The following is a 288358-nucleotide window of genomic DNA, read 5'->3' as shown; positions in this document are numbered from 1 at the left end:
TTATATAATGGTAGATATTGTAATGTTGTGTTGTGAACAATCTGTATTATCAATATGTTGACAATTGTATTCGTACAATGAAAAAGGATAAATTCTGCTAAATGAGGGACATAAACCAATAATTCATAAATGACTCATGCCAATATTATATTATTAATATCACATTTTTAATTATAATTTCAAGCTTATTTGATAAAATTAAGATACAGAATTTAATGTATATACAAATAGAAAATAATGGAATTTACTGCCTAGTAGTAATGTAATATTGTTTCTTTTGTGCTACACTAACCTTTATGGTTAGATAACTTTCATACTTGCTTGTTTTAAAATGTCGAGGGTTAAAAGTGGCACACTTAATTTTGTTTTAATCATTGTAAATGTTTACATATCTGAATGTGGTATGGTATATGAATACCAAGTTATGTAAAATAATAATATGAAGTAATAGTACAGGGATTTTCAGATTTCAAAACAATCTTTTACTATGCACTAATATTCATTGACCACTTTATGTCAGAAAATAAAAAGGTCAAAATCTGGCAATTTTTGAAAAAATGCTTTATTTTTCGAAATATGGCTAAATTTCGGGTTGATATTTTGCCTCTTCGCTGTCATTGGCCAGTTGGACCCTTTTAAAATTCTGTTATAAGCGTTAATATTGATATATTATGTGGAATAATAGTTTGCAATCATGTAGTGATTATTTATGCAATTTTTCCATTTTTCCATTTCCAAAAAATTTCGACAAAACTGTTTACTGAGGCTGTAAAAGTTGATGCAAAGCAATATATGTGCATGTATAGCAATATCATCGCAAAATAATTGAATTTTAAAAAGTCTATATTTTGGGCATTTTTCTAAAAAATTCCTGTACCTATAGTACAGTGATTTTTTCAAAAAATTGCAAAATTTCGACCCTTTTATTTTTCGACAAAGCTGTTTACTATGGCTGTAAAAGTTGATGCAAAGCAATATATGTGCACGTATAGCAATATCATCGCAAAATAATTGAATTTTAAAAAGTCTATATTTTGGGCATTTTTCTAAAAAATCCCTGTACTATAGTACAGGGATTTTTTCAAAAAATTGCAAAATTTCGACCCTTTTATTTTTCGACAAAAGTGTTTACTATGGCTGTAAAAGTTGATGCAAAGCAATATATGTACACGTATAGCAATATCATTGCAAAATAATTGAATTTTAAAAAGTCTATATTTTGGGCATTTTTCTAAAAAATCCCTGTACTATAGTACAGGGATTTTTTCAAAAAATTGCAAAATTTCGACCCTTTTATTTTTCGACAAAACTGTTTACTATGGCTGTAAAAGTTGATGCAAAGCAATATATGTGCACGTATAGCAATATCATCGCAAAATAATTGAATTTTAAAAAGTCTATATTTTGGGCATTTTTCTAAAAAATCCCTGTACTATAGTACAGGGATTTTTTGAAAAAATTGCAAAATTTTGACCCTTTTATTTTTTGACAAAAGTGTTTACTATGGCTGTAAAAGTTGATGCAAAGCAATATATGTACACGTATAGCAATATCATCGCAAAATAATTGAATTTTAAAAAGTCTATATTTTGGGCATTTTTCTAAAAAATCCCTGTACTATAGTACAGGGATTTTTTCAAAAAAGTGCAAAATTTCAACCCTTTTATTTTTCGACAAAACTGTGTACTATGGCTCTAAGAATTAATGCAAAGCAATAATATGAATTTAAAAAAGTAAATATTTTGAGCATTTTTCGAAAAATTCCTGTACTATAGTATAGGGATTTTTTTCAAAAAAATGCAAAATTTCGACCCTTTTATTTTTCGACAAAACTGTTTACTATGGCTCTAAGAATTGATGCAAAGCAATATATGTGCACGTATAGCAATATCATCGCAAAATAATTGAATTATAAAAATATTTTGGCTAATTTTTGTGTGTTTTTAATGTGTTAAATATCGACCTGTAAAATATGCATAGGGTAACATGCGCAGAACACACTATGTGATGTGCGCAATAGGTATTGCAAAATATGAAAGGGTCGAAATTTAGCAAATTTTCGAAAATTTCTCTGTACCTGACTATAGTACAGGGATTTTTTCAAAAAATGGTCAAATATTGAAAAAATATGTATTGAGTTAACATGTACAGAACACACAGTATGTGATTGCGCATGTCAATATTTTTCGCACCGCGGCTCTAGCCAGCTATGTCCCAGGAGGACATATTCATTAATAAGCTGTTTCATAGCGGTAGCTTTAGTATCTAAGGCTGACAATTTTCTAAATGTCGTGGGAGGAACACTGAAAAGTGACTTAGTTTTTTTATTTTTGTGGTGACCCTCTGGCAACTACCTTTTGTCTTTTTTTTATCATAAAAACTTGCTAGTGAAAAAAGTTGCAAAGTAATTAATTTGATCGATTTAAAATTATTCTTGAAAAATTTCATCTGGTTTCAAATTCAAAGATACTGCTGCAGAAAGCTGAACATCAGGCAAGTGATGGCACAAATCACCGAGCCATGATAAATGACAGAAGATCATCTCAGAGTCATTTGCGTGACCAAGGCTACTCAAAATAGCCAAAATGTAGAAGTAGTACTTGACAATTGGTTTACCGAAAAGTTCAAATTTATTTATAACACTTTTAATTAAAAAATATTCGCAAAAATTACAATTCCTATTCTTTTGTTGATTTTGTATCAAAACCCTATAAATTATAAAATAGAGTTGAAGAAAGAATGTAAAGGATTATTTTATATCAATTTTAAAGAGCCAACATATTAATGATGATTTTAATGTCAGTGTATTGTATATATTGTAAAATACTGTAGACCACCTTTAGTTATAGTCATCACCATTTATTATAGACTTGGTAACATAAAATAATATATAACAAGTTATAATTATCACTAATAACTTAGTTTGATATTGCATTTATTAACATGATATAAAATAAGTGAAGACTTGTGTGTGGTAGTTACTCACTATTTGATAAATATAATGTATACCAAGTCCTCATGTTATAACTTAGCTGCCTTTTTAAATTCTTGAAAATGACGCCTTCCATCCAAGTACAGCATAGATTCTGAAATGTAGTACAGTAATAATATGTATATCAAGTAATCATTACTAACTCAACTTTATCTCAAAATCAAAATAAGATGGTTATTGATGTTGAGTAGATAGTCCAAGCGGTCAGCCTTGTACGACTCATCATGAGCTACATATGTATTTTTCCTTTCATACAGGAAATGGAATGAGTTATTGAACTAGCTATCTTTTTATTGGGACCACTAAAGATTGGCATTGAACTTGGGTTACTCAAGTTACTTGACCAATTTAAGTATAATTCCTGTTATGATTAAACAAAATGGCTGACTGGGTTCATGTTCTATTGAACATGGTGTCTCTAGTTAATACATTTTTTTTAATGTCTGAAATACAATTACTACATTACATTGGAAAATGTATAAAATGATAATAAAAATGAAATTTTTGTAGAATCCTATGTATGTAAGAAATCTTTTTGTTGGTATACAACATTGATTGGAAAATCTTACCACCATATGTCTTTGGTATCACAGGTTTCACATCGCCTTTAGATGCTAGCGTGAAATTAAAAGAATTTGTTGTGTAATGCTCGCCTGTCTTGGGGTTCATGACCTCAGCGTGAACTCTGAGCTGCAGAAACTCGCCTTCGGTGTAAGTAATCTAGGTAGTACAAGTAATCATATTAAATTGAAATTTCTTTGTTAAAATTATGTTTATTTTTTATCATGGAATACATTGAAATCGCTTTATAATTCTTGATATTGTCGATTTATGAACGTAATAACCTTCAGTGTGTAGGATTTCCAATATCTTTGTTAGTTTATACCCCATATGATGGTAACGAACGATCCTTGATCGGATATGAGATGGCGTTTTTGACATTATAAATGGAATTAACGTATGCTTACTACTGACCAGAAATGATAAATGACAGCAATTACAGTGCATTATTAGGGAGTTAACCAACATGATTGTACCCCGCCTTTCAATAGATAATTTAAATTTCAATAGATATTAACAATGACTGTAATGACTAACACTATACATTGATTTACCCTTACATATTTGGCATAAACGTAACATATACTGCAAGCTTATCGAAGAAAATCATGATTGACTTTTTAAAACATGCATTACATTAATTATTCAGTTTATTTATTATTTTTTGAATTTCTCAGAAATTTACCCATTTGGTGTTTTGTATGTTATTACAGTATATTGATATTATTCTGGTCAAATAAATAAACGAAACGAATCATTTAGAAACACCAGCCATGATACACAAGTCAGTGGAGTAATAGGACAAAGTTCACAACCACAAAGTCTACATGGGAATAGGCTAGGTCTAGGCCTATAATTATTTATCATTATCATCATCATTATTTTTATGACGATAAAACGTGCAGGCCTAAATATACTGTATTTGTAGCATAATGCCCGTAATTTTTAATTGCAACTACGTTCAAATATACGCATGAGCTAATTTAAAAAACAAACTATACGACGCGAGGTCAATGCCTGATCGTCCGGCATAGGCTACATAAAGGTATTCTGTAGTACGTACGTTGTATACAGGTCTCGCCTAGCCATCTACACCATGACACACACAATAGAATCTTCTCCCCAAAAACACGTTCGTGGGAGAGCGTGGAAACGCGATCAAGAAACAATACGTTTCGTAGAATCGCAATCAAAATATAATGCCTTTCGTGGGAGCTCGTGGGAGCGCGTGGGAATGCGATCAAAGAACAATACCTCTCCTAGAATCGCGATCAAAAAACAATGGCCTTCGTGGGAGCGCGTGGGAGCGCGTGGGATCGCGATCAAAAGACAATACATCGTAGGTTCAACAATGCCCCACGCGTGGGCTACGAAGGGTTACGCGTGGGAACGAAGCAGTAATTATTAGCTGTACTGTATGTATCAAGTGAGGAATTCCCATTGATGAGATAGAATTGAGGTCCCCAAAATAAAGGCAGTTAAATATTAAGTAATAAAGTAGTACTAGAATATTGGGGAATGAGGGAATAAAGTAGGTTTGCTAAAATAAGGCCTCACAAGAGCGGTATATATAGATTACTTACCTGTGATGATAAGTAAAGCAATGAACCAACTTCAACTGGACGCTGAAACATTATGTCATCTATACATCGGAAAACAACCTTTGATTGGCTGGAGAAAACATTATTTAAATTAACATTACATTTTATGACAATCTATAGTATGTATGAGTAACAGTTTTTGATTGGCTAGGAAAAACAGCATTCTTTAAATTAACATTTATATTTTGATAATTTATGTATGAGAAACAGCTTTTGATTGGCTAGGAAAAACAGCAAGCAAGAGGCAATATATGCTTTAACACTAAGCCCTATTCAGCGAACACCTTGTTAGGTCCCAAAGGTGCCCCCTTAATAGGGGTTCTACTGTGGTTTCATATTTACCTGTGAACTAACGCAGCAGCATAAGCAATTTCAACTGCTTTTCTCATTAAATAACCTCCAAATATCTTGTTGTAAAGGTTTCGTTGCTGTAAAAAATCATGGTTTATAAAATGGAATAACATAATAAAAGATATGAAGCAATAGACCATAACAAATATATGAGCAATCTTACAATATACATTGGGAAGGCTTTTCTGACATGAATTGAAAATTGTGGATGTTGTTGATGTCATCACAATGCTGTTTGGTTATCGACAGGTGTTGAATACAAGTTGAATACATACCTCAGGAAAACATATAATAACATTCTTTAGTTTTGCATCTTCCATCCAAACTGTGTTTTCTGGTTTCACCCTAATTGAAAATGATACAGTTCTGAAAAAAAAACCATTAAAATTTGATGGTAATTTATGTAATGTAATGTAATGCGACATTTATATAGCGCTATTTCATGAAGATCAGAGCGCTGTGGACTTAGGTGTTTACACCTTTTCAACAACATTCTTCTCCCCTAAGGGTCACATCGTGTCATTGGCAGCCAACTACGGTGCCATTACGTCTGTCCACGACAGTGTGTGAGCGAACTAGTACACCGGGGTAACCCCCTACTCGTCTCGAAAGATGTACTATGTTCTTTAAAGTGCACACTAGCAATATACATACACTGGACCTACAGTTTATAGTCCTTATCCGAGAAGACTTGTTCTACCACCAGAACCATGGAGCGAGTAAGCCTCAAAACCCTGCCGATGTTATGGTTATGGATTACGGTTCTTATCAGTTGGTAAACTGATCTATGACGTTTGTCTACTCATACTTTGGAGCAACTTAACTTGCTGTTCACTAAGAGAGTTGGTAAACTGATCTACTGTATGAAGTTGGTCTTCTCACATTTTGGAGCAACTTAACTTACTGTTCACTAAGAGAGTTGGTAAACTGATCTATGAGGTTGGTCTCCTCAGACTTTGGAGCAACTTAATTACACAATCGAAGAAAATTCTTAACGAACACCTTAGTAGGCTATTTGGTGCTGAATAGGTTTTCGACTCCAGTTCTACGATGTAGAAGGAGGATCCCATATGTATGTATGTATGTTAACTTGCTGTTCACTAAGAGACTTGATAAACTGATCTATGAGGGTGGTACTTACTTAGGAAGTTCATAAATAACTGATGTATGAGGTTTTTCTCCTTAATTAAGACTTTGAAGCAACTTAACTTACTGTTTACTTAGAGAGTTAATAAACAATTGATGTACAAGGTCAGTTTCTTCAGAACTTGGAGCAACTTTTAAAAGTGAATGTTGAGACTGTTGTTTCCTTTTCTGAGTGACAGTCTCCGCTTCTTTTAAAATTAATTCCTCTTCAGGAGTTACAGCCTTCAACGGATTAACAAATGCTGATCTATGGAAGAAACATTTGATTTGCTTTTCTTATTAAGCTAAAGATCCAGTGAAGATCAAGACGTTACTTTTATTATTATCTTAATAATTTTACTTAATCTTATTTAGTGTATCTGTTTTCTTTTGTTTTCGTTTTTCGAGATTAAAAACGCCATTTTAGAGTACACAGTACTGCATACATTTAAATATTGGTGGTTTAAATATTATTTTGTATTGAATTTTACAGTTAAGGAGAATTTTACACAAATCAAAAAGAAAATGTATACCCTTTATTTGCAGGATCTCTTGCGACCATTAAAAATACTGCATTTAATTTATTTCGCATTTCACCATCTTGCATCTAAACAGAATTACCAATTATTATCATTATTGCTTCCCATGATATGGCAAATTAATTTTGAGAATATCTTAATATGGGTAGCTGTGTAGCCTAAGGCTGCATGAAAAAATCGCCAGTATATAAAAAAGAATGTTTATAAGCTAGGGAAGTTACTAAAATTCTAAATTCAATTATGTATGTATACAGATTCAACAGAGTGTAATTTTCATCAAAAAATTATTCTGCAGAAAGTTTCAGTTTCAGTTTTCAGTTTCTGGTCCAGCTCCGGCAACTAAAATCACATCTCAAAGTTTCGTTTTTACACTTGGGCTATGTGCCAATTTTTTTACTCGATATTCATGTGGCTTTCTGTGGAAACGAAAAGTCGCTATTGCTGTATGCGCAATCTGAAGCGAACATGATCTGGAGCTGACCAGAGCAGACATCTTTTTCTGTCACTCAATATATGATACAGTGATTTGTTAAAATACCTGCATGAGATTCATAGACACCTGCATTGATGTTTTACCTGTCCAGGTGATATTACCAGTCATCTTGACATCATGATCAGGTGACATTTCAGATTCATCAAGATCTGCTCAAAACAAATTGCAAACTTAACCTCATTTAAAAATTCAGTTTTCTGTAGATTGATTTTTCTATAAATTAAGCCATGGCGGTATAAAATGGATACACCTTGCTTTTAAACTCTACATAGGCTGTTCAGCACGTTACATCAACTCAATGTCAGCATACTGTAGGGCATAAGTATATGGCAACCTAACTACAATGTCTAGACCAAATTAGACCTACAATTTTACAGTAAGACAGAGAAAGGAATGAAAATATTAACAGATTTATTGTCTATTTTTTTTTTATTGAACATTTTGCATGCAGGCAGCAGACAATAACAATCTAATCTAGTTCCCACAGCTTCACATACAGACTAGTACTTGCTTGCCTACAAACAATTTATTATGTAACAAATTCTTTGTTAAAATCAATAATTTAGTTTTTTTGCTAAAAGGAATGTGCAAAATCCAGAATCATGACATAAAATACATTTATTACTGTTGAATGTGTGCTCAGTACCATAACAGCTAAACCTAGGGGCCCCAGAGCATGAGCAATCCAATGCAACTACCCAGTGTTGGAGGGCTCCTTAGGACTTTGCCCCCTGGTTAAGCCACTGTTTGTGCTGAATAAATCAACTTACCTATACGGTCTACCAATGCAGTGACTATAACCAAAGGTGATTGTTTCTCTCCAGTTCTCTTGTTGTGTTGGTAACTTATCCACACTGCACATAAAAAAAAGTGTACACTTCCAACTAATAACATTTCTTCCACATGTTCCACAAGCTTTAATAAATGTACATGTACAGTACATCTATATAAATATAATGAAAATACAGCGGTCCGAACTTGGAAAAACGACAGACAGAAAATATGACAAAATAATAGGAAGAAAATATGGCCAAATAATAGGAAGAAAATATGGCCAAATAATAGGAAGAAAATATGGCCAAATAATAGGAAGAAAATATGGCCAAATAATAGGAAGAAAATACATCCAAACAAAGAGGCCATCAGCATCTACAGTAAACTATAGGTATGTCAGGTGCTTTCTATGGCCAACGCATTTTACACATTTGGTTAACCCAAATGGCCCTAGTAGCAGCAAAATGGTCAAGATGTTTTTTAATTACCCAAAACAATTTGAAGACATTTCACCTTAAGGGGCTGACAGAATATCGCTTGAGATATATCCTGTAATTTAGAACATCTGAATATATTGTCATGACAACGAAGACAATTCTGAGATATATGTATATATATATACACTGTAATAATGAATCACTCTACAATGAATAGGTTTTTTTGCATTAGTGTTTACAATACAAAAATAATGAAGAAAAGTCACCTACTTATTGTTCTTCTTTCCTTTCCATCATACTATCTTTATTTATTTGCCAATTTGATTTAGTGAATTACATTAATTTCATGAGTAAAACATTAGCTACCTGCAAAAGTGTCAAGGTCTTCTAAAATACGTCCAATGCGTATGGTATTGCTGAAGTTGACATACTTTTCACGTAGAGCCGTATTACTCGCAAGCGGAATACATGACTCCTGGTAACTGTCTTTCATCGTCTTCACCTCAAGACTAGATTGATCTTTCGGTAACTGGTTGAATAATCCGGAACGATCACTTTCCGTGCTAAAAAATTGAAATAATCTTATTTCAGTGTGGGACACAAATGCCATCATTTAAATCACTGAAAATGTTGAAGAATTTTGTTAATTAAATAGATATCTCTATCTTATTTATAGTTGGATTTATTTTGGTGGAGAGGTCAGCAGCACACAAAAGCCCTTTTGTCACAGGTATGCTGGCACATATCTATTCACATAGGACCATCAAGATGGGAATCAGTATATACAGTACAGACATCCAGTATCCAAATGAGCGTGCTATTTCTGGGCAATAACCGTCTGACAAAATGTTATTTCTTGAGGACGCCCTTTATTGTAATTTACTTATAGATTTTACGTATACTGTAGATACTTACCCCCATTTCTTTTGTGCACCGGCCAAGTCATGAAGTTTTTGCCTCACTAAAAAAAAAATTAGATAACTATATTAATAAAAGTACACTGTCATGTTTTCAGATTTTCCTACGTGAGTGTAGTTAGTAGGCCTACTGCGTTTATGTGATGCAATAAAGGATTTTGAAAACGAAGATTCTGTTAACTAGCCTTGGTGAAAACTTTATCATACACTCATATAAAGATTACTAACTCATTACATGACTTTAGTATTGGCTGTGTGTATATTTTATCATTTTTCTTTCATTTTGAAATTCTATTAAACAGCCAATTTAGGTTTCCTCTGCAGCCAGCAGCCTAATTAACCTGAATCATACAGTCACTGTGCATAAAATAGTAGCTTTGTGTTTTTTTACTACATAATAAAGTGGTTATACATAATAAATACCACATCCATACATTCTTTAATACTTGAAATATTTTGTAAAGTAGAGCAAAATCTTGCATTCTTCATCACCTGTCTTGCAGATTCCTGACCTCTTACAAGCGTTAAAATACTGTAAATAAACAATTTTAATTGATAGAAAAATAATGCTTAAAAAGAATGTTTTAACTCTAATCAATAGCTAAATTAACGCTTAAAAAAGCATTATTTTTCTATTCTATTATTTACAATAAAAATTTTTTTTTTTTTTTTTTCAACACAGCACAGGCTTATTAGGTTAGCTAGCACCTAAATAAGGCCCTGCTAAGTCTACTGTACCTACTATACTGTGCCTAACCTAGGCTAGTACTACTCTAGTTAGACCTACTAAGGCCTAGTAGTACTCCTACTACTAGCTAGGCCTAGAGAGGCTAGGCTAGTGCTACTAACTAGCTAGGCCTAGTGCTACTAGGCTAGGCCTAGGTAGGCCTAGGCTGGTAGTAGGTAGTACTCTACTACTAGGCCTAGTACTAGCTAGTTGGAGGAGAGGCAGGCCTATAATAATCTACTAGGCCTAGGGCCTAGAAAATAAATGTAATTATTAAAGTTATTAAACTATGCCTAGGACCTAGGCCTAGGTAGCTAGCTAAGCCTAGGAGGATAGGCTTATGAAAATACCTTTTCAGGAAAATAGACATCTTTGAAGAGATTGTTAATTAATTACTCGTTGCCAGGTCAGGGTCACGGTCACGGCGGCGGGGATCGGGGCGGAATAAACGCCGGAAGTAGTATTGTTTACTTGTTTACTTGTTTCCCGTACACTTTCGTCTACGGGATCGAGGCGAAGCACTCAGTGCTTAAAAGCCCCTCTTAGCAATAAAATCATATTCTATATAGGGTGAAAACTTCAGCGGGTGGTTAGACCATGCGACGTTAAGTTTTGCTTTGAACGAGTTCACCGTAGCACATGAAACTACATCCGTAGGCAGAGCATTCCATAAGAGAATAACTCTCCTGGAGAACGTGTCCCTCCTAATATTAAGAAGAGAGCTTTTAAACTTGAGTTTATATGTGTGTCCACGGGTCCGAGATTCTAGATCAAATTCAAAAAATGTGTTGATCGAGATACGATCGAAACCCTTAACAATCCTAAAAACTTGGATAATATCCGCTCTCTGCCTTCGATATCTCATAGTAGGAAGACCAAGAATTCTCAAACGTTGTTCATAAGGGATATTTCGGTACCTAGGAATCAATCTTGTTGCTCTTTGCTGGACCTTCTCTATTTCATCCTGATCTCGTTTTCTAATAGGATTATAAACAGTGTTACAATATTCAAGCGTTGGCCTGACAATAGACTTATACAGCTTCAAAAATCCATCCTTATTCAAGAATTTAAAAGATCTATAAATCATTCCTAGTTTCTTATTAGCTCTTTTACAGATATCCGCTACATGCAAATTAAAGATTAAACTAGGATCAAAGGTAACACCTAGATCTTTCTCCTGCTTTACCTCATGTAGTAAATTACCAGCCATTGAATACAAGAACTTAAGATTATCACGACCATAATGAAATACCTTACACTTAGTGTCATTAAATGGCAATTGCCAAACATTAGACCAATGGGAAGCACTGTCAATGTCTCTCTGAAATAAATCCGCATCATCAATGTTATTGACCACTCTATACAACTTAGTGTCGTCTGCAAATAAACGTATACTAGATTCGACAACATCAGGTAAATCGTTAATGAAGATTGAAAATAAGATTGGGCCCACAACGCTACCCTGTGGAATTCCACTTAATACTGGAGCCTGTGATGATAATTGACCATTGACGCTAACTCGTTGCGTTCTATTTGACAAATAATTAGAGAACCAACCTAGTAGATTTCCCGTAATACCAAAACCTTTCAATTTGACTAGAAGCCTTTGGTGTGGCACACTATCAAAAGCCTTTTTATAGTCTAAATAGACACAATCAAAGCTATCATGGTTATCCAGGTTAGTAGTCCAACTCTCCAGGACATCAAGTAGTTGTAATGCACATGATCTACCTTGTCTGAATCCAAATTGTTCGTTGCACAAAAGACCATTACTCTCAAGATACATTGAAGTACACCGGAAGTAGTATAATTGTCGAAGGTCATTGTTTATTTATAAATTAAATACATGTAACCGGAAGAAATAATCATTATTTTATAATACTACTATAATTGACCTATTTAGGCCTAATATATACAAACGATCGGAAATACTATCACTGGTGTTGAGGTTACAGCAGGAAGTATATTATAAATGTTTCCGGTCATTTATATAATGACTTTTATATAATTATATTAATATATTTCCGGTGAAAACTTCAACACTTCCGGCGTAACCTTGCCCTTCTTCTGCTCTGTGAGTCGAGTTTGAAACTTTTTTTCCAGCTTTTTTTTTTAACCTGATCGTCTATCCATGGAGGTATTTATACCTCCATGGTCTATCTTTATAACCTGATTGGACCCGTGGCGATCGTGACGTCCGTGGACGTGACGGCGGCGATTGTCCATTCTCTCAGCTGAGCGGAAATTATCCAAAGCGCGTTATCATGGGCCACATTGCGTTTAAAAGGCGTTCTTGTTTGGATATGTTATAGATGGATAAAACAATTTTCTATAGAAACTGATATACGGTTTTGTTAATTTTCGTCGGGCTGGTCTTATAGCCTATGTGTAGCCTATAGAAAAAACAATGTACAAAATGTGAAATGTATAATCAGCACCAAGTTTGTAGTTATTGTCTTCTTTATGTACTTTATGTAAAATCGAAACGCCCACTGGTGGGCTTCGATTTTTTGTCTGAAAACTACGAAAATGTGAGCTTATATAATATATATACGCCTACGTATGAAACGCCAGTGCAAATATATTTATTTTTTTACTAATTTAATAAACCAGCACACTAAAAAAAAACTAAACGACAATTCCACTTTACACAAAACGATAAGCCATGCGTTTTCAATAGGCTGTTGAATCACGTCGTGTTCATTACAAAAACTCGTAATACTAAAAAATATGCTTGAGTTAATTCATGACCATAGAGAGTACATTTATTTATGCTATTATGATGTAATATAATAATCAATAAATAACGAAGGAACAGACTAAAATTGTTCATTAAATCTCTTCTATGTCACGTGTAAGTACAGTATACTTACAGTTTCGTATAACAAATTAATTAACATTGATCTTTATGTAGCATTGAATTTAAAATATAAACTATAATTTATAATATATTTTTTACTCTTTCTTTAATATTTACAACCCACTACTTAACTATAAATAGTTAGCGATCATTACACAAAGTGACCTTGAATTAACACGTTTTATCTAAAATTTAATTCCAACATTCTTACAAATGTAACTCTGATTTTCTAAACTAAACTCTCTACAATTATAAGATCATCACCATGCAGGACCTAAGGGGTAGAAAAAATGTATCGAGTAAAGATAAACCTGGAAGGCCTACGTGTCAGTGCGTGGTTTGACTGACGATTAAACTCTGACGTGTTCATCTTCAAAAGTTCCAGTTACCCCTTTTACACTATCACCGTAACAGCGGTGTAACCCCGCAGTTGTTAGTACACCGGGCCGTTAAACGCCGGTGTTGTGGTTTTTATTGACTGGTGTAAATGGGAAAATCCAACCACCCCGGTGTGCTCTCCCCGGGGTGAAACGAAGCTGAATGTTTTCCGGTGTACCTTCTCCGGTGTAGTCGAATCTACACCGGAGTCACGAAGTGTAAACGGTTTTTGTGGTTCAACACCGAGCTGTTAAAGGTCATTGACGTGAACATTTTTTTTCTGCTGAAAATATTGAAATTATTCGTGTGCTTTCTACCTTACCAGAAGGCCTAAAATAATGTAATATTGGTGTAACTCTACCCTGGCCGATTCTATGTAGGCCTAATTATTGAAAAAGGGAAAAAAATATATATAATACTAACGTCTCAATGGATGAAAATGATACATAAAATGAAAACGTACCATACAATAATTAATTTTCCTTTATTGATACATTGTTATGCTAATTAACAAATGCATTTTTTCTTTTAAATACCTACAGTACCTACCCTATTTTACGCCAACCTAACAATGTAAGGCCTATTTAATGTACGTACAGTCTACAAGGCGGAAATGCAGTCATTTTAAAAAGAAAAATAATTGTTAATGTTTAAAATAATAAATGATAATCTTAATAGCCACAAAGAAAATTTAACACTGAACTACATTCAAAATTAAATCAATTGTGTGTAAATTCGGATTATTATGTTTTGATATGAGATTTGTCGATATGTTCCAGTGTTTTGATTGATTGACAACACCGGGGTGATCGATGTAGTGTAAATGGGCGCAACTCGAGTTCATCTCGCAGTTTTTTTGGCTAGTGTAAATGGAAATTGTCTCCGAGTTCAACTCGTGTTTCTCTCCCAGTCGATAGTGTAAAAAGGGTATCAAATAAGCACGTACGAGCAACATCGTCGTTACCCTTTTAGCATCATCGTATTATTTAGTTGATTAAGTTTCAGATTGTAATTTTACCTTTGCTTTTGTTTTATAGATTGATGGTAAAATGGCCCATTTGGTGGTATCAATTTGAAGCAGTTATGAATACACTTTCAGTGTTTAAAATGTCCAGGTCAGTCGATAGAGAACGTGTTGCACTTTTACGATCATCAGTTAATAATAATTGTCGAGTTGCTTTCGTCCGGTCATGACAAGGACTATTATCGGGAAGTTCACAGCCTTGCGGTTCAGGTCTTTCACCCTCCAGGACTTCGTTTAACTCATTTTCGAAAGAGTTATGCGACAGCACGGATTTCTTAGTTTTCGCACTAGCAGGTCGTTTAGGTAAATAATCTGGATTGTCTTTAGAAGTTGTCATGGCGGATTTTGGCCTTTGTGAAAACACGTTTTCTGGTTCATTGCGATGATTACGAGAAGAAGAATTAGTTTTGTTTCTAAAATCTCTTTCAGGAGACATCGTAGACTTCTTTGAATCAGTTGCTCTTCGGATGCGTTCTTGTGAAAGGGTGGGAAGAAGTCTTTCTAAATCAGGATCGACTTTCTTTGTTAATTCTTTTTGCCTTTTCTTCTTATCACCTTCTAGTTTAATATTTATCCAAGCATTGTATGTCATTCTATTAGTTTTCCGAACGTGGTTGATGGGATCAACATCATCAGTACTTTTATTATTGTCTGGTGTAGAGCAACTGTTATTATTTTTCTCTTTCGGTTTCATTTTCTTATCAATGTTTTTTATCTGAGATGTTCTTCCAATTGTTTTTTTTACGTTATTATTCAAATCGTTTGTATCTTGATTCATTTGTCCCTTTTCTTCTTTCTGCATCTGTTTTGCAGCCTTATCTAATGTCCCTCTAACAGAAACACCGTATTTCTTCTTTGCTGCTTTCGCTTGAAGTTTTTCGTCATGAATCAATCGTGCGGATGCTGGCTTAATAGGAAACGCCTTTTCATTTCTTCCTGCCTTATCACTATTTGTTTCTTCTTCTTTTCGGTTTCTAATACGGCGTTGACGTCGCCTGATAGCTGTTTTTCTCAATTCAAATTGTTCCTTAATTTGACTGTTACGTGGTACTGATTCTTCTGATGTTTCAGTTGTGCTGTGCAGTTGAATCTCCTCGACACGCTGTTTTAGTTTTCTTTGCAATAATACTTGCTTGTGTTTTTCGTTAACCCACGTTTTAACCTTTTCCTCCGACTCAATCATTCTTGCTGTCCTTTCAGTATCAGCATTGTGTTCTTTTTCCATTTCTTCTCGCTCTTTTTTCCTTTCTTCTTTTAATTTCTTTCGGGCTAATTTGTTCTTTTCTCTAATCCATCGTTTGACGTCTGCATTAGAAGAGGAAAGAAGATGATTGTCTAGGGCACTTTTTGTTTTTATCCTAGGAGATGTTTCCGGCGGATCTGTCTTAGACTTCTTTTTGCGTGGGGAACCTTTCCTATGATTGGATCTGCATTGATTTTTCCCTGTTTTTGTCTTGAGTGAAATTCCTGAATCAGTATGCTTTGGTTTTGATCTTTGATGACGTAAAATGTCCTTTAAAATAAGAGTTTCTAATGAGTTAGGATCAAAGATTGGAATTGGGTCATCTTTCAGTTTTTTGTTTTCCACAAAAGAAACCTGTTTTGATTTTGCATAAGAGTTTTTTTCATAGTCGGAATTGATTTCTTCACCTTCGGAGTTTACTTCGTGGATTGTTACAGTTGAATTTATTGTCGAATTATACGTGTGTTCACTGACGTCATCACATAATTCACTAGTTTCACCTAAATCTCTATCATCGGGTTCGGAATCGCTCGGTATTTCCCATACTTTCAAGCTAACTTTGCTATCATAATCATTAAATTCAGTTAACCGTTTTGCACGTCCTTTCAATGTTCGAATTTCTTTTTTATTGAGTTTTGTTTTGCTATTTTCAGGACTAACTTTCTTGAAGTCTAAATCATATGATGAATACAGATGCCCTAGAGTCTTTCTTTGGGCAATATGAGATAACATAAGATTGTTTAGTTCGTTGTATTTTTCTCGAAGTACTTCATCGGAGCGCGATAGGTCTGGCGATCGAGGAGAAGTTCGCGGACTAACTGGTATTTCGTCTGATAAATAGCGTAACATCTGCGTAACTTCGTATTTAGCTCTTCTTTCAGCCATCTTGTGGATGAATGGCCTAAAATAATAGAAAAATAATATGAATTAGATATTAATAAATATTATTGCGTAATTGTGCCATAATAAAAAATAAACGTTGCCTATGGCCTACGGCCTAAAATAATGGAAAATTAATATTTATTTAAATATTAATAAATATTATAGCGTAATTGTACCGTACTATAATAAAAAATAAACGTATTGGGGTTTGAAGCCATCATCAAATCCATTTAATTTAATTAGACTTAATATTTTGATTTTTAGAAATACAGATTAGGTTAGATACAAAAATCAAATCTGGCTTCCATTGCAACATTTATAACATTGATAAATAAAATGAAATATATAAAAATAATTTCCATACTTTACATAAGAATTGCCCTATTTAAAGAAATGCGGGGAAAGTCGAGGAGGCAAGACATTTTTTTATGATTAATTTTTTATTTTATTTTATTTTATTCAATTTTCAGGCACAAAAATACATAACAAGACAGCGGTGGAGCACCCTGAGGATTGCCATGAGTGCAAAGCACTATCGAGATGGCTCTCCATATACTGCACTTGAACATAATTATAAGTAAACAATTAAAATACAAAGATATACAAATTTTAAAATTGCGAAGCATCAAATTGAACATTATTAAACTGAATTTAATGATTATGATAGCATAGTTAGCTTGAAAGTATGGGAATTAATGATTGAACAATCGAAGGACACAATGGCTCTTATTTTAAGCTGTCTCAAATGATACAGTCATTTTATAAACTAAACTGTAACTTTTTACAGGCCTATACCATTCTATTAAATAGGACTTAACGATCGGATGTTAGGATATTCCGGATATTGTATGCAAGACAATACCTTTTGTAACAAATGAAAAGAATTAATACACCAGGAACCCATAATAAGCGCACCTGCACATGGGTATAACCATTGGCAAGTTGCACGTTTGTTTAAGATCATATAATCTGGTTCAAAGTAAGCTGCATAAACCCCGCTAGGCTCAACAGCAAATAGCATATGGCATAGGCCTACAATGTTTAGGAATTTATAAATTCAAATTCAGGTTGATTATGAGTGATCTTACCTTAATTATGAGTTAGAATTTATCCAATTTCCATTGATTCCAGCATGTTAATATTATCATCTGTTGCTATCGACATAAACCTGGTCTTAACCCATAATATTAGCTTACAGTATACTACCTGTGTCTACAAACCATTATTGATCGTCAGGTAGTGTTACCGACAAAATGAATGCGCTTACCCCTTATATGTTATTATATAACTTGCTTAGTAAACACTCTAATAGCAAATATTTGTTTGTCTTTTTATATATTCGATTAAACTACATATATCACTATATGTAATTATATGTGGTCTTTATTAAAAGATATGTATTCATTAATAATTTATATATGAAATTAATTAGGTGAAAGGGGTGAGTTCATAATATGTAACAGCTTACGGCCAAACGACAACCGACGAACACGTTGCTAAGCAATTTTGGACTGTTCCATTATGCACAATTGTGGTGATTAGAATAACATGAATCTGACTAATAATAGTTTTTGCAATTGTATACAACTAAAAATGTATTACCATAACTATAGCAAATTTTAAATGCATACTTTACACATTTAATTTATACACATGTTATTTCTAAGTACCATATCATAGTTTATAACTTCAGGATTTACCATTATAATAGTGATGTAGTCTAACATGTCAACAAATTACGAATCATGTTGTTAACACAAAGTCCATGCTGTCTTTCCGAAAATGATTAAAACTACATAGGTCTGATAGGCCTACAATTTACGTATAATGAATATGGTTTATCAAAGAATGTAGTGAACTCAAACAGTGTTTGCATCGATTAATGTTAGTCAACTCAAAAGGTAGGCCAGGGTACAGTCGATATATGTGCACACTTGTTGACGACGCCCTTTATATTCCCTAGTTAGATCTTATTCTAAGGCAATTGTTAGGTATGCAAATAAAAAGAAAGGGATCAGACACGTAACAAACAAGGGTATCGGACGACTACTACTGTTAGTAGGCCTAAATAGTATGCCTTAAAATTGATTGATCTAACTTTATTTTATAGGTAACGCTTATTTTTGTGATGGCGGTGTCAAATGTCCAAAGCTATTTTGAAGATGAACAAAAACAGATGACAATCGATGAAAGAGATCGTCTTAAATCGGATCGAACTTACAAACATAGCGCATTTTGCCCGCGTCCGGTTGGAAAATTAACCACACAGCGAGCACCAAAAACACTGACAAACATACATGTGAATCATAAGGTGCGTTCATTTATTGACGATTCGACCAGAGTTAGTCCAACAGATGCCTTTCGATTATGGATTGAGAGTGGTCGACGGGAACCTCCATTTCCCCGCCGATGGGATCCGGCATTCGATAGCAACGTCTGGCGCAACTTTCGAACGAAGGATACTAAATTAGAAATACCAAATAAGTCAGTTTCGACCCATATAGCAGAAATGTATCCATTGAAGATCCCACCACACTCCAGCATGGGTACTAACACATTCGCCAAGTACCTAAACGAAGTACACGTGATCGAAAATGATCGTCTACGTGCAATTGCTGTCGCAAAATCAGAGAAAGATATGGCAGAATTTAAAAAACTAAAGCTACGGAGCGAAATGCGTGTTCCGCCTATGGACGAATACGGGATTATTCTTCCACCAAGTGACTTTCGATCGTATGAACAGACGAAGATTGAACGTTTTGATCCAAACCCAACACCGACGAATTCCGTAAATTTGCGACAGATGACCGAACTGGAAAGAGACTCTCAGCGAGGTGTTACGGGAACGTTCCGAACAAGTCCGACTCGATTATGGAAACTCTCTTTTAAAGATAACAATCCACAGTATAAAGAGGTAATGAGGGAAAGACAGGCATATAGCCAGTCCATTTCATCAACGAACAAACATTTACAAAATGCTGTATTTTTCAAATAACCAAGACTTTTAGATATCATGGCGTTTTGAATTAATGTTTTTGTAAAATAAAAAAATCACGTTTGAAAGCCAGCCGGGATCAAATTTTAGGAGACACTCACAGCTCCTTAATTTGCACCAGGTTCCTATATGAAATTGTAAGGAGCTCCCATCATAAAATATGAATAAAGCAAAGTTGTGTGTAGGCCTATATACAATTTTAATACAAAATATTTAAGTGAAAGATATAAAAAGTCAAACAATAATAAAACGGATTAAAAATTAATTTAAATTTATAAGATTATTGATACTTATTAAGAGTAAATTTTCAATAACGTTCTAGAGAAGTTGTTATATGCAAAACTAAAAAATGTTATGACCTTACAGAACGTTTTTCAAAAGAATGTCTGTTTAGTATGTATCAATATTGTACTTCAAATGTTTATTTTAATCAACTAATTTGATTTTTATTCAGTGCTTCTATTATACAGTATAATATAACTAGAAATACGGAACCAAGTTATTAAAATTGTAAAATAGTAATTAATTATGTTTTTTTGTCAGATATCGTCTCACAAACTAAATTAAATCTAAAGTTTATAAAAAAAACAACTAAAAACACTTTATTTCCCAAGATGCATTGCGTCATAAAGGGCTGGAGATTAAAATGTTATCATGTTTTAGGTCCAAATCTGTCTTTCCACACCGTTTGAAATAAATATATCTTATCGACACTATAGAAAAGTTTTATAAATTAATTTTAAATTAGAAACTAATTTTAAGTTTTTATCATGGGAACGAAAAAAAGTCTACGGATTTTGTGTTTTGTACTAGGGTGCGCAGTCACTTTTCATCGGAAAACGTCTAAAATGTATAATAAAGCAGGTTTTTTTTTTTAATTCTCGTGAATGTCTGTTGGCATCCACCTCCTCCCTCAACATTCAAAAACGAATCGGCGCCATTGGCTTATGGAAGCGATGTTTCGCAATTGTATTATTAACTCATTGTATAAATCTAAATTGAATAAAAACATGACTAGATACGACTATTTTGGCGGTCAGGACTTGTTTCATATCAATTAAATTAATCGATGACGACTTATTGCATTATTGAAGCAAGATTTTTAAATAATTAATTGAAGTATACGTAATAAATATTAAACTATCCTAAACTATAAAATGGTTATATTACTAAGAAATATAATTTGGTCAATATTAAATTAAAATCGAATAACAATCAACTAATTCAAATTAATCAACCTAAACAATTATATAATGTACACATTAGTATTAAATAGATTTTCCAAAACATTATTAAATTATATCAAATTTGGTCACAGTTAATGGGAATGTTTAATTAAATTGGAAACACAGAGAATAGTTGCACTAATGTGTATAAATACTGTGTAATTGTATTATTACTTTGGAGTAATATAATCAACTGCCGTATTGATGTAATAAAAAAAAGTGTATATCGACAGTACAAATGCGTGGAGAATGAAAGTACATGAGAAGCCTATAAAGAGCTTAAAACAGTCGCGAAAGTTTTCACAACTCGTGCAATTGAAACGTATCTATACGCAACTAGTATTAATCTTGGTTCCCAAGGACGTACGCACCGTCGCAAGCAATTTGACCAATCGCAATGGATTATTCGAACTGTCGCTTGTCATTGGTCAACTCGTTTGAATTGCGCTTACGTCACTTGCGTTACGTCCTAGTTGGAACCATGGATTAAAGAATAGAAGGATATGCATCGACGGTGACATCAAACGATTTTACAACGCGCTTGCCTATACTAAAGCACTGCTGCCAATCAAACAAACACGCTCATTGAACTCCGTGTCTCTAACCGCGGCCCTCTGTAAAACGCTGCGAATCAACTTTTACATTTTTTAAGACCAAAACGTAACCATGTAGAAATCGTATGCGCAGTCTGAATGTTCTATTGACATGTCTGCGTCGATGATTAATTGACAACAAAAATATATTGCTAAACAATTCTGTTTTAGTTTCATCACAATCGGACTACGAAAAGTTCACTTTCTTACGACTGGTAATTTTAAGTTGTTGGTAATATTAATAAAATATGCAATTTTTATATTTGAATTATCATTATTTGCCTGCCATCTTCTGTCATTAAAAATTGCGTTAATCTATAGAATATTAAATTATGCATTTGACCATGTATGTTATTAGCGTGGCCGGTGTTCACACATACAACAATCGTGTTTTTAATATATGGCTAAGCAGTGGTTTCTTCATAAATCTCCTTAATTATCGATGTGATTATATTTAAATTGTAGTGCCTAGTGATTGGCTAGTGGTTATGTCATCCACATCACATCCAATCACCGGGCCTAATTGAATGAAAACAGCGATCCCTGATCCGGGATTGGCTGGCTATGTATAGTTGCGATACGTTACCTAGCGGTCGTTTTGAAAAGTACACGCAGGGCAAACTTAATCACGAACAAACGAAGTACCTATTATTATTCACACAAGAAGTAAGACAACGGTGAGTATATAGATCATGATTAAATGTTGTATCTACTACACTTAAGATTAGCAGTATCAATGTCGGCAAATCATATGGTTTACTAGTAAGCCTAGAAGGCCTAGGCCTAGTATTCTTGCTGATTTTGTAATTTTACATGTAGGCTGAGAAAACATTGTCTCAGATGTAGGGCTACTACAGGTCATAAAATGCTACTTTAATGTCATAAAAACATTAGCGAAGATCAATCGCGGCAGAAACTTATACTAATTACAATTATAGCATCTACAATTCTAAGCCAATAACAATATAGTATTGTTTTTATCTGGTATATTGATGAAGTAGGCCTACACTAGGGTCTTAACAATAACATACAATGTAATTTAATAACTGTTTTCAATAACAATTATACTCAGTGGCGTGAGGCAGAGGCCTGAAGCCACTTGTTTATGAAACCTAAGTGGCCCTCCAAGTTTCAAAGATCGAGGCCTGGGACGTTTTTAGCATTTTCGACATATTTTATGCCTGTTCCTCTGGGCACTGCTCATGGGCCCCAAGCTTCAGAGCCCCTGGGTTTAGCCAGTGAGCGCACATAGTCGTTACGCCACTGATTATACTGTTCAAATATGTATGAATACATAGTTGCAACAATATTTTCTATTTTCTAGATAGAAAATGAGCAATCACCAGTTGTGTCTGCAAACGATTTGTGGTAGCAGTAAAGTTTCTATGAAGAACCGGAAACCAACGCGCGAAAGAAGCGTAGCCAACAAGGTTAAATGTCGTTGCACATGTGCAGTAAACAATATATTAGGCACGCGACCGTTTCGTTGTTACCATGCGGTTAATTAAACTGTAACATTGTGGGCGGTCCGCGGTCTGTCGGCGAGAGTCAAGGAACCCTTGATCTCAAGTCGATGCATATCCTTCTATTCTTTAATCCATGTTGGAACCAAGCATTAGTGTGCGACATACTGCAAGCAATAATTATATGATTAGTGGTGCCTACAGTAGACTAAGCTGGTGACAGCTTGTTTAAATTGCTTGAATGGCGGCAAATTACTTGGTCAAATCAACCTGGTGGCTCTGTGTTTCCTGCAATAAAAAGATAACCTGTTTCATTATCATCATAAGACATGTTGCTAATTACCTTAGGTAAATTACAAAACAATTCAACAATCAATACTTTTCATTTGAAGCTGTTTGAATAACAAATAATATATAAACCACAGCAGAAGGTATAAAAACAGACTAAACTAATGTATTGTCTTTGCACTAAATATCAATATTCTACTATCTTGAGAGGATGAAATTATATTGTACAGTAACATACCATACTTAACTTACCCTATTGGATCGGTTTAACGAGCCTCCACCAAACATGTTTAAACGGGCCTTTACGCCACCGCTACCTAGGATGCTCCCTGCTTGCTTCTCCCGTTCAAGACGAGACTTTGGTCGTCCCTATATAATTTAGTTGCAATATTATTCAGATCAGATAATACATAGTTTTCGAGTCGAGTGGCCGAGCGGTTAAGGCAGGGGCGCCGCCGCAAACCATACCTATACAATCGGCACAGGTTCAAATCCCTCCTCGGCCATTGTTCTGGTGGTAGAACAAGTCTTCTCGGATAAGGACATGTCCAGTGTACACATCTGGCTCGTGTACACTTTAAAGAGCCCAGTACATCTTTCGGAAGAGTAGGGGGAGTAGGGGGTGGGTGTTACCCCGGTGTACTGGTCCATTCAGCATCTGTCGTTGTGGACAGACGAACGGGCGCCGTTTGGTGGCATCACTCTACACGAAGGGACCCTTAGGGGAGAAGAAAGTTGTGGTATGTGTCGTCCACACCTGTGCGCAATTCAGCCAAGTAGGCTGCAAGTCGCAGGTTATTCCATCATTTACATTATAGTTCAATCGTATTCTAAGGTTTCTTGGAAAATGTTGCTTCTTTTTTACACAAGGAAACGAAACTTACATTTGTACTCTGAGCTTGCTCCAATTGCTTCACACTACAAATAAAAATACGCCATGATTTAGTAACAGTCGACAATTAATCTTTTCGTTTCCCGGAAATTAGTTTGGACAACGGAATTGATACTTTGCGTTTACGCAAAACACAATGGCCTTAATACTCCTCTTGTTGTTAGAAAAGCACTTCAAATCCACGCATAATTAAAATATTATTCTTATATATAAACCTGGATTTGAAGTGCTTCTCTGCCAGCATAATTGTTATGCTTTTGAATTTGATACAACATTTCCAAAATTATTATGATTACAAGATCCAATATAGTAGGCCTAGCACTGAATACACTGTACTTACATATCAGACAAGCCGACAGCAGAAGCCTTCACCTGTCTCTCATAGCTGTAGGTGAAATGAATTTCGTGTTATTCTGTATGAAAAGTTATATTGTAAAATCTTAGGACATTTTCATTGATAAAGTGTGTTTTAAGGGGTTTTTTAAAATGTTTCTGCCTTCTTATACAGTTTTCTATCATTTTCGAAATAACTTAACGTAAATAATCTACGAGAAGAGAGCATTCAATAACTAATTTCTATTTTGTAAAATACTGCACTTTGGACATGGCGGATATTCGAGTATTTAATTAAATAAAAAATGAAATACATAACATAGATCTAACCTGTATTTATTCATTGCCTTGATTCGTGTTTTCAGTTCGTGTATCTGGGTTAAATATAAATAAAAATGCATACAAATTAAATGAATTTACCAAAAAGGCGACTTGAAAATAGTATAACATTTTTGAACTTTTTCATAAAAAACGCGCGCAAATTGTTCAATTCGACGTGCTCGTATGACGTAATTTTAAGTCGAAATTGTTTAAAAGTTGGTAAAATTACTAGAAAAGGCTGGTAAAACATAAATCACGCGAACAAATATGTTTTTAACGCTACGTGCGCACTGCGAATTTTTGACATGCTCAAAATGACATGAAACGCGTAGAAAGTTGATTAGAAATTGATTTTTCGCGTAACCTTCAGTAAAACAAGCCATTTTTCCATAGATAGTTAGCGCATGACATTTACACTTTGCGAAGTTTCAATTTAAATTGTTTTATGGTTATCGACCTATGTTAAATACCAGAAATTCATAAAATCGACTCTAAAGTCATATAACGAAGTTTCTTGCACATCTACAGTTAGAGGTCAATCTTCTGACAAAGTTATAGGCCTATAATCTTATGTTGACAAGTATTAGAGATACGCTGCGGACAAAATTGTGCGGATAACCAATTAAATTGAGCTCAAAGAAATCGTAACGATCAGCAGATAAAATGTTGTTAAAAGGTTTGTATGGCGAAAAATTGATAATAAAAATTGTAAAAAAAATATCAGCAATATTGGTATGTTAATGAAATAAAAAATTAAAAAGTATGGGTTGAGAATGTCTTGATGTTTTGGTTGAAGCGTCTTCTTAAAAATGTTGGGCAAGTAAAGAGTCTGCATAAATTATCTTTCTTAATATCGGTATCAATACGTACAGTGTACTTCGAACGTTCACCCTGATATTCAAGATCAAAGAATCTTCCATAAGCTGTTTTCAGTTTCTCTACCAGATCTTCTGCGAGTTGTCGAAGTGCTTCTGTGTTTGTGTTTGGTCTAATATCAAGTGGTGGTACTCTCTCTGCCAGAACTTTTTTCTTTTCACGTTCGCGTGCTTCAGACTTCATGCTAAACTTCGGTGGTGCCTTGCCGTTCTATCAAACAGAAAGCAGTCAACTGTTAATCAAATATCATGATAATAATGGTAGTCTTATATAGCGCCTAGTACAATGTTTCTAAGCGCTTTACACACAAAAAAGATCCATTATATATCCTAAGATAACCAACAAGTTACGAAGAAGCAGAGGAACCATTTACACTGCTCCGTTCTCCAGCACTTAGAAGCTCCCATATGAGAGCTCGCCGGAACAGAATTTACGTCCTACCAAAATAATAAGTAAAAAGATGTTTCCTAACTGGGTTCACAGTTAAGTCCTTATCCGAGAAGACTTGTTCTACCCGCTCCACCACCAGTGATCGAGGAATGTCTTGAACCTATGGTTTACGGCGCCCATGCCTTAACCCGCGCCCAGGCACTCGACTCGATTAAACCATAGAGAGTTGAAAATTTAAACTATGAAGATGTATATTTACTTTTCACTATTTTAAAGAGGCATTGTCCATTTTTAAAATGTAACAATTTACTCAGCAAAACAGTTTATAAAACAAATTTGATGACCATTTGATGGTTTCAGAATGTGAATATTTATATTCTAAAGAAATCTACCAAAACAAATTCTTTTTATTTGCCTGTCTGAAAGATAGGATAGAATTGAAATGTATGTCCTAGACTGAAAGAGACATAGGAACTAACCCTGCCTTTTTTGATCAAGTAGAAAGAAGAGAAGGAGCTTTCTATTAACACTAAGCATTCGTCAGGTTAAATGAAAGTACAGTACAGCACTTTGCAAAAGGTAAGATTATTATTGAAGTATATATTTGTTGTACTTCGAACACATGATTACTCTCACAACACAAATCACGAGCCCATGCCAGCTCCCTTCTCAATTGCAAATCACTTACTACTACAACAGGTGCTAGGTATGCATATGGGTTATGCGCCATCTTTTTCATACGCAATTCACGCTCCTTCTTTTTCTTTTCAAATTCCTGTTTCAATCTTTGCTCCTCTTCCTGTTGTCGCGTGCGACGTTCTTCGGCATGTTGTTGTTGAACACGATCTGCTTCCTCCCACTGGCGAGCACGCTCAGCCTGTGTAAAACAAACAGCCAATGAGCCTAAAATCATTCAGTGGGACGGGAGGGGATTTACGGTTATTATCCTAGCTAAGAAAGAATCTTTTTGAAAGTGATAACTTTAGAAAATGATATGCAAGACTGAGATTGCAATTGCAAAAATAATGTATAAAATAGTAAGACATTTCTATTCTATTTTTATAGTCTTGGAATACTCTAGTTACAGATTATTCATTAGGTATTAGATACTACAGCCATACTATGATCATAAAGATCAAAAGAAGATAAAATACTGATTATTGTATATTTTGTAAAACAAAGAAGTATTGTTGTTATTATGTCCATAAAGTTTTCAATTTAAAGTAAACTTCGGTGTTAACGACGGTACAAATTAGTAGCGGTGTAATACCTTTCTTCTTTTCCGTTCTTTTAATTCTTCAGCAATTTGATTTCGTTCGATCCGCAGTTGATCAATGGCGTTTTTAAACGATTCATCATCTTGAGTTTTCTTCATTTCCTTTGAAACGTACAAAAACAAGAAATCACAAATATGTTATTCTAAATAATCGCGAAGTGTGGATAATACCAGATAAGCGATAAAAGCATCTATAGCCTAGCACCAACCAGCAGAAAGAACCATTATTCCCTGCACCAAGTATCAATGTTCCTCCTCAACGTACAGTTTGTAATAATCGTGCGTGGATAACTGTCGTGTTCCGCAATAAGTTGGAAATTTGAAAGTGTGTTGTATGTGTAGAAATAATGAGTGTGTTGACTTGTATGAATTTGATGTGTACAATGTATTACAATCTTTTATATTATTAAGCTCTGTCTACACTATCAAATCAAAATGTGTGATGTGCCTAAATATGGTAGTGATATGACGTCTATATTACCTTGTAAACGTTCAAAGCCTCCGGCACTGCTGCAGGCCTGAAAAACACAAAATGATAAGTAGTCATAATAGGAAATTGTAAGTAAGATTTATTCACTGTAAATGTTCATATGTGAAATGAGAAAACGCGCCATAAGCCAAAGCACTGTAATTTTGTTTTTAAAGAAAAATAAAATCTTTTCTTAATTACCCTTGCTTTACAATTTCACTTTCACTATTTTAAAACAGTAACAGTATTTTATTTAACTGTCTAATTATTAATTGAACATACTTGTTTGGCAAAGAAACTGCAGTCTTCGATTGTGCCACTTCGATTTCTCGTTCCATTTGTTCTGAAATCCTTGACGCTTTTGAATCCGATTCATTTCCATTTGTACACGAGTAGTCTTCATTGTGTTCTTTACTGTGTTCTTCATTGTGTTCTTCTTTTGTATCATTGTGATTCTCATCACCATTCCATTTTGATTCGTTATCGTTCACAATTACCGGCTGTGATTCCAGTTCAGTGCTACTTTCTTTTATAATAGTTTTTTTCTCATATACATTAGTCGATGAATCTTCTGAAAGTTCTGATCGCTTCTGCTACAACAAGAATATTAATATACGACGTGAGAGAATTAAACTACACTACACTATCGAACTAGTTTGACAAAAAAGGTGTGGTGTTCTCAAATATGGTAGTGATATGACGTCATCGTGTCCATATATGGGCATACCACATTTTGTTAAAATTGATTGTCTAGACAGAGCTTTAGACAATTATTTCAAATATTTAAAATCATGCTATTCAGAGGCACGATTAGCGTTCCATATTATTATATCACAGACCATCCGATAAGTGATATTCATTTAATATTAATAAACCCGAGAATCGACCGACACATGCTAATGCTTAATACCATAGTCGTGCAGTTTAACACAAATCTGGATTACCAACCACTCCCAAGTCGTTTTCGTTATAATATTGCCATATTTTGTATTTCTGATATTAAATCAACAGCGGTGAGGTCGCATGTTGTTCAGGGAAATGCTATTTGAATCTTTATTTATCATCTTCACTCTTCATGATCGGTCTCCCTCCCAAATTCTCTTGCGAGATACTTTTTTAAAACTATTAATCCAATCTTAAATATTTCCTGTAATTTATTGTTGTACTTTACTTACTTTAGTTTCAGAAAATTCTTTTTCCATCAAGTTTCTGAAATGCATAATTAATAAGCATTAGGCTTACAGGATAGTAATAATATACTAAAGTTCACAATTAGAAGCATAGATTTAGACGCTTCTGGGTGAGACACGAAACAATGAATACAATATTGCCTTTAAGAAATAGAAGCTTGAAACAAGAAGATGTAATCTTTACATAGAATTTAATTAACAGTCAATAAACAAAATTGATAGTAATAAAATAGGCCTACGCCTAATAAAGATCATACTTTTCAGATTCTCGCCTCCGTCTTCGTTCTTCTCGACGTCTAATTCTTTCTTCGGGATCCATGTTACCTTTGGTTAAATGAAAGTAGTATTATCACACTATGATCGATGCGTGTATAATGTAAAGAACGAGAGTCTTTTCAGGGAAGAGTTAAATTAAGTAATTTAACTCTTCCCTGGTCTTTCAAGTGAAAGTGGCTGGCTAAATATTTACCTCTTTGCTACTACCTACGTCGAAATACAATATCCGTTCAGATAGTAAAGAATATTGATTTAGCCGAAACAAAAATTCGTGCCATGGCGAATTACCGTATATTCCGCAACTGGTGGAAGGACAACAAAAATATAATTTCCATAGCGTACGTACTCAAGAAATGCAAATTGGTATACAGTATTCAAGTGTTTAGCTTTCGTGTCTTGTCCTTTATTGCCTACTGATTTAACAATGGTTTTAGACAAAAAAGGATGAGATAGAAAAAATAGACTACCGCAGTTACTGTAAAATCTGTGACCTAATAGGCCTAAGGAAATATTAAGCATCCTCTCCCACACCACACCCTTTACAAATTAATATTTCATTGATGTTATTCTCGAAACACGAAAACTCGTGTAACCTACTAATGACATATTATAGTTAATACCACAAAGAAATTCTCAACTACAGCGAATCAACATTTGATATCGTTAAACTCCGAATGACACTAAACTTATTATTCTGCTACTTGGGAAATTCAACGAGGCCATTGTTAAAAGAAAATAGGAGTAGGCCTATGTGATGCATAAACAATTAACGTTATTTTTTATAAGGAAATACGCTTAATAGGCCTATGTCTAAATGTTTTTAAAGTTTAAACTAAATTTTTAAACTTTTAGACACGTTTATTGAATGGCAAGTATGAGTACATAGGAAAGCTAAGGTAGACTGTAGGGTACTGTGTACTGTATTCAATTTGCAAGGTCTCCTTTAAAATGCGTTTAAAGGTAATTATCTCAAGTGTTTGGTATATTTTTGAGAACTTCAATTTCCTGAAGACACGAACATATGATCCGACCATCATGGGAATAGCGAAAATTGACACTTTTGACGAGCTATCGGTAAAACACCTGCGGAAGTAATGAAGTTGCCAAGCTCGGAGAATGTGAGAACAAAACATAGGCATAATGAATATTTGCACATGCTCATATATATTCTTTTTAGCGGTTCTTCTTTTTTGTTTCAATGCGCAATTTGTGAATTGGAAAAACTTTTGAAACATGAAACTGGTATCCATACTGTACAAGTAATGATTATTTCATGAAAAACAAATTGAGAGCGGTCTTAAATTGGAGGTGGATTTACGTAGGCCGATAAGTAATTTCTTAAATGATTCAATTGGCCTTTGGCGTTCCATAATGTACATTTTTTGCAAATTAAATCCCTGCTTAAATACTCATATTAATATTTGAAGTTTTGTGTCAAACACGTATATCAATTTAATTGCCAAGTCGTTATTTCACACGTGCCAATCTCTGCAATGTTGTTGATATCATGGATTTTCGAGGCCAATCCAAATATGCCAATCGTAGTAAAGTAGTAAAAGCTTGTATTCATTACAATTTAGTCACATGACATTTTTGACAGTGTTTCACTCGAACTATAAAATGCTCCTACATTTTACAATATTGACCAACATGCTAAGTCACCAATACAGATAAAGGAGTCGTGTTTACCGGTTCACTAGGCCGATGCGACACACAAACATGGCTATTATTGCATATTTAGTGGGTATTCAAAACAGTATACTGTAGGCATATTATTATTTCTATACTTTTTAAAATAAAGTTTTGTTTATCCTGAATTTTTTTTATCTAACTTGTTTTGAAAACTAGCGTACTAGTCAAATTGAAAAATGAATACTTCGTGTTTAGTAAAATGTTTCAATGGTATCCATGGTTTCAACTAATATAGGCCTAATTCCACCATCAAATCGAGTGTACATCATGGACGCGACCCTGAGTTCGTCTTCCATCACTTCAAACTTATGGTTGAGTAATTACTGTATAATGAATGGGTCCAGCAAATGCATTAATCACATATTTCACACATCTGTATGCCTGTTTGCCATTATCCCGTCTCTTTAATATTAAAAAAAACTTTGAATAATATTCAATTCAAACAAAAAAGCCAATTGTTGAAAAAAATACTAACTGAATTATTATTGTATGTTAGTCTATAATACAAGTCGCGTACAGTGCAAAGTGCGCAATACGGTACCGGTATCGTTTATATCTTTCTTTTTTTCGATTTCGCAATTTTCAATCATAAACAATTCAAACTTTGGAGTTAAAAAAAAATGTTTTAATCTTTACTCCATGGTTTCATGTTTTGTTCGAATTTTCGAACATTAAACAGCACTTCTGTAATTACGCTACTGTAGATATTTAGGCCTAGGCCTATATCAATCGAGTTAAGCTCTGTCTACACTATCAAAATTTATGTGACAAAAAATGTGATGTGCCCATATATGGACATAATATGTCATATCACTATCAAATTTGGGCATATCACACTTTTTTGTGTCAAACTACAAACTGTAGTGTGATAGTGTCGACAGAGCTTGAGATTGGCTTCCTTCATTCCGTGAAAAGCTTGGAGGAAATACTAGGCCTATATTAAATAAAAATAGGCCTCGTCCTTCATTCAAGTTTCTTGTGCTAAGTGCTATACAACAACAAGACTCTTTATGAGACCATGAGTGTAAACTGACTCCGTAACTTAATTAATGGCTTTGCATTGACAGTTCGCAGTTGTAATGAAAACAAAACCTTTAACTAGTCGAATATTCAACGATAAGCACGATTGGTTTTAATAGCAAGCAACAACAATAGTAGATAGAGTATCGGAGAATGTAATACCGTAACATTTGAGATATGAAATTGGACGGAAACACAAAATCCACATGCAATGACAGAGGACAAACTGATCGACCGACACTTAATTAACGAAAAAGCCATACAAATACGTTGTGTTTTTAGAAATGATAATCTTATAAACCCTAAGTTGAGAAATACACCACACACTGTTTGAACTGCTTTTGGTCGTAAATCAACTACCGACTCAACTGCACGAAAGTGGTTTTATTGCTTTGTTTTATATTGTATTAGATATTACAAGAAAAACAAATATAAAATTCATAGTGTTATGCTACTGTACTAACCTCAAAATTATCCACAACTTTTCTGTCTTGTTAGATGTCCAAATAAAATGAAATCTGCAAACAAACTTCCTTAGAAAGTGCATGGGAGTGTAAACACGATCGGAGAGGACAAGGGGTCGTCTGCAAGCACAACCTCAAGAGAAGAGGAAGCCAAATGTTTGGACTATTCCATTTATTGCGGGTAAATATCACTGTGTAAGAATAATCAAAACGACATAATAATATATACTGTATAACACATTGATATGATAGGAATGAAATTGACACATTGTAAAGCAGTTTGTTATTGAGCAAACAGCATAGAAAACAAACTGGAAGTTTTGTTTGCAAATAGAATATCTATTTTACTTGAATTGTAAACTGGTACCAGATCAGTGGAGATTCCGAACTTGTTTATATGAATACTAAAAAAGAAATGTATTTTATTAAATATGCATGTATTAACGTATAGACCTAAAGTTCCTAAATAAATATTAATGATAGCTCATTACCTGCCACATACTTCAATTACTCTCACGAGCGTTATTGTGGTTATCGTAACGTAGGCCTAAATCGAATACCGCTTTTTATTTATTTTTTCCCTTCAGAAACTAACAATTCCGGCTACCAATCTGTTTCACCGTTTCGTTCACATTGCCTTATTTGGGCATCTGTTTGACAGCACTGACGTACATCGTGTTAGCTGTGTACAGTAGTCTATTTTAAATCGAATTTCCATTTAAACTAAATTAGTTAATTAGGCTTAATTGGAATCTATCACCGGATATGATCGAAACAATTCAATCACATTTTTCTTTACAAGAGGCAAACTTATTCCGTATTGTGTCGAATTTATAGGCCTCAAACTCGCTAAATGCGTAGGCCTACGCATGTTCACATTATGGATTACTCTGGCCTACCTACAAACAAAACGTGTTTGTTATTGCATCAGGCCTACTGAGTATGTGTGTAAATTTGTTATTTTTTTTAAGCATGTTTTACGTTGGCGATTTTCAGTAGTGGCTATACCACCACCATTTTCACCTCTACTGGTAATTTACCGCGAAAATGAATACAATTTTTAAATAAAGTTCACTGTGGTTCAATGTGTAGACCGATATATTCCAACTGTATGGTAATGCGCGGACCAAATTACGAATTATGTATTTTTCTTTAAATGTGTAAAGCAGAAGTAGACGAAAATAATACAATATTTGGTGGTTGTTGCAATTATAAACAAAAAAGTGAAAATTTAGAAACATATAGATTTCAATTAAAAACTATTTATTTCATTTGCTTAAAACACGAAATAAAATAATTGATTTAAATCCCTACTATGTTAGATTAATATATTTGATTTCGAATTTTATTTTGACATTATCCTAAGGCAACTGACGTGTCGTTGACAATAATTACATAATAAAAATCATAATAATATAGCTTCTATAAAACTTTATAAAGTTTGTATACAGTAAAATTGCAAAGTAACACAGCAAAATTGATTTATAATCAACTATTTTAAAAACATATTAACGGTAAAACATTTGGAACAAACAATATCATATAAGACACAGTGTAGGCCTATATTTGTTTACGGGGTATGTATGAAATGAGAATTAAATGTAGAAAATAAGTATTGCGTGATTTCCATGCTAAATGATAAAAAAAAATGGCATTCAATAATCAAAATAGTGACATTGAATAATCAATACTGTATTAGCAGCCTACTGTGCCACCACAATCAATAACTCGGCTACTAACCCTACTAGCTTTAGGTAACAACCGTTTACATTACGTAAATACGTAAAATAGCTAGCATACTAGCGTGATTTATAATATATTGCAAATTAAAATACATTGATATAAATGAAACATATAAATATATATCTACATTGTTAAACTACGGTATATAATAAAGTTGGCATAAATTTCCAATATCATTAAAATTTATTTGAATTAAAAATCACTAAAACGAAAGGTATAAAATTCTGGGAATAAAACATTGTCTTCAAATTAAAATGTTCATAATTCATTCGTATAATAAACCAACATCTCCACAGTGGTCCAACATCCATATGAAAGAGTCAAATTCTATATTAGCAAATAGCTGGATCAATTCAGAATAAACAGTAAATACAATTACATTTTACATGATTGAGTCGTTTAAAGTTTCTACTATATATGTTACCACTGTTGTCTCATATAGAGGTCTATGTTTACAAGGGTAGTCTTCACATCCATACCGCTTGTTATCACGTTAGTGTTGCTTCATGTTCAACATATATCACCAGTGATGTCTTATCTACGATGCCTGTTAATACCAGGTTAGTGTTATCTCATCTACAATGCTTGTTATCAGGTTAGTGTTGCTGCATGTTCAACACACTATTACCAAGGTTAGTGTTGTTGCATGTTCAACACACATTACCAGGCTAATGTTGTCTCATCTACGATGCCTGTTAATATCAGACTAGTGTTGTCTCATCTACAATGCTTGTTATCAGGTTAGTGTTGCTGCATGTTCAACACATTATTACCAGGCTAGTGTTGTTGCATGTTCAACACACATTACCAGGCTAGTGTTGTCTCATCTACGATGCCTGTTAATATCAGGCTAGTGTTGTCTCATCTACAATGCTTGTTACCAGGTTAGTGTTGTTTCATGTTCAACACACATTACCAGGCTAGTGTTGTCTCATCTACGATGCCTGTTAATATCAGGCTAGTGTTGTCTCATCTACAATGCTTGTTATCAGGTAGTGTTGCTGCATGTTCAACACACTATTACCAGGCTAGTGTTGTTGCATGTTCAACACACATTACCAGGCTAGTGTTGTGTCATCTATAATGCCTGTTAATATTAGACTAGTGTTGTCTCATCTACAATGCTTGTTATCAGGTTAGTGTTGCTGCATGTTCAACACATTATTACCAGGTTAGTGTTGCTGCATGTTCAACACATTATTACTAGGCTAGTGTTGTATCATTCACAATGTATGCAACTATCAGGTTAGTGTTGCTGCATGTTCAACAAATTGCCTCATCTATAATGCTTGTTACCAGGCTAGTGTTGTTGCATGTTCAACACATATTGCCGGGCTAGTGTTGTCATATCAACAATGCTTGTTATCAGTTTAGTGTTGCTGCATGTTCAACACACATTACCAGGCTAGTGTTGTCTCATCTGCAAAGTCTGTTAATATTAGGCTAGTGTTGTCTCATCTACAATGCTTGTTATCAGGTTAGTGTTGCTGCATGTTCAACATATTGATAGTGTTGCCTCATTTACAATGCTTGTTACCAGGCTAGTGTTGTTGCATGTTCAACACATATTGCCAGGCTAGTGTTGTCTCATCTACAATGTCTGTTATATCACACTAGTATTGTCTCATCAACTTGTAACAAGGTTAGTGTTGTTGCATGTTCAAAATATTGATAGTGTTGCCCTATTTACAATGCTTGTTACGAGGCTAGTGTTGTTGTATGTTTAACACACCAGACTAGTGTTGTCTCATCTAAACTGCCTGTATTATGCTAGTGCCTCATCAACAATGCTTGTTACCAGGCTGGTGGTGTCCAATCTACAAAGCTGGTTTACAAGCCTAGTGTTCACATATTCAACACATACCGTATTAGGTTAGTGTTGTCATATGTTCAACACATAACCAGGCTAGTGTCATCTTATCTACAATGCATCAGGTTAATGGTTTCTCATCTAAAAGCATGTTTCAGTTTCAATTCATGCTTCCAGGATTTTGTTATTTCTCTGCTGTTAATCATGGCAAAAATTAGAAACAAGCAAAGCTGGCCTCAATCCTAAATAATTCAGGCTGGGCTTGCCTCACCTTCGTGTGACATTGCTTAGACTATACCACTTGACAATCTCTTGTGAGAGGTCGAGTGATTCCAGAGGAATGTCAACACCTCCCATGAACGTATTTTCTTTTAAGTAATCACTATTCCAAACAGTTAAATGCAGAGTTCTTTTTAATACCTCATCCCATGGCATGTTCATCACAAGCTGAAAAACAAACATTTTACTAATTTTTAGATTTCAAACCTCACAGATAGTCCATTTTTATACATTGTTACTTCCGCCTAAAAGGTTATGTTTTCAACGTGTATGTTTTTTTTTTTTTGTGAACTGCATAGAGGCCACAGTTTTTAGCCACAAAGATCTATTTATTTATTTTTTATTTATTTAATCGATATAAAAAGACTCAAAATATAACTATTTGAAATAAAAAGCTTACATAGGAAAATGATAATTCACATAAAACAAAGTTTAACAAAGAAAAAATTAATTAATTAATTAATGATACAGTAATAATTACTGTACAATTCATTTAAACTTAAAATTACTATAAAAATTGCACAAAAAAAGATGATATTACCTATTAAAAATTCTTATTATTAATTATTACAAATTCTATGAGCAAAAATCTCGACGGAGTTCAATTTTGAAGAGAGAGGGTCAAAATCCACAACCGCCTACAGGCCACACTTTTTATCCGAATCTTGCCAGATTTGGCTACAATGATCCATCATCTACTGTAGTGGTAGTATAAGTTTTAAGGGGAAGAGTCAAAGGTAAAAATCCACAATAAACTATTTTAAAAAATAAGATTTTATAAGAATATCCTCAACAGGATTTAAATCAGGTTTTCAACTATTGAAACTAAACTCACATTCACTTGTTACATAGTATGGGGTGGGTTGTGGGGAGGGGGTTGGGACAATTTTTATATAAGAAAATTATACTGAGTGTAGGCAGAGGTACAGTATGAACTCTTGTCATCATATTTCAGGTAATTGTGGAGTGGATATTTTCTTATCTTTACTGCTTACATGATTACCATGTGTTATCTTACCATTTCATTAAAAGTAGGGTTGAAAGACTTCTTTATAATTTTGGTCTTTCTTTTTGTTAGCTTTTGGTCATCAGGCAGCAGGTATGTTTTTACATAAGGGTCTGGCTCGGTGCCATCAGGAGTAAGCTGGAATTTTTAAAAAAAGAGGATATATTGATATTCAAATTATTGGCTGATGATTTTCAAGAAAACGATGATGTTGACTTAAACCCTTTTTTTCATATCTGCATAAATGTTAATGTATTAATAATAAACATGAGGTGTGGTTGTCAATGCTGGTAAACAGTGTGCTAGTTAATGCGATATTTATGGTGATGAAATTATGTTGAGTATGTTGGTGTACATGGTGTTAAACTAATGTGATATTAAAGATGACGACATTGCAATGATACAGATGTCAATGTAGTAATGTGCTAATTAATGAGATATTGATCTGCGATATTGGCAATGATGATATTGATAATGAATGGTAATGCTAAAAAAGTTTACTCTGACGTTATAAAGGTTAACAACAATAAAAGACACATGATATTTAATATAAAAATAATTATAAAAACCATCTTCATTTAAAAAAATAGTTTTTCAATGAATTACTACAATGTATGGTACTTACTAAATCTTTAGCATGCATGATCATTATAAAGAGGGCACTGTTGTTATAATGAACAGACAATTTGACTTGACCTCCGACCTGACCTGCCACTACATGTTTGTCATTTTCAGCATCACCTGAAAAAGGGTTGTTTGTGTTATCAATCTTAAATTCAAATGCAAATGGCTGTTTCTGCTGCATAGCACTGACTAACCCATTTTTTTGTTTGCCAAACAAATTGAACATACTGTATATTTTGCATGGATTGACTAAAAATTACACCGTCTCTTATATTATGCTACTATGCTATTATACTTATGCTACTGACTTACCTTTGAGTTTTGCCGATGATGCCTTGTTTGCATCTTTCTCATCTCGAATCAAAGGATGGAAGAACGTATACACCAAATCAGACTGTAAAAAAAGATGGCAAGAAATAATAAGAATCATGTTTATCAAAAAATTGAAAACCATTGTATTAGGTGTGTGCCTTCAACTAAAAGCAGTTTATTGTTCCTCTGAACACACACATAACATTTACATATGAAAGAAAAAATAACACATTTTAGTGAGAAGTCAAATAAATAAAGTAACCTTTTCTATAGTACCTCAGATATTGCTGGTGGCGCTCTAAACAGGTGAGAGAGAAACTGTTCTATCTCAACCTTGCGCCTCTCTGCAACCTGCTTAACATGTGTTCGACCAAACAGCACACGGGAGGACAGAGGTGGTAGATTGCAGTCTGGATGTAGCATTGCTAATTTCTGCTCTAATTCATGGAACTCGCTGAAGCGTCGGAAGATGAAGGTTGGAACGGTTGAGCGTTCACGTTGAACTCGCGTTATGTAAACCTGAATAAACAGTATGCAATAGTGAATTTTCTTGGTTTTCTTGAATTATAACAGTTTGTTTGGATGGTGGATATTCATTCATTTTTTATTTTGGAAAAAAAGTAATTCTCCATAGCTCAAGAACAAATTAGTGTCTACATTATTATAAATATAAAGGAAACAAAAATATATATTTATATATATAAATCCAAAGGCACATTACTGAACAAATGACAATGCTGTGGGTATCAGTTGTGGGTATCAGTGGTATATAAATATATATAAAAAACACCTATGCCACATAGTCACGTGGTTAAAACAATAGCTTCATCCATCTACCATGTAGATTGGATGAAGGAAGAGCAAATTCATAAATACATTTTACAGTATCATACGTAGCCATAACATCGGCATGTGTTCGAGGCTCACTCACTCCATGGTTCTGGTGGTAGAACGAGTCTTCTCGGATAAGGACTATAAACCGTAGGTCCAGTGAACACAACTAGCTTGTGTGCACTTTAAAGAACCTAGTCTTTCGAGATGAGTAGGGGGGTTACCCCAGTGTATTAGTACATCACAGCCACTGATCACCAACTGGGCCCTCTGGGAGACCAGTCTTTGACTGAAGAGGTTACCCAGTATAAATATATATTTCAATCAATCAATCAATCAATCATTTCGCACTAAAAAACACGAAACTTGAAAATGAATTGGTTTTAACTATAAAGCATATATCCTGTATTTTTGTCAGTATTTGTATAAAAAATAATATGGTTAACTTAACTAGTTCTCATTAATATTAAAATTAACAGAAAGTTATTGCTACTAATTACCAATATTTGGATTCAGCTCTTTTTTTTTTTAGAGCAAAGCACTGTTAACCTAGGCATCATATTAAGTCTTGTAGCTATACAAGTGATGGTTCTCTCATCATTCCTGGGGCTCATTCGATGATATCAGAATTTTTTAAACAAAAATCCTTACAAATTACTTACATAATACTTTTCGGAGTCATAACGTTTTTGAATACCGAAAATTGAAGCATTGCTAATACGGCCATCGGTAGCCAAGCTGTACTTCTTTGGCGCAAACGACAGTTCATCTGGACTGACTGATGAGAACCTTAACTGAGCAAGGTTATGTACAAAGAAATTGAATTGCGTTGCTTTTGATCCTAAACTGGCCTCAATTAATCTGAAACATATCGACATAATATGGTTAGTAAATATCACTTTGACATATGTTTACTCTACTTCTACATTACTATTCATATGCATAAATAAATTGAAACTAAACTATGTATACTGCTTTATATTTTTACTTAATTATATATAATATTTTTAAATTTGTTTTTTATTTATTTTTTAGAGTGCATATTAGAAAGATCTGTGCTCTGCATCCTCTAGTGAAGGTGGTGACGTCATGGTGCACACAGCAAATACAGGCATGCGGCAATTACACACATTTTACATGTGCCACAATTATGGTACATGATATGTAGTCGGTACTGTACATGTATGTATATATGTGGTGTATGTGGAAATAAAGAACAAATGATGAATAATGTACGCAAATTAGTATCTATTGATCATGTCAAAGTCAATGGTTAGTGTGGAACAGAGAACTAGAAGCATGCTCCAACATGTGCCTTTATTTTGTGTATTCGCACAGAGAACTAGAAGCATGTCTCCAATATGTGCCTTTATTTTGTCTATTGGCACAAGAACTAGGATCATGGTCCAATATGTGCCTTTATTTTGTCTATTGGCACAGAGAACTAGAAGCATGGTCCAATATGTGCCTTTATTTTGTCTATTGGCACAGAGAACTAGGAGCATGGTCCAATATGTGCCTTTATTTTGTCTATTGGCACAGAGAACTAGGAGCATGGTCCAATATGTGCATTTATTTTGTGTATTGGCACAGAGAACTAGAAGCATGCTCCAACATGTGCCTTTATTTTGTCTATTGGCACAGAGAACTAGGAGCATGTCTCCAATATGTGCCTTTATTTTGTCTATTGGCACAGAGAACTAGAAGCATGGTCTAATTAATGCCTTCATTTTGTTGTATATTGGCACACAGAGAACTAGGATCATGGTCCAATATGTGCCTTTATGTTGTTGTATATTGGCACACAGATAACTAGAAGCATGGTCCAGCATGTGCCTTTATTTTATTGGCACAGAGAACTAGGAGCATGGTCCAATATGTGCCTTTATGTTGTTGTATATTGGCACACAGATAACTAGAAGCATGGTCCAGCATGTGCCTTTATTTTATTGGCACAGAGAACTAGGAGAATGGTCCAATGTGCATATGTTGTTGTCTATTGGCACAGGAACTAGTCAACCAAGCTGATAGATAGTAAATTACATACACGGTTGACAGTGTTGATAGTGAGAAAAAAAAAGATGTGATGAATGAAAAAAGGGATACCTTGTGAACATGCCAGTAGCTTCTGCATCACTAGCTTCAGGCTTCAATGCATTGTGTACATACTGAAGATCCTCTACTCGGCATAATTGAGCTATACCAGAATTTAGCATCTGATAGGAAATATTTAGAAAGTTTATGATAAGTTTATAAGTTTAAGTTTACTCCTTAATCGGATACCCCAAAGAGGGATTTTACTGTAGTAAACCTTCTTTTTATTACATATACTATAGTAATAATAAAACTGTTTCCAACAGAAAAAAAAAACTTACCAAACCAAAGAGATTGAAAAATAGGTTTGCATGTTTACGAACTAGATTGAAAGCAGCGCAACAAACATCGACAAAGTCTTGAAATTTACTACTCTGTTTGTCGCCCCCATTGATCACATATGCCATGTCAGATGATAGCACAAAAGGTACACGATCTCTGAAAAAAAAAAGTTTTTTAATTCATTGTTTTTCATTGAAATTCATTTTAGTTCTGTGTCAAGAGATAATAGGGAGCTTTCGAAACAGGCAGGCAGTTAGAAACGGTCCCATGTTGCCTCCCCCCAGGCAACACCAATTGTGCTGCACATTCAACGGTCTGTGGAAGTTTTCTTGTATCCACATGCGCACTGTAAATTCACTGTCACGTCACCTATTCGGAAAGTTTGGAAACCTGTTATGTTTATAAAAAACATACTTTTCAGCTAGCTGGAAGAGATGATTAAAATTAAGTTAAAAAGTCAAAGATGGTAGGGATCTTCATTTTCAATTACATCAAAGACAGAAACAAACAAAAAGAAAGAAGAGAAAAAAAACCAAATAATAATAAAATTTTAATAATTACAATATTTATTATTTCAACTAACCGTTTGATATTTCCAAACATTTGTGCATTGCCAAGAAACTTGCCAAAATCGATATGAAACATGTGACCAGTCTTTGTGACCATGATGTTGTCGTTATGACGATCACCAACTCCTAGCACATATGTAGCTACGCAGTAACCAGCACAGGAAAAAGTAAAATTTTCAACAGCCTTTAAACAGAAATGAAAAAGTTAGACAAACAAAATCACATTCACAATTCATAATGTAATATTATGATCTGCATCAAAAACTGTAGAATAACAAAGGATAAGATAGATACAGTAGCTAAGAATATGGAAACAGTAGTATGTAAGGAAAGATGTGTAAAGGTATCTGATTGTCTAAATACAATCATCATACAGTATAACATGATATTAAACTAAACAAGACATAAACAAATCTCCACTTATACACACCCATTTGAAATAAACTGAAACTGAAACCACTGGATAGACTTATTCTGTTTTTGTTATGTTTTATATTTCCTCGAGTACAATGAAATTGATGTAATTTTTAGCGCGATTATCGTGTCCCTGTCATTTAACATATAAAATCCAGTAAATTCTCGAGTACGATGATATTGACTGTGTAATGGCGATAAATAATGGAAAGTCATCTACTGAGACTTGAACTAGTGAAGATTAGTCCATATCATCACGAGACAACGTTTTACCCGCTGCGCCACGCAACTGGCTTGAAGGAAATTAATCAACTAAAATATTTAAACTATGCATACATAGCGCCCTCATTTGTTATTCGTCCTCTATAGATGTGATGAAAGACTGTTGATTGATTGTGATTGACCTGGTAACCTGGTACACGCTGCGCTCTCAAGAATATATTTCCCTCAGTGCTATACGCTTCGGAAAAATATATTCCTCGAGAGCAAAATATCATTCCCTCGGGGATGTCAAATCTTATATTTCACCTCTAAGCTGGCAATATTTATATTATAGTACCTTAGTAAATTCCAGCTCTGTTGGATTGTGTTTCTGAAGCCATTCAGTCAGTGGTTTGTCCTTGAATGAACCAGTTACTCCATGTTCTACCTGGATCTTTCTTAACGTTTCTGCATCTTGGATAACCTCAATCATACCTGTATAATATGAAAAATTTATACAAAAACAATCTATACCTACTCCTTGATTAATAGCATTTGTACAATTATTATAAATATAATACCTAAATAGATTCCGGTCATTTGATTGGACGATTGTGGGTCACACGTGCCCTATCAAAAGCTCTACATAGCGCAGTGTATTCCTATTTTTATCAGAGGAAGACCAGACAGCAGCATAACAACAATTCCTTCCGCATGCCCCAGCGAGAGCGTAGTGGATTACTATTTGTCGGTGGAACTAGGAGAACGGACCACCCTAACAACAATGGAGATCTCTGGTTGCAATTGAGTGACAATAAAATTACTAAACTACATGACACAGACTCAAAAAACAACAAAAAATAAATCAAATATGCGGTCAGTAGGCTAAAGAGGTAAATACCTTCTCTAGATGAAACATTCAATATTTGTATACTATAAACCTAGTATACACTAGCAAACTTTCAAAATGAACTTTTGTTTGCAAAGTGACGTTTTCATAGAACTAATTCTTAATCGCAATAAATTAAAACATTTTTGGTAAATGCATTTTGGCAGACAAGAATCATAAATAATAAGTTATCACAGGTCTAGTAGTGCATGATTACGTAGGGGGCTTGATTAGCGAATCAAATGACTGATTACTGCTGCCATGTTCTTTGGTTCCTCGTACTGCTCTAAAATTGGATTCAACTCTCTAGTCAATTTATTTATAAATTCCTTGCATAAAAGTACCTTGATTTTTTCCCGTTGCTAAACATGTAAATGTAATAATCCTCATGTCTAATCCCTCTGACAGCCACAGCTTATTCATGATTCGGATCATCTGCATTATCAACATATCTTGTCTCATGTCTTCACCAGCCTATGCATTGAACAATAGATTAAGATGTAACTTTATGTGTGTGTTACTTTACCCAAGATTCATTATATATAAAGTATGGTGTATTCAGTTCTAAATAAAAACAACTCAAAAAATATTTTAAAGACAATTGCTAATAATGTTTTAACATTATTGTGTGAATTTGTATTTTTAATCTGCTTTATGTTACATGTTTTGTTCTTGCCAGTGGAAGAGTGGGGAAAGTAATTGGTTCGTCTTTGCAAACGCTTGACTCTTTCTACAGCAAACGGCTTGTCGATGTGTTCCATGCTATATTGGAAGACACCAACCATCCTCTTCATAACGACATTATCGTTTTTACAAAAAAATAATAAAATAGATCTTACCTTGAATATAGTAATGATATCACCTCCCAGAAGATCCATATTGTAAAATGATAGCTTCAATGGCACTGTGAATGATGGGTAATATGAACAAGCCTAGAAAAATTAAAAACTAGTTTTAATCTACCATATTTATTCGAATAAAACCCTCCTGTACAATTAACGCCTTGGGGTGTTTATTCGAATAAATACAGGAATTACAATTTAGCTTATTTCATAGGATAAAGCTCCACATAAATATAAAATATATAAATATATTGTCCCTAGAACGGGAAGATAAGTTTACCTTAATGTTGATACCATTAACGTCTAAACTTGGTGAGGTTGGTAAACGAAGCTCCTTAACCATTTGCTTGGAAAGGTCCGCTAACGATGCTTGTAATACACTCTTTAAATGAATAAAATAATTGACATTAGCATTATGCAAGACATTGTTAACCCTCCATCTCATTGAAGGAACAAAATGTTGTTTTTGTTCCATCAAACTGGTCTATCAGTCTGCCCAAGGCAATCTAACAGGATGCTGAGCTCGCCTTGCCTAGACAGTCTTTTGATCTTAGTATTGGCTGCGACAAATTCATACTAGTAGCGGTTACAGTACCAAGTACATTATTTTCCTGTTTTTGTTTATGGGTGTGGAACTGATCGTGTCGCAACAAAACATAAAGCCTTTGATCTAATGGAGTTTATGCTTTCAATTTTCATATTATCCCATTTTCCTTTACAGCTGAAAAAAAAATTACATGTAGAATCTGAATTACAATATTTCAATTTGTGGCTGGTTTTACGTAATTATCAATATTAGTTTCGCGAGTTGAAAATTAAACCACCGCGAATATAACTGCATATACAGTATAGTAATATACAGTTCCAGTTTAACTTTTGGCTATTTTTTTATGGTAGCACAGGACTGGTCTTTTTTGTATCACAAATTGTATAAACATGGTTACCTACCATTCTTGCGGGGTCCTTGGCAGACTTGATTCCATCTGCTATCAATGTTAAATTCTTAATGAGATCATCTTGATAATGGAATTGGTCTCGCAATGCTTTACCACATGTGCACAGTAACGCTCCTAAAACCATTTGAAACCGTACCCTGAATTGATTATCTGCCAAGCCATCACGTAAATACCTAAAAAGGCAAAATTGTTAACAATAGTCATCAATAAGAAAAACTTAGAACTTGGTTCTGCAATTCAGTACTTTTGTTTGTGTGGCAGCAGAAGAACGATGAACAGGTAACAGCAAAATACAGCCAGACATACTGTAGTACCAGTATTGTATAAATTTATATAAAAATTTCCCTTAGCCTAAGTGTGCCTACCACTGGTGTCTGGGGAACTGGTTTGTGTGTGATGAGGCTATTATTGTTATATTTCAGGAATGACTCTTTGTTGGTATAAAAAGACTTGGCAATTTACTGTATGACCTTACAGTAAACAGTACAAATCAAACGCCACATAATGCCATCTGACCCAGAAAAAAAGAAGTAGTTCTTAAACCATTATAAAGAAGCCCAAAAAAGTGAGATTTTATTTGCAAATATCTTTCACAAAACAAGTCCTTTTAAAATTTCCTTTAAATGATTTGACTCAAAATTGTAAATTCTAATGCAACATGTATTTTAATAGTAAATAGTAATAAATGAAATAGTACTCACCAGTACAGGTAGTGTGCAATACGCACATTTGTCATTGAACGTTTAATGATAAAGTTGGCTAAAGCTGAGTCATGGTAACTTTCATATTTCAGCGCCTGAAATGATAATTTGGACCAGTAACGTTTGGTAATTGTCATTTCTAAAACTGTACAAGTACCAGAACAAATTTCCTATAAATCTCGGTCTTGGACTAACTTCAACATTTCAACCACCACGAAAGTCTATGAAATCAGCCCTAGATTTTAAATCTCTTAGCAGATTTTAGAAATACTAAACATTCAGATTTTAGAAATACTAAACATTCAGATTTTAGAAATACTAAACATTTAAAAACAGTATTAGAAATGGAGGATTATTAAAAATAGTGATGGAGGGTAGATACGATGGAAAAGCAGGTAGAGGAAGGAAGAGAAAAATGCTACTGGATAGACTTAAAAATGGAAACAAATATTACCAACTAAAGGACAAAGCATTAAACAGAGAAGAGTGGAAGAAAATGACTGTCATGGACCTGCCAATAGCAGATGACAAGGTAGACAAGGTAGGTAGCAGATTTTGAACTGATTTTGATGATATTTATTCTACCATAAATATATGTATAGGCCTATAAAAGATATACATTTTTTTTTTTAAACCAAAGTGTTATACTTTAATTTGGTTAAAGATGTATTGTCCCTTGAAACACAAAAAAATGAAGGTCAGAATATTCTAAATTTAAATTGGCCATATCAAAGTAATGTTAAAGTTATTCACTTTAAGTCGAAAATTCGAGCCAAAAACAACAATTTTACGTAATTAACAGCTAAATTAACCTGATTACATTTCTTCTGGAAAATCATCGCGAGCGAAAGTAAACAAAGATTTCAAACCATGATTATACATTATGCATGATGCTAATTAGGATTGTTTACAACTTGTCACGGTTGAGGAGGTGTTTTCACACAGATCGCGAGGAAGTTTTATGAATATGCATACAGAGTAGCCAAATAAGCGCGTTGCATTATGAGATATGTTTTGATCGAAAACTTTGACTGGAAGTCAAAGTTATTTTTTGAACCAAAAAACGTCTGTATTTCAGTTAAATGATTTTTTTTTCGACTAATTTTTGGTGAAAGTTAATAACTATTATGATACTTCAAAATGACCCACTTTTTTTCAAAATCTTTTATTTTTTATTTTTTTGGAATTTGACAAAGGGACATTACATCTTTAATTATTTCTGCACTGGTTGTAAAAGAGATGAGTGTAAAAGGTGTTACAACCAAAAATAAGTTTATCCTGTCAATTCTGCACATCCTTACCTGAACCAGCTGTGGTAAATAGTCACAAAGGTCATCATCAGTCATTGACCTGATCCAACTGACTGCTAAGGTACGCACTTCCTTATCAGCAAAACTACAAAAAACAATGTTAATATGAATAGGGAGCTTTTGATTTGCAATGACCTATGACCTAGCAACAAGAGGTCATATTAATTCAGTGCACATCCTTCTATTCCATGACAATGTTTTCATGGTTTTTAACATACATACCAACATCTGAAGTTAAACAATGGGAGGTGTCAACAGTACCCTCTATTTATTATCAAAACCAGCAGAAGTAAGGGGTTCAGAGTGTGACGCGACAAGCAGTATCGTGTGGTGGCTATATGAGGGCAATCAAAAAATTATAAAAATTATGACCGCAGATGGTCGTACAATAGCTTAAATACCGCAAATTTGCTTCTGTATAAGGCAGAAAACAACACATACAAAATTCAGTTATCTTTGTAATCCGTGAGAAAATGTGGAAAACCGGGAGCACTATGTTAGGCGGGGAGACGAGTTTAAAATACAAGAGTCTCCCGGCCAAAATGGAAGTGCTGGCATGTATGTATCATTATCAATTTTGATATAATCAAAAAGAAAGTTTGAATGTCAAAGTAAAAAAGTTAGCATATTCAGTTTTGTAGACTACATTTTCTACTCACTCTGGGTTGAGCAAATGCAGTGCTTCAACAGGAGGCATTGCCTTCCAGCTGGCTAACATTGAATAGATGTCCGACAGATTTGTGTAGGCCCAGCTACTAGCTACCTGTAAGATCCTAGGCAAGGCCGTTGGGATCTCGTAGCAGTATCTGCGTTTAGCCCATAGGAAATGGGCATCACCCTCATCTAGTCTAGAAGATAACATGAAAGTGTGCATTTTTTATTTTATGATCATTTTGTGTATCTGATCAATGAGGACTTTTTTACTCATGTTGAGCATTTTTTTTCAGTTAAGTTTTTTTTTCCCATTCAGTAATTGGTAGAGTATGTTTGTGTTAATTGAAGTTTATGATTTAAACAAAATATAAAGACTTCCAAATCAAAATACGTCAATTGATATAACTCAAATACAAACTATGAATAACTATTTGTTGCCGTTTTATCATTTGTATAGATTTTATTTTTTTATTTTCTTCCACATCAGTTTTTTTTTAATCTGTATGTGAATTTGACGTCTTTTTGTATAATTGTGTATAGAGTGCCTCTTAAAGTCAGCTGTACTGATGTAGTACAACTGTTAGAGCTACCCTTGTGATACAAAGTTGAATACCTGGAGAGGACATCTTTCTTGAGTATGTTGCTGATGCGTTCTTCTTCTTCAACAGAGAGAGCGCTTAAGCCTTGCAGGTTAGTATTAGGTTTGGTCTTCACTGGTGGAAAGATGATATTGTTGGTGCTTGATGGAAATTCAATCTAAACAAATTGAAAAAAACTCAAGTAAGAAGTAGGCTTACTTAGCTATGTTTTGTTGTTTAATGCCTTTACGCTTATAAGCTGCTTTGGTAAGTAACAATGTATTTTTATTTTTTTGGTTAGTGTTACTTTTTGGTATCACTGACAATCTATGTATCTGACAAAACAACAAAGGCATACTCACATGTAAAATAACACTAGATGGATCCATGATATTTGAAGCACATGTTCCAATTGGGTTACTGTTAGTGTCTGACCACAAGCCTAGCAAATTGTCTCCATTCAAAAGGACACTATTTGATAAAGACCATTGAATTAGTAATCTAAATAGTTCAAATGATTATAATAAAGTTAACTTTCTAATACCGAACACCCTTAAATTAAAGTACCGAGAATTGAATGACAATAGGGAGTTTCCGATTGATGTCAACCCATCACATTTTATCGTTGGGTTATTGTCTGGATGTAGTATCCACCGAAAGTTTGTCAAAAAATGAGTGAGCAAGTCACATCCTATAAATGTCCCTGAACACAATGAATTAACCTGACGCAACTAGTTTCTAGGTCAAAAGCTAACTATTTAGAAGATAATGCAAACATTCAAGAAAACCTCTAATGGTAAATTTAGGAAAAGGTGTTTTCCTCTTAGAAAATTTCTTAATGTATTTTATCGAATTTAGAAATTAGTGTAAAAAGAATGGGTTTAAGATGAACATTGTAATTTCAGTTGTATCTAATATTTCAAATAATATATCTAAATCAACAAAAAGTAAAATACACATTTAAGGACATAAAAAGTATACCTACCAGAAAACCTGTTATATTAGAATAACAAAATTACGAATACATACATACAACTATTACAATAACATAGTATTGTATATCAACATTGTTTTGGCTAATAACTCAAGGTTCTATATTAGAATGGGTAACACAAGTTGTATCTAAAATGAAAAGAACCCATTCTGAGGAAAGAGATTAGGGGAAATCCCAAATAATTGGCAAGCTGAAATATTTGGACAACATTTACAAAATGGCCAGTTCAGATAATGTTTAATGTTCATCAATTTGCTTGAAATTAGGGTGTAAAAAGTCTGGTTATAATCAGTATGTTATGTTGTGCTTGTTTTTCTTATCTAAATCATAACGTAACATAACTAATAACTAAAAAACACAAGACCAGCAATTAGAAATAAAAGCAGAAACATGCATTTAAATGTGTAAAAAAAACCTGACATTTAAAGTGTTAAAAAATATGGGGTAACAACTCATGCACATTGATAATATAAAACTTTCACATCGCCTAGAAACCATGACTTTACGGGGCATCACCTGTTTTGTATCGTGTACGCCCCAGTACTGTATGTGTAAATTTGCTAGATGATGTGAAAGTGGTAATGGTAACAAAACATTTCATAATAGGGCTATTAATAGCCAATAGTCAACTCTTATGAAACTAACTTTTTGAAAACCAGAATTGTCTTTAGGACCTTAAGTACAGTAACTCAAGTGATTTGAGCATTTCCAGAACTGAAAGGATCTTGGCTAAAAAATCGTGTCATGTATGCAGTATAGGTAACCACAACCAGTTTTGATCAGCTAGATGTCGACATAAGCACACTGGATTTTTCCAGTTACATTCAGTTCTGTTAATTTGCTTTTAAAGTCAACATGAGTTCAAGTTACTCTTACAGTTGAGTTTAATAGATTTCAGTTCCAGGTTGCCATAAGCTTAATTTAACTTGTTAAAAAGAAAGATTTTTTTTCCCTAGCCCAGGAGAGAGTTGTATCATTTAATACACCTATTTTGAAATGCAATATTGTTTGTTTTTTCTTCAGAATTCAATACAGAGTCAGAGTTCAACATAAAAGAAGTGCAAAATACTCTAAAAACAAAGTAATACATTGTTAGAAGGATTAAACTAACATGCACAAATATCCAACAAACACACTGACCTGAACAACCCAGATTTGTGTGAACTATCCAATTTAATTCTAGACACATCGTGTAGAAGAAAAAATTAATAATCATAATATACACTGCAGTGGAAGGTTCCTGGTATTAATTATCACATTGTTTAGCATTTTGTTACTAAATACACACTTTGTTGCTAAATGTCACATTGAGCATCGCAGCGGATAAATGTTTTACAAAATATGTACCACCAAAATTGTGACTTGTTTAGTAATTTTTTTTCTGGCTTTTCAGGATTTTTAAAACAGGAAAGCACTAATATATAATATTATAAGTCTGTCAAATATAGACATCAAAAAGTAGTTCATAACTTCATTTTATCTGTTAAAGGGGAAGCATGCACCTCAAGTGCTACCCTGCTGCATCCACCTCTACAAGCCTGTCTGTTTAATAATGATAACTCTTTGCTGAGTGCAAAATGTTCCAATATACTCACTCTGGCCAAAGTTTAGTATTATTCAACATTTGTTAAATGTTAAAGAAATTTACTTGGCACAAATTACTTGATTATGCAAGCACATTCCATACCCATAAACATGGTAAGTAAAACAGTAATCAAATTAAAACCACTTTTAAAATAACATTTTAGTATCTAAATTAAATTTGCTTTATGCAAAAAAAAAAAAACATTTTGAAAAAGAAGTTGGAATATCATGTCAAATAAATGTAAATGATTGAAAATACATTTTTGAATTAATTATTTATTGAATGAATTTAATGATTGAAAATGAATAAATAAATATACTTAATATTGTTTATAACTTGGTGACATATAATTTAAATATTTAAACTATAAAATAAAAAATGAAATAATAAATTAATATTTAAAGATGTTATTTCCCCCAAAATCATGAAAAATAAAGATTTATAAAAGCAGAATTTTAATAGCCTCATTTTGCAGTTTTAATGAAGTTATTCACTTCCATAGAAAAAAAAGCCAACAAAAATAATTATTTCACTTATAAAAAGGCAAAAGAAATGATTAATTTTAAGCAAAAACCATTGTCTTAAGTATTTTTTGCTTTTGAAATTACATTTTTTTCAGGTAAATAATTTGTTTAATCCAGTTTTTGGTCAAAAATGGCATATTAAAAACAAAGCCACAAAATAGTACTGTACCTTTTGTAGTTAAACAGTGGTACAGCAACCCAGCCTAGCGTCGCTCTTTCCACCTTGTCATAATGACAACCGTGAACTGTCAGACATAGCCTAGACTCTCTAGGAAGGTTACATACAGGAATAGGTATTTCAATGCTGAAAGACAAACAGTAAATATTTTTGAACTTTTTGATTTGCACGTTAACATAATAGATGTTTAATAGGACAGCATCCAATTAGAATTAGTTCATGTTTTAGCATACTTGAAATGAAAAAAACACTGTCTTATGAAATGCTGTACATCAGACAAACCTAGTCTGAATAAACAATGTGACTCTGTAAAAGCTAAGCTTTTCATTTAACAGGATGTTAGACAATAGGTCTTTTGTTACTTAAAGGTTGACCCTTGATTTGTGTTATATAATTAGTTGCTTTTTAGAATTTCTTCATTGGACTTGATAATGACCCCATGGAGTCATCGAAACGTCGTTCTCTTTTAAGTGTTATTTTCCTATTATACTGTATATTTACAAACTGTGAATTATTGATTGTTTAGTGGTTTAATAAAAGGGACTTTTATATTTTCATGTCGACTGCTACCCTATTATGTCATTTTTTTATGATATACAGGTTCATCACTTGTAAGACGCCAGCTTTCGTTCAGAAAAATAAGGATCTAGGCTAGGCCTAAGCTACACACTTAGCCTGGCCTAAGCCTGTGTACATCCACCGGCCCAGCGCGACGGAATAGCTCCACAGACTAGCGCTACTAGAGATTACAAGGTCAGATGATCCCAGGGTCATACGTCATACGTTCACTGCTGGCTTGTCAATGTAAATGTTCACTTAATCTAAACGTTCATATATCTGTACACGAGTAAGATCCATGTGGACATGAACTTCGTTCACGTTCACTCAAATCTACGTCCTATCACTAGGATGCCATTCTTGAATATACCTTGAAACATCAGTACTATTTTCTTTATCCAGGCTAGTGCAATTAACTTACTCATCGTCCCATTTGGCTGTTTCAAAGAAACGAATAACAACAGGTGCTTCGCTCGTCTCTACAGGATTGCACAGTGCCCTTCCGCCGTAAAATATTTGACAGGACACAATTATACGGTCATAATGTCTGTAATGAAGAATAACTAAATTAACAAAAATAGTACTGGTGTATTGTCCAATCAAATTAGAAGATTCTATTTGTGTGTTTTATCATATATAACATATTTTGCAATTTGATTACGCATCACATGTCATTTTCCCCAAAACCTTGAAATACCGGAATGGTGTCCGGCTGGGTTTAGTTTTTTACCAACCCCGAAACCAGTTCTAGAAATATCGGGATGGTGTCCGGCAGGGGATAGTGTCACCATTACATGTAGTTTAAGTTCTATTTATTTGTTGTTAGCCGAAACCGTTCATTTCAATGTAAATGTTTTTTATATGTCTACAAATAAATTTACTTGACCTGACTTGGAATAAGCTAACAGAAAAGTGATATCTAATGGTGATAATTAATGCACTCTAATGCATGTTAAGCTTTTATAACAATTTTGAGAATTAATTGTCATGTGACTGTTGACTAATCACGTTTGAAAATAAACTTGTTGTGCATGCCTTCTATAACTGTTCTACTCCGCTGTTATACATTCTCAATACACAAAAATAAATTAATACAATATGGTATTAAAAATATACCTTTTCCACTCAATTGGTACCCTATGAGCCGCAGACACTTTGAATTGCAATGGCTTATGAATTGTTTCAACACTCTCCATCCCGACACATGGGTCTTTCGTCCAGGCACTGAATGTTGTGTCAAATGCTTTACAATACATGTCTATTAGCTTGAAGACAGCTATAGTCAAACGATCTAGAAATGGTTCAAGTGCTATACCAGCTCTCAGTAACATGACAAATTTGCTGATCTCACTTGTTTCCACATTTGCCAACGTGTGACAAATAGCATTTGCTGCCTGAGTGACAGGAAGAGTATGCGGTTTACCACCAGTCTAAATAATATGATAATATACTCATATTGAAAATAATCAAATCTTTTGTTTCTGAGAAATATTATAATATATCACAATGTACAATATGGTAATTAAATTATAAAAAATGGAAAAGGCATAAAAAAAACTCCAGGAAGTACTGTAAGAATCAATTGATAACAACAAAACAATAATATAAATTTAATATAAGTGCATGCTTTTTTTCCACCTTTTACACCCATATTTGTAATTATATAACATTTTTTCAACCTCTTCTCCCACCACCCCTTATTTAAAAAATCTATTCAAGAAAAAAATCCAGAATTCAAGCGTCATACTGGCACCAATTCAAAGTCAAATTTATTCACCTCACTTAAGAGAAAACATATATTTGATTTTTGATCACACAGTCCATAGCAAAAGAAAACCAAAGCGGTTTTAACAAATTAAATAAAGTATCAAAATCATTGTGAAAAATGTGAACTTAACACTATCACAAATACCATGATTGATACAATATGTAACTTATAGTGATACACAGTTTCAATTAACATGTTAAATATTAAAAACACACTGCTCAGTCATATAAGCATGGAAAAGTGAATACAATACCTTGATAGCATTCTTGAGCTTTTCAACTTCATTAGAGAACATATCCATTAAAACAGACAGACCATGCCTAAAATTTAAAAATGCAAAATAAAATGTGATGTGCTAGTTTGATAGTGTGTGTAGACAGAGCTTTTTGTAGGCTGCTGTGGGTCTGTAGAGTGCCTAAGCTTGCGGATGATACTACTTTACCATTAAAAGTTGAATGATAGGTCACTAAATGGTAGTATAACTATAAGAACTCACTTTGAAACAGAGGTCGTAACTGGTCTATCAAATAAATTGGAAAATCGCTTTACATTAACATCTTGCTTGTCATCTTCCATCTGTGAAATAGAATTGATGAAAAAAGTACAATGCTTTGGTTGTTTGAATATACCACACCTTTTTTTAGAAATACCGTATATTTTGCACAAATTAAGGGGTGGGGTTATTGATATTGCTTTACTTATACTCGGAAAAAGCATCATGTCTGAAACCGAAAATCAATTACAAATTTGAGTTACTATTTATTTGTTATGAATATAAAATCAAATTTAGAAGTTGGCTTATATGAGGAATGGACATAGTGTATCTACATATGAGCTCTATAGTATGCTCCTACTGTCATGTTGATGTTCCAAACATATCTGTATATTTATTAAATAATTACTGAAAACATCCTCTGGTATAATCCCATCGACCCCCTAGAACCCGAAATTGGGCCAACTTTGGGGGGTGGGTGGCACTATACTCGGAGACACCCTGGTTCAGAAAAAAATGATCGGTAAGCATCATTCTGAACTGGATAGAGAGGCCTTATACATCCAAACCTAAAGTCAATACAGGGACTATACCTGAAGATATGCATGTTTGTGAAATCAGACATAAAGTAGGGGTGGGATTAGACCCGGAGTGGGATTATACCCGAGGATATATACGGTAATCGTTTCATGCAGAACACTTGGAAATACATCATGTTGTAAACCTACCGATCTTGCGAGATCTCTGATCGCATCGTCCTCCTTCAGCAACTGTAAATAAACATCTTTATCAAACTTTCGGCAACGTTGAACATATTCAAAGTCTCCCAGCATAGCATCACTGAAACCAATCATTAATGTTTAAAATTATCAAAATAATTGATTATTTAAAACTGATAATTTAATATTGTATGAATGTGGGGTCAATGAAGACAAAAATTTACATTTTAAAAATCAGTGCAATAGATCATCGTGATTATTTTGTGCAATACTCTTAAACAGCTCTTCTCACAGGATAATTTCATCTCCCGCTCTGTGCTAAGAAACAGTGGCGTAAAAGCTATGAGTGCTCACTGGCTAAACCCAGGGACCCCAGAGCTTAATGGGCCAGAGCATGAGCAATCCAATGCAACTACTCAGCATTGGAGGGCCCTAATGCTAAACCAGTTGCCACTGTTAAGGCACCTAATTATCACTTTGACATCATCTATCCCAAAATACATACCCGTGCCACATATAGGATAGAAATGAAATAAAAAATAACAATTAATAAAAAAAAAAATGAAAATCTTACTGATGAAGATATTCAGCTTGTCCTTGTACTTTAAGCATAAACTGCTCCGATGGAAGAGTAGCTAAGGTTTCTGGTAAATAGCACAGCCCTTGGCTGATAACATGTTGTACAGAGGTATTCACTGCAAAAAGAGAATAAAGAATATTAAATAAAAAGCCACGGTATTATCATCATATTACCATATGTAACCGTACTGTTGCTTTAAATATTTAAATTGTTAAGCGCTGTCTACATCAAACTTTATGTGACAAAAAAATGTGATGTGCTAGTTTGATAGTGTGTGTAGACAGAGCTTTTTGTAGGCCTATAATAAATATTTACATTTAATTGTTATAATGAATTTTAATATTACATTAAAATTTATTTGTGGAGAGGAAATAAATGTAATGTTTACTGCAAACTGATTTGATTAGAATCGGTGGGTGTGCTGCGATTTTAATTTGAATTGTGGTTAAGTTAAAGTGTACATGTCAAGTATTATGATTTTCAGTGTACATCGTACAGTACATGATGATGATCGAAGTACATTTTTTGGAATATTATGAATTAGTAGTTTAGAAATGAATATAAACATTTTAAAAAATAGAATTTGAAAATAAGGAATGGCTTATGATGGTCCCATTAGATATTTTATTGGCACCTGGGACTTTTGTTAAGATTTGTAGTAGAGCTGCATAAACCATGTTCCTAATAATTTAATTATGGTAAACACAGTAATCCGAAAATATATTGTATTGTATTGTCCCCCTGAAAAAATAATTCTTAAAAATTTTTTTTTCGAATATTCTATTTTAATGTAACATAATAGTTATTCACTTTGACCAAAAATTGGATCGAAAAAAAATGTATTACCTGAAAAAAATGTAATTTAAAGCAAACAATGGTCAAATTGGCTGCCAGCCAATGGATTTTTTGTTGAATTTAATCATTTATTTTGTCATTTTATAAGTGAAAACATTATTTTTTTTATTTTTTTTTCTATGGAAGTGAACTTTATTAAAACTACAAAATAACATATTCAAAGTCTGATTTAATTAATCTTCATTTTTCATGTTTTAATACATCTTTAAATTAGATTTTTTTTAAAATAAAAATGTAAGTTCAGTACAGTTTTGAAAATTAATCAATATAATTACAATGAAATCTCAAGTAATAAAGATTTTCACCACCACACAGTTATTATTTTCTAAATTGAAATGTTTAAACATGTTTTTAAATGAACTTCTAAAGACCATGTTAAATACTAGTAGAAGTATGTTTATGATTAAGTTAATATTTATAGTGTTATTAGGAAGTGAAATTTAAATTTTTTTAATTTTTATTTACTTTTTGAAAAAATTATAGGAAAGACTAGCTACCTCAAATATGTAGGTTTCCATGTATTAACAACATTCTTTAACCCATGTTTTTCAAATGTTGTTTGTTTGTTTCATGATAACTCCACTGTAGTCATACAGTTGACATCTGCTATATGCATACTGTACTCTATGTACACAGGGAACCTTTTGTGTCAACAATTATCATACCATACAGTGAGTTTTCAAGTTGGTATCAAAGGTCAATAATATCAAAATTGTAGGATTAATTTGTGTATACATCATTTCAGTGGTTCCATAAAAGGAAATATGAAATCAGTAATCTAATCTAATACTTTATGCTGGTATATTTTGTTGCTATGTTTTTTGTATTGTAAGTTCATCAAACCCTATACTACATGCAGTAATGTTAAGCATGTGTAAATAACTGATTACCTTGAAATCTTTTTACCTTTATCTAGATAAAAAAGGTATTTTTCCTGTGACTTGAGGGCTGGGAGGGTAGAGGTATGGGTAAAGTAAATGTCATATTGTATGTACTCAAATTATGATAAAACAGGGACATTTGTGTGCGTTATGTTTTTTTTTGTCTTGTGTGGGTTCATCTCACTTTTACTGTATTATAATTCTGTGTTCTATATATATATATATATATATATCTACATTTGTGGCAATAAAATATTTGTAAGCACATTTTTTTCTTTCGATTGTATATTACAAAGATTTACTTATAAAAGTCACTATCTTGTTCGTGTAGAGAGGCAGTAAACTCAGAGGAGGAATATAAAATATCCTCCTTTTTCACCAAGACAAAATGGATGAGATAAAAAAAGAAGAATGCAAAAGTTTGAAAATTAGATATTAAGGATGATAGCTTGGAATGATATATTTAATTTGTGAGTTATGTTCTAATCAGGGAGGGGTACTTTGGTTTTTTCTTTAATGGTATTCAATGGTCACAAAAGGCCATAAAGTTATAAAATTCCTATTCATTTGTATTTCTTTATTTTTAATAAACCACAAATAATTGTTGATGAAATGTAGATCTTTAATTTTATATTTAAAAGTAGAAAAATTATATCATATTTGGGCACATCACATTTTTTGTCACATGATGTTTGATAGTGTAGACAGAGCTTAACACAGTTTCAATGAAATTAAAAGAGTCTTACCATCACATGTGAATGTAATGGGCTGGCTGACTGCTGTTGTCATGTGTAGCTTAATACTAGCCTCCGGTCCACTCGTAACTCGTCTCTGGAACACTGGGCTATACACAAATCCAGGATTACTTTCCTTATCATTAGACTTGAATTGTTTTCGTAAGCTGGATAAAAATATAAAAAATAAATCAAAACTTATTTATTTTTATCTTCATTTATTCCTTTCAGTGATGATACATAGAAAAGGGAGCACTGAGGAGACAAGAGCTGTCAAAGACAAGTATCGCCAAAGGGCGTGTCTCTCCAATATATAATTTTATCAATAATTTTTTCCAACTAACATCAGAAAGAAAGTCAGACCTTTGGTAGATACTACACAGGCCGATTATTTAAACCAACTGAATCGCTTTTATCACTCAAAATTAGGTGCTAATATAGTTATAGCAGGGTTTGCAAACTACTAGGGGTAGGCTGAGCAACATTGTTTTTATTATAATCATTTACCATTTAACTACTGTGTTGTGCCATATTCAATAGGATGGCATTTTCTGGAATCCAATCTTGATATTCATTTTTTTATTTTATACATTTAGGCCCAAGGATTACTAATAGTAAATTAATCACTGTCCTATCAGATAGGTCCCCCCTAAACAGGGGCTATTTTGTGAACCAGTTCACCAGGGTGACCCCCTAATCGTCTCAAATGGTAAACTGGGTTCTTTAAAGTGCAGACACTATGTACACCGGACACTGTGTACATGGTTGTAATCCGAGAAAACTTGTTCCACCACCTGAACTAGGAGCAAGTAGGCCTCGAACCAATGCCGATATTGTTTGTGCTTTAGGTACGGTACACAATGCCCCTGCCTTAACCGCTCGGCCTTAATAAAAAATTATTTACCTCATAATGCCTTCACAGAAACTTGCTCCTTCTTCGTCTCTTTCCTCTGTGATGTCAAACAATCCATCACCAAAAAATACATTTTCTGCCTGAAATCAACAAAACATTTCAAAAAACTTAAATTTAAACTTTCTAATAGCAAAAAAAATCTACTTGAATATGAAAAATGACCAAATACATTAGGAATTGTAACAACATTTCGCAAGAGGCATAAAATAGAATTTTCAGTGTACATTTCAACTGCTACATAGTACCTTAATGCATAAAAGTCATGGGAAAGTATTTAAAGTGGTCTGGTCAGAGCAGATATAGCTTCTTCAATTCCATAGGTGGATCCAGGAAGGGGTGGAGTTTTTTGGGGAATAGTTTGATTTATGGGGGTATTACATTTTAATATGTAAAAAAAAGAGACCTGTGTTTTTTGTGATGACTCAAATGTGATCACAGAACGGGGTTGCCATTTAGGAGCAGCTGGTTGCTCTGGCAGAACTGAAGACTCCTTGTACACAGTCCGTGGTCGTTCAGGTAAGACAGGTGTCTCAGAATCATTAGCATGGTATGATTTAGCGCGATTTGTGTCGGATTTTGGTGGCTTGGATACCTTTCCTTTTCGCATTTTAGTGCCACTTTCGTCAGAAGGAAGATCATCTACTTCGACTACTTCTTTTTTTGTAGACTTTTTAGGGATGAGTGGATCAAAATCACTGATGGATAAATCCTCCACGACCATTGAAATGTCTGGTCTGAAATGCATCAAATCTGTTCCATTACGCTTTGAATCACTCTTTGTTGGTAGTGTTTTGGCTTTTGATTGATTGTCTGCAAGGTTGTTGTTTTGTTGAAACATGTTTCTTGGTGGTAAAGGTGGCTGGCCGTTAGAAGCGGTTCTGTAGGCCTGGAAATTTGGCTGGCTATTAATTCTTCGCATTGTAGGGTCAATGCTTGTTGTTAAAAAAGGGTTTTCAGTGGATCGAGTATTGGATGGTCTCAAAGCCTTGTGAACATCAGCAAATCCCTTTCTTTCAGTTGGTAAAGTTTGACCATCACTAACATAGCTAACAAAGGTTGGAGAGCCAAAACTGACCTGTGGCTGCGTTGCTGCAGATTGTTCTTTACAGTCTACCAAATCTGGCTGTTTAGAAATGGAACCAGTAGTAGACTTAGTTTTAACTTCAGGTTTCATAGTTGAGTAAGTCTGCTGGGTACTGTTAGATGTTCTTCTTAAGGTGTCCGGACTAACTGGAAGTGATCGACTTTTTTGTACTGGATCGTCTGAAAAGTTAACCCAGTTTGTATCGAGAAAAGAATCTTCAAAATTATTTATAATGGTCGTGGTTCCTGAAGATGTTGTTTTTACTGCACTTGCAAAGGGATCATTAGATATTGGAGCAATAGTAGAGGAAGCACCACTTATTTTGCTGTCCATTCCTTGTTGTGCATTCGGCATAAAAACATCTTCCAAATATTCCAAATTTGTTTTTTGTGGAGACGGCAAACTAGAAGACAAAACTGGCTCAAACATATCACTTGTATCCTGAAGTGTAGACGATGTTTTATGTTCATTTTGACGGGGTAATCCTAAAACATGTTGAAAGTTAAAAGAGATTAAGTCAGGCTGCTGGTGGGCGGATTCTGTAGAGAGTGTGGGTTGCTTGGTAGAAGGTTGGTTTTTGGCTGGCTGATGAATCACTTGACCTTTTGAGGATTTCCTCGACAGAGCCTCCACCTTGGCTGTTTGTATACTTAAAGCCATAGCCCTTTGAATCTGTGCTTCATATTCTTCCTCTGATTGCTGTGCCATTTTAATCTTATATTTTCAGATCATGAATTTCTAATATTCCTTCTATTTTAGTTCCTCCTTAAAATACTGAAAAACAGCCATCTGTAACCTGTTAAAATAAAACATGTAGAATGAAATTAGTCATTGTCCTGTTAAACATTAACAATAGATAAATAAATTACCTTAAACAAACAGTCACTAATTAAATTATCAATAATAACACATCAGTAGTGCATCATTGCCATTGCCATAGCTGGCATTACAACATTCTCAATTCCTTTTACAAAAACCAAAACATTTGTGCGCTGGGTCGCAGAATCACATTCCCTCAGTTCCAACCGAAAATTTATGTGGAACACTGTGACTAATAAAAATTAAAAGGATTTATAATCTATCATCATATCATAAATATTAAATAAGCACAGCCTTTCAGTAATTGTTGGCGGACACTTTGTAAATAAAATGATACTTTTCACTAGCTATCTACCTACCTACAGTAATATAATGTGTGGAGGTTTTACTATATTAAAGACTCTACTCGCTTGGTTGATTGAATATCACAGTTGTTTATTCAATAATCGTTATAATACTCAATACGATATAATACAGGATAATGCAATAAAGAAACAGGAACAAAGTGTAAGTGATGCTGTAAGTGAGGTGTGGCTGTAGATGTGCTTCTGAGGAAGTGTCGGTAAGGTGCGTCTTCGAAGAAGTGTCTATTAGGTATGTTTGTACTCTTCTGTTCATTAGCATATATGTCATTACATCATCTGTGAGATTAATGATTGGTCCTAAGTATGTCCAGGCACGTTTGGATGGGAGTGATGGATTTTATCTGGGGGGTTACAATGACGGATTGGCCCTGTCGAATCTCTGCTTAAAACTGTCAGATGTGAACGGTCAGAGGTCAAATCATCTGTTTTCTTTGGGGACCTGATTATTATGCCTAATGGACATTAAAACATCGAAATTCAAAATGAATCATTATCAAACTCGTTACAAAATCAATACTTAAATCATAAATTCAATTCACTTTTAACTGAAATCACATCATTACTAAGCAAATACGTAGACTATGCTATTATTAATAATTTAGCAAATGTCATATTATTATAATTATAAAAAATTATAATAATATAATTAAATCAGTAACTTTACATAGCATTATAAAAACGTTTTATGAATCGTGTTGGCGATCCACTAATTGGTATCTGTTTATCATTAACATTACACTACAATCAAAGGCTAGCCTAGCTATGTATGCCTCATGGGCCTACTTACTTAGGCCTAGCTCTAGAGTACAGTAGTACCACCAGTCTAGAGGGGAGTAGTACTGTGTTAGATTTCGATCCAAGTCGGCCCTAAACCGTCTCGGCCAAAGTCAAGTCGGCCCCAGGTCAACTCGGCCCCAAGTCAACTCGGCCCCACGTCAACTCGGCCCCAAGTCAACTCGGCCTCACGTCAACTCGGCCAAAAAATAATCGGTCAACTCGGCCCCATTAAAGTATGGAACGCAAAAAGTGCAAAGGAAGGGGATTGATATTTCTTCACATTTTTTTTACCTATGAATAATTCTGACTTTTAATGAATATTAATATTTACAAAAATAAGAATGATAAGCAATCATTATTACTTATTACAATGAACATTTAGATAATAAATAGGAACACATTGTAGGCCCAATAATGATGATGTAGTTGATATGGGGTTTAAAAAGGCATAGCCTAAACTTTCCCATTATAACTAAACTAGGCTAAACTATGTTCGTTCGTGCGTCAAAATTCAATAATGTCCGATATGCGAGGACATGAACTATTATAGGTGTAGTAATTAGATTGTTTGGTTGAATCATTGAGGTATAAAATATTAATGTTAACTATATGGTTGAATCACGCGTAGATTTTTTTCAGTGTATGCATATCCATTTGATTAGGCGACAACATCTGAAACCAATTCGTAGCTGAGCCTCCCTGCGCCTTTGTTTGGTAGCTATTTCGATATCTACAACTGCTACGTGTTTTCGCTGACCGGGGGATTCCCCTTTTTTAAAAACGCAAATCATGGACAAAAACGAGGCACGCCAAAACGATGTACGATCATGTTTTCTATGGCCAAATGGTGGAACGTAGGCCTAGGCCTACGTCTTCGATTTACTTAAATGCTGTACCTGCACATGTTTTTGTAACACGCGGGTACTTCTATTCATATCGGCAATGAGATCATTTTTTATATGAGTATTTTTCTTATTTCTTCATTTTTTTTAAAGCGTGGATAGTAATATTATCATAATAATATTAAGCACTTTTTGCGTTCCATACTTTATTGTGACCGAGTTGACCGATTAGTTTTTGGCCGAGTTGACGTGAGGCCGAGTTGACTTGAGGCCGAGTTGACTTGAGGCCGAGTTGACTTGGGGCCGACTTGACGTGGGGCCGATTTGACTTTGGCCGAGACGGTTTGGGGCCGACTTGACCTGCACCCACTGTGTTATGTAGTAGGTAAGGTAGGCCTAGCCTAGGATAGTTATGTTGGAAAATTGAATAATTATAGGCCTATACACGTTCATAATATAGTATATAATAATATATCTACGCTTGTTTAAAACAAATAAAACGTTAACACATTTCAATACTCACATTACTGTGCGCCAACATCAACAAAAACAAGACTTTTGTTTACGTTTTTTTAACATACAATTCTGAAAATGTGAAAACACCCCTCTCACACTCTCTTTGATCCCGGACGAAGATTATATTTTGCTGTGCGTGTACACTGTGCATAATAACCACAATTTACCGTACTGGACCGAAAAGGTTCTGTTTTTGTAATGTCATAAAAAACGTAAACAAAAAATGTTGTGTGTACGTGATCTCTATCGATGTTTTAAAAAGGAAAAGAAAAGGTGACCTTCTTCCGCACAAAAACACAGCTGTTGATGTGAAGAATTGATATAGCCTAGGCCCTAGTAGTAGGTAAATTTATTATTTTGTAGGAATTTAAGTTTAAAAATCTGGCCCTAGCTAGGCGTGTAAAGAGTTATATTATATTTACCCAATCATCATCTGTTATTATGCCTGGCCCTAGGCCCCGGCCTAACTAGGCCTAGATGATGTAATTGCCTGGCTCTGCTGCAAGTTCAGTAAGGAACGGATTATACTAGGTCTAGCTAGCCAGGAGTAGTACGGAGGGATCAACACAATAGGGAATAAAAAACCGAAAAACGATCCACAGGGCATATGTTAGTGAAATAATAAAATTATGTGGCAGTTTAAAAAGATGTTTTGTTGACATTTATTTATGGCAACTGTCCCATTTTGTGGAACAATTAAAAAAAGACTTTTAAGTTACTTTACAAGTAAAACGTTAAGGCTATCGGTATCATGTAAATACTTAATAGTTTTCCTAACCACTTCGTTTTCCTATAAGCACAGTCATTTAATTGTACACTACTCTGTGGCGGTATAAATCAGAATAACAGGCGTATAGATAAACACTCCCAGTCTACCATGTCGAAACTTTAAATTTTTTAAATAATTTAATTTGTTTATAAATTGTTGTTTTGTTAATATTGGAACAAGAAAAGTTAAATCTGTTCCATCTATTAATGTAGTTGACTTTGTAGATAATCCCTTCTTTCATAAATTTAACATACTGTGTCTAACTGTACCGTTTGTTTTTGTTTTTTTTCAGCAGATGTGTACACAACTTGTAAGATAGTAACACTGAATGGACAATATATGAACACAAGGCACACAGTAGCATAGTAATTATTAAATATTGTAATTAGAGGGCATTAATAGAACATGGCAAGCACTACTCAACTAAGATATGCTGTTAAACAGTTGTATAGAAATGTAAGTGAAATAGTATTAAAATACCAAAGCACTTTATGAACCAATGGCAATCAATGATTGAAGATAAAAGTTCTCAGAGATGCTAATACAAACACATGGTATTTCTCTTGGCCTTAGCTTAAAGCCTGTTTTCCAATCAACATAATGTTACGGTGAGTTGCGGTAAATCTTCAAATCATTAAAGTTGAAAATAATTTTAAAATTAAAATGATAATGATCAGGCCGGACACATTTTTATGCGATCGTTCATGACTTTCTTTGTTTTTTTCGAGCGCGTTGCTGGGACACGCAGACACGTAAGGTGTTGCAAAACCAGGGAGTTGTTAAACCAAGGCACAAACAAAATTGTACAGGTTTTTATGCTTCAACCCAGCCTAGGAAACGTTTTCGCTGATATCTTACATGAAGAATAAAATTATTTTTTATTATAATTTTTTTTGGTTTACAAACTATGTAACGTAATTTGTAAACCATTTGATTGATTGATTTTACTCCCTTTTCCTGTTGAATGCAGTCAATTCAACACAACTCAACATTGACTGGATTGGGATTTTTCTGACCCACCAACTAATCAAGATTTGTCTGACCTAACACATATAAATGTTTCACTTTGTTTCCACAGTTGATTCATCTAGGTAAAGATTATCCAAAAGGGGAAGAATATTTCAGAACCCGCTGCCATTCTGCTTTCATGAAGAACAAAGATGTCAATGATGTTGAGAAAATCGAAGAACTTATAGCCAGAGGGGAATATGTGTGCAAAGAATTGGAAGCTTTGTATATGCTAAGAAAATACAGGACATTAAAGAAACGTTACTATGATAGCCATCATGTGCAATAGGGGATTGCTAATGGTTTGCAAAAATGGTGCATTAATTACAGTATCTTTTGATCCACCCAATAAAATTCAAAGATTATTAGTTACACGACGAGATTTTTGAAGTGTACAGTTTACAGGTATCTGTGAGTAACAGTACTTTAATAGTGAAGTGGTCTTGTTCACAGACAGAGATTCATACTTTTGTATGCTGTGTATATAAAATAAAAACAGTTTTCTTTAACTTCATGAGCAGAAGAGACCCATAATACAGTTAACTATATGGACACACAATACAGTTAACTATATGGATACACAATACAGTTAACTATATGGACACACAATACAGTTAACTATGGACACACAATTGGGAGATTAAATTCCCTGCATTTTGTTTATTAGTTTATGACATTTATTTGAAAGTTAATACAAGTTTTGTAGGGGCAGTTTTTGTTTTGTGTTTTTTCAAACGTATGTTAATGTTATACATGATCATGATGCTTGGCATCTATATATAAAATTTAGTAGTGTATCTTTAGGGCACCAACAAGGCATGGTAAAGGTGATACTGCATTGCAATGTTAATGTTAAATCTGATCTTCCGCACATAACTAGTTCAAGTTGAGCTAGGATATTTAAAATGTTACTTATGTACAATAGTTGATAATAAAATTGTTGGCAAAGAATATGTATGATGAATTCCATCTGAGCTGGCTAATATTGTCTTATGTTTTTACATGCAATTAGAACTGTCCCAGGAATTAAATAAAACAATAATGAATGAACAGGTAATGCCTGTATTGTTAATAGGTTTTCTGACATTTTCTAAAATAAAAATGAGCAATTTCTTGCTTTCAAAGTGTTATTCGTTTTCAAGTACTGTAGTGTAAAGTTAACTTAACCAGACCCCTTTGGACTGACACAATTGACCTCAATCCACTCCAGTTAACAAAACCCCCTTTTCCTCAAGTGCCCATCTAAAAAAAAAGAGACCCTTATCGAAAGTGATTAATAGGCCTAACTAGCCAAGTTCATGTTTTCCCTTTACATATATTGAAAAATGAACCCCAGTGTAAAAATATCCTGTCTACGGGGCTTGCAAGTACAGTAAAAGTGGTACTACATAATACATACACAATTTAAACACATTTTTTCCTAGAATGAAATTAAAGTGTTCATTTATTTCCAGAAGAATCTGTTAACAAGTGCCCTAAAGTATTTAATGCTTTCTAAGAAAATGAAAAGTGCTTCAAAAGATTTTACACTCACAAATTAGACCAAACAACAAGTAACTAATATACTAAACAAAGTTGCATTCAGATCCCTACATATAGAATCCAAGAATCTATTTATCTTTATCACTGTCTTGTACTTGTTGATAACTGACCTAAATATCTAAATCATGAAATGAATATTCCATAAGCAAAGAACATATTAAAAGATTGATAAATTATGAACTAAGAAATACTAAATAATTAATCAGGAAGTTTGAAACATATGTTATAGCAATATTTGACTCTCATAGCTTTTGTTATTTAAATAAACTAACAAGTTTTAATATGAAAGTGACAGACAGCAAAAAGATAAATTATTCATTAATTCATTCATAAATTAAATCATTATTTTCTACTTTTACAAATTTTATACAAAAGTTAATTCAATGTATTTCCGGTGTAATTGTATTAAAAATAAACTTTGAGAATGCCCTAAAACAAACTAAATTTTATGTTAGTAATTTTATTTACGGGACTGGTTGTCCAGCTTGTGGTTGTCCAGCTTGTGGTTGTTGCCCTGCCTGTGGTTGTTGCCCTGCCTGTGGTTGTTGCCCTGCCTGTGGTTGTTGCCCTGCCTGTGGTTGTCCAGCTTGTGGTTGTCCAGCTTGTGGTTGTCCAGCTTGTGGTTGTCCAGCTTGTGGTTGTTGCCCTGCCTGTGGTTGTTGCCCTGCCTGTGGTTGTTGCCCTGCCTGTGGTTGTCCAGCTTGTGGTTGTCCAGCTTGTGGTTGTCCAGCTTGTGGTTGTCCAGCCTGTGGTTGTCCTGCCTGTGGTTGCCCTGCCTGTGGTTGCCCTGCCTGTGGTTGTCCTGCCTGTGGTTGTCCTGCCTGTGGTTGCCCTGCCTGTGGTTGCCCAGCTGGTGGTTGCCCAGCTGGTGGTTGCCCAGCTTGTGGTTGTCCTGCCTGTGGTTGCCCTGCCTGTGGTTGAGGTGGTGGTGGTGGTTGTTTTTCTATCACTTGTCCTTGGGGAATTTGATTGTTTTGTATTGAATTATCATTCTGAATTGGTTGCCCCTCATTTACTTTAGCTTGTTGGTGTAATTTGACAGCTTCGTGGTTAACTATTGGTTGAGCCTTCAATATAAAATAGAAATAAAAAATATAAAAATTATTTGTTATTCAACATTATTTATAGGTCCATGATCATACCATCTACATTTTTTATTATTGGTCTACCAAACCAAGGATGCTAGATTGTTTTTGTAAAATACAGTTGTCCCAATCATTTAAAATATGCAACCAACTAATGAATGGTTGCTGTATTGGCCCTCAGTTTGATTTGATATTCCAAGTTCAATGTGGGTATACAAAGGATTGTCATTTTTTATGGTATGCGGAATGATCACTTTCATATTCATACATTTTATAGTATATTCATGCATTTTTAAATAGAAATACTGTATACACAACATGCATACAATTAACCATGGAAGAATTTTGAACTATGAATAAACTACTATTATAATACTTAGTTATATCAGGGAAGAGTTAAATTACAAATTAAATTGTAATTTAACTCTTCCCTGGTTATATCTAATTAGCTTATTAAAAAACACTGCATTCGATTATTAAGAAATATATTAATGCTAAAACTACAAAATATCTGTTTAGTGTATATTGTTTGTTTTGATGAAACCTAATTTTAAAGCATTGAATTTTTTTAAATAAATGTTTTTAAATGAGTAATTATTTAGTGACACATTCAGACAGTGTCGTGGCATTGCAAACATCTTGATTATGTTCTGTTTTCACATTAATAATAATTGATACTATTTTGTACAGAACCATATTATTACTGTAGTTGAAATGTAAATATATATTTAGAATAACTATATCGAGAATGACAATGGAATAATATTTTTTAAACAAATTACGATTTAAAATCAGATTTAAATTAGTATCATTTCGATATTCAATGTTATAATTTGGCACCAAATTCTACCAATAAGGACCTAACAATGATTGTGTAGTAAAAGTTTCTACTTTTCAAAAGGAACAAATAGATTTTTTATGTTCTGCCTCCCAATGTATACCGCTAGGCTTAACTACCCGTTATTTATTTTACAGTCACAGTTGCAACCTATTTTTTTGAATATGTAATTCCCGTATAATGAAAATTTGACAACATGCTGACTTGTTCTTGTATGGAAATACAGTATTTCAAAATACTAAACGAATAAAACAAATCACACAAATAACAACAATTTCCCACATGCAACAATAGAATGAAGTATGAAGTAAGGTATAAGATGAAATAAATGGTAAATCAATTATTATGTCATTTGTTCAACTCAAATAAATAAATAAATAACTTTAAAACTGTCTTTGATTAAACAGGTTATGTCACTGAAATATTCAGTGAAACTTCATTTTAATATTCAAGTAAACTGTAAAATAAATGAGTATATTAATGGATGTATAAAAATAAGTTATTGTGAGTGCAACCAAATTTAAGAAAAAAAATGTTACAGTAATATTGCATCATCAACTGTGGTGTATCTGGAGTGAAATAAAGCTGATTTTAGGCTATGTTCAAACTCACTGCGTTCTAATACCTTTTCAAATTGCAAAATGTAAGAAGTTGTAACCATGTAACCTATATGAATACAATGTTGTGAAAAATCTTCTGTGACACACTGATGAGAGATCCTGTGTTTGTTATGGTTTGTTCCAAGATGTTCCGAGTTCTTACAATGTGCTCGTGTATTGCCGTGGTATTAACATGTATGTGTATGAAATGTGTAATAAATCAGGAAATCAAACCTGGTTAAAATTTGTAACAATTTATGCACATGTGAAAAAAGTATTAGATATGATAATCTAAAAAAAGGTGTATGATAACTTCTTTTTTGGTCTAGATATATTTAATGCTAATCTGTAGTGTCAGTTTCAAATATGTGTACGTCAAGTATATAACTCTATTAGTTTGAACATAGCCATAGATGTCAACATGCAAAAATGGTAAATTCCAATAATTGTACATACTTTTTAAACAACTGTGGGTTTATGTTCAGAAATTTCATCATAATAATGTAATTTTAAGAGGTTAATGTTTTTAACATAAAACCTTTGTAACACGTAGGTAGGTTTTTATTCAACATGAAAAATAAACCATTAAGATGAAATGCCTAATGTAAGTGCTATAGGGTACAAGCAGGATAAAATGTACACAAACCAAACAGTATATATAAAAGAAAACAAACAACTATAAACAAAGCATATACCTATTGATTGTTCTTGATTGTTTACTATTAACAAAGACAACAATAAAAGCATGATTAGCTTTATGATCTCAATTAGTAACATGACTTCAAATGATACCATAGAGATATTACCTGTATTATTCTATAATCTTTGAATACACATACACAATTTAGTGTTTAGCCAACGCTATCAAACAACAGTGGCACTCCGTGTTCTGTTGTTTGATAGCCTTGGTTTAGCAGACGAACAAAATGGTTGGTTGGCGACACTCAGTAAAAATTAGTAAAATCTTCAATATACTGCAAAACCAGAAATTTTGCGACATGAAACTTTCACGAGACGGTTTCATCAGCTACTTTAGCGACATGAAACTGTCGCGAATTTTGTATGTAACAACATCGTGTCAATCCATCGTGGACGCGACCACAGTGTTTCAATTCAATGCAGGTAGTCTGTGATAATACAGTAATGCATTGTAGCAAAATTAATAACAAGATTGCGTCAACCATTGTATACACGATCTTCATTTTATAAAGACGATACTGGACGCAGTAGTAAATACAGTACAGAAACAAAATCGGGTATTCTCACTTAGCAATAATAACGTCTTTTGTGACAGTACGCGATAAAGACAAAATCACTTTATTAGTAGTAGATATATAGTAGTACTATATTTTGCATACTCAATTCCTTAAAAATGATGCGGCATGAAACTGTTGTGTATTTAAAGCACTCGCAAAATTCGTGAAAGTTTAATGACCGCGAAAAGTACCTTAGAGATTATAATACTACTGTATAATATTTTCAATGAATATACAGATCAATTGAGTGATATAATAGAGGACCAAAATGGTAGTGTGGGCCAGACTCAACATGAATGGTTGTTTTACTGTACGCTTCTTAGTATGTGCTTATATGAACTCTAATTTATAAACAGCATTTTAATTGATTATGAAAACATTTATGAGGTTATAGCAAGGTGTTTGAATAATATCACAGTGAAAGTAAAAAGACAAACACATTCACAATTAGATGACCTACATTAAAACAAAGTCTGAAACAAATCTTTGGTTGTTGTTTTTCAAGACATTACGTAACAGTTCAGTGCTCAGTAGTATTAAGTTAAAAAAAGAAATGTATAATACCTGATTTTTTTCAACTTGATTAGCAGCAGGGTCAAATTGAAGTTTATCACTGCCTTGTTGAATGTCTGTTAGTTTCTTCTCTGCAGCTGCCTACATAAATAAAAATAGATCAATCCAAAATAATAAGTGTATATGTTGAAAAACTATTGCTTGAATAAGTGTTTTCCAACGATACTGTGTCTTAGCCATTCATAGACATGGCTAGTGTATCCAATTGACTTGTTGTACCTAGTGTCATATTCAAAGATTTTGTCTATTATGTAAATCAATGGTCACCCTCCCAAACTACTAAATCAATTTTGGATCTATCCTTATGTATGAATGCGATAGGTTTTCGAAAACATTTCAGAAATAAATTCTCACAATTTGAGAACATGAGTGGATGTAGGTGGGTGGAAACACTGACCTTCAACATTTTCCACCAAGCCTACACCTTATAATTATTTTAAAACCTTCCAACCAGCTTAATTTAAGAACAGCATCAACCCAAGAAACCTCTGAGTTTTTCCCATCCATTATTAACTTGTCTACACCTACGTATCCATACACTTCATTAGGTACACCCCTGGCTTACTATGAGGACCACTTTGTATTTCTTTGTATGGGTTTTCCTATTATTTATCTCAATTTCCGATTGTGACAAATTTCCATGATAATTATGAACCCTAGAGAACTAAGTAGAATACTGGCTATGTTAATCTTTATAAACAAAGCAATGTATTGTTATATACCTGGTCCATAGCAACTGGTTCATTTACTTGATTATTTTTTGCTAAGTTTTCCTGTTCCCCTCTTATTTTATCTTTGTGTGCTTCAAACTCTTCTCGTTGCTGTTGTCGCCTCAATTCACGTTCCTGCATTTTCTTTTCATAGCCTTCTAATTCTTCCTCCTCAAACATATCCTCCTGTTGTAAGTCCTACAAAATAAAATAAAATCCATCAATCAATAGATTCTAAACAATTTAAACTAAACCTTCATTTATTAGCCAAACCAAAAAAAATACAGTGTATTATTATAAATAAAATCCTAAAACGGGAAATTGGAAATTTTTTCTCTGAATAGGGGTTGGCTTGGTTAAAACATATAGTTCCTCTCATTTGTCCCTAGATACTTAAAAACTTTAAAACTTACACATTATAACTAAATTTTAACCTCCCCAAAAAATTTAAATACAAATTTGACTGAGTAGGTGTTAAAATAGTTAAGGTAAACAGGCCTAGGAAGCAAATCTTGTAAGACTTATGATCAAAATATAAAAAAAAACACATTATAACTAAATTTTAACCTCTTCAAAAAAGTTAATATTAACTAAAATATGCCTAGTAAGCAATTAAAAATTCTTATAAGACTTATCATGTTTAGAAGTATTAAAAAAAAAAGATTAGAAATGTATTTAAATTCTATACCCAACTAATAAAATACTAGAACCAAAAGCATATAAAGTAAAAAAAAAAAATATTCAACAAAATTGTAGACAGGAATAAAGGGTTAAATAAGGAATGGAAGAAATAAAATTATTTCAGATTTTATTCTATAATTTCTTACCTGTAACACATCCTTGAATTTAAATTCAAATGAAAAATAATAAAAACTTAAAACAAAACTTTATGACAACAATAATTATTTTTTGTTTCCATTTTCACATAAAGTGAATTACTCTAGATAGGTTATTGAAAAGACACCATACATGTCATTCCAGAACCCCCCTCCCCCAACAAAAAAGTTACGGGGAGCGGAACGTTTATGATAACTAAACACTCCAAAATAAGTTGGTATTAAATCTATGTGTTCAGTATCATAGGCAAATTGTGTAGTACTGTGTCACATATGTATCACATGTGGCAGCTGTAAAATGGTTATGGTTAGGCTTATGGCCTAAGATACATATGTGACACTGTTTTACAGAAGTCACGTATGATACTGTACATAAAATGCTATATGTGGAGATACAGTACAGAATGTGTAGCAGCTGGGTATGTATAAAAACAATCAAATAAACATATACATACATATACTTCTACATAATCGACAACAATTTATCAACTGCTTACCTCCCATCCATCGTCATTGTCAAACTCACTCTCATCAGTAGCTTTCATGAACTCTTCCCTGCTCACCAATTTATTTTTATCCGTGTCAATCTGAAAAGAATATGGTCAACATACTTCATAACCATGTTCAAATACGGTTTATTATATAAATACAATAGAAATAAACTAGGAGCTACTCTTAATATTGAATGTATTTGTTTTTTTCTCTCGATTGTTGGAGGATTTTTGAATAATAATGATTAGGCTTGAAAGTAAGAGGAATTACTGTACCTCACGCAGAACATGTTCCCTCATCCTGGCCAGTTCCTCAAACTTCTCTTTAGGATCAGCATTCGATTCTTGGTATATTTTCTCAACCTACAAAAATGTAATTGTTTTTGTAAGGATATGTGGCCAACAAATTCCTTTAATGTATGTAATATGTACATACGTTTTTATTTTTTTAAATAATTATTTTTACAATTATTTTTTCATTATAGCACCCATTTATATGGTAATAACATTGGTTACAATAAGAAGTCTAACTAATTATAGTCATTCAAATGTTTAGTGGCAAATTATTGCAGGTTCTTGGTCCAGCAATGAAAGCGAGCGGTCAGCAAATGTCTTTTGTTTAGTTCGTGAGATTGTTAATTAACATCACTACTACTAGAATACTGTGGGCTACATTCTAAAGAAATTAAATCTATTAAGTAACTTGGTGCGGAACCTTTAAGTGAATGACGAACGGCTTTACCACGTTGAGACACCGGTTCTCGTCAGAGCACCGAAGTTAAGCAACGTTGGGCCTGGTTAGAGCTTGGATGGGAGACCATCTGGGAATATCGCGTGCTGTATATGGAGCCAGGGGCACTGGACGAGAGAAGCCCTTGATCAATGTTAGGACCAATCAAGGCGCTTTAAAAAGTCCTGGCTTTGTTTGTATCTACACCTGTTAGTGGCAGTAATTATCGCTGTTGGTTTCGATTGAATAAAATAAAAATAAAATGATTGCTCGTCACATAAAAGGAATGAATAAATTAAAAAATTAAATAGATTTAATTATACATTCTACTCTACCTCTTTTATAAATAAGGCTTCTAATTCAAATGGATCAAGGTTGCCGTCACCATTAGTATCATGCAAGGCAAAAAATGTCTTTGGGTTAAAATCTTCCTTGTCAAGGTGATCTGTTTCCTCCCATACCTCTTCAAGTTGCGCCTTGCTACCCTGAAAACACAATTTAAAACGATTGTTAACAACACCTGTGTTGGTGTACCTAGTACAAATAAAACACAAAATTACTACATACATTTATTTTTGATTAAATTTATTCAGTTGAAGATAATTGTTAAAATGCTTCAGTGTTTGGTATACCTACAAACAAGGAAGTTTACAATATTTAAATTACATACTATCTGTGTTCTCCCGAAGCAGGTTTTTACTCAACACCCTAACGCAAAGCTACTCCACAGTAGTTTAACAAATAAACAATTACAATCTTGTCGTCCTAGTGTAAATGGGCCTTTTATGGTCTTAATGGAAGTGTTTATCAACAAATAAAAGTATTTTACTGGATGTTTAATTTTTTCATGTTCTTTGGCTTTCTTCTTATTTTCTTGGAATTCCTTTTCAGCAGCCTCACGTTGCTGTTCATCCAATTTCTTTAGTTGTTCTCGTCTCTGAATTTCTTTTTCCATTTCATAGTTTTTAAATTCTTCTCGTCTTTTCTTATCTGCAGCATCTAAATCTTTCGTTGCCTGAATACAAAATTATTATTATAAAACAGAAAATTAACTTTAAATTCCCGAAACACATTATGATGTAAATGAGAGCACTTTGTTCGAACATGCCTCTTGTAAAATGGAAATCCTTTGAATGTCTATGCAGGTCAAAGTACATTGTTTTTCAAAAGTAATGCCCGTATTCTTAAATCCAAATTTTGTCCCAGTTAAAACTTATAAATTATATAACATTCAATGATAAACACAATATGTATGAATTTCATGCATACAGTACAGATGACAGGGAAACCACAAAATATATCATTACATTCTATTTTGTCACAATTAGTGCTTCAGGGACTTTGTTCAATAATAATATTCGTTTTTATATAGCGCTTATTGCACAATGCTTCTAATCGCTTCACATTATTATCCCAGTCATTTGTTTTTTTTTTGGATCAAACATGTATGGAAACATACTCTCATAATGCAGCTGGTAATCAGGGCAAAGTTGTGTCTTGATCTAACCGGGTCTACGATGTTAATTATTTGGCAGAAATATTTGTGAAACAAATAATATATGATGCATTTTTGGAAAAATGTTTACCTTTCGTAGTAAATTTGTAAGATCTTTTTCGTTGAAAGTGTCAGGACTTTTAGGGTCTACATGTCCAACAAGATTCTCAAAAAGTTCTTTAGGATTGGATCCTGGGATGCCTACATTAACAAGAACATAACACATGCATGCAAATATCAAATACAACACTGTGTGAATGAATGATCCACAGAAAATGATATATAATATTTAATAACATTTTGATGACATTTGTTTTATTTTTCTATGAAAATTTGAAGAAAAAAAATTGATCAAAGGTTTGCATGGTGAAGAAAAACTAGTAAAGTAAGTTTTGCGGTATACCGTGGCATTTAAAATAGAGAATGTTAACACAATTATTACACTTCTGGGGTAATGCCAGGAAAGTAATTTGTAAAATACAAGCAAGCATAATCTAATGTATTGGTCATCGCTAGACTGGCATTGTGTGAACCAAGGCAAACCAGGCTTGTTGGTTCACACTAGACCAAAAAGAACAAAATAGTTAAGACAATTAGCTAAAAGTAAAATTCAGTACAAGTTCACAACTGCCAGTCTATGTTTAGTAATGACCAATGTGGTTGCTTATATTTGCCTCAACTTTCACTCCAAAGGACATTCTCATCTTTACTTCCTTTCTTAGGAATCACATACTACAAACCTTACTTTTTTAATTTAAAAAACAGCTAATCTGATTCACAGCATAAATTGTGAGTTTCATGTCTTTGAGTGAAATAGTAAAGTAAAAAATTAGAAATATATAAATAAAGTTTTCTGAATTTCATAGAAAATTTAAATGGAAATTTGTTTAAATGCATTCAACAATTAAAAAACAACTAGCATGGTTACAACTAAATAGTACAGGACACTCCTCAATTCAAGGTCAGCTTAAATATGGGAGGTAATTGAACTTCTTACTTCAATTTACGTTGATAATTAATTAAATTTAAATGGTTACAAGGTGGTTTTAATTTTTCAATGATCAGGTAACGTCATGTTGAGAGCATGCAAAGAAGCTTGACTAAAAAGGCTTAAGTCGAAAGATGGAAATAATAGCAGTACTACATATGGCCATATCTTTTTCAATTAAAAAACTAATAATGTGTTTGTTGTTATGTTTTTGTTATTTTTCTAGGATTTATGATGACCTGATTTCCTAGGTACTAGCTGTCACAAAATTGCCAAAGAGGTGCCGCAAACCATAGCCATAATATCAGCAAAGGTTCAAGGCACTCCTCAACCTGTGATAGAAAAAGTCTTTTCCTGGATAAGAATTTATAACTAAAGGCTTGTGTGCACTGTACAAAAACCAGGGAATATCATGTTAACAAAAAATAATTTCATTTTAAAATTTTAAGAAGTTCAACTTTCTAATTGAATTACTAATCTTGAATTATAGAGTGTTCTGTACTATCAATGGTCACATTAATGATGATATATGTGTGCAATCTGGTACCACACAGTTTACACCGATACCTTTAAAATCAATTTTTGGAAGTCTTGTACACTAAAATTATCACGGGCGTTAATATCCACATGGCCGATTAGGTTTTGAATGTTGCCAACAGGGCGTCCTTTGTGTATGTTGTATGAAATAATAATAAATAATTTAATAAATAAAAAATTAAGTTTTATAAGTTCCATAAAATTTATTGAAAAAAAAATATTTGAAAGTCTGTGCTTTAAAAAATGACATTGTTCTTTGTAAAATAACATTTATCAATTTTACATAAAAAAGTAGAAAATATAATGTATAGTATTTAAAAAAAGGAGTAAAAATTAAAAATAAAAGGTTTCAATATAAGTTATAAAATAAAATTCACCAAAATTAAAATACCAATATGGTAAAGAATATTTTAAAGGAAATAAACAGAAAAGGATCGGGAAGTGTAAGGAAGTGTACGGAAGTATGTACAGTAATATCGTACGACAAACCTTTTTTAAAAATATCAATGAATCCTTTAACTTAAAATTATAAAAAACATAAATTATTAATAATTAAAAATTGCATAAAGTAAGTAAATCTGGTAAAATGAGTAACAATACTGTACCGCATAAATAAAACAAATAAATAATTAATAAACAAATAAATATAATTGTTTAAACATACTGTAATGGTTTAATACACTTTTTGGCCTGACCAAAGAATTGAGAAGGTGTAATGTGCAAAGTGTTTCCCCAACCTTACCTCATATTTGGTTTAACCAAGCCATGGGACACACCATTTCTCAGAATTGGAACTAGACCAATACCAATATAATGGATAGTTATTAATATTAGATAATGTTATTTCTCATGCGCTTGTTTTTTTCTCTAGCTTAGCATTACACGTCACAAAATTCTATTTCGTTGTATGTAAACTCAGCAATTTCGATGCTGTAAAGGTTGCAATCTGCATAGCAGACTTTATACTGGGTCAGAAATGGAAGTTTTTATAGAACAACAACTAAATGAAATTAGTGAAAGGGAATGGGTCTTGTAACCCTCCGTCCCAAATCCCACCCCAACCAGCATACGGACCTGAGAGTTGTCAATCAGAATTGTAAAACAGGAGAGAAAAAGAACATACCTTGTTTTTGATCCATCATCTGCTTAGCAACGAGTCTTAGTCGCTGTACTTCCATACGTTTAAGTTCATCAAGTTTACTGCGGAAGTGACCTGGCATTTGATCTAACTCTAAAGAAAGCTTGCCACTCTGTACAATAATAAATAACACAATGTATGATGTACCTTAGCTAAACATAATTGTATAGCATGGTAGAAAATGTAGTGCTTAACACATCATTATAAACCTCCATCCTAAACCTACTGTACAAGCATTGCAACAATTCCATGACTCTGTTCTGTACACATTTCCAAAATAATGTGATCAGAGGTCCCAATTTGAAAAAAATTAATATCAGTATAAAAGCATGAACACATCATAGAGTACAAACAACTCTGCACAATTATGAGAAATAGAATCTGTAGATGGAGATGGGAGATCATGCAAAATATCATTATTAGGAGGCTTTGGAGGTATGTGTGATTGGATGTTAATCAAAACAACGATTGGTTTGTAGTATTCACAGACATTACAGTCTACATTCTTGTACGGTAGTGTTTGGAGCAATATCATACAATCTAAAAGTACCTAAACAAAATGTTATGGAGGCCTTGTGGTTTCATTCAACTAAATCAAATGAATACGGTTTTGTTCATTGTTTTGAAAATCATTTGTAATTGTAGAATACTCAGTAATATTGTAAAATTGAGGGCTTTTTTTGTGATTAGATAAAAATATAAGATCTAGATAAACCATAAAAATAATTACTTTTAAATCTTCTAAATTACTAGATTCCATTTTCTTCCTCATCTCAGGGTCTTTTTCTAAAATGTTGATAACTTGACGCAAATATTTGTCATATTCCAGTCCAGTATCCTGTAGATAAAAGAAATACAAGAACAGCTGAAGATAAGATGGCAATCAGTCAGCAATGAGAACATTTAATTTTTTTCCACCAGTTGACATTTATTCACTAGAGGAAGCATGGATAATATAATCTATAAATCCATGTTGGTTGATCTTAAAAGTCTCGGACCTTTTAGATATAAAGGATTTTATGTGAATTCTATTAAAATTGTTAGCTGGTGCCATTCAGTTTTTATGAATCGCCGAGAATATTTAAGTAGCATGGTGCCAGTAGCATGTTTCAAGTGCTAACATTTTGTACAAACATGGATACAATAATTCATAAAGTGATAGAAATTGGTTATTTTAAATACTGTATATACTTTTAAAAGTCTACAGTAACTGTAACAATTAATGTTTTTTATTTACAAAGAATTAAAAAAAGCAAATACATCGATCGCAAAGTTAATGACATACGAATAGCGTAATGGATGATGATGATTTACAACATTGTAGTACCATTATATAGCCCATCTCTTTAACTTACCAAATCTTCATCCTCTTCTTCACTCAAATCTTCCTCCTTAACAACTGGTTTCATGTATACCACATTAACAATGGCACACAACGCAAGTAGACAAGCTAACCTCATAATTGCTCTCTAAAAAAAAAATCTGTCGTTTAGTGGGAGGGATAATTGGATTTTAATCAAGCAGCAGTTCCTCAATTATGCTGAAGAATATGGCCTCAGCGATAGGAGGATACACGAGGCGTTTCAGTGGTGCGTTTCAGGCATCCCAGCTGATTATTTCATTAACCTCACTCATATGAACCGAGGTTTATCTTTCAGGCATATTATAGGAGCTTTTGCCGATCACTTCAAGGCTGAGGAAATTCCTGAGATCTTGCAAGTGAAGTTGAGGCGGCCAAACAACAAAGAGGAATCCATTGAAGACTAGGGCTACCGAGTACTCACCCTAACGAGGAAGGCTTTCTGTGAGCTCCCAAGAGATTGGATAAATCGAAGGGCGGTCATGAAATTCTGTGTGGGCTGTTTCAATGCAGAGGCTGGGCAGTATATCCTACACAAGAATCACACCACCTTGGTGGGAGCACTGGCAGCCTACAAAAAATAAATAGACTTGAGGGAACTCTGTACATGCGGAAGGAAGGGTCACACGTAAGATTCGTAGCCCTACCTGAACAGCGACGCCACAGATCGCCACCCTCGTACAAGAGTGAGTCCTCTGACAGTGGGAAGGAGGTAGAGGTCCGACAAGTTGGTAAGTCCGGAATTGGTTGGACTCGACCCGCGTGTCCCAAGCCAATGGGTTTTGGTTGAATTATAATATTAATTACGTAATTTTTGCAGTTCGATTAATGAAGTTTCTTTTGTTTATATTTTATGTAGGCTGCGACAATTATAGAAGTCACTCATCCGCCGCTACCACCAACTGTTGACCGTGACCAAGAATTTGAGAACCGATTTATGATCTATGACACCGACAACATCGACCAGACATTAGCCGAATTGACCAACGACTACGACAAGGAAATCACATTTGCATGTGAAAGATGGGAAGGAGAGAATGAGACGGAGCGTCGCCAAGACCGACTTGGACTTCGACTGGGACGTGTGGAAGACACTAGCCGAATTGACCGACTGGGACGTGTGGAAGACACTAGCCGAATTGACCAACGACTACGACAAGGAAATCACATTCGCGAGTGAAAGATGGGAAGGAGGGAATGAGACGGAGCGTCGCCAAGACCGACTTGAACTTTGACTAGAACGTGTGGAAGACCAACTGAAAGACATGAAGGACGAAAACAAACAGCTACATGAACAGGTATCGGACATTATGGCAACACTTCAACAACAAACTACCATCAGACAACAGCAGCCATAAGCAGCACAAAACCAACAACCACTATTGAACAATGACCACAGAACTTACTGCGACGACTACTCAGCTTTACCAACGGCCGACTAAAGATGGCATGACTATTGACAGAATACTACTTCACCGAAGAAGAAAGACGAAATTGCAACACGTCAGGACTTAATCAAAACTGAAGTATTTAATTTAGCTCCTGTCCGATCTCCGATGGAAGGAATTAACAGATTAAATTTAAGCAAAGATATCAACGAGAGTAGATTTGACTATTGTTTATAATATTGTAATATGTTTGAATTTTAACTATTTTAAAATGTTTAAATTAAATGTTTATTTAATGTGCTTAAATTGTTTAATTTAAATTAATCATAAAATGTGATAAAATTCCAACTAAAATGTTTATTTAACCTGTATTAATTTAAATTTCGACTATAAGATAATAAAATGAAACAACCAACGCCATTTTCAACGCTGTGTCAACACTTGAACAATGCGTTCAAAATCTGCAATAATTCTGTCCGGTACTGTACCTTAATAATTTATAATTTACTACATGAAAACATTTTTAATGTATTTGTAAATTTATATTTTAAGAAACGGTGCAACAGATAAAAAGCTTTGCTTGCTTGTGGTTATCCTATTTTTAGTCACGTGCAACGCGACTCTACAGCTCACTATGTCGGTTGGTCGGCCGGCCGGTAAACACTTGAGCATGCGACTGCAGCCATGTATATGGCCTTGTTCACACTTTATTGTACTTTCTTTTCTTCGTTTGATATATATTGTTATGAATTCTGTGTGAAAAATAAAGAATAATCAATCAATCAAACCTGTTAGTCTTTGAGATCCATCGCCTGCGGTGAGACGGGTATGAGGTGGAGGTCAAGGTACACCCGAAGAAGGATATATCTCATGGTCAACTCTCCCGACTAAAGGCCTAGGTGCGTGGGGAGGTTGGTTCAGACTACTCTGTTCCAGTAGCTGATTGTTTCTGACAGGAGGAGATGTTGCTCTGTCTTCTCGCAAATGGCTTTTAGCCACAGCACCATCTAGCCTGCACTTAAGTGGCAGTCAGAACGATCCAACGTCAGAGACATGCTACCGAAACTATTTGAACATCCTGCAAGTTCCAGAATGACCACCCGAGCACCGGCCCTGGCCTTATAAAATCGGGGGAAGTGTAGTGAAATACCCCTCCGCAAAATGGTTCAGTCTACCGAGTGATCAGAGGTCATGTGGGTCGTCCTGAAGAAATTAGCGGTCTCTTGAGGTTTTGAAAGGATAACGTACACACGGATACAATAGACACCACTCAACGGAATAGGCACTGTGTGTTTACTGTGTTTTAATTTTTATACGAGATACCGAAAGATTGGGCAATGAATTAGAAAATGAAAGAGGCAAGCCCAGTTCAAAAGGTAAGCCACACTACATTTCTTTCTGCTAGTTGGTTTATACTCTCGGCTGTTTTACAACACCACATAAAAAAATGGGCCCGATCGACTCTATGATGACCCCGATCTTTCTTCGCCCCGATCGTCTGTTCAGCGCCTAGCCTAGCTAACGGTAGGAGGCCTACTAGGCCAGCCTAGGCCTAGACTCTTTACTGTAGAGCTACTCTAACTAGCTAGGCCTAGGCTTAAGACAAACCTTTAAACAACTTTTAAAAACTTGGCCTATGCCTACATTAAACTAAACAGCTATTACATACTATATTATTATCCTATTTTTTGTTTTTTATCGACAAAAATACTTAGTACGTACGTGGACGTTTCTCTTTTCGACGACGATTGTGAATTTGGAAAAAATAAACAGCAGCTATACACACGGATCCGGCATGGAATTGCCTATATGTACGTATACGTACGTGTCAGTAAGGGCAAACGTACGACAATAAAATATTAGAAGCCATTTTGTGTCGAACGGGATCTGCGCTGTCATGGTTGCGATACCATTACCAGGGCAGTGTTATAATATACTGGGCTTTATTACCTCTTTAATTTTTTTTATAGTTTTAATTACCATTATACATTATTTATAATAATATTTATCTAAACAAAAAGAAAATCTTGAATCTTCAATTGATTCTAAATAAAAGAAATAAATGTTATTTGATCAAAAATGTACTATCATTCAATTAGCTGTCAAAATATCTGTATAGGATCGATGTAACTAACAGATATGTAATTTTGTTACGTTTGCTAGAAAGAACGGTTGATTTTAATATAACAAGGCCATATACATTGTTGCAGTCGCGTGCTCAAATTTGAATTAGTGTTTACCGACCAACCGACCGACCGACCAACCTACCGACATAGTGAGCTGTGTAAAATTATGTATCACAAATTGTTATTTGTTAGTTTACTACAGATAAGAATAGCTGATAACACCCTGGAGGTATAAACACAAATTGTTACGTTCGTTCACAGCATAACGCAAGGACGTAAGTCGCAACGCAATCCAATTGATGGATTATTCGAGCCGTTCCTCGTGATTGGTCAATTCGCTTGGGTTGAGGCTTAAACATCCTTGCGTTGCGTTCTAGTGGGAACCTTAGCTTTACGTTCGTTACACTACAGCATATCTGTATGGGTTGACGTAACGTAACACAAACAGTTTTAGTACGTTCGTTACAGCATATCAGCTGTCGGGTTAACACAAAAATTGTTAGTACAATCACAAGCGATGGATTATTTGAACTGTCGCTTGTCATTGGTCAACACGCTTCCTTGCGTCACGTTTACGTCCTTGCGTTGCGTCCTAGTATGAAACAACCATTAGTGATTTGACAAGCGATGAAATATTCCAACTGTCGCTTGTCATTAGTCAACTCGCTTACGTTGAATTACGTCTCTAGTGAGAACCAAGCTTTTTTACACACAAATTGTTAGTACGTTCGTTACAGCATATATGTATGGGTTGACTTAACGTAACGTATCACACACATTGTTGTTACCATGTATTAAAACAAAACAAATAATTCATAGTGATGTAGAAAATGCAACTACATTTAATATCAAGTTATCCATTCATTTTCTGTATTTTTCAAATTTAAAGAACTACTAACTTCAAGGACCTGTACAGTTGCCATTAATAATTTTGTACAATTCCATGATAAATAAAATACAATTACAACACATTATCAAGTAATGGAAGATACATAAATATATCCTACTAAAATTAAATTATATTTTTTTAAAAATGTACATATTATGCTTAATTTAAATATCTGTCCATGTTGATATCTGACATACTGAATTGTTAATCCAATCTTGCATTCAAAATTAAAAACTTAACAGCTATTTTACCTTTGGGTGGGCCTAATCAGGACAACACATGACGTACACATGTAGTCATTTGACCAATCACATGTATTACATTTAAAATGATTTGTTGTGTGTGATTGGTCAAATTACTTTTTTTTTTATTTTTTCATGTCGTCCTACTTTTTATAGACTCTAGGCCTATGTTTGTTTTCAAAATACAAATACAGTACTGTAATATGACAATGTCAATTATAAACAAATATAATCAACCAATATTGGTTGTAATCAAATGATATGTTAGGGTTGTTTATAAAACAACAAAGAGATAAAAAATACAGCACCTATAAAAACAAATATAATGGATGACTTTTTTTACCCACCATACACATACTTGCACAACTTAAAAATGGAGGAAAAGTGTGAAATTATTTATCCTAAATCCTCAGATGTGATGATGTACCATTACAAGACGATTGTAGTATGTCTACAGAAACATTGCGATATGAATTTTATTTTAATGTCATGTACATAAAGTTTGCAAAATATATACATTACAATTTACACTGACTTAGGCCTCGCTAATGGACGGATGTAGTCAGTGATGAAACAGTTGCTGGAATGTTATCGACATTATTAACAGTTAATTTTTTTTCCCCAGATAATAATAAAAGATATTTAATTTATTAAGTTTCCGTTGTATAAGATTGTCGGTCCATTATTAAGGCCAATTTATACGGACGAGCGGTAACGATAGTGGAAAACCTCGTAGCTTGAATCTGTATCTATATCGAGTGGAAACCGCCCATCCGCACCGCATTGTGTGTAAATGGTCATATGGAATCACATACCGTTACCACTCATCACCTTTAGTACTTTATTATTTTGCTGATTCTGTTTTGCTTTAAGAATGATTGACACTTTTTACATTTCAAAAACTACAGTATTCTATGCAGTTTTTATGACATAGTAAAAAAGAAGAAAGAACGTCAAAATTCAACAAAACAAATTAAAATTGAAATGTTTGAGCATCTTTATATATATATATATATATATATATATATATAAAAGCACTATTAGTATTTTTGTGGACGGATATAAATTGTTTATGGAAATTGGAAGTTAAAACTGTAATGGAATGTATCAAATTAGCTGAAAGCAATATTCTAATTCAACAACATACTGTAAAATGTACATTAGCACCAAACATGCTTGAAAACTAAATGTTTGATACAAAATCTTCAGATGTCCTGTACCAAAGCAATGTTGAGTCAAAGTTGAACCGATGTAAATTAACAGGATTCCAACACCAAATATTAAACCAAGATAATGGGAAGTTTCCCCAATTTTTAAAATTTTTAGTCACCCCAGGGATGAGTGTAATCTAGCTCACTTTCTTATTATTATATACATAAAATTCTATAAAACTATATTAAATGATATATACCTTCACCCACATTCCTTGTGAGCATATTAAATTAAATAAAAATAATTCTGTATAAACTGTTATACATATTACATACATAACATAAAGTTTTACATATCAACTGTTCAGTATCCAACACAGTTCTGATTATCACAACTTGCTCCCCATCCCAAGCCACCAGCCTACCTAAAGCATACACATAACCTCCACCCCAACCTACCCACACCCACCCCACACATCATAACAGATGATTTTAACTTAAGAAAAATCATAAATAGGTTTTTTGGCATTCTTGTCCGTCGCACCATCAGATTTTGGTTTCTCTTTGAAGTTGATGTTACCCTCTTCAAAAGTAGACGATGATATTCGTGTGCTGAATCTATCACGCCCTCGCTCTTTACGTCTTCTGATGAAAGCATGCTTCAATAAACTGGTTGCTGTTGGTCTTTCATGTTGATCTCTAAATACAAAATGTAATCACAATTATTAACACAGTTTTTTTAGGAATTTTAAAATGTAGCACATCTTGCAACACAATGGGATGCCATCCCGAAAATGTGTGATGTCCTTATTGTGCAGCAGCATATTCAAAGGGTATCTCCAGACTTCAAACTTTAATGCTTCTTACCACATGCCAATCTGATTTCTACAATTGAATTTGTTTTTCATATTAGACTATATCTACACAACTTCTACAATGTATCCAGAAAGATCGCAAGAATTCACCTGTTTGTTTAAACCATGAATAAAGGTGTATTAACATTTAGCTGTCTAGCTTTTGAAAAGAGAAGAATATATACAAAAGAATTTGTCCAACTAACCTTGAAAGACAAATTCTAACAAAACTTCTTGCTTCCTTTGAGAACTGGTCAGGAAGCTGAGGCACAGCACCTGAACCAGAACCTATGTAATATATTGCTGTCATAGGGGGCATCTCTGCCCAAGGTGGCTTTCGAGTGGCCATTTCAAATACAGTACACCCTATGCTCCTGGAATCAAAAACAAAATTAGTATCATTAAATTTTTAACTGTGAAAAGTAGTAGAGTGGTTAAAGCGGAGGCACATGCACACCAAGCCATATAATCGGCACAGTCTCAAGGTTCCTTAACCATTGTTCTGGTGGCAGATTTTGGATAAGGACATAAAACTGGAGGTTCAGTGTACACATCTGGCTTGTGTGAACTTTAAAAAACCCAGTGCATCTTTAAGAAGATTAGAGGGTTACCATGGTGTTACTGGTCCATCTCAGTCACTGTCGTTCATGGTATGCACTGCACTGTGGTTGCCTTGGGTAGAAGTCCTAATTTGAATGTACTCAATTCAGGTAAAATAAACATAAAACATAAACCAACTTAAACATTTCATACCATATATCAGACTTGGTTCCATAACCAGTTTCCATGATTACCTCTGGAGCCATCCAGTAAGGGGTTCCTCGCATTGATGTCAGCAAACTTTGGCTTTGACTTAGATTAATGCAAAGACGTTTGGCACACCCAAAGTCAATCAACTTAATTACACCGTTTGACATCAACATGATATTAGCACCTTTTATATCCCTAAAACGAAAACAAACATGATTTTAAATCACTCACAACAATTAAAAAGATTATTTACGTCAATCTGCATAATCTTAAATAACTGTTTAAAAAACATTCCTGTTCTATTAACTGTTCCATCAACTGGTTAATTTAACATTCACAATTTGTATGAGGTAGTTAATACAGTGTTTGTACACTTAAAGCCTTAAAGCTAGAGGTAACTCTTCTACATACTATACACTGACTGAAGAAATTATAATTTAACATACCTATGAATAACGTTGTTGGTATGTAAGTACTCAATACCTTCAAGTATTTGCTTAGTATATCGACAAAACACAGGTTCATCTAGAGCTCCAAACCTTGCGAGAAGGGATGCTATTGATCCTCCTGGTATGTACTGCATAAATATGTTAACAGTGTCATCCTCTAGTGATACTCCTAGAAACCTGAATACACAAAAAACACAAGAAGTGCAATTATCAGAGAGATTTGTCTTGTAGTTTTGACAGCAAATAATTAGTAAAAAACAAATGAAAGAGAAATTACTACAGTATGTCGAAACAATGTACAGCAAGACACAAAATAATAGTAATAATTAAGAGCGGCAATTTGGGTAGGGGTCTGATGGCAATAAAGTTCACACAAACTCCTATTTTTTAAACGACAGAACAAACTAGCCACTAACCCAACAATGTGCTTATGTCTGAGGTTTTTCAGAAGCTCAACTTCCTCCTGAAGTTTCTCATACTGATTCTCAGATTTTACTTTATCCCTCTCACTTAGTTCAACTTGTTTGACAGCGATTAATTGACCAGTGTTTGTTAAACCACAATACACCTAAAGCAAAAAATAAATACAAGGGACTTAAGAATTACTTGGTTAAACTGCTTATTATTACAAATTATATAAATGTAATTGGTAATTTACAGTGATAAGATCATTGATTAGGTATTTCTGAAATAAGAAAAATCCCATGATGTTTAAAATAATGTATATTACTACTTAAACATTAAACTTACCTTTCCAAATGCTCCTTTTCCAAGGATGTTACCTTTCTTCCAGTGTAAAAGTTCTTCTTCCGGTTCCGATACAGTAGTACTTGAACTTTGACTGCGGTCACTGCTACTCACTCGACTTGAGTGCGACCTTCCTTTACCAAGAATACTTGTTCTAGTCTGCAAAAACAAAATCAACACAATAAATTGTTTGAAATTTCACATGTAGGTATATCATCAAAAGAGTATAAAAATACACAAAACAGGCCAAGGACTATCAACATTTCCACTGTCCTGAAATACTGCTGGTGACAATCCATTCACAGAATAAGTTTAAAAGTTTTTGAGAGTGGAGTTATTTTGTCATGAGAAAAAATTACTGACATCTGAGAGGATTTGAACTACAAGCATCATTCCAAAAAAAAAAGACACAAAGAGGTTTATGCCAATAGCAATATAAATGTAAAATGAATGTGGCACAAAGCAAGTTGACAGCAGAAATTAAAATCTCTAAATTTGAGAGCATAACAAACATACTTGTGAGTCTAAAATGGATAGACAATAAAGTATACTAACCACACTATCTGCAGACCAGGATGATCCTGCCCTCGATGCTTCACTGAATGTCTTCTCTAAAATGTCACTCATAACAGACTGAGCAAGACTTTCACCTAACAAGTCTTCATCTGATAGAGAATCAGTATCTTCAGATGGTCGCTGCAACTTAACTGGTGGTGAAGAATCTGTGCCCTCGACGACATTTAAGTAACGGTCATTTGGTGGTTGTTGAACATTTGCATGTCTTTCATCTTCAAAGACAGACTCTGACAGGTTTCTTACAACATTGCTATCACCTAGATTTTTTTCCTCATTTCTTTTATCAAGTATTGAAAACTCGCTTCTTTTGTCAATGTCTGTTTCATTGGTAAAGTCATTTTCTAGATGAGAATTACAATTTGTTTCTTTTTTCCATTCATTGCACTTGGCACTTTGTCCTCGATTTGAATTTTTTTTAACTCGTTCATCAAAATATTCTTGATTAAGTTCATCATAATTCTCTTGTGAAGGGTTCATTACCGGTTCACTGTGACGTTTCTTGAATGCACTTTTTGGCAATTTCTTTGGCTGATATGACGGAAGAGGAGGTAAATTGGCAAGATTATCTTCAAAATTGTTTTGGACTACAGATTTTCCATTGCTTTTAGCTGAAGAAGTTCTAGAATCAGGAATTTTATCATCAACTTGATTACATTTTCTATCACTACCTTCATCAATGGAATTATCTACATTCTCTTTAACTACTTCTTCAATAAAAGTAACAGGTTCAACTTCAATTTCTTCAACATCAGAAGCATTTGGTTCTTCTTCTTCTTCTTCTTCTTCATTATCAACATGGTCAGGAATTTTGAAGACTTTTAGAAATTCAGGATTAGTCTCATATGTTGATTCGCTAACGATACTTAAATTTTCTACTTCAGAACTTGGTAAATTGTTAGAACTTAATTCATTTACAGGTCCTTCTACAATATCTTTATTTCCTCTTTTTCTCATAAGAATCTCTCTTTCTTTCACTTCACAAATAGTTTTCATTTCTTTTTCTTCAAAGCTAAACTGCCTTGTATTTGGCAGCTCATTGTCGTCAACATAGTATTCTGTACCATTGTTGTCTTTGCAAGCATTGACAAAGAACTGCTTGATTGTTCCCATTGTATTAGGTATATATCTGGGTGTATTTGCCTCAAATGGACTCATAACATTTACAAGGTTCGAGACTTGTTCCTGCGTCATAGAACGCATTTTTGCCATCTCCTGAATTTTTAAAGTGCTATGAGGGCTCAATTTCACACCATCATCAGAATCTGATAAATCATCTTTCAAGGAATGGTTGTGGATTATCACATTGTCCGACTCATTTTTTTTGGTCTTTATATGCCAACCTTTTCCAGATATAAACGCTGTAGTATCAATATCACTATCTTTAACTATCATTGTGTCGTCAGATTTCTTTTTAACTTTCTTCAATGGCTTCTTTGTTTCTTTTTTCTCGTCCTTTACAGTAGTCTTTGATTTTCCTTTATTCTTTGCAGCATTATCAGGTTTCTCTTTTGTAATTTTCTTTTTCTTAGAAACGGTGGAGTTGCTTTTAATTAAAACTTTACCGGATTCCTTCAGTGATTTTTCTTTTGTTGCACTTTGTGATTTTCGCTTTTGGTTTCCAGAATTGTTGCGGACATTCTGTTTTATAGTTGCTTTCTTTCTATCTGTATTTTGAGGAATAATCTTAACACCTTTCGGTTGTTCAACTCTCTTCAAAGTTTCAAACATATCACAGATCACTGGAGTGTTATGGACTTTCTTCCCAGATTTATCAGCATTTTGTTTCTCTTTATCATTTTCTGATTTTTCATTCTTTAAACGAGGTGATGTGTCTGGCGATTTGTAGTGAGACTTTGGTCTCCCTGGACCAGTAGGTTTTGGTGCAGATGGAATTCTTGGTGTTAGTTTGCCATTAGTAGCAGTATTATCGGTCCTAAATTTTTCACAAGGTTTATCCTGCATTTTTACTTTCTTACCCATAATATGAGGTTTTGGAGTAGCTTCTTTTTGAATGACACTTTTCACTGAGGAATTAATTACTGACTGCTTAGTTATATTAGAATCCGATATTTTCTGATTTTCTAATGTCTCAATACTAACTTCTTTATTTGTAATGTTACTAGCATTTTGTTGTTTGACATTGTTCTTTTCAGCATCATTTGTAGAATGTGCAGTTGTTGACTTTACATTGGCTTTAATGGCCCTTCCTTGCATTATTTCAGAGTTTTCATTAGTGTTAGTAAGCTCCTTATTTACATTTTCTTTATTATCTTTCAAAGTATAATTTAGTTTTTCTTGCTTATCAGTCTTTTCTTTTAATGAAGTTGCATGTTTTATATTATTTTTGAGTGGTGCAGTTGTGGCACTTATTAAACCACCTAATTCTGGTTTATTCTTGTCCTTAGATCCAATTGGACTCTGTGTATCCTCCTTAATTTTAACGGATGGAGGACTTTGTTTGACTGCTCTGGAGAAGCTCTTTGACACACTTGGTGTTCCATTTGAAAGTTTTGGTGATGAATTCATAGCTGATGATGTCTTTGTTGTTGGTGACATTTTTGACATAACTGGTACTGGATTTAGAGTCTCAAGCTTATTATTAATGTTGTTACTATTTCCAACCTGTTTCACAACATCTGCTGACTTTGAAAATGTTCTAATTTTGATGGAATCTTTTTCTGAATTTTGACCTAAATTTGGTTTTGCAGATTGTGTAACTCTATATGAATTTTGTTGCGTAGATAAATGATTATCTTTGACTACATTTTCAGATGGACTTGTTGCACTTAATTTCTCCTTATCATTACTAATCGATTCAGCAGCAGAATTTTGAATTATATTTACTTTCTCATTTTTCAGTGTCTCGAGTTTATTCTCCACAACATTTTTGGTTGCAGGTTGTTTTCCAGTTCCAGCAGATTTGAAAGTTCTTGTACTGATTTTTGGGCAGTCTTTGTCTGAACTTGGTAATAGTAAGCTCGGTTTAGCAGAGGTTGAAACTCTAGAAGGTGGTTTTGATTGTTTTGATGGTTTAGTCTTATCTACTTTGTCCACTAATACTGCCTTTTCACTATTTTTAAGGTTGATATTAGAAGAATCTTTTTCTGTCAGAGTTTTAAGAGGTTGAGATGATGTGATAAAATTTACGCGAACAACATCATTTAATGGTTTATCAATAGCTTCCTTATTTGGCTTTGTGTCAAAGTTGACAGGGAAAACTTTAGCTGTGAAATCCTCTGAAACCTCTCTTAGAAGAACCTTTGGTGCTTTTGTTGTGTTGCTTCGTTTTATTGGCGGTGAAGATGATGAGCTGACAACACCAGAGTCTTGATCAGACTCAGTTAAACATTCACCTGCTTTTTCAACGTCTGTTATCTCAATACTTTCAGAATTGCATGGCGTATTCTGAGTTACAGTGGCAGCTGGGGTCATTTTAACACCCATTCTATTAGTAGTACTTGGACATTCTTTAGTTTTTGATTCACCTCTTGGGCTTTCATGAGGACTTGATGTTGAAAAACTACTAATACTGGAACAGCTCATGCTAGATTGAGAAGAACAATGATCAGAGTCTGCACTACTTTTAACTCGGGACATCTCGATATTGAATGTTCGTTTATGATGCATCAAACCTCCAGCTCTTGTAATTGTCAAATGATTTCCTGAACTTGGCTTTGAATTGTTTATTCTCTCAGATTTACATTCTTCGTTTCCGCTATCGTATTCAAATATGGTTTCTTGTCGAATATTCTGCGTATCCAAATGTATATTTGGTGATGGTGGCAGCACAGTTCTTGAGAATGGGTATTGCTTACCAACATCGTGCAATGGACTTGCAGCAGTAATACGACCTTGTTGGTCTAGAAAAAAGATACAATTAATAACATTAAAAATCAAATTTAGCTAATATACTTTAATAAACACAACTGTTCTAATGTTTCAAATTATTGTTAAATCTGACATTTATGCTTAAATGTATTAATTTGTATTGAATATGCATTTTTTATTCATTTAATAAAAGCATCTACCTTGTCTTGGGAGTTCATCTACAACATCTAACACTTCAGATATGATTGGCTTGTTTGGTGTAGACTTACGTCGTGGCACGTTACTTCTGTATGGCAGCGGAGTCACTTCAGGTAAAGAGCATCTCTTCTTTTGTCGTTCAATGATGCCATTGATTGGACAGTGTAGAAGTCTATGAAATCTGAAGAAAATTACTGAAAATATGAACTTAATGCCCTTCAGTGCAGAGTTATGGTAAGTAATAATGGCTATCTTAATTAGGAAAATGTAAAAATGTTTATTTTATAGTAGAAAAGTTAACATTGTTTCGTTTAGATGTGTGAACGATATTCATGTTGATGTTTATTTTCTCCAAGTTGGATTTATAACCATCAAATAAAATTAATACTTTATAAAGCTTTGTTAAAACTTGCTTGTATCAAAAAAGAAATTAACTAATTGTTAATACTATCACTATAATTATATTGTTTTTATAATTATACTTTATTATTACAATTATGATTTAATAGTACTGTATATACATAATTGTTTCCATAACTTTATTTATTGTAAAGAATGATAAACTAGATCTTTTATTTAACATCGCATGTTACTTTTATTCCATTTTATACTTTTCTTACCTGATGTCCTCAATGTGGTCATCTAAATCTAATCCAACTACTGTAACAGGTATTTGATTGTAATCCACCATGTCAGTACGCCGTGCTGGATCAGCTGAAAATAAAATGTTTTATGTCTCGTATATGTAGACTTAATAATATTCAAGATTTGTTTACAAAAAAAGAGATGACAGAGGAGGAAATTAAAACCAAGTTAAAAGGTGAATTTTTAAAGCTGTATTAAAATTATCAATGGTAAATGAATTTTATGTGAAGCCAGAGATACACTGTGTTATTTCTATAATTGTGACAATCATGTATTGATAATGGGTGCATATAACATTAATATTCATGTTTGTGCAAGTATCACATATAATACCTTCAAACTAATTTTGTTTTTTTTTAAATTTTCCAACAGCACAGAATTATAGAAAAAGTTAACTTACAATGTCGCTGTGTAAGCTTTTGGTGACCTTTTGTGCTGCCGGCACTGCTGCCTCTGTCTGTCTCTGCTTTAACTTTACCATCAAGCACTAGTGTTCGCTTTACTTTAGGCCTTTCTAGCAAGGAAGTTGGATTGTTAGGTGATGATGTTTTGTCTGACCTTGGTGTTCTTGGTGGGATTGGTGTCTTCAGTTTTTTGCTTGTTAATCTGCAAAAATAGTTTAATTTATTTAAGATGGCCCAATATTTCAAAGACAGTTTTGTACTATTTGTTTTTCAAGTGTAAAAAATTAAATAAAAGAAAGAAATGATTCTTTTTTGTTTTTGTTTTTTATAAATAATAATTTTTTCCTCTGTTTGAACCAGTCTTTTGAACTTATCTGATCTTGGCTAAAACATAACATACATAACATAATGTATATCATAGAATATTGCTTTGTGTTAATAACATGAAATTGAACTATACGTATAACTTATAACTGATCACTGTATAACCAGATTGTATATTATAAACATTTGTAAACTCAATTCTGGCAAGCATTTAAACTTTAGTCTGAGACAATACTTACTCAGGAGAGAATAAACCAGCATCAAGGTCCTTCAATATCTGTTCTTCAACCTTCAATGTTTTATGGGCTTCTGTCATCTTTTGCAGAATATTAACTCCTGGAGAAACATAAAAATCAGTATTAGTATTATTTCGATTCATTGGCTCACGTAGATATTTATCCCATAGAGTATATTGCGTAGAGAAAATGTTATGTTAAGCGGTTAATGCAGGGAAAAGGCTTCTTCTTTCGACACATATTTAACCCATGTTTTTTTGTGGCTGTAAAGTATAGTTGTAAAGTTATCATTCAAGTTCATAAACATTGTAATGAATAAAATACATACCTAAAATCAAATATCTACAAAATACAAGTAGATCCTATCTCTAGTAGGGGTCATAGATGCTATTGCATTTACATATGTAAATAAAACAGTACTTACGTTCAGAGCCATGGGTAGTACCATCTCTTGACGGCAGTCTAGGTGTCCTATCATCAATAGACATATGATTAAGAGAGGCTCTTGAGGGTGGTTTGACAGGACTCAATACTGTCATCTCTGGTTTGTTTGAAGTGGCTTCCATCCATGCATCTAAATTAAAAAAAAAACTCTTATTAAATGTTGTCATTGGTAAATGCTTTAGTAAATTGAGTCCTCTGACAGAGATAAGATGCGCACAAATTTACGATCAACTCCTATTCAGCAAACCCATGCAGGAGTCCAAATTAGCAACTTACTTAGCAAACTGTCTTGATTTAAGTTTTAATATTACCTATAACAACAAACCTGTCTTTACCTTTTAAAGTGGACTTCATTTTCTTGTTACGAGCAACATCAACTGGAGTGAAACCTCTGTCATCAACCAGGGTCACATCTGCACCTTGATTTAATAAAGTGTTCACCGATTGCAATTGGTTGGCTTGAGCCTAAAAAACAGAAAAAAAAACATCTTAATATAAATGAGTGAGAGATAATAAATAAATGCAGCAACAGTACTATTTTGATGATTTTTGTTTTGATGATTATTTGATTCTTTGCACTTTTTCTTCGCATCTGCAAGTATCCTATGCTAAATCAAAGGTAGAAAAACAGGCAGCTCCCGCCAAAGCATCTAACAAGTTATTGATGCGGGGTATAAGCATCGTTGAATGTGGCTTTATTTAATTTTTGAATGTGGCTTTATTCAATTTTCTATGATCTACACAAATCGTTTGGATCTGTTTTTCGTGGTTTGCATAAACAGTGCATCCAGAATGAACAAGGATTGCATTCTTGAATAGTGACCAGGTAACATTAACAAGGATCTACACTTACATATAATTACATCCTTGAATTTGGTACTGTATCTAGTCAAGATTCAAGGGTGGGCTTATACCCGAGAACCAAAATGTTTGTACAGTACACAAATTGTATAGATACTTTTATATGAAATCCATAGGTAGAGAACAGCGAAATTTTATGAGTGTTATTATTAGTAATATTACGAAAGATCTTACAGAAACATGTAACGGTGTGGTACCAGCATATCCCCGAGTATTAACATCTGCACCATTAGCCAGCAAAGCCAATAAAACCTCAACTTGTCCATTTTGGGATGCAGAGTGCATTGGTGTTATGCAACGATTGTCTCTCGCTTCCACCAATGAGCCGTCCTGTAAGAGAGACAGTGTGACCTTCTCTGCTAGGTTGCATTTTAAAGATGCAGCATAGTGCAAAGCAGTGCGTCCTTCATTGTCTGATGCATTGGCATCTGCACGGTTTAAAAGTAGTTCCACAATAACAGCTTCAGGATTGTAGTTTTTCATTGCATCTCCCACTGTCAAAAAAAACAAAACAAAAAACACATGCATAATATTCAACAAAATGAAAAATAAATTTATTATGAAGATCATAAGAAATTGCTCTATGTGAAGACTCAATATAAGACTCCATAACTAGACAGCATTTCTTTTACATATAGCTTTAAAGATTTAGTTAACACAATATCATTTTAAAATAATGTTACAAAGATCTTTGAGAATCTTTTCAATTGTAATACTGCAGAAAAACAAAACAATGACATTTATGTGGTTTATATGTATCAAAGTGTATGATATTATGGTAACATTGGTCATTGGTATGGTAACATTGGTAAGAGAAGCTGTTATATATTTAAATATAAAATGTACATATGGTAATAACATCCTGAAATACACAGACTGCAACAGCAAGTAATATACTGTTAATATACAAATACACAAAATATCATGGTAACACAGATGTTATAATAATCAACCACTATAATAGTGTATAAGAAGAAGAAGACTGACATTTGGAGGACACAAAATTATTTCTGCTGTGCTAGCCAAAGCATGGGCTTGCAAAACAAGGCCAGCACTCACATACATCAATGTACTAGACACGGATGCTGGTATGCAGAGAGAAGAACTGGCTGTCACAATGGCAGATACAAAATTATGTAAGTTTGGGATGTCCCGGACTAAGTAAGTAAGTAATAGTGTATAAACAGTCTTATTACAACAACAAGGAAGAGGTAAGACACATCAGAGGTACTGTAGATTCAATTTACTGTACACAAATTGGATAACGCTGTTACTATACATCTTGTACAAATAGCTTATTTTAATATGGTTACAATAAACAGAAATAAAATGATATATGCAGTACACACTGTACAAAAAGTTGACCTCATTTGTCTATGACAAACAGTTCAAGAACAATTGACAGCAAAGAAGATAGCAGCAAAGAAAAATAGCCAGTATCCCTAGAAGCTACTCCAATACATCCTACCAACCATATCTCTACAATAGCTTACGTCATGGCAACATTGAATAGTACTATATAAGACTGTAGAAAAGGTTTACCTGATGGCTATGATAACAGTAATAAAAGGCTGTGACAAAAAGTAATGATGATTTAATTTCTACTGTATCAAACTTTGAATAAATACACTCACTCGAGTGAGTGAGTGAGTGGCCGAGTGCCTAAGACAGTGGAACCGTAATACGTGGCCATAACATCTGTAATATGTAGCCATAACATGGGCAAGGGTTTGAGGATAAGGACTGTCGGTGTACTAGTACACACACAGCCACCGTCACACACAGCCAATCATCATAACTGGGCCCTCTGGTAGACCAGACTTTAACTAAAGAGGTCACCCAGTATAGAGAAATAATTTAATTAAAAATAAAGAAAAAATAACATAAGGAATTGGACTGTGTAGAAGGCCTTGCTTAGGCTCGGTGAAAGCTTTAGTCTGGGAGATACAGTAATACTCACCTCTGTCTTCCTCAAATCATCTAGATATTCTTTAGAAACGGCTTGTCCAATGTGAGGTACATACAGTAAGAATGTATCATTGAGAACACATTTTTTAAATAGGATGCCTTATTTACTTACATTTAAAAAAAAGATCAACATCTCTCGTTACTAGTAACAACGGTGTAAGGCTATCAGCATTTCGACAGTTGATGTCCAATACCCTACTTTCACTCTGGGAAAAAAAAACAAATTACAAAGTTATCATCAGTAGATAGGTTGCAAATCTTTGCATACTAAACTGTAAGAAAAAGTTGACAGCCATTTTCTCAAGCAAACTTCAACGTCATTTCAGACACAAAATGCAAAAAGTAGGAGGTACATAACAGTGGTACAGATTTAATTTATTTATAGAGGGATGAATCTAGCTCCTGTGAATTCTGTTTCAGCGAGCTCTCATATGGGAGCTTCAAAAGTGTTGGAGAATGGAGCGGTGTAAATGGTTCCTCTGCTTGTTCTTCATTCTTTGGTTATCTTAGGACATTTAATGGATCATTTTTGTGTGTAAAGTGCTTAGGAACATTGTATTAGGTGCTATATAAGACTACCATTATATATATTATTATACAGATCACCCTACCAATAGTTTCTGAACAGCTTTTAGATTTCCCTGCCATGCTGCTTGCAGCAAGTGCCGTGGAGAACTTCCTGTTCGATCAACTGAACCTATGAGAAGTTTACGAAGATTAGCCGGTGCAACCTCTATAGCTGTTTGGTGTTCAAAATTACTCAGAGTGACGTCTGCACCGTATTTGAGTAGCAAATGCACAATCTTCTCGTGGCCATGTTTTGCGGCCCATATTAGTGGTGTGTTACCGGTTATTGAATCTTTGACATCAATGTTCACAATCTAACAATGGAAAAGTTGAGAAAGTATATTTAAAAAATATTTATGATGAAATGAATGTACCAAAAGAGCACAAATTATGATGTTATTAGTATGAACAATTGAGAGTACACTCAAATTTCCAGGGTTTTTCTTCACAACTCTCCACCGACCTCCTCCCCAACCCACCTCAAATAAAAAAACCTTTTAAAGGAGATACAAAGTGAGTAAAGTAAGTTGTGACCATGAATGACCCCTTTTAGTACTTCTTTCAAGACACTGACATTATTGGTATATTCGACTTTAATGTTGAGTATAGTTTTTCCATTCATTATTTTAGTGTAGGTGTATTTTAAGAGTTGAGTTAATATTCAACAAAAAACCTTGCGTTGGTTAACGTTACATTACTATTCAAATGAAAAAAAAGTACTTAACACTGATGTTTTATTGAGCACAACGATTTTACAATATACTATTCAAATAAAAAATGACTTTTTATTAATTGAAAACACAAATTATCAAGGTAAAATATTAAAAAATAATAGCGAGAAGGAGAAAAGGAGAAATTACCTCATGAGTTCGTCGTTGAAGAAAGTTCTCAACACGGTCATATTGACCATCACGTGCTGCGGCAATGAAAAGGTTTTCTACTTCCCGTTCGTGACCAGTGTTGAAGAGGTGCATAGTGAGGTCGTGGTAACAGCGAAGTAGATTTCGGTTTTTATGGGAGCCAGCGGAACTGGGGCTTTCTGAAGATTTATCGGATATGTTTGATAAAGGTTTTCCTACATATACTGACTCTTGGTCTGCAAAAAAAAAAAATAAAATAAACTGAGTGAATAGTTGAAAAATGTTTATATTACACAAACCAACAGTGGTGTAGGTGGTTGCTTACATGGATAAACTGACGATAGCCTTTCTCTTTAAAAAGAGGATTACATTTAAGAAAAGAAGAAAACTTGAAGAGCACCCCTATCGGATAATGATATTGTCACAAACCACGGCCTCTAGTGTGAACCATCCCACGTACCATGTGATGCAAGTGCAAAGACCACTCTAAATACAGTATTTTGAAAGAAAATTTGAAAGCAATATATCCATTCAAAAACCAATCAGTCTCATAACTCTCTCTCTAAGAGAATGTTGGTTTATCCAGGTAGTATAGGCACGAAAGAACTTTGCACTGTCTATCTCACCAAACAAAACATCAGTAAACCTAACTTACCCGTCTGCTTAAAGTCGGACTCCATTTTTAAAATTAAAGTAGACAAGTATTATTGAACCAAAGGGCTTATGTGTCTTCCTAGGTAGACCCTCCATGGTGCTCATCCAAAAATATCAAATCCAGAGAACTGAAAGACAATAAAATATATAAATGTAAAAAAAAATACACTATTGAATACACTTGAATAAAAATCTCAGACCATCTGTTACATGAATTTGAGAATAATAAAAAACTTTCCAAAAAATTATATATATTCCATTTTCATATACGTTATTGTGAATTACACAAACCAAAACTGGTGTTGGTATTCTCTTAGTATCGCTTAGGCTTTTTAAGGTAAGCTACAGCTATGGGCACAAAATAGATTTAACAATCTTCTATCAAAAAAATAATTATTATAACATCCTACTGTACCTGATTGTAACAGACAATGCAAATTTACTTTAATTTTGAAACAAAATCAAAGAGAAAAGAACTACTTTATTTGTTTATTATCAACAACATATGCTACCTCACAGGAGGATAAATAACAGTAAACACTATTGTTTATCTTATTAAACAAACATAACTTAAAGAGTGACAGTTGACAATAAGTACAGTCTATTTATAGTCAATTATAGATCTGCCAATTACAATTGTAATATCCTACAATCACCTTTGGAAACCCAGAGGAAATATACATATATTTGAGTCCTCAATTTTTATACTAAGTACTAATAATGTTTCTAACATGTTTTATACAAAATAACCAGCCTGCAATAACACTAATAGTATCAAAACAGTGAAACATGTGGTTGACGGGGACTTGGTAATGGTATTCCGCATGGTTCCACTCCGGCAAATCAAATTTCAAATGTTTCGCCCTCACGGTGCTCCATGCGGCTATGCGCGTAGCCACTTAAAAACAAACATGGACGTTCTATTTGATTTGCCAGCGCCGGACTGGAACCATGCCGGAACAGGTGTGAAAGCCCCTTTAGAGGAAACAGCTCATTTTCATACAAAATTGTAAATACAATATAATACAAAATTATTTCAGACTGAAGTACTGAACAATATTAGACATTCACTCTCCATCATCATCATCAAAGCTGCGTAATTCCAAAGTATTCATTCAAAGAAATGTAGTAATTAATTAAAATAGATGATGTAACATGTTAATTAAATGCCTAATAATCCATACGATATTTTAATGGTTTTAATCCCACTAAAATGTCACGTCAATGTAATAACCAACACTTCAACTCACGACTCGCAGAACATAAAAAAAAATGTCCTCTTTAGTTTATTGTTTACAGAATATGAAGTGTAGCCTTGAGACAAGTGGCAATCTACTCATTAGGCTTGTCTTTTCTGATTGGTTCATTCAACTCCTAATTGAATTAAGTATACGGTTTGAATAAAATACATACAGTATGTACTAAATTCGTTATCACTTAATGTAACATCCCAATTTGCATGCTAGCTCATGCAGGCCTATATAACAGCATAGAAGTTGATATTCAGTACAGAAGTTGATGTTCACATCGTTTATCAACTGAAGTGATGAAAGTACAAAGGTAGACATGATTTAATTGCACCACCTGACAGACAGAGTAACTGTAAAAATGTTGGCTAATTAGTTGACGACTCCGTATAGATACTGTCCAGGATATTTGTTTAAAACTAAATACAAACAAAAGTAATAAATATGCGCTGGAGGGGGAGTGGGGGAGGAGAGACTTTCTGAGGGTCCACCTAAGCAGAAGCAAACTGGAAAAAATTTGAATCCGAGCAGAACCTCTCACTCCATTAACAACCTAGCATGCAAGCCTGTCTTCAGACACTCAGGTGTGAAAGACCCTTTATTCAGGGGACACTTTCCTAAAGAATTGAGGGGTAACACTACAGCCCACCTATTTAGGGACACCTCCTGTCCCTTTAATAAGGTGTTCTACTGTAGTAGTAAACAATAAATTAAATAATTTATAAATTATATTAGTATATTTTTTTAATAATATAATACAAAAATTATACTTTTACTACACTTTCTTTAATTTATTAATATTGTATTGTATCCAGACAAAAATATTCTATTTTTCCAGTTTACATTTTTCGAATATCAGTTTTGAAATGGAGAATAATTGTACTAGTATCAGACATCTTGATATGAAAACACAAAGACAATAAACTTTTAAAAATTATTCATTTCTGATAATTCCAAAATAAAAGGAGTAAAGACAAAAGAGATGGAATTTGCAAGACAGGAAATCAAACTTCCTGCCAACCATTAGTTTCACTGTTATCCATCTGACCAGGCAAAGATCAGGCTGAGATGATAGGGAAACCATGGAAACCAAGCCAATAAACATTTCAACAATCATTTCTGTATATCAGCATTAATTTGAGCAAACATCGTTTTTAAGGATTTCATCTGGACTGGAGAGTTTTATAGGTTTGGTTTACAGTGGTCAAATTTTGCAACCTGGGATACATATATCCAGGAGTCCAGAAATTCAATATAAATCCGGGAGACAGTAGTGTATATGACAAGCATAGACAACACCCTTTGTTTGGCAAGTCGGGATCCGGCAATTAGGGACAATCAAATGAAACATAGGCGGCTGTTTTTTCTCTGGGCCTAGCTAGATAATGGCACTAGTATTGCAGTGGCTGCATAATGTAAAATTTGTCAAAATTCTTGTGAGTTAATAAAGAAAGTGGTAAGGTTCCCAATTGCAAAATTAGCAAAAATTAAACCACAGTGAAAAATAACAGCATTATACAGCGTTGGTTGACACATGGAGGTATAAAAATAGATTTTTATACCTCCATGGTTGACAGTCCCAAAATTACTTACGTGTGTTGTTGATTGGTTCGATGCTAAATGTACTTCAACTTTTAACTAATAGTACAGATGCCGATAAAATGGTTCATTCCAACTCTTGTTTTTTGACCCTCAGCCCTCTTTCAATATTTCGTAAAATAGTAAAAAAAAAATCCACTTACCATAGAATTATACCGATTTTAAGTAAAAATAAAGACAGGCATCACCAAAATATAGTGTATTCATATTAATATGACGCATGGGTTACTACTCTACCAGTAACATCACTATTGCTCTTTGTCGATGTGTCTCCTCCCATTTTCATCTTCATAATTAGGTGTATGTTCATTATGATGATTTATTATCAAAAAAGTTTGGAATCTACCATTATAAACCTAATTGTAAAAGTAAAACACCTAAATTCTAACAAATCTGTTTTATTCAAAACTGGTTTAAAATGAGTTAATATACTCTATTTATTATTAAACTTATATAGTATATAAAATATTTTACTTTATAGTATCTTTATTTTAAATTACAAAATTAAACAAAATAATGGAATAATCCACAACTATTAAGAACAATAGAATAAGATGACTGTATGTTTTAGGCCCACTGGAGTCATTGAATCTCAATCTGCCAACCAATCAAAAGCTTTTGCACATGTCATATTATTGGAGCAATTAATAATATTAGAAATAATCTATACCATGTTATCCTTCAAAGGGAACAAAGGGATGGCAGGACAAAATTTGCATTACAATAAAATAATGTGCCATTATTAATACATTTCATTGAAGGAATGCTGCAGTTGTTCCATTGTCAATGTTTTAATGTGTTTTAATAAATTTTACTAAACAGCCGATGGCATACACCGAAACCTTCATCTGTAATAAGTCTCAAAATTGTTCAAGCCAATCAATATTTTATTACAAACTATAATAATTAATTTGTTTTCAAAGCACCAACTTTGTAATACAGTAGTCAGAATGAGTCTTGACTTAAGTCTCCAGTTATTGTTTCGTTTTACACCATTGTGAATTTATAGTATACCCCACGGTACAAAAAGTATAACGCTGTCTAGTAGAACCTACTGTAAAGACTAAAAGCATATCAAACTGCATATTCCCATTTATTGAAGAGGTCTTTTTTAATTCATTTTTGGAACAAAACAATAATCCTAAAGTTTGCACAATAAATAAATAAAACTAAATAAAAAAACTCAAGCATTATTAAAATTTTGTTTAAAAAAGTATTTACAGACTTATTTATTCATTTTCTATAATTATTATTTCCCAGAATACACTGACATACTTTTATGTCATGCTTCAAGTTTTCCAAATCTTAAAATTGAAGAAACTAATCTTCATGTATACATGCATGTGAGGAAATATTATTTGGCTATATGAAATTTCTTTTATCTTAAGCTAAAATCTTTAAATCATATGCAAAACAGAGTCATAAAAAAGCTACAAATTCAAACGCTATGATATCATTGTCAACTATCTTTCTTTAGACTGTCTGATGGTACTGTAGTTGTAGTTCATAGTATGATCTAACCAAACTAACAGGAGGCTCTGTCTTTTTACAAACCTGTCTATTCCATGTAATGGTTATTATGTTCATAATTTAAAAAGACTAAACAATTAATACAAACAATTAGTGTTGATTATTAACCAGTGACACATGTCATTAAATGAGTTGTTGTCTTGTGTTCAATACCCAAGTGCATCATGCTAGGAAATCATGCAGTACTATGTATAATCATTAAATCTCCATTTAAACAAAGAGAATATCTATTTATTCTGAAGTTACGAGAAGTGAAAGTCTGCTTTTTGTTTAATTAATGAAAGGATAACGTTTGTAAGTAATAGCACTAACCATTAGCAAGATTCTTATCTTATATCACTGGTTTGTTTTTCTTCTGTTATGTTTTTTGCTTAAAGTCCCATTCCCTACGTTTTTTAGATCTAATTTAAGGTCACAAACTACATTTAATGTAAAAATAAATACTATATGGTCCTATTGCGATAACTTAATAGGACCAATGTGAATAAGAAGTCGATTCTATAATTTAAACGGCTCGCTATAAATCTCAATATGGTTTACGTGCGGATTGATATTTTTGTTTTTCTTCTGTGATTCATCCCTTTTCGATCGATTGTGAAGGCCAAAACAAATGGAAGAATTGTAACTTTTCAGCGAAAATACCATGTTTCCCCCAATTATTATTACAGAATTCTGGCAAAAACAGAAAGGCAATTGATGCAGTCAAGCTAGGCCTATAGCTAGTGTACGATGTCCTTACGTTACTAATGTTTACCAGCTAAGCCTACAAAACTAAGCCTAGCTAGGCTAGGCCTAAAGACTGTCCACAAAAGGACATTCATCACGGGCTAAATTAGGTACAGTAGTGCATTGTTTCTATCTTATCATAATTTACCATAAACGTACATTTAAGACTTAAAGATGTATTGTCCCCCTAGAAAAATAATTCTTAACAAAATTTTAATGTAACATAATAGTTATCTACTTTGACCAAAAATTGGATCGAAAAAAAATGTATTTACCTGAAAAAACTGTAATTTAAAGCAAAAAATTGCCAAATTGGCTGCCAGTCAGTGGGTTTTTGGTTGAATTTAACCATTTATTTTCTCAATTTATAGGTAAAAACATTTTTTTTTTCTATGGAAGTGATTAACTTTATTAAAACTACAAAGCAAACATATTCAAAGTCTGATTTAATTAATCTTCATTTTTCATGTTTTGACAATACATCTTTAAGGAATTTTAAAGTAATTAATGCTTTTAAAGTGGAGCTCCACCCAGAAAATTGCTATTTTTCATACATTTCAACTATTCTTTAAAAATATCATCCCTCATACTTCATATTTTTTTGAAATTTTTTTCAATGAGTATGATTTTCTTGAAAATCACGCCTTTTTGCGTTTTGGGGGGATACCTTGTAATTTCCTATTCTTTTACATGCAAAAGGGGGGTATATTTGAATATTCCTAAAAAATTAATTTCTTCACTAAAAGAAAAATGTAAAATGTTTTTATATGTAATTTTTCCAGATCTTTTTATTTCTGGTATTGTTATTGCGTATACATTGCGCAATTTCGCGTAAATAGACACTTTCCCCCGTTGGGTCCAATTGGGTTTTTTACTTTGCTAGGGAGTATGATCACGTGACATTTCTCATGACATTTTTCACACTGCAGCTGGCGATCTGTTATTGTCGCGATGTTATTTTTGACGGGCGAAAAGTATATTAAAACATTCTAGATGTGACCCTATCATGTTTCACAGTGTAATAAGTGATTATGAGATTATTACTAAAATGTCAAATTTAACGAGATTTGAGAAAGATGTGGCTATATATTCAATAAAGCTAGGCCTAGGCCTACTAGAGTCTAGGTATGTAACGATGCTGCTTGGCCTCTAGCTGGCTGCCTGATAGCCTTACAGCAGTGAAGTTTGTTATGGCACCCAATCTCGGCCTACCGTACCCATGGGCCATGATAGGGTGCCTGAATAGTTGCTTTTCAGTCAGACATAAGCTTCCACATCTGTTACTATTCTTTACTATTCTGAGCAATACCAGTCTTGTTTTGTAGAGAATTTTGTGTTTCACAATTCTTAATGTGCGAGAAAACCCAGGAACGATAAATGGGACGAAACGACCAAGCATTTTCGAACCCATGACTACAGTCCTATCTAGACATGAATTCAAGCCTAGCTAGCTAGGCTGAGCAGACGATTTAGCTAGGCCTAGCTTAAAATTAATAAGCAATTTGATTAAGATTATTATGCTGTTGTTGTGCAGTGCAAATCATGATGTTACATGTAAATTATGCTGACATTTTTATCGGAAATATTACTTGGGCCTAAACAAATCGTATTAATTGTGTGTATAAACAGGGAGTTGTAAAAATGATTTTAACTCCCTGGTATAAAATTGATTCGCCATTTTCCAACACATAATTTACCAAAGGGGAGACATTTCACCAACGCGTTCACCGGCGACTAAAACGCGTCAGTCGCTAAGTGTAACGCGTTTTGCGACGTATTGTAAACTAATAACCCCTAAGTTACTGAAAAAGTGTAATGTAGTAAAAAACACTATTTTCTGACCGATTTTTTAGAAATTAGTTTTTGGAAAATATTGCCATATCTTTCCTGTTTTTTGTATGTAATCACTTTCAATTAAACATACTTAAACATAATATAAGCTGAGAAAGTCTGAGTGTAGCTCCACTTTAAAGTAATATATGAATTATTTTTACAAAACGTCAACAATTGTAGGGCCGGGAATTTAATTTAATTACAGTATTTTTACCAAGATGTTTTTTTGCAGTAAACTAGCAAACCTGTGACTCAAATTAACTTGCAAAATTATCAACCCAACTATCAAGTAGAAACTATGGTACCTTTCCTACACTAAAAATTACAACAGCAAAAATAAGCTAGTTTTGAAATTTACTACTGCCAATTATGAAAATTTAATACCAAATTGATAGTTTGATATGGTGAATTTCGAGCAGTACAGTACTACAGTATGCTAAAGGTCTGTAGTACAGTTAAATACTATAATTATTCCCCTATTATTCTTTACAGATGAACCAATTAACAGTTATCAACCCAGGATCATAGATTAAAACAATTATGTAAAATTATTAATTAATGAAAACCTTTCCATGCAATAAAGATGGGAGGTTGAGCCTGATGAAAAAATGAAGGAAGAACTGAATAGTTAGTGTACTTACCAAGAAGTCTTTGACTTGCAATACAAAAATATTCTACTATAATATTCTACTAAGGAGAGACGAACCAACACAGCAGTCACAGAACCATAAATTAAAACTATTATAAATTTAATAACCATAAGCTAAATATTAATACAAACCTACAGAATTCAGAGTTTACTGACAACAATTCTACGCAAAGATAGAGTAAAATGATAGAGGTTGAGCTTGATGAAATTATGGAAGAAGACTGTAACTACAGGTAATTAAAGAGTTTAGTACAAAAGGATTCACCTTGAAATAAGACTCATTGTAATAAACACGAGTGAAAACAATGAAAATAAAAATAAATCTGAACAGGTAAACAAGGTGAAAGTCTCACAAACTTCAAGTATATTTTGGCAACAATCAAAGAATCATTTCAAAAACCTATCCTTGCCCATTTTGAAAGACAATGACCATCATGATTGTAAATCTAGTTTGTAGTACTTAATGAAATTTTACGATCAGTACCTATATTTAATCCAAATTGGTTTTTAAAAAAGAAATTTCTAAATCCGATGACAATCAATTGTCAAACGTGAATTTATAGTAAATTAGAAATCCTTAATTACCGATATTTTCAATTTATGTGCGATTTTTATCAATACCATCTATTGTAAAATTCAATGATACAATATGTAGACTATTCAATGAAGCTTATTGTTTTCAAAAGAAAAAGATGTTCTCAATGCCAGTGTAAATCTGATTAAAAATCTAATTAAACTACAGAATAAATTTTTCCATTGAAATCATTCTGTTACATTGAATATTGACAAATTGGGATTTATCAAAATATACACAGTTTGTATAGTGTCAATTTAATTCAGTACACAATCTGACTTTTACAATAGGCCTAATGTACTTTTTTATATAACATTCCATCACGCGCCTACAGTATATTAGTATCAAAATGTTACTGCACAATCCAGTGATTTAAACAACATAATAAATTCCTGTTGAATAGTACAGGGATGTCACCAGCTTTTTTGAGTGCTAGTCGGCAACAATGCCCAGGGGGATGGTTGTCGCTGCCCCGGGTGGTCGCCGTTGATATTATTCGCCAAAAAAAAACGGTTAGAAAAATAAATAGTAACAAATTGCGTCAGGCCTAGCCTTGTGTACACTACCGCTATGCCTAGCCTAGGCTTAGACTCCCCAAAATCTGAATGCCACAAAAACTTACTTAACTCTAACCCCTAATCAAATAATCTTATTATTTAAATATTTTACGTTTCATAACTGGATTTCTTTTTTGTTGAATTTTTAATATGGGCAAATATGTAATAGATCATCCATTTATAGTCATCCACCTCAGTATGATTTTGTGTATAGTAATTCCTTTCAATCTCCACAGAAGATAACATATATAAATGGCCCGGGAATTCTATCTTGTAAATAAGTCCTTTGAATAGGTTAACAAAAGTATCAGATATTATTACAGAGTTGATACGACTGCACACACAGACATTTACAGTATGAGTAGGCCTACTTGGGTCATTTATTGAATATCATGCAGAAAAGCCCCTACTGTATTTTTGGCTAATAAACATAATACAGTAGTATATAATACCACATGTACTTTATAGCTCAAGACTGCTCTATCTTCTGGAACTGAGTATTTTCATCCAGTTTCTTTCAGTTCCATTCAAATTATATCAAATGCTTGATTCAAAACAACCCGATAATAAAACATTCAGGTTTGAAATTCTATAGTCTTCCTTTTCTTGTGAATAAATTATAGATCCGGCCTCTACTGTACCTACAACACTCAGACTATATACAGGCTTATTTTTAAAGGAAACAAGTTAGGCCTACCTTGTTTGATTAAGCACTAGACAAACAGCAACAAAGGCTACAAACAATGTTTAAAATCTCTGTGATGTAGTTTTTGATGCTATATAGTAGATATCCACCCGATAGAGAAGTTAAGCATAGAAAAATATATTTAAAAAAATAAGAAATAATTATACCTCACTACTATTAGTACTTGGCTAAACATAATTGTAGTATAAATACAGTATGTAGGTTTACCTTGCTTGTATCTGACAAGTTTACAGTAGATATAGAAACAAACCAATTATTTACCAGATTTGATAAGCAGACATAAAAGCTGTTCAAACAAACAAAGTTTAAAATCCAATGTGCTGAAAATGTTATTTATAGTAGATATCCACCCAATATGGTTGGTAGTAGTAAACATACCAGAAGCAATGAACTGTTCTAGTTGTAGAATTTTGGAATGCACCATCACAAACTCAGGTACAAAGTTCAAGCGTAAGCTAAATTGAGGGAAACCCCATACTCAAGTTGATTTGTCACTTTCTTTGTGTACTTAATGGTTGCTAGGCAACCTATGACCCATGTGTAGAACCCTGGATTACATATTAATGCATATTTGCTGCTGCTTAACTTGTGTCTGAATATTAAATCTGAGATAGTGAGACTAACAAATCTTGAAAATGTGTTATAAAATTTGACTACAGTAAACAAAATATTTATTTTTTAAAGATTATCAAGTATTCAATTTATTTTAAATTAATTTTTTCAAAATAAATACCATAGGAAACATGGTTAGGCCATTTTTTATTATTTAAATTAGTAAATACAAAAACCATCCCAACTATTCACCACATACCATGGAGAAACCATACACACATAAAGTACAAGCAAAATATTCAATTATCATCCCACCACAAGCAACCAAAACATACTGTAGATCAATCTTCTGAATAAATTATCAATCAATATTGTTAATAGGGCCTACTAAAAAATTAGATAACTTTACACGCATTAATTAATTTAAAAGAGGGCAGCAGACCATCAATTCCTCAAGTTACCACAAGATTTTAATTAGCTTAAGCTAAACATTCACACTTTTTTTCTGTTTCAGAAGATATAGTGTCATTCAATTCTTGATATGATTTTTCATGATCTAACAACACAGCGCCATCCGTGTGAATTGTAGCTTAATTCATCATTCAGCAAGGTACATTTGTTTTAAAACAGAAACATCAAAATGATAAGTAGTAGCAAAAGTAGGCCTTATCCTACACTTAATACTAAGTAGTAAAAAATACTGTTATGATTTTGTCATAATTTTTAGTCAGAGGAAAATCACAGCATGGTATAATACTGTACTTCCCTGATAAGAGCGGGCAGTGATGCTCAACAAGTTTATTAATTTTGTGTCTAAAGTATGTACTCAAGAAACTTAAGTACTGTATAAGATAAAATATAAACACTAAAACTATAGTATGTACTGTATAGTCTATTGTCATGGTTCTGTGAGGCTTAATATCTTAAAATCCAATTAACTGTAAAAGTGTAGTTCTAAAATGATTAAATAAGACATTATACAGTAAAGTGAAAAATTAAATAAAAAAAAGAATAAAATCATATTCATAAACAAAATTGAGAAAGAATTTTCAATAAACTTTAGGTCCAGAGACACAGGGTTATTAAGAACATGATGATTGATATTTAAGTCCTTCAAACAGAACTTTTTACACACAATGCAAATTTAATAAAGACAAAACATAACAGTAAAACCTTACCAAAATACTATTAAGTCACCAGACAGTTTCATCGTAAACAATTCTGAAAAAATTAAATTGAGAAAAACTGCAGCCACATGACTCACACACAGGCTTTGTAGTATAGAGTAATAATGGCCGCATAGCAAACGAAAGACTGAACAATACTTGAGGAAGAACAAATAAAAAATTGTGAACAATAAACAAACGTAAAGAAATCTACACTAAACCCCACTAATCCTACTAAAACGACCCTGAAGAAAAAGCCTGGAACAATATAAACAAACTAAATTTGGAGATTAAATGTTTGAAAAACAATCAAATGCAACTGTATGTATTGTCTGGGTGTAGATCAAGGGTACAGACCATAAATTGTTTCAATTAAATTTGTTTTCATCAACCAACCAAAATGCTACAGTATTGGAGACAACTTTATAGTTCTACCGATCTCTCAATCAAATTATATTTTGTTTCACTTTGTTGAAAGAAATGTTGTAATAAAGATCATTTTGTACTGTTAGTTCATGGAGTCTTATTCTTTACTCCATGGTAGTTACTAACATTTAGTAGAGGTTCGGTGGCCATGGCCAGTAAAATGGATGGATCATAATCAAAATTAGATTTTTGTTAAAACTGTGAATCACATAAAATCTAAAATTTATTTTATTTCTGTTTATTTTAATATAGTAGTAGCCTACATTTACTTACAATTTTACACTTAACAATCAACTTTTATTTAATGCTTTCTCAAGAGGAATTTCATAGAATTAGAGATGACAAATAATTTACAAGGGAAAGATTTTAAAAAAAGTTACAGTTTTTCAGCCTCAAATTGTTTGGGTAAAATTCAGGCAATAATACAGTAATAGGTTGAATTGTCTATTTTGTAAATTAATTTTCTTTGGATCTTACTATCAATCATTTGTACTAAATTATGCAGTTTTCCTTTGTTACCGTTTGTGCTAGTCTAGTGTAAACACTTATTAAAGCAGCCACATTGTAAGAAACAAACCTTTTCAGCTGCTCAAATAGTACTGTACTCTCAGTCTTTTAAAATGATCACTGTGGTCTATAAATAGATACAGTACTATAGGCCTACTGAGTAACAATAATCAAGGAAGTTACAAAATTATATCTCGCTATATCTAGTGGATGAGGCCTATGGTAAACTATGCATCCAGATGAAATAATTCCAATTATGATCATTGTAAATTTTACAGTGCCATAGGAAAGAAATCCATCAGTTAAATTTGAATTGACAACAGTGTGATATAGCAATGTTAATTGTATTGTAATTGTAGTTTTTGCGGAAAAATAATTCAGACAATAATGCATATTATATTGTATACTGTATGTTTTTTTTAATAGACTATCAAGAAATAAATTAAAGAATCTTGTTGGAATAGAAGTAATTCTACTCCTCCCTGGCTGAGTCATCTGTAGATAATAAGTACAGCCATATAGATTGTACAGGTGCTACATAAAAAAATCTTATACAAATTATTGATTTTTCTTTCTTATGACGAACACAGGCAATACAGTAGGCTTAAAAACATCAAACTATAAATCATTTTCATATTACTAATTTACTTGAGTTGACAGTATGATACTGTACACACCCAATTTTAAAAAAATGTTATTTATGTTTAGGAATCTTATAAATATATTTCAAATACAACGCCAGAAATTGAAAATTTAAACATGACTTACTTTTCTTTCCCTGAAATATTACATAAAATAAGAAATTAACCTCTATATATTATATTATTGGTTATCCGCACTTGGCGGATAACCCCTTGTTATTGTCAGGATCTTTTTTTTTCTTTTTTTTTTTTTTTTTTGGTTATCCGCACTTGGCGGATAACCCCTTGTTATTGTCAGGATCTTTTTTTTTTTTTTTCTTTTTTGGTTATCCGCAACTTAGTTGCGGATAACCCTTGTGATTGTAAATATCTTTTTTTTCATCTTCATCATCATCTTCTTTGTTATTCTTCTTTCTTTCCCGGAATTTTGTTCGCAGCGTATCTCTAATTATGGTCAACATAAGATTGCATAACTTTGTCATAAGATTGACCTGTAGCTGTAGATGTGCAAGAAATTTCGTTATATGACGTTAGAGTCGCGCAGCGTAAGTTACGTGCGATTTTATGAATTTTAATTATTGATCATAGATTATAAACCAAAAGTCATTTTGTATTGACACTTGGTGAAAATTTAAGTCACATTAAGGGCAAACTTTCTATGGATTAAAAATGGCATGTTTCACAAGAAGTTACGCGCGCACGCGCATTTAAAATTTCAAAATGCGCAAAATTAATTTCTAATCAACTTTCTACGCTGATCATGACATTTTGAGCATGTCAAAAATTCCCACGCGCGCGAAAAAAATTATGCGTAAGGTGCGCACGGAGCATAAAAATCATGTGTTTTTCTCTTGAATTATGATTTTACAGCCTTTCTTAGTCATTTTTAAAAAGATTGACATCATTTCAAATTAAAATGACGTCATACGAACACGTTGATTTAGACCATTTACGCGCGTTTTAGTTGCAAAAATGACAAAATATTGTCAAAATTATGCCTATTTTTAATCTATTATAGCTCCTCAGGATCATCCACGACCCCCAATTTTTTTAATTTAATATGTAAGCAGATATGTTGTAGATATGAATTCATGCAGAATCTTTACCCCTCGGATGTTATGACGTCATCGTATGGCCACACGAATGTAAAATATAGGATTTTTTACTTTTTCGTTATTGCTCATCACATTAAATAGAGCGCATCTCACTTTTACGTGCCCAAAATTCTTCAAATTTGATTTAATGTAATTATTTAGATAATTATCTTCTAAAATTGTTATCTTTATATGTCAATTTGATGACGTCATCGTGTTAATAATTGGATTTAAAAGATGGGTCTCATAATTTTGTCTATGCTACACTGTATATAACATATACAGTTTATTCTGTAAAATACTGTAATATGATGTATGCTACATAATAGGTACAATTTAGCACTGTAAACATATTTATTTCATGTCATAGGATGGCATAATAATTGTCGAGGTTCATATGGTTAAGTATGTGCATGTTGCGTTTGCGCGGATAACCCGAACTCGTCAAAGTGACGAGTTCAAATCTAGTTTTTTTTTTCTATATTCTTCTTTCTTTCCACGAATTTTGTTGGCAGCGTATCTCTAATTCTAGCCAACATAAGATTGTATAACTTTGTCAAAAGATTGCCCTGTAGCTGTAGATGTGCAAGAAACTTTTTTTTTCAAATTTCGAGTCGCGCAGCGTAAGTTACGCGCGATTTTATGAATTTCAATTATTGATTATAGATTAATAACCAAAAGTCATTTTGTATTGAAACTTGGTGAAAATTTAAGTCATATAAAGCGCAAACTTTCTATGGATTAAAAATGGCAGGTTGCGCAGAAAGTTACGTGCGCACGCGCGTTTAAAATTTCAAATTGCGAAAAATCCATTTCTAATCAACTTTCTACGCGTTTCATGTCATTTTGAGCATTTAAAAAATTCCCACGCGTGCGCAATATTTTACGCGCGCGTGCGCACGTAGGGCAAAAACATGTTTTTTTTAGCTTTATTTTTGTTTTTTCAGCCTTTTCTAGTAATTTTACCAACTTTCAAACAATTTCGACTTAAAATCACGTCATACGAGCACGTATAATTGAACAATTTGCGCGCGTTTTTGATAAACAATTAAAAAAATTTGTCAAAATTATACCTTTTTTTAAACAGTCATAAATTCTAAACTACATGGTCAATTTTATTTTTTTTTACATATTCTGAAAGTAGATGAGTTGTAGATATAGAATCATGCATCCATTTGGCTAACCGGACATTGTGACGTCATCGTATGGCCACTCCAATATCAAATATAGGATTTTTGTCTCTTTCGTCATAGCTCATCACATTTAATAGAGCGCATCTCTACTTATCCATATTCCATTTTCCTCAATTTTATAATATTGTCTAGGTCAATCAATTATCTTTTACATGATTTACCATTTTTAAAATTGTGATGACGTCATCATGTTCAAAAGCGTCAATAACTTTGGTCACTTATTTTCACCTATTCTGCACTGTATGTAGTACGTATACAGTATATAGTGTATACCGTATATACTTAGACGTGAAACAAAATAGAGGGCACACTAACACTTTTTCAATGGCATAATCGTTTTTCTGCGCGCAATATTCTAACTTATGTCGTGCGTGTGGCTTTTGGGCTGCGGATAACCTAACTCGTCCGTAGTGACGAGTTCAAATCTAGTATTTATTTCTTTCTTTCCACCCTTCTCCCCCATTTTTTGTTGGCAGCGTATCTCTAATTCTGGCCAATATAAGATTGTATAACTTTGTCATAAGATTGCCCTGTAACTGTAGATGTGCAAGAAACTTTTTTTTATTAATTTCGAGTCGCGCAACGTAAGTTACGCGCGATTTTATGAATTTCAATGATTGATCATAGATTAAAAACCAAAAGTCATTTTCTATTGAAACTTGGTGAAAATTTAAGTTATATCATGCGCAAACTTTCTATGGATTAAAAATGGCATGTTATACATAAAGTTACGCGCGCACGCGCGTTCAAAATTTTAAAATGCGCAAAATTCATTTCTAATCAACTTTCTACGCGTTTCAAGTCATTTTGAGCATTTAAAAAATTCCCACGTGTGCGCAATTTGTTTTACGCGCGCGTGCGCACGTAGCGCAAAAACATCCTTTTTTTGCTTGATTTTTGTTTTTTCAGTCTTTTTTTGTAAATTTAACAATTTTCAATCAATTTCGACTTAAAATCACGTCACACGAGCACGTAGAATTGGATAATTTGCGCGCGTTTTTGATGAAAAACTTCAAAAATTCGTCAAAATTAGACCTTTTTTTAAACTGTCATAAATTCTAAACTACGTGGTGAACTTTTTTTAAATTACATATTCTGGAAGTAGATGAGTTGTATTTCTCGAATCATGCATGAATATGGCTAACCGGACATTGTGACGTCATCGTATGGCCACTCGAATATAAAATATAGGATTTTTTTCTCTTTCGTCAGAGCTCTTCAAATTTAATAGAGCGCATCTCTACTTATCCGTATTCCATTTCCCTCAATTTTTGTATAATGTCTAGGTCAATCAATTATCTTTCGCATGATTTACCATTTTTAAATTTGTGATGACGTCATCATGTTCAAAAGCGTCAATAACTTTGGTCACTTATTTTCACCTATTCTGAACTGTATATAGTACGTATAAAGATTATAAAGATTAACGGCATTTGGTATAGCCCAAATCATTTATTTCCTACCTACTGCTATAATGTAGCAGGCCAAAAAAGACTAAGTACTGATTGGCTATTTGTGATAAACAAATAGGTCCAGGGACCTATAGTATAGTATAGTAGTCATAATAATCTTTTTCTGTGTGCAATATTCTAACGTATGACGTGCACGTGGCTTTTGGGCTGCGGATAACCTAACTCGTCCGTAGTGACGAGTTCAAATCTAGTCTATATTCTTCTTTCTTTCCCAGAATTTTGTTGGCAGCATATCTCTAATTCTTGCTAACATAAGATTATATAACTTTGTCAGAAGATTGACCTCTAACTGTAGATGTGCAAGACACTTTGTTTTATGATTTTAGAGTTGCGCAACGTGACTTACGCGCGATTTTATGAATTTCAATGATTGATCATAGATTAAAAACCAAAAGTCATTTTGTATTGACACTAGGTGAAAATTTAAGTCATGTCAAGGGCAAACTTTCTATGGATTAAAAATGGCATGTTTTATAGAAAGTTACGTGCGCACGCGCGTTTAAAATTTCAAAATGTGAAAAATCAATTTCTAATCAACTTTCTACGCGTTTCATGTCATTTTAAGCATGTCAAAAATTCCCACGTGCGCGCAAAAAATTACGTGCGCGGTGCGCACGTAGCGTTAAAAACAGATTTTTTTGCGTGATTTTAGTTTTTTCAGCCTTTTCTAGTAATTTTACCAACTTTTAAACAATTCCGACATAATTTAACGTCATACGAGCACGTCGAATTGGACAATTTGCACGCGTTTTTGATGAAAATATTCAAAAATTCGTCAAAATTATGCCTTTTTTTAAACAGTCATAGATTTTAAACTACTTGGTGAACTTTTTTTAAAATTACATATTCTGGAAGTAGATGAGTTGTAAATATCGAATCATGAATCAATATGGCTAAACGGACATTATGACGTCATCGTATGGCCACTCGAATATAAAATATAGGATTTTTGTATCTTTCGTCATAGCTCATCACATTAAATAGAGCGCATCTCCACTTATCCATATTCCATTTCCCTCCATTTTTTTATATTGTCTAGGTCAATCAATTATTTTTCGCATGATTTACAATTTTTAAAATTGTTATGACGTCATCATGTGCAAAAGCGTCAAAAACTTTGGTCACTTATTTTCACCTATACTGCACTGTATGTAGTACGTATACAGTATATAGTGTACTGTATATACTTAGACGTGACACAAAATAGAGAGCGCACTAACATTTTTCCAATGGCATGATCGTTTTTCTGCGCGTAATATTCTAACGTATGACGTGCACGTGGCGTTTGCGCTGCGGATAACCTAACTCGTCCGTAGTGACGAGTTCAAATCTAGTTATTATTTAATTTATTGTCACAGCAAGTGGAGTAGAAACTAATTTATTATAATAAAAATAATGATAAAAGTCATACAGTCAACAGTGTTCTCCCAATATAGAAATCATGAGTCTGGCAAATTAAGTACTGAATACTAATAATATAAGATGTAACTAAATCTACTAAACATACAAAAAGAAGTCAAATAATATTGTGCTTTGTATATCCTATTGAAAACATGCAGTATAGCCCTTGGTTGCTTTTGGTGTATATTTTTAATAGGCCGATTCCTACCACTACTGGTAAAGTTTTAATTTAGTTTTAATGTATAATTTTCTTACATAAATTCTAATACCGATTGGAGCCAATTTGGTCCGGCAGATCTTACATACTGGCACAAAACCTGCTTCAGGAGAACACCGAGCCGTGATGCCATCGGTCAGTAATTCAATGATTGAAACAGAAGTAGCCTATATAATAATATTCTATATTCCAGTGATGCGTAGTGCAAACATTTAATATAATAATTTCGTCCATACTGTCCATTAGGGAATTATGAATTTTAAATTAAGTAACTTGTTCTACAAAAATATACTTGCTGCCATGCTATGTTAATTCTGCTGTTTACACTTTTGTTTGCTACTACAGCATTATTGTTGATTGACGATGAAAATGCCTATTTTTTTAATCCTCACTCAGTTTAACGATTTTAAAACTCTTTTTAGGCACAGCAGGCTATAGCAGCAGAAACTTATTATACTAGCACAAAGTAACAAACACTATGTCTAGCCTAGGGCTGCTACCAGCCGTTTAGCATAGCCTAGGCACATTCACCCGGGCCGGCCCTACGCCTAGGCATGGTCCAATGGTCCATGGAGTGGCCTAGGCGGAGGCTAGGCCATACTTACAAGTTACAGTAGTTTAGAGAGGTACTAAAATGTATTGTAGGCCTAGCTAGCCTATATTTTGACCTAAACACGAGTATTATAGTATTAATATCATATACTAACACTATACACTTACTTCCTTAGTTTACTAAAAATTCCCATCTTTTCAAATTACATGAGTCAAAATCCCTGGGTTTAAGTACGTGCTTAGTTACAGAAAACACGGTGGCGTACTTCCACTAGCGACAGGAGGTATATTCAGAGCGTCATTCTGACGACTGGAGCATTCTCTACTTCTCTACGGAGCGCCATTTATGCCTTTATTAACTTCAATAATAGAAATAGTACTACGGTAACTGGTCAAGTGGATCCAATTTAGCACCAGGGTAGCACAGTGATATAAAATAGAAATAAAAGTCACTACTTTTAATATCGTTTCGTATATACCCATATCACAAACTGACAAACAGAAACATCTTGGCATTCACATTGATTCAAATTTATCTTTTTCTTTTCATGTAAATAAACTCCGTTCCAAACTGGGCTTTTCCATCTCCATCTTATCGCGTGCTCGGTCATTTAATTAATAAACTCACATCCATACTCCTCTATAACACTATAATCCTCCAACACATTGACTATTGATGTAGTGTTTGAGGAATCAGATCGAATATTGACCGAATACAGACCATTCAAAATAGAGCACTTCGCATTATCCTTAAACCTCATCCTCTCACACCACGAACTAACATTTACAACACCTTATCTTCATACAGTCCAAGATCGCATGCATCTACAACCGGGCTGCCTTGCCTACAGGTCTGTAAATGGTCTTGCTCCGGAATACCTTGCCCTGCGTCTTGCCAGAATTTCAAATCATCGATGTACCCGAAGTGTAAGTGAGAGGAAATTTGTCGTCCCTTTTCCTAAAACTGAAACTTTTAAGAACAGCTTCATCATCTATAGAGCACAACATACCTGAATTTTCTACCCACCAAACTAAGAAATGCGGTAACAATAAACAATTTTAAGTCTGCTCTAAAAAAATATTTAATCCCAAAAGAAAAGACTTTTTGTATAGTATTGTAGGCTATATTTTTGTATTTAAGTACATATATTATATATTTAAATTTTTTGAACATAGTTCATCCGTTTTTTCATATATGTTTTTGACTGTCTGCATATGCTGTTTAGGGTCACTCTCACAAAATAAGGTTTAATAAAAAAATAAAATAGAAATAAAGTCACTAAATTTTAATATCTTTTCGTATGTTAATACAATGTGCTCAAGTGGACCCAATTTGGCCCCAGTGGAGCACAGTGATATAAAATAGAAATAAAGTCACTAAATTCTAATATCTTTCGTATAAAACACTGTGCTCAAGTGGACACAATTTGGTACCAGGGGAGCAGTGATATAAAAATAGTGAAATAAATTGTCACTCAAGTTTCAATCTTTTCGTATGTTAATACACTGTGCTCAAGTGGACCCAATTTGGCGCCAGTAGATTTTTTTTAATGGAAAATAATGAATATTGTTTTTCTTTTATTTTGAAAGAGAGATATTTTGTCAAGTGGAACTTTTTTAAATCAGAAACAAAGTTGCATGGCATTATTTTCCATTAAATAGACTGCCATAAAACCTCGAAAAGAAGCCCATGTGCTCCTTCATTTTTAGTACTCTTGGGTGGGCTTCCTTTCCACATGGAGTTCTTTTCGAGATTACTTTTGCAAACTAAACTGGGGGAACTGCTAACTTCCCGCCCGGAAAATATTTTATTTACATGATTTGAAAAATCTTCTAATGTAAATAATTAACAGCATCAAAATTTAACAGTGTGGCGTGTACCGCGAATGACTAACATACCATCTTTACCATAATACACCTGCACAGACTCATTTGCATAACAACGCACGGACATACCAAACTGTTTAAAATAGAGCTATAAGGTACCCGAAAATGACATCTATTATGTTTTCAAACAACATGCATAAGAATCTTCAGTACCCGGCCATGCTTGGGGCTTAGCAAAGACCGTTTTTGAAAAAAAGAGCTGTATACAGTAGGTTCCCGCCCGAAAAAATGGCGTTACATTATTTGAATAAAACAAACTATATAAGACTCACCAGGACAATATATGAGCTTGTCCCCGGAAAGTGCACCTATTCATTGAAATATAGAATTAAATATTAAGTCTCCAGTACTAGCCCATCCATGGTTGAGGCAGAGCAATGAAAATAGAGCCCAGAAATGCACTTACTTATACGTATTACTATACATAGTCACCTATGATAATTATGATAATGTTAAAATTATATATAAACTATCCAGATGCGACTTCAACATTTTAGGTGGGGTTTTCTACTTTAAAAACTTGACTTCGTATATGCCTACGGCCTAGCCCGGCGGCGGAATTAGTCTAAGCTTCGAAATTGGTCTGGAAATCGGCATCTTTGCAAATGTTCTATATTTGATCTTATTTCACTCTCCATTAACCCTATGCAAAAACCATCGGAGACTATCTGTTTTAGTAAAACATGTTTATTCTGGGACGGTGCGGCCATACACACCAACTACTATGAAGAATCGGACATTTCGCTACCAATGTTGCAACATTGATTAACAAAATCAAAATTTAACAGTGGGGCGCGTTAACCGCGAATGACCAACAATATCATCTTCTCCATTACACCTGCACAAACTCATTTGCATAACAACGCAGGGCTTACCAAACTGTTTAAAATAGCTACAAGGTCCCCAGAAATGACACCTATAGTATTTTGAAACATGATATATAAGAGTCTTCACTACCCCACCATGATTGGGGCTGAGTAAAGACAATTTTGAAAAAAATATTTATTGAAATATGAAATTAAATATTAAGTCTCCAGTTAAGCTCATCATGGTTGGGGAGAGCTAAGAATGAAAGCTGAGTCCCCGGAAATTATGAAACGAAATATAAAAGTCTTCAGGACCAGCCATACAATGGTAATTGTTTCCCAAGTGTGAGACATGCAATGCACGCGGCCGTGACGGTAATTCAACAAAACAAAATTATGAAATACAAACAGAGCTAGCACACAAAAGCCTACTTACTAATTTTAATATTTCTATAATTTAGAAAACAATTAGAATTATCATATCACCTTTGATAATTATATTGTTAAATTTCAACTATCCAGATGCAAATTTTAGGTTGGGTTTTTAAAAAACTCGACTTCATATATACTTCAATTTCGAAGATCTGCTTAAAACATATTTATTTATTTATTTATTCTGCCATAAACTTTTATTCACAACATATTAGTAGGCCTACAATACAATTATCTTGCATGAAACGGATATTTAAAAATACACTATAATGTGTAACGGTAGAATTACAATTCTAATGTAAAAGATTAACAAAATAAAAATTGAACAGTGTTGTGTGTTGATCGCGAATGACTAACAATACCATCTTTCCTACAGCACATGTGCACACTCATTTGCATAACAAACGCACGGCATACCAAACTACGATGAGATAAATTAATTCTCTTCTAAACACGTAACGAAGATAATTAATTCCCTTTTTTTTACATTAAAATAAATTGAGGGCGCTAAACATAAAATTTAAACCATCAAAGCAGTTTGCGAGAGCCAAAAAAAAAAGATGGTAAATGTGCTCTCCCTGCCTCAGCACTAAGGCCCTGCCACAGCCTTTTGGGGTCGTTTCCACCACATCACCAGATGCATTGATGTTGTCGCCTCATGATGTGTGGTGGAAAGGGGGACGTATAATTCTGTGAACCCCAAACACAGTGGCCGCATGCCTTTAACTCTATTCCACCGACCAGCGTGGGAATCGAACCCACGACATACGTGTTGTTAACACGACGCTCAGACGACTGAGCTAACTGATCATTTTGGTTTTAGCAAGCTTAATAGGATATTTATGACGTAATGATCAATTACGTAATACACGTATAAATAGACTATTATCAGCTTTTCAGTCATGTACTTGGTGGCGTAACGGGTAATGCTCAGTTTTGAGTGCTATCGGCTGGGGTTCAAACCTCGACGGATATTTTTTTTTTTTTTTAATATTGGTTTTTTTTTAATAGAGATATGTGACACTGTATTGTCGAACATGTATGGTACCATACCGGTAGGTATTCAAATATGCTTAATACGAAAAGATATTAACATTCAGTGACTTATTTCTATTTTATATCACTGTGCTCCCCTGGCTCCAAATTGGGTCCACTTGAGAACAGTGTGTATTAACATACGGAAAGAAAATAAAATTCAGTGACTTATTTCTATTTTATATCACTAAACTAAAGGAGGGGAGTTTCTAGATTCCCGCCCGGAAAATTGTGCCTTTACATGATTAGAATTTCTAATAAAGATTAACAAAATCAAAATTTATCTTTTAAATTAAATGTTGTGGCGTGTTCACCGCGTAGGACCAACAATACCATCTTCTCCATTACACCTGCACAAACTCATTTGCATAACAACGCAGGGCTTACCAAACTGTTTAAAATAGCTACAAGGTCCCCAGAAATGACACCTATAGTATTTTGAAACATGATATATAAGAGTCTTCACTACCCCACCATGATTGGGGCTGAGTAAAGACAATTTTGAAAAAAATATTTATTGAAATATGAAATTAAATATTAAGTCTCCAGTTAAGCTCATCATGGTTGGGGAGAGCTAAGAATGAAAGCTGAGTCCCCGGAAATTATGAAACGAAATATAAAAGTCTTCAGGACCAGCCATACAATGGTAATTGTTTCCCAAGTGTGAGACATGCAATGCACGCGGCCGTGACGGTAATTCAACAAAACAAAATTATGAAATACAAACAGAGCTAGCACACAAAAGCCTACTTACTAATTTTAATATTTCTATAATTTAGAAAACAATTAGAATTATCATATCACCTTTGATAATTATATTGTTAAATTTCAACTATCCAGATGCAAATTTTAGGTTGGGTTTTTAAAAAACTCGACTTCATATATACTTCAATTTCGAAGATCTGCTTAAAACATATTTATTTATTTATTTATTCTGCCATAAACTTTTATTCACAACATATTAGTAGGCCTACAATACAATTATCTTGCATGAAACGGATATTTAAAAATACACTATAATGTGTAACGGTAGAATTACAATTCTAATGTAAAAGATTAACAAAATAAAAATTGAACAGTGTTGTGTGTTGATCGCGAATGACTAACAATACCATCTTTCCTACAGCACATGTGCACACTCATTTGCATAACAAACGCACGGCATACCAAACTACGATGAAATAAAATCAATTCTCTTCTAAACACGTAACGAACAGAATTAATTCTAATTTATATCACTGTGCTCCACTGGCTCCAAGTTGGGTCCACTTGAGCACAGTGTATTAACATACGAAAAGATATTAAAATTCCGTGACTTATTTCTATGTTATATCAATGTGCTTCCCTGGTACCAAATCGCTACCAATGTTGCAACATTGATTAACAAAATCAAAATTTAACAGTGGGGCGCGTTAACCGCGAATGACCAACAATATCATCTTCTCCATTACACCTGCACAAACTCATTTGCATAACAACGCAAGGCTTACCAAACTGTTTAAAATAGCTACAAGGTCCCCAGAAATGACACCTATAGTATTTTGAAACATGATATATAAGAGTCTTCACTACCCCACCATGATTGGGGCTGAGTAAAGACAATTTTGAAAAAAATATTTATTGAAATATGAAATTAAATATTAAGTCTCCAGTTAAGCTCATCATGGTTGGGGAGAGCTAAGAATGAAAGCTGAGTCCCCGGAAATTATGAAACGAAATATAAAAGTCTTCAGGACCAGCCATACAATGGTAATTGTTTCCCAAGTGTGAGAAATGCAATGCACGCGGCCGTGACGGTAATTCAACAAAACAAAATTATGAAATACAAACAGAGCTAGCACACAAAAGCCTACTTACTAATTTTAATATTTCTATAATTTAGAAAACAATTAGAATTATCATATCACCTTTGATAATTATATTGTTAAATTTCAACTATCCAGATGCGAATTTTAGGTTGGGTTTTAAAAAAACTCGACTTCATATATACTTCAATTTCGAAGATCTGCTTAAAACATATTTATTTATTTATTTATTCTGCCATAAACTTTTATTCACAACATATTAGTAGGCCTACAATACAATTATCTTGCATGAAACGGATATTTAAAAATACACTATAATGTGTAACGGTAGAATTACAATTCTAATGTAAAAGATTAACAAAATAAAAATTGAACAGTGTTGTGTGTTGATCGCGAATGACTAACAATACCATCTTTCCTACAGCACATGTGCACACTCATTTGCATAACAAACGCACGGCATACCAAACTACGATGAGATAAATTAATTCTCTTCTAAACACGTAACGAAGATAATTAATTCCCTTTTTTTTACATTAAAATAAATTGAGGGCGCTAAACATAAAATTTAAACCATCAAAGCAGTTTGCGAGAGTCAAAAAAAAAAGATGGTAAATGTGCTCTCCCTGCCTCAGCACTAAGGCCCTGCCACAGCCTTTTGGGGTCGTTTCCACCACATCACCAGATGCATTGATGTTGTCGCCTCATGATGTGTGGTGGAAAGGGGGACGTATAATTCTGTGAACCCCAAACACAGTGGCCGCATGCCTTTAACTCTATTCCACCGACCAGCGTGGGAATCGAACCCACGACATACGTGTTGTTAACACGACGCTCAGACGACTGAGCTAACTGATCATTTTGGTTTTAGCAAGCTTAATAGGATATTTATGACGTAATGATCAATTACGTAATACACGTATAAATAGACTATTATCAGCTTTTCAGTCATGTACTTGGTGGCGTAACGGGTAATGCTCAGTTTTGAGTGCTATCGGCTGGGGTTCAAACCTCGACGGATATTTTTTTTTTTTTTTTAATATTGGTTTTTTTTTAATAGAGATATGTGACACTGTATTGTCGAACATGTATGGTACCATACCGGTAGGTATTCAAATATGCTTAATACGAAAAGATATTAACATTCAGTGACTTATTTCTATTTTATATCACTGTGCTCCCCTGGCTCCAAATTGGGTCCACTTGAGCACAGTGTGTATTAACATACGGAAAGAAAATAAAATTCAGTGACTTATTTCTATTTTATATCACTAAACTAAAGGAGGGGAGTTTCTAGATTCCCGCCCGGAAAATTGTGCCTTTACATGATTAGAATTTCTAATAAAGATTAACAAAATCAAAATTTATCTTTTTAATTAAATTTTGTGGCGTGTTCACCGCGTAGGACCAACAATACCATCTTCTCCATTACACCTGCACAAACTCATTTGCATAACAACGCAGGGCTTACCAAACTGTTTAAAATAGCTACAAGGTCCCCAGAAATGACACCTATAGTATTTTGAAACATGATATATAAGAGTCTTCACTACCCCACCATGATTGGGGCTGAGTAAAGACAATTTTGAAAAAAATATTTATTGAAATATGAAATTCAATATTAAGTCTCCAGTTAAGCTCACCATGGTTGGGGCAGAGCCAAGAATGAAAGCTTAGTCCCCGGAAATTATGAAACGAAATATAAAAGTCTTCAGGACCAGCCATACAATGGTGATTGTTTCCCAAGTGTGAGACATGCAATGCACGCGGCCGTGACGGTAATTCAACAAAACAAAATTATGAAATACAAACAGAGCTAGCAAACAAAAGCCTACATTTTAATATTTCTATAATTTAGAAAACAATTAGAATTATCATATCACCTTTGATAATTATAATGTTAAATTTCAACTATCCAGATGCGAATTTTAGGTTGGGTTTTAAAAAACTCGACTTCATAATTATGCTTAAATTTCGAAGATCTGCTTAAAACATATTTATTTATATATTCTACCATAAACTTTTATTCACATATTAGTAGGCCTATAATACAATATCTTGCATGAAACGGATATTTAAAAGTACACTATAATGTGTAACGGTAGAATTACAATTCTAATGTAAAACATTAACAAAATAAAAATTGAACAGTGTTGTGTGTTGATCGCGAATGACTAACAATACCGTCTTTCCTACAGCACATGTGCACACTCATTTGCATAACAAACGCACGGCATACCAAACTACGATGAGATAAATTAATTCTCTTCTAAACACGTAACGAAGATAATTAATTCCCTTTTTTTTACATTAAAATAAATTGAGGGCGCTAAACATAAAATTTAAACCATCAAAGCAGTTTGCGAGAGCCAAAAAAAAAAGATGGTAAATGTGCTCTCCCTGCCTCAGCACTAAGGCCCTGCCACAGCCTTTTGGGGTCGTTTCCACCACATCACCAGATGCATTGATGTTGTCGCCTCATGATGTGTGGTGGAAAGGGGGACGTATAATTCTGTGAACCCCAAACACAGTGGCCGCATGCCTTTAACTCTATTCCACCGACCAGCGTGGGAATCGAACCCACGACATACGTGTTGTTAACACGACGCTCAGACGACTGAGCTAACTGATCATTTTGGTTTTAGCAAGCTTAATAGGATATTTATGACGTAATGATCAATTACGTAATACACGTATAATAAGACTATTATCAGCTTTTCAGTCATGTACTTGGTGGCGTAACGGGTAATGCTCAGTTTTGAGTGCTATCGGCTGGGGTTCAAACCTCGACGGATATTTTTTTTTTTTTTTAATATTGTTTTTTTTTTAATAGAGATATGTGACACTGTATTGTCGAACATGTATGGTACCATACCGGTAGGTATTCAAATATGCTTAATACGAAAAGATATTAACATTCAGTGACTTATTTCTATTTTATATCACTGTGCTCCCCTGGCTCCAAATTGGGTCCACTTGAGCACAGTGTGTATTAACATACGGAAAGAAAATAAAATTCAGTGACTTATTTCTATTTTATATCACTAAACTAAAGGAGGGGAGTTTCTAGATTCCCGCCCGGAAAATTGTGCCTTTACATGATTAGAATTTCTAATAAAGATTAACAAAATCAAAATTTATCTTTTAAATTAAATGTTGTGGCGTGTTCACCGCGTAGGACCAACAATACCATCTTCTCCATTACACCTGCACAAACTCATTTGCATAACAACGCAGGGCTTACCAAACTGTTTAAAATAGCTACAAGGTCCCCAGAAATGACACCTATAGTATTTTGAAACATGATATATAAGAGTCTTCACTACCCCACCATGATTGGGGCTGAGTAAAGACAATTTTGAAAAAAATATTTATTGAAATATGAAATTCAATATTAAGTCTCCAGTTAAGCTCACCATGGTTGGGGCAGAGCCAAGAATGAAAGCTTAGTCCCCGGAAATTATGAAACGAAATATAAAAGTCTTCAGGACCAGCCATACAATGGTGATTGTTTCCCAAGTGTGAGACATGCAATGCACGCGGCCGTGACGGTAATTCAACAAAACAAAATTATGAAATACAAACAGAGCTAGCAAACAAAAGCCTACATTTTAATATTTCTATAATTTAGAAAACAATTAGAATTATCATATCACCTTTGATAATTATAATGTTAAATTTCAACTATCCAGATGCGAATTTTAGGTTGGGTTTTAAAAAACTCGACTTCATAATTATGCTTAAATTTCGAAGATCTGCTTAAAACATATTTATTTATATATTCTACCATAAACTTTTATTCACATATTAGTAGGCCTACAATACAATATCTTGCATGAAACGGATATTTAAAAGTACACTATAGTGTGTAATGGTAGAATTACAATTCTAATGTAAAACATTAACAAAATAAAAATTGAACAGTGTTGTGTGTTGATCGCGAATGACTAACAATACCGTCTTTCCTACAGCACATGTGCACACTCATTTGCATAACAAACGCACGGCATACCAAACTACGATGAGATAAAATTAATTCTCTTCTAAACACGTAACGAAGAGAATTAATTCTAATTTATATCACTGTGCTCCACTGGCTCCAAGTTGGGTCCACTTGAGCACAGTGTATTAACATACGAAAAGATATTAAAATTCCGTGACTTATTTCTATGTTATATCAATGTGCTTCCCTGGTACCAAATTGGGTCCACTTGAGCACAGTGTATTAAAATACGAAAAGATATTAAAATTCAGTGACTTATTTCTATGTTATATCACCGTGCTCCACTGACGCCAAATTGGGTCCACTTGAGCACAGTGTATTAAAATACGAAAAGATATTAACATTCAGTGACTTATTTCTATTTTATATCAATGTGCTTCCCTGGTACCAAATTGGGTCCACTTGAGCACAGTGTATTAAAATACGAAAAGATATTAAAATTCCGTGACTTATTTCTATTAGTATCACTGTGCTCCCCTGGCTCTAAATTGGGTCCACTTGAGCACAGTGTATTACATACGAAAAGATATTAAAATTAGTGACTTATTTCTATTTTATATCATCACTGTATGTGCTCCACTGGTGCTAAATTTGGTCCACTGAACCAGAGTTACCGTAGTACTATTTCTATTTCGGAAGTAAATAAAGGCATATATGGCGCTCCGTAGAAGTAGAGTATGCTCGATCGCCGAAATGACGCTCTGAATATACCTCGCGACAGGCGCCATCTTAATACTAAGGTTGGAACATTCCATTATAAATGGATGACTTTTTAAATCCAATTACAATAATTTAATGCTTATGTACATAATTTCAAAGCATATGTGTATTTCATATGTGAAATAAATGTTTGAATAACTATTAAATTACTCCTTTGACATAAAGCTATTTTTGTATAGTTTCGTTTTAATTATTTTATAAATGAATATCATAAGCATAATGGAATGTCTGTTTTGTTCACTCTTTCCGCATGAGCAATCAACAACGTGATGATCGATGATGACAGATTGAAAGCAAAGAACACTACTATCTTAAATAAGGCATTAGCAAGCAGTACACTAGTAATATTTTTGACAACTAAGCCTAGTCTATATTAATAACTTATTCTTATAATTTATTTCTTAGTTTAGCCTACTATACTACACTGCATTATTATATAGTGGATCTATATATCTATTTATTATTAATATTATACAGTAGCTTACAAAACGACTGGCTTCTACTACAGTCTACTGTACTAGCTAGGCCTAGACCCTCCTACCAGGCCGGAGTTGTCCTTCTAATCTAGTACTAGTAGGCCCATTGCCATCTCATTTCGTGCCTAAAGGCTGGCTAGAATAGTAATGGCTAGAAGCATTTGTGCTAGGCCTAAAAAGGCTAAATAAAACGCGCGTAATTAAAAATATATGCCGTGGTTACATTTACGACATCGACAGCGGAACGAAACTACTACAAATATTTTTTCGTTCATTCAAAAAGAAATTGCATTTTTACGAAATAGTCACATGACTCGACAATATTGACAGACTCCCATGCTTCTCAGTTGAGTTGAGAGGTCTTAAAAAATGTTTTCATGTTTAATTCTTTAATTAATAATTGTTATATTATTATTCAGTGGGTGTGAACTCTCCGTTTCCAAAGAAACTCAAGTCAGAATCTAAGAAAGCTGCAAAGATTCTTCATGACTTTACATTCCCAACTGCATCAACAGGTCCAGACAAATTAATTCCAGGTACAGTAAGCTACGTTTTTCATTATCAGGCTATAATAATAGTCTATTCAGCACTTTTAAAAAATTCTACATAATGCAACTATGGGGCAGGAATGTTAATTGCCAACACTTGTCTACATGTCAATGCGCAATTGTTTGTCAAGACTCTCATTACTAAATATTGGGTTTACTACAGTATGTGGATCTATTTTAAAAACAAATTTAGATCGAAACATGTTGTTATGGCCAGAGCATGTGTAAGGTCACAGTAATTTATCTGTACAGTAATTTATTGTAATATTTATTTTTCCCTCAGCTGGCCTATTTCTGTCATGCCGTGGTATTGCTATCATAACAGTGTTTAAAGCTGGCTTCCTTGTGACAGCTAGAGGTGGAAGTGGTATTGTTGTATCTAAATTAAAAGGCGGAGGTAAAAATACATTCAGATTGTTCAAATCCCCATTAAAAGTTTTTGTTGAAACTTGTCAGCAATCAAACCCTTTTATAGCATCCAAAGTAAGTTTGGTTGGTTGATTTTTTTTTTAAATAAAAAGGTGTTATATCAAAAAGAACAATGACAAGTTTTTATATGTTGTAATAATAATGCTCAAATTATTTCTTTTTTAGGCTGGTCTGCACCATCTGCTATTGGGTTAGCTGGATTTGGCGGGGGCTTTGAAATAGGTGCCGAGGTATGTGCTAGAAATGATGAGTACAGTGTTTGTGCAGGCAATGATGATCATCACAGTCAGCTCTCTGCATGTCACATGCAGCCTACTACACTCAGCCTACTACACGTAGCCTGCTATACTCTGTCTGCTACATGTACAACCAGCTACGCTTGTGAACTTTAGGTGTCTGCTTTTTATGGAAACATCTGATGGTTATTTTCAGTGCTCTAGCAAATTTAAAAGCTAACTACATTACTCATAAGGAGACTGCAAATCTGCAGGTTTTCTAATGTTTTTAATATTAAAATGTTGTATTCCATCCTTGTCTTTCTATAACCCTCATAAGTATTTTATATCTGTATGAAGAACTGTTATATTAAGAACACAGTTTCTAAAATGACTTCCTTAACTTATATAAACCCTAATCATTTGTATTTACATGTAATATAGGATGTCAGAACGTAACTGCTCTGCTGCTCATCTTTGTGAAATTGGGTTTGTTTTCAAATCTAAATATTTTGCTTGCTTTCATTATGATTATATGCACTATAGTACTGTATATTCATATAGTTTGTCTACTCTATACTGCCTTTTATTATCTCACTGATGACTATGGTACTGTACTGTATGTTAAAATAACAGTATTGCAGTCTATTGCTCTGGAATGAAGTTACAATCAATCTCAATGGAAGTGGCTATTGCACGATCGACAATTTATATTGGCACGGGTGCCTAGTTCTCTGTGCTGATAGAAAACAGAATAAAGGTGCATGGTCGACCTTTCCCAAAGAAAACGAGCATTAGACGCACAATTTGGCGTGCTGAGAAATCATTGACTTTGACACACTGTCGATCATGGCAATAGAAGACCTTTAATTACATTTAATATACTATATAATCATGAATCTTTCTGAATGATTTCATCGTAGAATATTCTATTCTATGCATGAACAAAGCATGCATTTTCAGAAAACTGATAAGTTGTCTTAAGAATGACACGATAAACTGTAATGGTGTCCTTTTAACATAGTTGTATCATTGGAATAGTAATACTGTAGTATAGTAGTATCAATTCTATTATATTGAATCATTGTGTACACTATAGCATGAATCAATCATTTTTTTTATATTGAAACATATATCATCATCATTAATTCTCCACTGAAAGTAGCTCTTTATTTTTACATAATATTGCTTATTGCATTACAGTGTTTCTTCATACTGTTCTATTACCACCCTAGCCCCTTCACCACTCAACTATACCTATTACCACCCTAGCCCCTTCACCACTCAACTATACCTATTACCACCCTAGCCCCTTCACCACTCAACTATACCTATTACCACCCTAGCCCCTTCACCACTCAACTATACCTATTACCACCCTAGCCCCTTCACCACTCAACTATACCTATTACCACCCTAGCCCCTTCACCACTCAACTATACCTATTACCACCCTAGCCCCTTCACCACTCAACTATACCTATTACCACCCTAGCCCCTTCACCACTCAACTATACCTATTACCACCCTAGCCCCTTCACCACTCAACTATACCTATTACCACCCTAGCCCCTTCACCACTCAACTATACCTATTACCACCCTAGCCCCTTCACCACTCAACTATACCTATTACCACCCTAGCCCCTTCACCACTCAACTATACCTATTACCACCCTAGCCCCTTCACCACTCAACTATACCTATTACCACCCTAGCCCCTTCACCACTCAACTATACCTATTACCACCCTAGCCCCTTCACCACTCAACTATACCTATTACCACCCTAGCCCCTTCACCACTCAACTATACCTATTACCACCCTAGCCCCTTCACCACTCAACTATACCTATTACCACCCTAGCCCCTTCACCACTCAACTATACCTATTACCACCCTAGCCCCTTCACCACTCAACTATACCTATTACCACCCTAGCCCCTTCACCACTCAACTATACCTATTACCACCCTAGCCCCTTCACCACTCAACTATACCTATTACCACCCTAGCCCCTTCACCACTCAACTATACCTATTACCACCCTAGCCCCTTCACCACTCAACTATACCTATTACCACCCTAGCCCCTTCACCACCCAACTATACCTATTACCACCCTAGCCCCTTCACCACTCAACTATACCTATTACCACCCTAGCCCCTTCACCACTCAACTATACCTATTACCACCCTAGCCCCTTCACCACTCAACTATACCTATTACCACCCTAGCCCCTTCACCACTCAACTATATTTACTTTTACTATTGAGCTTCCAACAGTCTTTTCTCAATTAATGTGGACTTTGCAGGATTGCTGCCCTTGGTGGATATCTACACATATTTTTTCAGTGGAAACTTCATTTAAAAACGTCTCTGTGATTTTATTTAAATTTTAAACGACCTAAATAATGTTTTTATTACTAAATTTCAAATCTTAGACCTTAAGAATTGTTTGCAGTGTCATTATTTGCTTTATTTTTTGTGTACATATGCTCTCATTCATGCTGGCATGGTCACCCTGGTGAAATCTGTACATATGCTCTCATTCATGCTGGCATGGTCACCCTGGTGAAATCTGTACATATGCTCTCATTCATGCTGGCATGGTCACCCTGGTGAAATCAAACAAAATTCACTAAAAACATTATTTTCAAATTTAGATCATTATAGCTCTCGCTTAAAAAAATGATGATACTCGATGGAATACAGTAATGGATTTACTTTCTTTCTTTTAGGTGACCGACTTTGTGATCTTTCTGAACAAGCAGAGTGCAGTGGATGCATTTGCAAAGGGAGGCAATGTTACTCTTGGTGGAAATGTGACTGTAGCTGTAGGGCCTCTTGGAAGAAACATAGAGGGTGATGTTTCAGTGCGTAGTCCTGCTGCCATCTATACTTACAGCCAAACCAAAGGACTATTCGCTGGGATCTCTCTGGAAGGAGCTGCTTTAATTGAAAGAAAAGATGCAAACAGAAAGTATGTTCAGTACGCGACTCTATAATAGCTCATTGTGTTGGTCGGTCGGTCAGTAAACTCTAACTCAAATTTGCACACATGACTGGGCCAGCCATGTATATTTGCAGTACATTGATTTAATTTTTACCAGTCAGTAAGCTCAGTGATCTAGAGGTACTGTAGGATTCAAGATAGAGTCTCTCTGCATGATAGTGTCCACAATTTATCATATATGGACATTAATATAAGTATATACTTACAGACCATACTATCTCAAGTTATCTTTATCTTCAATTTATGGGTCAAAATAATAAATAGCATGCCCTCTGTTGCTCTTTTTATTTTGCCATGTATTTCACTCGATTTCTATTTTTTTTTTATCACATTACATACTGAGTATTCAATTTGTACCAGGTTGGGTAAAATTTACTTAAAGATAATGAATATACATTCCATTGTATAAAGTTATTGGTCTATAGACAAAACATGTTTTTTGCTGCCACATACTTAATATTTATAGATTCTATGGGTGTGACATTCGAGCTTTTCAAATCTTAAGTGGAGATGTTGAACCACCTGATGAATGTGAGCCACTCTACAAGGCGTTGCAGCAGCATGTAAAGTCTGGTATGGAAGCTCTTGGGCAGATGGCTAAGAAAGAAGCTCGTAAGAAAGGCAAGGAAGCTATGGGAATGGCTAAGCTAAGTGTAATGAACAGTATCAAGAATGATAAAGGCAAGTTTTAGGAGTATGTGTCGTGCACTCACAATTGTGAAAGTAACCTCTTGTAATTAAACCACCAGAGTTGGTGACTAGGGGGTCCTCCAATTCTGGGTAGTTGCATTGAGGTTACTCATTCTCTGAGGCCCCTAGGCTTCAGCTCTGGGGCCCCTGAGTTTAGCCATATAATCGTTATGCCACTGATTGTGCCAAATTTATAAAACAATGCATTGATTTATACATCATCATAGTCATCATTTCAGCATTATCAGTCTGCACGATGAAGACCTCCCCAAGCTGGACTCATTTCTTATTCAGGATATGCCAGCAAATGCTACAATTCCATCTCTTCATCTTATTTTTGTCTTCCTCAGTATCATGTGATTTATACTGTACACATTTTCATTTTTGACAGACATTTCATCGAAAAGTGAGCATAGAAAATCATCAATTGATAATAATAATAATTCTGAGGAAAAGATCAGACCTGATTCTAAACGCAAGAGTGCTGATGCAATTGATTCCCCATCACCTAAAACAAAGACATCCATTTTCAGCAGAAGCTCCAGAAGTAGCAACAGAAGTGCAATCCATTCTGGTCCAAACTTAAAGCCATTGAACAAACCAGAATCAAAGAGTGCCGATTCAAGTCCAACTCGCTCACCATTAATTGGTTCAAGACTTTCTTCATCTGGAAAAAGTAATAAAAGTAGTTTTATGATAGAATCCAGAAGTTATTCCAGAAACATGAATAGGACATCCAAAGCCCAGCAGTTTCTTTCAGCTCAGACAGAAAACACTCTTACCAAAAAAACATTAAGCACCTCAGGTAAATTTAAAATCCATTCTGTTGTGAATTATGTGTATCTTTTTAAGACAAAGTCGAGTTGACTGGTCATTAGGTTAAATCAATGGCACCACAAACCACAGCGATAAAATCAGCACAGGTCCAAATCTCTCTTCGGCCACAGTTCTGGTGGTAAAACAAGTCTTCTCTGATAAGGTCTCCAGTGAACCAATCTTTTGAATGAATGTACTGATCCCTCTCATCCTGTCATAGACAAACGAATCAGCTCTGTTAAGAGCTCAACATGAAGGGATCCTTATGAGAGATGGTGTAACATTCTAGTCTACTGTGCTTTGTGTTGGTTATCACTGTAGAAAGAGCAAAATACAAATCCATTATTGCAATAGTTGAAAACAACTTTTTGAAAAATGAAAAGTCCAGCAACCAATGCATTTAAGTTAAATTACCGGAAGCTGTGTTTAAATTGAATGTTTTTATTAAGTTGTTTTTAATTACTTAATAACTTACAACTTTCATCCTCTGAATATTTAGATTTAACCAAAGCTGATTCATGGGACAAGCCACTGATTGGGATTGCACAAGAACCATTTACAGCAATTCTACCCTGCGACCTTACCTTTGCAACAAATGATCGAATCACCATTATTACCCGGACCGACACCCAATTTGATTGGTGGGAAGGAGAGCTATATGGACGTGTAGGAATATTTCCTGCCAACTATGTCAAAGTGATTGTGTAAGTCACAGCAAAGACTAAATTCAACTATGTCAAAGTGATTGTGTAAGTCAGAGCAAAGACTAAATTCAGTTAAATGATATAAATAAACTTGCCAAATGTTGTTAGGAGGGGTCTCATGTCTCCCACTAAAGCGTGGTTCCCACTAGCGACGCAACGCAAGGACGCAACGCAAGTGAATTGACCAATCACAAGCGATGGCTTATTCGCTTGTGATTGCTAACTGTCTATAACTTCGCTTGTCATTGGTTAAAACGCTTGCGTTGCGTTTACGTCCTTGCGTTACGTTCTAGTGGGAACCAAGCTTTAAAGTGCAATTTCTCTCAATTGTTTTGGATACTCAAAAAACATCCTAAAAGTGCATAACGTGACCATACAACAAAAGCAAAACAATTTGTGCAATTTAATTATCTATGCCAAAGAATGAAGTGTTGTGTTAAAATAAAATTTATATAACAGATGCATTTTTATAAAATTATAGTATATTATGTTTAGCTTCATTTAGTTTATTTTTGTTTACGATATTATGTAATATATGCAATGCTTAAACATTCCAAATATGTGCAATTATAAATATTCTTTCATTCAATTTTGTTTAAATGTCAATTTGTATAAAATAGGCCATATGTACAGTATTATAATATATATTTAGTTTATGTTTCTAACAGTATTTTCGTTAACAATTTTGCATGGTAAAAAAGTACGGTAGGCCTACATTAAAGTTATTATTTATTTTTGTTTCAGCATTTCAGTTACATAGTATTATTTAATGTTTTGTGCTACATGAAATATGAGATAATTTTCTAGGTATGATGTACTTTCGTTTCTGCTCCCAAAACTAGTTATCCATTCATTATGAAATATTTTTAAATGTTATTATTAGATTCAAATGTTATTAAAAATTGTTAAAGGTCAAGAACCTTGTCACGTTTCGATATTACTATCATTCGTGATGGTACACATTGTTGGTCAATAATCTTTTGACGAAATTCCAATCAACAAAGAAATCAACAACCCCTTCCCACGTATGTCACGTCCAAACATGTGTTTGGCCTTTCACACATCAGTGCACCTCATTAGCATAATCACGATGTTGAATTCTATGTGAATACTCGACCTGCTAACGTGATATTCAATATTAGCAGGAAGAGCACGATAAAATCTTATTTGAACGTGCCTATTCAGCTAAATGCATTCGTCGTTCTCTATTTTACATCTCATCTTCTTTATTTATGCCCGTTTATGCATCACGTCATTCAATTTAATTAACCACGCATAACGAGTTGTAACTAGCGCCATCGCAGTACTACGAGCTGTGGATGTAATTATGCTAAAAATGGTTTACAGGTTACACAGGTGCAAATAAATAAATTAGAAATCAAACAGATTATAAATTGGTATTCCGACAAGGAAGAGTTCTTTTTCTATTAAACTTCAATTTAATGAAGTCATGATTCGAAGACCTATACCCATGTTTTCAATATCGGCGGGTATCATGCAATCATAACAATTTGTGTTCGATGGCGGCCATTTTGAATTCCAAGATGGCCGCTAAAATATTTGAATTTATCAATCTTAAAGATGTATTGTCCCTTGAAACACAAAAAAATGAAGGTCAAAATATTCTAAATTTAAATTGGCCATATCAAAGTAATATTAAAGTTATTCACTTTAAGTCGAAAATTCGAGCCAAAAACAACAAGTTTACGTAATTAACCAGTGAACTATGAACTATGAACTAAATTAATTTGATTACATTTCGTCTGGAAAATCGCGAGCGAAAGTAAACAAAGATTTTAAACCATAAGTACGCATTATGCATATTAGGATTGTTTACAACTCGTCACAATTGAGAAGGTATTTTCACACAGATCGTGAGGAAGTTTTATGATTATGCATACAGAGTAGCCAAACAAGCGCGTTTCATTATGGGATATGTTTTGATCGAAAACTTTGACTGGAAGTCAAAGTTATTTTTTTTAACAAAAAAAACGTCTGTATTTCAGGTAAATGATTTTTTTTTTCGACAAATGTTTGGTGATAGTTAATAACTATTATGATACTTCAAAATGACCCACCTTTTTTCGAAATCTTTAATTTTTAATTTTTTGGGAATTAGTCAAAGGGACAATACATCCTTTAAGCAAAGGCATTATAGTCATGACTAATGAAGACTTACCCATGACTGCCAGAATATGTTATTTATTACCAATATATTATTAATAATATCCTATATTTAAGTACAGACCACCATGAATCAAATTGGCCTATTATTATATTTACTTTAATTTTTGTCGATATATTTCGCAATGTTGGATGTAGAAGCAACAACAACATTTTTTTTATTTTGTTTCATTTTTCTTTTTAAAATAACGCTTCCTTCCGGTCTGGTCGCGATAAACGATTTGTCAATCAATCAATCAATCAATCAAAATAACACTTATTTCCTTCATTCAAACTAACAAATATAGTTTCTTTCAATATACAACATGAAGGAGGCACAGATTTTAAGAAACAAAGCTTGTGCTGAAAGTGCCAACAGAAAATAATACTCAAAAATACAATTTAAAAACAAAAATGATAATATCATAATTCTGTTTATTATAAAAAGATTGCTATAGCCATAAAACATAATGTTGTAGGCCTACTTCTCTTACGATTTCCTTGAAGTTAGTTTTTTCCTTGATAATGATCACTTCATTTATACAAGAAGGAAAAAAGCTCGGTGGTAAAAGGGTACAATATTATAATAACACATATTTGATTTTAATAAAAAAAAAACCTTACCATTCAATGACCACCATCTGACACAAGTCTTGATGACTTCACTATGCCCCCGATTGAATATATGGGTATAGGTATTTTAGTCATGACTATGTGTCCTCAATATTGGATAACAAATGTATATCATTGATGGTGGCCACTTGGGTTCTTATTGCTTGTGGTCCCCTTTTTTTTTTCTTTGGTGATATTATTATAGAGCTACTATGGGAAGTTAGTTTAATGCTTTCTTCCATGAAAGTGCACCATTCTTCTCTAAATAAATATTAGCCGCTCTACTATTAATGTATATTATAATAATCATGTGAATATATGCACAAAAAAAAACAAGTATACAGTGCAGTATATTACATTTTGGTATGCAATATACGCTGTGCAGGTTACGAGTGACAGTTCAGTATGTATACTGAATACATTACTTTATCCTATTCGTGCCCGTGGCACATAAGGTTACAACTGAATAGATTGATGGCTTTATTATTCCTTGTCAACTTATACAGTACTGTATTTAGAAATTATCTTCATTAGAATTTGGAGTAGATCTTTATTTTGTATTCATAAATAATCTGTTACTTTCAACCGCATTAAAGTTGCCAAAGATGTTTGATATCATTATTGCATGAGTTTAGTTGTTTTGTTTTGTTTCGTTTTATTTGATATTTATAATTAATCGAGAAAATCCTTATAGACCTACGACAGTAGCCAAACTTTGTAGTTATCAGTAGACTCACTGGGTCTGGCTCAAATATTTGGAAAAGTCATGGTTTGTGCTAAGATGTATGGATATATGATAGTTTTCTAAAACAACAATCATCGCTAGTATAGAATGAACTGGACTCTTCCCATTCCCAAAAATCACAATCTCTGTATTTGTCGGACTGAAAATATTTTTCTCAAACCAGAACCTGATGGGGAACAATGTTCATTACAATCGGCACACTACAAGCAAATACAGTCGATCATTATACCACCCGATTCAGACCACGAAAGACACGTGACCCAAATAACAATGATGCAAGTATCCCGTTGCGATGCAGCGCTTTTCCCCATAGCATGCAATAACCCAGGAAACATATCGCGCGCATCATCGGATATCCGAATGACACGCACACGCTTGTTTTTGCAACCATAACAACGATTGTTATGTTTTGAAACAGTACGGAGAGAGAGGAGTAAAGTAACAACACATAGACAGAGAGGAGTAAAATAACAACACATGTCCCATTAAATCTGTCTATCTGCCACACATCCAATTTAGCATGGGCAGGCTCCAATCACTCCATGCGCATTATTCAATAATAAATTAGCTTGATAGCCACTCACAAAAAGGCATGCCGCAAGACGAGACGTTGCTGAAAGTGCCAGTTGAGAAGGCAGTCGTAAGAGACGGCGTATCCAATGACGATGGTATGGATGGTGCTAAACCAAATCCGAGTTACTTTTCCCTTGGAAATGAAAAGAGCGTCGTGGAAATGCCAGCTTTACCTGCCTGGATGATCAACACACCTATGCACAGCAAGCTACCAATGATCGATGCACCGAAGGGCAAGTACGTACTTTTTACAACAGGACTTTGCGAAAAGGTACAGTCTTTCCATTTTAATAATAATTTAATAGGGTATTTGTATTATTTTAATAATATTGATATGTAGGCGTTGGGAATAGACCTAGCCTAGGCTACCTAGGCCTAGTTAGATAGGCCCTAGCGAAATATTGATAGTCAATTAAAATGAATAACTGGTCAGATATTAATTATTTGCGAGCAAATGTAATACCATCGTTTTTAGAGACAACGAATACACATCATGAGTCTTTTTAATGCGTACTTTTTTTTTTACCGAGGTTAGTAAATCCGCTTAGGCCTATACCTAAGCTAGCCTAGGCCTAATATGAATACGATACGATGCAAAATGTAAATTGAAAAACACACTGACGTATTTCTTGAGACTGCATAAGTAATGCAATATTTAACAAATAAATTTGAAGAAAGCCAGCAAGATAGGTCTTAAAGCAACCAAGATTAATTAAACTTGATTTTCTAAGTGGCCAAGTCTCAGAATACGGATGATTAAAGTGCTAGTTGATTACATTACATCATTTTCGTGCGTCATTCGTCAACAATTATCCTGATATTTGATCAAAACATGTATCAGTCACACGTTTAATTTTAATCCGATATAACCAATATATTTGGAATTAGCCCCCTATATAAAATGGGAATGCATAAACGACCGTAAATTCAGAATATACTAAAAAGAGAATGAATGAAATATAGGCCTAAAGAGAAATGCACAAAATCGGAATGTCTAAAATAGGGAATGCCTAAAATGAGAATAGACAAAATGGGAATGCATAAAATGGGAATGCATAAAATGGGAATGCCTAAAATGAGAATAGACAAAAAATGTGTAAATTGTCTACTATTAGTTCCCCTTTAACAAACACAACAAAATAATACAATTATTTTGTAAAGGATTTAACACTGGCTACAATGCCAAGCGCCAATATAATTTGGCTCATGAAGATAAAAAAAAAACTTTAAACAACTTCATAATTTTGTCTTAATTTTTAGATTGACTGTACACCCAGTGATTTTGATTTTGATGCAAGTCCTCAAATGATCTCAGTCCAGTACAAAAGCCTGCACGATCCCCATCTGAAGTGGCACTATACTCGATCTGCTGTATACAAACGACTCGTTAAAAATGGATTCATTACATCTGACGGAAAGGTAAAGGCATATTACCGTAATTAGAACGAATGCCAGGATTAGCTGGTTTTTATTCTTAAGCCTTAAGCTCTGTCTACACTATCAAACTATTTGAAAAAAATGTAATATGGTACTGATATACCCAAGTATGGTAACAGATCTTTAAAATCCACGCAAACCTAAACAAATGCAGTATCACTTGCTTAACTAAAAAGGCTAAAGATAAAAATTTCTAGTTAGACAAACATATTGAAACAAGGCCATATAGATGGCTGCAGTCGCGTGCTAAAGTTAGTGTTTACCGACCGACCAACCGACCGACCGAAATTGCCTCAACATGTTTAAAAATGTTGAAAATGTTTATAAACATTAATATTTTTTAAATTTACACGTGCGTAGCTTGTGACTTTTGACGTGCTCGTATAACGTAATTTCGAGTTGAAAAGTGAGTCAAGAAAGCAGAAATCGGGCAAAAAGAGTGCGTATTAACATTTAACTGCGCGTGCAAAACTCGGCGCACTCATGGCAATTTTTTAAACGCTTAAAATTGCCTCTTATTTCATCGAAAATAAATTTTGACAATTTAGAAAATTTTAAGCGCGCGTACGCATGCGTTACATGCGCTACGCACGTGATTGTATTGCCATATGATGATTTATGCCCTGAAATTTATGAGTACCAAATTTTATTTAATTGTGTTTCATGCTTGTGAAGATATGATTACAAACGTGTAATCGTGCGTGGACCGCGTAATTTTTGATTGCGCACCATGAAAACATAACCACATCGATTCCTGGCCATAAGGAATATACTGTGAAAAATTGACTTAGCTAGATTACACTGATATCAAGACAAGGTCATATACAAGTTAGTGTTTACCGACCGACCGACCGACCAACCGACCGACATAGTGATCTGTAGAGTCGCGTTGCACGCGACTAAAAACATAAAAGTAACCAAAAAGCGGATGGCTGTCAGTTTAAATACTATTTACAAATTAAAGTACATAAATGAAATAGGAAGATGGTATACAAACACAAAATGTCAACATTATAGGTACACAAAATATATAAATAGATTTTACTGTTAAAAAAAAATAAAGTACGATGTTTAATCCGCATCTAATAGCTCCACTGATCATACTGCTCAAGCATAATTAAATATTTGGCTTATTATTATTAATATTATTATTAATACACGCTGTATAATTTTAAACGAATTAATATTTACAAAAGTATAATCTTATATAGGTATTATGCACATTAAAAGAATTCAACGAGTACCATCAGTATTTGAAACAGATCCGATTATCCAAAATAAAACAAGATCGCAAACGCACGGTAAGTACGGCCCTACTTTTTTATTCGCGCGAAGTAAAATCGTCGTTTTATGCACATGCGTAAGCCTATTTATATTTACCTTTTCGGTTCTTAAACTGGTTAACTTCCCACAATGACGTTCCCGAGTTCATCGAGTGTTTCTTCCAGGTCCGATTATTACCAAATTATTATTAATACAGTTCGCTCAAACAGTAGGCCTAAATTGGAATGTTTACGTGAACAATTATGATAATTATGATAAGGATACATAATAAAATTTATAATCTTTTTCGACACAAACTTTAATAGTCTTTTATCTGTACATTGTTTACCTTTCATTTTTAAAATATAGGCCGGCCTGATGCCATTCACATAAAACTAATCTTGAATACTTGAATGTAAATATTCTACGAGAATAATAGTTCTACTACTACACTCCCATGCATATCCCGGATGCAGCTTACGTTTCATATTACTCGATAACAATACGGCTTTATACAGCTTTTACATTATATTATTTATAATCATTTTTCTGTTATAAAAATCATAACTAATTATATGTTTTCTCATTTTACATTCTTCAGATGGAGGCTAATCAAAAGAAAATAAGAAAAGGAGTGAAAAAAGGTAAAAATGAAAAAGTCCGAGATATTCGCGCAAAAGAAGCAAAGGAGAGAAAGAAAACCCAAGAGAAAGAGAAAGAAGCTAGGTATTTACATGAAACCATTATTTTCAATATTTTTGTAAAAGATTATTGCAATAAACTAAACATCTTCACTTTTCTTTTTTAAGTTACTATTTGTCACCTTTCACGCTGGTTTCTGTGTTTCTTTACTTTCATTCCATATCAGAAATTAACTATAACAATTTATATACCATAACCGCGTTCGACACGCAATATAAGGCAATATGCAGAAAAAATAAATTTTTTAACCATACATTACTATTTAAAAAAAAGTATTCAGCAAAGACTCTAGTTAGTACATAATAAATGCCATAAAGCAAAACAAATTCTAAGTAATATTTCTATTTACTCGATTTTAATTCATATTAAATATTAGGCCTATTAAAAGAAGTTAAGTTATTATTAATACTGCTTTCCCCACTTCGGTCTCCAATTCTCATTTAAATAGGGCCTACTCATCTGAGGTTGAGTTCTGTGTAAACGGAACTTGTATGTGGTGGCTGTTCCATCGGCTCCATATATTCATCCTCATCCATTGACACATTCGATTCATCATACTCTGGTTGCATCACCTGTTCACACGTTGCGTATTCATTTTCGTCGTCAATAATGACTGTAGTTTTCGGTGATACGCCGTCATACTTATTATCCCGGTGATAGCTAACTCTACACTGTGTCGGTGACATCAGTGAGTTTCCTAGAATCAGTTGAAACAAAACAAGATCGGTTAAATAACGGTCAAAATGTACCGTACGTGGTACTGTACATACTTTTACGTACCATGGGAAATTTGGTTTATTTGTTAAATGAACGAACCAACAGTACAGAGCAACAATATCAGGGTGAATATAGAATAGTATACAATAGAACCAACAGTAGGCTACACAGAGCACCAATATCAGGGTGAATATAGAATAGTATACAATAGAACCAACAGTACAGAGCACCAATATCAGGGTGAATATAGAATAGTATACAATACAAAACAGTAAAATAATGTCAAATGTTCAAAATGCATTTAAATTGAGAAAGACTAGACTACGGTTAAACTCATTTAAGAAATATTTGATAAAAGAAATGAATTCTACAATTCTTCTAAAGAAAATTCCAACCTTTCTTTACAGTTAACATAGATTAAAAAACATAAAGACATAAGTAAAAGAAAGTTGTAACGGTTTCAACTTGAATAGTGTTTGCTGTTTATTACTGATTATTATTTTCCCACAATCTTAATTCTGATACAATTTCAATTATAAAATATAGGAACCATGATTCAACTACGATATTGGTTATTAATATTTATACCATTTTCTAAACTATGGACAAAACCATTTTGAAAAAATCTAAAAGAATGTTAAGTGTTTTTGAGTTTTTAACAGTAATACTCTACAAGTCTAGTAACATACAACTATAACATTACAATTGTAACTAAAATTTTACCGTTAACAATTTGTTTCCCTGGCTTCTGTGGCGTCGGTGTACGTTTTCGTGCTATGCAGATTGCTAACACTATTAACAGCACGATAAGAATTGCCTGGGCTACAATTACTGATACATATATGTGATCTGAAATATAAATTTGTTTTTTGTAGCTATAAGGATAGTTTCAACCATGTACAGTAGGCCCTACATTAAATAAGTATTCGACTTCATATTATTCTGTGCTGGGAGATAAAATAATTCAAAATATTTTCGTAGTTGATTTCTGTTATCAGCATTCTAATATTAGGCCAAACTGTTGTGTGTAAAATGGTCAAGCGGTTCTAGTTAGGTCCCGTAAAAGTAATTGGTCTAGCTATAAATCTACTCTTGTAATTCTTACCGTTGCATGGTGCCATTTCGAGTGGGGTAGCTGTCCCCATATTTCCAGTGTTGGTTTTTGCTGTTGATATGGTTATTTCAGATTGACATAATATTCCAACACGTGTATGCCCTAATCCCCAAATTACATCGGAGCACCTAATGTCATACCAATAACTGTCATTAGTGTTCAAATAAACTCCGGCACAAGCTTTCGTTTTAACTGATGGTTCACCTATATTCCAGTTACTATATTCAAAAGGTTCTTTCAAACCATCCCACTTCCAGTCATCTTCCTTGCTGTTTCTACGAAGACCAATGAACATTTTCATATCAGGATAACTTTCTTTGAGATAGTATCCCAAAATACTTTGCACGCGAACATCAGGAATAGCTGCTAAATTGGTTCCATTATCTTTACAAGCCGTTCGTGCATCATTCCATGTGTATTCTGTAATTCCATCTACGACTACTGGAAATGAATCCGAAGTACTAGAAGAAAAAAAACTGAAACTTCTGTAGTCAGTGTATTCCTCCTGCAGAATGACCTTATAGCAGCTGGTGTCAAGTAGAAATCCGTCGCACTCAGTTTCTGAAAAAAAAAGATAAAGATGATTTTTGCATGTATTAATAGCTAAGCCTACAAAAAATGTAGGTGTGTAGCTAGTGTTTTTAAAGCTAAGATTATCTTACAACGTCAGTATCTTTGCTAGTATACGCAGTACTCAGCACAGAATTACGATATTTCCTACTGTATTCTTGTCTACAACCATGTTAACATAGATTTCTGCATGGAGAAATTATTATTTCACTAACTCGATTCTGAGATGAACTCAATCTTATTAGATAGAACGTAACAGATCCGTAGGTTTAAATACAAACGTTTAGGCCTAACTACTATCGCTTTAAACTGTCAATCTTATTGATATTTTAGACAGTTCTTGTTGAATTGTAATCTCTCCAATCAATCTTACCAATAGCAGCACTGCTAATCTTGATAACCATAAGAAAAATAGAAATCGTAAATACAGGAATATCCATTCTGTGTGGTCTCAAAAAGAATGGTCGCAGTTCCGTAGGCCTACTCTATTTGTTTTCTGTTCCAAACTGTGGTTAGGTTTGTTCTTTTCTACTTCCCCGTCTCATCAGTTGTCAACCAACAATTAATAGCAATACAGATTTACTTTACGGAAACAATATTAAAACGCCGTCATAATGACCTTATGTCACTACCGGTTAATACGGATATAGATATAGAATATCCCAATGTATGTGAGGCATATCAGTTATGTAATATCTACTCACTATTCTTGTAAAACCATAATGGCTGTAAACAATATCTCTTTAAACACTCGTTAAAACTGAATTATTTTGTTGATACTTTCCAAAATAACAAAAAGAACTAGATAAAAGGAAAGGACAAAAAGAACTAGATAGGACAATAGCTTAGGGCTATTGTGTTTTGAGGATAGGGTAACTCAAATCAAATTAAACACTGTGCACAAAATGCAGTATAGAAATGTAGCATCATATCTTGATAATAATTTTATAAAGGCTGGGAACCAACACCCACATGGTACCCGACACAGTTATTTTAATTTTGTTCCACCGATCTCTTCTAATGTTATAGATGGCACATTTTATGCTTCAGCAATTAAAGAATGGAACAAATTACCAAGTACGATAAAAAGTACTGAGATTGTAAATGCATTTAGAAAATTAGTTAAAATGGTATAGCATCTAAACTTAATTTTGTTTTACTTCTCTCTAAACTTCTTTTACCTTAAGGATTCCATCCAATGGAAATAAACCTGAGTTATTGGTTTTCTTAGCCGATCATGGCCGAAATCACTTTCCTCACCTAAATCTTTTATGAATTTTTAATGGTTTTAAATATTTTTAACATTGTTTTTATACGGTTTTAGATGTTTTAAAATATTTTTTTATCATTGTTTTATATGTTGTTTTTGAATACTGTTTTATTCATGAACCTTTTTACTTGTTTAATGTGATTTTGATCAAATAAATGAATGAATGAACGTTCTGCGCTGTTCTTGTTCTTTCTTTGAATACGGTAACCAAAGTACTCAGGAATGGGAATTATTCATTATTGGAAGCACAGACAACAGCGAAAAAAATCAAAACTGGTGCATTGTTACACAAATATGTATTTACATTCTTGCTGGTGTTTTTTTTCTTCAAAAGATTCAATGCCATGCTCAGTCTGGAAAAATTACGATGTATCCGGCTTGAAGAAAAACTTCGACTGAAACAAAAGCATAAGACGACTTGTATGCGAATAGTTAAAGAAAAAATCAATGGTTTAAAGGCTCAACAGGCCATGGAGGTATGTTTGTTATCTGATAAGAAATTCTAAAAAACAAAACTGTTTATAATAGGAGTTATTACTTAATTTTAGTATCCGATTCTCGGTATTGAATCTAGATTTTTACAATATTAAAAATTCCGTAATAACATGTTTTTTTTTAACAAAGAGGAATTAAATACCGGACTAGTACACATGGGCTCTCCTGTGAAATTCCTGGAGAATGTTTACAACATTTCCTTCACACTACGCGAACCTGGTAACAACTTGTTATAAGTCGTTACTTTTTGCAATGTGAAAAGTGTATAACAAAGCTCCATAGAAAACTATACATAGTCAAGTGGAAAAAGTCACTCACAAATAAAGACTGAACAGTAAATGTATCTTCATGTTCATAACTGTTTTAATAGGAAAAGAAGCGTAAAGCTACATTGCTCAGAAAAAGGAGTCTGGATGACAAGAAACGAGCGGAAAAGTTGGAAAAGAACCGTCTTGCTAAGCAGGAAGAAAGAGAGAGAAAGGTAAAAACATCCATCTGTCCATAATTAATTATTTACCAGGAAGTACTGTGATAGCGCTGGGATTTGAACCCGGAGAACCATGGATTGGTAAACAATTATGTTGACCTCAAAGCTATAAATATTTCTTATATTTTAGCTTGAGCAAAAGTGGAATTTACGTGAGCGTCTTCGTGAAATGCATTTACTTCGTGAGATAGCTGAAGAAGAGAAAAGACAACAGCATATGTCTAAAGACATTGCCGAAAGAGATGCTACTGTTGAACAAGCTCGGGCTCGTCAAAGAGGTTAATACAATTTTAATCTGTTTTTCTCCCATCATATTTTTATTTTTGTTGACAACCTGTTGATTGTTAAAAGCGCTATATAAATTATTACATTTCATTTTCAACCAACATTCAATAGAGTCCTTCAATCATCACTAACTAAGTTATGACTATAAAGTTTCTATTTTGCATTATTTCACAGCTATTTTCCATAAGATCAAAGAGAGAAGAGCAAATGAAATAAAAGAAAAAGAAGAGCTAGTGTCAAAACGATTAGATGTCAAGTTAAAGAAAGTACAGGAAAGATTCCAGAAACGTTCTCAACCTAAAAAACGTAAGCAATAAAGTATAAGACGTACTTTTGTTCGATTCAGTATACAAAACGTTGATAATTTAATGATTCTGCCATGGATAAATCCATTAAGTGTGATCGTAATGCAGGCACCATCAAAAAAGGTGTCTGGCATGATTATAAACTTGGATCTCGAGAGTAAAAACCAGCAGTGAAAGTCAACGGCTACTAGACTTAAAAAAGACGGCTCCAAGAACAGTAACAGTAATACCCATTTCGCAATTCTGTACTTTTGAAGGTCCCTCCTCCACTTTATTGATTTTCTCTCGGTTATTGATGTTGTCTTTATTTGGGCCGATGTTAAAATAGCCGGTATATTATAGAACATATATTATGCAATATCAGTTATTTTCTTATCCGATATTATTATTAGCCAGAACAAACGCCGCGAATTCTTCACGAAGATGTCGATTTTCCAGTTCTTGGAGTTTAGAAAGAACACTTACGTCTCCTGACCACCTTAACCCATGTGATGATTCTTGGATTAAGAAATTAAAGGTAATTGAATGGCTTTACTACTTACTAATCTAAAATTATAGTCAACTGCTTGGTTATAAATATCAAATAAAATGACACATTGCTAGGTTATATTTAGAGACAGCTGGCTTGCCAAAAAAAAGCATTGACTGCCTCGTTTTCAAATACATTATGTCAACGATTTAAAAAAAAAAAGAGGCAATGTGTAGTGTATTATAGTGAAAGGACAAACTGTAGGTAGTTTTTTTTTCTAGAAAATAATACCGTACGAGAATTGGTTGCAGAGTTAGTTAAGAAGCAGTTTCCGATGTGGGACGGGAACGCGTTTTATTTTTCATTGTACATGTTATTCTATGTTTCTTACTAGGAAATACAAGATACAAAGTCAGACACTGTAACCGAAACGCATGATAAGAGAATAACCAAGAATTCAGAATCGTCGACACGTGAAAATCCACAAAAAGTATCTACACATAGTTTGAGGTTCAATGAATCTGTTCATTCAACTAACAATTCTTTAGATAGTTCACTCAACGGAATGGTATCGAATGAGGAAGATGGTAAATTGATTCTTCCCTATTTACAATACATTAAACCCTAAGAAAACCTGACATTATTGAATTTTGGAGAATGTTTTTTGTTTTAATGAGTGAGCCAGTCACTATATTTATACCAAAATCTGGGTGGGAACGACTAATAAACATATGAGTAACCGAGCGGTTAAGACAGTGGAGAGATGGGGGAGAGATCGCTTGGAAAAAGTCTGGGGAGATAGGAGATTAAGTATGTGTAGTCGAAACATTAACATCTTGCATGTTTTTTAGATAATATGCCTACGTTTGATATTGAACCAAGAAGTGTTGACTCGCTTGCAAAAGGACTAATTTGTAATATCTTACAAGACGTAGCGGAAGAGGAAGGGTATGATGGGTATTACTTAAGCCCACGGTCCTCACAAGGTGGAAGTGAGAACAATATTTATCTGTTTATTTACAATACATTAAACCCTAAGAAAACCTGACATTATTGAATTTTGGAGAATGTTTCTTGTTTTTAATGAGTGAGCCAGTCACTATATTTATACCAAATTTGGGATGGGAACGACTGATAAACATATGAGTAACCAAGCGGTTAAGACAGTGGAGCCGTAATCCGGCAATGGTTCTGGTGGTAGAACAAATCGTCTTGGATAAGGACTACAAACTCAAGTGTGCTTTAAAAAACCTAGTGCAGCTTTTTAGACGGGTAGGGACTTAACCCGGTGTACACGTAAACAGATGGGGTGAAAGATCGCTTTGAAAAACTCTGGGGAGATAGGAGATTAAGCATGTGTAGTCAAAACATTAACATCTTGCATGTTTTTTAGATAATATGTCTACGATTGATATTGAACCAAGAAGTGTTGACTCGCTTGCAAAAGGACTAATTTGTAATATCTTACAAGACGTAGCGGAAGAGGAAGGGTATGATGGGTATTACTTAAGCCCACGGTCCTCACAAGGTGGAAGTGAGAACAATATTAGTAAAAGGTAATTTTGAAGAAAACATGTCTATAAAGATATTGAGGTGTGATGATTACGCTCAATTGCAATCTGGTTTCTTCGATCGTATGAGGGTTGTTTAGGATGTTTTTGATTGTCGTAACTTAGACTTCATTATATCATAAATGAAGCACTATTTTCACCAGTTTAATACACAACTAGATCTATCTAAATCGCGTCATTACCTACTGCATACCCCAAGATAAAATTCCATATTAAAACCGTAAATAAACCAGCGCAAACTACAGTTATTTGCATTGTTGATATTTTCAAATACTAAAAAAATGACTCGTTGAAGCGCTTGTCACAAAGATTTCCCTATACTGGTTATATAAGATTTATGAAAAAACACACATATACCTCCGTATTATATGCTGAAACTAGAAATAATGGGGGTCTTCAAACGGCTTGCAACTACTTTCATATACGTGCATACACTTATTAGTATACTATTATTTTAGATCTTGTGATGTGGTTGATGCTATTGGAGGATCAGACGGGGAGGTAATTTACATTGAATATATTGTATACATAAACATAACAAAAAAACAACAGTATACATAAATAAGGTTATTGCCAAAAGATTATTAAAGCAAATATAAAAATAATAAATTAACATTGATTTTTGTAATACATTTTAGGATGATTGGTATACAGCGGCAAATAACATCGTAGGGCAAGCGATTGATAGTGCTATTGAGTACCTTGAGAATAACCTAAATTTAGAAACACCAATGACGCAACCCGAACAAACTGTTTCTGTGGCACAGGATAACATTCGACGTCAAAGTATTGTTTTATCTTCTGTACTCAATATGATGGACGATACTAGTTTAGATCTGCACTACATTTCTTCTTCAGAAGAAGATGTCACCGATTGTGAGGATGAGGAAGAAGATATTATTGGTATAATTGACAATACGGTATGTGATTTTTTTTGCAAAATAGATTAATGCATTTTCCTACTGAAGAAAAGACATTTGATCTTTGACTGACCTGTTAGATTAATTAATTAAATTCTGATTATACCTATACTCAACTTGTTCTAATAGGCATCGTCAACAAATGGAGATGGAGACTGGCAGGCACAGGAAGCAACGGAACAATCTCCTGTTCCACCAAATATTAACGCCATTAGCTCTCGCCGAAGATCAGTCAACGAAGCAATATTGGCACCAGAAACTCTTCGTGGGTTCCATGAATTAGAAGAAGAAAGAGCTACATCTTCGGAAGGTGCTTTACGATTAGGAGGCAGTATGAGAAGAATGTCATTCAATGAACGAAATGTTCAAAGACGCCACACTGTACCAGATATAGTTCCTGTTTTCAATGATATCCAATTAAATATTGACCAGAACACAGTCGACTCTAACTTGGCAGCAATATCTGTCAAACCTAACAATTCCTATCAAATGGCACATAAACCACTTGAACGAAACTCTTTCCGAGATGTTTTCAAACCTGATATGACGAATTGTAAAGGTACTGCTGAATGCCTTCGTGGAGTTTTGACACAGCAGCTGTCTCAACGCAGAGCATCTCTTAGATCAGGAGATATTCAAGAAGCACATAACATTTTGGTTGAACAGTCTGAGGAAGAACTACATCATGAGGAAAATGTTATGACGGTTGATGATGTCGGGGGTTTCTGTTATTTGCCAAAGAGGAGAACGTATTACCAACAACACCAGCTAGAAGATGTATCTGAAAATGTAACTGAGGAACTAGAAGAGGAAGAAGAAACGAATGACGAGAATCTCGATATGTTTGCTGACCAAATGGTTAGTGACGTTCTAAAGAGAGTCCAATGTGATTTACCAGCTATACAGGTTGATAATAACGAATGTTCCGACGTTAAACTAGGTGAAGATGGTGTATTGGATACGACCCATCGTGTACACGCTGAAATCATTACCGAAACTGATGAGTCTCCGGGGGTCGTAATTAGTACAGTTTCAACACGTTCTAAGAACGTTGATGACGTTGAATTGTATAATGAATGGCTTCCGGGTACAAATAACTTACAGGGACGAAAATCATCAGGGAGCAGAACTAGTAAAAAAACCAATTCAAAAGAGTCAACAAAATCCAAAGCGTCACGAAGTAGCGTACAAAGACGGAAGTCGGCCACCAGTCATCATAGTAAACGTAGCAACAGTGCAAAATCATTTAAGGAGGCATTGCGAAGAAACGGTGGTAAGACACGAGTCGTGGCATCGGAACCATTACGACCAACTGTATTAATATCTGATGCATCTTCATCGATCAATTCACGAACAAGACGCAGGTCGGAAAGTTTCCTCTCTCGATTCGTGTCATCCGTAAAGGACTTTTTTACTTCCAGTAGACATAAGACATCTGACGATAATAATTTAGTAACAACTGAAACTAAAGAAGGTCACTCTAGTACGCAGACTGATCGTAGAGTCAAGTCATTGGACACTATCGAAACAACAAACCATGATTCTCTTAAAAACGCAAGGGCACAATCTATGCATCTTGGTTCGGACACTGAAAACATGTTAGATGTTCAACATACTAATAAGGTATCGAAATAGTTACATTTAATAATACCGTAGTACATTATATTTAAACGTTGTAAAAAAAAAATCGAGGTATAATGTAGTTACTTAGTTATTAATACTACTGTTTAAAGACGTAGAAAGCAGTCGTAGTCATCAATTTAATCTTTAATATATGTTTTGTCATCATTTAGGCTATATCAGGACTGTCTACAAAAAACGTATCAACAGAATCACACAAGTCGTCTCATAACATAATTGATGACAGAAAAAAATTGTCAGTATCCTCTAAGATAGAAAATGGAGAAATTACTCAATCATCTTCTGATATAACTAACACAGAGACAAAAGACACCGTAGAATCCACTGATCAAAGAAACGAGTCTTCGAAAACTTCACTTAAATCTGGTACTAAAAATGAAATTACTACAGATGAGATCGATGCAATCCGTAATGCATTACAGCCAGGAGCACAAGTGGAGACTAATAAACCAACGGAGACGCCACCAGTGTCAACAACAAGATTGCACAAAGAGGTCAGTAAAAAATAATACAAGAACGCTTTATTTGGTTTTGCTTTGCTTATACTAAACCAAATTACTCTTTTACAGCAGCAACGAAACTTAATACATAATTTTGTTTACATTAATTACAGGAGAGTCATCAGGAAGAAAATATTCCATCACTGAAACATTCTGCTGAAAGGAAAGCAGTTGAACCGAGACCACCTTCCAAAAAAGTAAATGTGTTTGTTACGTTTGTCATTGTCATAGTTCATGTCTATAACAAATAATATTTAAAAGCATTATTTAATTGACTAAAAACGAGTTGCGGACTGCTTTGGCTGTATCACCTTAAGCTATGTGTCTACACTATCAAACTTTATGTGACAACAAAATGTGACGTGCCCATATTATGGACATGATGATGTCATATCACTACCATATTTAAGCATATCATTATCATATTTATGCACACTTTTTGGCAAACTAGTTTGATAGTGTAGACAGAGCGTTAAATTGATGTAGAACCCATCACTGTTTTATGAAAAACCGGTTCTTATAGGTGCCTGTGTATTTTGCAGAAAAATAACAAGGCCATATACATGGCTGCAGTCGCGTGCTCAAATTTGAGTTAGTGTTTACCGACCGACCAACCGACCGTAGAGTAGCTGTAGAGTTTGCATGCGACTAAAAATACGTTTAAACTGAATATGTCTACGCCTGGTAATGATTAAGAGTCAAAAAGTGATGATTTTAATCAATTATTTTCTTTTGTTTTATCAGCGTGAACATCCATCTTCCTCCTCATTACGACGACCTGTTACCAAAAACTCATCACACAGAAAAGTTAAATCAGAAGTTGGTGTGAATAAATCTACAAAGTCTCTAAGTAGTTGTCAGAAAAGTGTATCCAGCATTAAAAAAGGACACAAATCTGATACCTATACGTTATCAACTGCCGAGGTATACTCTGGAAAGTCTAAATCTAGTAATACCAGTAGATCTACGCTACAGAACAGTCATAGAAATAAAACATCCGGGAAAATTTCACATTCAGCCATGGTAAGTGCGAAATCAAGCGTGAACTCAAACAGACTCTACGCAGCAGATTCTACTAAAGTCAATGATTCAACAACAAAAGCGTCAAAAACAAGTCATGGGTCTATCCCAATGAATGCATCAGATAAGCGTTCCAATACATCATCATCTAAGAAGGCTAGTGAATCAATACATAGCATAAATCAGAGCCAGCTTTCATCATCCATCAAAATACAAAAACTATCTTCTACGATCGCGGTTGAACCTAATGTAGAGCAAGATCTTCAAAAAGGGCGCGATTCGCAAAGCCAATCGTCACAAATCCAAAGTGTAGGCTCTCGCCAAAGTTCAAGCAAGGTATCCAGAAAAGGAAGTGGAACGGTAAGCGTAAAATCTAGTAGTTCAGGCAACCACTTTAGAAAATCAAGTAGCAAACGAAAAAGCAGTACTGCACAGTCTAGAAGTTCACCAACGCACAGCGAAACTAACACATCTAACCTTGTAAACACAATGGCAAAAGAAGGAGCGAGTGTTATCGAACATACGATAGGTTCGTCACAAAGCTGCCAGTCTACAAAGAGTCAAAATTCCTCTCAGAGTGATGGTAGCAGAGATCTTAATGGCAAAACATCTTCCCAAGATAAAGTTGACCAATCTTTTTCGAAAACATCTTGCCACTCTGCAAAGAGTGACAGCAAGACCAGAAAATGTTCACAAAGTAACAATGATGAGAAAAAAGATGGTATCATTAAAACACCTTCTAGTTGTCAGTCTGTAAAGAGCAATATTCAGATTATCGGCGATACGGTTAAGATTAAAACACCTTCCCAAACATCACAGCAGAATGCCAAGCGTTCAGAAAATGTAGGCAAAACACCTTCTGAAAATGAAGTAAAGATTTCAATCGATGCACCTGTCTTATCGTCAACTAGCTGTCATGAGAAAAGCAAGTGCGTGCTTAGTACGGCTCCATCTAAAACACTTTCACAGTGTACCGAAAATCAGAAACCGGCCAGGAAGACATCCTCTAAAACTGAAGATGTCAACCTAACCAGTTCATCGTTAACAGATTGTCAATCTGCGAATATCAAAGATAATATTGTGCAATCTCGAACGTCTTCAGAGTGCAATAATGAAAGAAGCCAAGATGTTTCTAAAGATGTTATGAACAACACCGCTAACAAAGGTTGTGTAAAAAGTATGACAGAACTAGATGAACAAAACGTTAATAATAACCCCGTGCAACATATTTCATCAACATCACAGCAGGACAATGTTAAAACAGTTGCCACCGTTGAAGCCAGCATTGAATTGAAATCCTCATCATCTGGTCGGTTACTGAATCGCCCGCAGTCTGATCAAAACCGTTTGCGACCTGTAAATGAAGAGGATATTATTGCGACATCGGACCAGACCGATTCAGTACGATCTACAGGTAGTAACCTACCAGAGATATCTCGGCCAAGCTCGGCAGAAATAGTATTAAATACATCGACTTTCGATTGCAAATCAGAGGCACCTGAAGAGGAGTTGGAGCGGCCAAAAAGCCCAGAACCTCCAATCGTTGACAAGGAATAACTCTAAACTATTGCAAAAAGACATCAAATTAATTGTAAACTAAAAAGTAATGATTAAACTTATACAGAAAGAACTTTGTTTAGTCTTAACTTAATTTCGTGTACTTCGAATACTGTAAACAAATGATAGGTTGGAAGTTAGGTTGTTTACATTGTGATAACAATTGAGTTCATCTAGTGTGTGCTTTAAAATACTGTAGCAATCTTGAAAACCAATCTTTTACACCATGTCAATGTTACTCGTTCCATCTGGAGAATCAGTAGTAGCCTAGTATTGTATGTCAATCCCCAGAATACTCTTCTAATGCCACATCCACATCGCGTATATAGACATGTAGAAAAATAAACACATGCACGAATGCATTGAAGTTTGTATTATTGAAGCTCTACAAGAAAACTAATACCAAGAAAACTTAAACAACTTTCAATTTATTTACAATCATTATTATTATGTGCGAATTAGTTGTTAGGAAATATCAACGTCTTGGGTGGCTTCAGACCATGTAAATTGGATAGAACTAATCCCTTTAAAATATCTAGAAACACCCATGTATTGTATATTACGGTATAATAGTTTCATCAGCTCAATTTAAAATAATTCAGTTATGCATGTATGTTGAGAAATGGTAGTTAAATGATCTTACACTCCTCTTGTACATTGGCGTTTCACAATAACTTGGGTTTGGTGTACACAATTGCAAAAAACCTAGTGCATCTTTTGTGATGAGTAAAAGGTACCCCACTGTACTGGCTCTACACAGTACCTGGATGGATGAATTAGTGAGCTTTACAGAAGAATTTCAATAACAAGCATCTTGTCCACATAGCACATAGAGACATGGTTTATATATCAATCATTTACCAGGTACAGTATATAATAATAATACCGCTACATCTAGGAATTGTATTCCACCTTAGTGGGTATTTTATCCTAACATTAGTGTTTGGTGCTTGATCTAAGATTAAAACCAGGGGTGGGTGTCTGGTTTGCCGTAACACCTGTGATGGGTTCCTGGTTTTCTATGATACCTGCACTGGGTGGCTGATCCTGAACAACACCTGTGCTGGGTGGCTGATTGTGAACTACACCTGTGCTGGGTGGCTGATTGTGAACTACACCTGTGCTGGGTGGCTAATTGTGAACAACACCTGTGCTGGGTGGCTGATTGTGAACAACACCTGTGCTGGGTGGCTGATTGTGAACAACACCTGTGCTGGGTGGCTGATTGTGAACAACACCTGTGCTGGGTGGCTGATCCTGAACAACACCTGTGCTGGGTGGCTGATTGTGAACAACACCTGTGCTGGGTGGCTGATCGTGAAAAACACCTGTGCTGGGTGGCTGATTGTGAACAACACTTGTGCTGGGTGGCTGACTGTGAACAACACCTGCACTGGGTGCCTGATTCTGAACTACACCTGTGCTGGGTGGCTGATTCTGAACAACACCTGTGCTGGGTGGCTGATTGTGAACAACACCTGCGCTGGGTGCCTGATCCTTTATTACATCTGGATGAGATGCCTGATTCTGCATTACTCTTGCACCAGGTGACTGACTCTGCATTACACCTGTGCTGGGTGAATGGGCCTGTATACCACCTGCACTGGGTGGTATATGAATATGCACTACACTTGTGATAGATTGCTGACCCTGTGCTACACCCGAATTGGGTGCCTGGTTCTGCAATACACCTGTTCTGGGTGCTTGGTTCTGCATTACACCTGTGATAGATAGCTGACCCTGTGCTACACCTGCATTGGGTGCCTGGGTCTGCAATACACCTGCCATGGGTGCCTGGTTCTGCAATACACCTGCCATGGGTGCCTGGTTCTGCAATACACCTGCCATGGGTGCCTGGTTCTGCAATACACCTGCCATGGGTGCCTGGTTCTGCAATACACCTGCCATGGGTGCCTGGTTCTGCAATACACCTGCCATGGGTGCCTGGTTCTGCAATACACCTGTTCTAGGTGCTTGGTTCTGCATTACACCCGTAATGAGTGGTTGACTCTGTATTGCACCTGTGCTGGTTACCTGGACCATCATTACACCTGGGTTAGGTGCCTGGTTCTGCATTATCGCTGAGTTAGGTACCTGGTTTTGTAATGTTGTTATTGGAGATTGCAAGCTAGCCACTTGATTTTGTTTGCCACTTTGAATTTGTTTCTGCTTGCCTGGAAGACTTTTCCGTTGCTGCCGAGGCCCTTTAGGTTCAACTTGTGTTGCTTCAGTTTGCAGAATTTTATTAAGAATCTAGGTAGTAATATAAAATACAATAGTATTAAATGTAAATGTATAGTACATTTCTTGTAATGCTATAAAAATTTAACATTTAGTTACAAAAAAATTATTTTTTAAAAAGATTTTGTAGTGTCCTCCTAAAACATGATAATAATATTAATAATAATTTCACTCATAAAAAAATAAATAAATGGTTAAATTTAACCAAGACAATTTGACTAGTTTTTGCTTGGAATAACAATTTTATTTTTAATTAATTTTTTCCCTGAACTATAGTATACACTGTAAAAATCGCATATTCCAAAAAAATACATTTTTACACAAAACCAGTACTGTACCTTCATTGGGTCATTAGTAGAAGCACTTTTTTTATCTGTACCATGTATGTGTGTTTCCATGTGAATCTTGAGGGCGCTTCTTCTTTTTGCAGCATAGTTACAATGGCTACATTGGAACGGTCTCTCTCCTGTGTGCTTTCGAATATGAACTGTTAAACCTTTCTTATCAACAGATGAAAAGCTGCACCATTGACATTTGAATGGTCTGATGTTGGAATGCTTGGCCATAACATGTTTCTGCAAAGTTAAAAAAACATCAAATTATTGAAACAAAAAGCTGCTGGTCTATACAAGACCGTCTCTAAGATGTGCTCTTTTTGGAAAAAATGAACCAATATCACATTACTGTACTAAGCTAAAAATTAAATCTGCTATTTTTTTCTGCTATCTTCTTTAAAATGTCTGTACTTTACTTTTACAACGTTTTCTGAAGGATCATATCTATATATTTTAACCTTTGTATGTATATGTGTAAGACTATGTATTGGAGCTGAGATGGCTGATGTACTGTAACTGAATGTAACTGTCAAAGTTTCATACATGCAGTGTCATAAAATTACCTTAAGAGTGCTGCCATCAGCACTAGCGTAAGGACAATGATTGCATTTGTAAGGTTTTTCACCAGTATGTTTCCGCATATGTACCAAAAAGTTGTCTTTTTTCTTTGAGCTGTATCCGCAATGTTCACAAATAAGTGGATTGACAAAATTTTTATGCAATGGCGACTGGAAGTGCTTTTCAAGTTTCTGATTGCTGACATATGACTTTTTACAAACGTTACAGAAAAAGTCTGATTCATGTCTGGCACGGTGTATTTCTAATCGCTTTCCAAATCTTGTCACATAATCACACTTGTCACACTTGAGTAATTCACATTGCGACGTATGCATACGTGATGCATGGTATTTTGCACTGCTCTGCGATGCAAACTCCAAACCACATATTTCACAGAGCACAGATTCGCCACGGTTGTGTTTCTTGTCAACGTGGGTTGTTAATTCATTTTCGGTTTTGTATCGAGCGTGGCATTGTGTACAGGCAAAATGCTTTTGTCCACGATATTCCTTGTTTAAAAATGGAGATAATATACCTAGGGAATCGTTAGTCGGAATGATGGCGTCACTCTTTCTACTTTTACGGAAGTGAATGGCAGTAGGTGTTTCAGAGTCAATGACATGTTGAAAAACTGTAATCTTGGTAGCCTTCGGGTTACACGCTGCAGCAGATTTTGCAATAGCTGAAAGATCAACTTTTGAATGAAGAATAGGATTGAATCCTTGTGTAACACTTTGGATTGACATAGGCCTAGTTTGACAATTAATCGTGACTGAGCTGTCCACTGCTTTTGCAGATGAATGACAACTTTTCTGTCCATCATGTTCTATGTTCATTTCCTGTACAACTAAATCTGCCACTACATCTTGTAGCACAATATTGTCTGATGGTTCATTAATACGTGTATGTTCTGTATTTTGCTGTGTACTAGTAACGGAGGTAATACTAATAGATTCATTGAAATCTTGATCAACAGAGTTCACAGAATTTACTTCTGAGTTACTATCCGATGCTGCATTTTCGGGATTAACAGTGTTTAGCTCCAGATAATTTTGGGACTTTTGAGCTTCGGATGACAAGCCTTTCATGAGAACATCAACAACTGTTGCAATGGACGAAACATCCTCCTTTTCAACAATGTGGACATTTTTCATGTGGTGTATTATTTCCTCACGAAATATGCACCTATACTTGCATAACTTGCACCTTAACACCTCAACCATCAAGTTGTCAATGTTAACTTGTAACCGGCCAAACTCTTGTTGTAAATCTTGATTCGAAAGAGTTTGTTTTTGTTGTAATTCAACAATGTTTTCTGGAATTCGTAGTTCAAAATATTCATCTTCTTTGCAACTACCAAAAAGGCTAACTTCATCAGATACTTCAGTTGTATCATCTTTTGAAGTCATTGTCCTAAATGTTCAGCCCTAAAAAAAAATAGCTAGGCCTACCCCTAGACATAAACAAAGCTGGAAGCTCGGTCGGTTTGGCTTTTTGTTCGCCCGATGTTTAGCTGTTTACCCTATTCGCGCTAGGCCTAACTAACGACGCATGAAGTTCACCAAGTAAAGAGATTTTAAACACACATTTTGGCGTTATATTTGATGCTGTTAATGAACAAACCAAACCAGAATAAAATAAAAGTTTTAAAGAAACCAATTCTCTGTTTTTCAAACTTCAGCGCTTGACCGATAAACTGTGTATTTACAATAATTTTCGAGCAAGATAAGGGGGCATGGACCACAAAATAACAGCTACAAACTTAAGTACGTACCCCCGCTAGAAAAATAGGCTCTTTTCAGACGTCGGTAGTCTTTAGTGAAAATTAATTTAACTAAAAATGGTATTTTTTGTATATTTTGGCATTTATCATAATATTATGGAAACGAATAATACAAATTAAATTTGTTCTCCCAAATATACAGTAAAATTAAAATAATATTTGAGTTATAAATTTAAGTGACACAGAGCGACGTCTGGCGATGTACTGTGACGTCATAAAGTTCGACACAAGAAACCACCCGAAGCAATGATGCGTATAAAGTGTAGCTACCATGGGCGACGATCATAACAGTCGGTGGATAATGAAAGCATTTCATTGACAATTTTTATAATTAAAGCGCAAAGGTCGGCACATGAAAGAAAGGTAGTTTCACGTGGAATACCCAACAGCGTAGGATCGGTAGGAGTATAGCTTGTGTAGCCCCAGAAACTAAAAAAAGAAGTCAGTAAGTATGCAGGTCATGACTTACATCATATCATAGATTGTAACATTGTATTTGTATGTGTAGGTCTAATACTATTTGTAAATAGTACATTGATTGATTGATTAGATTATAACATTAACAGTTGATAACTCCATATATATTTGCATTACTAATATTAGTGGTATATAATGAGTTAATTGTCGAGCGGTTTCATGTTAATTTAGAGGTGGGGTGTGATATCCTCTTGCCTGTCAAGCAGGATACAAAACAAGTTCTGCACAATTAAAGAAAAATTCTTGTTAAAAAAATTTGTTGCTGAGTTCTTTGATTGTTTGAGTGTTTTGTCCAATTGTTTTTAATTTTCACACTTTAGTTTTGTGAATTCTTTTTTAATTGTGCAATTGTTTTGTAAACTGCGCTTGACAGTTACAAAATACCAGTAGCTGAAACCCTTTACTAACAAAAAACGAAATCATTAGATAATCATGAATATGCATAATTACAATTTTTGCTCAATTTAAAGTTGTGAAGGATGTACAGTAATTTGAAAATTGCACAGAGAATACTTGAGAGCAATTTAGCAATTTATTTTGAAATTTCGCAAAGAAAAGTGTCTTGTATTGTTGCACATCATAATCTTTTTAAACATCTTTCACATAAGGCCATGTAAAAAAAAGTTGTTGGTTAACCCCTCCTTGCATAACATCCAAATATAGCCCAGATGATTTTTTTTAACTTGCTGATGAACTGAAACGACGAAATTAACTTGGAAAGTCTCACTTCAAAATTCTTGATAGAAAAACATTTTGTATTGTGACCAGTGAGTAGACTACAGTACTTGACTTACTTGGTATTTGATAGTGACGTGACTAGCTTACCTGGATGAACCTACATAGGCCTTTTCCCCTTCAAGGGGAGAACAAAACCGAAAGGTAAAAATTATATTTCTGAACTCCCCTCCAAGACAGTGGTATCGCCCATGAGCCACGCCCTCAGGTGGGCAGCAACGGCCATGCATACAGGTATTTTCACACTTAGTTCCCGTCGCCTTCACTCGTCTTCAAAAAATCTCCTTTCCATTCCGACTTTTAACACTAAAACGTATGGCCTAAAGCACCTTTATTTCTGCCTCTCGGTTATGGAATGACCTACCCGCCTCTATTAGATCATGTTCTAATCGCCTTTAAATCTGCCTTGAAAACTCATCTTTTTTTTTCAAATTGAGCTCTCTCATACACAGCGCGTTTGATCACTTATTGCTGGAATTGGCGCATTACAAATTCGTATTAATATTATTTATTATTAGTTAGGTGTAGAATTATAATAAGAATGATAGTAAAAACATTTTTGTTGTTTCGATTACTATTAATATGTAAGTTAAAATTACTGGTTTACAATCAATGAACTACATATGTAGTTGATATTGTACTGTACCCTGAAAAAATAATCAATAACATTTTTTGTGTTGATATGCCAATTTAATGTCACACAACAATTCACTTTTAAACAAAAAATTGCATCACAAAAAAACAAATATTTACCTGAAAAATTCTGAATTTAAGGCAAAAAATAAGTCAAATTGTTTCAGGTTTTTGGTTAAATGTACAGTAACTGTTATTTTTCTTTTTATAAGCAGTCAAATCCATGTTTTTGGCAGAACAATACATATTTAAAACTAAAAATTTAACAACAATAATCAATTTTACTTTGTGAAGTCACTGCCTGTAAACTGTACCATGTATAATTTATTCTGTGATTAAATCGATTATCATTCATTGAATTTTATAAAGAATAAAAAACAAATATATTTTGATTCTGAGGTCATTACTGCATGTATGATAATAAATACCAGAAACAGAGTTTATTTACAATATGAAATACGGTACTTCACCTTTGGAATGGTGTCACTCACAAACATTTAAACTGTATACAGTAATGTAGCTGTCAAACATCAAAAGTAAATACAGTATGGTACAGTATATAAAAATAAAATTTAACAACAAAACTGCCAGGAAAAATCAATACATTTTAGAGTATTATTAAAAAACTTAACAATAAAAGCAATATTAACACAAAAACCCAATTAACTGAAGTAAAACCTACTGTTTTTTTAAATATTTAAGCGATGGCTCTTGATTAACGTTCGTTTACAGAAAGTGTCGAATATGGTGAGAGATTCCTCACTAATTGCTACTGGGCCTTAAATACTTAATTTATTATCAGCATATTCTGCTAATGTATAACGAATATTTAATTGTTGTGTATTTAAATTCATTTTGTAGAATTTGTTAGGTCTTCCATTTGCTATCAAAAGACAAAATATTTATTGTCTTCAACTTCTCTGTTTCCACATAATTTACAGATATGTCATCTACAGTAAAGTGTTAATTAATTTCAAGGGAATAAACCATGGAGGTACTGTAACGCATAATAAAATGTAAATACCGTAAGAAATAAAAGTCGATAATTGGCCAGTTATTTAATAGATACTTGTAATGTATATTTTATATGCACGGTCAGAGTTATGAAATATTATGGAATTAATAATAGCTCACTGATTCTTTTCACTGTAGATTTTGTTGCTAAGTTACCATGACACAAAAACAGTTTGTGCTTGAGAAAATATCATTTAATTGTGTACAAGTAGAATGATTGGCATTTTGAAAATATAGAAGAACAAATAGATTCTCTTTTTAGTATTTATACAGTATTCTTATTTCAAGCTATAGATCCATTGGTAAAATGATTACATACATACACAATTATATTTTATTACTCAAACTGTTTTTAATATGTTTGGATTGGTAATTTAGGTGGTATAAAGTTAAGAAATAAATATCAAAAGATGTAATTTGTTTGGATTAGCAGTTACTAATTGGATTACCTCAACTAATGTAACTAATGTATATTCAATGCTGAAATATATAAGAAAACAATGTTAAGGAATGGCTGTGTGTTATTATCGCTTGTCACAGTAAGATCTGTTTTTTACTGAATATCTCATATTTGAAATTAATTTGTTCTTTAAGTACATACCATAAGTGTTGTGACTTAATTTCTTGTAAATTTTGCGGTTCTAAATAATATACAATATTGTTTAACTTTAAAGCTGCTTTCAACATATTCATATAAAATACTGGCATATTTTTTAATGATAAATATATAAATATAGCTAAATAAATTAAAAGGCACAGAATAATCTCTAAACCGCCCCGTGATATTACTGAATACTAATTGATTAATTTGGAAACGATTTTATCACAGATTTCCCCATCTTTATTGTTTGTAAATTAAATATACTGTATATAAATATATATGGCCCGTCATATATTCAGATAAAATACCAAATTTTTGTGTTTTTCTTTTCAAGATCCTTGGTGTGTTTAAAAAAAAAATTACAAATACAGTGTTGTTTAACAGTTATTATAATCAATTATTGATGAAGGTTATGCACATGTGGTTTCTCCCTAAAGAGGATAACACACCCACCCCTCCTCCTCTTTCATAGAGGCCAGAGCTGTACAGAAATACATAACATTGGGGTAGCCATATTGATATTAACTTAATTGTTCCTAAAAATCATTGTTTTATTATACTGGACCAATTAATCTAATTTATTATATAATTAGAATTGATGAGGTACTGTAAAACATAAGAAGATGTGGGGACCATATACAAACTCAGAGGCTGTTCAGGATTGTTTAAGCATGACATCTAGCTATGCTCCGCAGCATGTACATACAATGGAACCACGCCCACCATATGCTGTAGGAAAGCCACGCCCATTCTCAGGTATGTTTAAACCGAACCAATTAGCAGTAAACAGTCTATTCAATCTTTCTGAATGTAGGAAATGAGGGAATTTTCTCTAGATCTGTGCCTGAGTGAATTGTAGAGAAAAGAAGAAAAATCTTGAATTTTAGAATTGAATTATCAATATCACGTTTTTATTACCTCTTTATTTGAATTATGAATGTAATATATCCTGACATTGTAAACATCATAATTTGATTTTATGTAAAAATTATGCTCTATTCTTGAATCATAGCACCAATAAGAAAACAAATTGCAGCTGATAGATGGAGAGATTCCTCATCAGATCATATGTCATTAAGTAATCAAGCGTTACTACAGCAACAAAGTATCGACTCTAGATATGCATATCGGCCAAAGCATCATGCAGGTAAATTACGTGTTTGATGTTCATTGCATCTCTTTTATCGGTTTAATGCAGATCCAGGATGTTTATACTAGACAATAAACAAGACAATTATTGAGCCAAATGTTTTTTTAAATTTTAACCTAACATATTTAAATAGCAAGTATATACTGTATATGGAATTTGCACTTATAAATGAATACATTATTATTAAAATAACAGTGCTGAGTCTAGTATAAGGTTTATTTAATGGAATGTTTTATTAAATCATGTGGCTGCATTCACTAAATATTTAGCATCCCTTAGAATTTAAACATTCTCCTACTGATATCAAAGTAAAGTGAATTGGTTCTATTACTGTACATGCATAACAAGTAAACATGACTCTAACACTCTTGAAAATCAACTTGTGATGTACAATGTCTATTCTACTATGCGGCCAAAATCTGAGCACTGCCTTTTTTAATGCCTTAGACGCTAGTTGAAAGCCTAACTGTGCTATTAACTCGGTTCATCCTCATTAAATACTGAATCTTTCAACTAATAAACATTCATTATTTTAACCTGTATGATGTAAGTGACTGTCAGTGAATGATTAAATTATAATATTAAATTCACAACAGAATAATTTAGCAAATTACTGTACAATATACTATGGCAAGTAATCTTTTTTATTGTTTGCTGTAATTAAAATAATGTCTTAACTATCTTTTAATATTAAAGTCATTAGTATGTAATTTACTATATATGTGATTATAGTCTTTATTGAATTATTATTTTCTGGATATTGAAGAAGATTGGAGATTATATTTAATGAACAGCAAATTGTTTAGAATAAAGATCTTTCCGTATAACACATTTATTTGTTCCTTTATTTCTTTTATTTGTTTTTAAAACTATTTTGTGGCATTTATGTTTCTGGTACAAACAATTGAATATGTTTACTTTACCAAACCTTTTTTTTTTAGTGAATTATCATTCTTTACTTTTCAGGTCGTCAGTATGAAGTGATCAATCGAGAGACTCAATTACGTATGATGTCATATCCACGAATGGAGAATGGCAAGAAAGTATATCTTCCATCTTATTCATCTCTAAGTGATCCTCATTTAACGGACTACTATGCGAGAAAGTTTGGCCTAGAATTAAGACCTCCATCCGCAATAGCAGTAAGTTATCTTTCATTCATTACCAATTTGAACGCAATGTATTATTGAAAGATGTATTGTCCCTCAAAAACATGAAACATGAAGATCAATCAAATTTCCCAGTTTAACTAAAGTTGATCACCTGCGTAGAAAAAAAACTATAAAAAAAATAATGTATTTACTAAAATAAACGGTTAAATTCAACCATTGAATTCCAAATTATAGTTTTTTAAAGTGAACAATTTTTTTTTTTTAAAGTGAAAATAACTATGTGACATTATAAACATAAAAAACATTTTTTTTTCCAGAGGGACAATATACCTTAAAAAAACCCCGAATTTTATAGTACTGTAATTATTAAATACAGTAACTTATAACATGAAAACTGTCTGTAGAACCACAGTTAGTGCAATATAATAATAAATCATATAATATAATTAAATAATAATAATTTTTATCTAATTTTAACAATTTTTATCCTCTTAACTTTTTGTGTGGGTTTTTGTAAATTGTATTTTATATTTTTGTATTTTGCCAGTTTTCAAATCACATTTCTGTTTTTTAAATGGACAATAAAGTATATATGACTATGACTATGACTAAATTAAAAAAATGACAAAAATATGTGGAGTTATAGAGTTCAAACATCTTGCTACTTCGTGAATTTGTGAAGTGAATTTTATGACTATAATTGTAATACAAGTAATAAAAAAAAAACTGAGAAAAAAAATAAATGTTTTGATTGACTTGACTTAGTTGTCAAAGATGCAGACGTTTATGTTTTATATAATAATGAATAGAACTGGTAAACCAGGTAACCTTTATTTGAATATCTATAATTCCATACTTTTGTGATGGAAAGTAAGAAATAAATGACTGTATAAAATCATACTAATTATAATATTTGTTATTTATGTCAAAAGACATAAAATAATGATATAATGTTGGTCACCAATGAATAATAACCACAGAGTGAGTTTATGTTTCTACACGCAATACACACAATACAATACATTTAATACAACTGATGGTAATAAAATAATACAACAGTAATAATGCAGTCAAGATAGAAGATACAGTACAATAACTATCATATATGTATTGACAATTGAAGAACTGTCTTCAAGGTTCTGCTTGTTACAACAACATTTTGAAATTATAATTATTAAATAATACTTTTTATCTTTGCTGATCATTTTGCTGTAAAGTGAGCACAATGTACATTGATATTGATTAAACTGTTGTTCAGAATATCTTCAGGTGGTATGTCAATGTCGCAAGATATTATCTACTGACTTCAGTCTCATAAAATGCTTTCAATATAATGGATTTCTAACATAAGCATCTGATTTATAGCTTTATAAACTAGCAGTGTGTATTATTTTTACACTTACAATTATGTAAAGCAGTAAAACTTTGGAACCGATGTATACATAATTTGATTTTGTCCATTTAAAATGATGTTTTGAATCCATCTTTTGTCCCGATTAATAAAATAAGCAGAACTATATATTTATTTATATTAATTAAATCCAAAGGCAAATTTACTGAAAAAATGACAATGCTGTGGGTATCAGTGGCTGGATCTCAATGGAGATACAAAATAAAATAAGCAAAAAGCTAAATCAAAACAAAGTAAAACGGCCAGAAAAATATGCAGAGATTTTGGGCAACACTACCTCTTCATCAGTGAAAATGAGTACTTACATAGATAATATAAAGAAATCAAACAAGAGCAATTAGGGGCTATTGGATTGATAAATTAAAATATGACATTTAGTATTGTAATTAGATACGTCTTATGTCACTTGCTTAATTTGAAACTTATTACTTAACCCTGCAGGTGAAAATATAAAAAACCAAAAGACTAAAAGAATACAAAAATATGGTAAAATTTGTCTTATTTATATTTGTTTAACCAACATAGAGAATGTACTGTTCACTATCACAATAAAAGGGAACATTAAATTGCTTTCATTGACACTAATATCTATTTATTTAATTTATTATTTTTTTAGAAACGAAGAGCATTAAGTGCTAAGACATCTAATGGGTTTCGTCCACACCGTCCAGGCAGCGCAAAGAATGGTGAAACAGTTTACAAAATTGAAGTAAAGACAGGAGATAAAAAAGGTTGTGGAACATCAGCAAATGTAAGTTTATGAGAAACGGCCTCCAATTTTTAGTAGTTTACAAATTATGCAACCAATCAAAGTTCAGGAAATGAGTTATTACACATTCATGAGCACTCCTACAAATCAAGAAGCTCAGCAAACATGCGATGGAAATCGCAGATATTCGCTTTTGTGGTGGAATATGAAAGGGTAGCACAATTTTTTTCTGTGACATCAAATTTTTACTAATAAATTTGAGTACGGTAGTGTAAAACATGCTCATTAGTATTATTTACTTTACATTCTAATAATAATCAATCTGCTTTTACCATAGATATATTATAGTGAATTTAATATCACTATAATATCACTATAATATCTTATTGCTTTTTCACATTTAGGTTTTCATCTCCATGAAAGGTGACAAAGGGAAATTCCAAAAGAAAAAGTTAACCAAGAAACAAACAAAAACCAACTCAGGTCTTGTCCATTGCAAGTTCAATAGGAACTCTTCTAAGATTTTTAACCTCAAAGGATCAGAAGTTGGAGAATTGAAATCTCTCACAATAGAGGTAAATCTTATATCATACTGTATGTAATATTGTGTTTCCTAATATTTGAATTTTCATTTTGAGGTATATTGTGTTGTTATTGTGCTATTATTAATATTATACATTCTGAAGTTTGCAAACTTATTAAAGATGAATACAAATGAATAGATTAGTAGAGCACTCGTATTATTAGTACGCATTGTGTACGATAGAACAACTCTGCCACTTTGTGACAGATTGTATGTTGGAATTTTAGTCTACTATTGGCAGAGAAAGTAATAAATGACATTTGAAAACCAATATATCATGCATTACTGTATATAACACCTAAATAAATTCCTGTCATTTGATTGGACGATTGTAGGTCACATGGCGTGCAATAGTACTTTTTATTACACAGCAAATGAAATGTGAATCAATTGTATGTCAATTCTTTTAGCATGATGGCTTGGAGAAAAAAGATAGCTGGTTTGTTGATGAGGTGAAAGTTACAAATTTACATACAAAGAAATCATGGTTATTCTTCTGCAGTCAATGGCTTTCGTTATTCCACAATGACTGTCAAATATCGCGGAATTTAAGACCTGTGGATGCAAACAAATATGGAAAAACCCGTAAGTATGCTGGTTAGGTCAAAATTCTATTGCAGTTACTGCAGTAACTATTAATTTGTTTACTCTTTAACTTGTTTATACAATTATTTAGAAATATTGTTGAGCTAATCATACACATTGTTTATTGCAGAGTACTGTATGCCTCATAAACTTACTAAAATCTGAAACAAACTAAAGTCAACATTTTACATAAGGCAAATTAATTTCATAGCAAAAAACATTATGAACACTTGTTGACAGTTTTCTGAAATGACTTCAGTGTACTTGGTCGCACTCAATTTGATTAACATGCATGTATGACATATTGATTTGCTGTAATTTGATTGGCTTTTCTTTGTTTGCAACAAAAACTGGTCAGCATTTTTGTTTTAATTTTAGTTGAAAATAACCAGTTTAATTGAATTAAAGAGAAAAAAAGACAAGGTTCTCCAGTGAATTAACGATAACAAATATATTATAATAATAGACCAAGGAATAATTAAAATATACTGGTTCTTTGAAGGGTCAAAATAGGCCCTACTGTAGACCTACATCTCAACCACAATCCAACTCCTAAACTAAAGAAACAGATATTGTAATATTGATACATGATGTTTTGTATTGTAATAGAAAATGTTTTCCAAAACATAAAGTATAGAAAGTAATTGAAATACATCTAATTTCTTTTTAAAATTCAGAATATGAGATTGTAGTTATCACAGGGGATGTTGCAGGTGCTGGAACCGATGCCAATGTATACATAACACTTTTTGGTGCACGCAGGTCGTGCAGCAAATTTCAGCTGAAAGGGCATGGAAAAATGTTTGAACGTGGGAAGAGTGATATATTTACACACAAATGTGAAGCTGTAGGACCTCTGAAAAAAATTAGGTAATATATAACTATTATTTTTTTACTGAAGAAAATTGCTAGAAATTAAAGATATGTAATTGTAAATGATTTTTACTTAATTTGTTTTCATATACAACAAAGAATATCTGATACATTTTTATTTTCTTTTTACAGAATTGAACATGACAACACTGGATTTGCCGCAGGCTGGTTTCTAGAACGTGTTGTCGTTACCGATTTGAAGAATCCAAAGAAATCCAAATACTACTTCCCATGCAGCATGTGGCTGGCCCGTGATGAGGGCGACAAACTCATATCAAGAGATTTACTAGGCAGCAAAGATCCTCTTGCTATTAGAAAATGTAAAGTTTGCATTTATTTTCAAAATGAAAGAAAGCTTTATTTATAATATTGCTTTCTTTTATAAGAAAATTGTGAATTGAAGATTAATTAATTATTAATTAGTAGTTAGTTAATATTAACTATATGCCGTCTTTTACCTCAATGTTAAATTTAATTTTCAGCACAAAAATATATGGTTCATGTGTTTACTGGGAACAAGCGCAAAGCTGGCACAGATGCTAATGTTTATTTAACACTGTTCGGTGAAGGTGGAGATTCAGGGGAACACAAACTGAATACGTCAAAAAATAACTTTGAGAAAGGAGGGTAACAATGACTAAAATTAACTATTGACTACTTATATTTCAAATTACATGAAATTGTTTGATCCATTACATTATATACACAAGTTTATGTCATGCTATGTGAGGATATATAAAGTACTTTAGAATCGTGGAACTTTGTTTTCTGTTGATTTGAAGGTGAAATCCCGAAGCTAATAATTATCATCATCAAAATTTTATTTGAATTCATCAGTGTACAGTACAATGTCCATACCTACAAAATCTATAATGTCGCATTTATCAATTGTTTACTTCTTTTCAGTGAGGACATTTTTGTGTTAGAATGTGCAGGTCTTGGAGCCCTTGATAAACTGAGGATAGGACATGACAACTCAGGTTTTGGAGCTGCATGGTTTCTTGATAAAGTAAATTACTTTATTAGTTTATTATTGGTAAATTGGTCACATAAAAAAAAAAAAATAAAGCCACAGCCCTCTATCAGGCATTCCACAGCAGCTACTTACCATGTGAATGCAAAGGGGCTCCAATATGAATATGTAAAAACCATTTGTTAAACTTTACCTTTAATAAACACAAGCTGAATTTATTTTTTTTCAGATTATAGTAGACGATACATCTCTAAATAAAACATATAAATTTCCCTGTAATCGATGGTTTGCAAAAGATGAGGATGATGGAAAAATATCTAGAGAGCTTTACTGTGAGGGCAGTGGCAATGGATCTAGAGGTTAGTAGTGGTGTTTAATAACTTATTTGTTGATATCTGGCTTTCATTCCTCAATCAAGTATGTATATGACATTAGGTTAAAGTTTAGCAGTTAATTTTTAGGCCCTGTAATCCTCCCTAAACCATATGTCTGCCACTGTATACCTCATAGGTAGCTATGATGAAGATTTTTTAACCTTCTTCATTGGAATTAATTACATTTATACTAAACATTTGGTGATTAAATATTTTTTCACCATTCAAAACTTTAAACAAAAAGTGTACATAATCAATTGAAAATGCTCTATTTAAATTCCTTTAGGAACCCCATATGAAGTAAGAGTTACAACTGGAGACAAACGTCATGCTGGAACCAGTGCAGGTGTTTACATTGTTATGTATGGGGGTGAAAATGGAGAAGAAAATAGTGGTAAGATTAACCTTGATGGCAAGTTTGAAAAAGGAAGAACAGATGTTTGTGATTTGGAGATTGGAAATGCTCTTAGTCCACTCAGTCGGATTGATATCGGCCATGATAACTGTGGTAGTGGGGCAGGCTGGTTTTTGGACAGGGTGAGTGATTGTAGACATCATTTTCATATTTTGTAATGTGGTATTTCTAATTTCTTTACCACAAGTGCTGTGGACCCAACATGTTAAATGATATTACTGCACAGAACACTGAAAAGTAACAATACCATGGCAGTGCCGACATACGTTTGTGCATAGCCGAGACTGGGTCTGTGAATGTAGCTATCTGATACATTATAAACTGCTTGTATTTATAAAGCAATTAAGTTTTAGTTAAACGTTGTGCTGATCTGGGTAGGTGCTGGCTGCTTTAGGTCTGTGGAGGGCTTGAGGAGAATAATAATTACATTTACATTTTTACATTTAATATAGGTTGTGGTCAGCTGTCCATCGAGTGCAATAGAGCAGACATTTATATGTGACAAGTGGCTTGCAGACGATGAAGATGACAATGTTATTGAGAGAACGCTCTATGAAAATAAATCAATGAGAAAAACAAAGAAGAAAAGTAAGCTCATTGGTTCTTTCTTTCACACTTGCCTGCTAAGTTAAAGTATAGTACCATAGAGAAATAAATGATATTTTGGCTGAAAATTCAGAATAAGTGTTGTTCTATTTTTACTTTAATTATGCATTTCTTTCCTGTATTATTTTTTAGAGCTTGCTTGGAATGTCACAGTTTTTACAAGTGACATTGCAAATTCGGGAACTGATGCTAACGTGTCGATGTGCTTGTATGGAGGTCAGGGCAAAACAGATGATATTGAACTCAAGACAAAAAGTGATGTATTTGAAAAAGGGGATGAAGATAACTTTAAAATTGAGGCAGCAGATGTAGGAAAGCTGTACAAGATGAGAATATGGCATGATAATTCTGGCTTAGGCCCTGGCTGGCATCTGGATAAGGTAACAACAGTGTAAACAGACATTTTGTGTAATTTTGTAACGAGTTTACAAGGTGATCTGCATATCTATCATCTAACTGAACATTACATTGTGTACAAACAACAGCAGATGTTTTCTATTATATTTTAGTGTATTATTTTAGTTTCATTAAAGAAACCAATTATTTATAAAAGCCCTATTTGTTCACAGGTGGTTGTTGAACAGGTTGCCACAAGAAAGAAATACACGTTTAACTGCCAGAGGTGGCTAGCAACCAGTGAAGATGATGGAGAGATCATCCGAGAGATACCGGCAGAAGGTGATGGTATCAAGAAACCTCTGAAATGTAAGGACCTGGGTGGCTCTAAATCATATGCAACTATAAGATGATGTCACATACAACAACTCCCCTAAGGGTCCCTTCGTTTTGATCTGCCACCAAATGGTGCTCATTTATCAGTCCACAACAGAGATGGATCAGTACACATGGGTAACATCTTACTCTTCCGAAAGATGCACTGGGTTCTTAAGGTGCAAAACTTGAACCTCAAGTTTTATGTCCTTATCTTAGAAGACTTCGCCTTTTTCTTATTTTGTTTTGGTTGAGGAGAGATTTGATCAAGCAATGCTTATTTGGTAATTAATTAATATTTTGAAATTATTTCAGTGTTGAAGTACAATGTTCAAATAGTGACAGGAGATAAGTTTGGTGCTGGGACCGATGCAAATGTCTCTTGCAACATCTTTGGAGAGCTTGGAGACACTGGTGAAAGGCCAATGAAGAAATCTAAAACAAACAGAAACAAGTTTGAAAGGAAGGCTGTAAGTTGAATATATTTGATATACTGTAGAACATTTATATAATTTGTAATTGGTTTAATTGGTTTGTTTATGTCTAGTAACACTGTCTTGAAAGTATGGATGTATGTTATTTCTATAGAGTGAGAACAGAAAGAAGATAGAAAAGTTATCTCGTAATAAAAAACAATCTCAAGATTGATTAATTTTTTATTTTGTATTCAGATTGATGAGTTTGTACTAGAAGCTGTAAGTCTTCAGCAATTGTCTCGTGTACGTATTGGTCATGATGGCGCTGGCGCAGGAGCTGGTTGGTTCCTGGACAAAGTCATTGTCAGAGAGGAGGGTAGATCACAATCAGAAGTTGTTTTCCCATGTGGAAGGTACAGTATTTTAGAATAATTTTGTTTTAATAGTAAAAAGGAATTGATGTCTGACAAAATGGAATAGATAGGTGTACATAAAAGCAGATAGAAGGCAATCTTCATCACTTTCAATTGTCAAGAATTTTCTCCAGTAATTATATAGTATGATACTTACTTTAAATAATGAGAGGAAAGACATGATTCACTATTTCGTTTATTGGATCATCATAATTCATCAGGCATGCAATAATAACTAAATGAGGATTATTTCAATCAGTCAATTCTATTAAATATGGAGTAGGTATTAATACAGTATTTCTGATCTGTGTGGTTTACTTGTCATAGGTGGCTTGATCGTGATGAAGATGATGGACAAATTGTTAGAGAACTTGTTCCAGAAGGAAAACCCCAATTATTATCAAGTAAGAAAAATAATGATCTTGTAACTTTTGAAATATTTAAATGAATATGCCTTTTTCAAATATTTTAATTATTTTTTTTATCTCTGTTACGCATGCATAATAATTGATTACTAGTGTTCCGACATACCATGCTGAGGGTGCTATCCAATCAAATTTTAACAATACAGTAAGAGCCCCATTGGTCTAATGGTTAGGCAATCTGCATATCAAGCAGAAGTTCATTTAAAAATGTTTCTGTTTTGTCTTTGTAGCAACATCATACCATGTATCAGTGAAAACAGGTGACGAGCGAGGTGCTGGCACTGATGCCAATGTCCACATTAAGTTGTTTGGTAAAGATGGTGATACCGGATTACTACCTCTGAAGCAGGCAGAAAACACTAAAAACAAATTTGAACGAGGCAGAACTGACAAGTTTACTTTAGAAGCTGTTGACATTGGCAAGGTACCTAGTTATTATAAAACTAGATGAATTAAAGACTAGCTTTTTCAAAATGAATTATGTGATTTGCAGTGTTGTGCTTTATAGAGTTTTAAACAATTAAAAGTTATTTATTTGAAATGTCAATAACATTTTGTGGGTTTGTGGGTTTTAAAATTTGAAAGTTGTACTGTATGTTACATTTTGACAAAACCCACATATAACTCCATTCTGTTTACCAGCAATTTAAGGTGTACAGGTAATCTCTGATTTTTAACAGTTTCATATGTAGATTTCAAAATATTTTATTATGAAAGATTTTCAATGATTGTTTAGCAGAATAGTTAAATTACATACTTATTTTAAAAAACACATTACTAATTCTGTTATAGCAATAATAGAAAATGGCTAAAAATTAACAATGTTTTTTTAAAAATCAGATCGAATATATGAAAATTGGACATGATGGGTCAGGTCCTGGTGCAGGGTGGTACCTGGACAGTGTTGAAGTTGATATCCCATCTCGTGGTGAGGCCTACTCATTTGCATGTCATCGCTGGTTAGCTGAAGATGAGGAGGATGGTGAACTTGAAATAGAGGTCACTCCAACCGATTTTAAAAAGTCTAAACCTAGTAAGTATAATCTTAATATTAAGCTTAAGCTATTGAAGCCACTAGATAAATTTATTTTATCTCACATACTGTTAACATTGTGTGTATACCAATGTTAACCATATTCTATCTGCATCAGATAAAAAGATGTTCTTGTTACTATCTAGGAATTCCATATGAAATAACTGTGTTAACAGGAGAAGTTAGTGGAGCAGGAACAGACTCCAATGTGTTTGTCCGTCTATATGGTAAAGATGGTGCAAAAACTGAAGAATATAAACTAAGAAACCGCACAGATAACTTTGAAAAAGGAAACACAGATAAATTTAAAGTAGGTTTTACTGAATTTACTGAATGAACATTTTTACTTTCTATTGGCTATGAAATATTTCATTTTCTTTTCTAATTTTAAACAGATGATAAAAATAATGAATAAATTATGCTTAATATATGTTATAAAAAGTAGTTACAGTAGTTATGTATTTAACAAGGCCAACAGCCATAAGTCGCGTGCTAAGCATAGTGATACCAGACCGACCGACCGACCGACCGACATAGTGAACTATAGAGTCGCGTCCACGCGACTAAAAATTAAGTTTGTTATATTTAGTATAAAATAATGTAGAGTAGTTAACATGTGTTAAATTAAAGACAAGGTCAGTTCAAACACCATTTTTGTTGTTTTAACCCCTACAGATTGAAGCTGAGGATGTTGGTCCCCTTACCAAGATCAGGATTGGTCATGATGGGGTTGGAATGTTCTCTGGCTGGTTTCTCAACAGGGTAAAGTAACAAGCAATTTGTTGCAGTCATAATTATTATAGTTAGTTTTTTTATTGAGTGGAAGATTCCTTACCAGTATACCCATAATACACATCTGATGAGGCAGAGATATATATTTCTGACATCATTCATTAAACCTAAATTAATGTCCTAAATTATTTTTCTGAAAATTAAACAAGAAAATCGGACATTTCATGCCAGCCAATGTTTTCCAGTTTTAGGAGATGTGTGTATAGTAGTAACTAAAATTTTACTTCCACTTGATTTGCCAGGTTATTGTTGAAAGGTTTCCGCCAAAGAAGAAATTAAAAAGAAGTAAATCTAAATCCAAAATTGATAGTGATGATGATGACAACAAAAGTAAATTAAAAAGACGCAAATCTAAATCAAAACTCAACGACAGTGAAGATGAAGAAAATGATAATCGAAAGTTAAAAAGAAGGAAGTCAAAATCCAGCCTAAAGAGTGAGAGTGATGAGGAAGAAACAAAAGGAACCTTAAAAAGAAGGAAGTCTAAGGGAAAGTTAGATGAAAGTGAGGATGAAAAAGAGGAAGAGACAACTAAGTATATATTTGTGTGTAATCGTTGGTTAGCTCGTGGTGAGGACGACGGGCAAATTGTAAGAGAACTTGTTCCTACTGATGAAAATGGAAAAGTACTACGAAGAAATTCTCTTGTCAGTAAGTATGAGTATGATTATATTGGTAGATTAGTTTATTATCATAGAGGGGTGTTCAATGAACTTTTTATATCATAACTCTTCCTGAGAGCATGGACTCTCAAATTCTGCAGATTGTATGTCCATCATATACTCTTTATCTATATTTTTTGTGTGCTAACCATGCTCCATGGTAATTTACACATTTCTTTTTTTACTTAGTGTCTGAGTATGTAGTTCGTGTATTTACTGGAGATAAATTTCGAGGAGGAACTGATGCAAATGTATTCATAAACATTTTTGGGGAGAAAGGAGACACAGGAGAAAGAAGAATGAAAGACTCTGAAACTCATCGAAATAAATTTGAGAGAAATCAGGTACAATAAAAAAGGACAAACTGTACAAATTTTTAGAATTTTTATTTTAAAATTGGTTGAGGTCTAAATTCATCTAATGTAAAGCATTAGAGATGTAACGCAAGAAAGTAGAATGCAAGTGATAGCTGTAGTGACCAATGACAAGCTAAAGTTATTTTAATCTACCGCTTGTGATTGATCAAATTACTTACATTGCACTTGTGCATCTCTGGTGGGAACCAAGCTTTTCACCTACCCTAAGTTTTAAGTCGTTGTTTTCATCCACCAAAAACTTTTTGTACTTATGTTTGTTTTTAACTTATTATACTATATATTTTACAGGAAGATGTATTTAAACTAGAAGCAGCTGATTTAGGTAGCTTATCAAAGCTTAAAATACGACACGACAACTCAGGTACAGGGGCATCATGGTTTCTTGATCGAGTTGAGGTAGAAGATAAGAGGCATAATGCTAGGTAAGTATATATTCATTTATTTTTCATTTTGCAGAATAACACCCCTACAATTCAATGGGAAAACATATTGGGTCAAATTAAAATTGAAGGAATTGATGAAAAGTATTGGAACTAAAAAGATAGAAGACCACCAGGAAGACCAAAAGATATCTGGATAAACCAAATAAAAAAAGAATTAAAAGTAACAAACCATCCTGCCCAAAACAGAAAAATATGAAAACAAACCGTGGAAAGCATAATGTCTAAATGACGGAAACATTTTAAGAGGGAGAGATATAATGAGCGATGACTTACTTACCTTAGAACTGTAAAATAGATGCTATTTCAACTTTTTTCAAAATACTTTAATTTACAGGTATTACTTTCCTTGTCAACGTTGGTTATCAACTAATGAGGATGATGGCCAGATATCTAGAGAGTTGGTACCTGTTGAAAAAGATTTAATGAACCGATTATCTAAGAGTAAATCCACCACTTCAATCAGAGATGAACTTGCTCTTGAAACTAAAGGTTGGTTCTTTAAAAAAGTAAAAGCTTTAACAGTATGTTGGTTGGCCAAATTTATTGATATTTACACTGCACAAGTATTACCAATTAACAATTCAAATCAGCGTACACATTTTACTCTCATTCATGCAAAATAGTATCACTAGGAAAATAAGGGAGTGGTACAATACTAAGTTTTTTCGACACATGTTAAGTCATACAATATATTTTTTTTGATATTGTAGCTGCTATGGAGACATACCATGTTTTTGTGACTACTTCTGATGTGCGAGGAGCTGGTACAGATGCGAATGTTTATGTGATCATCTTTGGTGAAAATGATGATACAGGTAAGATCTTAATGTTAGTTCCACATGAAACAGTTTTTCACCATATGCAAACTAAACTAGTTTGTTCGGTTAACCACTATGTGTCTAGGCAAACTACACTTCTCAATGAAAAGACAATGCATTGTAGTGTAATTACTCTTGCAAAATATATACACTATTTTGTTTTGTTTCGCAGGTTTGATTAATCTGAAATCATCTAAAACAAACAAAAATAAGTTTGAACGAGGAGTTACGGATGAATTTGTTGTTGAAGCTGTGCATATTGGAGACATACAGAAAATTAGGTAGTTTACATTCTATGAACACTTTTTGTATTTATACATTAAATGAATCTTACATGTTTTTAGGTAGAATGGACTGAAAGTTTGAGGTTCTGGGAAAATGTTTTCTATGCCATTTTACTTTGAAAAATGTTAAAAAGGTTAAAGGTGAAAGCATGTACCCTTCCTTGTATCTACAGTATCTCCTGTAGATGGGAAATAGTTACCAATGATCCTACAATTTTTCAAAATATAAATGCCAAACTACAATTGATTTATAAACACAAATATTCACTTCCAGAATTGGGCATGATAATAAAGGAGGATTTGCTGGTTGGATGTTGGACAAGGTTGTCATAGATGCACCCTCACTTGGCAAGAAGTGGGAATTTCCATGTGGCCGTTGGCTAGATAAAGGAGAAGATGATGGCCAAATCGAGAGGGAATTATTCCCAATAACCACAAGAACAGAAGAATATGAAAAACGTATGTATCATAGTACTCAAAAGACAAATACAGGAACACCAGTAGTATTTTGAAATACTAATCTAAAAGTTAGATCAAAATTTTTCGTAAATCAGTGACATTTTGATACATTGATTTTGAAAATACAAAGTGTACACTGACAGCATAGACAATTCAGTTTCAGAAAAATATGTTTATTTCTTTTCATTCAGATGTTCCGTATGAGATCACTGTATATACTAGTGATGTTAATGGAGCTGGAACAGATTCTGATGTGTTTGTTGTTCTCTTTGGAATGGATACCAACACTACCCAAAAGAGTTTATGCGAAAACAAAAAACAACGCAAAGAATGTTTTGAGAGAAAGAAGGTTGATAAATTTGTGGTTGAGGTATGTATGTTTTCTTCTTCTTTTGCTATCCATAATGTCAGATGATGACTAAAATCACATTTTCCCTATCGCATATGTATCAAGTTTTGGTTAAGTAGCTGTTGCACATCAGCTAAGCACCATCTGAACAAACTAAACTGTCTTTCACATGCTCCGCAGCTATGCCTGTTCCATAAGCTTTGCCAATCCAATGACATTCTGCAAGGCAACAGTTTTATAGCTATTATCATTATTATGTATGAATACAAAAATTGATAAGTCACACAAAGATAAGATTGATACAGTAACCCTTATTGGGATTATTACTCAAAGTTGTCCTTGTTTTATTTTGATAGCTTGAAGATGTTGGTGAAAGCATTGAGAAGATTCGAATTGGACATGATGGTTCAGGGTTTGGAGCTGCTTGGCATCTTGACAAGGTAGAGGTCAGAAAGTTGTTGGAAAAAGGAAAGGTTAGTATATTGAATTATGTTTGTTCAAGGTAAGCTCTCGCATCAATGGAGTTTAATAATTGCACATGACATGATTATGTTCTGCTCCCACAATCTGCTTTTTAGATGCAGTGTTTCTCAGATAAATTGATTTTAACTTGACTTGACTAACTCCAATTTCATGCTTTCTTGGGTTCACTATAGTAAAATAATGCATGGATTTCACATAGCCTAACAACTTCAACGCAAATCATCCATCTTTTTCATAACAAATTATTCATAAGCAGATATGACACATTGTAAAATACTTTTTACTCAAAAATATCATCATTTAATATATTAAATGACTTGATCAGAAGAATTTCATTAATGGATGGTTTAACGTGTTGATTTCTTAAATGGCAATTGTTTTTATCAGGGCTCTAGAACGTTTGTGTTTCCCTGCAAGAGGTGGTTTGCACGCAAGGAGGATGATGGTGAAATTGTCCGGGAATTGGTTCCAGCACAGGTAACAGAGGAAAAAATGGGAAAAGATGGAACAATGAAGAAAAAAGAACTCAAACAGTCAACATTAACAAGTAAGTTAAAAAGGACTTTTTTCCAATGGAAACCAGTATTCTTGAATGGCTTGCAAATACTCACCTTTATTTGCCCATTAATTAGTTAATTATAAACCAAAACATTTTGACCTCCCTCCTACTGTAATATAGAACTAGACTTTATATAAATTTATGAATACTGAGAAGTGTATTGCAAGGTTATTGTAGATGCTCTGGTATTGTTTGTCGATTTGTTTGTGAATTGCATTCTTTTGATATATACATTAGCCACATTTATTAAACATTTCAAATCTAGAAAGATTTTAATTACTGTCCTGTTTCAGTGAGGAAATACAAAGTACTAGTGTATACAGGCGATGTGTTTCGAGCAGGAACTGATGCAAATGTCTTTATAAATATTTTTGGTGAAAATGGTGATACGGGTGAAAGAAAACTGCTAAAATCTGAGTCATATTCAGACAAATTTGAAAGGGCTCATGTAAGTAAAACAATTTATATATATATTTATAATGTGTTTTAAACATAAATAGTTGTTGTTGTAACAAGTGAAATTCATGTCCTGCAAAATAGTCTTTAAAAAAAAATGTGTGATGTTATATTTAAATTGGATTAATTTTAGAATTATCATCCAATCATTAATTCTGTGGAATTATAGTTTAGATTTAAGCTTGGTTCCTACTAGGAGGCAAAGCAAGGACAGAAGCACGATGCAGTGGACCATCAAAACTGTTGCTTGTGATTGGCCAACTTACTTGCGTTACTGTACACCATGTCATTTCTTTGCATCCAAGTAGGAACAATGGTTTAAAGTAGTAATAATAGTAGTAATGTAATTTCTTTATTTTAATTGTAGTGTGATAAATTTTCTGTGGAAGCTGTTGATCTGGGAAAGATTTTTAAGATTAAAATCCGTCATGACAATTCTGGTTTCAACGCTGCATGGTTTTTAGACAAGGTGGAGGTAGTTGATACAGATGGAGAGACCGCATTGTTTCGCTGTGAACGATGGATTGGCAAAAACAAAGATGATGGAAAACTAGAAAGATCACTCTACATTAAGGTAACAGACATTGTAAATTCCTTTTGATAAAGTTAGCATACTGTAGTATAATAAATTCCATGTGCAAGTATTTTATATTCAATTAGAACAAATCTGAGTCTATCTATCCATTTTATTTTGTATCACCTGCCATGCATTATTTTCTTGTATATCAACTGTTGAAGGTACAACTGCATGCTAACCTTGAAATTGTCCCTTCGGTAGAATGTGCTGCTTGTAAATTCCAAAATTTGAGCTCTGAATGTTTAGGTGTTTAGTTGAAATTCAAGTAGATATACTGACATTAATATACTGAATTAATAACATCCATTGAGTAACTATTAACCAAGGCACACTGTACACCATCACACCAATTTACACTGAAGAAACAAAGTATTGAAAAAGATTGAAAACACTTTTATTGCAAATTTTTTAGGGATATGAAGGCGACACATCAAGCACAGCTACTCTTAGTACATTGCACCGAAGTGCTTCAATGCGTTCGTTAAAATCTATTAAAGAGAGCCCACGCTCAAAATCAGGAATGGAGGAACCAGTTTACGATGGACCAAGTAAGTGATCACTTTAAAATTAAAGTACACATTCATATTATTCTGCTTATTGTAAATTATGTTTTTCCTGTTCTATTCCTCAAAATTAGGCCTTGGTTTCTGTACATGGAGGCCTTATTTTATGTAGGCCTAGACCTTATATTTACTGTACATAGTTATGAACAGAGTATAAGCTCATCTATTTTAAATGAGTGAACTTTAGTAATAACTGTACTAAAACTACATTAAATAATAACTAAACTAATCATATTTGTTTTTAAAGCTATACCATATACAGTGAAGATTACCACGGGTAAAGAAGAAGACATGGGTACCACAGCAAATGCCTTCATAAACTTCATTGGTCCGAAAAAAAAGAATGTCACAGGCAAAATACCACTGCACCTGGTTAATAAAACCAAAATGGAACCAGCTTCAACAGAAACGTTCTCACTTGAAGCACCAGACGTTACAGAAATCCAAAAGATTGAGGTACAGTATAATTTTATACACACAGCTGATCTAGATAAAAAGAACCAATCCAGACATTATCATGTCGAGATAAAGATGGAGTATATATGAGAATGACACAATGTATTAGCTCAATAAAAAAAAAATCTTTCAATATTATTGATATTCAAGGAATTCATTTTTTTTATCATTGTTAAATTTTGCATTACCTACAATGCTCTGATTTTACATCTGTGATACAACCTGTCCTAATGACTAACATTTACTTTGCAATTTTCCTGACACTGTAAAAGTTATATACTGTATGGTTCATGGGGGCTGGTGAGTTTCGATTATTTAAGAGAGCGATATGGTGTAAAATATTAAGGATATCGGACTAGCATGTCAGAGTCAGCATAATGAAGATCACTGTTTTTTTATTTTAATGTTTAAACTTAAAAACCTGTTATTATTTTCAGATTGGACATGATGGTGTAACTCCACAAGAAGGTTGGTTTATAGAAGAGATAGAAGTTGATATGCCAACTGTTGGAAAACATTATATTTTTCCTTGCAAATGCTGGTTTTCAAAAGACAAAGATGATGGCAAAATTGTCAGAACTCTGTTCTTGGAACAAGGCCAGAAGTTACAGTATAAACCAAGTAAGCAGACAGATGATTTACATTTTGTTTCTACTTGTATGGTTTCTGGCAAAAATTAAAAACGACAAAATTCAAAGAAGACCGTGAATATTCACTATTAAAGCTATGTTAGGTCAACTGGTTGACATGAACGCAACGCAACTGATCTCAACTGACAGCAACTCAAAGTAACACAACATAACATAAGTTGTGCAAAATTTGTCGAGAGTAGCACGGTAGAGATGAGCACATGCAGTATGGGTTACTGAAACTAGCAGTTCATTACTATTTCTACCTTTGATTTACCTTAATTATGATTATTTCCTAATTTGAAAGCTACTTCTGTAATTAATTTACTGTTGTTTTATTAAATTAGAAATTCCTTATGAAGTTACTATTTACACTGGAGATGTTCAAGCAGCTGGAACTGATGCGCCTATTACGATGACAGTGTTTGGTAGCAATGGGAATACTCCTGAAATACCTATTGATAAATGTGGTGATAGATTTGAAAGAGGCAGTGAGGATATGATAAAGGTATTTAATACAGAAACTATCAATAGACCAGTCGAGCACCAAATCAAAGTGCTGCAGTTCAAAAAGCAATATGGCTGTTCTATAAGCATACTATAGGTTGTACACTGAAAGCTGACGCACATTAGAGGAGTTAATCTAACAAAATCATTTTTTAGAAGTTAAATTTAAATGATCTATCAATCCTAGAGTCAAATGATCTATCAATCTCAGAGTCAAATGATCTATCAGTTCCAGAGTCAATGACAAAAACAGCAAAGCTTTTTATAACATACGTTGGCAATGTACAGAATTGTCAATAATTATAATACAGTGAATAACTTTTATATTATATTTTGTTTATCAGATGGAACTTGATGATATTGCATCTCTTAAAAAGCTTCGTATTGGTCACAATGGTAAGGGAAGCAGAGCTGATTGGTACCTTGAGAAGGTGAGCTATAGCAATCTACAAACTAGGTTATAACTCCATAATATATTCATGGTCCCAAGTTGTCCATATTATCAATAAATCAAGAAACTTTTGAATCCATTACTTTTGATGCCAGAATCTTATTTACAATGACAAACACTTATTTCTGATGCTAGAAACAACTAAATAGTGCAAGAATCTCATAAATAAGCCCAGAAGGTTGTCCATTACTATTGTTGATTATCCCAAAAACTAGGATACATGAAATGTATCCATGTACCAATTTTCACTACCCACCTCAATTCCCCAGCAGAGATAGTCATATTTTATATTAATACTTATATTTTTTTTTTATTTTTTTTTATTTTATTTTATTTCATCATCACCCTACAGTGACCAAACGTCACCATTAACAGGGCTGATCGTAAAATATAACATATAATATACAAGCAAAAATCAACAGATAACAAGACAACATTTAAATATTACTGACATTAGACAAAACCTTGTGACGGAAACAAGCAAGGGAATCAAAAAAAATATCAACAGATCCATCAATTTTACATAGTGAGTGGTATAACTTAGGCAAACGATTAACAAAACCATTTTTAGTAATATTTACCCTCCCTCTTGATATAGAAAATAAAGCAGGATAACGCAATTGATATTGTGGAACAGAAATAGGAAAGTACACTTCAAAATTACCATGAAAAATTGAGTTCACAGCCTTAAAAAGAAAAATTAAATCAAATAATTTACGCCTATCCGCTAAATTAATAAGAACGTCTTTACTAATAGAACCAAATTTACGCACATAAAATCGACAAAACTTGTTCTGTACACTTTGTAATCTAGAAGACTGGGCAAGAGAAATAGAGTTAAAAATAACACTGCAGAATTCAAGATTCGACCTAACTAAAGATTTGTATAAAATAACTAATGCCTTTTTATCGTTGATATGTCTGCAATGTCTCCAAAGAAAACCCAAAAGCCTATTGCATTTAGAGACTATAAAATCAATATGTTTACAGAAGGTTAAGGAACTATCTAAAAAAATACCAAGGTCTTTGTGAACAGAGACTCTTTCAAGTATAATATTCTTAATATAAAAGTCAAAATAGATGGGTTTTTTCTTAAGAGTAAAAGACATTGATTTGCATTTAGAGGCATTGACTGACATATTCCAAGTGTCGCACCAGTGAATGAGTCTGTCAACGTCTTCTTGTAACAACAACATATCATTTAAAGTTTGTATAGACTTAAATAATTTGATATCGTCAGCAAACATAAGAACATTAGAATGACGAGGAACAAAGGAAAAATCGTTAATAAACATAATGAAAAAAAGAGGCCCCAAAATAGACCCCTGAGGCACGCCAGATAAAACTGGAAGCCATTCAGACGCGTTACCATCAAAAGTGACTCTCTGAAACCTGTCCGATAAATAACTTGTAAAAAATAAAATTAAATCGTGATTTAGACCAAATTGTTGAAGTTTAAACAAGAGCAACTTATGGGAGACCCTGTCAAAGGCTTTAGCCATGTCTGTATATACAACTTCGCATTGCCCTTTTGCATTTATTGCGTCATACGCATGTGACAACAGAACAGACAAATTTGTTTCACAAGACCTTCCTGGGTAAAATCCGTGTTGATGGTCACTAATAACTGGTGATATATGTTTAAAAATTTGGTCGTGAACAATTTTTTCAAAAACTTTAGAAATAGTTGGCAACAATGAAACCGGTCTATAATTATGTACATCAGATTTAGAACCAGCTTTAAAGATAGGGCACACGTTAGCTTGCTTCCATTTTATCGGAAAACGTTTCTCAGAAATGCATCTTTCAAATAAAATTTTACAAGGGAAAGAAAGAGGTTTGGCAGCTAAAGACAAAACAATATTACTTAGACCATCATTACCTGAAGCCTTATGAGAATCAATTTCATTAATGTGCTTTTCTATAACCTCCTGATTAAACTCAAGTTTAAATAAGCAATCGATGGGATATTCAGGAAGATTAGGAACATCCAAATCGTTGTTAACAGGACTAAAAACAGAATAAAAAAATTGATTAAGTAAGTTTGCTTTGTCTTTTACAGTGTAAGCTGACTGATTATTAAAATGTAGTTCCGAAGGAATGTTGTTATTATTTTTTCTTGAGGATTTTATCCAAGACCAAAAACGTTTCGGATTACAACTTAAATTACAACATAATGAATTAACATAGGTTCGATACTTAAATCTACAAAGTCGTTTAAAATTTGACCTAGCAAATCGAAAATTTTCAATATTTAACCTATTTGGATTACGTTTTTTTTCTCTAAAATATGATTCTTTAGATTTCAAAGCAGTGTAGAGCTCATTATCAAACCATGGTGGGAGTTTTCTCTTAGGTCTGAAAACAGGGACGAGATCTTTGATAGTAGCAAAAATAAAATCATAAAATAAATTAACTGCCTCATCAATGTCAACGGCAAGATCAAGTAAATTCCAAGGAATATGAGAAAGTGTTTGTATAAAATCTAATTTGTTAAGTTTCTTAAAATTATATAACAATCGATCGTCATTATTGATAAGGTGTTTGTTAAACTCTATAGGATATTTAAAATTTATTGCACAGTGATCAGAAGTGAAAATATCTTCACCGAATGAAACTTCATGGCATATAGTATTGCACAAGACAAGATCAAGAGTGTGATCGGCACATGTCGGAAAATATACAAATTGATTAAAATTATTATATTTAAAGCACCTTTGCTTCTTTTGTTTTAACTTCTTTCTACGGCCTTGGAAATTTATCCATGATTCCATGTGCCATGATAACAGGCTCCTATAAATGTACAAACTTCATATTTTAGGTGACCATGAGAAACACAGTGACTGGTGAACTCACTGTATTTAAATGTGAAGACTGGTTATCAAAGAACCAAAGTGACAAAAAAATTGTAAGAGATCTACCAGCAACAATTAAGGGAAAACAGCAAATAAAGAGTAAGCTATCTCATTATACATAAAGTAAAGGCATATAATTTCATCACAAATATCCCACACCATAATAACCCTTAACCGTTTACAAAGCATGCATACTTAAGATTATACAGACAGCCTTGTGGTGAGATAATTTGATTTATTATATTTTAACTCCATATGATAGATACTAATTACATTGTTAATGTAAAAACTGGCGACGTTCGAGGAGGTGGAACAGATGCAAATGTTTCTATTGTTGTCTTTGGAATGAATGGAGATTCTGGTGAACTAAAGCTAAAAGAATCTACAACACATCGTGATAAATTTGAAAGGAACCAGATGGACGTCTTCAAGTTTGATATGCTAAGTTTAGGAGAACTAACAAAGATTAGAATTTGGCACGACAATGCAGGTTAGATATTCTGTTGTAATGTATAGAAAATAGATGTCTCTCCATTAAAACAAATGCATTTTGTGATTTGAAATATTAACATTACTAAAGTGAGGCTTGTGTTACACCATTTTAAAAAGGAAATAAAGTAAAAAAATGCCTTGATTTTTTGGTTAAGCTACAACCGTCGTCTTGCTAATGCTAGCCAAGTAAAGTTGAAATGAATACCAAGTGAACATTAAATTATTTTACAACTCCCTGATCATTGGTAATTGTTCATCACTAGACAATGGATTAGAAGGGTGTGAACCAATACAAAGCAGGCTTATTAGATAAAGCATGGAGTTTTTATAGCTCCATGTATAAAGTAAGAAGCTACTGTAAAAGGTAATTTTCTAGCTCTATGGATAAATGAGCTGACGCAAGAAGAAAATTATTTCTATTTTTTTCATGAAGGTTTCAAAGCCGGGTGGAATCTAGAATCTGTTGAAGTACGAGATGAGAAGAAAGACGAATCATACATGTTTACTGTTAATAGATGGTTAGCACGTGATGAGGATGACAAACAGATCATGCGAGAAATCACTTGTGATAATCAACTCGCACCTAAGGACAACAAAGAGAAGATTGGTAATCATTTTTCCTGTTCTATTCACTTGTGGGTGAAGGTGTGGTCCTAATTAGTAAATGTGGTCGATCATCTCTGCCAATTTTGTAATTCCAATACTTTTTTTTCTGTAGTATATGAGATAAGTGTCTCAACAACTGATAAAAGGGATGCAGGGACCTATCAGAATGCATGGATCATACTGCAAGGAGATCTACGGTCATCAAAAGAGTTTTTAATGGAGAATTCTCCAAAGGAAAAAATACTAAGAAAGTGTGTATTTTTTATTTTGTTTTTAGTATTCAATTTAACACAAGACATTGTAAAATTATGAGTAGTTAGCCTATGAATAGCATGTGCTAAAAAAATACTATTGTTATGTCTTTTCGGATAAGGACTTTGTAGAGAGTTAGTAATTGGTATATCTTAGTCGTTGTAGATGATTGAGTGCCATGTGGCAGCAGCTTCTTCTAAGGGCCATTTAGGAGAGGTGAAGGTTGTTTTCAGTAAAGTACACTCCAAGAGGGACAGACATATACATATCCTACACAGGTACAACTTGGGATACAGTAGAACACAACGGAACAGAAAGGAATGGCAGAGGCTTGATGGAGCCGAGTTGAATACTCCAAATAAATCCATTTGTGTTGTGTCATTTAAAGTCTAAAAATCCTGTTTGTTTTTCGTTTATTTAGGGGTGATGTAAACACTTTTCAATTCTCAACTCGAAATGTTGGCAAGATTGAAAGTATCTTGTTGGGACACAAAGAAAGACCAGATGGTCCACGAGCAAAGGGTACTGGACGTGATGTGGAGTGGCACTGTTATGAAGTGATTATAACAGATTCTGGTAATGGTACAAAGTAAGTTTACAGATTCACTAGCACAGTTTCAACATTAAGCTTGGTTCCCACTAGGAAGCAAAGAAAGGAGTTTTTTAATTTTTTTATTCAATCTTAATTAGTCATATTGGTAATCATATTAATAAAAGTGTAGTACAGTGATTATTATTTTTACATAATAACGTAAGTAATTTGATCAATTACAAAATAATGGATTATTCTTTCGCTTGTCTACTCAATTACGTTCTTGTAATGCTTTACCCTCATTGCCTTGTCCGTTGGATGGGAGCCGTTGGTCCTGTGTACATATAGTGAACGTTAAAGAACTAATAGTCTCTTGGTGTTCAGATCTGGTACTCAATTCAATTCAAAGAACATATTCACGTCCAGAAGACAAATAGTAACATAAACAAAATGGCAAGTGATAATAAAAGAAAGTGGACAAAATCCCAAAAAGATTTGAATCTTGTGACGGAATTGCCTTTACAAATTTAAATTTAGAAAAGAATAAATATAAATAAAGTTAATAAATTAATTTAACAATAAGGAAATAAAAATTAAATATAATACCAGTAGATAAAAGTTTGACAAAAAAGTAAAAAATGATGAACAGAAAAAAGTACAGCTGCAGGGCATAGAGCGTATTGATGTGTCTCCACTTAAAATCGTTATTGATAATCATGAAATCCCCTCTGTAAAGTATATTAAATTTCTTGGCGTTACCATCGACAACTCCCTCTCATGGAAACCCCATATCCAGGAAACTGAGAACAAGGTGTCTAAGAACATTGGGATCATCTCTAGGCTATCTTCCTTCCAACTAAAATTCTCAGAACCCTTTATTGTAGACCCTGCACTGCTGGCAGCCAGGAGTATACGGATGGCTTAATTCAAACTTCCTCAGTTTCTAGCTAAGCTTCAGGACCAGTAGACCTATAAATACTGTATATTTACCTTTACTAATGGCTTGATAGCCTGAGCCATGAAGTCATATTACCAGTGGAAGTGGAAAATGTTTGTCTGGCATGCAAAAAAAAACATCTATTAAGGGTACACCTTCTGAATAGTGGTTGGCTGTTTTACAGAATAATTTCTCTTTAATGAGGGTGTCTCAACCTAGGAGTTCTACTGTGTGTAACAAAAACAAAATGAAAAGATTTTATGATAATTTGTTCTGAACTTACTTTAGTTATATTATAATTCATACTGTACATTTTTTTAAAACAGATATGTATTTCCATGCAATGCATGGATACCTCTTGGTTATGATCGTGACGATGCAAAACACCTTGTTCCAAAAACAGTTGAAGAAGGAAGAACGACAGCAGTAAGAAGTAAGTCAATTGCTGTTCAGTTTTAGATTCAGGAGTATCAATGTATATCGATCGAAACGTCAAGAAACTCAACTTTTCATAACTATACATATTTGGTGTACCGCAAACTTTATATTAAAACTTGTGTAACAAGTTGTAACCAGGTTTGCATAATGTGAAGACAATTTTGTGGAAAATCCTGAGATTTACAAGAAAAACACACCAATTAGAGGCCTTTTTTAACTGCGTGCGCATGTATTGAACTGCTATTAAACTGACCAATCATAGTAATTAAAATGATAGCGTGCAACTAAGCTTTCTTCCAAAATTTCTCATGATTCGCATATGCATATATGAAAACGGGAGATAAAACCTGGTTAACTTGTTATAATTAGTTGTAACAATTTATGCTGATGTGAAAATGGTTTAAGGGGATGTAAAAAAGATATGAAGGCGAATTTGGCAACAATGGTTAGAAAGGGTAGTAATATTACCTGTATTCTATTAAATTACTACAGCTTTAGATTTATAAAAAAAGTTATCTAAATGTATGTATTGTTTAATGTAGATCTGGCTCCAGTTCACTATGAGGTTATTGTAGTGACATCAGATGAGAAAGGCGCAGGCACAGATGCAAATGTAAGCATTACAATTTATGGAACAAATGGAGATTCTGGAAAACAAGCGCTGAAACAAAAATGGAGGGATTTGTTTGAAAAAGGTAAATATATTATTAATAGGGAGATTTCAGCTAAGCTTTGTAAACAATTGTGTTAATGTACTTGTTTCAATTTGATTCTATGATGTATGGAAGCTTAGAATGCAACATATGCAACACAATCATGATGGAATTAGGCCTAGCTGGGCCTGGTTTAAGCATAAAGATACTGTACCTTGACTTGCATTGGGCGATAGTTTTATTTGTTTCACAAGTTGAGTCTCTGCTTTTTTTTGTTCTTGAAGTTTTCTTTACTATTTACAAAACATTGTCACATGGTTTGTTTTCTTACAGGTCAAACTGATAAATTCAAATTAGAAATATTGGATTTGGGCAAACTGCAGAAAATACGAATAGAACACGATAATGCAGGATTTAAAAATGCAGCATGGCTTTGTGACAGAGTAGAACTTATTAACACAGCAAACAATGAAAGAACAGTCTTTCCATGTGGGAAATGGTTAGACAAGAAGAAAGGAGATGGTGAATTGTTTAAAGAGCTCTTCCCCCAAAAATCCTAAGAAATTCTTTTTGGTTAGGCTGAAACCAGCTCGGAATATACAGATTCTACGTGGGACAAGGTACACGGTTTTTCCTATCTCTAACCCTCCCCTGCTTTTTGAATTTTTAAAATCATAATATTAATTGCAGTATGTAATTAATTTTGATCTATTTATTGAAATACTATGTTCAGTACTAATTTTGGAGTAAATAATTTAGTTACAAATTAAATAAATAGTATTTGACAAATTGCTGGCTTGGCATTTTAACAAGGCTTGACTAAGTATCTCAATTTTCTTTTTAGAGCTGATTTAGTATTTAATACTACTGTTTATGACAAATAGTGTGTGGGAATATTATGTGTGTGCTGATAATGTGAAAGAAAATTTACGATTTTAACCTCTTTTGTACATAATTTTGTGCATTTTATATTTGTATTTCAAAAACATAGTATTAATGGTTTGATAAATGGTATGATAATAGGATCTAGCTAGTCTAGTTTTGCTTCTAGCCTTGTGACCCTTTTTGTGAGGTCAGTTGGTGTTGATCAATGCTATGCAGTAGGACGAAATGACCTGGTTATGACATAGTACCTGCAAACATATGGGAATGTGTTATTTCACTACATAATTTTGTAATGGTAAATGAAGCAGTCAAACTTGAAACTTTCAATGTACCATCAGTGGTCTCGTACAACAAGCTCCACATAGTAATAATCCTAGAACCTACACATGCGGCTCTGCTAGCTTGATTTTATTTGTATAGACCTTGACTATGGCTGAATATGTACATTTTGCAAACAATTAGGCTGTTTACTCATTTAAAGATTTGTATTACTCTATAGTAAATTAAGATACTGTTTGTGCCAAAAATTGATATTTTTAATGGATTTAATAGGTTTAAACATTTTACATATTTGTTTTGTATACTCACTAATCTAGTGAATAATTAAGGTAACCTCATATGTAGAATTGTCACAAGCGAAAATGTGTGTGAAAGTTTAAATGTTGTATTGTTCTATTCAAATATAAATAAATTTAGTACCAATTTAAAAGTTATTTTATTGTTTAGTATTATTAAAGCTCATGTAACCTGATTATTAATATAACAAACTTTTCATGTTTAACTATATTTACTGTTGTAATAAAAGAAAAGAAAAATAGATTTATTTTCTTTCATATTTATTTAATGTATGTATATATAAAGAATACATTTGTAAAATTAATTTGACAAAATAAATGTACTATAGTACAATACAAGGACTTAAAACATAAATAAGATGTGCTACTTTTAAATACTGCATATTATATTAGTACAATATATATTACATAATAATAGCTATAATGTGCACATATTGCATTATCATTTATGGTGTACAGTATATAGAAATATACTGCAAGGTGGTCAATATAAAAAATTACCCAAAATGTCATCTTACTACCTTACTATCATTTTCAGGCTTTTAGACCATAAGACTGCATTACAGTGATATAGGAACAAGTTATGTTGCAAAACTGAAGGGTTTAAACAAATAAATTTCAAAATGAACAATAAAAATATAAGGTAATACAATTCTTTAGTGCCTATTTGCCAGGACCGATTTCCAAAGGCAAATTACTGAAAAAAATGACAATACTGCGTTATCAGTGGCTAGATATACAAATAAAATATGCAAAAATCTAAATCAAAATGATAATTCGTTCCTCTGTACAAATTTATATATGTTACTTTATTCTTATTCACTTTCATTACCAGTAGTACAGTTTCATAGGTTTTTTAAAAATACAATAAAATATAATAAAAGTATTTAAAATAATTAAAATTACGAGGATATTAAGAAGACAATATGGAAAAAATATAAATGAATAATTAAATTAATTTGTATAGATTACATACATTGTTAGAGAGATACAGAAATGTTTGTTTGCCTTGACAGATCTCGTAATAAGGTATGGCTACATGTGGATTTAGAAAAGAAACAATTAAAAATATGACAAATAAGAATGGGGCTTACCTAATATTTATAACCTGCACAACCACGGGTAGTGCCATATTGTTGACCACTTGTTGATACAGTAGGCCTACACATAAATTGTCATATAAATTAACTTTTCATCTTCTTGTTTAATCTTCAAAAGCAATACAATTTTCTCTAAAAGCAGGTAAATTACACAAATAGGTAAATGATAAACATAATTGTACACTGGTACTATCCTGTACTGAATACTTGCTATCTACAATGGCTAGGTGCACTAGACTATTAGCTGGTTGTATTGTGATTGTACTATGTTGTACTGGAAATTTAAAAAAAATGGTGCTTCCACCTTCACTGCTACTAAGTAGAACAAAAGAAAACAACTAACTATCACAAATGACTCTCTGGCCAACCATGTGGCTGAAATATGTAAATTAGGTTAAATGAATTAATGAGCAACACCTAACAAAGTGGGTAACCTTGAAAACTTATTCAAGCATGAATCTAACAATAGCTGCACTCATGCAGTTAAACTTAATGCCCTCTACAGGCTTCTCAAAGTTTTAAGAAGAACAAGGGGTACAGTGTGTTTCTGTATTTAGAGTGAGGCATTGAAGTCTGGTTGAGGATAAGCAGAAAGCGAATGATTCATTTTATGTCAATCTAAGCAGTTAATTACATCATCCACATGAATATTCATGATCATTTTGAGGGATGGAAACTAGTATTTACCTTTCTATTGTGAAAATAATTACTTTTTTCAAGATGGTCAATTTGAATAGAATACTGAAGTTCATGCATATGCATATTTGTTACATGCATAAGTAACATGTCAATACTATTTACTAAATGGTTATCATCGTTCTCTAAATTATCTTTATCTGGTTTTGGGGATTTCTTCCATTTGAATTTCTTAATTAAATGCGTCCAGAGATCTGATGCAGAAAATTCTAATACTACCTGACCACATATTACTTCGTAGGCTTCTATCATTATCGCAAGAAACATATTAAAGAAGAAAAACATAAAAGAAGTAAGTAATGAAAACAGGTAAACAGGGCCTATAATTTTATATGATGATCTAATGGTTTCAAAGTCAAAATTTCCCATAATATTGTCAATTATAGATTCTGCAGCTACGATAAAACTTGAATAGTCTTCAAGAATTGTTAAAAAGGTGATGTAGAAAAGAGATGTGAATGCAATGAAGATAATCCAAAGGAAAAGAAAATAACTTAAAAGATCCATTGCAGAATGCTGAAACATTTTTAAAAATATCGCAATAAACTCATTGAAGCGTAAAATTTTAAGGAACTTGACTGTCCCAAAAAATAGTATAAAACCTAGGAGGCAGCTAAATATATCATTGAAGTAAACAGCTAAAGCCAGGTTGACATGCCCTGAACCATCTTTACCCTCAATTTCTTTTACTATAGAATTTATTATCTTCATTCTCATGAAAAATAATATTACTGCAAATAATGCAAGCAAAACAATAATAAACTCTAACATGTTTGATATTTTTCGAAAGTATTTTTTTTTCTGTTTGATTATATTTTTAATTTCTTTGAAACAAAAGATGCCTACAAATAATAAATATATAAATTTACATACTAGGTTAATGTACATAAAATTATCTGTATTTGGAAATAATCGTATAACATCAATCCTATAATGGGGGTACGCCCCACCTGTAGGTAGCACCTCAAGTAAGAGGGTGACAGAAGCAAACAAATTAACCTGAGGATTATAAAGGAAAATTTCTATAAATAACGCCCGTGTGTATTGATCGAACCAACGCTGCTCGATCAGAAACTCCAATCTATCTTGAATTTTTCGCATTCTTCCCTTCATTTTGTATAAATAGCCACCGCCACTGTAGACTGCATGCTTGGCAATGAAAGGATAACCATTGATTTTGCTAGAGTCTCGATAGATAAATTGGTTTGACACATCAGTCTCGTTGAATGTTTCCCAATGTGGTCCATAGTTAGCTGTATCTTCATTCAATATTGAGTATGCAATGTTGCATTCACGAGAAACATTTGCGATTTTTTCATGCAAAGAACACATATCTGAATGAAAATGAAATCATTTCATTAATTATTTAATTTAAAAAACTTTGCTCAACCTTCACTTCAGAAATCAATCATATTCTCAATTTGGATCATGCAAAAGAAAAAAAGTTGTTTAGTTCTGAAAATACCATTGACTACAAATTAAATATTTTCTAAAGAGGATGCATATGGAACACAAAACAAAATTCTCTTTGCCATACCATATAGTTAAAAATAATAATACATAATAATTCATTTGATTTGTGTCATAATTTTGTATGACTGATAAATTACATACCTGGTTTAATTCTGAGCTGTCGAAGAACCGGATATCCAAGAATATAAGACATTTCATCTGCCAAAATGTCGTCTGAATTATCAAGGTAAGTGCTGTTGAATAGGGAAGGTGCATATACAGCAGGTAGGAATATGTTCATCATCCATGGCCAGAAATTACCAGGGTGCGATAGCTTTATAAAAGATTGAAAACATGTTTAAATAATATTACTGTTGGTTGTTGGGTAACGGTAAACGTATTTATTATCATCGTCCTCAAGATAGAAATTGAGGAAATTCAGATTAGGTCCAAAACAACAACATAATGTCTATAAAATCTGTTAATTAGTTTTGATTTAAAGATGTATTGTCCCCCAAAAACATGAAAATACAGATTAATAAAATCAGACAGGCTATTTTCTAGTTTTAATAAATTTGAATCACTTCCAAAGAAAAAAAAAGTTTTTTTTCAAATAAAAAAAGACAAAATAAACGGTTAAAAACCACTGGCTGGCAGCCAATTTGACTATTTTTTGCTTTAAATTACAGTTTTTCAGGTAAATAATTATTTTTTTAAATCTATTTTTTGGCCATAATAAATATTCTATGTGACATTAAAATAGAATATTCAACAAAAAAAAGTGTTAAGAAATTATTTTTTTCAAGGGACAATATATCTTGCTATAACAAACAGACAGAAAGACAGACAATTATAACCTCCAACTGTTTGTATTTCACTTACATCTCCAAAAGGCAAAATTCCAGTAGAAGATGCTTTGACAAAGGTGTTTTCAAGGTGAGACTTGTATTTGTAGGCATTTGGATCAAACTCACTGTAGCAGATTACAAACGCGATTATCACAAACGTACAGTGAATGAAAATCTCAATTAAAACAGAGTCTAGCTTCATTTCATATAGTCTTTGTTTTCGTTTCTTTTCAAGTTTAGTTTTTGCTAAGCCATCACTTGCACTTATAGTTGTGTCACCTGTAAAACGAATAATTCTTTGTTTGAATTTTACATATTTATCTGATTTTGCCACTATATGGGATTCTCGCACAATATTTCACAATATATTAAATGCAATACAATATAAAAAGAAAACAATACCCTAAAATATATGCTTATAAAACTAAAGAATGTTTACGAGTTGAATGGTGATAATATTTCAGTTGAAAGTTTGAATATTCTATCTAATAAGGCAGATCTAGAATCTGATCTAATTTGAATGTTATTGTTAGACAAGCAGGTTTTTTTTTTGTATTATTGGACATTTCTACAGCAATATGATTACTGTACATGAAATGAGACTACTTGTATAAACATTTATAAAATGCTGTTTATCACTTACTAGTTTGTTGATTGTCGTTCTCACTTTGTGCTTCATTAGTGTTCTTTATGTCATCAGGAATGTCCTCCTCATTTTCTTCATCATCAGATTCTTGCACCGGTGATTTGCATATTGATGCAATGACCATTGCAATAACCAATCCCTATTAGATTATATATAAATTATATTAAATTGAGAATTTATTGCTTAATTAATTAATTGGTGCTATGGTTTACTATTATAAAATTATGTTTGTTTATAGATTGGACTTTTCAAACATATTACAAGGTTAAAATTCATGCTAGTGTGGAAAAGTATTAAATAACAGACACAGCTTTTATGTTTTTGGATTTCAATTATTGAAACATTTATAGATAATATTGGCCTAAATAAAATAATTGTGATGTAATGTCATTTTTTTCTGGCAAAAGTGAATAACTACTTTAACTATAAAATGTTTACCTTTATTGGCTGTGTAAGTAAAATACCGAAAAACATTGATACCAGCAATGACGTCAACCACGCCAATGCCTCTTCATTGCCCATTTGTATGGCATAAAATATAACAAAGACCGTTGCAGCTAAAATGGCTGATACTGCTAGAAACCAGGCAGGAATGATGGCCCACCAAGGAAACAACTTTGTCTTCTTTTTCTTTCTTCTCCTTCGCTTAATGTCACTTTTGTTCACCAATGTATCAGTTTGTGATTGATGTGTAGTATCATTTCCCGTACCCATTTTATCCTCACTTATGGTAACATTTTCCAGATCAACCACAAATTTGTCTGATGCTTCTTTCTCCTGTAAATAATTAAAATTATTTATGTAAAATATTGAAAAATGAACAAAATTTTTCAATAAAAAACTTTCTCAAAAAATTTCATCTGGTTTCAAATATATATTAAATAAATCAATGTTAACTTTTTGGTTAAACCAGTTGACAAGTACTTACTTGCTAGAACTAGATCAAAATATTACGAACGGGGGGGATAGGAACAATATCCGGAACTTCATACAGAAATGTCAAGAGTCAGAGTTTATCAAAACAAAGGAACGACATGTAAACAAACTCTCATGGTGGGAAGAAAAGGCGAAGAAACTAAGAAATAACATAAACAAAAAAATAGATTTGAACGGCACGATATTGAAAGAAAAATGGGTAGTAAATTTGTCAGACAGGAATCTATCACCGATCGAGCACGACATACTAGAAAAAGGCCTGAATTTTGCGATTGCCAAAGAAACGCTACCCATCCAGGATGTGATCGTAGCCACTGAAGTAGCCTGTGAACAAATAACTGAAGCGGAAAGAGATATTGTACGAGGTAAGGTTACTAGCATTTTAAAAACCACCAAACCACCACAAACAAATATCACAAAAGAGCAACATTCAGCCATACATAGCCTTAAAAAAGACAAAAACATCATGATCTTACCGGCAGATAAAGGCAGAGCTACGGTGATCATGAACACCCCTGATTACAAACGTAAGGTAAACACCATGATGAAAGATGGGGATGTGTACGAAAAACTTAAAAAGGACCCTACAAAGAAATACAAGAGAAACCTTGTGGAAATCCTAAACAGATTACTAGAAGAAAAGAAAATAACATATCAATGGAAAACCAAACTCTTCCCCACTGCAGAAATCATCCCACGACTATACTGCACACCTAAAATCCACAAACAGAACAATCCATTACGCCCAATCGTAGACAATATCAACACAATATACTACGAAGTCTCCAAATTGCTCTCAAAATTATTATCACCGTTGGTTGGAAACACAGAATTCCATGTGGAAAACTCTAAACAATTAGCAGTCGACATAAAAGCACTGAACAACATAGACATAGAAAAACACACACTTGTATCCTTTGATGTTATATCTCTATTCACAAAGACACCTATAAAACCAACAATCAATATAACACACAACACTTTACTGAAAGAAACTAAGATCCTGGAACAAGTCCAAAGAAAATTAAACACCAATTTGAAAACGGAGGACATCATGGAGCTGTTAAGCCTAGTTCTTAACACGACATATTTCACATTTAATGGTGATATTTACAGACAAAAAGAGGGAATGGCAATGGGCAGTCCTGTCAGCCCCATAATGGCAAATATATTCATGGAAGACTTGGAACAACGTGCCACAGAAACAGCACCATCACATATCAAACCGATTTTCTGGCGCAGATATGTAGACGATGTCTTGGCAATTGTACCAATTGGATTTGAAGAAGAACTCCTCCAACATCTAAACACCATTGACCAGACAGGCCAAATAAAATTCACTATGGAGAACATGAAAAACAACACCATCCCTTTTCTCGATACTCTAATCACTATTCAAGACAATGGTAACATAAAAACATCAGTGTACAGAAAATCGACACACACAGACCAATACCTACACTTTCAATCAAATCATCCACTCGAACACAAACTTAGCGTAGTCAACACCCTAGTGGACAGATGTGAATCCATCGTATCAACAGAAGAAGGACAAAAACAAGAAATGAGCCATATAAAAGCAGCTTTATCAACATGCGGATATCCAGACTGGAGTTTTAAAAGAGTTAAAGACAAAAGGGAACATAGAAAAGCAAACAAAGACAAAGAAATAACAACAGATAAAGAAAAATCCAGAGTCAACATTGGTTTACCGTATGTCGAAGGGATGACTCAAAGGCTAAGAAGAACATTGAAACAGCACAATATAAATACATATATCACTCCCAAAAACAAATTAAGAGAAAGTCTCGTTCATCCTAAAGACAAGATTGACAAAGATCAACAGTGTGGTATAGTCTACCAAGTAGGTTGCCACAACTGCAAGAAGGTATACATAGGGGAAACAGGCAGAGCATTAAAAACAAGAATAATAGAACACAAAACAGACGTGGAAAAAAATACGGTAGGGACAAGAACCAGGAGCGCTCGCCACTCACAATCTAAAATTCTACACAAATCAGCTATCACAGATCACGCCACCATAGAAAATCACATACCGGATTTTGAAAATACAAAAATATTAGACAAAGAACAACACTACTTATCAAGAAAAATAAAAGAAGCCATTTGGATAAGAAAAACAAATATGAACATCAACAGAGACCAGGGAGGACATGAACTGAGCCACATCTATGATGACTTAATAAAAAGGGACACCCGAGCATCCAAAGGGGGACACCAGCAGAAAGCTGAACATCAGACGAAAGATGGCGCAAGTCACCGAACTATGACGAATGACAGAACATCATGTCAACGTCATTTGCGTGATCAAGGCTACTGAAAGTAGCTGAAACGTAGCAAGTAAGTACTTGTCAACTGGTTTAACCAAAAAGTTAACATTGATTTATTTAAAATAAAAAACTTTTTCAATAAAAAACTTTATTATCATTTTTTTAAGCAGTTCACTACGACTGAATTCATTCAAGACACTTACTTTTAATCTTTGCTGCATTATCTCTGCAAAAACAGAAAATCTGGATCGTCGACGAGCATTTTTAAATAGAGCGATAACTAAAACACTTACAGGAAGAACTATTAGATTTGACATAATTCCGACACCAATCTATAATATGAAGAAAATGCACATAATTAAATTCATACTTCTTGGTTTTATAAATAAAAAAAATAATCTAAATACAGTAACTAGCAGTGTGGATAACAGTTGATGCACTGCATGTTGAGGCATGCAGGATTTGAGAGGTGGGAATTTACTGTTGATGCACTACATGTTGAGGCATGTAGGACATGGGAGGTGAATACTGACAGTTGATGCACTACATGTTGAGGTATGTAGGACTTGGGAGGCGAGTATTGACAGTTGATGCACTACATGTTGAGGCATATAGGACTTGGGAGGTGGATACTGACAGTTAATGCACTACATATTGAGGCATGTAGGACTTGGGAGGTGAATACTGACAGTTGATGCACTACATGTTGAGGCAGGTAGGACTTGGGAGGTGAATACTGACAGTTGATGCACTACATGTTGGGGCATGTACGACTTGGGAGGTGAGTATTGGCAGTTGATGCACTACATGTTGAGGCATGTAGGACTTGGGAGGTGAGTATTGACAGTTGATGCACTACATATTGAGGCATGTAGGACTTGAGGTGACCAATACCAATCCTGAAAATAAAAAAAACTCACTTCTGCAGTGGTGACTGTTATAGGTCCAATGTTGATTGATGTAGTAGCTTCTGGTGGAGGCATACTTTTATACCACATTATATTCACTAACATCTCCAACCACATTACCATCATACAACACACCGCTCTCTGCATGCAGGTAAAATTACTCTCAGGTGGTCTTAAAAATACTGAGAACCACAAATGGTCATCTCGAATGGCCTTGCGTGCATGTCCACCAAACAAATGGCTGAAACCTTTTATTTGAGAAGTTGTTGCAGCAAAACTTGAACGGACAACCTATGAATAAAAAACATAAAATATCTATAAGTTGGTAATAGCAGGGAAGAATTTAACTCTTCCCTGGTAATGGAAACAAAGAATGAATGTACCTGTATATTTCAAATATTGTACTTATTTTTAGGTACATTTTGCCCTTTAATATTTGTGTATAATGTCTGCCATACTGTGTTGAATTATCTCGCTACAGTATACTGCCGTTCTTTTTGTTTCTAATTGTTAAAGGCTTTTCTGACTTCTTAAAATGTATATTTGCTTTATTGTGTACAGGTTAAAATCAATCACACTTTTTTGCTGAAAAAGTTTATTTATTTATTTATTTTTATTTCAACAATATTTTATGAGGGTGGTCCATCCAGCATCAGCTGATCATTAGGGACCCTCAAACAAACAGTAAATACAAAATAAACTATAAAAACACAAAATTAACAAAGATATAAAAAATAAATATAAATATATATATAAAAAAATACAGTAAGCCCACAATTACTACCATTAAGCGATCCCTTAAATTAATATTCTCACAACAGGCACAGAACATAAATTCTAAAGCGCCTGGTGATATACTGAAATTTAATAAATTAATTTGAAATGATAAATATGAGGAAATCTGTGAGAATGAGAAAAAGTAGCCCCAACTGAGATTTAACCTGGGACCTTCTGCTTGATTGCTAGATTTAATTATTCATTTTGTCATCTTTTTCGTTCTATGCCCTGCAGCTGTAATTTTTTTCTGTTCATCACTTTTTCAAACTTTTATCTACTGGTATTTTATTCATTTTTTCATTTCATTAAATTAATTTATTAACTTTATTTGTATTTTTTTGTAAAGGCAATCCTGTCACAAGATCCACATCTTTCTGGGATCTGCCTTCGTCCATTTTCTTTATTATCTCTTGCCATTGTTGTTTTTTTTTGTTACTTTTTGTCTTTTGGACATTAATAAATGTTCTTTGAATTGAATTGAAATTGAATTGAATAGATGTCCTAACTATTAGATCACTAGGGCTTTCATGGCATTGTTCAAACTCGATTGGATAGCGACTCTATCGGGGTAGTACGGCGTAATATTTTGGAATTATATGCTTGCATACAAATATAATAGATTGTAATAAGGTTAGTTTATACTAGGACGATAACAAACGACGATAAAAAGACACAATTGTTTTTCTACAGAAAACAAAAGAATGGATTTCATCCTAGAACTACTGTTATTCATACAGTCTTTGAATAATTTTTTGTTCATGATCATGATGATCATTTGACCAAATTGACAAAGAAAAAATAAATGGCTATCCAATAGTTTTAGGATGTTTCTATTTTTTTCTGGAAAAATGCATTTCTCTATTGCATAGTGGTATACCATTTTTTAATTCACACAACACATTGAAACAGTATTAAGCTGTGTATTTTATGTGTATCATATCTTTGTTTAAAGCAAGGCAATCTAACAACAGGATGCTGAGCTCTGGAGATCAAAGGGTTTATCTGGCTTCTTCAAATGTGTGGTTAACCATGGGTTACAACAACAAAACACTGCGCCACGGAGAATATGTACACAGTACAGTACTTTTGGTGTTTGCCAGCCAGACATAAGATCAAAGGACTGTTACAAGTTCCTATCTTGGCAATTCGAGCTCAGCGTCCTGTTGTTAGATTGCCTTGGTTAAAGTACTTACTAAACCGTCACCGTCTGTCAATGACAACCAATTGTTAAAAATAAAGTGATGTGTTTTGCCAGTAATGATGTTTCGTATAATGATAGAGTTTAGAAACCAACTCTGTAATTTTCCTTTTCCCGAGTTATCATGCCATATTCGAACAGTTTCCAGATTTCCTAGATCTCTATTAAATGGAAAACATGAGTATATGGTATCAAAATGAAATTAATTCTATACCGTGTATTTAATTATTAGGGAGGAAGCAATTAACTGCCAGTCTAATTATCTCTTTAATAAGACAATTACTTTTTATTACGACTTCTAGGTAATAATTAGAAAACATAAGAAAATAAATCTTCTATACCACAACTGTCATTGCTTGTCATAGTGTACTTTTGCAAGACCTATGATTGCCTCTCTCCACCCAGGTGTACAAAAGGGTACCTCAAACACAAATGCGCTGATTACTAGCTGCAACATTACAGGAGCCGATTATGTGTTTGACCCAATGACCAGGGTAATAAATGTGAAGCGATTTGAGGCTTTTACTAAAACGCAATAAAATCAACATTATTAAACAAAGAAATTGATCTATACCTTCGTGTTGACATTAGAAACTTGTCAACAGCTCCTCTTTGAAAAATTGGTCTATCAATTTTATCAAATGTTCGCACACTTGTGTCATTATCAGAACCAGAAATAATGAAACTGACCTGTAGTAAAAAATACTTTTGTGATTAGAGAAGAAAATGTAAAAAAGTAAATAAATAAAGGCAATAGCTAAATTCTACCCATCCAAGTAAATGTACCCTACTGAAGGGGAATTGATTGATAACACATTTATTTCTGACTGAAAACAACATATTAAAACAGAAAATGATATAAAATTAGTACATAGCAGTCAGAATCAAGTCTTGGTTTCGAGGCTCACTCGCTCCATGGTTCTGTGCTAGGACCTTGTGAATATCAGCTTATGCTGTTTCGAGTTATCCTTGTCAAAACATAGTTGAAAAAACAACCACCATCATTTTTTTTTTTACATTTATTCATTAAAAGTTGTAATAATCAATAATTTTAACATAAATTGAATAATCAAGAAAATTGATAGGGCCACAAACTAGAAGAGCTTTGTCTTGTGAGGACTCTGGACAAAACAACAATAAGGTAATGCGTAATGCAAAATAGAAATGATTACCTTGGAGTTGGTTGCGGATGAAAGACGATCAGCAGTTACTACAGTAACTTCATAAAAATATCTATCATTATTGCTATTATCCGTCAACGGTATCATTCCAACCTATTAAAACAAAATATTAATACAATTTTTTTTTCTTTTTCTCAAATGCAGAATGCAGAAAGTAAAACCTTGTGGTGGATAATGTTTGCAAACAAACTTTACATACATAAATTGTTTTTTGGAGTGAAACCAAGTAAAATTAGGTGAAACTTTTGTGAACTCTCAGTTCACATTCTCAAGTGATAAGCATTGATATGCATTCTGAGAGTTCTTGGTTTAACTCCAAGAATAATTCTCAAAATAAACTTTACATTTACCATAATTTCGTTTTTCTTATCCTTTCTTCTTGCCCAGATGAAGATAAGAGTGAAGAACACATAGCTAACTATGCATGTTACATAGATAGTGATGTTATCAAGAAAACCAGCATTTGCAAATATGTAACTGAAGTCCAGAGGTGCAGGAGGTATAATGAACGAACTGGCAAATGACGTCAAATGTGTACATAGGCACTGTGTGTAAGTAAAACTGGTGTCTTCCCCAACCTTTAAGGAAAGAAAAAACTTCATAATTATATACATATTATTATAGCAAACATATTATATAAAGAAATAAAATAAATAAATTATAATATAATGATAATACAAATATACAGATATTGATAATAGAGAATTAAAACAAGAATTGATATGCATCCGACAGCGAGCAACACGGCAATTACAGGATGGAAACTATTTTATCATTCATAATTTATCGTGCCTCTCATTAGAGGTTTAGGGAGTAGAGCTGAAATAGTTTTGAGTTACAACACTGGCACTAGGTCAGGATTGAACTCTGGATCTGAATTGGAAGGCAAGCATGAACCATCAAACAATTTGGAAACAGCTTACCACACAGCCTTCACTAGTCCAAGTGTTCTTTTCTTTGCTCCAAAAATTACAACCGGACAGATATATTCGAACGCTGTAGTTGCAAGTGAATGTTTCAGATATATACATAGGAACCTCTTGTTCAAAAACTGATGATGATGAGCTGCTATGAGCGCCATCATCCTCTTCTTCTTTAAATTCAGCCACCCCCAAATAAAACACTCCAGTATGGTTACCTATTATGCTTGATGTAATAAATATCTTATGAATGTATCCTGCAAAATAAATTAAATCAAGCATTTTTATACAATTAGAGTATTAGACTTCAATAATAATAATATTTATTGTAACAGTCATTGGATTAGATTGAATGAAAGTGAAATTTCAGTCAAAATTGATAACATCTTATCTTTCTTGAAACTCTCAATACATAGTTTTGGATCAGCAACACTGAATGATTTGTAAGGCTAGGCAGCTGAGATAATTGAAACATGCAGCAAACAGCTACATACGGAATGTGTTGAATAATGACTCATCTTAAAAGCTTTATACTGGATATTAAAGGCATTTGAACACTTGCTTAAACTGTTTGTACAAACATGCACTCAGAGGAAGTGTAGTGTTTGATTGCATCTGTGGAACTTGAGAGCTTCAATCTACCAAGGATGATTTTAGCAGTTTGATGTTGTATATATGCTAAAATGACTTTATATAGCATGCACTAGTGAAAAAGGAGAAAGTACCACTTTTTCAAATATGGTATTTTGGTTTTCGATATTAATAAACAAAGTTTATTTGAAAAGTCTTACCTTCTGTTTCTGCATCAATGCTTTTAATAAATATGTTATTCTCCGTATCTGGATAATCATTATATGCCAGAGATATCTCATATGTAGTGTTTGCACAGTACGGTTGGAACTCCATATTGATAGCTGTGTCAGTATTTTCAATATCGACACGATGATACACTCTAAACTTTTCCTTGATTGGCTCAGCGGTTACATTTTGCCACAAAATTGTCTGGGATCCACTTCTTGGAATCATAATTTCAATAGGTTCGGAAATATCAGAAATATTGTGCTCATTTCCACCTTCTGTTTTAAATGCTAATGAAACGACTAGAGAATCATTTGACAAGCGGGATACAGAGTCGTCAAAGTTAAATGGATTTGTTGACATTGTTTTTACCTAAAAAATGCAATTCAAAAAGTTAACTGTATAACTGGCTACTCTTCATAGTATCATCATAACAGATGTTAATTAATATAAATATATCAAAATATATGGACTGTATGTAAAATGTGTCAATGAAATAAATATTAATAATAAATACATTCTACAAACTTTAAAAAATACAATTGCCAAAAACTATTTGGTTATCGAAAAGTAAACCAACCGAACCTTTATATATCATTTTTTTGTGAGTGAGTGGTGGCCGAACGTGAGTGAGTGGTGGCCAAGCGATTAAGACAGTGGAACCGTAATTACGTAGCCATAACATCAGCAAGGGTTCAAGGCTCACTCGCTCCATGGTTCTGGTGGTAGAACGAGTCTTCTCGGATAAGAACTATAAACCGTAGGTCCAGTGTACACATAGCTCATGTGCACTTTAAAGAACCTAGTACATCTTTCGAGATGAGTAGGGGGTTACCCCGGTGTACTAGTCCACACAAACACAGCCACTGTCACACACAGCCACTGTGCAATTGGGAATTGGGACAGGACCGTTTTATAGAGATGTTTACCACCTGTTGGTCCAGATCCTTCACTAACAGAGTTAGTGAGAAGTTGAATAAAAAAAAAAAAAATAAATAAATAAATGATTTACCTGAAAATCGATAGCATTTCTGTCCGAGCATTTCTCATGGCCGACCATAGTTTGACAGGATGGCACTATAAATATTCCTCCACCCGCTTCTATTGGTTCGTCACTAATACTGGTGGCAGCTCCTCTCTGCATCTTTGCTGTGATTGTTGGTGTCTCAATTATAATTGGTGGTTCGTGAAGGCCCCTTCCTTTTAGCACAATAACACCAAGGTCATCAAACAAGGCATCAAGTTCAGCTACTTGCGTTTTAGCCTGTTTTTACAAATTTACAAATTTACTATAAAGGTTTAATATTTAAAATAAAAAAATTATCGTAAACTCTAATTTAACAAAATAAATATAGGGCAGTATTAGTACTACAGAGTATGCAAAGATTTACTATTCAATTTCAACTCTCCTTCTTTGCAGGCTGACTTTTTGAATTTATGCTTAAAATAAATGTTATTCTATTTAGTGTATTAAATATTATGTTTGTTTCTTACTATAATAAAATTTGCTATTAATAATCATTGATTTTCTAGACTTACAAGGCACAAAGGAAAACATATTTTCAATAAAATTTTGAATACAACTTTTTTGTGCTTATATGGACATTTCAGAAAAATTGAAAGAAATGCTATATTGTACAATGAACAGATATGATACGAACACAGCACTTTTTTCTCATCATCTGTTTCTTTAGAGGCATTGTTGATGAGAAGAAAAATCTGTTTTCTTTTTTATTTATTTAAAAAATGTATTGCTATTCTTTTCCTGAGTGTTGTAACTAATAAATAAAGTTTACAACAAAACTGACCTGATTAGGATCTGATTCGTTTCGAAGTTTACTTGAAAAAGCTAAGGATGAGGCCTGTGGGAGTTAAATAATATTTACATTAATAGTAGGCAGAACTATCATTATTTTGTAATTGTTTCAATTAAAGATAAAAAACAGTGAGATAAAAAATTTACTTGTAAGGCATTGCTGACCACAGCCATTGCTTGTGTAACACTATTCACTAATTCTGTCTCGTCGGCATCATCTTCAATGTAATGGATTTGATCTGTAAGAGTCTTGGTTGTTGTAAGCACCAACCCCTGCAAAATAAAAAAAAGATAGTTTTAATAATGTTGGTTCCTACAATTCATAGTAATCATACCGGTAAGGGTTTGGGACAATAATCTGTTCAAATGTACACAACATTGCTCATGTGCATTTTAAAGAACCTACTGTACTAGTCCACACACAGTCACTGCCATGGACAGATGAGAGAGCGCTTGAATTGGCAGCACTGATATGATGTGACCTTTAGGGGAGAAGCATGTAGTCCACTCACACAGCACCATAAGCAATTTTTAAATATTTTTTTTTCATTTTGAAATGAAAAAAAAATGAAATGAAAATACACAAATAAATTGATTGATACAAAGAACTTAAATGCAGCCAACTTTGCCAGTGTCACTAATAGAGTGGACATTTTACAAAATTACGAATTAATAGACGCTTACTATATAACTTTACAATAACATTTAATGACAAAAAACAAGAAGATCGATCTTCTTGTTTTTTGTGATTAAATTTTATTGTACAAAATGTAACCAATAGTAGTTTTTCATATACTTTATTCATTTAAATAATGACTGTATCATCAACAGTTCTTACAATGGAGTCCTGGTTAATTTCATCTGGCTTTTCTGTAACCGTGATAAATGCTGATAGTTGAATTGATAAAGCTTCAGTTGATGGTGGAACAGAAACATTGGCTAATAAGTTTAAATAATGAGCCCGTAGCTGAAAAAAGATAAAAATAATATAATTCAGATTCATTTTATCATATTTACATTTAAAGCATAATGTAATTTGTTTCCAGAGACACAAAGTTACTTAAAAATCCATATCGATTTAACAAATGTGGTTAAAATGTTAAGTTTAGAATAAGAAATACAAAAATTTAAAATACAACTAGTTATAGAATTGACATTTCTGACCATATATCCATAAATATAGTATCTTAAAAAACAAGTGCATTTGTTTTGAATAAAGTGATAATGATAACACTTTTCATTTTTGTTTATGTGAGCTCTCTATAGCTTATAAATAAAATAAAAAAATATAGTATTTGTTCCTACATTTGTGGCAGCCTTCCTATCTTCTTCTTGCTCCTATAAATAAAGGGTATTACCATATAATTATTAAAGAAATCTACTTGATTTATTCTTAATAATAAGGAATAATCAACATATTGATTTCGCCATGCAAACATTCAATCAATATAAACCAGATGAACTTTTACAATCACAAAAGTATGTTTACGTGTATAAACATATTTGAAAATACTACTAACAAGTATTCATATTTTATTTGGACAAAAACAAAGTTCCCAAATTTAGATAGAATAATCTGTCCACCACCAACATAAATAAAGGAATCAGAAAACAAACCAACTTTGGGAAAATTGGCAGCAAAGTCTTTATACAGACAGATGAGAAATAAAAGACAACCAAACAGAACATAATAGAGGAAATACAAAACAAGATTACAATCAAATATGGTACTATATTTAAAGCTATGGCTTACCTCAGCAGATTTTGATTCATTTGAAGCTGAAAGAAAAGAAAACAATTTATAATTTAAAAATTCATATTTAAATATTTTTTTTGGAAACATTCAATATCCTTCTTAAAGATGGCAATCCTGTTAACAAAGTTGGAGTTGTAAATTTTCATTAAAAAAAAATCAGGACTTGAACCCACCCTTGACCACCGAGCGATAACTCCATTCTGGAAAAAAAATGTTTTAATTATTATAGGAGAATAAAAATTTAATTAAACCTTGAACTTGTTCAATGCTATTCAATAATCCCATATTCCTTAATGTATATTCTGAGATGTCTTGCCAGTTACCCTCAGCGCGTAATTTTTCAGTTTGAGATGTGTTCATCAGGTCATGTAGAATCTTGTCTGTCTGTTCAACGTCCAGTTCAAGAGGCCTTACCTAAAATTTGCAACAACAAATATATATTTGAAATAAAGTATAATAAATATACTTAATATTCTTTATATCAATACAATTTATGAAACCTTCATACTAAAATATTAATGAATAATTTCCTATATTCACAAGTCAACATAAATAATTAAAAATGAAAACATAAACAAATTAAGTATAAACAAAATAATATTTATTTATAAAATAATATTTATAAATAATATAAAATACTAATAAAGTAGAACCCTATTAAGGGGACACCTTCGGGACCCAAGAAAGTTCTCCCTTAATAGGCACGTCCCCTGAATAGGGGTTGGCTGTAGTATTAAAAGATTCATTGCCGTTCGTTTCACAGGAAAATTTCCTTTTTAATAAGGGGTGTCCCCTGAATAGAGGTGTTCCAAAGGAGGAGTTCTACTGTAAACATAAATTAAAATGTTTTACCTGTATTTTGTCTACCATGTACTCAATAGAAACACCATATTGATTTTTGATATTGACCCAAATATCAACCAAGTAATCTGTTTCAGGATCACCTTCCAAAGGATATATTGTTTGCAGCGGTTCTTGTCCAGATGTCAGAGAACGACGAATATTACTATTGTTGGATGTTTTCACTGTGGAAAAAGAAATCTTTAATTAATTTCTAATTAATTTCTTTAATTATTTTTTATTTAGTCATTCATTATTTGTTTCACTGCAGTAAACTTTTATTCAATTAACCCGTTGCTTCAGTCTTGTCAAAGGCTATGCAAGAGGCTAGATCATTGCACAACATGTACACAAGAAGCTGAACGTACAATAGAACCAATAAACTTTTTTTTAAATACTACTACTGTCCAGCACACATAAATAACCAATCAAATGGCAAGGATATCTGGTATGTAATGATACAATATTACTCACTTGAATAAGAATACTGTTGTATATCTGTCCAACCTGAACAGTTAACCAAAACATGATTTGATACAGTGATTTCCCGTGGAGAAAGTGAACACACACCTCCCGATGGTGGTAAGTTGATTGTAAATTCAACAGTGGTATTTCCAGAACGTTGTGATATAGGAGCAAACACTGATAAAGATATTCTGTAATCTGTGTACTCATAGTTCAACAACAGAAGACGTTTCGAGATAAAGAAAGAGTATTCATTTTTACCTAGATAAAAAATAATACACATATTTATATGTAATTTCCTTTTAAAATTAATATTAAGAACCTTTTTAAATCACTAAATTATAAATTATGACATTATTTATTTCCTTACATTTAGTTTTGCAATTTTTACATTAAAGCAGAAAGATACAATTTGATATGCTATTTAAAATTGTATACTGAAAGCTCAACTTTTATAACCACATACATGATGAAAGAATATTAATAACTAATAATCTGTACTTATTGTGCAACAAAAGCTCTCATAAAAATATTTGGAAAATTCATTTAAAATTTAAATATAAATCAATTTTTAAAAAATGTTACTATAATTCATAATTTTGAATGATTTTATTAAACTAAACCAACAAATATGACAACCTTTTGTGTACAAGGAGACATCGTTAATATCTTGGTAAGCTATGTCATTTCCTTTCTTTCTTGCCAATGTCCAAGTGAACTCCACTGTTTCACCGACAACATTACAAGAAGCTCGGACATCAGTTGAAGGGTTAAGTCGCAGTATACCATCTACTGTAGATGATTTACCATTAAGACTATAAAATATAAACAATCATATCAAAATAGTTACATACAAACATCTCAAATATTATCTTTTTTTTATACAATCACGCAACAACCTAACATAACCCAAAGAGGTTCCCCCTTCTGTGTCTGGCCTTGGCCATCGTTTCCTCTTGGGCTCTTTAATAATAAGTAAACCCCATAAGTTTGTCATGTTCAAAGCAAGATCAAGATCACATATGGACCTTGTTAGTGGTCAATCATGTCATTAGATCAAGTGATTCCATTTCTAATATATATATATCTAAAATCATAGGCATACATATTTAATCCAAAATTGTTCATACATGTACAAATATAAAGAGATGATCAAAGGATATGTCTGCGATTAACTGTACCTGGCGCAGATTCGTTCTTTCTCTTTTGTCGAAATGAGGTTCATATGCATGGTTAGTAATTCTCAGTTTTCTACTAAACATGGCCTAACATTTTCGATTCAATATAAAAAAATGCCCTTAATTGAAATGTATTCTAATAGCTTTGAAGATTCCAAATCTTCCAAGAAGTTGTCTCCATGCTTTGCGAATCTTAAGGAATTCATTAGTATATTTGTTCCACATTTGTAATACCTATACCTAGAGAGTTTCTGTATTACTTAATACTCTGTATGCATAATCTTAAAAACTTCCTCATGATCTGTGTGAAAACACCTTCTCAACCTTGATGAGTTGTAAACAATCCTAATTAGCATCATGCATAATGCATGCTCGTGGTTTGAAATCTTTTTTACTTTCGCTCGTGACGATTTTCCAGACAAAATGTAATCAAATTAATTTACCTGTTAATTACGTAAATTTGTTGTTTTTGGCTCGAATTTTTGACTTAATATTACTTTGATATGGCCAATTTAAATTTAGAATATTGTGACCTTCATTTTTTGTGTTTCAAGGGACAATACATCTTTAATACAAACTTACTTTATAAGTGGTAAAATAAAGTTTCCCTCTTTAATACTAATCCCAATGGAAGCTTTTCCAATTCTGGTATCCTTTCTTACTTCAACTAATAAAACATAATCAAGGTTTGGTTGCATAAAACTTGTATTCAACGCAATTGTTCCTGTTTCAAACATTAATTTCCCAGGTCCTAAAACAAAAAGTAAACACAGTTTTAAAATTAAAAAACAAAGAATATTTTAGTAAAAGAAAGTTTTGTGGTACGCCATGTGTTCTCCAAAAAGTAAAATTGTCTCAAAGTGTGGTTGTTGAACTACCTTTTTCAATACAACCACCAAAATATTGGGCCATTATCAAATTTACTTTTTCTACTTCATTTTTACACATGGTTTACCGCAAACCGTTAATTTATTAATGTTTAATGCAAACTTTTAAAAAGAAAAATTATTTTAATATCCAATTAAAAAAAATATAAGAATTTCCTTTTATTAAAATGAAACAGAATAAAACGATAAACAGAGACGAAGGTCTCCTAGACTATACACCAAAACCATGCAGTCAAAGTCAAATCTTCATCCTAGCAACACAACAACTGACCAAGTCTAGCTGGTAGCTAGACGAAACTGTCTTGACTAACTTATGTTTTCCATTTATTTATAATTTATGAACTATATCTCATTACTTTTATTATAATTTATTATCATTAGAAAGTGAAAGGACAGAAACATATTTACTTACCAGTACCAAAACAACCAGGAAAATGTTCATTTTCAGCAGTCGCCAAAGCGGTCGTTGACGGTATAGCTGCTGTGATACGTGCATCTAGTTCTCCATCTTCTGTTACATTGAATGTTTCTTCTGCACGACGACAATAATAAGCAAATGAATCAAACATCTACATCATCCAATGAAAAAATTAAAAGGAATCAGAATGGAAAGCGTTACAAACATACTAAACATAATATAAAAAACCACTAAACTAAATATATGAATGTTTGAGTTAATTATGGCGACCATCAACAATTTGTTCAAAATTATGTTTTAGAGATAATGCAAAAGTTTAACAGTTAAAAAGCATAATTTATTACAACTGAGAATGGATAAGTATCTATGCTGACCAACAATATCAGTGATATTATTTTACCAAGACCAGACCAAGAAAAGAATGTTATGTCAATGCTATCTTCTTTAGCATTGATTAAGCTTTAATGTTGTTATCTTTGATATCTGTTGTGTTACTCTCATACGGAGAGTGTTTTGGGTTTCTTCGACTTAACCCAAATATTACAGTGGTAAATGACGTTATTGGTCAGAAAATTAATTGATTGCAGTTTGAAGAGAAATATGGTCGGCCTATTGTTAAATTTAACTGTATGTAAAAAATAACATTTTTCTTTTATGGTATAAATTATAGAAACATATTTATTTTTAATAGCATAAATTATAGAAAAAAAATTAGTTTTCACATTTAGTAGAAGGCCTCCAGGAATTAGACAGTTTAATATTAGGTTGAACTTCTGTTCAAACTGCACATTAGTTCCTTAGTATTTAATTGCAACATATTTTTTAATCTTTCTTTTTATACTTTGACATGCTGTTGTCTATATGAAATGCAATATACCTGTTCTTCTTGAGGTAAAACATCTGGATCTTTGGACAAATCTTGCGGAAAAAAGTTCAAAGTATCACCGTAACCGACTGTAATATATGTAGACGAACCTTCTAATAGTTTTACTTGTAAAGAACTAGCAACAACTTCAACATATTCAGTTTGAAAAGCAGAAATATCTAGTCCATTTGAACGACCAGATCCCATAGCAACTGTGATGATAAAACGGTAATGGCCTATTCTCAGACTATTTTTTCTTAGCACCAATGTTAGCGTCTCATCGGAACCTACTAAATTATTTCCGAAGTTGATGGCATTTACTTTTTGTAATGTTCCCCCGATTGCCAAACCAGTTCTTGGGGATACCTCTTCAATAGTCCAAGATTTTTCATTATCAAATACTTGACAATCTACTATAAGCTCTGCAACAAGTACAATATCTTGACTCAATTCAATCTTTCTTGGAATAAGAGGGTCTGCATGATGGTTGAAAATATTTACAGTTGGTACATTGCATTCTACTGTTTCAGGAATAATGGCATAAATCAACGACACCCTTTCATATGAAAACTTGTCAAAACCAAATATCTGCAAATTGAAGCTACCATTATGTTGGCAAACAGTAGCAACCTCAACAACATTGGTCAGTTCTCCAGCTCTAGGAACCATTATATATGGACTACACACCTCATTGCCATATCGTACCTTTTCTCCATTTCCAAAATCAATGAAAATACAAGAATCATATCCAATATTTGAAAGTGAAATTGTGAATCTTTTTGTTTCTAGAACATCAACTCTTGGTCCTTCCACTATAGTAATTCCACTTATTGGTTTCAATACCAAGATTTGTCGCTGATAAATATCGTTGCCACTTTTTGTCATTGTGATATTGTATGCACCACTCTGTGAACAATAATAATACCCAATAAGCGTAAACATTTAAAAGCTCTGATTCCTGCTATAAATGCAACATTCATCATTTTCAGAAACAATCATTCCTATAAATTGTATTTTTTGAATGTCGGTATAATTTTGTATTGTTTTTAAGAGGACCTCTTAAGTCAGCTGTACTGCTGTAGTACAGTTGTTAGTGCTACCCTTGAAAAAGAAAGTTGAATAAATAAATAAATGGTTTCACTTTGTTGAATATCATTGTTTAAGGTGACCTTTATATTTGTTTAAGACTGAAAGTAAACTGTTTTGTTTTATCTAAAATTTGACTTTAGCTAAAAAATGTCATGCGTGATGAACGTTTACATGGCCCGCTATAAGGCATTTTCCTTTTAAGGGGTGTCCATATTTGGGAATACTATTGCATATGTAGAGTATATATACAGGTAGGGATCTCACGATGTTGACCTAATGTGTCTGTAATTTACCTCATGGAATGTATGTATGAATGAAGAACTGTTTGACACAAAATCTGTAATCTTGCTGTTTAGGTCAGTCAGTGACCAAGATACAGCGTAACCTACAAAATAAAATGCATAAATGTATAATATCACATATGGGTCGTACCATACTTTTTAAGTTTGTAACCCCACCATAAGCCCTGTTTTTATCAATTCACTTTAGGAGTAGCATTTTCACAATAATAATGTTATTGAAAGTTTTACAAAAGTATAAGGATACTTTCTATAGGCCTACTATTCATAGCACTAAAGTAAAAAAAAAAAAAACAACATGAAATTTAGCCATATTTATGCTGTGGTCACTGTCTCTGTACTGTATTTCTACATGGTATAATTTGTTCAGAAAGTATCATAGACAAACAGTGTCAGAAATGTATCATGCAGTGGTGCATGATACAGGTGACATTTTATTTAGTACTGTGAATAAAAGCCAATCATAATTGTTATAATAATTAAGTTTTCTTAAAATATTTTCTCCCCTTCACTGTTCACACAAGATAAGATAGAAATAGATGTGAGAAATAGATTAAATAAAGTAAGATACAGTAGTCTAGATCAACAGAAATTATATACTGCATTGTATCTAAAATAAAATACTCCATACCATAGCTATTAAATTGTACTGCAGTATCAATAGGGATGGCATAACATCCTGAGTCCTCTTGAAAGCAAGTATTAATTGTTAAACATTCCATCTCAAAATCTGGTCTCACTGTAATTGAAATAATATAACAGAAATCTAAAAATTACTCAGATATGGCAATGTTTGACAGAAGGTGCATTTATAAAAGAATACTGTATTAATAAATGCATTACAATTTTATGCAATACTGTATTTTACATGTCTATGTCAATATATTAATCCTAATGTACCTCTATATAGTTTGACTTCACAAAGTGAAAGCGTGTCTCCTCCTGGAATATATACACTAACATAATGTCCTGTTATTGGTTGGTTACATATGAATTCAAGAGGGTTTGATTCTGCCATTAACGATGTAACTGTTGACCCACATTGTGTATTAGTATTAAAGGGTGAAATATTGCTATTACCAATACGAACTTCAGCACCAACCAACGCATCCTCTACAGATTAAAAACAACTTTGGTAGTTAAGATGAAAGACATATTGTGTTTCTCTTCTTGTTTAGAGCTGGTGGAGGCCCAAAAAGGAGACAAAACATGTTAAGCATAAAATCAGTGGCATCAGAGATTATCCTGATAGACAACAACTTTAAAACAAAGCTAAAAATCTTATCCTGTTGTTTTGTAAAGGTACAGTACCACAAGCACCACTTGGGGTGGAATACCAGGGGTGTACTACTATACAAATACTATACACATTAGAATTATACAGAACACTACAGCCATATATATGAGACACCACTGGTTCACTATAATATCTCTATGAGTTCACCAACCAATAGCATTGTATATTATTCCTTATTATGTTAATTATTCATTATAAATTATTTTAAATTTTAAATATGATTCTATAAGTGATTCTATTATTTTTACCACAACAATCTTCTCTGTTATATATCACAATCTTTGATATAGCTGAAGGTGATCCAATATCTAAATACCACCATGGATTTAAGTCAGTATCTAAATGTAATAGAAACAAATGAATTAAGTAATTAGAAATTTGGCAAATGCGACTTGTAAGACTTCTCAATGAAAACATAAATTACAAAATGTAGGCAAGGCATAATTTGAAAATTGAGAGTAGGTAAGGCAGCAATTTAATTGATAGGGCTTAAGATGACCCACATGCAAGCAATGCCACAGGTTAAAATGTTTAGAGGTGTTAGATTTATGAAAGATAAAAAATAAAATCAGAGTTTGAATAGGCTATTTCTTATTCACTTTCATAGAAAAAAAAGAACAAAAATGATTTCACTTATAAAAGAAAAAAAAAGGTTAATTCTAACCAAAAATGCATTGTATGACAAACAATTTGACTCATTTTATTCTTGAAATTACAATTTTTTCAAGTAAATAATTTTTTTTATTCAAGTTTTTGTCAAAGTGACAAAAAAATGGGATAACATAACTTTAATATTATGAACATGCATGTACTGTACTTGTAAAATGATGGAATGGAAATATCAAAATAAATCAATTTGTTACTGCTCTGTTACTATTTTAAAGATAATTATACCTTGTGTTTTTGTGCACGTTTTTCGTAACATATTACCATCTGTGTTACCATCAATTGCACTATCAGCATCACGCCCTAATATTCCATCTGTCGAACTTTGATGAGCCTCTGAATCTGTACTTAATGCAACTTCTAAAAATAAGTAATGACACATGTAACATTTAATTAACAAATCAATATTATTGTTTATTTAACTCTTTAGAATAGAATGAAAAATATCTGCATTGAAAAAAAGTTGCTTTATATAAAGACATCATGAGTTGACTGTGCAATGCAAAGTACAATAAACATTGTAATGATAATGATTATTTGTAAAGCATCATTCCAATGATCATTGCTCAAGGCACTGTGGACCTGATGTTGACGTTTCAACTGCATGTTCCTCCCCAATAAGGGTCACGTCATATCAGTGTGCTGCCAATTCAAGCGATCTTTCGTCTGTCCATGACAGTGGCTGTGTGTGAACTAGTACACCAGGGTAACTTCTTACTAATCTCAAGAGATACTTTAAAGTGAACAGTTTCCTTTCCATCACCAGAACAATGGGATGAGTGAGCCACAAACATGTTGAAAAGTTCCATTTTTATTTTTACCAAAATGACACTGACAGTAGTAATACAATCTCCATTCTTCAGCAAATCTGAAACTTACCTTCAAAAACAACATGATCTGCAATAAAGACAAGAGTAACATAATCATTTTTAATTACAAACACTATTGTACTTGTTTTTGGTACTTCATTAAACCTTGTTCGCACTGGACTTGGTAAATTTAAGCATCGTAATCAAAAGCTATGCATACTTTTGATTATTGTTTGCATTTATTTTTCCAAAGATTTTACATCTAATATAACAGTTTGTGGTATCTCGGTGCTATTAGATGCTATTAGATGTGCCATTAGCCTTGGTAAATTTAACCACATTAACCAAAGGCCATGGATATTGCCTGAACTTGGTTTTATTCAGATTTTTACATCAGCATTGGACTTTTAATTGCAAAGTTAGATATATCAATCATTAGATTGGACCTTTTTATGATCAAATAATTATTATCATTTAATTACCTGTTGTCGGTAGTACAGTTGTCAGCACTAAAATAAAACAAAAAATAGATTTAGAAAGAATGTTATTTATTTTTAATTTGATTAGGTGAACCCTTTACCGTACCTAAAGAGCCAACAACATCAGCATGGATTCGAGGCCAACTCGCTCCTGGTGGTGGTGGAACAAGTCTTTTCGGAACGGACTATTAACCGTAGGTTCAGTATACACAGTTTGTTCATGTGCACTTTAAAGAACCCAGTTCATATTTTGAGATGATAACTGGTTCACAAAATAGCCCCTGTGTCGGGGGGATAATCACCTATCTGATAGGACAGTGATTAATTAACTATTGGCAATCCTTGGCCACATGTGCCTAAATGCATAAAATAAAATATTTAAAAAAAATGTGGTAGAAAAAAAACTATTAGCTTTAGTCTAGAACACAGATACATTGTTGACATCCACAAATTTAGCTTACCATCAAGTGGGGTTGTTGGTGCTATTGTTGTCGGTACTGACACTACTATAAACAAAATTGATAAACATTCAATCTACTAAACTAAATAAACCTTTAATAATATATTATTAATAAATATTGATAAACTTTATTTATAAACAAAATAAGCCATAAACAAATAAAAAAAGATGAAAAAAAAAAACCTCAAATTAAAAGAATTCCTTTAAAAAACAGGGAGTTAACATTAAAGATGTATTGTCCCTTTGACTAATTCCACAAAATTAAAAAAAAAAACGATTTCGAAAAAAAGTGGGTCATTTTGAAGTATCATAATAGTTATTAAATTTCACCAAAAATTAGTCTAAAAAAAAATGATTTAACTGAAATACACACGTTTTTTTGTTCAAAAAATAACTTTGACTTCCAGTTCAGTTTTGGATCAAAATATATCTCATAATGGTTTGGTTACTCTGTATGCATAATCATAAAACTTCCTCGTGGTCTGTGTGACAACACCTTCTCAACCGTGATGAGTTGTAAACAATCCTAATTAGCATCATGCATAATGCGTACTCGTGGTTTGAAATCTTTGTTTACTTTCGCTCGTGACGATTTTCCAGACGAAATTTAATCAAATTAATTTACCTGTTATTTACGTAAACTTGTTGTTTTTGGCTCAAATTTTCGACTTAAAGTGAATAACTTTAATATTACTTTGATATGGCCAATTTAAATTTAGAATATTTTTTTTTCATTTTTTGTGTTTTTAAGGGAAAATACATCTTTAAAAAAAAGCTTTACTAAAAATATATCTATTACAATAATGCTGAACCGTTTTATTCTGTATTCTCATAAACACTGGGGCCATGCACTTAAATAAGATACAGTATCATTTTGGAATTGTTGTATCTGCTATCAATGTACCAATACATTGAACCAATACATTGAAGATGCCCTAGTATCTTGTGTAAAACTAAACTCTAATTGAGATCTCAACAGAGACAAAAATAACTTACCTGTGTAAAATATTACCTCACAAATAGTGAGTACTTCAGGTCCAGGTAGGTACACACTTACATATCGTCCAGTTATTGCTTGGTCACAAATCAATTCAATTGGATTTAATTCTGTCATAGCTGATGTAATTGTAGAACCACACTGTGTATTTTCAGTAAAAGGCGACAAGTTGCTATTTCCAACACGAACTTCAGCGTCACCCAATCTATACTCTAAAACAAAATCATAAACATTGGTTTGTATCTACACTCATATATTGTATACTTTTTGACTCTTTAAAAATCAATAAATTGAGACTGTAATAAATTCTAAAATTAAATATTTTATGTAAGAAATAAAGCAAAAACCTAGTTATTGTAAGAAATAGCTATAGTAGGCCCTATTCACAGTATGTTAAACTTTAAAATATGCGTACAATTTCTAGAATATATTTATAACTGTACATTTTGCAAATATTTATAAACTGTGCACTATCTCTATTAAAAATATTATACTAAAGATAATTATTTTATATTCGAGTTACATAATAAGTTTTTATCACTCTTAAAAAAAATGTTTTTTGATTATGCCATTTTAATGTAACATAATAGTTATCCACTTTGACCAAAAATTGGATCGAAAAACAATGTATTTACCAGAAAAAAAATGTAATTTAAAGCAAAAAATGGCCAAATTGGCTGCCAGCCAGTGGGTTTTTGGTTGAATTTAACCATTTATTTAGTCAATTTATAGGTGAAAACATTATTTTTTTTCATTTTTTTTTCTATGGAAGTTATTAACTTTATTAAAACTACAAAATAACATATTCAAAGTCTGATTTAATTAATCTTCATTTTTCATGTTTTTGGGGGACAATACATCTTTAAGTAGAGTAATAATTAGTAAAAAATAACTCCTAATCCTAAAAATGTGTTTAATCATAAACCACAATCATAATCACTGTATTATAAAGATAAAACTCTTCCATCCTTACCACAACAATCATCTCTGTTGAAAATAACAATCTTGGCAATTGGTATTTGTAGTCCAAGATCCACATACCACCAAGGACTGGATGATGGAAAGCTATCTAAAGAATAAAAATAAAGTAATAATAAAAAGTGAATTTAACCTAAATCTATTTATGTTTTTTAACCATATTTAGTAAATTATTATCCAGATTGGTTGCAATAGTCATAGTACTGGAGGTACAATTCCTATCATGTGACATCCAGTTAATATGAGGTGTAAAGCACAGTTGTTTTATAAAACTAAATATATTGTTAATTGCAATGGAATGAATAGTTTCTTGGTAATAGCATACAAGAATCATATAGAATGCGCTGCGTTGCATATTGTACGTGAGAATGTAAAGAATACTTCTCACACTGATACACTCAACACAGGCATAGTAGTGCGCGACTGCGTATGGGAGTATTGAAAGGTCGATTGCAGCCACCATCTTGTCGGTTCCCTCTCCATGAAGAATCACTTTTTGAACTGCTATAACATTGTAGTCACCCTATAGCCAATCTATAATACCTTGATAGAAATATATTACTTTCATGTCTAACTACTACTTTGCAACAAGGAGCTAAATAAACGTTTTGCTATACTCTGTCGTAGTTGTACATTGAGGACACTTTGTTAAATGTAATTCTCAATTGGGATATACTGTACCTCCAGACAACAAGTTTGCACTTATACTGTACATAGGATTTGATTCAAGCGAAAGGATGTAATTTGTACTGAAAAACATGACTAAACATGATTATTATTTAATTACTGACATTCAATTGGATATTCCAGATTTATTTGTATTTAGAAACTAAAAATGACAACAGAAGTAAAGTAAACCAAATTATCCTGGTTATAGTTTTGGAATAACAACACACTCTTCATACATGTATTTGATCTTGAACTGTATGCAGCCTACATTACGATGTCACAAAAAGACGAGATGAGTCCAATCAAGATCGAAATGATGTATGCTTTGTTTCACTTACTGGTGTGTGTACAAGAATTTGCAAAGAGACCTCCAGATAAATTACCATCAATTGCATTGCTGGCAACATAGTTGTATTGAGAATCTGTAGAACTCTGGTGAGCTTCAGATTCTGTTATTTCTACCTCTGCAATGAAATAAAATGTACATGCAATTGAAGAAATTGTTCAAAATGCCCTCACATTCACTTAATCACCTCTGCTTTCAACAGGCCACGTCACTCTGTATTTTATAGGAAGATGTGTTTTAGAAAAATGTATTTGAAACAAACTTGTGGTTGACATAATTTCCTTTCTTCTGCAGTACCTGACTCAGTTCTACACATATAATTGAGGTTTATTGGTTCACACACGAATAATGCAATATGCAATTAACATTAACAAGAAAAGTAAAAATGTTATATGATTATATGAAATTATAGCCAATATATTCATAAATTTGATGAGTAAAGTAAAGCAATATTTATAAAAATAAAACAAAAATATTCCTATTTACCTTGAAGTATAGTATTTTCTGTAATAAAATAGGAAAAAAATATTATATGTATATTTATATACATATATGTTATTAATTTAATTGTTTAAGTGTGAGCAACTTGGGCAACAATAATTATTAGTATCTCTTAAAGAAATGTAGGATATAAATTTGATGTTAGGTTTTAATATTTATATAGATCTATTTAAATTTACCAAGGCAAACTAACAACAGGACACTGAGCTCACTGACCAAGATAGGCTATCGTAACAGACAGCGGTTAGGCTTCAACAAATCCATACAAAGGAATATAAAGTTTAATAGGCATCATATTTTCCCATGAATTTAAATTATGTTTACCGTTAACCTTCATTTTGTTGACATTAAAATGCATAAACCGGATATGTTTATACTCACTTTATTGTTATGTTTCCCCAAAAAAGTGCCCTCAACCTTAATGTACACATTGAATAATTTATATTGAGTGATTTAAATGAGCTGGCTAAACCTCCATGGTACGTGCCAACAATAAAGATATATGAGTGATTTAAATGAGCTGGCTAAACCTCCATGGTACGTGCCAACAATAAAGATATATGAGTGATTTAAATGAGCTGGCTAAACCTCCATGGTACGTGCCAACAATAAAGATACATGAGTGATTTAAATGAGCTGGCTAAACCTCCATGGTACGTGCCAACAATAAAGATACATGAGTGATTTAAATGAGCTGGCTAAACCTCCATGGTACAGGCCAACAATAAAGATATATGAGTGATTTTAATGAGCTGGCTAAACCTCCATGGTACGGGCCAACAATAAAGATATATGAGTGATTTAAATGAGCTGGCTAGACCTCCATGGTACCGGCCAACAATAAAGATATATGAGTGATTTAAATGAGCTGGCTAGACCTCCATGGTACGTGCCAACAATAAAGATACATGAGTGATTTAAATGAGCTGGCTAAACCTCCATGGTACGTGCCAACAATAAAGATACATGAGTGATTTAAATGAGCTGGCTAAACCTCCATGGTACAGGCCAACAATAAAGATATATGAGTGATTTTAATGAGCTGGCTAAACCTCCATGGTACGGGCCAACAATAAAGATATATGAGTGATTTAAATGAGCTGGCTAGACCTCCATGGTACCGGCCAACAATAAAGATATATGAGTGATTTAAATGAGCTAGCTAAACCTCCATGGTACCGGCCAACAATAAAGATATATGAGTGATTTAAATGAGCTAGCTAAACCTTCATGGTACCGGCCAACAATGAAGATATATGAGTGATTTAAATGAGCTGGCTAAACCTCCATGGTACAGGCAAACAATAAAGATATATGAGTGATTTAAATGAGTTGGCTAAACCTCCATGGTACGGGCCAACAATAAAGATATATGAGTGATTTTAATGAGCTGGCTAAACCTCCATGGTACAGGCCAACAATAAAGATACATGATTGATTTAAATGAGGTGGCTAAACCTCCATGGTACGGGCCAAAAATAAAGATATATGAGTGATTTAAATGAGTTGGCTAAACCTCTATGGTACGGGCAAACAATAAAGATACACGAGTGATTTAAATGAGCTGGCTAAACCTCCATGGTACGGGCCAGCAATAAAGATACATGAGTGATTTAAATGAGCTGGCTAAACCTCCATGGTACAGGCAAACAATAAAGATACATGATTGATTTTAATGAGCTGGCTAAACCTCCGTGGTACGGGCCAACAATAAAGATATATGAGTGATTTAAATGAGCTGGCTAAACCTCCATGGTACGGGCCAACAATAAAAATACATGAGTGATTTAAATGAGGTGGCTAAACCTCCATGGTACGGGCCAACAATAAAGATACATGAGTGATTTAAATGAGCTGGCTAAACCTCCATGGTACAGGCAAACAATAAAGATATATGAGTGATTTAAATGAGCTGGCTAAACCTCCATGGTACGGGCCAACAATAAAGATACATGAGTGATTTAAATGAGCTGGCTAAACCTCCATGGTACAGGCCAACAATAACGATATATGAGTGATTTAAATGAGCTGGCTAGACCTCCATGGTACAGGCCAACAATAAAGATACATGAGTGATTTAAATGAGGTGGCTAAACCTCCATGGTACGTGCCAACAATAAAGATACATGAGTGATTTAAATGAGCTGGCTAAACCTCCATGGTACAGGCCAACAATAACGATATATGAGTGATTTAAATGAGCTGGCTAGACCTCCATGGTACGTGCCAACAATAAAGATACATGAGTGATTTAAATGAGCTGGCTAAACCTCCATGGTACAGGCCAACAATAAAGATATATGAGTGATTTAAATGAGCTGGCTAAACCTACATGGTACAGGCCAACAATAAAGATATATGAGTGATTTAAATGAGCTGACTAAACCTCCATGGTACAGGCCAACAATAAAGATACATGAGTGATTTAAATGAGCTGGCTAAACCTCCATGGTACAGGCCAACAATGAAGATATATGAGTGATTTAAATGAGCTGGCTAAACCTCCATGGTACGGGCCAACAATAAAGATGCAAAAATGGGGATGTTCTGGTTAATTTTTCAATGATTAACAATAATCAACTATAGACTATAGCAAATTCATCTTGTAGAAGTAACAAATTATCATTATTAGATCATCATTCTCCTGAAGAAGCTGTTCTGTAAAAAAACAACTTTTAGGATAATTTTTGTCATTACATATTTCCTTTAAATACTGGTTTGATAAAAAGAAATTAATTAATTTTTCCCTTTCTCCGATTATGTACATGATAGGGTGACACAAAGTAGTTTATACTGCTCTTACCATATTCACACAAGAAACCAATTATATTTCTGTCCGATAACATAAGGTGTATCCTCAAATCATACATGGTACTGCTTCTTGGATAAAAACGAACATAAGCATCATTGTTAGTGCCTGCATCAGGTTCAGTTCTACTCCATTCCATCACAGAGGAATCAAAAGCTTCTCCCGATTCCCACTTCCAGTTTTGGTCATTTGATTGTATTAATCCAGCTTTACGGGATAACCCAATTACGTATCGATCGCCACGAGGTTGATTATTTGGACAGTTATTGTCAAGATATTGGGATACAAATTCAACCTCTTCAACTGTTGTGAGACTAGCAAGTTTTCCATTTGACAATCCACATTCATGTTTTGCTTCAGTCACATTTATTCCTTCATAATATTCAACTCTAAAGGCAGTATACTGTGATGACTGATAGTAAAAAGTACATACTGAAATGAAATTAAAGCATTTGTTGTTGTAAAACATGAATCATGGCGAATTAATACATGAATAAACAGGATTCAAATTATATAGCAGAAAGAGAGTAGGTAGGAGATGGAGAGGGGTTAGTCAAATAACCTGTTTCTAAATAGAGTAGACAGCAAAATGGTGATAATAACATTGGCTTTAAATTATCAATAAGTGTAATAATAAATGAAATATTAACATTTCTTAATAAACTACACACACATTTAATTTACTCAATTGCAATGCGATACTTAAAATATATTGTCCCACAGGAAAAATACATTTTTTAATATTTTTGTTGATTATGCCATTTAAATGTCACATAATAGTTATTTAGTTTGACCAAAAATTTAATCATTATTTCATAATAATTTTTTTACCTGAATAAAAAATAAAAAATATTCAAATTGACTAAAGTAAATATGTTTTGGTTATATTTCAATTTATTTTTTATTTTCATAAGTGAACATTTTTTTTTTTACCATACAGAAGTTATTAACTTTGTTAAAACTGCGAAAAAAAATTATTCTTTCATTTTCATGTTTTTGGGGGACAAGGCTATATTTCAGTTTTTGTATAATTAAATATTTCCCGCTCTTCTACATTTTGCATCTTATACAGAAACTTCATTTATCAGGAAGTAATGAAATTGAACTTGAAAATTGAAAACTATCTGGAAATTTAAAATAAACTTTAAAATAAACTTACCAATTGGAAAATCAGTGGATTGTGCCATGGTTGTAGGTATTGGTGTTGTTGGTTCTGAAGTAGTGCTTTGTGCTAGACAATAGTAAATAATGTTTAAAGTTGTATATATGTCATTTTTTGAAAAATGTATGAAAAATTTCCTAGAGAGGCCAGATAGCCATTGAGGCAAGTGGCTAATGAAGGGGCCTCAACCGGTAAAAAATTTTAAACTACAACTGAAAAAAAGAAAAAGCATTGTGGTAAAGTGTTACAGAGTGAGACAACAAATGCCTGTGTATGGGTTAAACCTCCATGGTATGGGCCAACAATAAAGATATATGAGTGATTTAAATGAGCTGGCTAAAACTCCATGGTACAGGCCAACAATAAAGATATATGAGTGATTTAAATGAGCTGGCTAGACCTCCATGGTACCGGCCAACAATAAAGATATATGAGTGATTTAAATGAGCTAGCTAAACCTCCATGGTACCGGCCAACAATAAAGATATATGAGTGATTTAAATGAGCTAGCTAAACCTTCATGGTACCGGCCAACAATGAAGATATATGAGTGATTTAAATGAGCTGGCTAAACCTCCATGGTACAGGCAAACAATAAAGATATATGAGTGATTTAAATGAGTTGGCTAAACCTCCATGGTACGGGCCAACAATAAAGATATATGAGTGATTTTAATGAGCTGGCTAAACCTCCATGGTACAGGCCAACAATAAAGATACATGATTGATTTAAATGAGGTGGCTAAACCTCCATGGTACGGGCCAAAAATAAAGATATATGAGTGATTTAAATGAGTTGGCTAAACCTCTATGGTACGGGCAAACAATAAAGATACACGAGTGATTTAAATGAGCTGGCTAAACCTCCATGGTACGGGCCAACAATAAAGATATATGAGTGATTTAAATGAGCTGGCTAAACCTCCATGGTACGGGCCAACAATAAAGATATATGAGTGATTTAAATGAGCTGGCTAAACCTCCATGGTACGCGCCAACAATAAAGATGAGTGATTTAAATGAGCTGGCTAAACCTCCATGGTACGCGTCAACAATAAAGATGAGTGATTTAAATAAGCTGGCTAAACCTCCATGGTACGCGCCAACAATAAAGATGAGTGATTTAAATGAGCTGGCTAAACCTCCATGGTACGCGCCAACAATAAAGATGAGTGATTTAAATGAGCTAGCTAAACCTCCATGGTACGCGCCAACAATAAAGATGAGTGATTTAAATGAGCTGGCTAAACCTCCATGGTACGCGTCAACAATAAAGATGAGTGATTTAAATAAGCTGGCTAAACCTCCATGGTACGCGCCAACAATAAAGATGAGTGATTTAAATGAGCTGGCTAAACCTCCATGGTACGCGCCAACAATAAAGATGAGTGATTTAAATAAGCTGGCTAAACCTCCATGGTACGCGCCAACAATAAAGATGAGTGATTTAAATGAGCTGGCTAAACCTCCATGGTACGGGCCAACCATAAAGATATATGAGTGATTTAAATGAGCTAGCAAGCTGATCAACGTTTAGGTTGAACTAAATAATCTGAAGGAAGAATAAACGAAGTTGACTACATTAATCATCGTGTCTATTTATCCGTTTCTGAAAACAATGTATTTATAGTCCTGCGGTACGTACATTTGAAATCGCCAGTTTTTTTACGCTGAAGTTACTGTGTATTCGAGAACCATCTGTGGACACGACCATCTAGTTTAAATGATTAATATTAAATAAAAGGCAGCCCTGTAACACAAGGTGGCTTATTAGGTTCTCTCATTTCGATTGTCTTAATTCTCAATGTTCAAATTTAACAATGGTTAATTAAAAAAACAAATTAATTACACTCTAATTGAGATCTCAGCAGAGACAAAAATAACTTACCTGTATAAAATATTATCTCACAGATAGTGAGTGCTTCAGGTCCAGGTAGGTACACAACTACATATCGTCCAGTTATTGCTTGGTCACAAATCAATTCAATTGGATTTAAATCTATCATAGCTGATGTAATTGTAGAACCACACTGTGTATTTTCAGTAAAAGGCGACAAAAGGCTATTTCCAACACGAACTTCAGCATCAACCAATCTATACTCTAAAACAAAATTATAAACAATGGTTTCCTACACTTATATACAGATACTCTTTATTCTTAAAATATCAATAACTTAAGGCTGAAATAAATTCCAGAATTAACTTAGGATCTTATATAAGAAAAAAAGCCTGCTATTTTAAGAAAGCTATAGTAGTTTACAGTATACATGTTAAACTTTTAAAAATGCGCACAATATTCCCAGACTATATTTATAACATTATATTTTGAAAACATTTGTGGCACATGCAAGGGAAATCGGACTTAAGTCACATTTGTCGATTTGTAGAGACAGCCAAAAGCAATAAAAGGCTGAAAAATTACATTTTTTTTAATTTTTACAGAAAATGATAGCTGAAACAGTATTTATTTACATTACCTTGGTGTTTTTCTATTTTTAGACAAATAAATAAATTTTAACATTTTGTGTGGTATGTTGGTTAAAAGATGGTGTAAATTATGTATGATTTTCATAAAACCTATCATGTTTTATGCTTAAATTGAAAGTGTTCCAGTGGGTTGATTTTAATGAAAATTTTGCAAAATAATAGAACAATAGTTATTAGGAAGGTGCGAAGTTTCACTGAAATAAAACAACTGGAATACCCTTTGGCTAAGGCGTAAACTTAGACTCCCTGTTTATTTGTTTGTATTTGTCATTTCCTGTTACTTAAATTTAAAAGCATTTTTCTCAAAACACTGATTGTAACAACCAAAACTTTAGACTGAGATATCTCTGAAAGTGGAGTACATGGTATCAAGATATTTTTTCAGCATTTTAAATCTTGGATTATGTAGTTTTAGTATTTGTGAAAATCTCAATTTTGAAAATTCCGACTTATGTTTGCTTTCCCTTGCATGTGCCACATTTGGCATAAACTGTGCACTATCTTTGTTTTGAGTGAAACAAGAGTATCAACATAAAAACAGTTAACAGGTTATTATCACACTTTTAAAATCAAATAATGAGTAGAGTAATAATAATTATTTAGGGATATTAGTTTTGTAAAAAATAACCATATGACCACAATCCTATTATTATGAAGATAAAACTTTTCCATCCTTACCACAACAATCATCTCTGTTGAAAATAACAATTTTGGCTATTGGTACTTGTAGTCCGAGATTCACATACCACCAAGAACTGGACGTTGGCTCTGAAGAATCAAAATAAAGTAATAATAAAAAGTGAATGTGAAGTATATTTACTTAATATTTTTTAACAAAATTTAGTAAATTAATTATTATTTTGACTGGTTGCAATATAGCCAGTACTGGAGGAATGATTCCTGTCATATGACATCCAGTTAATTTAGTATATGTGAAATATATTACTTCTTTTTTTTGAAATAATGTTTTACCTGTAGGAATTTTATTATGTATTGTTGCTGTTGGATTGAAAGAAAGAAATGAAAGGTTTCATCAAGACTATACTGTACCATATATCAAAAGAAAAAAAAAATCCAATCAAGATCGAAATGATGTATGTTTTGTTTAACTTACCGGTGTGAGAACAAGAGAGTTCAGAGTAATTCCCAGATAAATTACCATCAATTGCTTTGTTGGCAACATCGGCAGCATGTGTAGAACTCTGATGAGCTTGAACAGATTCTGTTATTTCTACCTCTGCAATGAAATAAAATGTACATGCAATTGAAGGAAATTCTCAAAATGCCCTCACATTCACCTCTGTTTTCAACAGGCCATACAACCCTGTACTTTATATGAAGATGTGTTTTATAAAATATTTGATAAATTATTTGAAACAGCAGAGTTCGGCAACACTCTGACTATGTATTATTATTAATAGTTTTTTAATTTCCATGATGCAACAAAATATTAATTCTTCTTCTGCAGTACCGGATTCAGTTTACTACACATTTAGTATATTGATGTTTCAAGTGTAGTATTCGTCCCTGGTGTCCTATATGTTTTTATAATGACACGCTGTAGAATGTATGTGTTATTTTATGTGTTATGTGTTTTAATTGACAATTTGAAATTTTAACTATGATAACTACATATATTGTAATATTTTACTTGTGAAATACCGGTTTTCTTATCATTGCATGATAATTTTATATTTCTTATTTATCATATGTATGTACAGTTGATAAGGCCAACAGAGTTTCTTTACTGGGATAACAAAGATTTGTTCTGTTTTTGTATTTAAATGACAAATTAAGGATGTAAGTTTGGTTTGCCAAAAAAGATATATATTTTGTTAAATTAATTTGATAGTACAGCAATATTGATAAAAAATAAATATTGAAACACACATACTGTACACACATAAAATTAACACATTAATAATGTATACTATACTATAATCATTTTAGACTTACTTTGAAGTATAGTGCTATCTGTAATAAAATAGATACAGTATAATAATATTAACATATAAGATAACCTACTGACCCAACTTGGGTAACAACAATTTATTTCTAGAAAAATATCCTATGAAAATAAAACCTTCTGTATCTTTAAATATTTGCGTCATAGTTCATAACATTTAAAAGAGCGCGCATTCATATTCTACGTATCCAAATTTCTTCAACACGTTAATATGTTGTTGCTCAGATAATTTCCTTCCAAAATTACTATCTACGCGTTTCATTATGACGTCATCATGTTAAAAATTGCAATAAAAAGCGGGTTCCGTTATTTTCACCTATTCTACACTGTATGTAGTATGTATATACTGTAGTGTATACTGTATATACTTAGACACCAAATAGAGGTACACTAACATTTTAATTTTCTTCAGGTCACAATGGCATAATTGTTTTTCTGTGCGCAACATTCTAACGTATGACAGGCACGTGACGTTTGGGCTGCGGATAACCTTACTCATCCATAGTGACGAGTTCAAATCTGTTTTTTGTTTTAGATTTTATTGGCATGTATCATATGTATTGTAGGAGCCCTGTGACAAACTTTTGCTTCTAATGAGGGTCCCACTTATTCTTAACTGAATGAGAGTGGAATGAATACTGAATACTAAATTTCATTTCTATAAATACCAATTGCATAGATATCTATTGATTGACCTTTACTGTTGCAAATTGAACTTCTTATTGTTGTTACGCACACTTTATTGGTATTAGTATATTGTAAACTTTTTCATAAATTTTGCAAAGAGTTATTGCTGTTTTTATATCTTCTTTATGAACCAATTTAAAATAATAGTCGTATGAGGTTTTTCAAATCTGAACTGTCGCAAAAATTAGGAATATTTCATTTAAAGTTTAGGTTAATTAAACTTTTTCAGCAAATGTTAAAAAAAAAATGTAATTCAGCATGAAGCATTTTTGTATGATTTAATAAAGTGAACTACTTTATAGATTGTAAATTTTCTTCCTCGTAGTAGTAGCTTAATTATTACCTCCACCTACGCAAAATTGTAACTAGCAGTCATTAACTGGAAAACATATAATTTTTACCTCCACCAATGAGGTTATATATAAGCATTGCGCACATTCACATATATCCACACTGTGTAGGGTACAATCCAGATCAGGACTCTTAATACTTTTCTCTTTTTACTCCTGGCAGCGGTTGCAATCTCTGATTGCTTTTGTTATTATTATCATTATGATTAGATCATCTTTCTCTTGAAAAAGCTGTTTTGTAAAAAGCACTGATAAGCTAAAATGTTAACCACAGATTCCCGTTTAATATTGGTTTGATAAAAATAAACGTTTATCTCATTTAATAAATAAAACTGCCTTTTTTCGATTCTGTACATGATAGGAACATTTGTATAATACTTTAGCTTTTTCATACTAACTGTAATAATTATACAAAAATACAAAGTATGCAGTTTATACTTGACTTACCATATTCACATAGAAAACCTATTGAACCTCGGTCAAATATCATTCTATCAAATTTTTTGTCATACATTTGTCTATCTGTTAGACTTAATCGAGCAACAGCATGATATGCATTGCTTTTACCAGGTTGACTAGAACCCCATACTATTACAGATGAATTTAACGCTTCTCCTGTTTCCCACTTCCAGTTTTGGTCATCTGATCTTTCTAATCCAGCTTCACGGGATAACCCAATTAGGTATTGATCACCACTAGGCTGATTATTTGGACAGTTAATGTCAAGGTATTGAGATACAAATTCAACCTCTTCAACTGTTGTGAGACTAGCAAGTTTTCCATTTGAAAATCCACATTCATCTTTTGCTATGGTCACATTTATTCCTTCATAATATTCAACTCTAAAAGCAGTATACTGTGATGACTGATAGTAAAAAGTACATACTGAAAAAAAATATCAGTGTTATATAAGTAAGCACGAAAGGTGCTTAAAAAATACCACCTAATTTCACCACCATGAGATGCCCATTGACATCCTCATACCAAATTCACAAATGACAGACATTTTATCCACTACAATAGGCACTCTAGACCCCCTATAAGAAGGGCCTATGCACTGCATTGGTCCTGACAAATCCTGCTAAAGATCAAGTAGAGACCCCCTTACCCCAATTAGCCTACATAAATAATTGTAGATACTACCAGTAACCTATGTTATATGACCTAGGAATACCAAATAACCTACTGTATTACAGTCCAACTCTACTACATGTCTTATTCCTGACAGCCCCCTCCCCCAATAAAGTTTGACTATAGAGACTCTTTAGGTCAAGTAGCCTAGATTATATATTGTAGATACAACCAGCAACCAATGTCATATTATCTAGAACATTGTAAAGATACCATGACCTATTAAAGACCACATATACACTGCCTTAGTTCCGACAGAACCAAATATAAAATTTCGACTTAGAGACCTCTTATATTGTATGACCGCCCCCATTTCATTTCCCAACACTTTACCTACCTATTGTAGATATAATGATCTAGCACATTTTAAAGGAATATAAAATGAGCTATTACAGACTACCTACTGTACATACTAGTTCTATTATCCCCTTTTGAATATAAGGTACTTATCTCATCTGGGCTCTCCTTTGCAGGTACTAGAATACAAATACCAATATTCCCGCCAAAAATCAGAACAAAAACTGATTTACTTGAATAAATTCAAAGTATGTATAAGTACATTAATCTATTTAGACTCTTCAAATGAATGAAGGGAAACATTTTAAATGTTTATAAACATATGATGAGGTTGGAATCCACTATCTCACATTTAAACATACTGTATTTACTGACAAAACTTTTTTTTAGAGAAATAACTTTAAAATAATAGTTTTGTTAAAATAAATCTATTTATATTAAAACGATGGAAAGCATAACATCGGTATATGAGAGAAATATGAATTATTCTGTAAATTTACATGATTAGATGTGGTGACCTATTTTACATTTCAAGTTTACTGTCTCTAGTCATTGATGCACCCATAACCTGTATCATCTTCATTGATTTCGGTCACAGATACATCATTAAAAAGGTTGTCTGAATGACTATTCAGTCAGACATATACATGCTCCCTTTCTTTTATCCATCCGTATTGTGCAGTAAATTTGAATGTTTATCTGGCGTGGTGTCTGTTTTAATCCAAGTGATGCTCACATTTTATTTAATTTCATTTATTTATTCGACACAATCGGTCAAGGGGTTGCGACAGCAACAATGCACCATGACAAACAAACTATCAGCAAATGAGAAAGCTGCATTGTGCAGTATTAGAAAAACTTTATTTTGATTTCACTTTTTTATTTTTAAATAGGAAACAGTATACAAATAACAAAACAATTAGGTATAGTAGAAACCGCACTGCATTATAGTAAATGTACTATAATATGCATTATGTACTCTTATGTGCTAGATCATAACATTGGTAGCTGGTGGTAATGTATATGCAATACTGTATCTAAGGTAGGCTACTTGGGCCCGGGGATCTCTAGTCAAACTTTAGCGGGGTTTGTTAGGACCAAAGCAGGGCATCGATGGTCTGTAATAGGCCATTTTGGTATTCCTACAGTACAATGTGCGAGATCTTATAACATTGGTTGCTGGTAGTATCTGCAATATCTATGTAGACTACTTGGGTAAAGGGGTGGGGTCTCTAGTCGATCCTTTAGTGGGGTCCGCCAGGACTAAGGCAGTGCATAGGTGGTCTACAATAGGTCAATTTTGTTTTTCATCGAAGATGTCTTCTGTTTCCACGTAAGGCTTATCCCTATGGTGGAACTGTCCATTGTTGTGGTCAGCTTGATATTTGACATAGGAATATGAAAATTGAAGTGTTCCTATACAGGTATGAAACCATCCTTCAAACATATAAAAATCAGGCTTTTTGAGTAATCCTGTTAACAAACACATATACAACGCATAACCTCTTCAAATCAGAAAGAATGTTCAAAATAAACAGTTTTACACTGACTGCTCAATTGACTTGTCTGATAATTGTTGGAAGAACATAATTTGAAGAAATAGAAGTACTATTTTTAGACAAAAGTAAAAAATATTGGTGTCTGATTTGTATTAATTTAATTTTTTTTTAGAGGATGACCCTAAACAGCATAAATGCTGACAATCAAGGGTATCCTCACAATAAACAGATAAAACACAACAAATATAATCGTAAAACATAAAAACCGGACATATAAGAAACAACTTGGAAATAGAAACAGCTTACCAATTGGAAAATCAGTGGATTGTGCCATGGTTGTAGGTATTGGTGTTGTTGGTTCTGAAGTAGTGTTTTGTGCTAGACAATAGTATAGAAAATATTCTGCAAGTTAATTATCTACTGCACACATTCATCATTTATTATTACTTTATGAAAATGACACAATCTGGATCTATCTATAAAGATTTCAAGTAAAATATCATGGAGAAACCATAGCACTTCTGTTTGTGAAATTTTTTTTTGCAGGTACTATTGAATGAGTATGGTTTATTGCATTCCAGAACAAATATCCAACATACGAAGTATGCTGCAGTATTAAGCTATTGAATTTATGAAACTATGTGTTATGATAATGGATATGTGACATTCACGCTGTCGTCCAGTTTAACTTGACCATTGTTTTTTTTTATTAAACTAGCCCATTTTAAACTACTTTAAAAAAGGTAAGAAATAGAACAATAAAAAGGGTACAAATTCTTTTCAGCAAAGCAAATAAATGATTAATAAAGATAAATTGTATAGATATAGTTCAACATAATCTGTACTGTATTGATTTTCCCTATAATTGATAAACACCAGCTTGCTGTTTGTTGGTCTTACCTCTGTAAATTTTCACTTCACAAAGAACGACATTCCCTGTCTGCTGATAAACGCTTACATATTGACCAATTACAATTTCATTACAAATGAATTCTATAGGATTTGATGCCACCATAGAAGATGAGACAGTATTTCCACATTGTGTATTTCCAGCAAAAGGCGATATATTGTTATTACCAATACGAACTTCAGCTCCTACCAATCTGCTTTCTAAATAGAAATGAGACACATACTGTGTTTTCAATATAATTTAGTAATATAAAAATCTATGTTTTTTATACATTTTTTTAAGAAAGTGTTTTTGTCCATAATAATATATCATTTTAGTAGTACCATATAGCTTAAACTGTTTTAATGTAAGTGCTTACCACAACCAGGACAATCAATCCCACAACAATCATGATCTCTGTTAAAAATTACAACTTTTGCAATAGCTGTCGGTGTCTCAAGGTCAACATACCACCATTGATCACTTCCCGCACCTAAATAATAATATAAATACAAATATAAATTACATCATGGATGATTATATCAGTATAGAGTAGAACCCCTCTTTTAGGACACTTTCCAGCAAAACGAGGGGAAATAATCTGACAGAGACACATTTCAGTGTGCCAAATGTTAATTCAACCTTTAGTAAGGGGACAATATTTTTTTATTCATTACAAAAACAACAGACCACAACGGCCACTTACTCACAACCATGATCAACGGTTACACTTACTAACCTGTATGGGAACATGATTCTTGATAATAATTGGTGTTTGTGTTGCCATCTATAGCTTTATCTGGCGATCCATCTGAGAATATGGAACTTTGAAACGCTTGTACTGAGGCTGCCATCTGAATCTCTATAAAATATAGTTAAAGACACTATCTCTGTAGTTGTTGATTTATTAAATTATGGATATATATTAATTTAAAAACATTAAACCAGGCCTTCCTTGTACGTTTTATAAAATGAGAAAACAATGTACACATACTACCTTTAGTAGTTTGTGCGTTGAATGTTCTATCATGGAATTTAGGCCTATGCTGAAAACAGTGGTAATGTACATACTTTGTATTCCTTGCTATATAGAGGTTTAACTTGCTTTTGTTGTTCATATGTAGGCCTACTGTTTTTTATGTCAATTACTTTTGATAAAGGAAATGCGAGGGAAAAAAACATAATATAAACAGCTTTCCATTTGAAAATGTGCTGGTTTGTGCCATAGTTGTATGTTCTGTTGTGCTTTGTGCTAGAGTTTTTTGTACTGCAAGTTTTTTAATGAATTTATAAAATATCTAAATGCAACCATTCACCAAATAAAATATAATAATATAAAATTTCTATCTATTTTAAATGTATATTGTACGGCCCACTACTGTATTAATTTGTAAAATGTGGTAAAATAGGTTAAAAGTTTGTATTGACGATACAATTGTTGCTATTATTTCTATTTTGATGATGTCATCGTGGGTTAACATTTTGATGACATATATGTCTGGGCTGACATTGTATAAGGTTAATCAACCATTACATCTACAATGTAAGGCAATTTCACAAAAATTACAATTTCCAAACAAAGAATACATTAATTCATGCACTCATAATATTATAATGTCTATGTTAATTACAATATGTTTGCATGGAAACTTCAACTTAAAGATGTTTTGTCCCTTGAAACACAAAAAATGAAGGTCAAAATATTCTAAATTTAAATTGGCCATATCAAAGTAGTATTAAAGTTGTTCACTTTAAGTCGAAATTTCGAGCCAAAAACAACAAGTTTACGTAATTAACAGGTAAATTAATTTGATTACATTTCGTCTGGAAATCGTCGCGAGCGAAAGTAAACAAAGATTTCAAACCACGAGTATGCATTATGCATGATGCTAATTAGGATTGTTTACAACTCGTCATGGTTGAGAAGGTGTTTTCACACAGATCGCGAGGAAGTTTTATGATTATGCATACAGAGTAGCCAAACAAGCACGTTGCATTATGAGATGTTTTGATCGAAAACTTTGACTGGAAGTCAAAGTTATTTTTTTAACAAAAAAACGTCTGTATTTCAGTTAAATGATTTTTTTTTCGACTAATTTTTGGTGAAAGTTAATAACTATTATGATACTTCAAAATGACCCACTTTTTTTTAAAATCTCTTTTTTTTTTTTTTGGAATTAGTCAAAGGGACAATACATCTTTAAAATTTAGTTTAAAACTTTGTTGTTAGTACCTTTTTTTTGGCAATGTATAAAATTAATAGAAACCGCTTACCAAAAGTAAAATCAGTGTTTTGTGCCAGGGTTGTAGGTATTGGTGTTGTTGGTTCCAAAACAGTGCTTTGTGCTAGACAAAATAGTAAATAACATATTCCGAATGTTAATATCAACTTCAATAAATTAAATAATAAAAATAGTATAATTAACAAAAAAAATGTAACTTGAACTCGTCACTATGGAGGAGTTAAGTTATCCGCTGCACAAACGCCACATGCACGTCATACATTAGAATATTGCGCACAGAAAACGTTATGCCATTGTGACCTGAAGAAAATAAAATGTCAGTGTGCTCTCTATTTTGTGTCTAAGTATATACAGTTTATACACTATACACTATACACTGTATACGTACTACATACAGTGCAGAATAGGTGAAAATAACGGGACCCGCCTTTTATTCCAATTTTTAACATGATGATGTCATCAAAATGAAACACGTAGATAGCAATTTTGGAAGGGAATTATCTGAGCAACAACATGTTAACTGGTTGAAGAAATTTGGATACGTAGAAAATGGATGTGCACTCTTTTAAATGTCATGAACAAAATATGAAAATACGACTTTTATAATTCAACTGGCAATATGATGGCATCACAACATCCGATGTGCAAAATTTGTACATGAATTCATATCTACAATTCAACAGTTTCCAGGAAACGTTTCATTCAGAGGAGCTATAACATATTGAAATTTACTGGAATGATGAAAATAAGTGACCCAAGCTATTCTTTAAAAATGGTAATCATGCGAAAGATAATTGATTGACCTAGACAATATTGAAATCTGGAAACACAAGGAAACCTATTGAAATTCTATCCAAAATCATTTCATAGAACCTCCACAACTGTTGTGAGACTAGCATTTCTATTTGACAATCCACATTTATATTTTGCTTCAGTCACATTTATTCATCAAGACCTTCTGAGCATAGTGAAATGAAGAAAACTGAACTGGACATGAAGATCTGTCAAAGATCATCCTGCAGGGCACATGGAAACATGGCATGCAGTAGAGATGGAATGCCACAACACAGGCCCTTGCACCTAAGCTAGAGGAGACTGTATTTAATAAAGGACGTATGGCAGCCTTCATAGCTTTTAGCGAATCATAGCGAGTGAGTGGTTAAGACAGTGGAACCGTAATTACGTAGCCATAACATTGGCAAGGGTTCGAGGCTCACTTGCTCCTTGGTTCTGGTGGTAGAACGAGTCTTCTCGGATAAGGACTATAAACTGTAGGTCCAGTGTACACATAGCTCATGTGCACTTTAAAGAATCTAGTACATCTTTCGAGGCGAGTAGGGGGTTACTGTACTAGTCCACACAAACACAGCCACTGTCACACACAGCCATTGTGCAATTGGGACTGGACCGTTTTTAGGTGTTTACCACCTGTTGGTCCCGATCCTTCACTAACAGTGTTAGTGAGAAGTTGAATAAATAAAAAAATAAATAAAATTTAAAAAAATAATATTGATGTACTTGGTATCAATTGTGATGATTTATTTATTGAAAAAATTTACTTTAATCAAGACTTCCAATTGTACTAAAAACAACACAATTGATCTATAAAATGTGTTGTACACATCTACAGTAGGTTAGGTTGCTAAAGCATTTTTTAGAGGGTCAGTTTAAGTCAGGTTGATTTAAGGGTTTTATTTTATTAATGGGAGTACTAACACACATTATGGCCTAGATGCACGTGGTATTATTATGTATTGTTTGTATCCCTATTTTAAGTCTAAAAAGGGCCAATCTGGGAAAAAATTAGAAACAAGTGTTTCTCAACTGATTTGAGTTATATAGGTTCTATATATCCACCAAAAAAAAGTTCCAGCTCATCTGGCCTGGGGAAAGCCGCCATTTTGGATTTTTAAAATGGCCGCCATAAAATACATATTTTTGCTCATATATCAGCTTCCACATCATGTATGGATATGATTTTGGTGGCAAAGTATATGTTTTGAGGGTCAATGAATCCAAATACAGCATTTTGAAGTTTACTGAATGTCCGCCATCTTGTTTTTCAAAATGGCCGCCATAAAATACAGATTTGTACTCATCTCAACTTCTACATCGTGTATGAACGTGATTTTAGTAACAAAGTGTAGTTGTGAGTGTCAAGAAATCGAAAAACAGCATTTTCGTAATTCACTCAATGGCCGCCATTTTGTTTTTCAAAATGGCCACCATAAAAATACAGATTTTTGCTGTTATCTCAGCTTCCACATAATGTATGGAAGTGATTTTGGTGGCAATATATATATTTTGAGGGTCAAGGATTTCAATTACAGCATTTTTTTGAAGTTCACTTAATGGCCACCATTTTGTTTTTCAAAATGGCCGCCATAAAATACAGGTTTTGCTAATTTCGTAGCTCATATACATAATGAAGACATGATTTTGATAACTATAAGTCTATGTTTTGATTGTTACAGAATAAAAAATCAGCATTCTAAAATACAGAGTCGGAAAGTGATCAGATCTTCTTATTCCATTTAGGACCAAACTTCATAGTTGAAGGCTACTGCTCCACTGGCTTTAGATGTTGCTTTTTTTTTGCATACAGTTTGTTAAATACAGTAATAGTTTTAAAATTCCCAATCAAACTGGCACAGCATATAATAATAACAACATTTATGTACAATCCCCTTTGTCTAGTCTCCGAGATCTATCGCTATCACAATCCTCATTATTACTATGTCAATGTCGTGAGTTAATCACAAGATCGAGTTCCATACTGATTACGACCAAAGAGATACACAAGAAGATACCAGAGCGTGTACTGTAACTATCATTCGCGAGAAGAAACTAATAAACAAGATATTCTAAAGAAGTTACATAGACATGTAAAGATATTTTCCAAATATAAAGAGAAGCATGGCCAACTTGCTGTTAAAAGTACAACTTATGGATAAAGCAAGTAACATATCTTATGAATACATGGTAATACACTGGGAGATCAACACTAGTCACCCTAAATGGTCTGCATTTATGTTTAAATCTAGCTGCTTATCTGCCATCCTAATAACCTTCGATCAACCAATGTGACGTGAAGTAATGCAAATAGTTAGAGAAAGAAAACTGCCATTTGTCGTCAAACTCGAAAAACTCTTTAAGAGCTTTCTGGGAAAGTCAAAAAGATATCAAGAACATTTAAGCTGTGGCTGTATCATTAGATGGTATAACTTTTTAGGCATGATTGTGCAATTGGGAGCTCCAGGTTGAGATATAGCATCTACAGTATGCTTTCATATTTGCAGCAGCTGGTCATGGCCAAAATGCCAAAAGTGGAAGGCTATCTCTGGAAATGCTGAAAGACAAATTTCAAGATACATAAGGTTTTCTCTATTGTGCTCATGTCTGAAAACTGGTTCTTCACCATTATAACACGTTGCATGATATCCATTCTTTTGGAACATCTTGTATTGTATGTATATGGAAATTTGTCGTTCAGGCATATTGGCCATCATGGTCAATTGTCCTATACTGTGTCTATATCTGGAGACAAAATGGTACATCCTCATCTCGTGTCATCATTATATGATACATAGCTGCATCCTCTAAGAGCTTTAGAATATACAGCTCTCTTTAAAGTAGGTTATGCACAACGTCAAAACCTCAACCCACCAGTATGTCCAATATAACCCAAAAAAATAAACTCCTCCGTGTCTGATTATTATGACTGGTAGATGAGCAGCTAGATATACGTTTTCAGAGTGGCTGTACCATTGTATAAACTGTTGACATGTTAATTGGATAAAAAAGAATGATCGGCATAAACTATCGTCGATTTGTCCAGTTATCGCATTATACCTACATGCATAAATCCAGACCAGTTATGGTGAAGTAGTGTTAGTCCCCAGTGTATTAGGTAAACCATCCATTCAGTCACATAAGATATGTTGCTTTAAATTGCTTTACTTGCTTTATCTATAATGTATCTGATTGGAATATGCTTAACTAAAGTTGGCCATGCTTCTCTTTAGGATTTGGAAAATATCTTAAAATGTCGTCTAACAAACTTTTTTAGAATATTTTATTTTTAGGTTCTTCACGCGAATGATATAGTTACAGTACATCACTGATATCTTCTTGTGTACAGTATCTCCTGGGGTCATAATCATTGTGGTTCCCATATATTATCACCAACATATTGACTTATTCTCGTCATCACTTTCCAACTGTATTTCAAAAGCTGAATTTTGTTTTTATTCTGTAACCTTCAAAACATAGGCTTAGCAAAATCACAACCATAGTAGCTCAAAATGGTGGCCATTGAGTGAACTTCAAAATGCTGTATTTAGATTTCTTGACCCTCAAAACATAAACATTGCCACCAAAATCACTTCCATGCACGATGTAAAAGCTGAGGTACGAGGACAAATCTGTAAATTTTATGGCAGCCATTTTGAAAAACAAAATGGCGGGCATTAGGTGAACTTTAAAATACTATATTTGAATTCCTTGACCTTCAAAACATATACTTTTCTACCAAAATTACGTTCATATGATGTAGAAGCTGAGATATGAGGAAAAATCTGTAAATTTTATAGCAGCCATTTTGATTTTCAAAATGGCGGCCATTGGGTGAAATTCAAATTAATGCTGTATTTGGATTCCTTGACCGTCAAAACCTACATTTTGCCACCAAAATCATGTCTATACATGATGTAGAAGCTGAGATAAGCACAAATCTGTATTTTAAGGCGGCCATTTTGAAAATCAAGATGGCGGTCATTGAGTGAACTTTAAAATGCTGTATTTAGATTCCTTGACCCTCAAAACATACACTTTGCCACCAAAATCATTTCCATGCATGATGTAGAAGAGGAGATATGGGCAAAAACCTGTATTTTATGGCGGCCATTTTGAAAATCCAAAATGGCGGCTTTCCCCAGGCCAGATGAGCTGGAACTTTTTTTTGGTGGATATATAGACCCCATATGACACAAATCAGTTGAGAAACACTTGTTTCTCATTTTTTCCCAGAGAAAGTGTAAAATGGGGATACTAATGTGGTATTTAGTAGAACCCCAAAAGACTGGTTTTCCCTTGGTCTATAACTTTTATAAATAACGGTGCGTTCATAAGTTTAAAGAAAATAAAGAAAAAAGAAAAGGAAATAAAATATACAATAGTGAAAAAGTACAACACTTAACTTTTGATGGAGCATAGGCCTATATAAGTATATTTATTCATTATTATTATCAAAATTATTAATATCTTATTATTTAAAGAAATTTTATTAGGCTATTATTGAGGATATTATTTAATTTATAATCTTTTATATTATTTATTATTATTTTATGATTTATGTTCTTGTTAATACTGTATTATTATTATGAACGTTAATCGTGGTTTGTAATTTATTTACAGTGGTACTATTTTTATTATTTATGTTTTCCTAATTATTTCTATACCTTTAGTCTTATTTTTAGTATTTTATGAACATTTTTATCTTAGAACAATCATGATTTATGTTTTGAGAGTTATAATGAATATAAATTTTTAAGAAGAAACCTCCATGTAACAGTTAAGTGTTGTTTACAGTGATAAAATAATTAATAATATGAAAGGCCTAAAATAAACCAAACTTAGCATTTGTAAAAATTAACAAATTAAAGTATGAAGTTGAACTAAGAAAATAAAAATTTAAAGTCAACGAATACAGTAAACACAAATAGTAATTTTAAAAAGATTTACAGAGATGTACACCAGTCTTTCTCTGCAACATTAAATACAATAATAGCGAAAATTAATAAACAAAATTATAAAGCAACAATGCAAATTAGCTCTTTTTTAACTCGGATCTTTTTTTCCAGGCAACTTTAAGAAAATTCTTACAGTATTTGTCAAATGCTGTCAAGACAGCTTTACTAGGATCCAAGTTAATATCCCCCCCAAAACTATAGTAGTTTTTTCATTAACATCAGCATTTATAAAATGTTCCCATGTTGCAGACTCATCCAAATTTTCAAGGTCATTATTTAGCTTCACTAATTGGATCTCCCTTATAGCATTAAAAGCTTGGCAATTAAATAAAAAATGTTTTCTATTTCACCACTCTGACATAAAGTGCAGTGGCCAGATATTTCTTTAGACCATTTACAGGTTCGTCCATCTAGAGGTAAAGTGTTGGATCTTAATTTAAATGTTAAGCTTGCACCTGTTCAAAATTCAAATAAATAACTAAAAATACTTAAACTACAGATGTAACCAGTTTAGATTTTAACATATTTACATTCATTAAACATTTTTTTTCAGAAGGAGTTAAATAGAATGTTCAGAATATTCAGTTGACTGCTGAAATCACTTGAAAGCTAAGGCGGACAGAGGTAAAATAACTTAATTAAATAAATACAGCTTACCAATTGGTAAAGCAGTGGTTTGTACCATGGTTGGTGTTGTTGGTTCTAAAGTAGTGCTTTGCACTAGAGAAATAAAAAGAAAATATTGTGTTAACTTTTTATTTCATACAAATTTGTAAGTAGAACAGCAGAGAGGAACCATAGCATTTCAGTTTCTAGAATAGGTGGTGTAAGTATTGTTGGTTTGATATGCTTCAATGCTTCGCAGAATAGAAATCCATCTAACCAATGATTGGTAAAATAAAAATGTGATCAGAGTGATACTGTAGTTATGAAGCACTTGTCATATGATGAACGTTTAGATTAAGTGGACATTTATGTTGGGTGATAACGATCAGCGGGCTAACATTAAAATATTTAATACTTAAAAAACTTTCTTTGACAAATTTTAGACTAAACTAGGTACGAGAACAAGAAAAAAAACTAGAATTTAATTCGTCACTTTATTATAGGTGATCATTTTTATCATTTTACTGAAATAATTTTTTTTTTTACATGCACGTACGTTAACATACGATCAGAAAATGTTGATGTATGCCATCCTATTATTATACAGATATTGCCTGCTTAGAGGTGAAATATAAGATTTGACATCCCCGAGGGAATGATATTATGTTCGAGGGAATATATATATCCCGAAGCGGCAGCTGAGGGATATATAATTCCCCGAGAACCTAATATCATCCCGAGGGAATGTCAAATCTTATATTTCACCGATATAAAAGGCGATATCTGTTATATTATATAGCCAAGAACAAGTCTGCTGGGTTGGGTGAAGCTAGGCTAGGCCTCCTATTCTATAGTATTTGTATTGTATGTAAACAAGCCTCCTGCCTAGACACCTTACCTTGCGAAGAATAATATACAGATAATTACTAATTAATGATTCCTTGGCAATAAAATATTCACTTAGGCCTAGGTCGTTTAAATTAACAGAAGAATTTCCATCAATAAGCCTATTAATAATAATATTATAATCAGGTAGGCCGAATAAACAATTCATCGTCTTCCCTTCGAGGAGCCGAATCACCGGATGTTCAGCGCGTACTAATTACTAGGTTACTACCGTGAGTATTGACCAATCACAAACGGTGTTTCATCACATTTAGGGAGGACTAATAACAAATGAGGGCGCTATGTATGCATAGTTTAAATAGTTTAGATGAATAATAAGCTGCGTGGCGCAACGGTGGAAGCGTTGTCTTGCGATGGAGTGACAATTCCACTCGAGTTCAAATCCAGTAGATGACTTTTGTTTATTTATCGGCAAACGCGAGTGTTGCCACACGAAAATTACACAGTCAATATCATCGAACTCGAGAATGTATATGTTTAATGACAGGGGACACGATAATTACGCGAAAATTAATCGGTCAATATCATCGTTCTCGAAGATATATACGATTTACGATCCTCGCAGCGGTAGTCATGTGACGCAGTTTCAACCAATCACGTTCACATATTTACATAGGCTATGTAATATATGCTTATATTGCTGAGTTGTGCCTATTATATGCCATATACAATATGTACAGTATATAATGTATATCTATATACAGTGTAACATAGGTGAAATTACGGAACACACATCATGTTCTAATTTTTTGGTATGATGGAATTATCAAAATAAACTTGAAGATGACAATTTCGAAAGATAATGAATTGAGAAAATAAATATAAGAATTGGAAGAGAATTTGGCACGTAGAAGCGCTGTGCGTGCTCTTTGAAATTTGTATAACTTTGACGAAAAAAATGAAAAAAATACTTTTTAACTTCGACTGGCCATATGTTAACGTCACAACATCCGATAGGCTTGATTTTTATATGAATTCATATCTACATTTCATCAGCTTTCATAATAAATTATAATCATCAAGGTAACCTTCAATTCCGAAGAGCTGTAAGATATTCAAATTTACGGCGAAGGTGAAATTAAATGACCTACGTTATTCAAGTTTTTACACGTGATGACGTCATCAAAATAAAAATAGTGGCAAGTCATGAGAAAGTCAATTAATTGAGTAATCACATACTACAATTTGAGCGAAAATCAGGCACAAAATATCAGAGATGCGTTCTATTGAATGTGATAAAATATGACGAAAGAAAAAAAAATAATAATTTTAAATTCAAGTGGCCATTTGATGACGTCACAACATTTTGTACGTAAAATGTGTACATAAATTCATATCTACAACTCAATGGCTTCCAGAATAAATTAAAAAAATTGGGGGTCATCTTGCATTCTGAAGAATTATTTTCATTTTAAAAATGCCTTATTTTTCACCATTTTCAGCACTTGTCATTTTTAAGCTGCTCGTATAGCGTTATTTTAAGTCGGAACTGACTCAAATTTGGTGAATGTACTAAGGATGGTTAGTAGAATGCGATTTGTAAAAAAAAATTGTATTTTTTACGCTTTTTAAGTGTCGCGCGCAAAATTTTTTTTTGCGCAGTAATTTTTTGAAACAAGCAAATGGCCTAATTCATGCTCTAAATTGATCAAAACTTAATTTTGAGCATTTTAAATTTTTAACGCGCAATTTCACATGCATGACCCTACGTGCGCGTGCGTTTTTATTTGCTAATATTTTTACCCTTGACCTGAAGTTTACGTGTAGTGAATTTCATTAATATGTGATAATGAATTATGGAGATATTATTGATAATGTGATTTCACAAAATGGCGTATAAATGACGTCACGGATGAGTGATCACGCTGAAAAACTAACTACGACTAAACTAAATTATTTTGTATATATTTTGAAATTTTTGTGATTATTGACATTTAACTTTTTGAGATAATTGACACACAAAATCTGTACAGAAAGAAATAAATAAGAAAAACAATAATAAAGATTTTATACAATAACAATAGGTGATCATTTTATTCTAAATGATCACCTAATTAGTAGAACAGTATAATACAGCTGGTCTCCTTTCTTCTTCTCTCTAATAGTTTTAATGGTCTTACCTCTGTAGATTTTCACTTCACAAAGAGTGACAAAACCCTGTTCCTTATAAACGCTTACATATTGACCAATTACAATTTCATTACAAATGAATTCTATAGGATTTGATGCCACCATAGAAGATGAGACAGTATTTCCACATTGTGTATTTCCAGCAAAAGGCGATATATTGTTATTACCAATACGAACTTCAGCTCCTACCAATCTGCTTTCTAAATAGAAATAAAAGACATGTACAGTAGTCTGCTTTTAATAGGCCACAAAAAAAAAGACTATTTTAGTTTAATGTCCCCCGCATTCTGAAAATAATTTGGAATTTCTGAATTCTTCTATTACCACCACCACTGACATAGTTTAAAGTAGCAACTTTACCAAACTCTCAGTTTGCAACAAGTTAGTCTGTAGAACACCATAACTGTCTAGACTATTAGCAGAGTTCCTAAACATTAGCAAACTAGTTTGTCAAGAAGGTGGCCTGACTTTTGCAAACTAGTTTTCTGCAATTGACCAATATGTTGGTCGAAACTGGTCTACACTATCTAGCAAACTTTAAAAACTTGTCTTGCCAAACTTGGAGTTTTCTCAAGTTTGCAGTGTAGTGCTAGTGTAGACATAGGCTTTAAGCTTGCTGGCAGGATAAATGCTCTACATACACACACACACACACATTGACACACCAAAGTATTTTTACAGCTTGCATATCCAAAATTATTGGATAAATATCCATATAGTTGTGATTGAAGTTCTAAGAATAATATTATGATTTAGATTACACTTATAGAAATATTGCTGTAAAAGAAATATATATATATATATATAAACCAAACTGAAAAAAATGACAATGCTGTGGGTATCAGTGGCTGATATCCTAACAGCTGACAAAATACCAAAATATATATATGCTGTTGATACAAAATAAATGGTACATCTAGTACCGCGAATTATTATTATTAAAAAACACTTTTATTTCGATGATACTTCTGAAAACAATTGTGACATCCAGAAGAGCATCAGTATCACCGAAATATTCATCAATAAACTATTGTTGTTGAATAGTTCTGTAAAAATATCCATATATCATTGTAAACATTCATTTTTTTAGAACTAAATCAAGATTTACATATACCCTCTCTTATGCAATGTCTTCCTTATTCTCACAATTCATAACATGCTAATTTGTAAGCGTTTGAAAGTATTTTAACAGCTGTTAGGATAATTAGGAACAATACATCTATAAAATAAGTTTACTTATTAGAAGACTTCACACTGATAATGGAAAGTGCTTTCTGATACATGTAAGATGATTGCCTGAGATGAGATTACTATTAAAAGTGTAGCGTTGTTATAAATTGTCTCTAGTACTCCTTATCTTAGTAAAATAATACTGTATATAATTTCAATAGTGCATTATGTTGTATAAACTGTTGTTTAGTTTATGTACTTACCACAACTAGGGACACAAGCTCCTACTCTGTTAAATATTACAACTTTTGCAATAGCTGTCGGTGTCTCAAGGTCAACATACCACCATTGATTAGCATCATTATCATCTTTTGAAATAATAATTATCTTATTAAAGTATTAACTACATGTGCTGCAATTAAGCATAGAGATATTATAGTGTTGACTAAAGAGAAGAGCAAAGTAAATAGAATAGCAGGTTTTGTTGTAGACTTAGACCCTTAATATTTCTCAAGAGGATTCTTTAAATGCCAGTAAATTGTAGTGACGATTGGTAGTAGCTTAGTATAGACACCAAGTAAAAATGTTTACCTTAACTGCTCTAAAAAGGAGTTTGTTAAAAATGTTTAATACTTTCAAATGGAAGTACAATTTCAGTTTGAAATAGACAAATAAAATGGTTACTAGTGTAACCACACACATTAGAATGAACAGAATTAAACTATGAAGGTTTTACATTTTTTTTGGATCAAATATGGCAGCTAAAATGGTATATAATTCCCCACTTTATATTTCAACACCAATATTTGATAATCCCTCTTTATTGCTTTCATTTCATTTAGACAACATAAACTAATACACACTAACAACAGCCATCACTACTTACATGTATGGGAACATGATTGATTGTTAAAATAAGTATCTGTGTTGCCATCAATTGCATTGGCCGGTGAGCCAAAATAAGTAGAACTTTCATAAGCTTGTACAGATCCTGGCAGCTGTATCTCTAAGTATTTACAATACTGAATTATCAGTTAGTTTCTTACAATTTGAATTATAGGAGTATTACAATGATAAATAATGATTTTTGGTCCAATTACATTAATTAAAAATACAATATTTTATTTCACAATAACCATAACCATTGGTTCAGAATTGCTGGAAATTACTCTAAATTGTTAAATACATCAAATTACTTCCATAAATGTATCTTACCTTCAAAAATAGTGTTGGCATCTGTAAAAAAACATGTACAGTAATACATTTAATGATGTACAGTAGTAGTATACAGCTTTTACTCAACACTTAAATTGTACTTTACATAATGCTACTATACTTTTGTTGCTAATATGTTCTGTTTTTGTGTCTATTACATTTAATAAAAGAATGCTGAGAGGGGAGTTTTCCATTGTTGATGTCCTGTACTCATTAGACGAAGGAGCCCCGGTTACTGGGTTACCGTTTTCAACCATTAGCGGCGACTGATGTGAGTGATTAATGTGTCTTACGGACGGTTTCAAGGACTATCCTACCAGTGGGCTGTTCACTGGTCAAATGATCAACACTTTGTATCACCGTTTGTAACTGGAGCTGTGACGACCTTGCAAGAAGACTAGACCAGCATTTTTAATTGAAAAGTGCCTTGGTATTAACATGGAGATGGAAACAACTTTTTCTATCTTTCTTTCTAAAATAAATGGTCACTATAGTTTCAAACTAGGCTTAGTCCACCACCGTAGTAATTACGAATCGAAACATAAATTAATATTGTTGGTATTCTTTGGCCGTTAATTACATCTTGCCATGTTTTATTTTTTTCTAATGATTTGGCGAACCCTCCAATATTAATTAGGCCTACTAGCACAGGGTTCAATGAATTTTGAAAAGTTATGGAAATGTGGTCTAACATATAGCAATTCAGTTTTTGAAGGCCCTTCTTCCAGATCCGAGCCTTAGTTATGAATGAAATATATTCTGTGTTTTCATGTTTAAAGAAATTGTACATCATTTCAGATGTTTCGCGCTGCGTTTTTATTTGTTGACAATGTTTTGCACTTCGTCTTGTTGGCAAAAGTAACGCTCGACTTCCGCTTGAGCTTTCTCCGTACATAATTAATATGATGGTATTCATTTCATTTTTTGTACATTATTAAAAAATAGCATACAGAACCCCATACGGAACAGACCCTGCTCTGAGAAAACACTTGTGGGGGATTCCCACGAATACGGCATGATGGAATAGCTATGATATAAACAGAAGACTTTGGAGTAAATCGATTGTGTTTTTTCAAAATTATTTGAATGGATATAAAAATATCCAATATGTAACTTGTTTAGCACGTTTAAAATGGATAGCAAAACATATTTCAAACAAAAAACCCGAATTATTTCAAATATCAAAAGGCACAATCAAATGGATATAATTGTACTGTACATTATTCTATACGGATTATCGGCTAGCACATTCTTTCAAATGGATAGCACATTCTTTCAAATGGATAGCACATTCTTTCACATGGATAGCACGTTATGTAGCACAATCAAATGGATATAGTACTGTACATTATTCTATACGGATTATCGGGTAGCATTATTTCAAATGGACAGCACATTATTTCAAATGGACAGCATATTATTTCAAATGGATCACATTAGGTAGCACAATCAAAAATGGATATAGTACTGTACATTATTCTATACGGATTATCGGGTAGCACATTCTTTCAAATGGATAGCACATTATTTCAAATGGATAGCATGGATTGGGTAGCACTTGTAGGGTTTTCTTAATATTCAGTCAATTCAGTGTTGTATACAGAAAAGAGTAGTCAGTGGCCTTAACATCAATTAATTGTATAATTTGCACCCAACGTCGATTAGCAAGAAACTCAGGTCCAGTTACATTGGTGTTCATTGGTCAATGGGAAATGAACAGCACACTTTTGGGTTGTGACAAAGTTTGTTAGTGATAAATTGTCTTTGGAAAAACACATTAGTTGGGCTGACCATGGGCTCCTAAGGGGCCCTCTAACATTGGGCTGCTCATGCTCATTTCTTAGTAACTGCACACATGTTGGATTTAGTCTATCAAAGTTTATTTGTGGTATAAAGGGTAGTTTCAGCTTCTGTGTTAGTAAAACTCATTTCTTCTACATCTGCACATCATAGCAGTGTTCAGCACAGAACTTCATAGTTAACTTTCTGTATTTAGTTCGGCAGTTTCTCATAATTATTATTATTTGACTGCTATACATCGTACAAAGATCAGATTTCAACATAAACCATTGCAAGTGCTTCAAGATTAAGAATTTCCGAGCTTAACTGGAAACGGTAACGTGGCAAGCTGAAAGAGATGGACAGACAACATAGGAATGGACTGGGAAAGAATTTCGTCACAACACAGGCCCTTTCCCATGATGGACAGAGCTAGAAGAGACTGGTGCAGTGATCAGCGCCGCCAACATTTCTGTATCAAAACTTGGGCACTGTCTTTTTACAAAGCCTGGCCTCTCTTCTTCCTCCTTCCTCTGACATTTAACATGAAAGCAGCGGATAAATTGAATAAAAGTTTACTTTAATATCCTGGATTTATATAGCGCCTAATGTTGTGAAACCTCTAGCGCTGTACATAAACTAAAACGATAAAAGGGATTCCAACCATGGCAAAAAAAAAAACCAAACAGAAGTAAGGGGATACACCCTCGGTCTAATTGAACCCCGGTCAGCACCAGTTGTGTCTCGGTCATCCCGGACTCAGGTGCCTCCTGCCCTACTTAAACTAGAAAAAAATAAAAAAAATTATAATTATTATTATTATTACTAAAGTAGGCGTGTTTTAATGTTTAATCCAAAATATAAACCAATTATACTTTGCCTAATATGGGTTTTTGGTTAAAATTATGGGCCCCTCATAAGGTCTACTATTTTAGACATCTCTGCCCATAATTTTAACAGGAAACCATTGTAGCTCTTGCTTACCATATTCACAAAGAAAACCTATTGAATTTCTGTCCAATATCATTCGATCGGTTTGTTTGTCAAACATTTGTCTTTCTATTTGTTGAAATCGAACAACAGCATTATTGTTATTGCTTCTACTAGGCTGATTTGGACCCCATTGTATCACAGATGAATCCAAAGCTTCTCCTGTTTCCCACTTCCAGTTATGGTCATCCGACTTTGGTAATCCAGCTTTACGGGATAACCCAATTAAGTATTGATCACCACTAGGTTGATTGTTTGGACAGTTATTGTCAAGATATTGAGATACAAATTCAACTTCTTCAACTGTTGTGAGACTAGCAAGTTTTCCATTTGACAATCCACATTCATGTTTTGCTTCAGTCACATTTATTCCTTCATAATATTCAAATCTAAAAGCAGTATACTGTGATGATTGATAGTAAAAATTACATGCTGAAAACAAATTTTATGCATTGTCAGTATGTAAATAAAGTACAGCAGTTCAATTTTTTTGTTACTTTGTTTTGCTAGGCATCTCAAATATCAGATCTCAGGTGTGTAACATTATCACAAACCATGAGCTCCAAACTTAAGATCTTCTGGGCATAGTGAAAACTGGTGGAAGACCGGACCCCTTAACAACGGCATAACAACAATGCTTCGTGCATACTCTTGCGAGAGCGTGCTGTAATACAATTTGTTGTTGAAAGACCGGAACTATGCGACCTCCAATAAAAACGATGGCAAATCTCTCTACTAAATTACATTTATTTTCATTATTATAAAATACTAGATCTAGGTCGTACCCATAGATGGTTCGAATACACAGTAATTTCAGCGTAAAAAAACTTCTGATTTCAAATGTACGTACCGCACGACTATAATACATTGTCATTTACAGAAACGAATAGACACGATGATTTATGTACTGTAGACAACTAAAATTAGCACCCTGGGAATTACTTCCGAAAGAGAAACTTGTCACAAATGAGTCCAAATTTTTTATTTGGATTCATTTAAACAAACCCAATTTGTGTTTTGTATGTAACATTAAGGTTGAGGGATGGGGAAGAGGATGGGTACAAAGAGGAACAATTTTTAAATATATTCTTTATCCACTCAGTAATGAAATATTTTTTTTTTTTTTTTTTATTGGCCTATAAATAATATACCACTAAATATAGTAGAACATTTGCAATTGAATACTTTGTGTTAAAACTGTCATAGTCGATTGAAATAGTAAAGTACATGTAACGATACACCACTACGACGATTATATTTTTTGTAATTATTAATTAATACAAACATTGAGAAGCAACTGTCAGTAATAGAGTTTATTTGTATATTATGTGTTTATTTATCGAACAGTGCCCACACTCTCAGTAAGAAATTTGTAATTCAAATGGCGACCAAAAAATGGTTAATATGTATTTACAGTATTGTCAACGTATTGCAATACTATAATAATAATAATAATAGTTCATTCTTATATAGCGCATATAAGCAAGCTCTCAATGCGCTGAACATTATTACCCCAGTCATTTCCTGATCAAACACCTATGGAAACATACTCCCATATATGCAGCTAGTAATCAGCGCAAAGTTGTGTCTTGATCTAACCGGGTTCCCAATTATACACCTGGGTGGAGAGAGGCAAACGTAAGTAAATTATCTTGCCTAAGGATACAAGCAATGCGAGAGTTGGATTCGAACCTCGGTCTAACGATCAGTAGTCGAACGTCCAACACACAGCGCCACACGCCTATATCTAAGGTTTTAAGTTTATTCCCCAATGGCCAATAAATTTACCTACTTGTGTTAAACCAAATAATTATACTGGGAGAGACTGAGAGATTGGAATGTTATTGAAATGATGTTATTGATTATTGATGTTATTGTTATTGAAAATCAATACATTTGTATAAACATATATTAAATCTATCAAAATCAGCCTGTCTTCAACATTATGATGCTGTGCTTCAGCTATTAAAAACAATTATCATAGGAGGAGATAGGAAAACGCGAAGCATCCTCGTATTATTATTTTGTGCTGCTATTTTTCAAGATGGACATCCATTAGACAGTGTATACCACGACCGGAAAACACCCCTATTTGGGGCGAATCGTTGAACCTAAATTCGTTTTAATTGTCAATAACTACCTTTCATTTAATCTATATAAATTCTATTTAGATTGGTGTAGAAAGGCTGCTGAATTGATTTGAACTCTTTAGAGTTGCATGCTTAAAGTAGACAAATGGAGGTAAAATAACTTTAATAACTATAAACAGCTTACCAATTGGAAAAGCAGTGGTTTGTACAATGGTTGTAGGTATTGGTGTTGTTGGCTCTGAAGTAGTGTTTTGTGCTAGACAAATAATAAAAAACATATTCTGAAGGTTAATAACTATATAACATTCAACCAGAATATACATATTTATATTCAGTCTAACACAGCTTTTAGCGAAAAAATGACCGGAAATACTTTTACTGACCTTTGACCCAAAAATGACCAAATTATTCTTTAACATTTCAATGGACAAACTGTATGGTATCAAATGAAAACATACACAATATGCTACCCATTGATACCCAACTTGTATTGAACATTTTTAATTATGAAGCTAATTGAATGGAAAATGTGCATATTTTGATTACAATTTTATACAAAAAGTAGCGTAATTGTTATGTTTATTTATATAATATTAAATAATTTAAGTATTTGGAAGAACTATTTGGTAGCAAATGAAAGCCCATAAAATAGTCTATTCATTGCTACCCAACTTGTATTAAAAATCTGTAATCTAATTTTGTGAAAAATGTGCATGTTTTATTATTTTTTTACAAAAATGAGTATATTAAATAGTGTAAATTTATTTTGGTTTATTTATAATATTAAATAATTCAAGTGTTCGGAAGATCTTGGTAAATTTACCAAGCATTTTGAACCAATTTTTAATGTTTTATCACTTTTAGATATTAATTATGTTGTATTTTTTTATATCTAGGCTGAGGGTAGTCTAGATCAAAGTATCCTATAACAGTTGAGATATTCTCTCCTAAATTAAATGCATACAAATCTGACCCAGGTCCTAGACAATATGACATTAATTTTAACTAAAAATATTATTTATAATGGGTGTTACTTTGTCCAATATGTTACATTTATTGGATATTTTACGTATTGGTGGCCATCTTGGATTTGACACCCTTAAGCATTTTTAGAAAAATGGCAACATCCTTTTTTTTTATTACTTTACATCTTAGAGAAACTAAATCAGCTGGAATTTTGCTTTTAACAAAAAATGACATAAAATTACATAGTGGCCTATTAATATAAATATATATGTTCCGACTATTTTTATACCAATATCATTTTGATAGACCACAGGGTTACGGAGATTTGGGTGCCATTTTGAAATTGCATTGAAAATCTGTAATTATGATGTAGATTTTTTTGAAAATATATAAATTATGGTTAATTCTGACATAGGCGAGCACAATGGAAAAACTTCTCAAATAAAACCCCAAAAAACATGCTACATAGTACATACAGATTTTATTTCATATTACGTTCGGTGCAAACTGAGATCCCGAACCAGCGCATGCGCAGTAACCAGTCATAGCGAACAGCGTACTAGCATCGTGTACAACACGTTGCTAATTTATGTGTGTAAAACCAACGTTTATCCAATATGTATTGAAAATGAATCATTTTTTTGGAAAATATGCATATTATAATAAACTTTCATCAAAACTCTAGAATTATATAATATTATAAATAAACCAAAATAAATTTACACTACTTACTTTATACTCATTTTTGTCAAAAAAAAGAATATTTTCAAAAAAGTTAGCATCATAAATAAAGATTTTCAATACAAGTTGGGTACCAATGGATAGCATATTGTTTTATTTCTTATACCAAATATTTCATTACAACGCTAGAATTATTTAAACCAAAATAAATTTAGACTAATTTATACTCATTTTTGTCTAAAATTAATAAAATATGCACATTTTCCAAAAATAGCATCACATAATTAAGTCAATATTAATTTTTTTTATTTATCATTATTTTTTTTATATTATCACTTGACATTTGTCCTTTGTTTTATCTTGATACACATACATTACAAAATTCTCAAAATATGGTTTAACTTCAAATGTTGGCATGTATGGTATCTTATTGTCATGACAACATAACATTATGTTTTGTTGGTCTTGGTGATTGATTTTTAATTTTACATATTCATATTGATCGAGGTATTGATTGAGGTTTAGAGTTTATCCAAAATTAAAGTAATAAAAATTAAAATATAATAATGTATTAAATAGGAAAATAGTTACCAAGTTGGTTTGTGGTAGACTGTTGTATGGTTGTCGGTTCTGTTGTGGCAGGTTCTACAGTTGTTGCTGCTGTGGTTGTCGGTTCTGTTGTGGTATTGATTGAGGTTCAGAGTTTATCCAAAATTAAAGTAATAAAAATTAAAATATAATAATGTATTAAATAGGAAAATAGTTACCAAGTTGGTTTGTGGTAGACTGTTGTATGGTTGTGGGTTCTGTTGTGGTTGCTTCTACAGTTGTTGCTGCTATGGTTGTGGGTTCTGTTGTGGTTGCTTCTACAGTTGTTGCTGCTATGGTTGTGGGTTCTGTTGTGGTTGCTTCTACAGTTGTTGCTGCTATGGTTGTCGGTTCTGTTGTGGTAGGTTCTACAGTTGTTGCTGCTGTGGTTGTGAATAATAATAAATAATGATCTATACCTGAAGGCTATATTTTATAGAATATTTCATTTTATAACACACCCATATATCCTACTTTCCATAATTATATTATATTACGTAGCAATATTACATTGTTGTATTTACATTGTTATACATTGAACAAGGTGGAAAGTTTGAATTATTCTTTTGTATATAATATATACAACATACACACAATGAAAAATAAAAAGTAGATAAAAAACTTAGCTAGCCATGAAATTTGAGTTAATATATTATTTGAATTTATAGATATTTTTTCAGTTACATTTTGTTCTAATTTTGGTTGGTAAGAGATTCCATTTGAATCTCCCGATTTCCCCAAATTTCCTCCAAACCACATGCACCACGTCCCATTTATGTGGTGTTCATAACTTTAAAAAGTCTCATAGGGTTCAGTAGGGCAAGAAAAAAAAAAAAAGACTACTTTTTTGTTATATTAGGAGCTGTTTAAGAGCTATTATTCCAAATAGGACTGAGATATACTAATGTTTAGTACAGTATAGCTGTATACCCTTAATGTTACACAGTTTTCTTTATTAGATTTTTTTTTGGATTTGAATGTCCATCTTAACAAATTTGGTCTTCTTTACAATAGACGGCATGGGTTTACTACCGGAAAATCATGGTAAACATTACTAGCTGAAACAACGAATTACAAAGACACTACAAAGAATTGTTAACTTAAGTTCTAAATTAATAGGTTGTCAACTTCGTAGTTTATCTTCTTTCTGTGACATGCAAACTCTAGAAAAAAGTAGAGCTATTCTAAAAAATATTAACCATGCCTTGTTCAGTGATTTCGAGCTCATGCCTCATGGGCGTCGCTTTCGATGCCCGGCATGTAGAACAAACCGGAAAAGGAATTCGTTTTTGCCAGTGGCTATTCGACTCTTAAATTCTTGAACCTTGACTCTTTTTTTTTTTCTATTTTGTACTGTGTATTGTGATATTTTGTATATTTTGTAAGATCATTTTAATCCAGACCTTTTTATTTGAATTGCCCCGTGTGGGATGATTAAAGAATTTTGAATTGAATTGAATTGACCTCTTGGACTCTAGCCCTTGATCGACACGCATCTCGTATAGATCTTATATCATTTGATTATTCTCATGCTTTCGACTCCATCTCGCACATAATCCTTGTTGAGAAACTTAAGTGCACATATGGTATTAGTGGCAATATTTAAAGTACTTGAACTCTTTTGTTAGCGGTAGTGTGGTATTTCAGGGCAAGTGTTTATCAGTGGACATCAGTTATATCTGGTATACCACAAGGGTCATGTCTTGAACATTAATATTTAATGTTTATGTCAATGATTTGCAACTACATTTACAAAAATAAATACATTCTTTTCAAGATGTATTCCCTCAGATTGTGATATATTATAATTACAAGAGGACATCGAGTATTGCAAAGTGGTCTACAGCCAACCTACTGTCATTGAATCCAGCAAAGTGCCGCTATCCTATACATTGAATGGACAATCTCTGACAAATGTAGATCACATGAAATTACTTGGTGCGACATATTCTCATAATCTGACTTAGAAGCATCAAGTTAACAATGTGACCTCAAAATGTAACAAAATGCTAGGGTTTATGCGGTATGTTGCAAGGAACTGTTCTACTGAAGTTCTTCTTAAGCTACATTCTTCTCTTGTTTTGCCTCATATGCAATATATATATTATTCGGCACCCATAAGGGAAAGAAAATATTAACAAAATAGAACTGATTCAGCGTTGCACAACCAGATTTATTTTACATAAAAAAGACAGGAGGACATATAATAATCGGCTTGAAGCACTTGCAGTCTGCACTATGGAAGCTAATAGAAATTATTCAACAGTACTTTTCGTTTGCAGACTTTTATTTAACAGTACACGTGACTCTATTGTTCTCAATAATATCGAAGTTAGCAGTCGTCATGTTGACAAACTATTTTTTATTCATTTGAGAGCCAATACGGATTCTGCTAAACACTGTATTACCGGGAGGTTTATGAGAATGTGGAACAATTTACCTATGGATATTAACTATTTGTTTGTTTGTGATAGCTGGCTTAATGGGAGGGAATTATTTATTTGTTAAAATATTACTAGACATAACTAAATTTAATTAAATTTGTATATTTTAAAATTATAAATAAATATTAATAATTAAATAATACTGATAAGCAAATTCAATTTTACCTGTAAATAAATTTGTTATGATAAGTCTCTGCATTTTTATTTTTATATAATCCTATAAATAATACATTTTAATTTATTGTATTAATACTAATTTAATAATTGAAATAGAATGCAATAATAATTTTTTTGTATATAAACATATTTCTATATTTTAATGTTATTTGTAACAATTATTTAATGTACTGAAAGTTGGAGTGGAGGGGCACACCATTCCCGGTGATAGTGGTTATTGTACTGCTCTTGCCTCTCCTCAGCTGTCCACTTCCTTTGTTTTTGCATCATGTTTGTTTTTGTGTTCTGTTTATTTGTCTGCTGGAAGGAATAACTAAAAAACAGTAATGATGATCGAGCGATACCGCTAATTTTTAAACGATCGTTTAAACCAGGCCGGAACGCAGCCGCAACCCGCGAAAATAATACCGGCCTAGGCTACGACAAGTGAAGTTTATGCTGATATAAAAGCTGAAAAACATCGTCGGGTTGTAAAAATTCAATTGCTTTGGTACCGTAGGTAAGTATCAGCTGCATGTTCCACATTACGTCGTAATTTGAGAACTATTTGGTCAGTTTTAACGATCATCGTTAACGTTAAACTCTGTTCAACTTCCAACTATATTATTGCAATCAAAACTCAACGCGATTCAACGCAACTACTTGCTACTACTGTACTACTAGTACACTACCTGCCATCTACTACTCACCGTAACTCAATGTTAACTGGAAAACTGGCTTTAGAGTGTATTGGAAAATGACAGTAGGAGATGTTTGTGCATCGTTTTAAACGACATACAATGCGCTAGAACGTCAACATTTCCAAGGGCGGTCCCCAGTCAAGGTTTGATTGCTTCGCTCGCTCGCAAGGTACGTCTCCCCTATTTTAACATGGTAGATCCACCCCTGCCACAGTATAAGATTACTTACTTGAGCAGGTAAGAAGTTCAAATCGTAGACATGCTGCATCATGTTTTTCCAATGGCTTAATACGAATAAATTGAGCATTCACTTGTGACTGGAACATGTTGACAACAGGAGTTACACTATCTTCATTTCCAGCAAACTAACAAAGTAGAAACATGTTCAATGACAAATAATTCAAATTTTAATCAAGAAAGTAGAAAAAGTTGCTCCATCTGAGATAAAAACTGGGAACCTAATTCTGTGTGATATGCAAATGTACTATACTCTAGTAGCTAGATCAACTTTCGTATGCACTTTGAGGTCCAGAGAATTTGACTTCAGAAATTGGTTTAGGGTAGTCAAACAATCATTTTTGGCTTGGTTACACATTTTGAAAATGTGGTGAAAGGTCGAAAGGTCAGGGTGAAGGGTTATAAGACCAAACACCTTTATGTCCTTAAATCTCGACAACCACTGGTCACAGCGAGGTAATTTTGGTCTCAAATTGATCAGAAGGTATACATTTATATTCAGTCTAATGGGACTTTTAGTTAAAAATAACCGGAAATGCCATTTCTGACCTTTGACCTACAACCCAGGGCATGTATGTATCTCCGTAACTACTGGTCGTACACACTTGAATTTGGTCTTAAATTGTTCGAAATAGATATTATGTTATTTGTTGCACATTTTGAAAAATGTTACAAAAGGTCAAAGGGTCAAGGGTTATATGAACAAATAAAAAAAGGTACTTGTATCTTGGCAACCACTGGTTGCAGCAAGTTAATTTTGGTCTCAAAATGTTCAGAAGGCATGGATTTATATTCATTTATTAATGGGGCATTTTATTCAAAAATGATCAGAAATGCCATTTCTGACCTTTGACCCACATACCTGGGCATCTTCATATCTCTGTAAGTACTGGTCGTAGAAACTTAAATTTGGTATCAAATTGTTTGAAATACACATTTTTACATTCATTCTAACAGAAAATTTGGTTAAAAGATGACCAGAAATACTATTAATTACTAATGTTTCAAACGAAAAACATATCTCTACACAACTTATCCTTAGACAGTAATGTTATGCAATAACTGATACTTTAAATTGTTTCAAGGACGATCAGACATTTTGATAGAAACGTCAAACTCAACAGTTCTTTTCAGAATACTAGAAGTAACTCAACATATTTATCCGAATAAACGCCCCAGGCATTTATTGTTCAAAAGGGTTTTTAGGGAAGGGGATTTTGGGGTATAATATGGTATTAACATGTATAATCAAATAAATACCACCTAGATATAAAAAAAATACAGCACAATTAATATAAAAAAGTGATAAAATTGTGCCAAAATGCTTGGTAAATTGTAGATTATGGTAGTATGTGTTGTGATAATATAATACGTAGAATATGGATACGTACGCGCTCTTTTAAATGTCATGAACTATGAAGCAAAATATGAAAATACGACTTTTATAATTCAACTGGCCGTATGATGACTCACAACATCCGATGCGCAAAATTTGTAATGGTAAATGGTAATTCATGCGAAAGATAATTGATTGACCTAGACAATATAAAAAAAAATGGGTGGAAATGGAATACGGATAAGTGGAGATGCGCTCTATTAAATGTGATGAGCTATGACGAAAGAGACAAAAATCCTATATTTTATATTAGAGTGGCCATACGACGACGTCACAATGTCCGGTTAGCCATTGGTGCATGATCCAAAATTGATTGTTTGACCACCCTAAACCAATTTCTGAAGTCAAATTCTTTGGACCTCAAAGTGCATACAAAAGTTGATCTAGCTACTAGAGTTATAGCTATTAGTATTATACAAACTTTCAAAAACTTTAAAAGATGCATGCTTTTTACAAATATGAACATATTTTCTGTTGCGTGAACGCAACAAATATGCCGGTGAATGTAGCTTATGTTCGGCGCACACTTGAGGAAAATGGCACGATAGAATATTTTCCTCAGCGGCGTGGCCGATTCCTCACGAAATCCCCGGCGCACACTGTGAGCCAAGTGTTACTTGTGCCAGTTGGCTCAGCCGAAAAAAAATTTAATTTCAACAAACATTTATTTCAGGTATCGATTAAATACATTTCGCACAATGATACATTCAAATTGGATCTGACCCGGTGCTTAACCATTTTGCAACAGTTTGTGAAATAACATTTATAATGATAGAGATCATAGGATTTGAAATAATTACCGATGTTCCTCCTGAACTGGCATCAGCAATGATTTGCCAGGTATCATTTTTATTTTCTTTATACTCAACAGCATATAATGTAACCCACTCGTCGGTGTCGTAGCAGCCTTGCAAAATTGTCCCACTCACGATTTTCACAGCCTCTAAATCCACTTCAATATAGTAGTTTACTTTACCAGGCCATCCTCCATCATTGGATTCCAAATTTAGCCTAGCATATTGTACACGACCCGGATGGTAAGTTGAAGACAGACTCGCATCTGGAATTGTGCCATCTGCCATTCCCAAAGGATCTCTGCACGTACCTAAGTGCAGTATTACATGTCACATATTAATTTACATTAAGTTAAGCAGGTTCTACAGTTGTTGCTGCTGTGGTTGTCGGTTCTGTTGTGGTATTGATTGAGGTTCAGAGTTTATCCAAAATTAAAGTAATAAAAATTAAAATATAATAATGTATTAAATAGGAAAATAGTTACCAAGTTGGTTTGTGGTAGACTGTTGTATGGTTGTCGGTTCTGTTGTGGCAGGTTTTACAGTTGTTGCTGCTGTGGTTGTGGGTTCTGTTGTAGTTGCTTCTACAGTTGTTGCTGCTATGGTTGTCGGTTCTGTTGTGGTAGGTTCTACAGTTGTTGCTGCTGTGGTTGTGAATAATAATAAATAATGATCTATACCTGAAGGCTATATTTTATAGAATATTTCATTTTATAACACACCCATATATCCTACTTTCCATAATTATATTATATTACGTAGCAATATTACATTGTTGTATTTACATTGTTATACATTGAACAAGGTGGAAAGTTTGAATTATTCTTTTGTATATAATATATACAACATACACACAATGAAAAATAAAAAGTAGATAAAAAACTTAGCTAGCCATGAAATTTGAGTTAATATATTATTTGAATTTATAGATATTTTTTCAGTTACATTTTGTTCTAATTTTGGTTGGTAAGAGATTCCATTTGAATCTCCCGATTTCCCCAAATTTCCTCCAAACCACATGTACCACGTCCCATTTATGTGGTGTTCATAACTTTAAAAAGTCTCATAGGGTTCAGTAGGGCAAGAAAAAAAAAAAAAGACTACTTTTTTGTTATATTAGGAGCTGTTTAAGAGCTATTATTCCAAATAGGACTGAGATATACTAATGTTTAGTACAGTATAGCTGTATACCCTTAATGTTACACAGTTTTCTTTATTAGATTTTTTTTTGGATTTGAATGTCCATCTTAACAAATTTGGTCTTCTTTACAATAGACGGCATGGGTTTACTACCGGAAAATCATGGTAAACATTACTAGCTGAAACAACGACCTCTTGGACTCTAGCCCTTGATCGACACGCATCTCGTATAGATCTTATATCATTTGATTATTCTCATGCTTTCGACTCCATCTCGCACATAATCCTTGTTGAGAAACTTAAGTGCACATATGGTATTAGTGGCAATATTTAAAGTACTTGAACTCTTTTGTTAGCGGTAGTGTGGTATTTCAGGGCAAGTGTTTATCAGTGGACATCAGTTATATCTGGTATACCACAAGGGTCATGTCTTGAACATTAATATTTAATGTTTATGTCAATGATTTGCAACTACATTTACAAAAATAAATACATTCTTTTCAAGATGTATTCCCTCAGATTGTGATATATTATAATTACAAGAGGACATCGAGTATTGCAAAGTGGTCTACAGCCAACCTACTGTCATTGAATCCAGCAAAGTGCCGCTATCCTATACATTGAATGGACAATCTCTGACAAATGTAGATCACATGAAATTACTTGGTGCGACATATTCTCATAATCTGACTTAGAAGCATCAAGTTAACAATGTGACCTCAAAATGTAACAAAATGCTAGGGTTTATGCGGTATGTTGCAAGGAACTGTTCTACTGAAGTTCTTCTTAAGCTACATTCTTCTCTTGTTTTGCCTCATATGCAATATATATATTATTCGGCACCCATAAGGGAAAGAAAATATTAACAAAATAGAACTGATTCAGCGTTGCACAACCAGATTTATTTTACATAAAAAAGACAGGAGGACATATAATAATCGGCTTGAAGCACTTGCAGTCTGCACTATGGAAGCTAATAGAAATTATTCAACAGTACTTTTCGTTTGCAGACTTTTATTTAACAGTACACGTGACTCTATTGTTCTCAATAATATCGAAGTTAGCAGTCGTCATGTTGACAAACTATTTTTTATTCATTTGAGAGCCAATACGGATTCTGCTAAACACTGTATTACCGGGAGGTTTATGAGAATGTGGAACAATTTACCTATGGATATTAACTATTTGTTTGTTTGTGATAGCTGGCTTAATGGGAGGGAATTATTTATTTGTTAAAATATTACTAGACATAACTAAATTTAATTAAATTTGTATATTTTAAAATTGTAAATAAATATTAATAATTAAATAATACTGATAAGCAAATTCAATTTTACCTGTAAATAAATTTGTTATGATAAGTCTCTGCATTTTTATTTTTATATAATCCTATAAATAATACATTTTAATTTATTGTATTAATACTAATTTAATAATTGAAATAGAATGCAATAATAATTTTTTTGTATATAAACATATTTCTATATTTTAATGTTATTTGTAACAATTATTTAATGTACTGAAAGTTGGAGTGGAGGGGCACACCATTCCCGGTGATAGTGGTTATTGTACTGCTCTTGCCTCTCCTCAGCTGTCCACTTCCTTTGTTTTTGCATCATGTTTGTTTTTGTGTTCTGTTTATTTGTCTGCTGGAAGGAATAACTAAAAAACAGTAATGATGATCGAGCGATACCGCTAATTTTTAAACGATCGTTTAAACCAGGCCGGAACGCAGCCGCAACCCGCGAAAATAATACCGGCCTAGGCTACGACAAGTGAAGTTTATGCTGATATAAAAGCTGAAAAACATCGTCGGGTTGTAAAAATTCAATTGCTTTGGTACCGTAGGTAAGTATCAGCTGCATGTTCCACATTACGTCGTAATTTGAGAACTATTTGGTCAGTTTTAACGATCATCGTTAACGTTAAACTCTGTTCAACTTCCAACTATATTATTGCAATCAAAACTCAACGCGATTCAACGCAACTACTTGCTACTACTGTACTACTAGTACACTACCTGCCATCTACTACTCACCGTAACTCAATGTTAACTGGAAAACTGGCTTTAGAGTGTATTGGAAAATGACAGTAGGAGATGTTTGTGCATCGTTTTAAACGACATACAATGCGCTAGAACGTCAACATTTCCAAGGGCGGTCCCCAGTCAAGGTTTGATTGCTTCGCTCGCTCGCAAGGTACGTCTCCCCTATTTTAACATGGTAGATCCACCCCTGCCACAGTATAAGATTACTTACTTGAGCAGGTAAGAAGTTCAAATCGTAGACATGCTGCATCATGTTTTTCCAATGGCTTAATACGAATAAATTGAGCATTCACTTGTGACTGGAACATGTTGACAACAGGAGTTACACTATCTTCATTTCCAGCAAACTAACAAAGTAGAAACATGTTCAATGACAAATAATTCAAATTTTAATCAAGAAAGTAGAAAAAGTTGCTCCATCTGAGATAAAAACTGGGAACCTAATTCTGTGTGATATGCAAATGTACTATACTCTAGTAGCTAGATCAACTTTCGTATGCACTTTGAGGTCCAGAGAATTTGACTTCAGAAATTGGTTTAGGGTAGTCAAACAATCATTTTTGGCTTGGTTACACATTTTGAAAATGTGGTGAAAGGTCGAAAGGTCAGGGTGAAGGGTTATAAGACCAAACACCTTTATGTCCTTAAATCTCGACAACCACTGGTCACAGCGAGGTAATTTTGGTCTCAAATTGATCAGAAGGTATACATTTATATTCAGTCTAATGGGACTTTTAGTTAAAAATAACCGGAAATGCCATTTCTGACCTTTGACCTACAACCCAGGGCATGTATGTATCTCCGTAACTACTGGTCGTACACACTTGAATTTGGTCTTAAATTGTTCGAAATAGATATTATGTTATTTGTTACACATTTTGAAAAATGTTACAAAAGGTCAAAGGGTCAAGGGTTATATGAACAAATAAAAAAAGGTACTTGTATCTTGGCAACCACTGGTTGCAGCAAGTTAATTTTGGTCTCAAAATGTTCAGAAGGCATGGATTTATATTCATTTATTAATGGGGCATTTTATTCAAAAATGATCAGAAATGCCATTTCTGACCTTTGACCCACATACCTGGGCATCTTCATATCTCTGTAAGTACTGGTCGTAGAAACTTAAATTTGGTATCAAATTGTTTGAAATACACATTTTTACATTCATTCTAACAGAAAATTTGGTTAAAAGATGACCAGAAATACTATTAATTACTAATGTTTCAAACGAAAAACATATCTCTACACAACTTATCCTTAGACAGTAATGTTATGCAATAACTGATACTTTAAATTGTTTCAAGGACGATCAGACATTTTGATAGAAACGTCAAACTCAACAGTTCTTTTCAGAATACTAGAAGTAACTCAACATATTTATCCGAATAAACGCCCCAGGCATTTATTGTTCAAAAGGGTTTTTAGGGAAGGGGATTTTGGGGTATAATATGGTATTAACATGTATAATCAAATAAATACCACCTAGATATAAAAAAAATACAGCACAATTAATATAAAAAAGTGATAAAATTGTGCCAAAATGCTTGGTAAATTGTAGATTATGGTAGTATGTGTTGTGATAATATAATACGTAGAATATGGATACGTACGCGCTCTTTTAAATGTCATGAACTATGAAGCAAAATATGAAAATACGACTTTTATAATTCAACTGGCCGTATGATGACTCACAACATCCGATGCGCAAAATTTGTAATGGTAAATGGTAATTCATGCGAAAGATAATTGATTGACCTAGACAATATAAAAAAAAATGGGTGGAAATGGAATACGGATAAGTGGAGATGCGCTCTATTAAATGTGATGAGCTATGACGAAAGAGACAAAAATCCTATATTTTATATTAGAGTGGCCATACGACGACGTCACAATGTCCGGTTAGCCATTGGTGCATGATCCAAAATTGATTGTTTGACCACCCTAAACCAATTTCTGAAGTCAAATTCTTTGGACCTCAAAGTGCATACAAAAGTTGATCTAGCTACTAGAGTTATAGCTATTAGTATTATACAAACTTTCAAAAACTTTAAAAGATGCATGCTTTTTACAAATATGAACATATTTTCTGTTGCGTGAACGCAACAAATATGCCGGTGAATGTAGCTTATGTTCGGCGCACACTTGAGGAAAATGGCACGATAGAATATTTTCCTCAGCGGCGTGGCCGATTCCTCACGAAATCCCCGGCGCACACTGTGAGCCAAGTGTTACTTGTGCCAGTTGGCTCAGCCGAAAAAAAATTTAATTTCAACAAACATTTATTTCAGGTATCGATTAAATACATTTCGCACAATGATACATTCAAATTGGATCTGACCCGGTGCTTAACCATTTTGCAACAGTTTGTGAAATAACATTTATAATGATAGAGATCATAGGATTTGAAATAATTACCGATGTTCCTCCTGAACTGGCATCAGCAATGATTTGCCAGGTATCATTTTTATTTTCTTTATACTCAACAGCATATAATGTAACCCACTCGTCGGTGTCGTAGCAGCCTTGCAAAATTGTCCCACTCACGATTTTCACAGCCTCTAAATCCACTTCAATATAGTAGTTTACTTTACCAGGCCATCCTCCATCATTGGATTCCAAATTTAGCCTAGCATATTGTACACGACCCGGATGGTAAGTTGAAGACAGACTCGCATCTGGAATTGTGCCATCTGCCATTCCCAAAGGATCTCTGCACGTACCTAAGTGCAGTATTACATGTCACATATTAATTTACATTAAGTCTGTCTTTCTTTTGATGTACAATTTATAAACCAAACTAAAAAGCATAAAATGTGCATGTATGCTGTACTTTAGAAAACTAACAGTTACAGTATATGAATATGAAATTAGCTTATACAGTATATTAAATTAATAATACTAAACCTACCGCTTGCTGATGCCACAATAGTAATTATCCAAATACACACAGCCTTCTTGCAGTACTAATAAAAAGAAATATTTTTGTTCTCAGTAACTTATAAAATACTGTACAATACCCTTTTTTCAGTAAAAATAAGAGATTTAAATCTAAAGCTAATATAGGCTACTTCTGTTGGAAGCTAAACATAAATGTTTGTATGGTGGAAATTATTGCAGAATATAATCAGATAACATTAATAATAATAATGATAATAATAATAATATGATGATGATGACAAAAAGTCATAATTTGGCCATCATCCCACAACCTAAAAGTGGAATGGAGTCATTTTTTAGACATTTTAGTGGTTTGAATCCAGTAAATTAGTAAAGTATTAAACAGTGGTTCAGAATTGGGACCATGGTCCAGATTGCTTCCTTCTGTCAGTGTGACCATTATTATCTGTGGTTGGTAAAGATTGCCTTTAAGTTTTGCATTATCCAAAAAATCAAAAAAATCAACTCTTAAATATGATATAGCATCTAAAATGTAATCTGATGGTTCCAAAGTATATATTTTAAACAAAGTGGCTGCATCTATGCCTAGTCGTAGATACAATCCTCAGACTATATCTACACCTATATAGCGCCCCCTATGGCTTTTGATTAAAAAAAAACTAATGTACGAGTTGTGGTGGGTAGGCCTACAAGTTGGCCTTATGCATTTGTAAATGACTCGTCTGGGTCCCAGGTGGAGATTGCTGGGATAAAGCGCTTCAGTATATTTAAAATGCCAATAGTTTGGACATTTTATTGAAATATAATCACCGTAGCATGTTCATTAATTAATAATAAAGAAAGTTGAAATTATGAACCCGCTGAATCTTAAAATAGTGTCAATTTCTATATCAAATGTACCAACACAGAGCGGCGGACGCACCCCTGTCTACACCTGTAGTTATCTGTAAAGTATCAGATTGAGTTCCATTAATGTCCACATATTGTTTACGATTAGTTAAATAATCCTCATATGATTAAGTGAAGTAGAATGAAGGCCATAGTGATTCAATTTGTGCAAGTACATTATTTAAATTTATTGATATAGAGTAGAGTAGCTTTTGATAAGTTCAAATATGTTTATTGTTAATTGGTATTTCATAATTGTCCATGTCTTGATTAACTCTATTACAACTTATATGATGGACAAAGGATTCGTCAAGCAAGTACAATATACATGTCATAAAAAATTACCTAAGAAATGTTGTAAGTTTTTTTATTCCAATTTGAACATTATTTTAGCGATTAATCCTCTCACGGCGCCATGCGTGTCGATCGCTGTGAGGAGGAATTTCATCATTGTTTGAGCGAGACAACGCAGGCTGAGTAGGTTGCAATTTATTTTAATGTCTTAATTACACCTAACAACACCAACAAACAATATAAATCATAATCGGGGTTCGTAAATGTTTCAAAGAATACACAATTAGAAGTTTATCGTAACCATTTTATTTTCATTTTTTTCCATATTTAGGCTAGGCCTGGCTAACTAAGCCTAGGCTTAGGCTGTAAACAACATTGTTGGGAACTTCGCGACTTTCGCGATTAAACAACGAAATTTTGGGCTTACAGTACTCTTTTTGAAACCAAAATGACATCATTTAATCATTGGATGATTCGAAATCCATATTTACATACGGCCCACCCCATATAGCCAAATACAGTATAAACCTATGTCATTCTTATCTGATGTTTGCGGTCTGCAAATCTTATTTTCTTACAAGTTTCAGTATATTTCAGACAAACATTAAAAAGCCTAAAAATAACTACAGACTTGGGGCAAGTCTAGTAAAAGACAAACAATGGTTGACTAATATAATAAACCACTACCACTAAACCACATATAGGACGTGTGTATAAAGCGATGACCTCGAATTGGACGACCCCAACGACCTCGAATTGGACGACCTAAAATTGGACAACCCATAACACGAAACCGACGACCCCTATAGCCTAGCCTAGCCTAGGCCTAAGTGTGGTATAACATCCCGAAGCCATTACATTTTTAAGCAAATGACTCGACTCCATACGCTACATAGGCATAGTTGGACACAAACATGGCCGGCGTGCACACCACGTGACTTTCTAAAATCCGTGAACGCAAAGTCGTAACTCTCTCTCTATATATATGGCTCTGTTTCATGCCAGAGCCATGGCTCTGTTTCATGCGCGCCAGGGCCATATTGAGGTATATTCAGAGCGTCATTCTGACGACGACCACTGGAGCATTTTCTACTTCTCTACGGAGCGCCATTTATGCCTTTATTAACTTCAATAATAGAAATAGTACTACGGTAAAGCTCTAGTGGACCCAATTTAGCACCAGGGTAGCAGTGATATAAAATAGAAATAAAAGTCACTACTTTTAATATTGTTTCGTATATACCCATATCACAAACTGACAAACAGAAACATCTTGGCATTCACATTGATTCAAATTTATCTTTTTCTTTTCATGTAAATAAACTCCGTTCCAAACTGGGCTTCTCCATCTCCATCTTATCGCGTGCTCGGTCATTTGTTTTGTGTTTGGGGGAATCAGATCGAATATTGACCGAATACAGACCATTCAAAATAGAGCATTTCGCATTATCCTTAAAGCTCATCTTCTCACACCACGAACTAACATTTACAACACCTTAAATCTTCATACAGTCCAAGATCGCATGCATCTACACTGGACTGAATTGCCTACAGGTCTGCAAATGGTCTTGCTCCGGAATACCTTGCCCTGCGTCTTGCCAGAATCATCGATGTACCCGAAGTGTCAGTGAGAGGAAATTTGTCGTCCCTTCTCCTAAAACTGAAACTTTTAAGAACAGTTTCATCTATTGAGCACCAACATACCTAAATTTGCTACCCACCAAACTAAGAAATGCGGTAACAATAAATAATTTTAAGTCTGCTCTAAAAAAATATTTAATCCCAAAAGAAAAAACTCACATTTCGCTACCAATGTTGCAACATTGATTAACAAAATCAAAACAGTGGGGCGCGTTGACCGCGAATGACTAACAATACCATCTTTCCCACTACACCTGCACAAACTCATTTGCATAACAACGAACGGCATACCAAACTACGGTGAGAGATAGATTCTCTTCTCAACACGTCACGCGTAACGAAGATAATTAATTCCTTTTTTACATTAAAATTGTGCTCTCCTTGCCTCAGCAGTAAGGCCCTGCAGCAGCCTTGGGGTCGTTTCCACCACATCATTACCAGATGCATTTCTAGTGCCTTCTCAAGATGTGTGGTGGAAAGGGGGACGTATAATTCTATGAAAACAAAATTATGAAATACAAACAGAGCGAGCACACAAAAGCCTACTTACTAATTTCAATATTTCTATAATTTAGAAAACAATTACAATTATCACCTTTGATAATCATTATGTTAATTTCAACTATCCAGATCCGAATTTTAGGTTGGGTTTTAAAAAACTTCATATGCTTCAATTTCGAAGATCTGCTTAAAACATATTTATTTATTTATTCTACCATAAACTTTTATTCACAACATAATATTAGTAGGCCTACAATACAATATTTTGCATGAAACGGATATTTAAAAATACACTATAATGTATAACGGTAGAATCATAATTCTAATGTAAAAGATTAACAAAATAAAAATTGAACAGTGTTGTGTGTTGATCGCGAATGACTAACAATACCATCTTTCCCACAGCACATGTGCACACTCATTTGCATAACAAACGCACGGCATACCAAACTACGATGAGATAAAATTAATTCTCTTCTAAACACGTAACGAAGAGAATTAATTCCCTTTTTTTACATTAAAATAAATTGAGGGCGCTAAACATACAATTTAAACCATCAAAGCAGTTGGCGAGAGCCAAAAAAAAAAGATGGTAAATGTGCTCTCCCTGCCTCAGCACTAAGGCCCTGCCACAGCCTTTTGGGGTCGTTTCCACCACATCACCAGATGCATTGATGTTGTCGCCTCATGATGTGTGGTGGAAAGGGGGACGTATGATCTGTGAACCCCAAACACAGTGGCTCGCATAGCCTTAACTCTATTCCACCGACCAGCGTGGGAATCGAACCCACGACATACGTGTGTTAACACGACGCTCAGACGACTGAGCTAACTGATCATTTTGGTTTTAGAAAGGTTAATAGGATATTAATGACGTAATGATGAATTACATAATACACGTATAAATAGACTATTATCAGCTGTTTCGTCATGTACTTTGTGGCTTAACGGGTAATGCCCAGTTTTGAGTGCTATCAGCTGGGGTTCGAACCTCGACGGATATCTTTTTATGAATATTGGTTTTTTTTTTGTTGAAAAAGAGATATTTGGAGGGTTGAAAATGTCAGGCCTAGGCAAGTGGACCTTAAATCATAAACAAAAGTGTATGGCATTCATTTTTATTTTCCCATTAAATAGACACCATAACACCCCGAATGTTCCTTATTTTTTAGTACTCTTGGGTACGGTGGCTTCTTTTCAACGGATAAGCTTCTTTTCCGCATGGGGTTCTTTTCAAGATTACTTTTGCAAAATAAAGGAGGGGAGCTTCTAGGTTCCCGCCCGGAAAATTGTATCTTTACATGATTTGAATTTCTAATAAAGATTAGCAAAATCAAACTTTAACTTTTAAATTTAATTTTGTGGCGTGTTCACCGCTAATGACTAACAATGCCATCTTCCCCATTACACCTGCACAAACTCATTTGCATAACAACGCACGGCATACCAAACTGTTTAAAATAACTACAAGGTCCCCAGAAATGACACCTATAGTATTTTGAAACATGATATATAAGAATCTTCACTACCCCACTGTGATTGGGGCTGAGCAAGAAAAATTTAAAAAAAATATTTATTGAAATATGAAATTAAATATTAAGTCTTCAGGACCAGCCATACAATGGTGAGCGTTTCCCAAGTGTGAAACATGCATGTATGCATACTTGGTTGAGTAACGGGTAATGCTCAGTTTTGGCTGGGGTTCGAACCTCGACGGATATTTTTTTTTTTATGAATATTGGTTTTTTTTTACCGGTAGGTATTCAAATATGCTTAATCGATGTAAAAATACTCTTAAAATAATAATTCATCAATTCTCTTCTTTTATTATCTCGTAAAAACTTTTATTACAATTCCTTGGAAGTCATTCTAAGAAATAATACATCACCTGAAACCTTTAATAATTGTATAATATAAAATATTACACATTTTCTGTATGTAGTAGGTTTAAGCGTAGACACACATTCTCACGTGTATGTCATTGCGTACACATTGTGATGACAGCCTGGTTATGAAGACGTGTCACATGACAAACACAGTAAAATAGCCACAAACCAATCCGATCGGCCTACACATTCAATGTCCGTACGTATACACGTGTTGATGTGTATAAACGCACACCGTCACTGCGTACGTATACGCCTATGAATGACAGCCTCGTTATGAAGACGTGTCACATGACAAACGTCTTCAAATATTCACAAACATTCCACCAATGAACTTACGGATATCCACATTCTATTGGCCTACATAGTCAATGTCCGCACCTTTTAAACGAACGCGGACAATGCGCACACATTATAATGACCGCCTCATTATGATGACGTGTCACATGATTAAACGTAATAAATATTCACAAACATTCCACCAATCAACTTACGCCTACCACAGCCTTGTGTATAGGTGTTTTGGCTGGTCTAAAACGCTCGTTCCCCCCTAGGGTACCGTAGCCAAAGAAAGAGCACCGATAGTATATACATCATTTGGCTACAGTCATTGTACAAAATTAGTGAATAAAAAACACATATGGTGGGTTAATATATAATAAAACCAGACCAATTATTAATATGAAAGAACACATTTACAAATAAATGCATCATATTACATATACCGTTCACAATCGAATCTAAAGATTGAAGTTAAAGTACCGTATTATTTAAAGATATATTGTCTCCCTGAAAAAAATTTGGTTGAATTTAACCGTTTATTTTGTCTTTTTATAAGTGAAAACAATGTTTTGGAGTATTTATTTCTACGGAAAGTTTGATTTTAGTAATTTTCATTGTTCATGTTTTTGGGGGATAATACATCTTTAAAGTATAATTTCATATTATTTAATAAGCGCTATATTATTTTCTAAAATATGGTCAACATAATGTGTATGCATTTATACGTCATATATTATTTTTTTATAAAATATATTTGTATATATAAGAGGCAAATACCAAAACCATGATTCAATCTATTTCACTTTTTTTTATTACATAAAGAAAAATTATAAATCATATTTTGTTAATAAAGGCATAAATGGCGCTCCGTAGAGAAGTAGAGAATGCTCCAGTCGTCAGAATGACGTTCTGAATATACCTCCTATATTTATTGAAATATGGCTCTCATTGGTTTCAAGCTATAACATGTAATTCCTTTAATAAAATTAATTTTGCTTGGCATAATTAAGACAATAAAACTACAAAGAAAAATACATAAAACGCTATAGGTCAATGTTAAACTACTGTTACTAGGCCAATGTTAAACTGTTAAAAAATACTGTTAAAACGCAGATTGCAAAAACGCCATAAGGCCAATGTAAAATAGGCCTACTAAAACGAAGTTAAACATAATTAAATTAAAAAAAAAAATTACAGTATAGAGTTATCGTCGAACCTTTTAATTATATACTAGTATATGAATGTTATTTGCAACAATGAACTTCTACATAGATTGGCTTTTGGTGGTCGTAGTCTAATGCCAGATCTATTACAATTGTTGACACTAATAAATAGGCCTAATCATTCCGCAAAAGTTGAGCTACTAAGAGAAGACTTGGTATTATCAAAAGATCTTTAAAGTACTGTACTGTATTTTTTTTGGTTTGTTTATTTCTTGTATTTTTTTTCTTGCAATATTTTTTTATGTACGGCTTTTATACAAATTACAAATAAGTGCCACAATTCAACTTTTTGCTTGTCATGGCACTTACATTTTTGATATTCGAATTTTTATGTTTAATGGAAATAAAGATACCGGTATATATTTATTTAGATGGCAAAAGTTATATATCTCTCTCTAAATCCATGATTAGGTCTATTATGAAATAAAGTGGATGCGATTGGATTCCGAGGTTCCAGAAAGTTAAATTTGCTGAACTTCAACAGCGATCCACTCGGTTATGGTACCTGATCTAAAAGCACGGGATAATGATAGGCTCAAGATTCTGAAACTACCGACGTTAACTTACAGAAGAAAAAGGGGCGGACATAAATATTAAACGATATAGATTGCATAGAAAGTGACAAAACTATTAATTAGGAAATCAACTTTCACAAACAAGGTCTTTCTTTTAAAGTTGTCAAGATCCACACCACAAGATTAGACTAAATAAGGAGGCACATTTTGTGCATCAAGAGTAGTGGAAGATTGGAACTCACTTCCTCAAGATGTTGTTTGCGCCCTCCCATAGATTAAAATCTATAGTTTAGAGAAAAACTGGGTCTGATCATGTCACTATTCAAATTTCGAAGAGTTCTCAAAACGGGGACAAACGATCAGCTAGTAAAACGGTTAAACAAATTGTAACAATAATGTAACGGATGAGTAAGGTCTTTCATAGTATTTTCATCTTTTCTTAAGATACACTTCTCGTAAATCAGTGAAAATGGCGTCTTTGAGATGCTTTTTGGAAATCATAAGAGAGATAGATTCCCACTTTAATTTGTTATCTATTATAGTACAGTACCCAAATATTTATATTCAGCGCCTCTTTCAACCTCACAGTTTCCAAAATAGTTAATACATTATTCTACTGCAGTAGTATAAGAATTAGGCCTATTTATTAGATTATTATTATAATAGAGAACAATAAGTATACAACAATTTGGCTAATACTGTATATGCCTACTTATGAATACGTATGAAATGCTTCCAAAGTGGTGTTTGGGTGAACTAGAGACTTTCACGCGCTAATGATAGGCCTACAGTACAATTTATGAAAGACAAAGGCGAATATTTTTTTTAATGAAATTAGAACAAAATCCTTGATCAAACTCCCATTTATATATATTTATTTTATACTGTTGCGAGATATGAAAATTAGAACAAAAGCTATATCAAATTCCTATTTGTATATGCCTATTTTTTTGTTAAACCGTCGCGAGATTATATTAAAATATAACAATTAATTCCTGATCAAATTCCTACTTTTAAGGTTGCCGTAAGTTCTCTCTGATTCATGAATAAGAAAAATAAACCCATGGCAGGGATTTCACAAGAAAACATTTGCTGCTAAACTGTCGTATCTAATATTTTCTTGTATCGGTTGCATATTACCATTATATTGTCCACCTAAAAACATTTTAAAATAATCTAATAATTTAATTTAATTAATTACCTGAGAAACTGTAATTAAAAGCAAAATATAGATCTTTAAAGTATATCATAAAGAGCACAACATTGGTTAAATTATATTCGGATAACACCAGACGCCTTGATTGATTGGTTGATTGATCATATTTCAGAATAACAATTACAACAAACAATACTTGAAAGAAACAAACAATCACACTAAAATAGGATTTTCTCCCATTTAGTGAAAAGGTTTGAAGACCGTAGCAGCACACACACCTAACAGGATAATTTTCACTATTTAAAACTCTTGTACTAAAACCGTAGATATACTTGCGGACATTCTCGTAAAAAGAGGGTATATTGTCCTCGTGGCAAACATGTTACTAGCAGTGTAACAGTGCTTATATAAGTCTTGCAATATTCTCAATGAGTTGTTATACTTAATCAATACATTTTTAATTCATATTAAAAAATTGTAAACTTACCATTTAAAGTGTATTTAATACCAATAGTGCACAGTATAAATGGTTTGGTATCGAGTCGGTACCCAAACCGTTTCTAATGATTGTAATGTAAGGCTTTCTATTAAATCTATACTAATTGACTGCGTATGCCTACACTGTAATTAAAACAATCGATTATTTCATATATCATTAACTATTAAGGGCTTCAGTTATTGTCAAATAATTGATTTATCAAATCAATTTACAAAGATCCATATAATTTAAGAACATACTTTTGTAAGATTATATGAGAACAGACGCTGAACAATTTAGAAAAAAAAGCTTTGGCAATTTGTTATGGTAGGCCTATGATTTCGTTCACATTCACTGATATCGATCCCAACACGTGCGAATGGGTTAGAAGTTAAAATGTTAAATTAAGCATGTGGATATATAATAAACCTAATGCTGTATGTCTACATTATAGATTACGGTATTAATTTATATTGACTATATTGATTCCGGAAGGATGGAATAATAGCTCCGGAATTATTCCGGAAGAGTGTAAGTTTGATATCGTCATTTCAAGTTTTAAAATGTCGAAATACCTGATGAAGCTTGACTAATGACACGGTGAAAAACAAACGAAAAATGTTTTCGAACAGTGAACACATTCCTGGTCAAATTTCTTTATTTTCAACTGGTTCTCAATTACATCAATCAAGCATAATAGTAGGCCTACGTCAGGAATTACAGAATAAAATATTTAGTTTCGAATTTTCATGATATTCATATTATTCGTTTACAATAGAAAATGTTGTTCATGCAATAAAGTATTGTCCCCAAAAACATGAGAAAAGAAGATGAATATATTTTCACTTATAAAAAGACAAACTAAACGGTTAAAGTCAACCAAAAATTTAAAAATTCAAAGCTACTTTTACTAATTGTTTGCGTTAAATTACAGTTGGTTCAGGTATATAATTGTTGGTCAAAGAGAATAACTATTATGTGACATTAAAATGGTATACTAAAAAGAAACATCGAAAACACATTTTTTTTTCAAGGGGACAATACTTTTTGTTTTGTTGAATTTTACTTGATTTAATTTGATTTACATGAACAGGATTGTGCTTTTCAATTATTTCTGTTTCATTTGCTTTATTAATTTCTTCTGTTTTCACAACAAACATGCCGATAAAAAAGAAACAAATATTTTACCGACCATGTTTAGAAACGAACATAATTTGAAAATTGTAACAATATTCCCTATATTTATGCCTTCATTCTTCACGCAATATACAGTAGCATCGACTACGATCAACGACAAAATCCAGAATAAGTCGCTGTTTGTTTATAAAACAATTTAACCATTTACAGTAGGCCTATTTTATATACTAATAATAAAAAAGTGAAACATTATTTTTGTAACTTTACTATAAAACTACAAAATAATCTATACAAAATCTGGTTTACTTAATGTTCATTGTTCTTTTACATCATTATCTTATATGCCTACTGTATTCATTGTTCTCATTATTGTTGAGGGTCTGTCCCTAATGATCAGCTTGATGGGCTACCCTCACAAAATATTGTTGAAATAAATAAATAATTAAATCATATTAACAGTACCCTTGTCTAGTTTATGTTTATACCGCTCACTATTAATGACAATTTTATTTGAAATAAATTATATATTTATATTGTTCACTGAAAATATATAACAAAAAATGTTTTTGATGAATTTGTCATTCTAATGTCACATAATACAAAATTTAAGGCAAAAAATACTGGAAGTCAATAGATATTTGAATTTAACCGTTTATTTTGTCTTTTCACAAGTGAAAACATAATTGTTTGTAATTAATTTAATTAAAACAGCGAAATGGCTGTCATTCAAGTTCTATTAGTAATCTTCCGTTGTCATGGGGGACACTACGTCTTTAAATTTACGTCATTTAAATATCACATAACATTCCCGTTTACCAAACATTCGATAGAAGTTGTTAAATTTAACTGTTTATTTTGTTATTTTAATAAGCGAAATCTATAAATATTATATTTTTCCCAAAAGTTAAAACTACAAAATGGCATATTCAAGGTTTTTGCATTTTTCATTTTATACCTTTTTAAAAGTTCATATTGAACAAGGCCATGTACATGCCTGCAGTCGCGTGCTCAAGTTAGTGTTTACCGACCAACCGACCGACATAGTGAGCTGTAGAGTCACGGTGCACGCGACTAAAAATATATGCTTATACATTGGTTGAACAACCATTGTTTATTGGTTTTAGGACTTTAACCAGCAGTATTTTCTTTCAATGATAGGCATATAAAATTAATTCTGTGTCGATGATGTTGATAATGATGACAAAACCTGTTGATACAGCTATGAATAATGTATAACAAAGACAATATAATTAACATATTTACAATTATAATGAAGTAATCACATGAATAATACCAGTAACTTTCGTATTAACAACAAGATAAAAGCCAACAAATAATATAACTTTCACTAGTATCCGTAACAAGTCATCTTGTTAACATCGCCTATTTCGAAGAACACCGTTGAATCCTACAGAAATACACAATGCCTAGAGGTGGAGGACATCACGGAGGCGGCGGCGGCCACCACGGCGGGGGACATCATGGAGGCGGCCACCATCACGGCGTAAGTTCAAATGTTATTACGAGTTGAGCTTTAAAGGCTTCCTGGTTTGAGTGAACATAGAAATATGATTTAGGCCTATCTCCTTATATTTCCACTCATAATTAATTGGGAATCATGTGGCAAAATTGTGTTAAAAAACAAACACGATAAAAGTCGCGAGAAAAGCCAGCAAGTTCCCATTTGTTAGGTCAACTAAAGTTTAATCAGGCGGTCAGTTTTGAAATAGGCCTACGATTTGTTAATAATCATGCCTAGTATTGTTATTGTGATGGCAATTGCTTTGGTTTTCCTAACTGTTGACATTTTAACAATGGATATACAGTACTAACTTTTCTTCCCTAAATTGCATTATGGAATAGTCCTACATTTATGTCGTTTCGTGTTTGTATTTCAGACGATATTCTTTGATTTTTTCCCTCGATATATTGAAACAATTTAAGAATTTGTTTCGAAAGAAATTTCCGAAAATTAGGCTACAGTCTATTGAACTAGTGAATAAATAAGGAAAATCTTAAAAATCGGAAGTTGATAACAAGTGTTTTTAGTTACAATACTGTTATTGTATGTACGGTGTTGTTTCTGTATTATTATTGTCATGTTTTTATTGCAGAGAGGACACCATCATCACCATGGTCGCGGTCATCACCACCACGGAGCTCCAGTTGCAGCTTTAGCCGTTGGTGCAGTTGCAGGAGCAGCAGTTGCAAGCTCAAGATCGCAACCAGAAACTAAAGTTGTACACGTACAGGTAAATGCCACTATTACACACACAGTTCTAATAATTTACATTCACATCTTTACTTTAATAGTCAAGCTGAACGGAATTTAACATTTTATAAAACGTGAAAGTTTTTCTCAACTGGTTTACACTTTGAAAATTGCTATAAAGTTTGCCAGACGAAGATTTAGAAATAAAAATCCGATGGGATTAACAGGAACTATTATCGACATTTATAAAATAATGTTTTAATTTTTTTTTATAGGCACCACCTCCTGCCTACTACTACCCACCACCACAGTAAGGATATCTTGGAAAAGAAAGCAAGTAGGCCTACTAGCATATTCTAATTCAAGAAAGTTATTCAAGCAAAGTCATTTTGTATTAATTGGTTATCGGTGTTACGGAAACCTGTAGTGTTAGTTATTATTTATATTATGCGGAAGGCAGATATTTTATCCTGGCTTAGTATTTCATTCAGATGCCATGGCCATACACGTTTTGTAGTGTAATTCATTTGTATTTTGATTATGTTTATAGTTAACCAAGTAGGCATACATTGGTTATAACATTACTAGACTACAATCAACGTTTGTTTATATCAGCATCTTATCAAGGGTTTTAAGCATTGGTGAGAAACGTGATTCCTTCATGCTTTAAAAGATAATAATATAATACTCAGTAATCATAATTATTTATTTATAATAAATTAATTTATACAGTATACATAATAATAGTAGTTAATCTATAGGTAAATATTTGTGTGATCTTATCATTATTGAAACTAGAATAAATTAATGATTTATACTGGTATTGTTAATCTGTACACAGTAATTGATTTTAAAGACCCTCGTGACGATTTCGTAATCAATAAGCAATCAATTTAATTTATTCACACTCATAAACACAAACTATGTTAAATAATTAGCCTATAGGAATATAATATTAACACTACTATGAAACTTGAAGGAGACGTTATAAATAAAATTCAATAACAATAATTTAAATAGTACAAATATGTGATTTTTTTGTGTAGCATCAATCATCTGCTTTTTATGTTCGAGAACTACCAACCGAGTTTCCACACTCTCGACATGCACATTCTCTGTGGGGAATACTGTGGGTAGAGTTAACATCACATAGGCAGACAAAGGCACGATTGTTGATGATTAATTGATTATTTAATGCAGGGGGACAATTTGTAGGTCACCACGTATTGATCAGGTACAGTAGTTCAAATGCCCCACACTGAATCAAAATGAATAAATCGACAAGATAACTGACTGATATGACGTAAAAACCTTTAATTATTGATTCAATTGTATTATTATATGTATTATGAAGTACATTATAAAAGAGGGCAAGGTCGAAGTTTCTTGAAGAAGTAAATTATTCCAAGTGGTTGAAGCGAAGAATATTTTTTAAGATAACATCAGAGCTAATTTCGTTATTTTCACTCTGATAGTGCCGGGTTTCCGCTGTTGAATGTAAAAAACAAGGCTAGATTTGTTTCATTTATTTCCCATTCACCAAAATACAACAAATATTGATAAAAAATGTGTGAAAGGAGCTAAAAAAATCATGACAAGTATACTCGTTTATTTAAAAAAAGGAAATGATGACGGGGATCATATACCACGATTGGGAATACATGACAGATTACTAGGCCTAACGTTATTAAAAAAGTTAGAATTTCCTCATCTTTATCATTTCAAAATATATATACATACACATCAACTTGATCTTTATGTGTGCGTACAAAAATTATGGTTGTTATAGCAACGTACCAAGCCGAAGGTTTAAAAAATTCACTATCAAATAACATGCATTTCCAGTATTTTTTTGGTGTAAATTGTTCATTTTAATGTAACGCTTTTATGATAAACTTTAGTTTTTTATACATTAGATAGAATTGATATCCCACACAAAAACAAATACAGATCGAGAAATAAACACTGGGTACATAACCGTCACATGTCGAGTCTAGTGGCCGAGCGGTTAAGGCTGGGGCGACGCAAACCTAAGTCATATTATCAGGTTCAAGTCTCTCCTCGGCCGTAGTTCTGGTGGTAGACTTAAAAACGGAGGTGTCTATGTATGTGTATGTCCCGTGTGCACTCTAAAGAACCCAGGATATTTTTCATGATGAATAGGAGGTTACCCCGGGTGTCCTGGTTCAAATTCAACCCCTGTTAATTAATGTTAAAGCAGTTATGAAGGCTTGTTGTTTATATCAGGTTCACCTACACCCAATCCCAGTATAGCTTTGTTTCAGCTGCAAAAGGGATTATCACACCAAGAACTAACAAACAAAAAATATTACTTTTGAATACCGAATAAATATCAATCATCAATGCTGTATCGTCTACTTTGTTTCTTTAGAATAACAGAATTAGTTTGACTCGGGCCATATGGAAAGAGGATCAAATTTATTATTAACGCAATGTATTGTATTATCTGAAAGTACTTATTATAATTTGTTCATAACAATAGTTCATTTTAAAAGTGCCAATCAGAACAAAATGTTGAAAACAAAATTGTGTTTGATAAAATAACTATGGTTATATTGTGCTTTCAGAGTTCAAGTAGGCCTACATTTGTTGACAGTACTTATGTGGAATGACGAGGTTTTACAACAATTCCTTTTGTATATACAGCGTGAGAAATCTTGCTTTCTTTCTTTTTTTTTAATCTTTCGTCTTAAGCACTGTCAATACTATCAAACTAGTTTGACAAAAAAAGTGATGTGCCCAAATATGGATATGACATCAGCATGTCCATATATGGACACATCACATTTGTTTGTCACACAAAGTTTGATAGTGTAAACAGATCTTTATACACTGTCATCGAGATCTAGTATAAGCATTTTTTATTTCCGAATTTATTTATTAAGTTAGAGCGTGTTAAAGAGTGGTTTAATTTGCAGATGTAGACACGATAGGCCATAGCAACCTTTTTATTGCCGCTAGATACCGGCAGTAATGAATTCGATTATAATAATGATAGGCCTAACAAAGAAGAATGTAAATTTGTGGAATACTTTTTTAGTGTTCACATAGTTCTATATCTGTAGCGGGAATGTATTCACTGCCTATATCCCACTTGACATATTAGTGGTTTGAGTACAACTCGACGATACTAAATATCTGTAGTACGTTTGTAACATAAATCCAACAATGTGGAACAAAAGAAGATTTTTTAAGTAGAAATAATTAAAAGAGATAAGCGAATCTGAAGTAGTGTAGGTGTATTTCATTCACAACTGTTCTATTCCTCTTGAATTCAACCGTGCTATTTTATAGTAAACACTTAGTAGAAACTATTAGTCATTACTGTCATTTCAATTTGTTATGTTATAGTAAACGGGTTAGAAAGACGCAACTTTACAACAGCAAAATACAAATACGTATTATCAGGTAGGAAGGCTTTAACTTTGTATAACGATGTTTGTTTTCGTTTGTAATCGGAGTTTTATTATTGTCTAATGTGGGCGTTTATATACCAAAATAAGCCTGGAATCGTCATGTTAAGACACATTACCTCACAGACTTATAGTTAGTGCAAAACACTATAGTATTCAGAAGTCTTCTTTTAGAAATGTAAAAACATTATTTGGAAAATGCAAAATTGATTTGTTTAGCCGTCAATTGTGTTAGTAACCAATACAGTTGAAGTGTCTAGTAATTGTCTCGTCTCTCTACAGGTTCTCTGATGTGGAAAATCGTATCATAGTTGACAACAGTTCACAATATCATCAAGCAGTCATGGAGAAGTTCTTTATCCAAATATCTGTAATTGTCATGCTGTGCGTACATCCCTTTAATATTGTTGAATCCAGAGAAACGTGTCCATTATTCTGCTCATGTGAACGTAACCTTACCGAATCAGCAACTACTTCTGTTAATTGTCAACGCCAGACTCATCGTTATGTTCCGATAGAATTTCCAAAGGACACACAACAAATATTATTAGAAGAAAACCAAATAAGTACTGTATCTTATAAGCAATTCCATCATTTAAAGCAGCTAATGTTCATCAATATATCGTTAAACGAGGTAAAAACGATTGAAGAAGAAGCATTTGTCGATTTACCTTTCTTTGAAAACATTAATTTGCGTGGTAATAAATTACGAATTTTACCTAATGGAATGTTTATCAATTGCACAAACATACGAACAATAAATATTAACGATAACATGATACGTACACTTTCTAATAAATTCTGTCCGCAATGCACACTTTTAGAAAACCTTTATTTGCGTAACAATGAATTATCGACCCTCAACGTTGACACGTTTCTGAAATTTGGTAAACTTAAAATTCTTGATTTGAGAGATAATAAATTTACTGGTTCATCCTTCCAAGGTTTTCGTTTTCCTAACTCTATAGAAGAACTTTATTTTGGATCAAACATGTTAGCCAATTTGAAATTACATAACATTAAAAATTTACGAGTTTTGAGTGTTGAAAAAAACTGTATTCACAGTACAGATAAACTAGTTCTTGAAAATACGAAAGGATTGCAATTCGTTAATTTTAGCGGAAATCTCTTGGCAAGTATACCATCCAGTTATCCACTACACTCAATACATACGATGGATTTTAGTCACAATCAGATACTAACGCTGAATAATGTAAGTTTGGGAAATTACGATAGCTTAAAGGCTATATATTTCCAGGATAATAACATTTTAAAGTTGCCAATATGTCTTTTTCGGAACAACAATAAACTTACAGAAATTCATCTTGAAAGAAATAATCTGAAGGCGGTACACGCTGAAACTTTTTGCCAAACGAACACACTTTCAAAACTGTATTTGCAAGATAATAACATAACGCAAGTTGGATTATCAGATTTTCCCACTCTTCGGTTTTTAAATTTAAACAACAATAGCATATCAGATAGAAAATTAGATCAAATTTCTAATTTGCCGAATATCACTACAATTCTGTTAAGTTGTAATAACCTAACTAAACTAACTGGAAATCTTTTCAACAGTATGAACAGACTTGAAGAACTAAACTTTTCTAACAATCAAATTGCATTTATTGGAAATAGTGCTTTTTCCAACGTCGCAGAATCACTGAGAACAATTGATATCAGCAAAAATAAAGTAAAAAGTCTTTCAGATAGTTTTAAACAATTATCTAGTCTGGAAAGACTTGACCTGTCACTTAACCAAATAAAAGCAGTGCCGCGATTGGTTTTCAGCGGCCTAAGAAATCTTTCGTTTTTAAACATTTCTTTTAATTCTATTGATACAATCGAAGAAGATTCGTTTGAAGGATTAGTTAGCGTTGCAGACTTGGATCTTTCTGTAAATGGTGTAAGTGATTTACCGGGTCACACATTTTCAAAAATGAAGCGTCTCGTAAGGCTGGACATAAGTGGCAACTTAATCAAA

At 33.3% G+C, this 288358-nt stretch overlaps 16 protein-coding genes, 1 long non-coding RNA gene and 1 pseudogene across 35 annotated transcripts; 8 read left to right on the top strand and 10 right to left on the bottom strand.

Moving 5' to 3' along the window:
* Positions 1-2847: 2847 nt before the first annotated feature.
* LOC144847479 (acyl-coenzyme A thioesterase 9, mitochondrial-like) lies at positions 2848-10961 on the bottom strand. The gene is made up of 13 exons (XM_078703865.1): positions 10868-10961; positions 10225-10322; positions 9789-9834; positions 9240-9436; positions 8433-8516; positions 7708-7811; positions 7164-7237; positions 6719-6898; positions 5781-5871; positions 5497-5582; positions 5137-5224; positions 3562-3712; positions 2848-3086 (listed from the first exon to the last, which is right to left on the bottom strand). The coding sequence occupies exons 1-13, from the start codon at positions 10885-10887 to the stop codon at positions 3022-3024; spliced, it is 1284 nt and encodes a 427-aa protein (XP_078559991.1). The 5' UTR covers positions 10888-10961; the 3' UTR covers positions 2848-3021.
* A 2959-nt stretch (positions 10962-13920) lies between these two features.
* On the bottom strand, positions 13921-18126 carry LOC144847530 (uncharacterized). Its single transcript, XM_078703932.1, has 2 exons — positions 17993-18126; positions 13921-16923 (listed from the first exon to the last, which is right to left on the bottom strand). The coding sequence occupies exon 2, from the start codon at positions 16905-16907 to the stop codon at positions 14823-14825; it is 2085 nt and encodes a 694-aa protein (XP_078560058.1). The 5' UTR covers positions 16908-16923; positions 17993-18126; the 3' UTR covers positions 13921-14822.
* Positions 18127-19027: 901 nt separating this feature from the next.
* Positions 19028-20392, top strand: LOC144847882 (testis-expressed protein 52-like). The gene has a single exon (XM_078704444.1). The coding sequence runs from the start codon at positions 19033-19035 to the stop codon at positions 19897-19899; it is 867 nt and encodes a 288-aa protein (XP_078560570.1). The 5' UTR covers positions 19028-19032; the 3' UTR covers positions 19900-20392.
* Positions 20393-22404: 2012 nt separating this feature from the next.
* Positions 22405-32877, bottom strand: LOC144847881 (uncharacterized). Of its 2 annotated transcripts, none has more exons than XM_078704441.1 (14): positions 32669-32877; positions 29474-29540; positions 29202-29235; positions 28309-28619; positions 28039-28075; positions 27552-27659; positions 26970-27158; positions 25886-26101; positions 25025-25068; positions 24702-24746; positions 24354-24387; positions 23722-23838; positions 23124-23469; positions 22405-23031 (listed from the first exon to the last, which is right to left on the bottom strand). In XM_078704441.1, exons 2-13 carry the CDS (start codon positions 29533-29535, stop codon positions 23434-23436), a joined length of 1233 nt encoding a protein of 410 aa, XP_078560567.1. In that variant the 5' UTR covers positions 29536-29540; positions 32669-32877; the 3' UTR covers positions 22405-23031; positions 23124-23433. The 2 variants fall into 2 exon arrangements, with proteins under 2 accessions (XP_078560567.1, XP_078560569.1); XM_078704443.1 differs by having other exon boundaries at positions 22406-23031; positions 28309-28616; positions 32669-32876.
* Positions 32878-33910: 1033 nt separating this feature from the next.
* LOC144848673 (phosphatidylinositol 4-phosphate 3-kinase C2 domain-containing subunit beta-like) lies at positions 33911-64030 on the bottom strand. Its single transcript, XM_078705509.1, has 32 exons — positions 63912-64030; positions 59949-61425; positions 59537-59625; positions 58645-58799; positions 56157-56277; positions 55592-55703; positions 54867-54946; positions 54624-54690; positions 53719-54032; positions 53024-53149; positions 52036-52170; positions 50898-50936; positions 49126-49234; positions 48799-48941; positions 48191-48379; positions 47523-47616; positions 46222-46316; positions 45513-45693; positions 44845-44946; positions 44562-44654; positions 44067-44196; positions 43192-43328; positions 42233-42402; positions 41649-41805; positions 41380-41489; positions 39936-40134; positions 38719-38961; positions 38443-38524; positions 38132-38247; positions 37519-37644; positions 36493-36668; positions 33911-36228 (listed from the first exon to the last, which is right to left on the bottom strand). The coding sequence occupies exons 2-32, from the start codon at positions 61335-61337 to the stop codon at positions 36177-36179; spliced, it is 5331 nt and encodes a 1776-aa protein (XP_078561635.1). The 5' UTR covers positions 61338-61425; positions 63912-64030; the 3' UTR covers positions 33911-36176.
* A 148-nt stretch (positions 64031-64178) lies between these two features.
* On the top strand, positions 64179-66676 carry LOC144848855 (LYR motif-containing protein 5A-like). 9 transcript variants are annotated; one of them, XR_013613940.1, is made up of 4 exons: positions 64188-64284; positions 65010-65173; positions 65796-66090; positions 66192-66676. XR_013613940.1 is itself a non-coding variant. In XM_078705790.1 (3 exons), exons 2-3 carry the CDS (start codon positions 65123-65125, stop codon positions 66012-66014), a joined length of 270 nt encoding a protein of 89 aa, XP_078561916.1. In that variant the 5' UTR covers positions 64179-64291; positions 65013-65122; the 3' UTR covers positions 66015-66676. The 9 variants fall into 9 exon arrangements, 8 of the variants coding, with proteins under 8 accessions (XP_078561916.1, XP_078561918.1, XP_078561915.1 ...); XM_078705790.1 differs by having other exon boundaries at positions 64179-64291; positions 65013-65173; positions 65796-66676; XM_078705792.1 differs by having other exon boundaries at positions 64181-64287; positions 65013-65173; positions 65796-66676.
* Positions 66440-83075, bottom strand: LOC144848854 (nucleobindin-1-like). Of its 5 annotated transcripts, none has more exons than XM_078705783.1 (12): positions 83014-83075; positions 79899-80008; positions 79274-79381; positions 78529-78655; positions 75972-76081; positions 75215-75400; positions 74721-74870; positions 73932-74018; positions 73662-73751; positions 72341-72526; positions 71610-71699; positions 66440-68334 (listed from the first exon to the last, which is right to left on the bottom strand). In XM_078705783.1, the coding sequence occupies exons 2-12, from the start codon at positions 80001-80003 to the stop codon at positions 67732-67734; spliced, it is 1842 nt and encodes a 613-aa protein (XP_078561909.1). In that variant the 5' UTR covers positions 80004-80008; positions 83014-83075; the 3' UTR covers positions 66440-67731. The 5 variants fall into 5 exon arrangements, with proteins under 5 accessions (XP_078561909.1, XP_078561910.1, XP_078561912.1 ...); XM_078705784.1 differs by having other exon boundaries at positions 79899-80012; positions 83014-83053; XM_078705786.1 differs by having other exon boundaries at positions 82961-83039.
* Positions 74384-74501, top strand: LOC144849281 (5S ribosomal RNA; annotated as a pseudogene).
* A 1160-nt stretch (positions 83076-84235) lies between the features above and the next one.
* On the bottom strand, positions 84236-100103 carry LOC144849257 (uncharacterized). Its single transcript, XM_078706332.1, has 18 exons — positions 100057-100103; positions 99411-99640; positions 98595-98864; positions 98096-98189; positions 96190-96509; positions 95490-95619; positions 95135-95284; positions 94714-94810; positions 94147-94352; positions 93722-93815; positions 93104-93282; positions 89055-92935; positions 88503-88658; positions 88169-88320; positions 87750-87929; positions 87307-87498; positions 86760-86927; positions 84236-86398 (listed from the first exon to the last, which is right to left on the bottom strand). The coding sequence occupies exons 1-18, from the start codon at positions 100088-100090 to the stop codon at positions 86197-86199; spliced, it is 6735 nt and encodes a 2244-aa protein (XP_078562458.1). The 5' UTR covers positions 100091-100103; the 3' UTR covers positions 84236-86196.
* Positions 100104-129659: 29556 nt separating this feature from the next.
* On the top strand, positions 129660-137198 carry LOC144848022 (SH3 domain-containing YSC84-like protein 1). Of its 4 annotated transcripts, none has more exons than XR_013613818.1 (9): positions 129660-129735; positions 130290-130406; positions 130702-130815; positions 131013-131077; positions 133801-134042; positions 134542-134756; positions 135157-135570; positions 136081-136420; positions 136598-137198. XR_013613818.1 is itself a non-coding variant. In XM_078704684.1 (9 exons), coding segments are annotated over exons 1-8 (1377 nt in total). In that variant the 5' UTR covers positions 129660-129734; the 3' UTR covers positions 136290-136316; positions 136358-137198. The 4 variants fall into 4 exon arrangements, 3 of the variants coding, with proteins under 3 accessions (XP_078560810.1, XP_078560809.1, XP_078560811.1); XM_078704684.1 differs by having other exon boundaries at positions 136081-136316; positions 136358-137198; XM_078704683.1 differs by having other exon boundaries at positions 136081-137198.
* A 2976-nt stretch (positions 137199-140174) lies between these two features.
* LOC144848325 (uncharacterized) lies at positions 140175-150540 on the top strand. Its single transcript, XM_078705039.1, has 11 exons — positions 140175-140649; positions 141639-141797; positions 143027-143116; positions 143680-143804; positions 147786-147927; positions 148317-148427; positions 148564-148711; positions 148893-149024; positions 149416-149540; positions 149887-150079; positions 150344-150540. The coding sequence occupies exons 1-11, from the start codon at positions 140398-140400 to the stop codon at positions 150538-150540; spliced, it is 1674 nt and encodes a 557-aa protein (XP_078561165.1). The 5' UTR covers positions 140175-140397.
* On the bottom strand, positions 143366-146699 carry LOC144848023 (uncharacterized). Its single transcript, XM_078704686.1, has 4 exons — positions 146555-146699; positions 145603-146172; positions 145221-145346; positions 143366-144477 (listed from the first exon to the last, which is right to left on the bottom strand). Exons 1-4 carry the CDS (start codon positions 146619-146621, stop codon positions 144236-144238), a joined length of 1005 nt encoding a protein of 334 aa, XP_078560812.1. The 5' UTR covers positions 146622-146699; the 3' UTR covers positions 143366-144235.
* Positions 150541-150890: 350 nt separating the features above from the next.
* LOC144848021 (uncharacterized) lies at positions 150891-156766 on the top strand. The gene is made up of 7 exons (XM_078704682.1): positions 150891-151048; positions 151522-151564; positions 151702-151983; positions 152113-153606; positions 153777-154118; positions 154238-154321; positions 154869-156766. The coding sequence occupies exons 1-7, from the start codon at positions 150891-150893 to the stop codon at positions 156699-156701; spliced, it is 4236 nt and encodes a 1411-aa protein (XP_078560808.1). The 3' UTR covers positions 156702-156766.
* Positions 156767-157132: 366 nt separating this feature from the next.
* LOC144848050 (uncharacterized) lies at positions 157133-161572 on the bottom strand. Of its 2 annotated transcripts, XR_013613821.1 has the most exons (4): positions 159841-161572; positions 159281-159517; positions 157760-158954; positions 157713-157729 (listed from the first exon to the last, which is right to left on the bottom strand). XR_013613821.1 is itself a non-coding variant. In XM_078704717.1 (3 exons), exons 1-3 carry the CDS (start codon positions 161242-161244, stop codon positions 157833-157835), a joined length of 2763 nt encoding a protein of 920 aa, XP_078560843.1. In that variant the 5' UTR covers positions 161245-161572; the 3' UTR covers positions 157133-157832. The 2 variants fall into 2 exon arrangements, 1 of the variants encoding a protein (XP_078560843.1); XM_078704717.1 differs by having other exon boundaries at positions 157133-158954.
* Positions 161573-162016: 444 nt separating this feature from the next.
* LOC144848018 (lipoxygenase homology domain-containing protein 1-like) lies at positions 162017-194693 on the top strand. Its single transcript, XM_078704678.1, has 49 exons — positions 162017-162063; positions 165672-165834; positions 166091-166225; positions 167195-167370; positions 169368-169502; positions 169865-170035; positions 170454-170628; positions 171306-171498; positions 171634-171821; positions 171984-172128; positions 172408-172510; positions 172704-172833; positions 173135-173385; positions 173716-173851; positions 174002-174249; positions 174439-174574; positions 174896-175050; positions 175252-175409; positions 175737-175813; positions 176065-176258; positions 176675-176867; positions 177014-177177; positions 177543-177629; positions 177902-178310; positions 178511-178665; positions 178987-179120; positions 179476-179630; positions 179852-179956; positions 180132-180240; positions 180518-180702; positions 180894-181072; positions 181408-181524; positions 181922-182081; positions 182387-182541; positions 182917-183123; positions 183539-183674; positions 183937-184145; positions 184583-184766; positions 185122-185282; positions 185626-185712; positions 188554-188686; positions 188850-189077; positions 189513-189686; positions 189798-189936; positions 190359-190526; positions 191733-191839; positions 192387-192539; positions 192831-194382; positions 194424-194693. The coding sequence occupies exons 2-48, from the start codon at positions 165702-165704 to the stop codon at positions 193055-193057; spliced, it is 7659 nt and encodes a 2552-aa protein (XP_078560804.1). The 5' UTR covers positions 162017-162063; positions 165672-165701; the 3' UTR covers positions 193058-194382; positions 194424-194693.
* LOC144848019 (polycystin-1-like protein 2) lies at positions 194114-224146 on the bottom strand. The gene is made up of 37 exons (XM_078704679.1): positions 224015-224146; positions 223003-223098; positions 222029-222241; positions 221034-221078; positions 220576-220602; positions 220164-220181; positions 219513-219644; positions 218867-218956; positions 218222-218434; positions 217953-218060; positions 217316-217407; positions 215946-216839; positions 215063-215219; positions 214346-214514; positions 213225-213400; positions 212595-212846; positions 212133-212305; positions 211532-211694; positions 211278-211303; positions 210830-210862; positions 210363-210491; positions 209672-209797; positions 209517-209570; positions 208721-208972; positions 207702-208080; positions 206914-207167; positions 206341-206568; positions 205982-206083; positions 205384-205499; positions 204805-204970; positions 202847-203125; positions 202130-202258; positions 199138-199476; positions 198697-198838; positions 198088-198332; positions 197368-197539; positions 194114-197087 (listed from the first exon to the last, which is right to left on the bottom strand). Exons 3-37 carry the CDS (start codon positions 222144-222146, stop codon positions 195715-195717), a joined length of 7371 nt encoding a protein of 2456 aa, XP_078560805.1. The 5' UTR covers positions 222147-222241; positions 223003-223098; positions 224015-224146; the 3' UTR covers positions 194114-195714.
* Positions 224147-224500: 354 nt separating this feature from the next.
* On the bottom strand, positions 224501-279665 carry LOC144848324 (uncharacterized). Its single transcript, XM_078705038.1, has 26 exons — positions 279601-279665; positions 270738-270792; positions 270245-270549; positions 268041-268176; positions 265128-265286; positions 264649-264953; positions 262445-262580; positions 259094-259297; positions 256864-256935; positions 251821-251841; positions 251492-251611; positions 250869-250973; positions 249426-249635; positions 246451-246513; positions 240075-240146; positions 238540-238662; positions 238180-238293; positions 237812-238021; positions 237218-237289; positions 232938-232955; positions 232096-232218; positions 231660-231749; positions 230383-230595; positions 228492-228563; positions 227327-227764; positions 224501-224526 (listed from the first exon to the last, which is right to left on the bottom strand). Exons 1-26 carry the CDS (start codon positions 279601-279603, stop codon positions 224501-224503), a joined length of 3465 nt encoding a protein of 1154 aa, XP_078561164.1. The 5' UTR covers positions 279604-279665.
* Positions 279666-282070: 2405 nt separating this feature from the next.
* LOC144848148 (uncharacterized) lies at positions 282071-283960 on the top strand. 2 transcript variants are annotated; one of them, XR_013613830.1, is made up of 3 exons: positions 282071-282217; positions 282843-282980; positions 283216-283960. It is a non-coding gene; the product is annotated as an uncharacterized LOC144848148 (long non-coding RNA). The 2 variants fall into 2 exon arrangements; XR_013613829.1 differs by having other exon boundaries at positions 282071-282232.
* The last annotated feature ends 4398 nt before the right edge of the window (positions 283961-288358 follow it).

The sequence above is a fragment of the Antedon bifida genome, chromosome 7, assembly GCF_963402885.1.
Source record: "Antedon bifida chromosome 7, ecAntBifi1.1, whole genome shotgun sequence".
Taxonomy (NCBI): domain Eukaryota; kingdom Metazoa; phylum Echinodermata; class Crinoidea; order Comatulida; family Antedonidae; genus Antedon; species Antedon bifida.
Note: the sequence above shows the minus strand (reverse complement) of the source record. Positions and strands in the feature narration are given on the sequence as shown.

Bases quoted from the DNA above. Each gene is read 5' to 3' on its own strand.
- LOC144847479 (XM_078703865.1), bottom strand. From the start codon at position 10,887: ATGTCTATTTTCCTGAAAAG. The intron at 10,323-10,867 runs GTATTTTCATAA...GTTTATTTACAG, and splicing joins ATGTCTATTTTCCTGAAAAG to TATTTTAACGCTTGTAAGAG. The intron at 5,225-5,496 runs GTAAATATGAAA...TGTTTTCTCCAG, and splicing joins GCTGCTGCGTTAGTTCACAG to CCAATCAAAGGTTGTTTTCC.
- LOC144847530 (XM_078703932.1), bottom strand. From the start codon at position 16,907: ATGGCTGAAAGAAGAGCTAAATACGAAGTTACGCAGATGTTACGCTAT.
- LOC144847882 (XM_078704444.1), top strand. From the start codon at position 19,033: ATGGCGGTGTCAAATGTCCAAAGCTATTTTGAAGATGAACAAAAACAG.
- LOC144847881 (XM_078704441.1), bottom strand. From the start codon at position 29,535: ATGGATCCCGAAGAAAGAATTAGACGTCGAGAAGAACGAAGACGGAGG. The intron at 28,620-29,201 runs GTAAGTAAAGTA...TTCTTGTTGTAG, and splicing joins AAGAATTTTCTGAAACTAAA to CAGAAGCGATCAGAACTTTC. The intron at 25,069-25,885 runs GTACGTATTGAT...TATTTAACCCAG, and splicing joins GTGAACGTTCGAAGTACACT to ATACACGAACTGAAAACACG.
- LOC144848673 (XM_078705509.1), bottom strand. From the start codon at position 61,337: ATGGCACAGCAATCAGAGGAAGAATATGAAGCACAGATTCAAAGGGCT. The intron at 53,150-53,718 runs GTATATTTTTAA...TCTTCATTACAG, and splicing joins GTACCAATTGAGTGGAAAAG to ACATTATGACCGTATAATTG. The intron at 44,197-44,561 runs GTAAGATCTATT...TTCAATGCATAG, and splicing joins ATATCATTACTATATTCAAG to GCTGGTGAAGACATGAGACA.
- LOC144848855 (XM_078705790.1), top strand. From the start codon at position 65,123: ATGGCAAGCACTACTCAACTAAGATATGCTGTTAAACAGTTGTATAGA. The intron at 65,174-65,795 runs GTAAGTGAAATA...TTGTTTCCACAG, and splicing joins TTAAACAGTTGTATAGAAAT to TTGATTCATCTAGGTAAAGA.
- LOC144848854 (XM_078705781.1), bottom strand. From the start codon at position 80,387: ATGACCGCCCTTCGATTTATCCAATCTCTTGGGAGCTCACAGAAAGCC. The intron at 72,527-73,661 runs GTAAGCAGTTGA...TTTATTTTGTAG, and splicing joins ACAATGACGATGGATGGGAG to GACTTACAACAGGAGGATAT. The intron at 68,335-71,609 runs GTATTATACATT...TTTATATTGAAG, and splicing joins ATCAAGTTGAAAAAAATCAG to GCTCAACCAATAGTTAACCA.
- LOC144849257 (XM_078706332.1), bottom strand. From the start codon at position 100,090: ATGGAGTCCGACTTTAAGCAGACGGGTAAGTTAG. The intron at 95,620-96,189 runs GTAAGATCTTTC...TCTGTTTTTTAG, and splicing joins CCACACCGTTACATGTTTCT to GCTCAAGCCAACCAATTGCA. The intron at 88,659-89,054 runs GTTAGTATACTT...TTGTTTTTGCAG, and splicing joins CCTGGTCTGCAGATAGTGTG to ACTAGAACAAGTATTCTTGG.
- LOC144848022 (XM_078704684.1), top strand. The intron at 130,816-131,012 runs GTAAAAATACAT...TTTCTTTTTTAG, and splicing joins ATCTAAATTAAAAGGCGGAG to GCTGGTCTGCACCATCTGCT. The intron at 131,078-133,800 runs GTATGTGCTAGA...TCTTTCTTTTAG, and splicing joins GCTTTGAAATAGGTGCCGAG to GTGACCGACTTTGTGATCTT.
- LOC144848325 (XM_078705039.1), top strand. From the start codon at position 140,398: ATGCCGCAAGACGAGACGTTGCTGAAAGTGCCAGTTGAGAAGGCAGTC. The intron at 148,712-148,892 runs GTTAATACAATT...ATTATTTCACAG, and splicing joins AGCTCGGGCTCGTCAAAGAG to CTATTTTCCATAAGATCAAA. The intron at 150,080-150,343 runs GTAAATTGATTC...CATGTTTTTTAG, and splicing joins GGTATCGAATGAGGAAGATG to ATAATATGCCTACGTTTGAT.
- LOC144848023 (XM_078704686.1), bottom strand. From the start codon at position 146,621: ATGGATATTCCTGTATTTACGATTTCTATTTTTCTTATGGTTATCAAG. The intron at 146,173-146,554 runs GTAAGATTGATT...TTTTTTTTTCAG, and splicing joins GATTAGCAGTGCTGCTATTG to AAACTGAGTGCGACGGATTT. The intron at 144,478-145,220 runs GTAAAATTTTAG...AACTGATTCTAG, and splicing joins AGGGAAACAAATTGTTAACG to GAAACTCACTGATGTCACCG.
- LOC144848021 (XM_078704682.1), top strand. From the start codon at position 150,891: ATGTCTACGATTGATATTGAACCAAGAAGTGTTGACTCGCTTGCAAAA. The intron at 151,049-151,521 runs GTAATTTTGAAG...CTATTATTTTAG, and splicing joins GAGAACAATATTAGTAAAAG to ATCTTGTGATGTGGTTGATG. The intron at 154,119-154,237 runs GTCAGTAAAAAA...CATTAATTACAG, and splicing joins CAACAAGATTGCACAAAGAG to GAGAGTCATCAGGAAGAAAA.
- LOC144848050 (XM_078704717.1), bottom strand. From the start codon at position 161,244: ATGACTTCAAAAGATGATACAACTGAAGTATCTGATGAAGTTAGCCTT. The intron at 159,518-159,840 runs GTAATTTTATGA...TTAACTTTGCAG, and splicing joins CTGATGGCAGCACTCTTAAG to AAACATGTTATGGCCAAGCA. The intron at 158,955-159,280 runs GTACAGTACTGG...ATTACTACCTAG, and splicing joins CTACTAATGACCCAATGAAG to ATTCTTAATAAAATTCTGCA.
- LOC144848018 (XM_078704678.1), top strand. From the start codon at position 165,702: ATGTGGGGACCATATACAAACTCAGAGGCTGTTCAGGATTGTTTAAGC. The intron at 178,311-178,510 runs GTAAGTATGAGT...TTTTTTACTTAG, and splicing joins ACGAAGAAATTCTCTTGTCA to TGTCTGAGTATGTAGTTCGT. The intron at 188,687-188,849 runs GTAAGCTATCTC...TCCATATGATAG, and splicing joins GGGAAAACAGCAAATAAAGA to ATACTAATTACATTGTTAAT.
- LOC144848019 (XM_078704679.1), bottom strand. From the start codon at position 222,146: ATGACAGAATTAAATCCAATTGAATTGATTTGTGACCAAGCAATAACT. The intron at 210,863-211,277 runs GTAAGCCATAGC...CTTTATTTATAG, and splicing joins ATGAATCAAAATCTGCTGAG to GAGCAAGAAGAAGATAGGAA. The intron at 205,500-205,981 runs GTAATCATTTCT...TTTTTACTACAG, and splicing joins CATCCGCAACCAACTCCAAG to GTCAGTTTCATTATTTCTGG.
- LOC144848324 (XM_078705038.1), bottom strand. The intron at 240,147-246,450 runs GTAAGCTGTATT...TATTTTGTCTAG, and splicing joins AACCACTGCTTTACCAATTG to CACAAAGCACTGTTTTGGAA. The intron at 227,765-228,491 runs GTAAGTTTATTT...ATTTCATTTCAG, and splicing joins ATCCACTGATTTTCCAATTG to TATGTACTTTTTACTATCAG.